The following is a 234,099-nucleotide window of genomic DNA, read 5'->3' as shown; positions in this document are numbered from 1 at the left end:
TCTGTCTAAACGGTTAGTCCATCACTCCCATCGCTATGACACTATGGCGCCCACTCTCCTAATGGGACCGCGGGCTGCATTAGCTAGCTCACATTTCACTGTGCTCTGATAAAAAGTAAATTTGTCATATTCACCGCTAGCAAGCGTGTCAATATGCTACTAGTTCCCCTGTCACCAAAACAGGAAAAGGAAACTAAGGAAATGGCACTCTTCCTGAGATTGGTTCCAATGGTGTTCAAATCCGAAACAAACCGCTCCAGACTTCAATTGACAGCGGAGCAGAGACTGTATCTTCTAGGCGGATCAGAGAGCGGTTGTTTGGTCCTCAGCAGTGTTCCAATCCGGTGTTCCCACCAACACAAACAACCTTAAAACCTTAAAGATTCAACTCAAGGTCGACTTTCTAGCCTTCAGACGCTACTCATAATTTTCCTCAGTGCATGTAGTTTGCTCAAACTCAGTTGGTTTTCTGCACTGTATGGATGGGTTTTTCATTAACTCACTCAAGAAAACTTTTTTAAAAATACCCAAATATTGTGTGAACAAGCTTGTGAGTTAAATTGGAAGGAATTCTAAATAGCTGATCCAAAGGAACTCACAAGCTTAAATATTTTAATGGTCTGGACAACCAAAACCTTCTTGTGTTTATTTAGTTCTTCATTATATGGCTTCCTGAATGATGACTTAGAATGACTACTCGATTGATGTTTTCAATTTTATCAGGAAAATGTAACTTTTCATCACATGCTTTATACTTTTGCTCTTCCCATATCATTTAATTTACATTAGTTTGGGCAAAAGAAAACCTTTATATAAGGCAAACTAGGAAATATAATTTTCTATGAACACGGTTTAGAAATATATCAAAACACCTACTCCTAGAATAACACTTAGCTATAGTCATTTTTATTAGTTTCATGATCTTGAACTGAATTTGAAATTAGGGTTAGACCAATATACAAGTGTACTGATATTTTGGACTCACAGATCTCAGCTTGTTTACAGCTCTGGGCCTACAATAATTTCAATACTCTGGTCTAAATGGTGTAAATATACATTCTGGATTAGCTGTCAGCAACAGTGGCAGCTTTCAAAACCAAATTGGTCTCGGCCTGGATTTCATCACCATCACTGTCTTTCACTCAGAAATGCTGAGCCTCACACACCTGCTAATTCTCTGCGCTAGACCAGAAGGTGTAGTTGCTTTCAGAACCGTTCAATGATGTCCAGTTTTTTGTGTTTTAGTCTGTACAAAGTGTTTTCTCAATGCCTTTAGTATTCATTCAAGAGCCATAACGTGGTTTCACCGTGTCTTTGTGCCCAGTCGCTGAATGTTCTGACGGACTGACTGGTCCCATCACTCACTTGAGGTGGTTACAGCGAGTCAGTGTTTGATACGACTTGGCTGAATGCACTGGATAATGTAGCCTTTGGGCCTTTTGAAAGTTGGGATTGAATGGAAATGTAGGGGGGGGGGGGGGGTGCTACCTGTAAATATGATTTCAAATAAACACTTTGGGATTGTATTTGAGTAACATGCGTATTCATTACATTCACAGTCGTGTCAATGTATTAACTTCCCACATACAGTGGAGCAGATGGTCATGTTGACCTATTGCTCTGAGGGCATCCATAGACTGTATGTTAAGAAGTAAACGTAGTCATAGTGACATTGGTTTGTGCACTGCGGTTTTGAAGGCCTCGAGTTCGACCAAAAGTGACTCGAGAGGGTTGAGCAACCACGTAAAAGAGATGATGAGACAGATGCAAATTGTTTACAAATCCCTACAGGATCTGTGATGTAGAAATTGAACTGATCATTTCCCAGCATGTCTAATTCCCACATGGCTTCGCCAGTCTTATTTGGAAGTGGGGTTATTGTGTAAGTCCCACCACCACCATCTCTTATCAGCTGCACTTTGCTACCACCTATTAGTCATGAATGAGTAAAATATAAATCAGACTCGACTCCACCGAGCTCTGGACTCTGCTTCGCTTCCTCTTGAAGAAAGGTAATGAGAACATCGCCATGTTTGTGTTGTATACAACTAGCATTTAGCTGCAAGTTGCTTCATGTGCAAACATTAACATGTTGTTTTTTTTAATGGGAAAGAGTGGTTACATTGTACAGCAATTATTAGCAGCATACAGGCCTACAACTAAATATATTTTTTATTATTGACTAACTTATAGAATATTTTTGTTTAATAATCATTAAATTGTTTTACTTGTTTAAGAAATGTTTAAGAAAGTGTCAAATGTCCATCAAAATATATCTGACTAAAGTGATGTCTTTGCTTATTCTGTCCAAGAAAAGAAACCTAAAGCCGTTTAATTAACTATCATATTGAATGTATAAAGAAACGAGCTACGTCGCTGTGAGTTAATGTGCTTGTTTCAGCAGTAGCCAAAGGATGTCTGCTTTAGTTTTTCATGTGTGTTATCATCATCTCATGTGAATGTTTGATGATCATTCACAGGTTCACTGCTACATCAGAAAATTGTTTTTGATCTTCAGAGAGTACAATGGGGAGACTCCTCACAGGTGAATACCAGTCACTCATTTTATGTGTTTAATTCCATTAACCAGTTTTACACACAAAGACACTCACATACATATATGCAAGGATTGCCAATAACTTTATACAGATATAGAACACTTTTTTCCTAAACGCCAGGAGAGACACATAGGAAGACCTCCTCTCATTTATTCATTATTCGCATTGATTCAGTGATTTGTTTATTCATTCCGTCATAACTGTCATAACTGAATTAAGCCGTTTAAACTGGGCATGGTATTCAAAGTAATTCTGAATTCACTATTCTAACCATTTTCAGGACTTAGAACAACTGTGCTCATTTTGTCTTAATATTTTATTGTCCAACCACTATTAATCTTATTTATCTTATTTATGTTTTACACATTTTGAATTTGTTTAACTGTGTTATTATTTCACATTACTAGTCTCTAATTAATTCCTTTTATACATTGAAATATTGCAGACATTTGATATTTAGTAATTAAATTGTTAAATGAGTAAAATGACACAATTACCTTTTTCAAATCATATGCAGTTTTTCTGTATGCAGTATAAATGTGTTATTTAGCCCATTCTTTAATGGTGTAGTTAAGTATTTCTGCATACTGGGGTCCCTCAACATTCTTGGAATTGCATTAATTGGGTTTGATTGTAAAGCTGATCCTCCTGTGGATCCAATAAGCCCAGTTGTATCCATGTGTGATGTCAGTCCTCATAGTAGACATTTTTTTGTAGTGAGACTATTATTTTGGAACTGACATCACTGTATAAAATGACCTGTTGTGACCTTTGGATTATTCACAGCCTCATGACCAAATACAAACTACAGACCTAGTTCATTCAGAGGATTTATGGCTGTCCTAGCTCTGTTGACAATAAGGGGGTTTCTGAGCCGTTTTGGGAAGAGAAGTGCTTGCCATGCACAATTACGAATAATGCAATTTTTGCAGAATCATGGCATAGATTTTATATGGTGTTATTGAGACTGAGACATAATAGAGCATGGGAATGTCATCATCTTCTTCCACCATAATGTTCTCACACTTGAATAGGCGCCTAACCAAAGCTGCATCAATCAAATGAACCTTCACGCCACTTGTGTTTCTCCCTTATATATCCACGGTCCCCCTAAAAATGACAAAAAAAAAAATGGTCTATGTTGTACTCTTAGGGTTTAAAATTACTAGGTAAATGTTAAAAGGTAAAAAAAAAATTTTTGCAGCAACTTTAATTATAGTTGGCTGTTGCTTTGCCCACCAGGTCCCTGTTCATTCTATTTTTTCCATCCTTGGACATTTTTAAAATGCCAAAGTCTCACATGTTCTCTCCTCCTGCTTTCTCCGTTGTTTTTCAGCACTGAGCGTTCTGCTCGTTTTACACATGGGTAAGCATTCATTTTGTACAGGCACTGACTCTTCCTCACACCACTATGATTCAAGTGTCAGAACAAACACAGGTGAGTCTCATTGCTGTTATCCCACTGTCCTCCCTCAGCCTCATCCTACAGACTGGTGTGCCACATGACCAACTGGGCCCAGTACAGGCCCAGCAGTGCCAAATTCACCGCAGACGACATTGACCCCTTCCTGTGCACACATGTCATCTACGCTCTGGCCACCATCAACAGCTTCAACCAGATCAGCCCCAATGAGTGGAACGATGAGCAGCAGTACATCCAGCTCAACCACCTCAAGAACGTGTGAGTGAACGCATCTTCAATAAACCAGACGTTCAGTGTTCCCTCCACTGATGGTCTCCTGTCTGGGTTTTAGACCAATAACCGTTTTCCGTTGAACATTAGAAAACGTGTTGAGTTGTCAAGTAAAACCATGTTCTATTTTAAAAAGCATGGAGGGGTAATGTATAGAAATCATGACACATTTCTTACCTCATTAACACATTTTTACAACAAAAGTATATCAAAGAAAAACCTCACGAGAATCCTTCTGCTTAATCATTTTCTCAACACCAGGGCTTATTTAGTCATGGTCATTTAGATCTTCTAACATTAGCATTACATCATTTTGATTGTAAATTTGTTTTAAGAGTCAACTGCATATTTTCAGTTTACAGACATGCATTGGCAAAAACAAAGTATTTTTTTCTATGATTGTATGGCTGTCAGTGAGGATAAATGACCATATCAGTGATGTCTTATAATGAATAAAGGGCAGAGAACAACTCAGTAAAAGTCAATATATTGATAACATGACACAACACAGTAGATAACTAAATTGACCTGAATTAAAATAAGTCAATGATGACTTTGGTTTCACACAACCCACTAAAGTGGACTTCCTTGAACTATGGACGATCTTTTTTATTCGTCAAATACAAACGTAATCCTGGAGAAAAATATAATTCCCTCGGAAGGTACTTGACAAGGGAAGATCATTTTTAGGAGAACAGGCTGCATTCTTCTAATGATTGTTTGGCAAGTCCAGTAACTATGTTATCAGTTATAATAAAGTTGAGAACTTATGATTTACAACTAATTAGTGAACTGGATAAATTATAACCCCCTGGGGTTGTGTGTAGAGAAGAAGGGATGTACAGTACCTTGCTTAAGTATTCAGCCCCCTTGTATTTTTCCTATTTTGTTTTAATACAACCTGGAATTAATATTGATTTAATTTTGATTTTATGTAATCTAATGCAATGCACAAAGAAATTAAAAAACAAAAAAATGTATGAAACAAAAAAGTTAAAAGTTTTGTTGGAATTATAGATTCACCTCCTTTGCTATGAAGCCCCTAAATAAGATCTGGTGCTACCAATTACCTTCCGATGTCACATAATTAGTCAAAATAAAGTTAAACCTGTGTGCAATCCAAGAATCACAGTATCTAACGGAGCACCAGTAAATCCATTATTACAAAATGAAAAGACTGCAGCTCCACAACAAAGCTGCCGAGAGAGGACCAAAACTGACGAACCAGACAAGGAGGACATTAATCAGAGAGACACAAAGAGACCAAAGATGACCCTGAAGGAGATGCAGAGACCTCTACCTGTCCATAAGAGTGCTTTAGGCCGTGCAAAACACAGAGCTGGGCTTTATGGAAGACTGGCTAAAAAAACATTACCCAAAGAACAAAATAAGAAAACATTTAAGTTAATTAATTTGAGTTAATCAAAAGGCATGTAGGAAACTCCAAACCAATAAATAATAAGTACATGCGAATGAGTCAAGATATGTTATGAGCAGAATAAACTATAAGCATGACTGTAATATGCAGAAGGTCAGATAAGCCATTATTTACAGTTGAATATGGCCAGAGTAAAATTACAATCAGAGTAAGATTACATGTGTAGGTACGGTTTGTCACAATTCAAAGTTCCTACAAAGCTCCAGAAAGAGTCTAAACTAAGTCCTATAACTAATAAACTGTAATAAATATTACAGGCCAACGGGTTAAGTGGAGTATGAAGTATAACATCATCAGTATAAGATTGAAACTTTGTGTTGTTTTTTGATGTGTTGATTACATTTAAGATGTTGATTGTCTCTCTCTTTGTCAGTAATCCTGCTCTGAAGACTCTGCTGTCAGTCGGAGGATCAGACAATGGATTGAGCCCGTGAGTTCCTCCTTGTTCTTTACACACATTCAACTCAGAGGTCAGATACCTCCCTGGCTGTATCACAACAATGTAGGTCAATGGTATGGAGACCTTTTTTTCTACATCCCACCAGATTCATCGCCATGGTCGCCAATCCTGAGGGCCGCCAAGCCTTCATCAGGTCGGCAATCAGTTACCTCCGCACCCATAACTTTGACGGGCTGAACTTGGCCTGGGAGTATCCTGGACACAACGGAAGCCCACAGACAGACAAGGAGAGGTTCACTCTGCTGGTCACGGTAAGCAGGGATCCCAGTGTTTAACGGCACTCTGACTTTCACTAGTTGCATTTTAATCTGCCAAAAAAAAAATCTGAAAGCCATAAATGTTGGACCTTTATGTGATTACAGCATTTATTAAATTGTTCTGATGGCATTAGAGGCAAACCCGATTTAAAATATTGCATTCCACGCCACTTTCAGTCTTTTATTTCAGTGTCTTCGGGCAGATCCATGTATGCATTTCTGTCTGGCAGTGGGTATAATGTGCAATATAATAATAAGCATCAGAGTTTAGCATGTTAGCATTCAAACATTTGCTAATTAGCACTAGACAGCTGAACCTGATGGCAATGTCATTAGTATTTAGTCATAAACTACTTGAAGAAATATTTATGTTTATTTTCAGGTTCATACTACAGATATTTTGGTTTTTCTACTAGAACATGTTTTCATGTTTTAATGTTCAAACCTGCTCTGATTGGTCAGTGTTCTCCGGTCTTCTGCATCCGCACTGTCTCCGTCTTCACATCGTCACTGCAGTCGGGGGCTTGTTTAAAGGAACAGTTATTGAATACGGGTCGTGTGCATTTCTCCGTGGATTGAGCACTTTGATACTTTCACAGTATCTATATAGCACCTAGATCTACTTTCTAATTTCACAAAAAAATACAGAAATATCACTTGCTACAATATGGGAATGTTAAGTACTGGACTAATGAAAAGTTTGAGCTGATGGTGAAGCTAAATGAAAAGTCAGGAGCTCACCAAAGTGCAATAGCAAGCAATCCATCTATATGTCAGCCAGTAGGTTTAATGTTACATTTGAGCCAGACAGCATTCATTTAAAATATAAATCCACTTAGTTTTGATACAAGGTGACAAACAATTAAAAAAAGAGAAATTACACACTGAGTGAGTTAACAAACAAAGCGTTGTGGGATGCATAATTCTTCCAAGTCTTCTTTAAAACCTGTGATGTTGTAGTAGGAGATGGACAGAAACAATCAGATGTGGAGGATCTGAGCTGTTCTGTGTTCACGCTGTCTACAGGAGCTGTCAAAGGCCTTTGAGGACGACGCCAAGGAAAACAGGAAGACCCAGCTGCTGCTGTCAGCCAACGTGGCGTCTTTGCGTCCCACCATCGACAGAGCCTACGAGGTCAATAAGATCGCAGAGTGAGTTTGATTTCAATGGACTGGTGTATGTTTATGCTCAGAAGAGTAAGGTATCTTCAGTTAGGTGGAAAGGAAGGTAACTTTAAAGCCGTTTATCACAGTACAATGCAAATATGCGATGCAGGAATTCGAAAAATAAGATGTTCTATTTCACTATGCACACAGGGTCTGGTGCCAATAATCCGCTAGCCTTGTTCCATTTTGTCAAATGTAAAAACTGTTTGATATATCTTTGCACAGATCCAGGCTCTTGCCAGTCTTTGGGCTAAGCTAACTAACCAGCTGTTGGCTGTAAACTTAGTGCAACTTTTGCAAGTTGCTTTTTACTGCGTCCTTCACCAACATTTAAACGTCTCCTACTGCTGATCTAAAAGGAAAATCTTTTAAAATCAACAGTCCCCTTGACTTCCTCAATGTCATGACTTATGACTACCATGGACACTGGGAGGCAGCTACTGGACACAACAGCCCACTCTACCGCAGCTCTGTGGACTCCGGCTCACACATTCATCACAACATCGTAAGACTCACACGAAGACACACAAAAGACACACTTCTGCAAACCACACACACTTTTACACTTTATGTTGTATTAGTTTGAGTGTTTATTTATGATTTAATTGTCCAAAATGCAATTTATAAGGCTTTATCTCACTGATGAGAACGATGTAACGCTATATGTGGTTTTCAGAAAGCCTTTTCCACTTAAAGCTGCATTAACAGATTTTTTTAGCACTTTGAATATAGAGGACAAGTATCCAGATATAGAGTAACATAAGCATTCATCTAGAGGCATGTTTCTATCCAGCATGTGAATATAAGCCCCTCCACTTTTGTCTCCTGTTTGCTCTCCACAAATTCCTTAGTAAAATCTGCATATGCTTGACATTACATTACATTACATTACAGTCATTTAGCAGACGCTTTTATCCAAAGCGACTTACAGGAAGTGTATTCAACATAGGTATTCAAGAGAACTACTAGTCACCAGAAGTCATAAGTGCATCTCCTTTCTTAAACAAGCATCTTAAAGCATAAGCCAGAGCAAAAGTATAGTGCAGAGGCAAATTACTACAAAAAACCTTTTAGTTTATTCACAGTTGAATCAATAATACTAACAAACTTTTCACATAACAGGGAGGCATCTGATCCAATGTCACTAATACAGAGTTTTACGCTGTAGTATTTATCTCCTTTGTCCTTTTTGTTAGAACTCTTCCATCTCCCACTGGCTGGCTCTGGGAGCACCAGCCGAGAAGCTGCTGCTGGGTTTCGCCACCTATGGACGAACTTACCGCCTAACCAGCGGTGCTACTGGCCTGGGAGCACCAGCTAAAGGCCCCGCCGATGCCGGACCCTACACTCGCACTGCCGGCTTCTGGGCCTACTATGAGGTACGGCACAGTCAATGTTTAGTTGAATTTGGAAAGCCTAAAATCAGAATACAATTAGTATTTTGATTATTACTGCTACATGACTCAACATCAACATGACTTGCGGCCATCTACATCTGATGAAGAAGAAAATGGAGCTAAACAACTGAGCACCTAAACACATCCAAAATTAGAAATAAAAAATGAATGTGGACTTTTCCTTTAAAGGGCAAGTGTTTAGCATTTCCGGGGGGACCTATTCGCAGAAATGGAATATAATGTTCATGACTATGTTTCCATTAGCGTATAATCACCTATCATCATCTATTTTGCCATAAGAATCGTTGTGTTTTCGTTAGCTTAGAACAAGGCCTTCATATCTTAATAGGGAGCAGGTCCTCTTAAGTCCTCCATGTTGAACCTCCACGTTTCTACAGTAGCCCAGAGCGGATAAACTGCACACTGGCTCTTGAGAGTGACATTCACGTTTTTCAATTTACCTGAAGGTTACCTTTTTGTGAAGCCGTGGTATCGGCAGCCGCCATTGGAATTTTGTTGCTCGTAAAGTAGTGTTTAGGATGTCCTGAAAAACACCACGTCATCACCACGGTTCTGCAAGCTATCGCAGTTCTGGTAAGGGAGGAGTGAGCAGAGTGATATTCAGTTGGTTGCAATCTTCAAGCCGACCACTAGATATCACTAAATCATAAACACTGCCCCTTTAAGTGTTTTTATCAGAAAGACTGTAAAATTAACTAAGAGTATCTCCATCCCAAAGCCCTGTGTTCATGTCTGATCTAACTCTGTTTCTGTTTCTGTGTTACCAGATCTGTGACTACACTTCCAGTGCTACTGCTGGATGGATCCCTGAACAGGAGGTTCCTTACGCCACCTATGGAAGTTCCTGGGTGGGCTATGATGACATGCGCAGCTATTCTTCCAAGGTAACCAAGTGCTCAACTATAACATGCAGTTATAATGCCACTGGACTCATGTGATCTGTGATCAAAACTTTGATGAAGGAGAGTAGTTCTCCTATTTTTCCATTCTAGGTCTACTAGATGTCCCTCTAGCTGCTGTTTGATCCTCTTTGTCAATGATGTGCTCGTCCTGTAGGTCGAGTGGATGACTGGCAACAACCTGGGAGGTGCTCATGTGTGGACTCTGGACATGGATGACTTTGGTGGATACTTCTGCGCAGCTGGAACTTATCCTCTTGTCAACCACCTCAGGATGTCAATGGGTAAATACTGTAGCTCAGCTAACTTACAAAGCAGTCTCCGCTCACTCTGATGTCTTTTACACTTGAAAGGATTTTGTTGTTTGCAATAGTCATTCTTAGTAGTCCATACCGAGCCAAGAGTACATTTGAAGGGAAGTCTCAAGTACTCTATATAGGATTTTTAGCAGTTACACTTTACTTAAGCAAAACAAGCACCTTTTTTTAGTTTTTAAAACAATTGGTTTGCATGCGTTTTTTAAGTAAGGTTAACTTTTAAGAATTTAGTGTACTTTTTAATCTAATCTATTGATTGATCAATAACAATCCCAGAAACCTGAAAACAATGAAAATAGTAAAAATGCGTTTAGTGTTTAAGTTTCGGTGCAGTTTGTAGTCAGTTGTCAGAAAAGGTTGGTTTAGCCTCTGTTTATTAACTTAATGTCATCTTTTTCTTCTCCATGTCTGATTCTGAAGGCTTTGGCCCAAAGCCCACCACCACCCCAGCCCCCACCACCACCAGGGACCCTGTTGCAGACTTCTGCCGTGGCCGCCCCAATGGCCTGTATGAGAACGTAGCTGATAAGACCACCTACTTTCAGTGCTTCCAGGGAAACACCTACCTGCACAGCTGCCAGCCCGGCCTCATCTACATCGACTCCTGCAAGTGCTGCGACTGGCCCTGAGCCACAGACTGAACTACAAGCACACACCGAGTCCATGAATGTACACCGCAGTGAATTATCTCAGTGTCAGTGTGCAATGATTAACCTTGCAGCTAGCTCACTGCATTCTTCAACAAATTAAACAATTTTTACTGACCCGATGAATGATATGACAGATTTTCTACTCCAAAATGACACATGTAACTGCATTATGTTCTTCTATATGTCTCTCCACTTACTTTCTAACAATGGTTGAATTGTGAATAAAGTGGCTGTGCTCGGATGAAAACCCTGAATGAAATCCATTATTGTGAAGGATTGTGTTTAGAAACAGACTGTCAATCATATGTGGAACACTTTCGCACATAAAACTAACAATATAGTGTTCAACAAAAATGTCATCAAAATGTAATAATATAGTATGCCACAAAAAATGATAAAATAGGAAATATCTATATTTGAGGGTCAGAAAACTGCAATTAATGGATTTTTTGCATGAAAAATGACTTTAAAGTTACTGCGAGGAACTGTTAACTGTTTCTGAAACAGTCTCAGTTTAAGACTGATGCCGCTTTGGGACGTACATATGTAAATGAGACCATCAGCGAGAAGATTGTCTCTTTCTATTTAGTTATTCTTAATAATTGTCATTCATCATGTCGGATTCCTTGCGCCCGGCCCGCCCAAGACAGACCAAGATCAGCCTTGGCTTCCACCTTCAACCTGCAGTCAGAGATCCGGTTTTAAATGAGAGAACTTTTCTAAAATAAATCCAAAATAAATTTCCTTTAAGTAGCTTTAATAATGAATAGATTATCGAATGTCATAGTATGTTATAGGAATGTCATAGTGTAGTATGCCATACAAATGTCATAAAGAGACATGGTACAGTATGTCATAAAAACAATCATAAAACATTTAATAATATAGTTTGCCATAAACAAGTAAATAAAAAAATCATAGTATATCATAAAAAAATAAAAATATTGTATGCTAAGAAAAGAATACAGTAAGAAAAAATGGATTATGTAATATGTCATAGAAAAGAGACAGATGAAAATGAAAAATGTCATATCATTAAATAAAAATCTGAAAACAACAGAGTAAAGTATGTCTTAATAGCAGTTTGTCAAAAAAAGGTTACAGTATTGTATGCATAAAAAATTATAATATAGTATTTCATTTAAACATAATTTTATAGCATACTATGATAAAATAATAAAATAGTATGGTGTTATAAAAAGGTCACAGTATGTAATGTACTGTAATGTAGTATATGCCATAAAGAATAAAACGTAGTATGCCTTAAACAAATGATATTAAAGTATCTCATTAAAGTAATAAAATGTCACAATAGTATCATAGCATAGTTATGAAAAGATTCTCCAAGTATTGTCCTGAGAAGTGTGGACAACAATATGTCTTTTGATTTTTATGATATTTCATAAACCCTAACCCTTGACTTTTTTATGGGCTTTTTCATGACATTTTTTTGACATAAATACAATTTTCATAGCATACCAAACTATGATATCTTTATGACTTTTTCCATTATATTGTACATTTTATGTAATATTGGCATTTTTTATGGTATACTACATTTTTACTTTTTGATTGCACAATATACAAAGACTTTTTATTGCTTTTTGTGACAAAGTATTTTCATGATATTTTATATGACAGTTTTTATGCAAATGGGATAGTACTTAGTATATATTTCTATGTGAAGACTTTATGACATATTTCAAGGCATACATGACTTTTTATGACATTTTCATGACATATTATACTTTTGCATTTTTCTTTTGGCTATCAATTTTAATTATATTTTTTATAATACTACACTGCAACAGTTTTCATATGCATGTATCATCAGGTTTAGTCATCAAAACTCCTTAGTTAGGTTTATAAGGAAAAGATTGTTGTTTGGGATTAAATAACAATGGAAGTGTCATTAATTAAGTACACAAGTTACAACACAAAAACATCAACGTTGATTCTCATTTCACAAGAGGAACAAACAGATCGCTGTTTGTTGGACGCGGAAAACATTCGAACACATTTTGTGGGATCTCTACAAATTACGGCAGATTTTTCGTAGCTATAGCTATAAATGCTGGAGGAGTCCGGCCCGATCCAAGCTGTTCCCTTATGTTTTCTTTATTGTTGTTTTGTTTTTTAAATAAAAAACCCTCTCTGTATTATTTTTGGCCTTGTCACAAGAAAACAATGAATGTTGGGCCTGACCATGTGCATTTAACAATAATAATAATGATAATAATTGTATTTATTTATATAGCACTCTTCACAATCTGTGTTGCACAATGCTTAGTAGTCAGTAGTTTCTGACTTTCAAACATCAATAAGGAAAATATGAACAGGGAACAGTTGTTCCATTTTACAAGGCTGCAGTATATAAAAGTGTTTATAGGGCAGGAACTGCTTCTGCATCAGTAAGTGATAGGATATCTGATAAAATATATTTTTCTTCTCTCTTGACTTGCCGCTATTCATTATGAAACAGTTCTTGAAAATACGAACCCATGTCAAATAGACTGGTGTCACACCCAACATACGCAAATATGAGTTGTATAACTATGTTATCAATAGAAACATTAATCATTTATTTGTGCTCCAACGTGTTATCTGACATGGAGCAATATTCACTAATAACTAGGCATCTTAATGGCTGTGTTCAATGTTCTTCAGCTTGACTACAAGAAAGAGATAGAGTAATCTAGATGTTAGCTCCAAGCCTTACACAGCAATGTTGTGTGCAATGGAATCATATGCATGGGGTGTTTAAGGACAGCCCGTGTCATTATTTAAATGATCTTCATGTCCTTGGAGTTTACCAGTTTCCATTTATGTCCTGGGGAGAAGGAGAGGAATTGCTAGTGGAAAGCTGCATAGAAGGAAAAGCTCGCGTTCTGGAAGATGTGCCTATTCACTTTCCATTATAAGAGAGAGATGAGAAGATCAAACTCAATCTCATGTCTGACAGTAAAGCCCAAAGCTAGAGACATGAGGTGGTTAGCCTAGCTAAGCTTAAAGACAGAAAGCAGGGGTTACAGCTAGCCGGCCTCTGTCCTGTGAAAAAAAAAGCCTTAACTCACCAATTACTATGCTGTATCTCATTTGGTAATCAGTACAGGAAGAGGAACAAAAATGTCTGGGACTGTAAGCAGTTGTTAGCCAACATAGCTCCTACATGTTACTCCATCTATTATCCCAGATGTTCATATTTTTGCCTAGCTGCTGCCTCATAGCCAAAGCTAGGCTAAACACTACCTGACTCCAAAACTATATTTTTGTTAATGCACATACAGAAGCGGAAAAGCCAATAAAAATATTTTCTTCAAAGGAAATATTCACCCCCAACATGATCATTTTGTTCACTCCTCACACTGTGTTACATTTAATTCTTGAAGAAAACTTTGTTTGACTCCACGGTGAACAAAGTGTCAAAAACTGAGAGAAGTCTTGATGAATTGAAGTAAATCGGGTCCAGGTTTAACAACTTCAAAGCTATGTCGAAACATCTGTTTACAAACCCCTGCAGTAAAATCCAAGTCTATTTATCCAGTTGTATGCTCAATTCTTCCCAAACACATGTATTTTCTCCAAAACCTTACTTTTTAAAAGACTTTCACATAAACAGTACATGCCTGGAGGAGTAGCGCTTGCTCAAGCATGAGACTGTTAATGCAGATTTTTGAAATCACTGTTAAAGTTGGAGGCATGAGTGAAAAAAAATCCAAGTTAATATGGGGTGAGAAATAGATATGGTCATTTTGGGGTTAAATTATTTTTTTAAAGCTGCACTAAGAACAATGGATCCACTGACTATTCAAAAAGAGTCACTCATAGTGATCACACAACTGCTGTTCTCTTGGCTAGAAGTTTTCTTCAGCTTGTTTTTTTGCTATTACTGCCCTCCAACATATTTATTTATTATTATTTGGGCCTTACATGTTTGTATGCCTCTTCAACAGTCTGGACTGTAAAGCCTCTGTCATTTTTTTCTGTGAGGGCAGTCACACTTACATGAGCTGAAACAGAATTGTGATGAGGAAATGTTTGGATCGACACAAACGGATATTCTCAAAGCTCCTCAGGGTTTCCCTTGTTCTCCAACCACCCGCAGCCGCCTAGTTAGAAAATATTGGATGTGCATCTGCAGGCAAAATCTGCCGTACGGAACCCCCCGAAGAGCCGTGTCTGATGGTGCGACTTCACTTTGGCTGTACAGACACTCATCACCCTCGCTGTTGTGGCGAGCATAAATCACGCTTAACATGCCATGATGTGGTCTGCATAATATATATTTTCTGATGACACTACGCTGATGCCATGCACCAGCCCAGACTCACATGATTCTGTATCAATCTATGACATATTAATCAATCACCTAATTTTTGTCATATCAGCACAGAAATACTTTTTTTTCACACTGTCTCTGCCATATGCTAAAGCTTATCACCATACGTCAGTACAGGCCTGATTTACTTATCTTATCTCCTTCTGTTGGAACATACGCAACATGTCATTATTGCCCACCACCCTTTCATGGTATGTAAGGTGGACTGGTAACCTGCTCCTCATGTATATAAGAAGATTGAAACCTCAGACACATTAGTTCCCTCTGAGATCCAAAGGTAAGTTTCCACATGAAATTAAGCATTGTCAGTTCCTGTAGAGATTTAGCTCTAGTTTAGTATGACTCAGTTTTCAGACAAATGTATACTCAGTATTTCCTACGAGTTGGGGAAAAGTTGCAGTTGTTTTTAGGGCTGGAATTAAACTACCGATTCATCCAGACATGGTAATACCTGCAACATGGGGCTTACAGGAAAAGAGCACTGAAAGTCTGTGGAATTCAATATAATATATATATCTCTAGACATTCCTTTGGTAAAGTTATTACAGTACAGGTGTTATTGATCTCATTGCTGCTATTAATTGTATATATAGTTATTATTATATAATAATAATTGCTGAAACGATGGGAAATTAGTTACATTTATATATGAAATCTCGGGGGTCTCTTATATAACTTTGACAGATATTGTTTGACTCAGACAAGTACAAACATTTTAAAAGCCCCTATAGATGGTTCACATTAGTGCTGTTATTGTGCCCCAAATTAAAATTGTGTTATAGGCCATAGCTCAATAGTTTTAGTCAAGTTGAACATTAGAATCATCTTAATAATTCCAAAGAATATGCAATTATATTATATTAATTTTATTTGTCTTTGTGTTTTCCTTCTGTTTATTTATTCTAGAAAAAAGAAGTTGTGAGCTTTGAAAATCAAGATGACTAAGCTCACTATTCTAGCAGGTAAACAGTCATCATACCTCAGTGCTCTACGTCACCTGTCTTGATCACATGATACATGAAATTGAATGTATGCAATTTATTCTCAAATATGTATCTCTCTTTAGGCCTGTGCCTGGTGATGTGCCAGCTGGGTAAGTTATGCTTATAAGTAAAACTTATGACATGGTCATACAACTACACTTTGAAGTCTGTATTGATGCTGACTTAAAGTGTCTGAAAATAATTGTTTGCGTGTAATTCTGACCACTGATTTGCTTTTACTGATCTCCAGCAACTGCCTCCAAGATGGTGTGCTATTTCACCAACTGGTCCCAGTACAGACCAGGTACTGGGAAATACATGCCCCAAAATGTGGATCCCTTCCTGTGCACCCATCTGATATATGCTTTCTCCATCATCAACATCAAAAACGAGTTGGTTACCTATGAATGGAACGATGAGACCTTGTACAAAACCTTCAACGGCCTGAAAAGCACGTAAGAACTTGTCTTTCCATCTTGTAAATATGCTCCCCAGCTATCACAGGTTGATCTTCAATCTGTGTCTCAATGACCAGTAGAGATGTATATATACAAACACTGAGTATGATAATCAGGCCTTTGTCAACTCAGTTATTCTGCATTAACCAAATCATGCAACCACATGTATGTTTTAAAGGAACCCCAGTCTGAAGACGTTACTGGCTGTTGGTGGATGGAACTTTGGCTCAACTCAGTGAGTGTTTCTGCTTTGTTTATCAAATGTGTGCTCCTTTAAAAACATCCAAACAAGGAATAGATTTAGACGAAAAATAGAATAATGAGATATGTCAAACTCATGATCAAGAGCTTAAATGCATTTCAGTATAAGTCTTTATTTATAGAGAAACAAATTTCCTCAGGTTCTCCAAGATGGTGTCCACACCAGCCAACCGTCAGACGTTCATCCAGTCCTCCATCAAATTCCTGAGAACTCATGGATTTGATGGTCTCGATCTGGACTGGGAGTACCCTGGATCTCGTGGAAGTCCCCAAGTGGACAAGATGAGGTTCAGTCTGCTCTGTAAGGTGGGTCATGAACTCTTGAGCTAAAGGGAACATATTTATATATTGCATGGATAACAGTATATTTTCAAAAGTCCATAATTGTCTTTACTTGCAGGAACTTGCTGAAGCCTACGCAGCTGAGGCCAAGGCCACAGGCAAACCTCAGCTCATGGTAACTGCTGCAGTGTCTGCTGGAAAGGGTACCATCGATGCTGGATATGAGATTGCTGAGATTGCAAAGTACTGCAGATTTTTTGGAAAATGCTGTTTTATTAAATATTTCAATGTTTTTGAAGATTGGCTCAGTAGCTCGTCTTAATCAGTATTTTATATTCTATCCAGGCATCTTGACTTCATCAACGTAATGACCTATGACTTCCATGGTGCTTGGGAGCGATTCACTGGACATAACAGCCCACTGTACCAAGGCTCACATGACAGTGGTGACCTCATCTACTTCAACACTGTAAGGGGCCATTCACATGTAGCGTATTTGCACCCTCAAATCCACTGTTGTCAATTGCCTATTTTCAGGGTGAATCCCGAGACAAATAGTTCAACTTTTGGAACACTGCAGTGGGCACCTCAAGTCATGTGACGAGGAACAAGCAATCACTGTGAGGGATTAACAGTGCAGTAAATCCATTTATGTTTGTTTTGACTTTGTTTAGTTTTTTTATTGAGGCCTGCTGTTAAATTACAGCAACCTAATTTTGGGTATTTCTACTTGGCTACAATTACAACTGAGGAGCATTGTTGGGTCTGTGACAAATATAGGATCCAGAATTTTTGAGGCTTGACACCTAAGGGGCACTAGAAGTATGGAAGTGCAAGAACAAATCCCTAGAATAACTTTTTGATCCCTGACATGCATTGTCAGTTGCTACTGCATGCATAAACAAATCCAGGTCATACATCTTTCCATTTTCATTTTAGGACTTTGCCATGAAATACTGGAGAGACAAGGGCACCCCAGTGGAGAAGCTGATGTTAGGATTTGCTACTTATGGTCGTACCTTCCGTCTGACAACATCAAACACTGGTGTTGGAGCCCCAGCTAGTGGTGCTGCTTCAGCCGGACCATTCACACGAGAAGCTGGATTCTGGTCTTACTATGAGGTAAAGTATGAACAAAAGTAAATGCATACTGACACGAGTAGCATGGATAGACCGATGGAACAATCCAATGGCATTTCTTTAATTTGGTCTTTCAGGTCTGCACCTTCCTGAAGGGTACCACCATTCAATGGATTGAGGACCAGAAAGTTCCCTATGCCAGCAAGAACAACGAGTGGGTTGGATTTGACACCAGGGAGAGCTATGAGATCAAGGTAGGTATCACATCAATACACATGGATTACAGATTTAGGGTTGGGCTGCAGGGTGGAATTCAAGAGATAAATTAATTGTTCTTGTTCAATCTTCAGGTCCAGTACATGAAGGATATGAAGTATGGCGGGGCCTTTGTGTGGGCCTTGGATTTGGATGACTTTAAAGGAGAGTTCTGTGGACAGGGAAGCCATCCTCTGCTGTCCCATCTGCGCAAACTCGTTGATGTTGGTAAGACAAGAATGGGAACCAGAGTGGTCCCATTTATACAAGCCATATGCAAACAAAAATGAACTTTTGGTTTAATATTGTCTTTCTGTGTCTTCCACTTGTCACAGAGATGCCTCCAGGTCCATCAACCACAACAAAGAAACCTAGTGTGACTACCACAGCATCATTCACTACCACAAACTCCAAACCTACTATCACCACCATGGCACCCACCTGGACACCCACCTTTACAGAAACCCCCAAACCCAGTGGTACCACCAATGCTCCATCCACCAAGACCACTCTCCCTATCCCAGGACGTGGATTCTGCAAAGACAAGCCGGACGGCATGTACCCTAACCCAGCTGACAACGCCAGCTTCTACATTTGTGCAGGAGGCCGAACCTATCTGAATAAGTGTGGACTTGGCACCGTCTTTAATGACAGCTGCAAGTGCTGTGTGTGGCCCTAAGTGTCAACTAGTGTAAGATTGTCACTGACTTATATCTGAGTACTGAGACTACAAGCTGAATGCCTCTGGGATAAGATCTATTTTGTGCTTTTTGACTATAAAAAGCTGCAACATTGTAATGATTAGAATATGTTCCATAAGAATTAAAGGTATTACAACATATTAAATATTTGTTTGACAAATTGTTAAACCCCCTAATAATATGTTCTTTCCTTACCCCAAACATTTCTATAAGTTTTACATGGAGAATTATATCAATAGCATAAATGTTAAAGGTTATACTAATAAAAACTCAATGCCATTTTGGGGGTTCAAATGGGCTTCAAATTCAGACACTCTCTTCTGGTTTAGAAATGTAAAAACTGCAGCAAAGTGATGACCTGATGAAGCCTGTGCAGTTGTATACTCTCTCTTGCATCGGGTGATGAATGATGCACAAACTGGCCCGTTTGGCTCCAACTAGTGGTTTATTCTGGTAAAAGCAGAATGCTCCGGCAGTCAACTTTGATATATCTTATGAAGCTTTATTCAAGTTGATGTCACAGATAATGTGGTGAGCTCAACAAATCACATTACAAAAAATTATCAAGGTCAATATCGTCAAAAAACAAACAGTTATTAAAGTTCTTGAAGTAGTTTAAGGACCTTAGTGATTTTCGCGAAAGATTCGCGTGACGCTGTGTTGCGAAAGCCAATCAGCGTTGAGATTCTCCTCCTGTCACTCTGTCATCGATCCGAGCTCCGTTCACAAAACAAGCTTTTATGAAGGGATGTCCTTGTCGTCCTGCAGAGAGAACTAACAAAACATGAATTATGACTTTTTACAAACCACCATCATTATGTTGTTATTTCGGCGTCCCTTTTTATACATTTATTGCAGTTAAATCACAGTAAAATGGTTTATTTTCGGTCCATACATCTGTAGTAAACGAGCTGACGGGTGGCTCGCTGGATTCAGTGAATATGGCGCCACCGGATGACGTTATGAACCAGACAAGACGGCGTTTAGTTTCCCGGGATATCTGGGACTGCCACAACGAGTATAAAGCATATATAGTAGTTATTTCTACTTATTTATGAATGGTTGATGGCAGAAATAAATGGATGAGTTGACAACGGTTTCCATGGAGATAAGCCCCTCACCCTCTGCGGCGCGTTGAGCGAATGAAGCGAATAAACACAAACGGACTTGAGAGTAAACTGACGCGAAGTCGCGTTGCGAATATTCGCAACGCTTTTGGTGTGAACACGGCATAAGGCATTTTTTATTTCCAAATCAAAAATGACCACCGAGCTTCGGCTGTAACTTAGGTACGTCTGTCTCTATATAACATATACTTTCTCCCAAAACCTTCCACACCAACTTAACTGTTACAATAGATTACATGAAAGAAAAAGAAAATATTATCTGTGCAAACACAGTCACAAGCTTCAGGGTTTTAATGTCAGCAAACTGAAACTATTAACTGATGGGTTTTGTTGTGTATCAGAGAAGGTGCAATGATCATGAACACGTGTTTTTTAAAACAGTAATTTGATCAACGTTTCACCCAAACATAAATTTGAATTCATGATTTTGTAGGGATGGCAATTTTGGTCACTGTAATGCTGATCTGTATCCTGTAGGCTTGATTAAAAATTAGGTTATAAAATTAATTTTGAGGATTTTTCCTTTGCCTTCCCCAAACCATCAGCTCATGTATAGAGGTTCAAATTAAGCATTTATTATTAATGGATACTTTGATGATGAACTAATAAGTCTAAACAAAAAATGACATCACAGCAGAACCCTACCATTACAGAGAAGAGATAGGCATAGACTATGGAGCCAAATCCAGCCAAACCTGAGCGCTGGCGCCAACAGGTTGTCCGTATGAAGCAGACGCGATCGCAAGCAGTTACTACGCTGCATTCACAGTGGTATGTTGAAGTGCGAAACGTTAGATATGAAAGTGTGGTTGTTGAGCGGAACAGTCTGGCATAGTTTATAGCTCTTATATGCGATTTCTGCCAACTACAGTCTAAAAGAGCTTGCTAAACAGACCTTGGCACACTGCGGTCAAGTCAGCCGCTTCTCAGGTTTGCCTGGTCAAACTAGCCGCCACTGTATTCGGAGTGTGTGATTGCTCCAATACTTACGGTAATGCAATGGAATATATACCAGCCTTTTTCTCAAACTTTGATGTGGGATAAAAACTATTTCTTCTATAAGTAGTTTATGAGTCTAATATTTTTGGACAGAGTACTTCTTGGACTAATGGCACAAATATTATGAAGTATTTGTACTGTGTACTTTTTGAGTAATTAAGGTCAAATCTCCCCCATAGAACAAGAATATGCCATTTTGGCAAACTTTGACATTGAATAAAAACACTTTCTTCCATAAGTAGTTTATGACTCTTATATATTCTGAATAAGTACTTCCTAAACTATATGCACAAATACTATGAAGTACTTTTACTGTGTACTTTTTGAGTAATCTAAGGTCAAAGTATCCTACAGTGACCAATATTCAGCATTTTCCTCAATCTTTGATGTGGTATTAAAACACTTTCTTCCATAAGTAGTTTATGAGTCCTATATATATTGAATAAGTACTTCCCAAACTATATGCACAAATACTATGAAGTACTCTTACTGTGTACTTTTTGAGTAATTCAAGGTCAAAGTATTTTCAGGAGACCAATATTCAGCATTTTCCTCAATCTTTCATGTTGAATAAAAACACTTTCCTAGATAAGTAGTTCATGAGTCCTATATATATTGAATAAGTACTTCCTAAACCATATGCACAAATACTATGAAGTACGTTTACTGTGTACTTTTTGAGTAATCCAAGGTCAAAGTATCCTACAGTGACCAATATTCAGCATTTTCCTCAATCTTTCATGTTGAATAAAAACACTTTCTTAGATAAGTAGTTTATGAGTCCTATATATATTGAATAAGTACTTCCCAAACTATATGCACAAATACTATGAAGTACTTTTACTGTGTACTTTTTGAGTAATCCAAGGTCAAAGTATTTTCAGGAGACCAATATTCAGCATTTTCCTCAATCTTTCATGTTGAATAAAAACACTCAAACGGTAATAGTACTTCATAGTATTTGTGCATATAGTTTAGGAAGTACTTATTCAATATATATAGGACTCATGAACTACTTATCTAAGAAAGTGTTTTTATTCAACATGAAAGATTGAGGAAAATGCTGAATATTGGTCACTGTAGGATACTTTGACCTTAGATTACTCAAAAAGTACACAGTAAAAGTACTTCATAGTATTTCTGCAATCATTCCAAGAAGTATTCTGTCCAAAAATATTAGATTCATAAACTACTTATGGAAGAAAGTGTTTTTATCCCACATCAAAGTTGAAGAAAAAGGCTGATATATATTCTATTGCATTACCGTAAGTATTGGAGCAATCGCACACTCCGAATACAGCGGCGGCTAGTTTGACCAGGCAAACCTGAGGTGCGGCTGGCTTGACCGCAGTCTTGGCACTGGTGTCATTTTTTACTGCCAATCACATGAATATGATGTATAGAAAGTGTTGGTGCCAGCGCGCAGGAAAGAAACTGCAACTATTTTTTAATAAATAATCTGGGAAATTACGTTGACAAGCTATTTTTTTTACTGCCAATCACATGAATATGGTGCTTAGAACGTGTTGGGTCATAATTCTCGCTATACCTACATTTCCTGAAGGCAACGGGGTTGAGGAATGTCATCAGCCTTCTTTGTTGATTACAGCACCTCTCAGTTGAAGCCACGCCCCCCACGCCAGATCAACGCCAAAAGTCGGAATCTGAAAAAAATCCGATCTGAAACTGAAAAGATCCATAACAAACTTTACCGAACTGGAAAAATCATTCACCATAAATGAGTCTGTGTAGAATTGTGCCGATGAGCTTTTAGGTGTATGCACAGCATATTTGTTTAACAGTACAATATCGGTCACAGTGGGAAATTTTGTACATGTTTTCAGCATTGCTTATATTTCTGCCAGAGGACCAGTACCAACACCTCACTTTCTATCTGATGTTTGTGCCAAATGAGATGGAGACAGCATATCTCTGATGAACGCCTGCCAGAATGTGTTACCTCATAATTGGCTTAATTTATCACTGTATCACACATGGACACACTTGGAACTAAAAGTAGGGAGCAATAAAATAAAGTTCAGGTCATTAGTGTTTTTGCTGAGTGGAGTAGGTTACTTCTATTTTGCCACTATTTTATTGCTTTCAGGCAATAATCAACCAAGGTTTAAGACCATTCTTTGAAGGAGAATGCAAAGGCGGTCAGTATGTAAGACAATCTGAGAGAAAAATGTAAAAAATGCCAAGATCTTTGGCTATAGAAAGAAGTACATTATGGACTCACTCGAATAGAATACCCATTTTGTTTCTTGGCATTGCAGTTAATCAAAATCCTCCATATCAAGGCTTTAGTGTAGTAAACTTGCAACATTTACCATTAGGGTAAGGTTGGGAGAAGTTGGAAGCTGATTGCAATTGCATGGAATGAAAAGATACAAAAAGTGCTTACAATAATTGCATACAACAGTTGCATACCCACTCAGAGGGTAGAAGAGGCCTACCCTCAAAATGAGCATGCAGTTTTATGCAGCACCTGTTGTTGTTTGTCAGTTTGTATTCAACTGCATTAAGTGTTTCTCAATAAAACACTGTGTGCATCGTGAGGATCTGAATGCATTTTCTTCCTCGGAAAAGATTTGCAAAGCTAATTATTTAAGTATCTTTCATACATACTGGCTTACAGTCTTTATCTTCTTCATTTGTGCATTGCACCCAATCTTGGCGTGATAACGCTACCTGTAGTAGAATACTGTGACAGTTCTGGTGGTACTGTGTGTGGTGTAAGCAACAACTTCAGGGTCTGAAAAAATGATGCCAATGTGGAAGTTCCAAAAAACTGCAGCTCATCGGTTTTCGTCCCCCCATTAAAGGAATACTGTGTCTAGCATTAAGTGAAATTTATTTGCAGAAATGGAACATAATATTATTAAGTATTCTGAAAATCAGTATTGTTGTGTTTTCGTTAGCTTTGAATGAGTCATGTTTATCTACATACAGAGCAGACAAACCAAACATTGGCTCTAGATAGGCCCATTCACGTCTTCACGTTTTTACGTCAGCCACTGTAGTTCTTTACTTGTTGGGCAAACAGAAGAAGTTTCAGTTGCTTGCAATCTACAACCTCAGACCATACAGGGAGCTATGGGCACTGGCAACTTGATGACAATTTATCAAAACCTTATCAACTATTTTATTAAATGGGGTAAAGTTAAAGTTTTTTTTTTAATCAGTAATAAAGTGTATCATAGAAAACAAAGAAAATCTACTTTGTTTTATTGTTTAATTTGTCAAAACACAATACATTTCAACATTGTGGTACATATTGTTCTTTCTCTTTTTTGTGACTACCACACCACTCTGTGTCCCAGAATGCCCCAGCCAGCTTCATACTTATCTCCAGGGGTATGTGTAAAAACAGCTACTGGCTGTGGAACATCTTGATGGTCAACAGTCATTGCCAGTGGCCAACAAAGTGAAAAGAGATAAAGTAATAAAAGCTGTTAATCTGGGAACTAGAGTCTCAACAGCAGTCAATAAAATCATATTATGTGTCACATATTGATGTTTTTTTTATTTTGTCTTCAGACAATAAATATATACACTTTATGCTCTCAAAAAAATGTTGAATTTCAGAGAGAAGGTGTGATTTAAAAACATAATAAATAAAGTACATTTCATTGAAAAAAACTATACATGTATGTATGGATTCTATTTTAGTATACTTCCTAATTCATTATTTTAGATCAATCAATTTAATCTTTTAAATTATTTATCATTTCATAAAGTAAAACTTCAATAAAATAATAAACGTTCTTGGTGACCTAAAATGTACATAAGGAAACACAACATCCCTGGTTTGATTCCTGTCAGTACTCAGTGTTGAATGCATTGTCCGTTTCTCCCCATGTATCCTGAGTGCATCTCTGTAAACTATCAAATTACTATAAAAATCCTTTAAAAACATTCTCAGAGTTGTAACAGTAAAATGCTAATTTTCCCGCTTTATTTGATTCACTTTTTAGAAAGTAGAACAATTAGGGATTTCTGTCAGATTAACCAGTTATTCACTAGTCCACATATGTCAAATTATGACCACCATGTAGCCCAATGTCATCATATTACTGGTTGTGTCATAGTCACAGTGAAAATCAAATGTAGGTATTTTATTTTAATTATATAAGATAAGATAAGATAATCCTTTATTAGTCCCGCAGCGGGGAAATTTGCAAACTGGAATATGAAACTGGAACCAGCTAATGTTTGGGTTTTGCAGGCTAAATACACTATTAACTGATTTTGAATGATCAAATATGAATGATCAGTTAACTGAATGTAATAATTAATTGTTTTGAAAGTAATGTTTTAACTTCCAGTCAGGTTACAGTGAAAACAGTATCAATAAGATGTTTATCCAAACAAAGATAAAATAGCAGGACTCTGATCAGATGACATGGTTAATTACTACTGCTTCATGAGTGGAATGCATGCTGTGAACAGAGTGCTGCACTGAGTAAATTATTGTCTACATATCCTATGGTTAAGACTCTGCAGGGTCTTATCAAAACATGTTTTAATAATCAGAACATTTATTACCCCAATGTTTCAAAGGCTACTACCCCTCCTTTCTCTTTTCACAATCGACTGTATAAAAGGTCAAACTTTGCTGCTGTTGTTTAGGTCTCTCATTTAGTCCCAAGGTGAGTTTACAGGAGAAAACAAGGCCTTTTGAGTTCTCATTTATAATTGTGATCATCTTTAGAATGCTAGCTTTCTGCTGTTGTTTTGATCTCTCGTTCTCTTTGTGTCTACTAGTATTCCAGTGTTCAATTCAAGATGACCAGGCTCACAATCTTGGCAGGTATTTATCTACATTTAGTGCTGTATTACGCTTCACTAACAGACTATAATATATATTAATTGTGTCATCCTGATTTTCTTAACTCTACAAAGTTGGTGTATTTTCTACACACAACATTTATTTCCTGTCTGTCGGTCCTGGTAGAAGGATCCTTCCAGTGTTTTAATTTCTTGAAGTTCCTTCCACTCTTTCCTTTAAAGTTTTTTTAAATTAAGGGTCAAAGGACAAAGGGTGTTGTATGCTGTACAGATTGTAAAGCATTTTGAGGCATATTTCTGATTTGTGGTATTGGGCTATATAAATTAAATTGTCTTGACTTGACTTAAATGAACAGTGTGTAGCATTGAGGGGGACCTTTAAACTGAAATGAAATAAAATGTTATAAAATGTTTCCTTTAGCGCAGAATCACCTAAAAATAAGAAATGTGTTTTTATTACCTTGTATTGAGCCGTCGGGTACTCTTCACAGAGCCGGCTGCCATGTTCCTACAGTAGCCCAGAATGGACAAACCAAACATTTGGCTCTACAGAGGGTCATTCATGTTTTCACGTTTCACGTGGCCGCTGTAGTTCTCCTACACACTTGGTTGTAATCTGCGACCTCACAGCTACATGAAACCAGATCCTACACACTAGACCTTAAATCAATTTTTTGGTTGGTTGCTTTTCTGTCTAACTGTTTCTTTTCTATATTATTAAGGATTATGTCTGGTGATATGCCAGCTGGGTAAGTCCTACTACTTTTTGATCAACTGGCAACATTTGATATGAATTTTCACTTATATGAAATTACTGGACTCAATGCTTCTTTAATGTTCCTTTACTCCAACACAGGATCTGCCACCCAGATGGTGTGTTACTTCACCAACTGGTCCCAGTATAGACCTGGTGATGGGAAGTACATGCCACAAGATGTGGACCCCTTCCTGTGCACCACCCTGATCTATGCCTTCTCCATCATCAACAATAACAATGAGCTGGTTACCTATGAATGGAATGATGACATCCTCTACAAGTCTTTCAATGGCCTCAAGACCAAGTAGGTGGCCAGAGTTGAGATAGGTCAGAGGTCAGGCTAGGCTAGCAGAGGTTCAGTGCCTTGCATAAGAGGCCCTCAGCAGGGTGATGCTTGCTGAAATTTGGACATTGCTTAAACAACGACTAAAGCCATAGAGATGTTCCCTACTATAAAATGTAAATGCACTACTTGAGTCTGAACAACAAGCTTGGAGAAAATGTGGTGGAAATGACCTACCCTCTGTGCTGTTTCCAGAAATCCTCATCTGAAGACTCTGCTGGCTGTTGGTGGATGGAACTTTGGTTCAAGACAGTGAGTAACATTTCAAATCACACAATGTATCACATGCTTATACACAAATAGAAAGTGCTTGGAGTTATGTTAACATTGCTGTAACCACCACATTCTCGAAAATCCTTGAAGTCCAATGAATTCTTAACTGTCACAAAATAAAGGCAAGAAAAGCCTACATAATTATATGATTTATGTTTTGTCTCTTTCCTGCTGGCATTACTAGCATTACTGTATGTTTAAAACAAACTAACAATAGACAGCTAACTAGATAGTGTGGTGTGCTAGCTATGATGCTCATATGTGTACAGACTGTAAAGCCCTCAAATTTGTAATTTGTGATTTTGGGCTTTACAAAATAAATTTAATTTAATTGAATTTAAATTATAACGCCTTATTAATTATTATATAAATTTAATGCCTTTTTGATCAGCAGGGTTTTTTTTTCAAAAGCTAAGGGCTTCTAAAGGCCAAAGGCCTCTTAAACTTAAAGTTTTTTGGATCGTACCAAGTATGATAGCAGTGCATAATCTCCCCTGCAGGTTCTCCATCATGGTGTCCTCTCCAGAAAACCGTCAGAAATTCATCCAGTCCTCGATTAAATTTCTGAGGACTCATGGATTTGATGGACTGGATCTGGACTGGGAGTACCCTGGTGCCCGTGGAAGTCCCCCAGAGGACAAACAGCAGTTCACTGCGCTCTGTAGGGTGGGTACTCCTGCTTGTTTTTCTAGCTGCAAATCACAGACACTTTTCTATGGTTTACATCATGTTGACTTCTTTCTTACTTTCTCTTTGGTCTGTATTTGTAGGAGCTGGTTGCTGCCTACGCAGCTGAGGCCAAGTCCACCGGCAATCGTCAGCTGATGCTGACTGCTGCAGTGGCTGCTGGAAAGGGAACCATCGATGCTGGATTTGAGATTGCTGAGATAGCGAAGTGAGTGTGCTTTCTTTTATGCGTTTTAAGAGAAGAAAATTGAGAGTTCTATTAAGCTGTTTTAAATGAATATTTCCTTTATTCCCCTATCTCCAGGGAACTGGATTTCATCAATGTGATGACCTACGACTTTCATGGAACTTGGGAGCAGTTCACTGGACACAACAGCCCACTGTACCGTGGATCCGAGGACTTTAATGATCTAATCTACTTTAACACTGTAAGTTGACATTGGAAAATGGAGAAGAATGAACTTAGGGGTACCTGCCCCTTGGTTTAACTTCAGCTCTTCCATCAACTTTTGTAGGACTTTGCCATGAAATACTGGAGAGACAACGGCACCCCGGTGGAGAAGCTCAGGATGGGCTTCGCTACTTATGGTCGTACCTTCCGTCTGACATCATCAGCTACTGGCGTTGGAGCCCCAGCTAACGGTCCTGCCTCAGCTGGCCCATTCACACGAGAAGCTGGATTCTGGGCTTACTATGAGGTAGAGTTTAGATAAGGCTTAATATGGTGTACAGTATATCAGTTACAGTGGCATTTAATGGCCTGCTTGAAAGACAAAGTACACATTAAATGTAAATCTACACAATCCTCATGATGTCTATGGTCTAGATCTGTGGCTTCCTGAAGGGCACCACCATTCAGTGGATTGAGGACCAGAAAGTTCCCTATGCCACCAAGAACAATGAGTGGGTGGGATTTGACACCAGGGAGAGCTATGAGATCAAGGTAGGTGGCGCATCAGCTCTATATTTTAACATATTCACAGCAAATCCAAAGTGTTTACACCAGTTTCTATTTATTTTTGCCCCAATAGGTGCGTTACCTGCAGGAGCAAAAGTTTGGTGGTGCCTTTGTGTGGGCCCTCGATTTGGATGACTTTGCTGGACGATTCTGCGGAGAGGGCAGCCATCCTCTGCTCTCTCATCTCCGCAGACTTCTTAATATTGGTAAGTCCAAAGCATTTTTAGGTAGATGTTTTCCTTAAAAGTTATTATACTGTGGTTAAGACGGATAGCAATGTCTGCCATCTTAAGTGGTCTAGTGATTTATAATTATTTCCCCTACTATTATCCCTACAGGATCAATTCTCTTTAGCTACCATGTCAAACATCCCCACTGACTTTGATCTGATATTGGCATATTTAAAGTCTTATTTTAATTAGCATCATGTATTTTTGTTACAAGATAACATACCAGTTGTCTCTGTAATAAGCGCATATAAAGCATAGAAGACATGATGAAATTCTACAGTTATTTGCCATAAAAAAAATGACAAACATGCATGTTCAAACTGGAATTTTGCTTGTAATACCATTTCTTACTGTAAGGCTTTAGAATGAGCCAGCCTCTCACTATTTATTGGATTAATAAAGTAATGTACAGTGCTGTCTGGATTATTCATTTAAATCATAGTTGAGTTATAGACAAACATTAATGGATAATGTATTACTTTGCTTCAAACCCCTTCCTCTCCTTCTTCCACTCAGAACTGCCCCCATTGCCCCCTACCACCACCCCCAAACCTGGTGCTAGCACCACCTCCCCTCCAACCACCACCACCACTGTCACCACCCACGCCCCAGGATCTGGCTTCTGCAACGGCAAACCTGACGGCCTGTACCCCCACGCAGATGACAGGAGCAAATTCTACATGTGCGCTGGTGGCATCACCCACGTGAGCCAATGCGGAACTGGATCTGTCTTTGATGATAGCTGCAAGTGCTGCATCTGGCCCTGAGCCATGAGTTGAGACAATGTGTATTACAGCTGATGCAAAAGTCAACTATTAAATCCACTGTTAGAGTTCTCTTGTATCCACTGTGTATATGTTAATTTACCTAAATGACTCTATCGTTACCCTATCGTTAGTGTTATATGTGTATGTGATATAATGTATTTTCTTGTTAAATATGACCCATACATTGCAAATTGCAAACAAAATCATTGAAGTATTTAGGTACACATTGTTTAGTACTGGCTCGTCATTTCAATCTACTAAGTCATTTTAATCTACTACTTTCTACATACTTTTTTCCTCAAATCGACATGTTATCACATAATAAAACTGGAGAGCTGTTTATCGTGTTTTCAGCACTCGGGACAGAATGAGTATTCAAGTTTTTGTACCAATATCGAAACAATACTTCTCTTAAATCCTAGATGGAAAACACATATTTCTACATATAAATATATCTAACTGTGAACATAAGCTTCTCAGATGCATTGTTTATTGTCATATTAATACAAATGGCTGTGCAGGAATAAACACATTATGAAATTAACCAATAACAAGTATAAAGGACTAACAATGTCATATTATTGAGTCAGCTTTGAGTACCTGTACTGTTGAGTATATGTACAATGTGCATATCATGACAGGCCTTTTATCACGGACAAAACCTTTTTGGAAGTAATCCAGCTAGGGGCCGGCTGCAAAAATAACCTTAAGTTTTCTCCTTACGTAAGACACTTCAGGAACGAGGCTTGAATTCTCTTTCGCTGAGGGCCTTACTTAAGGGTGTTACACATAATGCCTTAAACAGTTTCCTTTGTTCAAAGAGATGTGAAGGTATTCACTCTATTGTGATTTTACAACTCTAAAACTCAACAGTTTCCAAGAAAAGTTTGTTTGCTTACTTTTGTTTGATACCTGTTATTGTCTCAGATAGTTGGCCCTCAGATAGTAAGAAGTTGGTAGAAGAGAAATCATTAATTGCAAAGGGGCTGTAAGAGCACACCTGCGAAAAATAGAATGATCCAACTCTAGATGAAATGACAAATCATGAATTGCCTGGCAGTTTAATCTATAGTGTAAGATAAATTTGCCCATCTATGGACATATAAATAGAATAGGAGCAGAACACACATTTAACAGTTGTCAATGGTCGTTTGACTAGTACAAAAGAAAATGTTGATGTTGTTAGTTGTTATGGTAATGTCAGTGTGGCATACAATGTGGTCGCAGCTTATTGGGAAGAGAGTGGATGGATTCTCCTGGGAGTCTGATAGCAGGTTAATACTAGGTAGCTTATCCTTTTCCTGAGCAATAACAATGGTACACATAAATATGACCACCGCTCTGACCACTCTGCTACAGTGGTTTTAATGGGATTGTCTATTGCCATGGTCACACAACACACAATTCTCGGGAAGCGTTCATTATCTACATTTATTGCTACAAACTGTGACTTCTTGCGGTTAAGACAGAGTAAATATCCTTTATTTGGTTAGCTGCTTTTTTTTGAACAATCTGACTTTAAGGAATTCCTCAAGTACAAGACCAAGATATTGAGAAAACCTTAAATACTAAGTTAAACTATTTAAAGGAACCAGAAGACTTAAGGGTGTTTTGTGCAACCAATTATTTGAAGGAAACAGGCTCCTGGCTCTTTGATGCTCATCACTTACCTTTTGAGCACTAAGTTTTTGATTTTGTAGTCATTTAGTCAGACTATGGTGAGACTTGATTGTTGAGATTAACAGACAACATTATTAGCCCGATACTGATACTGCACTCAAAAGGTGATTCATGATTCTTGACAGGCACTACTCCAACTCTGGAGTTCTGCTTCTTCCTGAAATGCTAACCTTCAAAGACATAATTCAAACATATGCATCACTAGACACAACCCTGTGGGGAAGAATTCACCTCAAACAAAGAGGACATAACTTGATATATAACATAACAAATTTAACAAAAAGTATAATATGCCATCAGAAAAAGTGGGTTTACTCCAGTCATTTCAACTTTAATTCACTTCGTTCAGGCCAGAATAAATGGGTAAGAAGGGTAGTGCAGGGAGGAAACGTTGCACACCAATTCACAGTATGAAAGCAATCCTATAGACTTTGTTCAGTGAACTTTTCAGAGCCTACAGATAAGACCTCATTGATAGGTGTGGGATTTTATTATCAAAAGTAATTGGTGTAACAAAGGTCACTGTGAGAAAGAGACAAACCACGTAAAGGAAGGCTCAACACGTTACTCTGGGAACGTACGTATGTGTGCACAAGCAGTTTGGCAAAAAAAAAACGAATGGTGCTACCCAAGTGGAATCACATTCAGGTAACTTATGTTGTGTCTCATCATTGTAAGCTGTGGTTGCAGTAAGACAACACTGTTCTTGTTTTGTCTACGTGATTTTTTAGGAGGTACATATCACCTATATTTACCGTAAATGCCTTTGCCTTTTAGTTGGCTGTCCAATCAGTATTGATGGTAAATGGACTCAATTGAAGCAATAAATTACACTCTTTCGTTTGGTGCCTAGCCAAAAGTGATTACATGTACCAGGATGCATTGAGCTTGAGCTATTGACGCCCTCACATAAATACTGTTGCATCTATAATTATTCAGGTAATAAAATGATTACATAAAATCATTCAATTCAATTCAATTCAATTCAATTCAATTCAATTCAATTCAATTCAATTCAATTCAATTCAATTCAATTCAATTCAATTCAGTTTATTTTGTATAGCCCAGAATCACAAATTACAAATTTGTCTCAGAGGGCTTTACAATCTGTGCACATGCGACATCCTCTGTCCTTCCCTCACATTGGCACAGGAAAAACTCCCCTAAAAAAAAAATAGATGTCATGTGTACAGAATGAGCAGCATAACAGAGATACAACACATTCAATGTATATGACATAAATGATTCATATATTAAGACTACTTATAATAACAGCAGCAATTATTACAGTAGAATTATAGCCATGAAAATAGGGATAGTAATGTGACTAATAATAATAATCGAAGTAGCAGTGGGTGTCAGTCGGCTCACAGCAGGAGGCACGACTACGGTCCAGGTACCACAACGATTCATGGAAACCTGCAGAACGAGAAAGCAAAAGGGCTTCAGGGTGGAAGTAAAGCTAAAATGCTTAATGGTACAGGTAATAGTAATAGTAATGTGACTAGTAATAATAATGGTGGTAGCAGTCGGTGTCAGCAGGGCCGTAGCAGGATGCACGTCCACGGTCCAGGTACAGCCACGATTTATAGAAGCCTGCGAAGCGAGAAAGCACAAAGACTCCAGGGTACAAGCAAGTCAATAAGCGTAATAGTACAGGCAATAATAATAGTAATGTGACTAATAATGATAGTGGTAGTAGTAGTGGGTGTCAGCAGGGCCTCAGTAGGTGGCACGATGACAGTCCAAATATAACCCTGATTCCTGGGAACCTGCGAGGCGAGAAAGCACAAGAACTCCGGGGAAGAAGCAAAATCAGTAATGTGCATAAATAGGAGATTAATACATAAAGATGGAGGGAGAGAAGAGGAGAGAGGAGCTCAGCGTATCCTAGGTAGTCCCCCGGCTGTCTAGGCATATAGCAGCATATCTAGGGGCTGGACCAAGGCGAACCTGAACCAGCCCTAACTATAAGCGCTATCAAAAAGGAAGGTCTTAAGCCTGCTCTTGAAAGTGGTGAGTGTGTCTGCCCCCGGACTGAAACTGGAACCTGGTTCCACAGAAGAGGAGCCTGATAACTGAAGGCTCTGGCTCCCATCCTACTTTTATATACTCTAGGAACCACAAGTAACCCTGCATTGATTGAGCACAGCTCTCTAGTTGGGTAATATGGAACTATAAGTTAGAGCTTTGTAGGTAAGTAAAAGAATTTTAAATTCTATTCTTGATTTAACAGGGAGCCAGTGCAGAGAAGCTAATACTGGAGTAATATGATCTCTTTTCTTAGTTTTTGTTAGAACACGTGCTGCAGCATTCTGGATCAACTGTAAAGATCTAAGAGACCTATTAGAGCAGCCTGATAATAAGGAGTTACAGTAATCTAGTCTAGAGGTAACAAATGCATGAACTAGTTTTTCTGCATCGCTTTGAGACAGGATTTGCCTGATTTTCGCAATGTTACGTAAATGAAAAAAGGCTGTCCTTGAGATCTGTTTTATATAAGAGTTAAAAGACAGATCCTGGTTAAAGATAACTCCAAGGTTCTTAACGGTAGTGCTGGATGCTAGAGCAATGCCATCTAGAGAAACTATATCGTTAGATAATTGAATTCGAAGGTGATCTGGGCCTAGTAGGATAACTTCTGTTTTTTCAGAATTTAACATTAAAAAGTTACAGGTCATCCAGGTTTTTATGTCCGTAAGACATGCTTGAAGTTTAGAGAACTGGTTAGTTTCGTCTGGCTTAATTGATAGATATAACTGGGTATCATCTGCATAACAATGAAAGTTTACTGAGTGTTTTCTGATAATATTCCCCAAGGGAAGCATATATAAGGTAAATAAAATAGGTCCAAGAACAGACCCCTGTGGAACTCCGTGACTAACCCTGGTTTTCATCGAGCTTTCATTGTTTACATATACAAACTGAGATCGGTCTGATAAATACGACTTAAACCAGCTAAGTGCGGTTCCTTTAATGCCTATAAGATGCTCCAATCTCTGTAATAGGATTTGGTGATCAATGGTATCAAATGCAGCACTAAGGTCTAGCAATACAAGTACAGAGACAAGTCCTTTGTCTGAAGCTATTAGAAGGTCATTGGTAATTTTCACCAGTGCCGTCTCTGTGCTATGATTCACTCTAAATCCTGACTGAAAATCCTCAAATAAACTATTGTTATGCATAAAGTCACAGAGCTGATTTGCTACTGCTTTCTCAAGGATCTTAGAGAGGAACGGAAGGTTAGATATAGGTCTATAGTTAGCCAACACCTCTGGATCAAGAGTAGGTTTCTTAAGAAGAGGTTTAATTACAGCTAGTTTGAAGGCCTGTGGTACATGGCCCGTCAGTAAAGACAGATTGATAATTTCTAATAAGGAGTTGCTAATTAAAGGTAAAACTTCCTTAAGCAGCCTAGTCGGAATCGGGTCTAAGAGACAGGTGGAAGGTTTAGACTTAGAAATAGTTAAAGTCAATTGTTGAAGGTCGATGGGAGAAAAGCCATCTAAATATATTTCAGGTTCTACAGCTATGGATCGATCGGTACTGGTTGAGGGCAGTAGATTATAATTTTTTTCTCTAATAGTTAGAATCTTATCATTAAAGAAGTTCATGAAGTCACTACTACTGAGGTTTATAGGAATACACGGCTCAACAGAGCTGTGACTCTCTGTCAGCCTGGCTACAGTGCTGAAGAGAACCCTAGGGTTTTCTTATTTTTCTCTATTAATGCTGAGTAATAGGCTGCTCTAGCATTATGGAGTGCCTTCTTATATATTGTCTCGCCAGACTAACCGCGCTTCATCCACACTGGTGGAACGCCATATCCTTTCAAGTTTTCGCGATATTTGCTTTAAATCGCGGGTTTGAGGATTATACCATGGAGCAAACCTCCTTTCTTTTATTAGCTTCTTTTTTAGAGGAGCTATAGAGTCTAGTGGCATTCGCAGTGAGCATGCAGCACTATCAACAAGATGGTCAATCTGAGACGGACTAAAGCTAGCGTAGGAGTCCTCTGTTATATTGAGCAATGGTACTGAATAAAAGCCTGAAGAAATCGCTTCTTTAAATTTAGCTACAGCATTATCAGATAGACATCTAGTGTAGAAACTTTTGCCTAATGGCGTACACTCTGGTAGAACAAATTCAAAGGTTATTAGAAAATGGTCCGATAAAAGAGAGTTCTGTTGAGAGACAATTACATTTTCTATTTCAATACCATATACCAGAACAAGGTCGAGGGTATGGTTAAAACAGTGAGTCGGTTTATGTACACACTGACAGAAGCCAATAGAATCTAATAATGAACCAAACGCAGTACTAAGGCTATCATTATACACATCCACATGAATATTAAAATCCCCTACAATAATAACTTTATCTGTCTTAAGGACTAAACTAGATAAAAACTCTGAGAATTCAGATAGGAATTCAGAATACGCACCTGGTGCACGATACACTATAACAAATAAAATTGACTTTAATGCTTTCCCGCTCGGGTTTGAAAGACTAAGAACAAGGCTTTCAAATGAGTTGTAATTTAATTTAGGTTTAGGGTTTATTAATAGGCTTGAGTCAAAGATAGCTGCTACTCCACCTCATCGGCCTGTGCCTCGAGGAATATGAGTATTAATATAACTTGGAGGAGTTGATTCTTTAAGGCTAACGTACTCTTCATGACACAGCCAGGTTTCAGTAAGACAAAATAAATCAATATGATTATCTGATATTAAATCATTTACAAGTACACCCTTAGATGACAGAGATCTAATATTACTTACCTTTGCCTTGAGGTGAAAGCTCGACACTTCAGCGTGACATGTCCTTTGTCCCGACTGTCTGTGTCTGTCAAGCACCGTAAGCAACAACATATCATCGTTACACTGGTGAATATTAGAAGATGCAGGGTTGATGGGGCGTTGAGTTTCAAATGGGAGTTTCATGTTAAAAATGCTTTAGGAAGTGGGTCGCTCTAAATTACAGAAAGAATATCAGTGTCCTGGTCCAGACCTTCACGTTAAAGGATACTTCACCCACAAAATTACCATTTGTATATCAATTACTCACCTTGTGTTACCTAGAATTCTTGAAGAAACAGACTATATCATACACTCAAATTTATATCAAAACATCGTTTTATAAACTGTATACTGCATGTCCCATGTATCCAGTCGTATGCTAACTACCTCCCATACACATGCATAGGCTTTTGTTGACAAGTGTTTTAGAGCGTAAACCAAACTAGATAAAAGTCCAACAGTGATTTCCTTTTTTTCATACAACTTTTACCTGCAGTACACCAAAGTCACATGAGTAACATAAATACATCAGACATCATACCCATCATTATGTAAGTCGTAGGTCACATTGTGTTAGGTAGAGGTATTGAGCGCTTGAATACCATACCATGTGACTCAAAGTAATATGAGATGTGAAAATGGAGTGATGTTACACTGTAAACATTTCCCACTTCTCTGTCTCTGTCCCACAGTGTGAGGTGCCACAGGATGGGAGACTCCCACTAGGAAGAGAGCGCCAACAGCTGAGATGAACGCAGGAATAGCGAGTATAATTGGTGAGAGACTCCAAATGTGTTCCCTGTATTTATATACTTGTACTGTAATGTTTTTTTGCTAAATATAGCAGGTCATTCAACCTAATTAACGTGTGAGTTGTTCATCTTGCAGTGGGTCTCCAGCTCTTCATTCATATTGGTAAGCACAAACACATTTTAAGAATAGGACTCTTTTATTTTTATTTTACTTTGATACTGTTTTTAAACTTAATGGTTTTCTATTCCCTGATCCAGCAACCACAGCCAAACTGGTATGTTATTTTACCAACTGGTCGCGATACAGAACTGGTGTGGGGAAATTCCTGCCAGAGAACATAGACCCCTTCCTCTGCACCCATCTGGTTTATGCCTTCGCCATCATCAACCATGCTAATGAGATCACTGAGTATGAGTGGAATGAAGAAAGCCTCTATAAATCATTCACCGAGCTCAAGAACAGGTACTGATTAGTAACGAAAATATGTTGACCTGTGATGTGCATTGGGATTGATGAATTTCATTGCATTTTCTTTGTGTACTTAAACAGAAACCCCAGGCTGAAGACTTTACTGTCAGTCAGAGAGGAGACTGATAGATTTCAGTGAGTTGATCCCCTGTGATGCTCCTTCATCTGCCTGCAGAAAGCAAGAATGGATGCAGTGGAACAGCTTTGTTTGGCTGTGAAAAATACCTTTTGCCCTTACAGTATTTTGTGTAACGTTGCTGCTGGTAGCAGATTTAATAATTAATAATGAATTAATATCAGGAAATGTAACGATTATGAATAATTCAATTATGATTTATTAACTCATGTATTAGGAATTAGTATAAAATCATGATGGTAATCAGTTTACACCCTAAGCCAAGAGTGACCCCAAGTCCTATCTTGACTTTCTCCAGGCACATGGAAATGGAGAGTAAACACTTAGTGACCTTTGCGTCGTAAGGGTGGTTTATTAGTTCATTTAGTGTCACAGACATTTCAGTTTTATAAAGAGAAGTCTGTGGCTGTCCGCTACATCTGACTATTGCCTTCTTTAGAAATGTAAATTGAATCTAATAGGGCATTTATAGAGTTTTTACAAGTACTTATCACTTGTAAGTGTCACCTTCATAAGTAGTAGAATAACAGGAATAGGATCCATGAGGATCTGGAGGATCGCTGGCAATAGCCAATATTTTTATTATAACAATGTTTAAAATCATAATGTCAAAACAATTATTTGATCAAAATCGAATATGATTTGGGTGATGTAAACAGCATATTCTGTTTGGATATTAGAATTAAGACATGCGGGATATTCTGATATTATTCAGGTTTTGGGAGCATTCTTTGGGCATTTATACACCACATTAGGCTTATACATCACAATGTTCTTTTTTTACTGTAGTTTGTGACACACAGCCCCACGGCCACTGTCATCTGTGCACTGTACATTAGTTGTATACAAAAAAACTACCAACAGTTGAAAAGCCCACATGTTTGTCGTTATGAGTAACACAACATCTTTTAAACATTATGAACAAAGCGGATACAACAGGTTTTTGGATGGGGGACTATGAGACGATAGCTCCCCCAGGCACAGACATATAATAGGCCCACCCCCTCTGCTACATGGAGCCAGACACACAGACTGTAGAGCTGTCTCTTTGCAGCCATTAACAATCTCTCTGTGTTTTTCCTTCTCTTTGTACTTATTTTGTGCCTCTTTGTGGTAAATTTCAGCTCGTTATAGTTGTTTTGCATCTCTTTGTGGGAATTTTTTCTCTTTGTAATTGTTGTGCATTTCTCTGGTGTTTTGAGTTCTTTACCTGGTCATTTTGCATCTATCTTTGTAATCGATTTGCCTTTCTTTGGGGTCATTTTGTGTCTCTCCGTAGTTGTTTTGGTCTGTTTGTAGTCTTTTTGTATCTCTTTGTAGGTTTAATTAAGTTTTATATCAATGTATATTTAAGTCACATATCCAGTAAAAAAGCTCAAAAACTACTGAAAATTGCATTTTTCCTCTTAAGTGTGAGGCTTTGTTAAACTCTGTTTCTCATCACTCTAAATGTAATATCTTTGGGTTGACTGACTGTGATCAAGCAAAGTAAGCAATTTTCTTTTGGCTCTTTAAACTTTTGATGTGCATTTGTTATTGTTTTGACACTGCACAAATCACACAAATCAATTATTTGAAATCCACAGAATAATTGATCATTGTCTGCAGCCCTACGGTGGTCTAAGCAAAATGTAATTATATTATTACAATATTAAATATCAGTAGTTGTCAGCATCAATCCAAATGTCTCAGTGGGCTTTCAGAACACTTCAGTTCATTATACTGTCAAACTGCCATTTCAGAGAGAAAAACCTGTATCATCATCTAATACAGGTTCTCCATCGTGGTGTCTTCTGCAGCCAACCGTCACACTTTCATCCAGTCTTCTATCAGATTCCTGAGGACTCATGGATTTGATGGTCTGGATCTGGACTGGGAGTACCTTGGAGCTGGTGGAAGTCCTCCAGAGGACAAGCAAAGGTTCACTCGGCTCTGTAAGGTACACTGACTGGAGACTGGATGCATTTTTCCAACAATCTACTTGTTCAATTCCTCTTTAGCTATAAGTTTTCAGTGTTTTTTCCTCTTGGTCTTATTTTAATGAACCATGGATTTGTTCCTTTTATGTTCTCTTCATAGTCTCATGCGTATTCTATCTTGACACAACATGAAACAGTTCCTCAGTGTATGGTGAAATATAAGTTTATTTGGGTTTGTTACTCAGGGTTTCATCATTTCCAATCATTATTGAAAACAAAGATGGCAGCTGGACAAGCAGATGTCAGTTTTTGGGTCAAGGAACCAAGGCACAAGTTTAGAAAATGATTAAGGATTTTCTCACTCCCTGAGAGTCTCTGATTGATGAATGCTGTGCCATAACAGTTTCACTCACAGGAGGGCTCTATTGCCCAAGGAAACCACATTAACTGAAACTGAAATAGAACCTGGGCAAGCTTGTATTTAGTTTGGTCAGCGGTGCCAGGCCCCCTCATATACAGAGGCTCTCTCTTCACTAACCAACCAGTTACTCATTCACTCTGGTATGCACAGGTCAAGATGATCTTCCTGCGTATCCTTACTCTCTCATGCTCTCGTGTCATATTTTCTTCAATTAAAAGAAACACACATAGGTCATATAACTAATATATGTATTGTGATTTAAAAAAAGACATCTAGGTTATGCATTGCTTATGTAAATAACCCAATTTCCTGCAACATTAAACTGTAACTGCTAGAGCAGCGTTACCTGTGTGACACCATCATTCATAACAAAATATTATATTATCCATCTTTCTTTCATTCGTTTGTTATTCAGTCTCCTAATTACTAAAATGAGTAATGGATGGCAAAAAGGGCAGTAATCCAATACTGTTTATTTTTTGAACTTTAAAATAAAATTGGGCCGAAGTAGTAGATTTTAACAAATGATTTATAGTGACATTTTTCCTTATAGCATAACATGCTGCTTTTCCTCATCCATTTTGAGGCACATTCTGGACCACTGACTAAAGTGTAAATTAATTTCTATTGATTTCTAGGAGATTTGGGAGGCCTATGAAGCTGAGCGTAAAGGAGTCAGCAACACACAACTGATGCTCTCTGCAGCCGTGGCAGCACAGGAAGATGTTAATGATACAAGATATGATCTCTCTGAGATGTCGAAGTAAGATTTAGATCCATTCCAGCTTTAGGTGGAGTACCTTTGACGATCACATGTTTGATGATTGATTACATGATCTGTCTGTGGTCAATGGGCGTGACCATGTGTTTGTGTGTGCGTGTGTTTGTGTGTGTTTAGGTACCTGGACTTCATCAGTGTTAAGACCTTCAACCTCCAGGGTCAAGATGGAGTGACAGCCCACCACAGTCCACTCTACTCTGAGAACAATGCTAACATAGTAATTACCCAGTTTGATTCCTTTCATGTGTGCCATTCAAAGGTTTGAGTAAACTAGATATTTGAAATGTTTTATCTTGTTTATAGTGTATTAATGAATCAATATTAATTTACGTTAAAAATGACATTCTTATGGTTAAAAAAGATTAGTAAACATGCACTTCTTGTGCCTCGCATTTAGCCGCTAAAGAGCAATACATTTCAAACTAAATAGAGTGAATATTAGGCTTATATTCATCAGGTGGACACAAACACCGCTCCAAATGAATGACCATGTTGCTCTGTAAATGCTGGATGCAATAAAACGTTTGCTAACAAGTTCAACTTATCAACTTAAAAGGTCTTGTTTCCGTTGCCTCTAGGTGGCCAAAATAAATAGTTATTGGAGGTTAATGTTGAATTAAAGGTAAACTGCTGGTAAATCTTGCAAAGACAGTATGTCAGCCCCATGTCTTAGATAATAAAGCGAATCATCAGGAAAAGTAAAAAGACTTCCTTTCTTAAGATTTGTGTGCCACAGTTCATTGGATGCCCTTGCTGGGATATAGTCTTATTTTTTTAGATATAGGCATTTAACAACTACATCTTAAAGAAGCTAAACAGTTTGATGGAAATCCCACACTTGGTTAACGGTCCCTTTTTTTCCTGTCAGGACTCTGTCATGCAGTCCTTGATGAGGCGAGGAGCCCCAGCAGGGAAGTTGTTGCTGGGTTTTCCCACTCACGCTCGTTCCTTCACACTCTCCACCACAGCAACCGGCCTGGGAGCCCCAGCCAGCGGCCCCGCCACTTCGGGGCCCTACACCCAGCAGATCGGTCTGTGGTCTTACTATGAGGTAACAACTACATTTACATAGCTACATTTAGCAGAGAAGTCTACATGATCACATTAGTTTCAATGTCAACACTGACCACAAAACAGATGCCCTGCTATTACTGCTATCGCTAACCCTACAATGACCCCTGATACTACGGCCACTATACTGAGCTGTGTGATTGCAGTATCTGGTAACCGGGTTTGCCGTAGTATTGAATGTTCTCATCACTTTTCAGTAAGTTTGAAAGGTTAGGAACCTGTCTGAGTCATACAAACTGATTCAGTCATTTTTTAAAGAGCAAAACTGATTGGACGAGTTGGTATAAAAACATTTGACTTACGGCCAGAAGACCGCTGTTTGTGTCTCATGTGAAATCAAAAGTCAACATTGAATTATTTGTCATGTGACTTCTGTACTTTTACTAAACCTAACCAAGTTGCGACAAAAAAACATAAGATTACTTTTTGAAAGATGTCATTAGCCCTCAGTACACCTTTGAAAGGCCCTGGCATTACGTAAGTATAGAGGTTACCTGACAAGTAAGTCAACTTTGGTTTAAATAATTACGGATGTGACGCTACTGAAGTATGGAAGTTATGTGACAAGTAAGTCAATGTTGACCTCTGGTTCCGCATGGGACACGACCAGTGGTCGCCTGTATGATAGTCCCATGTTTTTCTCTACCCTTCTTGACCTTTGTTGCACTTTTTACCACGTCACCTGTCCTGGCTCATGATAACATGGCTTATAAAATAATGTGCATTAGTAGTACATACAGTGTGGGAAAATAGCCTGAAATGATAACATGATTCAACCTTTGGAGACTTGTGAACACACAGTATATCAGACCCAATGCTTCAAATTGTTGTTATTACAGGAAAAAAACCTTTATCAGATTTTTAGTCATGTATTATGCCTATGTCTTTATGGGCCTACAGGTGTCATGACTCCAGGTTTTAACTGAGCCCACACAGCCAAATCATGTATCTGGTGCCTTCTAACTAGTACCTACTAATGCTGCTGTACTGCAGCTATTCTAGTATTCTAGTGATACCATTGCTTCCTCTGCTACCACACCAACTACGGCCATACTATCACTACTGCTACCACTTAGTGCTACCACGACTACTCTTCATCAGCATGAACACAACACTTCTTATAGCTGTTACAAACATCATTAACATCAACATATACAATGTTTCTGTACCAGACCTGCTCCTTCTTGAAAGGCACCTCAGTCCAGTGGAACGATGGTCAGAAAGTTCCCTACGCTGTTAAAGGCAACCTGTGGGTCGGCTTTGACAACCAGAGGAGCTATAAGGCAAAGGTACAGTTGGCTATATGACTTTGTGGAGGAAAAGAGCTGAGATTTTAACAAGTCTCTCTACATGAGAGCTTTCTTAAGTAACCTCTGATTGTCCTACAGGTGGACTATCTGCAGAGAAAGCAGCTGGGAGGAGCTGCTGTGTGGACTTTGGATATGGATGACTTTAATGGACAGTTCTGTGAACAGGGCAAATATCCACTGACAGCAGTTCTAAAACGTAAACTCAGTGAAGGTGAGGCGGCAGCATCTTACACTTTGTTTACTCCAGGGACGTTAATTCAGGTCCAGGACACACATGCATTTCATGAGCCTGTGGCTCCAAGGTCCTTGTTTTACATTCTAAGTTTCTTTTGCATTCTTCATCTGTAAAATATAGATAAATGTTTACATTTTCTAATGGATTTACAAAAACAGCTTTAAAGTTTAATTTAATTGTATGATTCCATTTATTAATATGTCTTCCTATCATATTTTATCTTGCATTTAATTTTCCTCCTGTTATAAGCTACCTGCTTTTGCCAGTTGAAAAAAGAGGCTCCTCCTCAAAACACTAAACATAATTACTGGTCAATCAGATTCCATTACTGTTCCATTAGTTTGGCCTTTTTTATTGTTTTGAATGACAAAGTGGCAGTAACTCCTTTATTTACTTTGACATGTACAGTGAGTGGTCAAATAATCCTTGATGCTGCTTTAAAAAATATTTTTTATTTAATGTCCTTAAAGGATGGGTGCTCAATATGATTACCAGAGCATATCTATTCCATATGGCTCACAACACAGCAACGGCTGAGCTGGTGGCTAGAAGCTAAAATTGTTAACAGCGCAAACAGTGCAAACAATAGCAACAGCGCTAACAGAGCTAACAGTGGTAGTCTGAGGGATAACCAGAGGGTTGGGTGCTACGCTTCATTGACAATGACATGGGTCAGGGCGGCGTTATCACCTGTAAATGCCGTATGAGAGTGTTGCAGAGTGAAGGCCTTGAGCTAACCAGTGTTAGCGTAAGCCTACACTAACATGTGTTAAAGACAAGCGCGGCCGGTCCAGCTATGTTAACAAAGCAAAGAGAAACTCTGATTAAAACACACACAGGGAAAGAATATTCTTTCTCAGCTCAGGTAGATATTACTCCACTTTGTCTTTACATTACAAATAGTTGTGAGCTGCTACATTATTGCTCTAAATGTCGTACAGAGAACCTTTATAGAATGGACAGAAAGTAAAATCTGAAAATTGGAAAAGTTTTAAAGCAAAACATTCCTTGCCTCTAATTTATGTTCTTATACCTTGACACCTTATCTGTTATTATTGCTTTCTTAAAGGGGCAGTTTAGCAGTTTAGTATTGCATGTCCATAAGGTAGGGGGTCGAAAAGGGACAGGTGACGAAAATTATACAAATCAAAGCAGCAGAGATGGAGAAATCCAGACTTGTAGTTCATACAATTGGTGAAGCTCCAAAAAACACTGGATCCTACATTTCCCATAATGCAACAAATAACATATTTTCATTGGATCTTCCCTTCTTGTGAAATAGAGTGCTTTCAAATTCCAAAACCAAGTTGTTGTTTTTTCAAGTCTTTAGTACCACAGACAGAGATGGTAAACAGTTTTCACAGGCTGACAGCACATGTTGACCAAACTGATTTTCATAGTTAACATTGGTTGTACGTCCTTTGGTGTGGAACATAATTGTGAAATTTCTTAAAATGCTGTTCAATATATTTTGCTAGACTGGACAACACAGAAAACAACACCTGCTGTACCTCTCTCCACAACCTCCTCCTCTCCCTCTGTTGACAAACAACCCACACAGGAGCCCCTCACCACAGCCAGCAGCACCACAGCCAGACCAGGCAACAGCTGCTTCCAGAACATCAGTATGGTGTATCCCATCAGCAGCTTCTGCACACACAGAGCCGATGGACTGTATGGAAGGACGGACAATCCAAAGACATTCTACAGATGTGTGCAGAGGAAGACATTCGTCACAAAGTGCCACACTCTGGGAACAGAACACAGCAGTGGAGTGATAATCAGACCATCAAAGGATTCAGTTGTAGTCGGCTTTGTAACAGCCACTTTATTTATTTTGTTAAGTGTGTGGAGTTCAGGTGATTTGGCTTTGTACGGACAGTAACTAAAGCTCCCTGTTAACGATGAAAGAAAAAGATGGTAGGAGAATATGAAGCTTTTAAAGCTGCCAGTCAGGCCTAATGATTCAAATAACATACAGCTAAGATATGTCAAACATGTATTTTCATATATATTTCAGACCTGAGGCCATGTTTACAGTAACAGTCATGAATTGTCATTGAACACTACTGTTTAACCCTTCTAAACAGAAAAACACAAGCTATATATGATAACTAAACACAGTGGTTGATGTTTGTGTCCATGTTAACTATTAAAGTTTAAACCTGAGGTTGAGATTTTTCATAGTTATATAGCTTCTTTAGAGATGTTCTATGGAGTTATGCACATCACTTATGGGATGTATAAGCCACAGTGTGTGCCAGCAAGTCAGGGAGGTAAAAACAGGTATTACAGTTAATTTTGATCATTCCATCATTATGGATCAATATTCTTGATATTAAGATTTGTATCAAAGTCATTCATCTTTTAGCCTGTTTTAGCTTATTGTTTTGATCTCACAGTACTCTGTCTGTATGGTTCACTGCTCTCATTAACCTCAACAGACAGTAAAACAGACAGTAAAACACTCCCACACAGTGCAAAGAACTGCACAAAGCACCAAACGGCTCACACACTGGCCGCATAGAGGTCAATGAATGAAAGAATAATTTAATTTGGCCGTACCAAATACCTCTCCATCGACCAACTTTACCAGCCCCATCATTAAGAAATCCAACGCAGAGCAGCTACCAGCTGGTTTTAACGACGATGAAAAAGAAGGAGAATTTAATTTTAGGGTGGATTTTTTCCTTTAACGTGATTACGCCAATGGCTTACGCTCTTACGCTCCATGGAGCGGACAGACACACCGAAATGCTTCTTGGGAAATGAAGTTATATTTAAACGAACAGCATGTTAACAGTAATGGCTAACGTGACACCGTGTACTTTATTTCCCACAATTCCTGTAGCCATACTTCCTGTTTAGGTAACACGTAGCGTCTTTGCTCAAAGAGAGCTTCAGAGTAGCGAACTAGTGACAAACGACGACTTTTAGGGACTTATTTTATTCATCGACGATTGTTGGTTTCTCGCCTTTATTTACTCTGATGATAATGACGCCACAGCGGCACGTGTCGCTGTATTTGGCTTCATATGTAGGCTAAGCTATGTTGTCAAGCTAATATTGGCATGACTAGTTAGCAAGTTATTGTGTTGTTTACATATTTTTTTCAAGATGTATACTTTATTATCTGGATTATATAAGTACATGTTCCAAAAGGACGAATACTGTGTTCTCATCCTAGGACTGGACAACGCTGGGAAAACGGTAAATCCCATTATAATTTGAATTTATTACAACTGGGCTAACGTTAACTCGTTCGTCAGTGATTGTGGTATTCTCTGTGTTGTGCTGCTTTCATCTCTATGTGGCTTCGTGAGCTGTCAGTCCTGTTTTTATTTTAAGTTAGAGCGCTGCGGCCAAGTGAGTCGTCGTTTGTCAAAAACCCAATTGTAATGAATTAGTTTGGGTTTTCGGTACGGTACCGGTGCTTGGAGAGGCCAAATTAAAGTGCCGAAGGGGTGACGTATTGTTTGTAGTCCAATAGGAAGTTATCATCTCACTAGTTCCCACGAGAAAAGGGATTTTTTTCCATTGTATTTAGGATTATTGCAGACAATAAGCTTTGTGGCCAACAGAAGTTTGTTACGTTCATCCATCCATCCATCCATCCATCTTCCGTAACCGCTTATCCAGTTAAGGGTCGCGGGGGTGCTGGAGCCTATCTCAGCTAATCTAATAAATGAATTGAAGTAAAGCTTTAATGTTGCTAGAAACAAACCAATGTTACACAACGGCCGCTTGACATCATCACTAAGGTAAAGGTGAACTAGTGTGATGACATTTAGTTTCATTTTGCCCCTTTTCTTCAACCCATAAAAGCCTCAACATTTCCAAGTTTGAAATTGACTTATTTTATGTAGTAGAACATAACGATACAATCTATTAAGTTTGTATTAACCACAGACCTTATTAAGGATGCTAACCAATAACTTATCCAGAAAACCCATTTCTTCAAAACAATTGATCAGGAAGTGCAAAGACACTAATGATTAGTTTATACTGAAGCGGGAAACCTTGCGCTCAGCTTCTGCAGAGCTGCGGAGATGGTTTGGTACCTCACATCCTGTTCTAGCAACAACCACCACCTTATACATTCTTGGCACCAGACATCCTCCTCATCATCTGGCTCTTCCATATTTTTTCCCAGCTATTTCATTGTGTTTGGACAACCTTTTAAAGAACTATTGAATCACGTCTATCGAATAAATCAAAAACCATTTGCCAAAGTGTTTAAAAACCGCAGCTCCAAATCTGAAAGAAATGACCTGCTTCACAAAATACATCGCAGAATTATGAATGCCTGGCATTCAAGTTCCAGTGTGACACCAACTTTGTTGGCGCAGATGGCTACAAGAGACCTCTGGTGCTTCATTCCACCAAGTGTTCCTCATTTTGGAGGGATATGGGGACGAGAAGTACTGTAAATTACCTCCTACATGGTCATAGTCAGTGTTTTGGCAAATCAAGATGGAAGACATTTAGAGAGGTCAAATACGCAGGGATACGCAATGTGTTTTGACTTTGTGGTTACTTTTCCTTTTTATTTTCTTAAATTGTATTGTGCAATAACTTCAAATGTTATATCTTTATAGACAATTTTGTTCTGAACACAAATTTATTGGAGTTTTCTGCAAACATTCCAAGTTAAAGTTTCAATGAGACTTTCACCAAAATTGCACATTGGAAAGACTCAAAATTTAAATATTCATATGCCATGGGTGAAATCTTAGCAAACATATAATGGAAACTGTTTTGTCTGGTTAAAAATTGAGGGGATTTTCGTTACATATTTACAGTGGAGGGGAATTTATTTAGCTTTCTTAAAAAAAGAGCACTCTTAAGTACAACGGCTTCACGTTTTATTAAACATATTGAAAAGTAATACTTATCTAACTACAAACCCATTGTACATTTCAGGAAGCCTATGTTAAAGCTTACCATTTTATCTCAACCAATAATTTCATTTGACAAGGTATGTGGAATGTCAGAATGCATTGCTGTCTCAGTGAGTCTCTTTTTGGCCATTCCCTGCAGCGGTACCGTAAATGCCTGAATAGACGCGCAACAAATCTATTGCAATTCATTTTGAGTTATCAATTAAATGCATGAGATATGAATTAATCAATGAATGTAATGTACATTTTTTAAATATTGTTATTTTTTTTTTTACTTTCGGTTATAATCATAGTGTTTTATTTATATCATGCGTCACATTTAGCTATAGAAATTCAATTCATCTTTCAATTGGGACGAATAGCATTTATTTTGGGATGGTTTACATTTTATTTCAGGATGGTTTGTGGTGGTGGTAAACGGTTTGAGCCCTGATCACCTACTGTGTACCTGTTAGCCTTTGCCGAATCATTGAATCTAAATATGTCTAGTCTGTTAATTTCCCTGCTGTCTCTCGTTGCAGACCTTTCTGGAACAAACCAAAACCAAGTTCAGTAAGAACTATAAGGGAATGAATTTATCAAAGATCACAACCACAGTTGGCCTGAACAGTAAGTGAATGTTCCAGTACTGTTTGTCTTCACTTGTGCTTGTCATGAAAAGTAATAGGCTTGTTGCTCCAAACACTGACTACCCTGGATGGATCACTTTTCTGGTGCACAATAGTAGTCGAAAAGCTGAAAATGAAGAATAAAAGAAAATGTGTATCTCATTGAAATGTATTTATTGTATCAATAAAAGCCAAATGCAACTAAGTGAAATGCAAACAGATTTAAGGTTTAAATGATGTACATGAAGCATGTGACTTCATCATCCACTGAAGAGATTAAAAACTACTCATCGCTCCACACAGATCCCACGGAACCTTCCTCATATTGATAAATGGAAGTAACACAAATGTCATGTCTATTTAGTTTTCTACATAGTTTTTCACCGTTTGATGTTTTACTGGCGCTCTTTTTATTAGCTCATCTTAATGATGGACAATATGGCCAAAATCTTTCATCCCGATATAGTTCATTTCATATGTCGATAACAAAATATATAATGATATAGCATGTTTTCTGGAAATTCAATTAATAAATAGTCTATATGAAATAACCAAAGGGCAAAGCCTATTTTTTTTCTAATATATTCCTGAAAAATATTAGTATGTTGTCATTGAATTATGAACTTAAGTGCAAAATGATCAGTATTTCCTAGAAGTTAGTCAGTATGTGCTTGTTATTACCAATTTAGACAATGGAATTGTTGGTCACGATATCTTGAAATGGGATTCCAGCCCTATATGATTCATATGAAAGACAATAAACTAACATTGAATTATCGCCCAGCCATACGCATCTTGCCGCGTCCTCCTTTTCTTCAGTGGCATTTTTTCCGACTAAAAACTTGGCTCCACCTACTGCTTATCTTGATGAACCAGCTCCTAATAATCACACAGCGGTAGTGGGTGGAAATAAGCATTAATGGGGATATTCCTTTGCTGATTTGTCTTGAAATTCGTTTCAAATTTGCGATGGATTTGGAAGGGAACCTGGCTAATGACTACTTGTTGCCGAAGTCAATCGTATTGTGATGTTAAAGGAGTTTTTTTCACTGGCTAACTGCGGGGATTCATTATAATTTGCTAACCTAATTGATACCAGGTTGTTGCATAGCTGCTTTCTGAACAAAATCAATCCAGCTCTTTTTCATTACAATTCACTTCTTCATTCTGTGATCATCTGATTCACGTCTTATAATTTACAATATGTGTTTGATTCGTCCCCGTGCTGCCCTACAGTACCACATTTCTTATTCATTTCTCACCTTTCCCTAACAGTTGGCACAATCGATGTGGGCAAGGCTCGTCTGATGTTCTGGGATCTGGGAGGTCAGGAGGAGCTCCAGTCTCTGTGGGACAAAGTGAGTCAAGAATGAAACACAGACAGTTTGGTGCTGACACACAGGCTCTCTGTGTCTTCACCAGAGTGGAGGAATATACACTAAGATAAAAATACTCTCATATGTAAATGTATGAATGTATGTATTTTCAAAACTGGGTTCTACCTTTTGTTACCATGTTACTGCCCAAACCCCAGATCAAACTGAAGGATTTATGTCAAGTGATCAGTTTTTTAAAAAAAAAGAGAAAACTAGAAATAACTTGAAACTACAATGCATAAGTTTATTGAAGCTTATATAAGGCCACAGTTAAGAAAAAAGGTAATCAGAGATATCGATAATAAAGCAGAAGAATATAAATAAAAAATTTACGGAAATAAAACCTCAAAAGAATTTGAGAATGAATTCCCTAGAGCAGGCTTTCATCTTTCATGTGTCAAATGAGGAGTGGCGATGATATGCAACTAAAACATCAGGCTTACGGATCCAGTAGTATGCAAGATTAGACGTGGACAGACGGACATAAAACACAAACATGATCTCCCCACAGGCTGGCGGACATCATTCAATCTTGGAGCAGGAGGCTGCTCTGATATCTCTTTGTTTTGGTCATGTGTATGTTTAGTACTATGCTGAGTCCCATGGAGTCATCTACGTGATCGATTCAACTGATGAAGCGCGCCTGTCAGAATCAAAGGAGGCCTTCGGTGAGTGACGTTCTTCTCAAATTTTGTCTGATTTTATTCTACCAACATAATGACATTGTGGCTGACAGGCTCCAGTGTTGAAGAGCAGATCACTTGAATTCAAAAGCATAAGATGTTTTATCGTGTGTGGATATTTGCTAATCTTTGAATCCATCATGTGACTGTGGTCTCCTCCAGAGAAAATGATCAGCAGCGAGATGTTAGAAGGTGTCCCGCTCCTCGTGCTGGCCAACAAGCAGGACGTACCGGTACTGTGTGATCTTTTTAACTCACTGAGACCCTGATCAGGTTAATGTAGACCTATTTTAAAACACAGGCTAACCAGTGTTTTATGATGACTAGTTTAAGTCGTATAAAAAAATGCTTATTTTTCTTTGCCTCCAGCTTCTCAAGTGTAAACATTTGCTGCTTGTTGCTCTCTCATTACATTGTAAATATTAAAATCTAAAGGCATTGAACTGTTTTTTGGGCTGTACAAGCAATAAGAAGGCGTCAGGGCTCAGCCTGAGTCACCTGTTATAAGATATACAACTGTATTAGAGATAATGATTGTGTGTTTTCACAGTTTTGTCGTCGCTGTTGCAGCCTTCAGTCCGGTCTTATTTCTGCTCTGTCCTCAGGACTGTTTGTCAGTGCCCGACATTAAAACAGCCTTCAGTGACTCCGCCCCGAAGATCGGCAAGAGAGATTGTTTAGTCCAGCCTTGTACTGCGTTGACAGGGTAAGACCGCTACTATGTTGAATGGTATACTGAGTGTGTGCAATAACAGCCACCTGTCAAATGTAAAGTTAGTATTTTTTGTGCTGCTACTGAAAACATGTAGGCATGATTAAAAAAGTCAAAATGGACCCTTCCTTAGTCCCGCCCCCTTTCGCTCCGTGATCCAGTAACAGTTGAGCTAGTTTGGAAACTGGCAGAACCTCAGTCTACTTTTCCCTTTCCTGTTATCCTTAAAAATGCCTACGCCTGTTCAAAGCTAACATTGCTGTGATATTCACATCACATTGGTGTCCCAATCTTTACGGACACATTACATTGTGTATAGCCGCATCTTAAGCTAGCTAATGTTAGCAAAAGCCAGCTAACGTTTAAGGGATTTGGAAAAGGACATACGGGTTCTCTGACTTCATACAGACACAAAATCAAACATTGCTGCTGTATCAATATAGGGATATTCCAAAGTTAAAGTCCCATATCTGTACTTTGAAATAGCTGACTGATACATTCGAGTTCAGGACAACTCTGACTACAAACATGCGGAAAATCTGCCAGCTTGATCTAAGCTCTTTTCCCATTTTATGTACTTGGTCTCAAGAAATAAGTACTGGGTGACTTCTTTTTTTTGACATAGGGACGGAGTGAACGAAGGCATCGAGTGGATGGTGAAGTGCGTGGTCCGTAACATTCACCGGCCGCCCCGACAGAAGGACATCACGTAAGAAGCCCCCACCTCTCCTCCTGCTGACTCTGGACTGCCAGTTCTTCCTTGAGGACATTCCATGTAAACCCTGGAGTTGATAATCTCTCCTCTCCCCTCGTGTTTTTCCGTGACTTTGAACAGTTTGGATTTCTGCTTTTAGGAGTTCATAACAGACAGTTTCACATTTTTGTTTTGTTTTTCATCACAAAGCATCATTTCAGATGTGCTTTGAATGGACTCAGTTTGACTTTTTACCTTTTTGAGGCGGTGTCTTGACTCCTCCTGCTTCATGTGTGGGCAGCGGTCCCAGTCCCCGGAGCTGGCTGGGGGTGTGTGACTGTGCACTCTGCACTGAAGAAAAAAAAAATGGTTCTCATGTGAAATCTACAAAACTGCAACAGGGGGTCCTCTGTTTGTTCACGGTATCAGATCAACTGAACAATGTTTAGCTCACATTTTTTAAGTAGCATCTTATGTGCAATGAAATATCAACCAACAAGGATAGTACAGCTATTGTGCACATTTTTCAAAAGAGGACAGAACCCTTTTTTTTTTTTTTTTTTTTTTTTTTTTTTTTTTTTTTAACATGTTTGTGTCAAATGGCATCAACACTTAAGGCCTCTGGTTGGGCGGACTCTTTGACAACCACAGAAATAGAATAGGGGCTGAACTGACGTTGAAATGTTTTCCGTGGTCATTTGACTTGGTCAAAAAGAAAAATGGAGGTTGTTGTTATGGTAACACAGGTCAGGGAGCAGCTTTTGTGTTGCTCAGCTTGAGTTCGGCTGACAAGTGCCGCAAGTTAATTTATATGGAAGTTGGCACGCTTCAACGGCCGCAATGGCAACGGTGCACAAAAAAATGGCAGCCGCTCTGACCATCCTGCTACGGTGAGTCGAATGTCCGTTCCACTCCTATTTTATTTCCATGGTGACAACAGAAAGGGAGCATGGCTGGGAGACGTGCTGTCAACCTCCAAAGTGACCTACTGACTGCAGAGCGTCATACTCCATAAACTTCATTCCCCCCCCTTTTTCAACAAGTTGGCTATCAGCCATTAGCGATAGAGAGCTGCAGGAATAAGTTCTAAATCCCAGAAATGAGTCAGCGTTTTTGCACTTCCTGTTCCCTTGTCGTGAAGTCAATGGGTTCTTTTAATGTGATTTTGGTTAGATGACTGAGATAAGGTCTGTGGTTCACACAAACTGAAGAGATTTTAACGTTTTGTTCTACAATATAAAATAGGTCAGTTAATACTCCTCTTGTGAGTTTTGAAGCTTTTACTTGTCTTTAAAAAAGGCGGTAGCTAAAAAGGAGCTAAAACCAGTTTACTAAAACTGAGTCTACTTAAAGTCCCTAGAACAGCCTCGTTGTGTGGAGCCTTACTTTAGCGTTTTACTTCTGCCAATTGAATTCACGCTTCAAAAATCTAAAAAAGTGTGCATTATCTTGCTGAACAAAACGTGTTAAGTACCATAGAGTTTATTTTTTGCAATAATCCGAAATCCAATTCCAAATTCCCATTGGCTTTTTGTAGAGGGAACCAGTGTGAACTTCCTGTTGGACTAAGAACACACCTGCAGCACTGTATGGTCTGTCTGTCCCTGTACAACATTCAGCGTTTGGGAGGATCCATGGTAATGTTGAGTTTGTGAACTATGAAATCATAGATAGAACTGAGCGAATGTGAAAAATGTGGTAAACTGTTGACATTGAAGTGATACAACACAGATCAAATTACTGTCAGAGACAGAAACAATTCATGCCCCCTGGTCAATGACAATGTAGGGGGCGCCGTTACCTGAATAAGATAAATAGGAAAAAAAATTTTTGTTTAAAAAAAATAATAATAATTTTACTTCGACTTTAAGGTTTGTACTCTCCAATCTGCACACTGCCGGCCCACACCGAGGAAGCATTCACTACTTTTCTTACTTAACCTGTTGTTACGTTGTTATAATCCCAAAAAATCCTAACTTGTTTTGTTATTTGTTCATCAGGTTTTAAACTTCACATAACTATCATACAATAATGCCATGATGTATAAACGATAAATAACTTAAGTGGTAAGGGTTTGGGACATTTCTCATTACTTTTACTTTGACAGGGTTTCCTGTGGCAGCTGTGGAGTGTTCAAATCCAAATAATTTGAGATAAAATAGTTTGAGTCCAACTCTCCATGAAAAGGAGAAAAGGGTTGGGGTTTTTTTTTTATTAGCCTTTTTTTGGTTGCATAATTTTACTCATTGCACAATGCAACTCCATACTTGAAGTCATCCGATAATGGGTCCTCCCAGATCCTAAATGCTGATACATTATCGATATTTTGGAACAGGAAAACGCCGACACCTATGGAGCTGATGGTGTATGTAAAACATGTGTGGGGAGAGTTACAGGGGGAACAGGTCAGATATTCATAGTTTGATCATAACGGAAACTTTTTGGGGAAGATTGGCTTTGGAAATATAAATTTTCATAATTGGACACTACAGCTGGGTAACAGGACAGGTTATCTGTCACAGAGAAATCCTCTGCTGCATCACTTTATACCAGGATTGTAAGTTGTATGAAGTTGTTATCAAAACATCAGTGTCCTCTGTCACATATATTGTAGATCAAAATAATAAACTTCTTATTTCAAAGAAACTAATTCTCATGGTTCAATTTGACATGTCTGCAAACACACTCAACACATCTTGAAATGAGCACAATGAGTTTAAATGTAAAATGTCATTATATTGGACTGTTGATCATACATAAAGACACATAATATTTTCTATCATTTAAGTCAAAGCTACAAAAGTCAAAGAGCGGAACTGCCAATGAATTCCGTACCGTTCACCTGTGTTTGCTCCATAATGGGTTTTTTAAAGATTTTCGGGCAGATCAAACTTTGTCTCCGTGATATCATGAGAAAAGAATCACAAGGAAACGTTTAGGTGTTGGTGATAAACATCACAGCTGGGATCTGCTGCAGCACACTGCTCAACCTTTTGTTTGAGGACTACTTCTGATTATTTATTATTTTATCTGAGGATTACCTACACAAATGAATGAGAAAAAAAAAAACACGGGCTGTAAATATGTGTTATGCCACTGTCACCTATAATGACGATATTATATATTATGCTTACCCTCACCATTATAAGTCCATATTTAATACATTCAGGGTCATATTTTATCACTGCACGCTTTGGAGCTTTTACTGCTGCATGATCACTTTTTCATAAATAAAACCAACCCATTTTGTGTCACTGCGTCGGAGGGAATGCTAACTAGCTAACAGTGGAAAAATACATCCTTTTTTTTTTTTTTTCTTCTAACCATTTAGCAGTACCTCTGGGGCCCACTAGATGGCTCTCTGAGGACCAGCAGTGGGCCCAGTGGTTGATAATAGATGCTCCTTCAGGATTAGCTGTCCTAGCTAATTGATGAATAAAACCTCAAGAATGCTAAAAGACTGTATGAGTCCTCTGAAACATTTCTGTGGTAGAGATGATCGTTCTCTGACATTATAAATAATTAAACAAATTTTATTGGTTGATAATAATCATAAATATTCAACAACGTGATTGGTTGATGCCTTTGTTCGCAGTGGGAAAGCTCGGAAAAACCAACCTTGCTCAGAAAAAAAATCAATATTTTTGTAATATTCACATTCTGTGTGAAAGTACTCATGACTAAAACCACAGTTTTATATTCATGTTCAAATTTATCGTGCAAAAGAAAGGCCCCCGTTGTGTGAAGGCCCCAAGTCACAGTTACACTCTGGCTGGCCACGGGGCTACACGTTTATGCAGAACTTAGACTTACATGCAGTTATATATGTGAGCTTTTAACCAAAGTAGAAATATGTTAAATGACCACGAGCTCTTAACAGCACATTGTTGTGGTGGCAGGTAATCAGTTCCACCACAGAAATATTCAACATGCTATCACCACAGTAAGCCATCAAGGTTTGGCAACAAAACTACTTAGTTAGGTTTAGGGAAGAAAAGATCACAGTGTGGGTTCAAATAACTTACATAGCCTACCTAATTTAAAATAAGTCAACGTTGACTTTTTGTTTCATACAGAACAAGAACACCGGCCATCTGGGTGAAAGTCTACTCTGCACCAACCTCCTCACTTTGTAGACTTTGATTAAAACCTATTGTTGTTGAACTTGGGAATTCCATGACAAAAGATCCTAATTGACATTCCGTTGGCATTGTTTCCATTCTACCAGTACGTCATTTTAACACAGTATGTGCCAACACCACCACGTAATACACTGTAATGGTCCTTTCACGTATTTCTTTTAGATCCAGCTGGCCTACAATGCGATCATTGGATGATCCCCTCTACCTCCACGCTGACTTTACTTTTTTTTGGGTCATCTCACAGTTTAATGTAAATGCTGTTTGTATTCTCAAAAGTATTTAGGAGAGCCTCACATACATAAATGAAGACATATAACACTTGCAACTCTTGTTTCATGCTCCTAAAATTGCTTTTAGTCCAAGTGACAAGATAAGGTAGTCCTTTGTTAGGACCACAGCAGGGACATTTACACAGGCTTCAATACCAATGTTTTAGAACTTCTGGGATCTTCAATCCAATTGTTTTAAAAGAGACATATTATGCTGATGTCCCCTTTAATATATAAAAAGAAACGTAATAACATCTAGATTCTGGTTAAACAAGGTGGCAGAAATGTTAGTTACATAGTCCAGCACAAAACCACCACACACACAATAAGGAGTAAAGATAATACAATTTAATTTCATAATAATGAGCTGCATTAAGGTAAGATTTATTTTTTTAAATAACAGTATCCCAGTTCTTTGTTTTATTGGTATTTATCCCTATTTATTGCTTAACCTTATTTATTGTCTTTTGTATCCATAGCAACAATGCTTTTTCAGTTCTGTCCTTCTAGTCATTCCATTTGGAAAAGTCATCAATGTAGCTCGTTAATAATTGGAAAGACTTATTATGGAAGAAAAATTATGACATGAAAAATAATGTAACCAACAATCATATAAAAAAAATAAACCCAGAATGTTTTTATGCTCAGTCACATAACAGCCACTTACTGAAATATACAATACAATATATATTTATTACTTCCATCATCACAATGATGCGTTAAACCCCATATATAAATATATAAAAATCTTATCTGTTACACTCTTCCTCAGTGCTTTGCTTTAAACACCCATCATGTGTTGTTAGTCAGCAGGAATTGATGCTCCATTTTAACTGCTTAGGCTTCTCTGTCACACACACACAGAGAGACACACACAGACAAACAGACACACAAACACGCACACGCACACCTGTCCTAATCTCCTCTGAGTAATTTTTAACAGGTGTAATAAAATGTCATCTAATACTTTGGGAGGCTAATCCTGCTAGCGTCACTTAAGTACACTGAATATTTAAACAACCAAAGATAATCTCAGCATGTCTTCAGGGTGACTGTACATCATCCAGTCTATAACATTGATCCACTTACAAGAAGTGACCTATCCCAGGGTCATACTCCTCGTGACCTTTAACCCTAAAGCCCCTCCCTGCAAACTGTCTTTACTGTCACAAGAGGTTTCCCACACGCTCCTCCTCCACCAGCTCCGTCTCAAACCAAGAGAAGCATCACCATCCATTGGTTTTTCTCCTCTGGTTTTACACTATGATCTCAGCTCTGTAGGCAAAAAGATCTGATTCTATTAATAATTATTGTTAAATGATAAGTCTGCTGATATTTTTCTTATTTTTAGCAAATAACCTGTCCTGCTGTACCAGCGGACTGTGAACAAAATAAATCACATTCGATTTAACCTTTAGCTGCGTATCCTTACACACTTCGTATGATATCCTACAAAACTGTACTCCTCATTTTTTGTGCGTTTTTTCCTCCGAAAGTCTAACAAACCCTGTCAATTTCTGCTCGTTACATGAATACAGACTTTCCAAAATAAACCTCCTTCACAGTAAACTCAGTTAGGTTTAGGCAACAAAACCACTTAGTTAGGTTTGGGAAAAGATCGTCGTTTGGGTAAAAATTACTACGGAAGTGCCGTTACTGAAGTAGGCAAGTTACGTGACAAAAACATCAACATTGACTTCTCATTTAACACGGCTAACGAGTAGTGGTCTCCTGGCTGAAAGATCACTTTTTGTTGGACCCGTCTGCCTTCCCTCTCATTTGTGTGTGATGTTGTGGCCTTTATATGTCCTCATTCAAGATTAAATGATAAAATTCTACGAACATATGGTAACATATAGTCCTTGAGACACCTACTGTAGCAAAAGGTACCACAGAAGAGGTTTGGAGTAGTTTGTTAGGAGTGTATCTGTCTATCTGTCTGTGGACAGATATTGAACAGAGACAGCACTGCAAATAGAGTGTTCTCGACTCAAGCAATCCTTAGCAACTACCCCTCATCAACTAATTGACTAGATAGCTGATTTAATCAAAGGATGTGTAAAACTGTTAGTCAAACAAAAGCACAACTTTAAATCTTGTTTCCCACGAATGTGCTCATATTTTTCTTGGAAATAAGTCAATGGGCATGAAAAAAGGTTACAACTAATCATCTGAAGGCATCTTTGTTGGCTGAGACTAAAACCACTGATTAGTCCACTAATGGACTAAGAGGGGGGTACCTAGACGCAACTGTGTATGATGCAGTCGGGAAACTTTACAGGTGTGTAGTTGAGTGATCTGATTGCAAGATGGCCTCTAGTTTTACTACTGCTACTGTTTCTTCTGACCCATCAGTCTATTGACCCACTCAGCTGAAACAAAGAGGAGGGACTGGAGGGTGAACCAAACAAGTAAAGTTTTCCGACTTAAAATATAAAAAACAGGTTTATAAAGGTATCGAAAATTCTCTGTGAGTTCATCACTACCAGTGACACCTTTCACATTACACATTTCTTATACGACCCATTGTTAATACAACAATATAAATTAATGCAGCTTTAAATCACTGTTACTGTTAGATACTGTTTAGAAGATGCTTTAAATAAAAAGTGAATTTGCTTAACTTCAGCTGTGGTTTTTGTTTTACGTTTTAATCCTTGAAATGAGTGGCATTGACTTTAATTGGCATTTAAGTCTGTAGTTCATTTATTCCTTCAGAAATCACACTTACAAACTGCACAGCACATAAACATTCAAATTATTTTAAGACTGTAATTCAGATGCCTTTCATATCTGTTTGTCTGTACGTATCTGCATCATGTCAGATTAATGATGTGTGGTTACATACAGTGGGGGAAATAATTATTTGATCCCTTGCCGATTTTGTAAGTTTGCCCACTGACAAAGAAATGAACGATCTATAATTGTTATGGTAGGTTTATTTTAACAGTGAGAGACAGAATATAAAAAAAATAATCCAGAAAATCACATTATATAAAAGTTATAAATTGATTTGCATTTGATCGAGTGAAATAAGTATTTGAGCCCCTACCAACCAGCAAGAATTCTGGCTCCCACATATCGGTTAGATTAGTCCTTTCACTTTAAGAAAGTACTCTGAATCTCAACTCGTTACCTGTATGAAAGACATCTGTCTCAATTCATTACCTGTATAAAAGACATCTGTCCACAGAATCAATCAATCAGATTCCAACTTCTCCACCATGGGCAAGACCAAAGAGCTGTCTAAGGACGTCGGGGCAAAGATTGTAGACCTGCACAAGGCTGGAATGGGCTACAAGACCATCGGAAAGCAGCTTGGTGAGAAGGAGACAACTGTTGGTGCAATTATTCGTAAATGGAAGAAACACAAAATGACCATCAATCGCCCTCGGTCTGGGGCTCCACGCAAGATCTCGCCTCGTGGGGTATCGATGATCATGAGAAAGGTTAGGGATCAGCCCAGAACTACACGGGAGGAACTTGTTAATGATCTCAAGACAGCTGGGACCACAGTCACCAAGAAAACCATTGGTAACACACTACGCCGTAATGGATTAAAATCCTGCAGCGCCTGCAAGCGCCTGCAACTGCCCCTGCTCAAGAAGGCACATGTACAGGCCCGTCTGAAGTTTGCCAATGAACACCTGAATGATTCAGAGAAGGCTTGGGAGAAGGTAATGTGGTCAGATGAGACCAAAATCGAGCTATTTGGCATCAACTCAACTCGCCGTGTTTGGAGGAAGAGAAATGCTGATTATAACCCCAAGAACACCATCCCCACCGTCAAGCATGGAGGTGGAAAAATTATGCTTTGGGGGTGTTTCTCTGCTAAGGGGACAGGACGACTTCACCGCATTGAGGGGAGGATGGACGGGGCCATGTACCGTGAAATCTTGGGCGACAACCTCCTTACCTCAGCCAGGACACTGAAAAAGGGTCGTTGATGGGTCTTCCAGCACGACATTGACCCAAAACATACGGCCAAGGCAACAAAGGAGTGGCTCAAGAAGAAGCACATTAAGGTCATGGAGTGGCCTAGCCAGTCTCCGGACCTTAATCCCATAGAAAATCTGTGGAGGGAGCTGAAGCTTAGAGTTGCCAAGCGACAGCCTCAAAACCTTCAGGATTTGGAGAAGATCTGCAAAGAGGAGTGGACCAAAATCCCTCCTGAGATGTGCACAAACCTGGTGACCAACTACAAGAAGCGTCTGACCTCTGTGCTTGCCAACAACGGTTTCTCCACCAAGTACTGAGTCATGTTTTGTTAGGGGATCAAATACTTATTTCACTCGATCAAATGCAAATCAATTTATAACTTTTATATAATGTGATTTTCTGGATTTATTTTTTGATATTCTGTCTCTCAATGTTAAAATAAACCTACCATTACAATTATAGATCATTAATTTCTTTGTCAGTGGGCAAACTTACAAAATCGGCAAGGGATCAAATAATTATTTCCCCCACTGTACATGGTGGGACTGTTCTCCCTACACTGCTTCACCCCGCCCACCCAGCACACACACACACACACACACACACACACACACACACACACACACACACACACACACACACACACACACACACAAGTGACTGCCAATTGTTCACATAGATTTGTGCACTGCACCATACAGGATACACACACACACACACACACACACACACACACACACACACACACACACACACACACACACACACACACACACACACACACACACACACACACACACACACACAAGTGACTGCCCATTGTTCACATAGACTTGTGCACTGCACCATAAAGGAAACACACACACACAAATGCCCAGCCCTTCTTCTCTCTTTCTCTCTCTCTCTCTCTCTCCATCCCTCCTCCTCCTCCTCCTTCATCCTCTCTCTCTCTCCTCCTCCTTCACATTCTCTCCTCGCCTCCACCCAGCTGCATCCTCCGTCTCTCTCCTCTTCCTCCACTGTCAGCAACAATGACCAGCACATTATCAGGTAAGACATCGTGCTAACAGTTGAAATTGTGTGTGGGGGGGAGGGGCGGGCAGCATTGTTTTAAGTCTATTTGATGATGCAGAGGGCGAAGAGGGTCTGTGTGTATCTGTGTAATTGTCATGGCAACCGGGGTTTTCTTCTCTTATTGTTCAGGGGTTCTGATGTAGATGAGAGACCGTCCCCTAGTCCCATACCGACATGTAGACGCAGCCAGATCCTTCCAGAAACAGCAGCTTATTGATCATAAATTTGCAGTAATATGTCACCACAGCTGACCAGCTCACTGCTGCAGATCAAAAACACAAAATAAACTAAACACAGATTTACACTGAGACTGGCAATGAACCACACATTTTTACTATTCTGGGGACTTTTTACTGCAAGTAAAGGAGGACAAATCAAACATAAAAAAAAGAATACTGGGATAATCATCACAGTATCAATATCGATGTGCTGCTATTTTTAGTTCATCTTATGTTTAAGCCATTAAGTCAGATGTCACTTTAAAGTAAGGCACATAATCTTTAAAAGTAATCACGCCTTCTGTCACGTAGCACTCATATTTATTTATAGCTTTAAGATTGTAAAAGTGAATATACATTTTGTCTCTGGTGCACTGTATTATAAACTGATAACCACATTTTATACATTTGCATTCAAATGCGTACCTTTTAAAAACATGATATAGTATATTTTCATATATATCCGAGGCAATAACATTAGACAAGAGAGTAGCATCAACCAACTCAAAAGCCTTCTATAATCACCATAAGCACGGCAAATAATGAGGATGAGAATGAATTCACAACAAATGTGTAATAATCGCTTTCTTTTAGACATACTATAAGTGCTAACAATAAAACAAGACTCCTGATGCTGCACATACGTGCTAACGTGCCAAGTGCTAACAGGTTCACAATGACAATGCAAACATGCTGATGTTGAGCAGGTATAATGTTTACGATGTTCATCATCTTAGTTCAGCATGTTAGGATGCTAACATTAGTTTATCAGCACTAAATACAAAGATGAAGCTTACGGGAGTGTCACTGGTTTTGCAGGCATTTGGTATGACAAGTTGAACGTTTTTGGCGGTAGAATTAGAAAAGTCAGAGCATCACTGAAGATTTTAGGATACATTGAATAGACACTGAATGTTTGTAACATATTTTGGGGTCAATCCATTCAGTAAATGTTGAGAATCTTCACTGGACAATACATTTTTTATTTGTATGCAGCCAAAAAGAAATACGATGTGAGATACTTCAGTCTGGACCGAAGTGGTGGGTCGACCGACTAACATGCATTTAAACAGGACAGTATACATCCATATGTTATATTATCTATATTTACTGTATCCATAGAAACGGAATAGAGTAGAACGGACATTGGACTCTTTTTCTCTGGTCATTTAATTATTACAAAAGAAAATGGCGTTAGTTAGTTAGTTAGTTAGTTAGTTAGTTAGTTAGTTAGTTAGTTAGTTAGTTAGTTAGTACACACATCAATGCGGCCTTAAAGTGTTCAGCATTCAAGCACGGCGGAATTAGCAAGCTAGCTAATTAGCACTGTACGCTAGTTAGCCAGCTAGTTTGCAAATTTCACCATGCTTCAAAGCGACACTGGTTACAGAAAATGAGCTGAAAAAAGCTGTCACTCATTTTACGATAATAGTGTGTGGATGAAGCATGAAGTAGTTACATTTTTTATCATTAACTCTCGTCTCTGTGCTCTTTGACGTTACTACTACACTGCTGACTATTGGCTATTTGCTGACCATTATCTTTTTAAAATGTTCACAGCAGTTTTTTGTAACTTCTCATTGGCGTGCAGGTGTCATGCTTATGATCTCTGGAAAACATTTTTAACCTTGAGGGGTCATTGTCACAGGCCAACATCTTTATTAATTTGTTATTTTGCTAAATTTGACATAGTTCCACATATACAAGGATCAATCATGAAGCTAAGTGATATTCCCAATGTAAGCCTATAAAATCACTTTCAAATGGTGAGGTTATTCAGTTCTGGGTGTCCCACTTCCTATCATAACATTGATCATTGTGCTCCATGTGCTTCCTCATATTTGATATGAGAGGAGGGGGTCGTGCCAGTTGATTACAAATTTCCATCAATATCTCCATGCACCATCCTTCATCATTAGTTTATCCCTATAATTGCTCATCTTCTTGATTCCAAAAACAGACTCTATCGCCTCTTTTTAGGCCCTGAGTGGGCAGAGATCCTCGACGATGCAAATGCAAATATTCGACATATTGAGTGCCATTTTGAAAGTAGTTTCAAAGACGTCTATGACGCACCAGGCACAACTTTGTTTTCTTTGAATTTGGAGTCTTTTCCTTCGACCCCAAATCCTGAATAATAAATGAAACACTGCATGCTCTCCAACTCGTGAGCTTGTCAACGCCCTGCTCCCTGTCTCAACCGATGTCTCCCTTTGTGTACACACCTCGTGACCCTCTCTGATGCACACACACACACACACACACACACGCACGCACACGCACGCACACGCACACACACACACACACACACACACACACACACACACACACAGCTCATTACATGCTGCTGTTTAGCCTCCACAGAAAAGGAAGGAAAGAAAAGAAAAAAGGAAGAGGCAGGAATTTAGAGTTGATGTCGTGTTATGCCAGCCGCTTTCAGCAATAAACACATTAAATTATTACCATATCATAATACTACGCTGTGGTGTACAAGCCAGCCATTTTAAAGGATTCAGTGGAAGACTGATGAAATGATGTATGGTGCTCAATAGATCCAACTACTCTGACTCACTGTGCACAACACATCGGGGGAGTGTGAACACTTACCTACAGCAATATGCTCTGTAGCTGTCTTTTATTCATTCCCTCACCCCGCCCTAAAGCATACCCTGCTTTATGGTCTATTTGACTCTAAATGGACCATCATTTACTAAATGAACATCATGCTGTATTGAAGAAGACTTGAAACTAGAGATTGAGACCATAAACTCATGTTTACAATGTTTACTGAGATAATAAAGTAAAGTAGAGTCATTTTCTCATAAACTTCTATACCACCAGAGGAGTCGCCCCCTAATGGACAGTAGAGAGAATGCAAGCTTGGTTAGCGCTCATAACGTGTCATGACCCACATTGTTTTTGCGTAAGCATAGCGCCCCCCAGTTCCCTCTAAGGTTAACACCATTAGCTCCTCAGCACTGTGGAAGTTGTAGGCACTTTTAGCTGCTAGCCTATCTGCGTGTTGAGAGCTGTTCGGAGGCAATACCTCAATCATAGATATGCTCTGGATTCCGTACAGAGCTATAGGAAGAAGTTCTCACCTTCACACAACTTGCTAATCACTGCATTTAGTGGGTGTAGTATTTTTCTCAAAAGCAATTATATAACTGCTGTAAAATTATCCTTGCGATTTGCAGAACAATAATTAGGTGCAAAAAAACCAGTAATAGCCCCTATATGCTCTTAGAGCCCTGTGTGTATAATAAAGTACAGTATGTTGATATTATGGACTTATCTTATTTCTCAGCTAGACTGATATATATCCACTCACTCCTCCTCTGTTTGCCCATCTTCTTTTAATTGGTTATAAAAACTAAATGGCTTTGTCTTCAGTTGGATTTTAAAGGAGCAGATGGGCAATTACTGTGTATGACTTGTATGAAATGATAATATAATAAAGAATATAATGGAGTGCTGTGGCCACTTCCCCCAGACTCCGTGCAATAACTCTGTGGGCAGAAACGAATGCTAGCTGCATCAGATTTGGAGACATTATTTGATATGTATTGTGATGCTCTGTGTCTGTGGACAGAGGGAAAGCATAGGGAACCACGTGGTTGGGAAGCTGAGAGGGACTAATGGGTCCATCATGATGAACATCTCAATAATAGATGACCTCGTGGTAAATGCACGGATCCCACTCTTCCTCCTCCTGTCATGTCAGTGAAACCTGACACGTCAAACTAATGTTCCTGTTTCTAGGAGGGAGGACCCTCACAACATCACATCATGACTCAACTGTTTAGAGAAGGCTCTCTAAACGTGGCCTGCAACTGGACAACTCAAGGTTCCCTCAACATAAACACCTCTCAGTGGGAAAACATCAATCGTATGTAGCCCTCTGGAATAGCAGTAACTGAGGATTACTCAGCACTTTGAACACTGTGGATGCTTTTTCTATCACGCAGACAGAGTGCAGTACAATACACAGGAAGTAAATGAACTGTTCTAACCTATGGGGACCTGCCTCTCTGAACAGCAGAGGGCGTGTTTCAACATCTAATGTGGCCATCTGGCCTGGGTCAATATTTATATGTGTAATGTCAGTTTACTGTGAGGAGTTTGGGTTATCTAGCCTACCCACATTGATGTACGTGAAGTGGACAAAATTACAGAACATTTAAAACTGAATGAGTTGTGTGTTAATTAAGTTGGTTTTAAATTAAACACAAATTTGATCTAATAATCAAATTATATATTGGGGACCCCTCTGGAGTCCCCTTCATGACCAGTGGGATTGGACCCTTACAATTATATTGAGAAACACTGACCTGTTATATGTAAATACAGGTGTTTCTGCTTGTATTCACTTTACACTGCGTTACTGTCACCTTGGCAACGCCCACTGGCTGGCTTTTTTAAGGCTTATCAGCACATAATTGCAACACATGCTGCATCTTAACCACACACACACACACACACACACACACACACACACACACACACACACACACACACACACACACACACACACACACACACACACACACACACACACACACATACAAACACACACACACACACACAGACACACAGGAAGTATTCATGTGGGACTGGTTTGTTTTGCAGACATGGTGCAGGTGCAAAGAGGGACAAGGACAAATCTCTTACTGGGTCACTTGAGGACAAGCATCTGTAAAAAAGGATTAGAAATACTTAAGCAATATCTAAATTTAAACTTTAATGCTTTAACTAATTAATATGACTGTACTGTGCTGGAACATATCAATGCTGATGTAAATATTGACTTACCAAATTTACTTGAAACTTGAAACTAAGCTATCAGCACATTGTAAAAAACACTGATGCAAAGAAATTTGTTCTTATGTGGAACATAGAGAATCTGTGCCATGTGTCTTTCCCCATAAGGAAAAGCACTGAAAAGGGACAGTGTGTGTGGCTTTTGGTGGCAGGACTGTAGTAATGCTGTCGCTTCAGGCAGCGTATAAATGTGCAAGGCTCCCTCTAGAGCCAGTGCTTGGTTTGTCCATTTTGGGCTACCGTAGAAACATAGCGGTGCAACATGGTGGAGTCCTTGAAGAGAACCTGCTTCCTATGTACTGTAATTAGGAAGGGCTCATTTTGAGCTAATGAAAACAGTGATTCTTACTTTCAGGTTAATATATACCAATGAAAACATAGTTATGAATATTATAATCCATTTATGGCTTCGGTCCAGCATCATTCTCTGTTGCACCCAAAGGTATGACATCACATAGGCTATTATATTTTTTCATCTATTATATTTGTGACTGTCGCGTCCTCTTAACCACCTTCAATATAAAATGTTCATGGTCCTAATCATTCCCTCTACTGCACTGTGGATCAGTGCTATGTAAGTTCTGACCCCCATGTTGGCAGCTGTAATATTAATATTTGGTTTCTGGCCCTCTAATACCATTTGAAGATGAAACAATTGACCGCTCCTCTAATGGAGACTAGCCAATCATAGCTTAGCATGGTCAGCTGTGTCAAGGGTCTCTCCTCCATTGACTCTCATCAATGGTTTCAGAGGCTGGTTTAGTGGATTTGGATCTCGTCATGGTTAAACGTTGTGTAATAGTGAGACTGGTTACCCTTAGAGTTTGGAAGGAGATAAACGTTTCTAAAACATTATTTTTCTTCCTAAAAACCTGTGGCCACATCATTAACTAGCTTTAGCACTTCTATGCTATGCTAGCTACTGAAGGTATACACATGCTGCTTTAGCTTTTTAATGTTTGTAACAGTGAATAAAGACCTACTCAGCTTAACAGGAACACTGTTGCTCCTTCAATTCATTATCTTCAGTCTCAATCACCAGGTGACGTGGTGGATCACTGTTACACTGTGATCTCTAGCTTTAGCTTCTATCTTTATCTTTTAAACCTTTTTTCACTGCTGAACCAGTTAGACATCCTAGATGTAGAGCATATTGACCCTTCTTTCTGCTTCTCTCTGAAATCGCTTTTTTAAAATAATATTTCATCAGTGAGTGCAGTTAGTGACAGTGTGGGCTTAGCCATGGATCAATTAATATTTAAAGACATAACCTCTTTCAAAATACACTGTCAATCACCAGATGGAATATCACTATATAATCTAATTTATAACAACGTATGCTTTCCTGCTTGTTTCGTAGGTGACATTCATTCGTTTGAGCTTGTTGACCTGTCTCTGAGCATATGAATGTGATGGTTGGTGCTCCATGCAGAAACCATTGGAAGCCTTTTTTCCTTTTTGACAGTTTACAGTAAACAAGTTGGACCTGATGCCATCATCGTGGCTGCTGATAATGTCAAGGAAATTCATTTTAACGTTCCACAGCCCTGGAAACTACAGGAACATGTCATACTTTTGATTAGTTCATGCAATGAATTCCTTGCAGAATAAGATACTAAGCATGCTTTACATTGTTGCGTTAGCCTACTGTCTACACCTGTAAAACATATTCTCAGATGTGTTGCCATTGAACTCTGAAATTACCTCATATTGAGTCCAGGTGCTCAGTGACTTGGGGGCCATCTGGAAAAAAAGATTATCCAAGAGGATTGTTGTGCCAGAAAGTGATTTTGAAGTACGCGTTAATAATTTAGAATCTTTTCTAAAAATAACAACTTTTTAAGAAATGCATTCCAGTCACGCAATGAAAAACCCCCAGACATCAAAACTGATGGTTCCACTTTGCACTTGGCTTCTGTTACTTTGTGAGTGGCCTCAAACGGCAGGGGGAAGTAGCTGCTATCATTTTGACTATTTCAATACCAGAAGAGGTCATGTGTGATGATGTCAGATGTATGACTAAGTACCATTCTGACTTTCTACTTTGAATGGAGCAAAACATAGACCACTGAACACACACATGAGTATAATGAATTCAAGGAGAATCGAGTAAAAGCCATACAAGTGTTATGCAGAAATGCAGTCACAAATGCGTTGCCAACCTCAATTCTGAAGGTCAAGGATAATTTAACCTGTCTGGATGTACAGAGATAGGAAGGTAATTTAGGTAATTTCTCCACCAAGCCACAATTGTAAAACTAAGTCATAAACAATAAGCCTAATACCTAATCAGAGGTCAGGATTCACATGCTCCAGGTCATAGGCTGAACAATCAGTAAGTCAGGTGCCTCTGGACATGTCTGAGGCCCCAGGCTCTGCTCTATCTACTCTGTGAATGTGATGATTTAGATGCTGAAATCTTGTTCGCCTTGTGCACTGTGTCCTTGATACAGAAACACAATCCATAGCCTTGGAGTCGCTCAGCTCCTAGAGGGGAGTTGTGCACTCTTGCTTCTCTGTGCTCCATGGAAGGTTAAGACCTGATGCACTAAATTTGTTTATGACTGGGGCGCCAACTTGTCTCGTAGCTATCTGACCCACAACCGACCCCAAGTTACAGTTTTCTATTTACAGTTTGGCAGCAACTATACGATTGGCTTAGGGAGACTCTGATTGTTTTCACTAGGAGTGAACGCCCATAGTCAGCTGAGTGCGATTGGGCGCACTGACTGAACTTCCGCTAAGCTAAAATTATGAATCAAACTCTTAAGCAGCAGTATCATAGGATGTGTCTGTGTTTAATATTTTAAATACATTGTCTCCTTCACTTTACTGAAAGATGTAGGGACACTTTGTCGACCGTGAACAAGAAAACTGAAATATGATGTAACACTTGCCAACACAGAACATAAAGTTAACAAGACAGACTTGTCACTCTGGTTGCACTACACTGCCTGAAGCCATGCTGGCATGTGGCATGTGTGCAACCCTAAATTATAATTGATATATAAATGAACCAACAATTTTGGAAGAATTGAAACTCAACACATGGTTATAAAATCTTACTTCGTCATTTCATAACAGAATTTTATCAGGTATGATTTTTATTTTAATTTTAATTTTAAAAAAGCAAAAAAAAATCAAAAGCCTATTTTGTTTTTCATAAACCTATCATTGGTTTTGTTGCCTAAACCTAGCGTTGGTTTTGTTGCCTAAACCTAGCGTTGGTTTTGTTACTTAAACCTAGCATTCGTTTTGTTGCCTAAACCTATCCTTTTGTTGCTTAAACCTAGCATTGGTTATGTTGCCTAAACCTAGCATTAGCTATGTTGCCTAAACCTAGCGTTGGTTATGTTGCCTAAACCTAGCGTTTGTTTTGTTACCTAAACCTAGCGTTGGTTATGTTGCCTAAACCTAGCTTTGGTTATGTTGCCTAAATCTAGCGTTGGTTTTGTTACCTAAGCCTAGCGTTGGTTATGTTGCCAGAACCTAGTGTCGGTTTTGTTGCCTAAACCTAGCATTTGTTATGTTGCCTAAACCTAGCATTTGTTATGTTGCCTAAACCTAGCGTCGGTTTTGTTACCTAAACTGTATGTAGTTTTTTTAAGCCCAACCATGATGATTTTACAAAACCTAACAAAGTGGTTCTGTAGTCTTGACCTACCTTTCATTTTTAACGTAATGCTTACCCCAAAAAAGTATTTCCAAATGCAATGAAAAATACACAGTTTGTGTCGCAATACAATAATCCAATGGATTGCATTTAGTGACTATTTCATGAAATTCCGTGAGACTGTGTTGGCTCTTCAATCACCTCTTCACTGCTTTAGCTCTTTGCTCTCCAATATGCACCAATACGTTTAGTTGTATAGGAATGTAATTCTGATGGAGACAGAGTTGGTCAATGTCTTAAAAACAAGGCTGTTGACCCTGGAACAAGAAAAAAAATACCTTCCTAGAGATATGACATTCTCCAGACATTTTTTTTAGGATTGTCTGGTGCAAACAGCTTGTACCATGCAAGACCATATTGGATAAGTGAAGTGTAAAGGTTTGATCTGACTCCAGCACAGAATTAGCCAATAATATCTGACCACAAACACACAGCTGTCACGAGTTTCCAAGGTTTCTACTTCAACAGAGTTCCCATTGTTAAGGCAGTTTAAAGGACACAATACAGCATGCTATCTGGAAAGAGAGACAGCTCATAAAAAGGCTATGTGGAATAACCTGTAGGGCAATCTAACATGCAAATCATTCAGTGACATGTACATTTGTACAGAATACACAGTGTACTGACACGTTGCGTTTTCTTATTTAAAGTGTACGTCTGTATGCTCAGACATTGTCAGTAGACATCTTTCTGTCGACCTGATGGTATGAGTGAGGTGCATGCAGTATTTGTGTCTAAGACTGGGGCTGGCTGAACACAGCGGTCACAACATGTCCTTCCTTTAAAAAAAAATCTATCCTCTTGTTTAAGCCTTCCATGTGAGCTCACCATACCTCATGAACTGAGAAGGATGAATACTGAATTTGTCCCACTCTAGCAGGTGCAACGAAGTTAACAGAGATTAAATAAAATGTCAATCAAATCTATCTCCCCCACACAGTCCTGAGGTGTAATATATAAAATCACCAGTGTGGGTTTATGTATGTTTTTTATGTTTGGTAGGACACTTCGTTGTGTAATCTAGCTTGAATTAGGGGGGAGCCAGGATAAAAGAGGTGCCAGTTAGTACCCAAGAGGTTTCAGGACATTGATATTAGATAGAGCAATGTGGAGAAACCTACAATTTAAACCTGTCCAAACCAGAACAGGGACTAGCTTTCTCTATACACAACAAGGGTTTTGTGTTGTTTAAAGGCACCGATTTCAATCGTTTCTTGTTGTTTTTATGTGTTATATTATATTACTAGCGCAGCAAACCAAATTCCTCAACGAAGTAACTCAAGTTTTATTTTGCCCCACTAAGTTGATAGATTTTTTCATGTGTTTCATTTGGTCTTTTATCTCTCTGTTACAGCCTACACAGAGAAGATCAAGGAGATGTCCATGCTGTCTCTGATTTGCTCCTGCTTCTACACACAGCCACATCCCAACAGCCTCTATCAGTATGGAGGTCAGTCTGTCTATCTGTCTGTCTGTCTCTCTATCTGTCTGCCTTTATATTTGTCTGTCTGTCTGTCTGTCTGTCTGTCTGTCTGTCTGTCTGTCTGTCTATTTGTCTGTCTATCTGTTTGTTTGTCTGTCTGTCTGTCTGTTTATCTGTATGCCTGTCTGTCTTTCTGTCTGCATCTATTTGGTTTACCAGCAAACTACTCTTAGGTCAACAATGCCTTTAATCTTAAACTGCTCTCAAAAACTAAACTTCAAATACTGAATCAAGTTCAGCAGAGGGTTAAAAAGGCAAAATTGTTGCCAACGCAACAGAAGATATGCCACCCACCCCGAATAGTTTCTCTGCCAAGGTCAGTGACAAATAGAACGGCCTTCTGATGAGCTTGTGGTTGTTGGAACTAGCTCATGCTAACAGTAAAGCCAATCTGTAAATTAGGCCATACCTATAAAGTGCAGTGAAAGAGCAAAACACAAGATTATGATATGTATAGACTTGTCTATGTAGCAGTTAGTTCAGGAAAAGAGAAAAAGATATTGGACAAATACACAGCAGGTTTCTGTGAGAGAACACAGAACAAAATGTATTTTTTAGTGATTGAAGGTCAACATGTATTTGCTCTTCTGCACTTTTTACAGCATGTGTTGACTTTAGGCCATGTTGCTGCCACTCTTATCAACTGTATCTCGCAAATTGTCTCTTTAAGTGACAAGAAGAGGGACACTCTTCACCCCATGTGTTTACATGTGTACTACCAACCATGTTCACAGCTCCTTTCAGTTAACAGCTCTCTCCTTTGCCACATAAACAGCTTACTCTCTCTGTGTTTTACTGTTGCTTTGTCAGACCTGGAGGTCAAGGGCCTGAACAAGCGAGCATCAGGCCAGTCATTTGAGGTTATCCTGAAGGATCAAGACCAGTCCGGGGACAAAAGCCAGCATCAGCCGCTGCCCTCCCCCCCGAGGAGGGAGGCTTCCCTGGAGGAGCTCCAGAGGAGGCTGGAGGCTGCTGAGGAGAGGAGGAAGGTAGGCAGACATGTGACTGCAGCATGGCCCCTTCATTAAGTGTCCCTGCTGATCCTGTTGGTGATTCATCTGCATTGAGCCAGAGTAGGCTAATTTACCCCCTTTCATTTAATTGTTTTCCCACCCAACAGATTCTATAATAGCCCTGATAGATTTAACTGAAGTCTTGTCATTCTTAAGATTTAAAAAAGTAATTAAAAAATAAAATAATAAATATATAAATAATATATAAATAAATATAGTTAAATGAATAGAAAAAAAGTTATTTTATCTTCTAAACTGTTTTCAATCTGTTGAAATTAAATCTGGTTCAGCCAAAATTTGAGTGAAACCCACATAGGTGTTTCCTCCTCCGGCAAGGAGCAGAGCTTCACCTCGGATTCCCCGCTGTAGGGAAGAGAGGCACGGGAGAACCAGAACCAGAACCAGGACTGACCCTGCTGCAGTAAAATGAGAGGTTCTCTAAAGGGACAAAATGGCATTTATACACATTAAAATAGTCTTTAATAGTCTTATTAACAACAGCTTATTATTAAACTGGTTATTATTATTATGTCTATGATACTATCAGCACAGCACTCCATAATCATAGTATAAAAATAGTAATGCTATGAAAACTTGAAATCTTTTTTTAGTTTTCTTTATAGATACGTGTTTATTTGCATCTTTACTACAAAGACCACTGGCTTTACTGTCTTACTTTTGACTGACGATACATTTTGAGGAGAATATGACATATTTATTGTTATTTAACACAATTTAACATCTAATTTCTTCACTTATCTGAAAAAACAGAGAGATAAATTGCTCAGAGAGACTTCAGTAAGAACATCAACCTGAATATAGCCTGAATATAGCATGTAACTCCCAAAGTCACTAACGCTGGCAGTTACATCCACATAAAATCCAATATTAACACTGGCATGACTGATTCAACTAATTTAAAAGGAGATTGTTTATATCTGGTTTCATTTGTTAACAAAACATTTGTATGATACTAGTACCGTTCCTGTGCGGGCCAATTGCTTGGCAACAACTATCAGCTTTGTAAAGATTTAGTGTAGTAATGTCTACCTGAGCAGATGAAGTCACGCTTCCTCTGTGTGGGTTGTTATCAGAGCTTTCTCTGTGCTTTGTTTCAAAGAAGGGCCGGCGGCGCGTACTTTTAGTGCATGTTACGCCGATAACGCCGTCCCAATCGACGGCGTGGTCGCGGAAGCATAGCTCCCAACCTCCGGTTCGCCCTCAGGTAAACAATGTTAGCTCTGTCAGCACTGCTGCCATTGTTTAATCTGTTAGCACCCTTAGCACGGTTAACTGCAACCGCAGCTCAGCCATGAGGCGATAAATATGCTCAAAATTCCGTATTATCCACCCTTAACTTTTCATTCTCAGTCCCTGTGACCATTATGTGGAGAAAATAAGGGTTAAGGGTCCAAATGGAACGGTAAAGTTAATCAGGGATCTATTTGTGTTGCTCAAAACATCTTTAACAGAGTTCACACTCTTAGGAATGTCGTATAAATGCATGCAGTGGCCTTCAGAGCCTATTGTGCAGTCGTGTTACCATCATTGTGAATACCAAAGCACCACACCTTGTGTCCAAGCAATTAAAGGATTAAATTCCTTTGGTTGTTGTAAGGTTGTATCAACCTTTGACTTCAAGCCCGGATAAGAGAGGATGAATGTTGGGTCCTCCCAAATAATGTGTTAAGAAAGAGCTTCAGTCATCCCTGGTCTTTCTCAATTCATGAGTAAGCCAAATTTTAAAACAACACTGTGCTGGTATGCAGCTCCTTTAAAAGTCAGTTCTGGTAGAAAATGATGCTAAACAGGTATGCTGAAAGTGCAGTAGTTGGCAAGGTTACTGTACAATAAAGTAGTTCCATGCGCTGTAAATACTTTTATATAAGTGCCAGACAGGCCACCGCCTCTCCACCTCAAAGCAAAGGTCAACAACAATATGTGTTTATGAAACAACTCTAACCCTGTTCTAAAGGGACAAACACTGGCACTGGCACTTATATAAAAGTATTTCCAGCTTGTCTGTCTTTAAGCTCCGAGCTTTCCCAGTGTTGTACTGGGAGATCCCCTTAGTCTGATTATTGGAGGTCAACATAAATCAAGTTTGGAGTAAATACGATTTTTCAGCAGCAGGTACAAATACAAGAAACAATGGAAAGCAGGTTCAACGACCTGGATCAAGGGAGTCGAAAAAACAGGTTAACACAATTAATAGGGTGTGCAAGACAACAGTTATGCAACAAATGGTACCTACCTATTTAAAGCGTCCCTAAGTGACACTGAACAGTTTGTGCTGGAACAAGTAGTACAAATAAAACCTGTTTGCAGCACGTAACGCAATTTAAATTGACTTTGTGGAATTTTGTTTTCTTGGGGCCTCTTAACCTAACTAAGTAGTTTCCTGCGAAGACGGAACTTTATTTTGAAAAGACTGCATGTAATAAGCAGAAAATGACACATGTTGCTGGACTTTTGTAGGAAGTCGCACGAAAAATGAAAAACGTTTTCATAAGGTATCATACAAACCATTGTATGAGTATACGTTGCTGTGGTAGTGACCTGTCCATCAAAAGGTAGCCCCGCCCTAAATCATACCCTGCTTTATGGTCTATTTGACTCTAAATGGACCATAATTTACTAAATGAACATCATGCTGTATTGAAGAAGACTAGAGATTGAGACCATAAACTCATGTTTACAATGTTTACTGAGGGAATAAATCAAGTGAAATTAATGTAATTTCCATTAAATATCCCAGTATTAAACGTCTGTTTCCGAATTAAAAGAAAAAACTGTGGTTGCGTCTCCAGTCTGATTTTGAGTGCAGAGCAGACAGGTATCCTACGTGGTTTGTTAATATGATGTAACAGAAGTGCAAAGTAACAGATTCAGTGTGGTTAATGTGGGGAATATTGGATGTTCTCACTGGGAAATAAATTGAGCATAGTTTTATACTATACTCGTGGCGTTAAAGGATATAAATAAAATATGTCCTTTGGGGAATATATTTTAGTCAAACAGTTAACCCGTTTACGTCACACCTTGACTTCTGATGGACGCCGGGCCATTGCGACCTGTCCAGAGCATTGTTTCTCCCATGATTTACCTTACAGGCTCCTCTAGTTCCATGCATCCTGTTTTTCATGCGAGCTCTGCTCTACTCCCACACCTGCTCATCGACAGAGTTGCTTGTGCAGGGATGTCTAACATTACTAATGATTGGCTTGCAGTGTTAGCTTCCCATAGCATATCTTATTTCAATCAGGAGAGACAAGTCAGATGAAGGAAAGATAATTGGTTAATAATAACAGATGTGATGATAAAGAGTCTTTGGCACTTGGACTCTACAGGGAGATTTATAATTGAGGGGTGTCTGCCCTTAGAAGCAGCAAGATAAATCCCTTCATGGAGTCCAGACACTGGTGGTGGTGGTGGATGATGAGGCTGATAGAATGATGAGTTGATGAAGCAGATGAATCTGCAAAGATTGGGTGGAGATGGGGAGGTGGAGGTGCGCGTAGCAGCAGCATGAACGTACTGAAGGTAGAGAGACAGTCATATTTAAAACAGACAGCAGCAAGATGATAGGCTAACGACGTAACTGTGTCGCTGTGCTATTGGATAGAAGAGATCAGCTGATCAGAACAGCTAATGTCATGATTGACAGCCCCGAACAATAACAGGATGTCAGGATGACAGGCATACATATCTGTATGCCTGTCTGTCTTTCCATCTGCATCTATTTGGTTTACCAGCAAACTACTCTGCCTTTAATCTTAAGCTGCTCTCAAAAACTAAACTTCAAATACTGAATCAAGTTCAGCAGATGGTTAAAAAGGCAAAATTGTTGCCAACGCAACAGAAGATATGCCACCCACCCCGAATAGTTTCTCTGCCAAGGTCAGTGACAAATAGAACGGCCTTCTGATGAGCTTGTGGTTGTTGGAACTAGCTCATGCTAACAGTAAAGCTAAAGTGCTAAAGATTCATAAGGCCATGTAAATGAATGTTAGCTGACAACATGTAGAACATTGGCCCAGAACATGCATAAGTGTTTTACATACGAGAACTAAATAAAGAACAAAATGTAGAACAACGTAGTTGTGATTAAAGTAATACAAGAATAAAAGTGAATTACAGTGACTTGACCCAACAACGCGCATTTTCTTCTCCAACAACAGCGTCTGATGTTATAACCGGACGCTCGCTTGCTGTGAGGACACAGTAAAGGACGTTGAACTTTGGGCCCCCGACAGCTTCTTGGCCCCTGTGCAGCTGCACCGGTGCCCCTGTCGATATTTATGTCATTGCCCATTTGTTTTTCTCCAAACCAAACGGGAAGCTAAAAACAGATCCCTGCCAGGACGTGTCTGCAACAACCACTGCTGTAATATTTGATTTAATGATTACACGTTTAACCCTGCTTCTAGACCACAAGCTTATCAGGCTTGTTTTTCACTCGTACGTAGATACGCTGTCATTTTAATCTATGCAGCTGTCTGCAGTAAACTGTGTAACACTTCAGGTTGACTGTTTAACGTCTCCTCTGAAGAGAAACTGACAGTTCTGCTGTGGGTTTAGTCCCATTAGCTGCTAGCTCTGTTGGCTGTATTAGCCCATTTAGCTGTTAGCTAGGTTTAGTTTGTCATTTGCTAAGCCCTTCATTCAAACTCAACAGAAACACAAAATACAACTCACCAAAACATTTTTGGGTTAGTCTTTCAACTGTTCCATCAATTGGCGACTCTAATTCGGTCAAAATAAACCCTTAATTCACTGATTTAGCTCTACATGCTGTTTTCACCACTGTCTCGCTCTCTGCCCACTGAGCAGCAGCTGAGCAACTCTGGTTCTCGAGGCAGACCAAATAAATTGATTAAATAAATAACAAATATTGCCTAAAAAATCTGGCAAAACACCCAATGACCGGCTAACAGCTAACTAGCTGCCCTCCTACTGACCCGGAGCAGAAATGTCTTAGTCAGCGCTCAGCCCTGTTTCAAACAATCACTGCTGAATTGTTTGATTGAAGGGTCCAAAAGACAGTCCAAACGATCAATTTTTGATCATATGCAACCTGTTAAGAGCAGTGAGAAGTCAGCAATAAAATCGCCAATAAAATATGGTGTCAATAAACTGATTACATAATCTCCTGGTAGAGATGACAATAAAGTGATTTATAGAGAAGATTAGAGGGAGTCACTGAGAGGCTGTGTTGAAACTTCAGTGGGTGGCAAGTTTTTATGAGCCTTTAATTGATTTTAGAAATGTAAGAGTCATCAAGTCAATTGTTTCATGGATATTTTGTGCTAGAGAGCAGTAAACGTCTTATTGTCTTATCGCATTACATTGTCTGCCCCACCCCCCCATGATCTGTATCTCCCATGCTGCTGTAGTCCCAGGAGGCCCTGTTGCTGAAGCAGCTGGCGGAGAAAAGGGAACACGAGCAGGAGGTTCTCCACAAGGCACGCGAGGAGAACAACATCTTTAGCAAGAAGACGGAGGAGAAGCTCACCCAAAAGATGGAGGTCAACAAGGAGAACCGGGAGGCCCACCTCAATGCCCTCAAACAACGGCTCCGTGAAAAAGCAAGTCTTCCCATTCTGTGATAATTTGTTACTGTGGGCAGGAAAAATATGCAACCCTCAAAATTTGGAGCAGCACAAATCGGACACAATCCCCGTTTTAACTGTACAAATTGGTGTTCATAATATAAAGCAATTCATTTTACTGGTACTGTTAACCCTTCAATTAATACAAATCGTTTGAAATCACACACAAATGGACCACTGGGGCACCGAAAGGCCTTCAACAGCTACTCTGTTTAGAAATACACCAGAGGAGCAATTATAGCTACACCTCCAATACCCCTGAAGTCAGTGGCTGTTTTCTTCCATATTATGGGAAATGTGCACATACAGGAACTTTTCTCTTTTAATCAGTGTGAATCTCTTGTGTGTGGCTACTCAGTTTGACTCTAGCGCAGGAAAGGCCGACTCTCATGAATTAAATGAAAACAGAAAGAGAAAACAGAAACAATAACAGAAAGAAAAACAAAAACTTGGTTTGATATAATGAAAGGCTCACAGATTGAATGTCATGTTAATGTCTCATTTTTATGAGTACATAATAAATCTTTCATCCAACCCTGCACCTTTTACTGTACATCGCACTATAGGATGTCAAAATAGTGTCTCCTACACTGACTCTGTCCTCAATGGCAGATTATATCTCACTTCTTATGAAATGGCATTTTATTAACACATTTTTTTCCCCCTGGGTTCCTGAAATTTTGTGACTTCAGCACCTTGTCTTAAAATACAAGATCTGCTGAAGTCACAACATTTCAGGAACCCAGGGGGGGGGAAAAACGTGTTAGTAAAAAGCCATGAACACCCTGAATGATCACAATAGATTAGTAAAAACTGTTTTAATACATTTTTAAATCAGCACCGTTGATCTAACTTAGTGACTTTAAAACCCCTTTTCCACCAAAATTAGCACGTATATGCAGGTTATGATACACGGGAAAACCTCTTCTCCATTGCTGGTCACGGATGTATACGTATGAATATGCCTTGCTGTTGTTCTTTTTCTGGTTAGTCACATTGGACGTCATGAACTTGCCGGAAACAGGGTTAGTAAACAGAGAAAATGTTACGGTGGTGATTTCTTTTTTTTATATCTGTTACTTATTCAGTCTCTCTTTTAGACCAGCGTTGGTGATTGTTGTAACAGTGGAAAGAGTAACGAACACGGCTTTCATTAGTTTTATCTTGTTTCTGTCTGAGTTTGACTGAAGTCAATCAGCGAGGTAAAATTAAGGTTTCGGTCAATGGAGTCTTGTGGCTCTGAGGATCTAACATGGTAAAAGAAGGGTTTATTTTGACTAAACCAGAGTTGTTTTTGTTAGAACAGTGGAAGGACTATCCAAGACAGTTTTGAGGAGTTTTATTCTGTTTCTGTTTAAAAGAAGCGTGTTTTATGACACTGAGGTCAAATTACAGTTTCTGGCAATGTAGTCTGGTGGCTTTGAGCAGAGAATAATTGTATGTTTTGTACTTTAATTAAATCACACATAGCACCGCATCAGAAAAGGGGCGGAAATTAGCATGTCAACCTGGGTGTCATATTTCCAACGCCACTGATTAGAGCTGAAGTGGATAAAAACAACACAGTTCAGTTTCAGTTCAGTTTATTTTGTATAGCCCAGAATCACAAATTACAAATTTGCCTCAGAGGGCTTTACAATCTGTGCACATGCGACATCCTCTGTCCAACACAGATGTTAGTCCATTTTTTTGTCCTGGACAAAATCATTTTTAAAGTTTCCACTTGTGTAGCTTCAAAGTAGCCATAGAATACAGCATATGATGTAAGTATTACTGGTTATGGACAAGAGTGATTGACTACTGAATGACAACAGACACAGGGGTGGTGGATGAGAGCAGGTGCTGTATATTGTTGGGGGGATATATAGTGCATACCTTAATCGTGACATTTTACTCAACCACAGTCACCTCAGAGATGCTTAACATTACAAATTACACACTACATACACTTCTGGTCAGGCTTTAACAGAAAACAAATCTCTGAATGCAAAAGGGATCTGCTATATGGACTGCAATGACTGAAAAGCAGGTTGAACAGGCTGCCTGAGACACAACCTTATTTTTGGAGTGCGTTTCTGGAAAATTTCAACATCTCGACCGTGTTTCCGCTTCTAACTTAAAAAAAATGCTGTTGCTCAATCTTAAGTTTCATTTTCCACAGAAGTCCCACCTCAGTCATTAAGTTTCATTTTACTTCTTGTGAATGTGAAAGTTTATCACTTTATTTTACAGGAAGTCCACGCCGCGGATGTGCGCAGGAACAAGGAACTCCAGGCAGACCTCTCGGGCTGAAGACGCTCTCTACGCTCTGGCTGTGGATGTTACTTTTGAAACTCTTCCGTGTGTCAAAGTGTTCCTAGTCGTGCAGTATTCACCAATATCATCCCACAGTGCACCTTTCAGGACTCAAACTAGTTATTCAGCACCAAATAATGTCTGTTTCATTTTTAGGTAAACCACACACATTTGGAAGTCAGGTACATATTCTTATATTGCCAAGTACAGCTAAAATAAAGTCCAATCCTGAGCCGAATAAAATCTGTGTCATGTTTATATATCTATTAAAATATGGCTGACTAACGATGACTAGTCTGATAAATTTGATAAGTTTACAATGAGTATGTGATGATTCCTGAGCCTCTTTAGGGCCCTGGTGTGATTTGTTTCAGGATCCCCCTCTACTCCTGAATTAACTTTGACATTTCTCCCCATGCGTGTGCGTTGAAAGATCGTTCAGCCCAAAAAAGACCTGCAGCCATGGAGCAGCATAAACTCTAAATCAACATTATAAGTGGTGACAAAAAACAGCTCTGGGTATTAACAGTAGCAATGTTTGCTGTTTACGTTTTTTATGATCATTTTGATGGGGTGGCTTCAGAGGGAGGCCTGTAGAGATGGGCTGTCAGTGTTGTCGACTTGGCCCCTTTCTCACTAGATTTAGCGTGTTTTGGAGCTAGCCCTTTTAGCTACTTTCGTTTGAAAGAGTTTGCTAAACTGGGTTTTTTTATTGGATAATTTAAAAAATCTAGCATACAAGTTTCTCACCAACCTGTAAACTTTTTAACAGGACGTTCTCAGTAATAACAGCAAACAGAGATATAGAGCCAAAAGCCTAAAAGATTCTGTCACATCAATCAACGAACACAACAGTAGAATTTACTGAGAAGAAAAAATTATTAGGCCTTTTCAAAGCTGACATTTTCACTTGTCAATAGTAGAAAAACCACAGGATAAACCGAATTAAACAAAGGCTTAACGAGTAATTAAATGAATTTATTTGACATAGTGCACAAAAGGAAAGTTGAAGAAAAATCGTTATTTTAAGGAGGTAGTGATGCCATGAGCTGTACAGAATTATTCGTCTGATGCAGTCTAGACACTGGTGGTGATGATGAAGGGGTGAAGAACAAAGCTAAAGATCTGGATGGATGTGATGTGGAGCGAGACTTCTGATGAGCTCAGTGGAAGGACCAACTGGGAAGACTGGTTCAGATGGACACAGAAGTGAACGAGGTAGAGGAGAGTTGCATCATTCAGACATGGAGCTGACAGCAGCAGAGATAGGAACAGTTTTGTGGTAAAATCTGATTGGTTTAACTGAAAGAGTGAACACCCAGTCAGATGACTGAGTTGGAAGCAGGAAGAGGAAAAGAGAGACAATAAATAAGTAGAGTAGGCATGAAAACAATGCTTACAGAGTTAACTATTCAAACCAAAGAGTTGCAGTCATTTTTTATTGAATTATGAATCAAGCCAGTGTAAAGCATATTCATTACTGTGCTAAAATTAAGAAAATAAAACAATATGAAACGAGTGGATTTGTATTGAGAACAGGTGCAATATTGACCCTGTGTAAAACTCTTGTATTTTCTCTGATGAAACATCATTCATGTAATAAGGACACAATAACAAAAAAAAATGAGTCCATAGACTCATAGATGAATCCTGTACAGAAACATCATGGAGGTTCACAAAAAAATGAGGAAGAAAAATCCGTGTGCAGAGAGCGCATGCGTATCTCTTTTTTTACCTCATACAGACACAAAGTATGGGAAACGAAACTTAAATTTTGTTGTTGAGAAAGACAGAGAGGAGGCTCTCTTGCTCCGGATAAGGGAGGGGCCGACTCCTCTCCAAAGCCTCATAGCAGTGAAGCCACACGATACTGCCGGTAATGTTTATCAGGTCTCACAGGTTCCATTAACATGGAGGACGTCGGCCAGATTACAATCTTCATGAAGATCGGCCTAATTGACGGTAATTTTTAATACTACTAATATTTTGGTTGCTGTTATCAAGTCATAATCATCACACTGGTATTATTATTATTGTTATCATTATTATCATTATTATTAGTAGTAGTAGTAGTAATTATTGTAGTAGGAGTAGTCCGACTAGTAGTAGCAATATGGTCAAACTACTGAACTTGACTGACTATTGAGAACATGGGTTTATAATTTTATATTGCATCAGCCAGCGATAAATGGTTGAATTTGGAACGTCTTGATTTTTGAGTTGTCTTACATATATTTTACTATACATCCATATAAAAAAAGGTCTGCGTTCAAACCCCACCTTGAACTCACTCAGTCCCTGGTAATTCGAGCCGTGTGAGCCGCTGACTTCTTCATCCTGCGAGCCGGTGTTGCTGCCTTTTCCTGTTGTTACTCCTGTAATTGTAATGAGAAAACGGGCAACTGCGCCATCTAGTGGACATGAGATGCAAGCTGCGCTTAATTGCCATAGAGGACGGGGGGGGGATTCAAAACAAAATACTCTTTCAGAGGCAGTTGTACTAAGCGTAGTGACCTAGGTTACCACAAAATAAAAAAGTGACAACTGAGGCAAAAGAGGGCAGAAAGCGGACTGAAAGGGCGCCGCGTCGAGGTGAGCATCATACCATACCGTACTGCTCAGACAACACGCGCATGACCATGTTGTCAGCAGCTTGTCGCGGGTTGCATTGGAGTTAATCTCCATATCTCATATAACTCATAACTATAACTCAGCTGTTGTCCTGAGGTCTCTGTCTCCCTTTAGGTCAGCTAATTGCTTCACTAAACTAGCATTGGTGAAACTACTATATGTTGCACACTGTATGAAATCCAATTCTAATAAAATTTAGTGTCACTACTGCACTGTTTTTAATAAAAACAAGGGGGCTCGAAAGTTACAATATTATGAAATAATAATCTTTGATCTTTAATAAAAAAACACATTTCCACTGGATTTCTGTTCAGGTTGTCATCGGATATGTCCATAGAAAAGTTTCATGTCATTTTACTGTACTGTTTTTGAGAAAATTAAAGTCAAAGTCAACTCAAATGGAGTTCATATTCATATTTCCTCATAATTGGACTTTAATAACATGAATTCCATAAGAGGTTATAGTAAACATTCACGTATTCTTGTTCATGATGACCTTGACTATGTGCATGTCAAATGTCATGTGATTTTACTTTACAGGTTTTGAAAAAAATGTATGGGAAATCAGCTCAAACGACATTATGCTATTCATATTTGAACCTTAATTTCAGGTATTTCTTTAGAGATTAAAGTAAATGTTCCCTAGTTTTTTGGTCATGATGACCTTTACTACTAAGATTTTGTGAAAATTAAAGGCAAAGTCAGCTAAAACTACATTTTGATATTCATATTTTCCCCATATTTGAACTTTTATAAAACAAAATCCTTAAGAGGTTATAAGAAACTGATTCCTGGTAAGGGTGACCCCGATTGTGTGCATGTCAAATTTCATGGGATTTTACTGTACAGTTTTTGAGAAGATTTGAGGGAAAATAAACTCAAATTATCAAAATAAAATTCATAATTTCCTCATATTTTAACTGCATGATACAATACAAAGTCATGTATATTTTGATTTTAGGGATCAAGATTTTCCCATTGTTCATGAGAAGAATAAAATGGAAGGGATGAATTAATGTAACACTTTAAATGCATTATTAAGTCCCTACATTTTGCCATTAAAAGATTATCTTGTGACTGCTCAGTGGCTATTTAGACTAATATTTAATAAAATTTCACGCCATGGCATGCACCAAAGTTCATAGTGTTCTCATTCAATATTTTGGGAGAAGAATTATGCTTAATTAATGCAAATATAACGTGTTTACTTATGACATATTGCGTTGGTCTTTTTTATAACATAATGTGACATAATCATCACGTATTGGTTTTTTTTTTATTAATGGGGAAAAGGTGGCGTGTTTGTTTGTTATGAAGTTCAATTGCAGTATTTTTGGTCAAATACTGTACAGTAAAATCACATTTAATTTGACATGGACATAGTCGGGGTGATAAAGAAAAATAATCTAGTGAAAGTTTACTATAACCTCTTATGGAATTCCTTTAATTGAGGATCACATATGAGGAAATTAGGAATATGAATGCCATTTGAGCTGACTTTGCCTTTAATTTTTTCAAATGCTGTTCAGTAAAATTACATGAAATAGGACCTGAACAGAAATCCAGTGAAAATTTTAGGAAATGTTTTAATTATAGATCAAAGATCATTATTTTCATATATTATACAACTTAATTAAATTATTGCTTAATATAGGTCTATCTCTGTGCTTTAGGGGCAATCCAAGCACCCGTACTATAACACCACGAACAGACTCTTGATTCTTGTAGATCAAGTAACCATAGCAACAATCTCACTTTGTGCCCTACCTGGACCTTGAATTTTAATGCCAGACACCTCAAACGATTCATCCGCTAAACAAACACAAAGTGGTGCCAAAATATTTGCCAATAACATGAATTACTTCCCAGTAAGCACTTTTGAACCACTTTTGAACCACTTTTGAACCACTTTTGAACCACTTTTGAACGTCTTTTAACCATAAACGTCTTTTAAATGTCTTTTGAAAAAATGAAAAATGCTCACAGTAAAATATGTATCGATTTAAATACGTAGTCATAGTGACACATCAACAGTTTCAAATTAAAGGACAGAAGAGACCAGGTGACACAGGCAACAATTAATTTGTATTTATTAAGCAACAACTGAAATATAATGTTCTTTAAATACAACTACAATGAAAAATGATAATACATGATTGTCCACAGTGCAAACAATAACAACACCTCCCTTTCCTTCTTAAATTTTCGTTGTCAAATCCACCCAGGGGCCGGTTTCAGATGGTCTGCCATATTTAAGGTTCACATTTGTAAATAAGACCAGTATTAAAAAGAAATATTTACTTTTGAACCAGTTTTGAACGTCTTTCCACTGTGACCATATTCATTTTATAAACGTCTTTTCAACTGAAAAATGCTCACTGCTCACTGGGATATGACACACTATTATACTGTACACTGTTTATATGTTGTTGTATGCCAAACAACAATGTTTTGACCCTCTACTTGTTTGTACATCACTTTGTTTTACTCACTTCCTCCCCATTTAACCAGTAGTTCGAGAACCTATAAAGTATGTGGTTAGCGTTAAGACTCACGTTTATTCCGTCAGCTCGTTCAATTCACTCTGCAAGGCTGGTGTGGAGTCTACAGACCGGGTCTACCTTCAAAGTAGTAGAAGCAGTCCGAGCCAAAGTTCCTGTGCATGTATGTTCTGGCAGTAAGCACACACTTCGTCTACAGATAGTATATAGTTCCATATTTATGACATTTTTATATGAAACATTAAATGCGTTCAAAAAACGTCTTCGTGTAGATCACTTTTTGCCTACCAGTATAAGATGACTTTGGAGCAATAAATTCACAGTTATATCGTCTCTCTTGCAGCCTTCAACTGAACTAATCATCCCCATTTTCAAACAAATTGGTGTTTTGTGACACGTTGATGTTGTAACCGCATTTGAGCCGGTTGAAAAGGTCACCCAGTTTCTCATCTAGAAATCAACGTTGAAATCCCGGTTGGTGCTCACTGGGTTACTCAATTGAATATATTGACCCCATTTCTCATCATGCTGTCTTCTCTACTGTTTTCTTTTTCAGACTCATTGAAGCAAAGTCGGACATTTATCAGACTCTGGCCTTCAGTTTAGTCAAAGACAAGTTGATCCAGCTTTGTTCTGTCCCTTAGTAAGTGCCTTAGTTAATCAGACTTGTAACTGAATCTGGGTCTATTGAGACTAGCTGCAACCAAAATACTACAATCTGCAGTTTTGAATCCAGGTGCTGACTTCAGCATTATGAAAGTACCACAATGTCAGCTAGTGAAACCAAACTTGCTCCTCTGTCATCAACACATGACCTCAAAATTGCATGCACTTGGTGCTCTATCAAGGAGAAAGAAGTTACGTATACGTTAAAATCTGTTCTCCACCAGTGTGCACGCAATCTCCTGTTCTGCAGAGCCAAAGGAGGCAGCAAATGGAGGCCAGTCTCTAGGCGGCCCAAGTTTCCGAATCCAAGTCAATATCAGAAATGCTGCTTCTTTACGGAGGGCCTCGGATGCACGTTCCACAAGAACCGGTGCACCTTCGCCAGAACTGACGAGGAAGCCGCCGTTTGGACGTTTGAAAAGCGCCAAAGGTTAGACCATGTGCTCCTCTGCAATCTCATAGCTCAGTCTGAGAGAGGATCTGATCTGCTTGATAACTCTGAACCACTGGGCGACCTCTTGCCAATTCTGGGTTTAAAGACTGTGTGTGATCAGTGTTCTGTGAAGGAGAAGGAAATAACATACACAGTTCAGTCAGTCAGTCACAAGTGCAGTAGAAATCTGCTTTTAGCCAAAGACGGAGACTCTAATCAGTGGAGGCCTGTCTCTGAGCGGCCTACATGTGGACAGTTTGGTCGGAATGTTCTCTACCAAGTGTGTCAATTCTACGTCGAGGGCTCTGGATGTACACGACACGGACAGGGATGCACTTATGCCAGGAGTTATGAAGAAGCTGCGGTATGGAACTACGTTAGAGAAAGGGACATTGACCAAGACGAGTTAATCAGACGAGTTACTGAGTCTGAGCTTATTAAGTTGACACCAGAAACTGCAGCTGAAAGCATTCGCCAGCAGTGTTTAGGCGAATTCTTGGAGTTCTGCAAGGAATGCTTTCAGGATCGCCCACAAAAACTGACAGCCAAAAGGTGGAATTCCACCTGCTCAGCAGATGCAGCGCACACCTGGGACCCAGTCTTAGTTCATCACCTATCAGAGAATAGCCAAAAGCACGTCTACAGCCAGGTGCGCCCTCTTCTCCAGAACTGTCAGTTCACATACTGCAGCCACGTCAGGCAAGGCAAGCCCTGCTGGCATGGGGCCAGCCACTGCCAGTCCGCCCAGAGCGAGGTGGAGATGGCCGTGTGGGAAGCGGAGCACAGCGGTTTCTCCGTGCGGCCACACCTCCTTCAGATGAACCGGCAGGAGCAGACAGAGCACAGGAAGGTCACCATGTACTGCAAGATTTGCTTCCTGATCCTCCCTTCTCCGGAGAGCTTCTACAAGCACTGCTGCTCTTTGGAGCATGCCCAGTTACTCTCTGAGGACACCATCACCAGGTGGAGGGGACGACAACCCCCACACAACCACCGATCTGAGTTTTGGCTGTGTGAGAGGTAAACAACTCACTTTTACATGTTTGACAACCACTCAGTCGATTCTTGTACCACTATGGGGGGAAATGTTACCTCACTCAGAACTTAACCCAGCTGTTTTTACCAAAAATGCCTCACCTATTTCTGTTCTATTGAAGAATAAGGCTCGTAATGCTCTGAAGGAAAAGTCCGTAATGCTCTGTGTTTTTGTCATCAAATCGCATGAAAAGGCTACCCCCAACATTGCGTTAGTCTCTCATTACTCACCAGTCTGTTTGTGCTCTAAGTCCATTCATTCTGAACAAAGACATACTTTCATATCTGAGAAATTTCCTACAACAGGCTGAGCACTGGAGTTTTTTTTTCACATACAGATCTCAAACAGGAGGGAGTAGTGCATTTGTTGGGGACTATTTTCAGCAACGGATTAATCTACATTTGTAGTGAAAACAGAAGTAGTATAATCTTAATGAGTATATATCTTCTGAGGAACGTTAAGATGTATTTTTATTTATTTATTTTTATTTACCATTCCAAAGTGGTAGTTTTGTATTGTTTTGTTATAATTGCCCTTTCATCCTAGACCACAAACGTGCGAGTACGGCAACAACTGCCCTAAAGCTCACTCTGTGGAAGAGCTGCAGGAGTGGTTGATGCGTGCTGCAGAGGAGAAGGAGATCAGAGACAACATGGGAGCCCAGGGTCTCATGTGCTACAATGAAAGGCTCCTGGAGGAATACAAAACCAGCAGTAACGAAGTACACATTGTGAGTACGAGGCTCTAATCTGTTTTTCTGGCATACACAGTTTTTCCCGAGGTCAAAGCTAACTTTATCACTCCCCTTGAGAGAAGAAAAAAACTGTAGGGCTGTCAGGCCTGAAAAGACATGTACAAAGAAGACAATACTAAAAAACATTTGCACATCAGAAATAAAAGAGAAAAAAAATGGGGATATAACAAGAGCAGGTGAAAAAAGTACACAGGTCATATAGTACCCAGCTTGTCGCTGATGCTTTTGTGATTTTTCTTCATTTCATAAACTACAGTAGAGATAAGGATGCCTGACTGAATTAGGACCTTAAGCATTGTGAGTACATATTAGCCTACCAGAGACACTAATCTCTGGGTGTAGGATAGAGGGATAGGATATTCTATATACGCGCTGTGTGATAATGTTAAATAGTCTCTAGCACTTATAAATGTGTCCCAGTTTATTTACTGTTGGAGTTTATGTGAATGACATTAGCTGATAGGTAAACATGGACTCGAGTTGTTGTTGCATAGCAATGCAATTCTGTAGAAACGGTCTATGGTATTTATATATATATACAGTATATATATATAAAGATATAGATAGAGAACAATATAGATATAGTACAATATATATTTTCTGCTTCCCAGAGACTTGCAACACTGTAGAATTTTACCTTTAAATCTCTTATCATCACATTTAGCAATAGGACAACATTTCTACCCCAAATTGTCTCAGGTCCAAAGATATCAAAAGCTAGATATCATTTAGGCGTAAACAATTATTCATAGAAGTTTGTGACTTCTAACAAAGAGTTGGTTAGTTGACAAGTTTTTTTTACATTACTAACTGACAGTTTACTCATTTCGTCAAAGCAGTTAATCACAGTATTTTAATTCACTATTCAACAGATATCTGAACAAGTTGACGATGTCAGCATCTCTTGTGATGAAAAATTAACTGTGGAGTGTGAACAAATCAATGCAACACTGCAGTGGAACTTCCAAGTTGAAACAGAGGTAAGATTCTTACGACAAGGCTTGGTTACATTTCTTGTGACAAATGCCAAAGGGCATGCCAGAAATCATAAATGAAGACAGAATCTTCTTTTTATTATATACAGTATGAGCAAAAAGAAAAATAATCTGTCTAAACCTTAAGTAAAAGTCTCCTAGAGAATGATGTAAGCTTTTGCGAGTCTTTTTTCACAAAGCTATGACAGATTTATAATTGAAATAGGAAAAATCAAGGTAATAAACTAAAATGACATTTGGTTTTGTTGGTCCTCAGTTATCTTTGTGTTTTGAGTTGAGGTGGGAATGAGCCCAATCTGGAAACACTGATTGAACTGCATGTTTTTTCCTTCTAATGTTCTGACGTACTGCTCTGATTATTCACCATGAAACTTACAATACCTAACCTTCATTGATCAATCACTGTGGTTGTGATTAAGGAAAAAAGAGGATAGGGAGGCGAAGGTCCTCCTGCATTCAAGGGCAGAATCTGTAGGCAATCACGTTTGCGCTGTACAAAGTACAACCACATTGAATTTTAGGACTCGCTGAGGGGTGTGATTTAAACAGACGTCTATGCAGATTACACATTACTAAACACCACAAAAATAGAGTTTAAGCGTAAAAGAAATCACGTCTCACTGTATCAGTGTGGATTGATACATTTTATAAAGTATCTGTTGACGATACGTCAAGTGACAGATGTCAAAAATGCTTCTGAAAAGGCTTTTATTGGGGTTTCGCCCTAACGGGTGTCAGCTAGGTCAACAGAGAATACAGTCAGGCAGAAATGGTTGATTTGTCAAATGTCTATTTCTTTCATGGCCTGGTAATGTTATGGTATGCTCATTTTACTCTTTTCCATGTGTACAGAGACAACTGGTGCACGTGGCACTGCTGAAGCAGGAACCGGGAGCTTCATTCACCCTTGGTGACCTCAGTTCTGTGCCCTGCATCTACTCCTCAGGTAAAGTCTTTGTCAGTGAAGACATGACCTACGACATTACCGTGTCCTTCACATCCATCAACCCTGGCCTGTATGAACAGTGGCTGGTGCTAGATTTTGACATGAGGCCAGTGCTGTTGAAGAAACTCAGAGTAAGAGTAGGCCAGCTGTCACTTGATGACGTTGAGCAACCACCTGTGGATCGCAGAGCCACCTTTCAAAGTGCCGAGCGTTGGCATCGAGAGAACAGGTTCATCATCCCGTGTACGTCCAGGACAGAAGAACAGGAGGAGCTGTTAAAGGAGTACAAGCCTCCTCAGATTAGCTTCCAGTATAAATCCTCCAACACCAGCCAAACACCTCTGAATAATGAGAACTACAAAGAAAGAATGCACCACTTCCTGTACAATGAGGAGCGGGCAGAGGACCAGATTGTTTCAAGGTAATATTCGTTTTCCTTTTATGATGTTTAGACTTTGCATATAGGTACAAAATCTAAGGCTTTCTTTTCTTATTTATTTAAGACTAAATGTGTGTGGAGAAATGACAACATTGGACACGCTGAGCAGAACAAAGTTTGGCATGGTGAAGGCTCCTCTGGGAGAACTGTTCTGTGCTGTCACGATTCCCTGTAATCTCACACCGGACACCCCTGAGGGACTGGCACTAAATCGAAGCATCCAGTCTGCCCTGATAGCCCCCATATCTTCAAGTGGATCAAACTCCAAGGTCTATGAAGCAGTCATTCTGCGAGACAAAACAAGCGAGAACAAAATGTATTTGCAGCTGTCTAAAAAATGTTGCTCGGATCTTGCTCTCAAAAGCAATGAATCGTATCAAATGGAGGTGCAGTTTCAGCTGAATCGCCACAGCTTCTGCGCTATGCACAAGACCGTAGACCTCCTTCCCGATACAAAAAGAGTGCTACCAGACCTTGAAAGCTGTGCAGTTCCTGTGAATAACATCCACTATGAGAAGCTGAATGCAAGACAGCGTTCAGCGATTGCCTTCATCACAGGCCATTCCAACGGCCAAAAATGTGTGGCACCGCTCCTCATCTATGGACCGTTTGGAACTGGGAAAACATTCACCCTTGCTACAGCAGCCAGAGAGCTTTGTAAGCAGCCTCACAACAAAGTGCTCATTTGCACCCACACCAACAGGTAATATATATTTTTGAAAATGGGATTACTGAAATATTGATTGATTAATTCAAATGGAAATGTTTTTTGTTACTTTCAAATGCTCTTTGCTCTAAGCGTGGGGTGGACAAACTAAGGACTGTGCGCAAACTGCTGCCTTTTCTGCCTGTTCTGTTTTTTTACATTATTAGGCTTACAGACTTACAGATTTATATCTTACATTGCATCGTATACTTTTTAGTTGTCTAAGAACAGAAAACAATCTTTGTCAATTTCTGCCTGTTCTAACTTTTCATTTACAGATGTAACACATAACATAATATTTCAACTGGGCAGCTAGGCCATGCACTGCATTTGAGTTTAAAAGTATTGAATTTATTTCAATTAAATTTAAAAGTAGCAGATACAGAAATACGTAGGCCCAGCAATAAACTGCTGTAATTGGAACAGTTTACACGTAAAACTGTTAAGAACTGTTGTGTAGTTATTTTGATAGAAAATGGAAACATTGCTTTTCTTGCAGTGTATCTGGTTGGAAACTTCACATAGCAACACCAAGTCTGTCCTTGACATTTTTGTTTCCTTTCAGTTCTGCAGATCTGTACGTCAGAGATCACTTACACCCATTCATTGACCAGAAAAATAATGGGATGAGGCCAATTCGAATAAAAGCAAACAGTAAGAATGCTATGTTTGCCACGGATGAGATCACTTGGAAATACTGTTTGCTTTCTGAAGATGGACGGTTTTTTCTACCACCTACAAAAGCTGCCTTAGATTGCCACAAAATAGTCATAACCACCACGACAATGGCGAGACATTTTCATGACCTAAAGCTCCCAGATGGATATTTCACCCACATACTTATTGATGAAGCCTCTCAGATGCTGGAATGTGAAGCCTTGATGGCCCTTGGCCTTGCTGGGCCAAACACCAGAGTTGTTTTGGCTGGGGATCACATGCAAATGGGACCCAAGCTTTTCTCAGTTGATGATCATCACCGTTCAAATCACACACTCCTTAATCGCTTGTTCCACTACTATCAAGGCCAAAAGTGCGAGGCAGCCCAGAACAGTAGAATCATTTTCAGTGAAAACTACCGCTCAACCAAAGAAATTGTGGAGTTTGTGTCCACCCATTTCTACGTTGGTAAGAATGATGTTATCAAAGCCACTGGAGATGTTCCAGCTCCTGAAGATGGCCATGCCCTAAAGTTTCACCATGTCCGGGGAGAGTGTCTCTTGGACACTGGGTCCATGTCTTGGTATAACAAAGACGAAGTTGGCAAAGTGGTGGAAGCAGTAAAGGAGATTCTCAAACAATGGCCAATGAGCTGGGGGACCATGGACAAAAGCTCAATCTGCATCCTATCAGAGGGATTTCAGGTAAACCAAAACAAAAATATGAGTTACATCAATGATACAGTGAAGATTTTAATGTCATGTTTTAATGGTCAGAGTTTTAATGGTTTAAACATCCCAATTGTTTCTTCCGATTATTAGGTTCGGCAAATTAGGACAACACTTTCAAGAAGAGGCCTTGCTGAAGTTCATGTTGAGAATCTTGCAAATGTGCAAGGTAGTTTCAATTTAATTTAGAGACCTTCTGGATGATAATCCTATTATGCTATTCATGAAAAATGGCTAAACAGCACACCTGTCTGACTATTTCAAGAGGCTTTTTTGTATTTTAAATAAGAATTAGCTCTTAATGACTTGCCTGGTTAAATAATAATTATATTATAAGGTGTATGAAAATAAATACATAAATTTAAAAAATAATTTACTAGACTTTTTTACTTGTTTAATCACCTAATGATGGGGCGGCTGTGGCACATGAGGTAGAGCGCTTGTCCCGTAACCACAAGGTTGGTGGTTCAAACCCCTCTACCGGCAACATGCCGAGGTGTCCTTGAGCGAGACACCTAACCCCAAGTTGCTCCCCGGGCGCTTCATTGCAGCCCACTGCTCCTCCGGGATGGGTTAAATGCAGAGAAATAATTTCCCCATTGTGGGACTAATAAAGGATTGATTATTATTATTATTATTATTATTATTACTAATGCGAGTTGTCTTCATGTGTTGACAGGCAAACAGTTCAGGGCAGTCATAATGACAGCTGTGCAAACACGTGACAGCCTTAAAACATCTCACCTGCCTGGTCTGGAGCTGTTCAATGATGCCCGTGTGTTAAACACTGCAATGACCAGGGCTCAGTCCCACTTGGTTGTGGTGGGAGATGCTGCCGCCCTCTGTTGTTTTGGGAAATGCTCAGGGGTCTGGAAGAGCTACATAGACCACTGCATCAGCAACAACAGTGTTGCACCACAGCATTTCACCAGACATTTCTTTGAAAAAGATGTCATGGAAACTGCAAGGTTTCAAAAGTCTGAAAAGGTGGAAGAGAGCGACACTCTCAACGATGCAATTCTTCAAGAGTTGAAAGATGAATACGATCAACTGAAAACAGATTATAGTTCAGAAGAAGACCGACTGAATTTGAAAGACTTTGACAACCACATGGCAAGATCATCACACAAAATCCATGATGTTGATACAGACCTTTTGGAGTTGTGTCAAAAACAACCAGAGGGGTACATACTAGGAAGGTTTGTCAAGGAGACATTAACCAGAGGTTACGTCGTACCATTTCATAATCCCGCCAGACGTATCAGCATCAAGGGAAGGCAAAACCTGGGTAAGGTCTTCACTGGGGATGAAGTGGTCGTACAAACAGAAAGAGTGGTCAGCATCACCAAGGAAGCTGAATCGTCCCGTGTACTTGTGTGCCTGCTTGAGGATGAGGATCACAGCAAATCGAGACAGAATTTGGACGACAAATTTATCAAAAGGTTGATGATACCCATTACAAAATCTGCACCCAAAGTATGCATTCTGATCAGCAAGAAAAGACGTCACTTCCTTCCAATATGGGAGCAGATAAGTGGAGTGTGGACACCCGCGTCATATGAACGTCTTGATGAAGACTTCAAACAAAAAAATGTATTTGTGGTGCAAGTGATTGGCTGGAAAGAAAATTGCACTTATCCATTGGGGAATGTCATAGATATTCTTCCGATTGGAAGTTCTTTTTCTGCTGGACTACAGATCCTGAATGAAGAATACAAAGTTGCACCCAATACATGTAAATCAGACGAGGTACTCTCCTCCAAAGATGAAGACGGGACACACAGACAGGTCATGAGTGACGCAATCACTTTCACTGTTGATCCAGAAGATGCAAAAGACTTGGATGACGCCATCAGTGTCAGGGAAACTGGAGACCATGAGTATGAGTTGGGAGTCCATATTGCAGACGTGGCAAGCTTTGTGAGTCCAAGTGGTGAATTGGATGAGGTTGCAAAACAACGTGGAGCTACGTATTACGGCTGTAGAGAAGATCCCGTGCATTTGTTTCCCAAAGACTGCACTAAACACTTCAGTCTTCTCCCAGATAAAGGTCGCAGGGTGGTTTCACTAATGTTCAAAGTAAACAAGACAACAAATGAGATTATCGGAAAGCCCAAATTCCAGCTGTCATGGATCATGTCTAACCGGAAGTTGTCTTATGAAAAGGCAGGGGACATGATCACCGAGAGATATAGAGATGGACCTAAATTTGACTCTGTAGAAGACTGTGTGACAGTGGCTTATTGTTTCGCAATGGCCCAGAGGAAGATTAGACTTGTGGATTGGGCTTACTCTCAACCAGATGATGATCGATTGCCCGGAAAGCGCAAAGCCAATCTGATGATTAACGAACTGAGTGTGTTATTCAATACACTTGCATCTGAGGCTTTGATTGGTTCAGAGAAAACCATGTCTTGCACACCCCTTCGCTGTCAAGCAGAACCAGATCCTGAAAAAATTGAAGAATTCAAGATGAAATGCGGAGGATTAATATCACTATCTTTTCATGTGCAGCACAGAGTTGCCCACGACGAACAAGCACCAAACTGTGAAAACTTTCGCATACTAACAGGAGTGTGGGAAGATATCCAGGCAGCTGCCAGATCAGATGATATAGACAGTATGGTGGACCTGATTGCTGCAGATGACATCCACCCTCTGCTCCAGCCAGTCATTGATCAGTTCAGGAGGTGCCTTGGTAAAGCTGAAGTCCTCTGTTCCAACTCCTCTTGCAAAGCAAAGGTTGGTCATTATTCTTTGAACGTAAAATCCTACACCCAAGCATCCTCACCAATACGACGGTACATGGACATCATCTTGCAGAGACTTTTGCACTCCATCATATGCAACAGGGCTGTCCAATACACTACCTCCGAGATTATGACTATGTGCGGTCAATTTGAGGAGAAGATCAAGGCTGCTAAGGCATATGAACAAAAGGCTGAGCAGTTCCGCTATGCAGTGAGTATGAAAAAACAAAGTGCTTCAAAGTTAGCCTTCGTTGTTAGTCTCAACAGAGACTGTTTGGCAGTGGCATTTCCTTTTAACAAGAATGTATTTGCGGACAGTGTATCGGTTATGTACAAAGGCTTACAATTGTGCGATCAACCAGTTTTTGATGAGGCAAACGACTCCGTCACTCTCACATGGAAAAGACGGATCTACGCAGTTCACAACATGCAAATCCACCAAGAGATGAAAACGCCAGGCTGTAATCCCTGTGTTGAGCTTCCACTGACAGTATGGAAGGCCACTATTGAAGCAGTTGACACAAAAAACTGGGATCATGCAAAGTCTCTCATAATGGCGGCTAATACAAAGCGACTGGAAAAACTAAATGTCCTGCCACAATCAGCTGTGGTGCCTTATTCTATGACTAACTCATGTACCAACGAGAAGCAAGAGGAACAGAAGAAGCATGAGGTTTCCATCAACCTCCAGGTACAGAGAGGCGACACCCTTCAGATCCAAATGACAACAGAGATAAAAAGAGGTTATCACATGCCTGCTGTTCAGTTGGTGCACATTAAACCAAAGTTTGAGATTTGTGTGCACCATGTCCACAGCCCCATCACATGCTTCTCCAGATCTGCAGACGATCCTTCGAAGATTTCTTATAGTGACCCCAGGGAGTACGTACGGATCTGGAAACCTATGTGTGAGATGGAATCTGCTTCCAGTGCAGTGGATGAAAGTGACAGCATAGTCATCGAGGACCTGGTGGTAAACTTCTCTCCAGAGCAGGAAGGCACACTAAGCGGTAGCTTCTTCTTACCTGCGGAATGGATCAAGGAATGGGCCATTGAATGCAACCTGTCAAAGTGCTTACTGTGCATACGGAAAAGAGGTTTGAAGTTGACTTCAACCCTGGATCATTCCGCATTGGTGGACCCCAGAGGGTTCACATGGGTGGCCCACGGCTTCACAATAAAAGTAGAAGCACAGAAAAAGCCTCCAAATAAAGGAAGTACAGTGGAGTTCCATGTCAATCACCTGCCGATGGAGAACATTCCTGATTGTGTCTATCAGACAAACACTTGTTTCACAGTGGAAATAATCCCAAAGCTCCTGCCTGACATGTAAGTACAACTGTAATTCACTTTAACCTTACTAGTGTCACATTGCTAAATTTGTTATTTGTTTCATTCTTTCTGACTCTGATTTTTCTTGCATTGACATTGAGATTATACGTTGTTAGATGTTTCTTTTTCTGCTTCAGATCAAGCTGTTGACATGCACTTCCTTTTTTTTGTAGCCGCAAAGAATATGCTGTGAAGAACGTTCCAATTGCATGTGAACTTGTCCAGAGCATAGCACTTGGGAAACACATTCCAAGAGAGGGTATGTCTATTAGTCAGCAGTAGACAGTTGCACAGACTTTAACTACTTGTATCAATGTGAGTCACACATAAGATCGAATACACATAACCCACATTGTTCATTCCTACTGTGTAGTGTGTTTTAAGTTTGATTCGATTGCTTTTTGTTTTGCGTGCAAAAAACTGTTTGTCATTTTGTCTTTGCAGTTGAACCAAGGTGGCACAGCTCGAAGAGAAAGTTACCAGATGGACTGCCAGAGTTTAATGCCAGTCAGCGTCATGCTGTGGAGAAAGCTCTAAATACCAACTTTACACTCATTCAGGGACCACCTGGTAAGAGCTGGGACTTATATTCACCCTGATGCTTCATATTTTCTGCAAAGGCTAACACCATTTTCCCCATTTGTCTCTTAGGGACTGGAAAGACAGTGGTAGGTGTTTACATAGTCTTCTGTTTCTTTGAGCTGAACTCTATGAACCCGAGGAAATTGGTTGACCCAGAAGATGAGAACAAGAAGCAAGTCATTCTCTACTGCGGCCCATCCAACAAGTCTGTTGATGTTGTTGCAGGCAAGTTACTTTGTTTCTCTGCTTACATTTCTGCATAATTTCTTTCCTTTGCTATAACCCATGTTTTACTGTTATAACACAGAGTACTTGTTGAAGTTTGGTGACAGAATACGGCCACTCAGGGTCTACGGCCAACAAGTGGAGATGCTTGATTACCCTCATCCAGACAGCGCTCTTCAGTTTTCCCGGAGGTCACACCGCCAAGAACGTGGCAAACCGAAGCTCAGGTATTATATTCACACTGGTTGATGAGACTCATTTTTTAAATAATGTCATTAATTATTAACCAACACTGGCATATTTTGTATGGTTTTAGGAGCATCACAATGCATCACCGCATGCGACAGGACCAAAACCCTTCTTCAAGTGAAATAAAAGATTTTGATAAACGCATTAAACTTGCCCTTGACAAACAAGGAGCAGAGCTGACTGACGAAGAAGTGAAAGAGTAAGTTTAGATGCACTGCTGGTTTAACACAATATAAAGCTGCATTAAAATGTCACCTATTAGTCAGTAAAGTAGGGTATTCCTAAATACTCACTTTTACTAGTTTTAAAAATTCTCACCTTTGTGTTGGTTTTTGTAGTGTGGAATAAACCGTGTTTTCAGAAGAATTTAAGGATAACTTCTAATTAGTTGGTTTGGCAAATACACCTCTACTTAACGTCCCCTCTTCCATTGATCAGATTTGACATTTTGTTTGGGTAGTTACATTGCACATTATTTCGGCCAATTTTCTGGTCACGTCATGTGCAAACCAAGGAAAACAAAGACGTTACTGGCAGCAGGCTGTCGACCAAAAGTAAACATGTAGGCCACTGATGTCAGTTGTATTTTTCATAACAGCTTTTTGTGGAAGTATGGCAGCTTTTTATGTACAGAGGTGTGGGGGAATGCAGAGTCGCAGCCAGGAGTGAAGTAGATTTCATCCAAAATTGTACAGAATAGTCACCCAATATACTTACAATACAATACAAATACTGTCCTCCCACTCACTACTCCATCGCGTGTTTATATTCACCGATTCATCCCCAGCCAGTACCGAACCATGAAGGATGTTGACATAGAAGGACTTAAAAATCGCATGAATTCAAATAGGACAAAATCTGAGGTCGGGTTTCATAAAGGACAACCACATGTGAAAGGGACCCAAATAAGAATGGAAAAGATCAGATTCCATCTGATTCACATATGCCACTTTCGCCTGCCGTCTTCACAAAGACAATACTTCATTTCTCTTTGTTAGCGCCATTTTAATTATATTTTTTGCATAGCAAAATTCTGTGAAAAAATAGAGAAGACACCAGTAGTTGAGCAATTTTAAGACGTAATGTTCAGCACTAACTATGGGTTGTTTTTTCTCCCTAGATACAAAGATCTTCTCAGTAAAGCTCGGAAGCATGAGCTTGAACAGCATGACATCATACTGTGCACATGTACACAGTCTTCCACCCCGATTTTGACCAAGACAGTCAGTGCACGCCAGATCCTCATTGATGAATGTGGAATGGCCACTGAACCCCAGGCCCTGATTCCATTAGTCTGCAACAAACCAGAAAAGGTGAGCTTTCCATTTCACAATCAGTATCCTGCTCCTGCTTTCCATTAAGACTGTCCTGAAGGCGTCTGTATGCAAACGATGAAGGTTGCTCTCTTTGTGCATTGAGTCATGAATATTGCTCTGAAACGACATTTTTAAAGCATGAGTTTTAATTTCAGAACACCTTTTTATTTTTATTAGCCTAGTCCTTGACAAACATGTAAGGATATTAAAAAGCTGAAGATACCTAGTGTACAGCAGTGCTTCGATCCTGGTCCTCCTCTGATGCAGGGTAAACTAGGGCTTCTCAACCTTATGTAACTTAAGCCCCACCTCTGATTGTTAAAAAAAAGTTCTGGCAGAAAACCTTAAGGCCAGTTTACTATCGCTAAATTAAGTAGCATTTTGTAGTTGGCCGGGTTTAATATTCTGCTTACCCTCACCTTCACTGCCTGCCATTATGAATCTAAATTGAATGTATTCAGGGTCACTTTTTGACTGGTAAAGGGTTGTCTCCCACTCCCATCAGTTTTCATTTCCAAAACCAATCCATTTTATGTCACTGCATCCAATGGAACGTTCACTAGCTAACAGCAGCAAAACACTTTTGTCTCTACCTGATGATGTGTCCTGATTGGCGTGGTGATATTCAAACGTAACTGGTCGTTGAATTTAATATTTGTTTGAATTACTTTTGCTGTATTTAATGTAATCTGTTGATATAATCATTACTGTCCTAGTATCCTGTGTGTACTGGAACTTTGATTTATTTTGGTTTACTGTAGTGATACTATTTCACATTTATGTATTGTAACATCATACAATAGCATTAATTCCAGGTGATAATGGTAACACCTCCAATCATTTCTATAGTCCCACTCTCAGGTCAAAATCTTACCATGATGAATCTCAAAGACTACTGTCCGAATGTCCTTTAAATTTGTGGCAAATATTTTCAACATGGCATGAATCCTTTTGTCTATGATGACCTCCTAATTTGCTCTCTCTAGAGCCACCACCAGATGTGTCCCTTATGGAAGCAAAGTCATGCCCCCCTAAAGCATCAGCCCTTAACAGCCATCTACTCTTCTCTGTCTGACTGGCTACTTTTACATGGGACTGTCTTTGAACTACATGGGTGTGGGGCCCTTGTTGCATCATTACACTAGTTATTTACTCAAATGTCTTACAACATTTCTTTCAGATTGTTTTGATCGGTGACCACAAACAGTTACGACCCATTGTGAAGAACGAGCGTGTGAGGAAGCTTGGGATGGCCAAGTCTCTGTTTGAACGCTTCTATACAATGCACAAGAGCAGGGCACTGATGCTGGACACCCAGTACAGAATGGTGAGAACATTAAATATACACTATTTATACATACAGTATACACTGTGCATTATAACAGTATATTGTATAAACATGAATATATGTACTCACAGTTAATCATTTTAAAATGTAATCAATACCTATAAATTATGTGCCTTTTTTAGCATGAGAGCATATGCAAGTTCCCGTCAAAAGAATATTATGAGGGAAAACTGAAAACTGGGGTGGAGCAGCCGAGCAGCGTCCTGCGTGTTGGTGACAAGACAATGCCAATCGTTTTTGGGGACATCATTGGAGAAACAGTCAGTCTGGTCGTCAACACAGCCAAAGGCAACGAGAACTCTAAGGCAAACAAGGAGGAGAGAGACAAAGTGGTACTATATTGGGCACCCTGTTTTCCTTATTAAACAGTGATATTAAAATATAAGGGTAAGAGTAACTATAGAGTCATTAAAGGTAGGTCAGGTCATGTTGAATACCATCAAGAGTATGCTAGTTTTTAAAAATGATCCAACCCAGTGTTTCCAACCCTTTTACAATAAATGTAGCTAGCAGCATTATCTCCAAACGTTGATAAATCTATCTGGCAACACAGAGCCCGTCCCCTTAGGCCTCCTTCAAAAGCCACTCCCACAAAATTAGCAATATGACATTTTGGAAAAGAAACAGCGATCATGGCTATCATTAGTGCTCACAGCTGTTAAGCAAGCAGCTAGTGGGAGACTCCGGGGACAGGCGATGTGTACGAGCAGAGTGCACAAAGCTAGACAGGCCGGTAGCTGTCCAATCATTACTTTCAGGCTAAATGAAATGATTGGACGGACCTATTTCTATCTGGCAACCACAGATAATCAGATTTTTTCTATAGAGCATTTGATTTATTAATTGCTGTGGTAATGTAAAAAACATATAAAAACAAATATAACAAAAAGTATTTTGAAGAAGATGACCAATTCTTTTTTTAACCTGTTAACCCTTTAACCATAAGCTGTGTTTCCATTCACCTAAGTATACCTTTAGAGAAGCTGTATTAAAACGACAAGGTTCAATAAAACTTTCTCAACTGAGCAGACAGGTTTGTATGCTCTCTTGAGGTGTTTTTTGCCAACATCAAAATAGAGTTCATGAACCAAATAAAAAAATGTCTTTGCTGAATAAATACTGACATAGTGAACACTTAACTCAGCTGACTGATCAGCTGTTTCTGCTGTCAGCTTCTTCTTGGATATTTCCATAACACTTATGTTCATATCCGGACAACATGAAGAATGGTCAATACTAGCTGACATGAGAGAGTAAATGTGGTTTGATGGAGAAGTCAATTTGTTTTGTTTCCAGTTGGTAACCTCTACTTGTTCGACTCGTTTACCGGTGGATTACAGTCATTTGTATCCTACAGCATCAACTTCTGACCAAGCTACACTGTAGCCCAGTTTATTCTCTCCAAACCAGTTAATGGAAATGTTCCTAATTCGCATTACTTTTTTTACAACATATCAAAACTTTGCTTACAATTCGCTAGACAATTGAATGGAAACCCGGCTAATGACATGATTTATTGTTTCTTCATTATTACGATCAGTGGTTTTTGCTTTTGTTCTTTTACAGATTGAAATTGCTGGAAAGCTGGTGACGGCTGCCAAAATTGAGCAGCAAAGCATTGTGATTCTGTCGCCCTATAATGCCCAAGTGTCAGAAATCAAAGATGAGCTGAAGAAGAGGAAAATGGATCAAATCACTGTTACCACAATCACTAAAAGCCAAGGTGATGGGCAGTTTAAAGCAGTGTGTCATACGTTATGACCATAACTCACATTTTAAATTTAAGATCATAATCCATAAAGTAGCAAATAAAGACAATTTAAAAGTAATATTTTAGTTGAGAGAGTCTCACAAAATGGGTACACTTGACAAACATTTCAAGGGGACTGATTTTTTCATGATATAGACAATTTATCTTGAAATGTAAATGACAATCTCTGGACTCAATCTGATATTTTAGTGCTGGTCAGAAGAAACTGAGATCAACTCCATCCTCATGTTTAACGGCTCATCTTGTGACATGCAACATTTTGTCCTCTAGGAAGCGAATGGCGTTACGTCATCTTATCCACAGTGTGCTCTCTGCCAATTAAAGACATAGAGAAAGAACCAGACGGAGCTTGGCTGTCCAAACATCTGGGCTTTGTGGGCGATCCCAACCAGATCAACGTGGGCATCACCAGGGCCAAGGAGGGGCTGTGCATCATCGGTAAGAGACTTATTTCTACGCTTTAAGCTCAAAGCTCCTACGCAGCCCCATAACTCAGATGTTTCTGTCCTCTCAAAGGGAACGAAGAGTTGCTGAGATGCAGCAGAGCTTGGAGGAAGCTCCTGGATCACTACAGTTGTCACAAAGCAGTGACAGCTGCACACAAGATTTCAGTGTATAGTGCCACATAGCTGAACTCATCCATACGTTTTAAGGGACTGGATTTCTACGAGTAGCAGACCAGAAGAACAGAACGCCACAACTTCATTTATTAAACATGTTTATATTATAAGTCTATTATGTCGTAACTTTTTATGTTCTCTTTTTACAATTTTACTGCATATTTGAGGTTTGTGATATTGTATTTGATGTGCTCTGATTTTCCTTGTTATTTAATATAAATAGGAAATACTTTGACTTCTAGATGAACTGTTTTATTGTAAGATGTGCTCATTTAAATTCTAAACGTCGAGGTTCAAAGACTGAATGGTCTTTTTATGCTTGCATTTAAGAAAGTTGTTTAAGAAACGTTTGACATATTGTTTTTTGATACCTTAAAATCTTGTATGTTCAGGGATTAGCTTCAGCTACAGAAATATTAATTAAACATTGTAATTGAATATAACATGTATGATGTGTGATTGACTGAATGAAGGCTGATTTTTGACCAGGACGTTGGTGAGTGCAAGCCAACAGGGATGGGTGGAGCCTAGAGCACACAGATAAAGTTCAGGGATTTATTGACCAGATTAAGGTACAAATCTTTATGGAAACGGGACCAACGAGGGAGGGACAGAGAGGCATAATGTGACATTAACAGAATGAGATGCATGTAAACATTTTATTTGTGAGGCTCCCAAAATGTTTGACTGAGTGGCCTGTGCAAGACCCACAATCTAATGGGACAGTAGGTTTGGACCCAAATGCAGACACAGACAAGTGAAGGGTTTATTTCAGGAATGATAGGTGATGAGAATTATCAGGGTTGAGATGGGTCAGTGGAGACGAGGGTGAGAGGGTGATGGTGAATGACTGATCAGAGCAAGGAAGGTTTGGGAATGAGCTGGTAGACAGGCTGGGGAACTGGAGAGGATGATCCTGGAGGCACAGGGAGAGAGGATGACAAGCAAAAATAATACGAGGAATACAGGGAAGGAGGATCCCTCCTCTGTCGTTCTCCCATAGGTTTCTTCCTTTTTTCTCCCTGTTAAAGGGTTTTTTTAGGGGAGTTTTTCCTGTGCCGATGTGAGGGAAGGACAGAGGATGTCGCATGTGCACAGATTGTAAAGCCCTCTGAGGCAAATTTGTAATTTGTGATTCTGGGCTATACAAAATAAGAGAAGAAGAGGGGTCGATATACTGCTGAGCTGATGAGAAGATGGAAGGCAGCTGAGCAGACTGGAACAGTTGAGGTGGATGAGTCATAATCAAGAGGGAGAAGGGAGGAGACCAGGCGGAAGCCACGCCCACTCCACACAGACATAGACAGAGTAAACAGGAGGCAGGGCCTGGCCGTGACACACAACTGCATATTTGCATACAAGGTAACGCTCTATGACGGCTATGTCTATAAGGCATTATAAATACCTTGACCTTATAAGTCATTATGAAATGCTTTTTGATGTTTTTGTTATAAATCATTATGGATCTTAATGCTTATAACTATAATTATGTAGTGCTATAAGCAGATTATAACTCATTATAAATTTGTTTATTATGCATCATAGACATGGGCCTCAGAAAAAGCGTAACCACATGGACAAATGCAGAAATATGTGTGCATCTGCTTCCTTACCCTGCTATCAACATCTTGTCCGCACTATATCAATGCTTTAAGAGGGACACTGTCGAGGTGCATTATGGGAGGTGTAGGATCCAGTGTTTCAGAGCTCGACCGTGAAACAGGGATTAAAGGTGCGTATATCTCCGCCTGTGAAGCACTGACATAGATCACTTTTTTAAATCTGCCTGTCACAGTTTCCCTAACGACATGGAAGTGCAATAATATATCGCTTGATTACCTCTTTAATGGGAATTTGATTATAGAATTATTTGGTGTTATGTTTCTTTCTTTTAAATATGTCAAATGGATATTAGTGTTTCTCCAGTAACTTCTTTCTGTGCTGAGAAGTGTGCTTTGATTCCTGCATATGTAGTCCCGCTAATGAGCATGAGGGGGCCCTGTGACAGAATGAACAGCAAAGTCATGAATTTATTAAAAGTATCGGTTATTTCAGGAGTATGGAGGTCATGTGTATATAATGGGAAGGATGTGGTTTTCATCTAGATGATCTTCGATGTAAATCTATCTCCACACAGTAAACACGTCACAGCTTGCAGTTTGGAGGGAATCTTCAACCTCAACTGAAGAAAACACATCCGAAAAGATGGAATGTTGGGAAATAACACGATAAGGTCGTAACTTCAAAACAAGAGGCACTGTCTGCACATGGCACCAAAAGGCTGTTTGGAAAGGACAAAGAAACATTACATCCCAGACATTCTCTCAGCAGGGATGATGAAGTCATCCGTGGCCAATCATAACTCTTGTTTCACAGGGGATGATGTCAGCAAAAGTCCACTCTGTCATTCAAAAAGACAAACAAATTCTGGGCACAGCTGACTCTTCTCGCTACAGCTCTGAGAGAGAAAGGGCAGGACTCGACTTGGATTTGTGTAATTGACTACAAATATATACGATTTTTTTCAAATCTCACAGAAAACTCAATGGTGAGCCTACTTCCACATCCACATGCTGGGACTACTGGCTTTTGTGGCTTTGCTCCACTGGGAGCTGTGCCAAGGACCCGTCCCTGTTGATGCACTGGACAGTCCAGTTTGGAGCACTACAACATGTGCATGTTTATTAATAAAACAGGGGCTTTAAGACAAGCTTATGAGGTTTAGCTCCTTTAAGATTAAACAAAACACTGAACACAATATACATGAAACTTTCAGGTTTGATTCGTACTAATAAAGCTACGTGAGCAATACTTATTCACTCCGTTACATTCAGTTTGTCAATACATATTTTGTTCCACCAGTGACGTAATTAATTACAGTTACTGTGAAGACAGTATGTACTTATATAACATATTTTTGGTGATTAAAGGGGTTACATCTGAATATTGTCTTTTCAGTTAAAAAGCATCCATTCTCTTGCTCTGTTCCAATCTAGTTTTATTGAAGCACTTTGATAAAAGACAATAATCAGTGTTGAGAACTGTAGTGAGGTTTAAAGTTTTTAGGACTTTTCAGCTTTATTGTCAGTTGGAACATTACTTGATGAAGTAATTCAAATAGTAACATAATTTATTACATTTTTAATAATACAAGTAATCTGTAACCTACATTGTGACCTTCCCAATGCTGCTTATTAACTTACTTATTTGCAGTCATGTGCTCATTGAAACAACACAACCTGAGTCAGGACAGAGCTTTGATGTAAAGGTAGACATTACTTGTGCGGTGGTTTAATTGTGGTTTAAAAGTGTTTGTATAGGAAAGACAAAAAAAAATGACAATTTAAATTAGGATTGTAGAACACAAAAGCACCATCAGGAGACAGGATCTTTCCTCTCCATGAGCAAAACGTTTTCCAGAACACAGCCACTCTATTTATAGTCTGACGCTTCCAAATAAATGAGAAAGTGCATAGCAATCGGAGGTGGATCTATTGCTCTTAAAACGTCAAGCATTATGGATACATAAACTAAACATACTACCATCACATAGACTGAACATAGAGCTATACTTGATATGATTCCATATAGTACATGTTAAGTTCAACTGATATCAGCCTATTTAGCTTTTACACAATTTGTTGGAAATTGTAATTGTAAGTTTGGTTTGTTCTTTTGGCTAAATTGATGTGTTATAATTTAACCACAAGATGGTACTATAATACCATGTAAAGCAGAAACAGGCGGCGCTGATGATTACTAATGATGTGACTATCCTACAGGATGCCTTGAAAATGTCTGGAAGGGGATAAATGGTTTACAACCCTGCGTTCTTGTTGGCCCTGCATTGGAAACGGTGGGCTTTAGTTTCAGCAGCATGTTGTTGAAATTAATATAGATTGATAACGAACCAGTCAGCGTGCAAATTCAGCTACTTATATGTACTGGCCCCGCACAATCTCACTGAGGACATGAAAAGAGCGGGACGGAGTGGTGAATGGTCGAAACTAAACCTGACTTCTAAACTTCGTCTCTAAAAATGACTAAAGAAATAAAATAAAAATGTCTCTGATTCAGAGTAATGTAACACACTTACAAACAAATGAATGTTTTGAAAAACTGATTTTTATGAATATTTTTATAATGTATTGTATTATTATATAATACATATTATATTAAATAACCATGTTTATTTTAAATATCGACCATAAAGAACTGAAATAAACTTAAGTAATAAATCCTTACAATTTTTCCTAACTATAGGCTTTTATAAATGAACACTTAATTCAGGTGTGTAATTGCCTTATAACTGCAAGCACAACAATAAGAATGAACGACCATTCACAGATATGTTTTATCAATAAGATGATATTTTAAATTAGATATATGTTTTGTTTAGTTTTTTGCTATCAATTTGGCGCGTTTGTGACGTGCTTTAAAACGTCTGACGTTGTCGACTCTGCAGAAAACGTGCTCCAAAGCCTCTCGGGGTAAGGACTCGCGCACGTGATATACCATGCTGGACAAGAGTTGGAGGGAAGCAACCATTCGTGGAAAACTGGCGGGGGTGGTCGTTGTAAATAAAGTACCGTAAATGAATCCCTCACAACGAATACATCTCCGCTGTCACTGAATTTAGTACTTACCGCGTTATATAACCCATATTCAAACGGCAGCTTAATCATTCATTCACGTCTTAGATAGACAGGCAAAAGTTACACAACTGTAGAAAATTCCATTGACTTGGTGAAGATAAGTTTCGTATGTACACGGAAACAGCAACGGCGACGAGGAAGTGCTCGAGTGTAAGAGGCTTCAAGATGATATATAAAAAAGAAAATACTAATATTGTGCGCAAAAAAAGTAAACGAATGGGACTTTATGGGCTCCGTAGATCAACTCATGAGCTCAATCAAATGGCACAGTGTATGCCCATCTTAACATCCCTTTGAAAGAAACGAACTCTGCATAACAGGTTTTACTTTGAAGGTCTTGACCGGAAACCGTTGTATTGTGGCGGTGCTGACTCGTCGTTCCCTTCGTTTACACTCCTCCCTCCCACTGCTGAACTCATTTTCATTCCTGTTGGCTCCGTTCAAAGTAAGGCGTGCATTTTCACTGGCGTCGTTGACACCATGTGGACATTTTTCTATATGTCTGAGTCGTGAGGGATTTTGAGGGCGGCGTATGGAGACAGTTGGAGGCGACAACTGGCGGAGACGCACGAGGAGCGCGCGAGCCTCCCGCAAACAACAAACCGGACCAAAGGCTGACGAGTCCAATGTGCTCCGGAGTCTGAGCGTTGGCAATACGGAAGACGGCCATGACATGGAGGAGGACGCTGGCCTCTCCAAGCAGGACAATTTGGAGCGCAGGGTCATGGCACCCCGCTACAACCTGCTGCGGGAGGTGGGACGGGGTACGTACGGCGTGGTGTACGAAGCGGTGGCCCGGAGGTCCGGGGCGAAAGTCGCCGTGAAGAAACTGCGATGCGACGCGCCCGAAAACGTGGAGCTCGCCCTGCAGGAGTTCTGGGCGCTGGCGAGCCTGGAGAAACGGCATCAGAACGTGGTGCAGCTGGAGGAGTGCGTGCTGCAGAGGAACGGTATGGCTCAGAAAATGAGTCACGGGAACAAGCGGTCCAAACAGTACCTGCGTCTGGTGGAGACTTCACTGAAAGGTGAGGCTCTTTAGCTTCCCGACGTTAGCTGCGGTAGCTGAGTTTGTTTTGATCTGTGGCGAATTAAAGAGCAGCCCGTAATACTTCAGACACTAATGTTATGTTGTAATAGTGGGTTTAATAGTTACCCGATATATCCAGAGACATGTTAAAATACAAGATATGTGTATGCAGTTTGGACGACATATCCCAGTCAGGGAACAGGATTGTTTTTGTCGCCATGACACAGACTCGCTGGGGGATGGGTAGGTTTCGTGAAGGAGCTCCCGAGGTTCAGACTCACTAAAATGGAGTCTGCTGTGTTGGCTGTATTCACAGAGGTGTTTTACCCATCTCCTTTGACGGTCATTGCATTTTCGCCAAATCCACCACCCAAACAAAGTTGTTGCCCTCTTTATTTAAGCCTGTTTTCATGTGCTGGTTCCCTTGTGCTTATCTATCACATAGGGTTACCTTGTTAAAGACTGAATGATTTATTTAAGTTATGACCTTAAGCCCCTGAGGGTCCAGCTGTGTGCAGTTGTAGCCCCTTCAGATCAGTGGCCCTTGATCTGTTCAGTCATTTGAAATATGCATCTCATTTAGGGGCCTGTAGGAGTGGTTTCAGCAACATAAGTAGAAAATCTGCCAGACTGGTGAATTGTTCTTGCTGTGAATCTAAAACCAGTGTTCGAGATGCTGTCAGTGTGTTGAGATTACGATAAATACTACCCACACATAACCTTCTTAGACAAACCCCCTGATAAAGAAAGGCAGGACGCATCCAAAGAGGTGTTTGGAGTGGGAACACCTGAGGTCAGATAGTTGGAGTGGACATATACTGTCTGTAGGGAAATTGCAGTCCAGGGCTCAACACTTTTTTAAAAGTGGTTGCAATGGCTGGCAGCAGCTATGGGTTGCGAAAACAAAAAATATGGTCGCCATTTTTTTTACCACCTCATTATGTTGTTGAGCGTAGCAAATTTGCTGCCACTATTTTTTTTTAATCAAAAAGTGGTTGCCATTGATGGCAACCAAAGGGCAAGAATTGGTTGATAATTTCTCGAAATGTTGGCCACTGGCAACGTCGCAGCTTTACTGTCGGACCAAGTAACTTATTTCAGTCTGGCATCAAATGGTAACAACTACTCACATACATAGCATGAAATACATCTTGATAAACCACATCTGTAGCTGATCGCCAGGTTTATTATCTCAGCTAAAGATAATTGATCATTATTGTTTTTCTTCGCATACGTAGCTATTTGGAGTAGTGTGTATCCTTGCATCACCTTGTGAGGGACTGACGTGCTTTCGTTGCAGGTGAGCGAGTGCTTGGTCCCCCAGAGGAGCCCTGTTACCTCTGGTTCATCATGGAGTTCTGCGAGGGCGGCGACCTCAACCAGTTCATCCTATCTCGGCGGCCCGACCAGGGGACCAACCACAGCTTCATGCTCCAGCTGACCAGCGCCGTTGCTTTCCTGCACGAAAACAACATAGTCCACAGAGACCTGAAACCCGACAACATCCTCATCTCGGAGAAGTCGGGCACGCCGGTTCTCAAGGTGGCCGACTTTGGCCTGAGTAAAGTCTGCGCTGGTTTAGGAAACCCCAACGGGGGCAAAGAGGGCGAAGACAAGAGCAAAAACATTAACGTGAACAAGTTTTGGTTGTCGTCGGCGTGCGGCTCAGACTTCTTCATGGCTCCCGAGGTGTGGGAGGGCCACTACACGGCCAAGGCCGACATATTTGCCCTGGGCATCATCATCTGGGCCATGTTGGAGAGAATCACTTTCATTGACGCCGAGTCTAAGAGGGAGCTGCTGGGTACTTACGTGAGACAAGGAGTGGACATTGTGCCAGTGGGTGAGGCGCTGCTAGAGAATCCGAAGATGGTGCTCAACATCCCACAGAAGCGCAGGTCGTGCATGTCGGACGAAGTGAGGAAGCTGCTGCAGGACATGCTCGCCGTCAACCCTCAGGACCGGCCCGACGCCATCGAGCTGCAGGCCAGAATGGACCAGGTCAAGAGCGCTGTATGACCCTCTGCCAGAATGTTTCACGGGTACATATGCTTTATCTTCTTATAGTTCCCCTCATGTTTGAAGTTCTGTAAGCCTGAAATCATTCTTGTGAGATAGTTGCCACCACAGCTTGATTTTAGCCAGCATTGTGAGAAGGCCAAAACTAAATTTAGTGTTTCCACAATGAAAAGATGGTAGAGTTTCCCTCCTGATTGCATTAATCACACCAGCAGAAGATTCACCTGCATAGTTTGGTCGTCATCTCCCTCTGTGGATAACTCAGACTGATAGTGGTCTAATCCGCTGACTCAACCCTTCCATTTTTTCATTTCCTGCCCTATTTCATTTTATGTAATACCGAAATTTAAGCCCATTCATGGTTTAAGCGTCCGTGGGTTTGTGTGATGCAAATGTCATCATCTCAATCCAGGCAACCCAGTCGGTGTCAGACTTCTGTGGCGGACTGTAGTTGATCCGTTTCCGTATCAGTCCTTTCTAACATTCCCACTGTTTTGCTGTGCCATAGACGACTACATTCAGGAATCGTCTTCTACATTCTTACATGTATGTGTGTGTGTTTGGTATTGGTTGAACTTCAGTGTTGTGAAGCCGCCTGCCGTGTATTTAAGCTGTCATGAGTTAATGTGGGGTAATAATGGCTAATCTAACTGTGAGGCTGTGTCAGTCACAGACATTTTGCTGTGTGAGGTGTTCAGGCGTGTTCTATGGAGTTTATTTTGTTGTTTGAGGGCCAAACTAGCCGGAGAGTTTTATGTGACTTCCGTAACATTATGACCTCATAAAGTTACGGAAATGAAGGAGCAAAAAGGAGGGTAACTCCTTTTAGGCGTGGACTTCAGGTTTTACACTCTACGTACCTTTTTACATGTACAAAAAAAAATATACAACACACTAAAGAAGAGGGAAAAAGTGGAAAAGCATAATAGGGCCACTTTAAGGTAAAGATGGAGGGCGGGGTAGCTTCAAAGTGTGTGTGTGTGTGTGTGTGTGTGTGTGTGTGTGTGTGTGTGTGTGTGTGTGTGTGTGTGTGTGTGTGTGTGTGTGTGTGTGTGTGTGTGTGTGTGTGTGTGTGTGTGTGTGTGTGTGTGTGTGTGTGTGTGTGTGTGTGGAATCATACCCTTTCTTTGTTTGTTCTTCTTGCATCATGTGCCTTGCTGCTGTGGGGGGATGGGTAAGAGTGTATATTATGTGAGCAGGGTGGGGGGGCTGCAAACACACAATTCAAATTATGAGGAAATAGAAGATCTTATTTTTATTGCTAAAAAGTAGTTTAAAAGGTGTATTAAAAGATGTTTAGAGCTAGTGTTAGGAAGTTAAACAGGTCATAATTAGCTCTCTTATATCTATTTTATTTTGCTATGAAAACATCTCCTTAAAGTTCACAAAATCTCTCTTTTTAAGAGATTACATTCGCCAAATACTTATTTTTACCAAATAGAGCTTGAACACATCATAATGTAACTCATTGATTAATATGGATCAACAGACTATTTCCCCGCTGCTCTGTAGTAGGGAATCACAGCTCCATCTTTTATCAGATGCGGTGTCAGATGCGGTGTCAGAAGATACAAGTACTGATCAGATACCAGTGTTAAATAAGCTGCATGCCTAACTGTGTGGAAGTGAACGCGATCTATAATGTGTTGGGCAACATCAGGCCTGACTTTAACATTGCTTTCCTAAATATAATAAATAAATACATAGATCTAAATGAACTACATTTAGATCTGATTGGGGATTTGAAAGGGTCTCTAATCTAAACTTGTATCTGGATGTCTTATCTGGGTGAGGACAAGCACGTGTTGGTGCAGATGTGAATGCACACAGAGCACATTGTAATGGTCATAACATCCAGTTGGTCAGAACATGTCTGGAGGTGGACTGGCTGACTCACATGGCCTCATTCACTAATATGTGTATAGAAATGTTCTTACTTGGACTACAGAATAAGTGCACCTGCAAAATTACAGTCTAATGCACAAGACATGTGGATAACGGCCAGTTTAGTATTTAACTGTATACAATGTGATTTAGATGAACTAACTTCTCAAATATTAGGTGTTGTCTTTTACATACAAAATACTTTGATAGAGGCAGTCCAGAGCTTATCGTCATGTTAAGTACCCAACAGCCCCGTTACTAGCAACATACTGTGTTCCGTTACATTAAAAGTTGATTAAATTCAATATCAATATCAATGCTGGTGATATATGGAGCGTGCCATTTGATGCTCCCAGCTGTATTTTAGGAAAAGGTCACTGTTTAGGCCAGGATTTAGATATTTAGGTTTTTTTTTTATATTACAAATAGTCCATAACACATCATCTTTAAACAATATGGGATATGAATGAAAGTTTAACTAGATGATGTGAAGTTGGCATCATGCTTGAAGGAAGATGTATCACTGTTGGAGTTGTTGGGACTACTGAAGACACTCAGTGTTGTTACAGAGCAAAGCCTCTCGTACCTCATAAACAATCTTTGACAGCGTCCTGCAGTGAGCACACAAACCAGCCTTCAATTTACAAACAGAAATACCCTTAAGAAGTCACACAACTGATGTGACATACCCAGATGACATTTAACATTTTAACAGTGAAAGCGACAGTATTAAAATATTTAATAATAATACTTCATAATTTCTTTCAACGCCTTTATTATGTTTGGTTCATTAAAAACCAAAGCCAATCCCCATGCTGCATAAAACTGATGAGTCAGCGCTAGCCATTAAAACGCGTTGTCCCTACGGGGCCGCTGGATAAAGCCGTCAATCCCGGTCTGAACCTCTCTAGGTCCGTTATGTAACCGGGTGAGCGTGACCGCCGAGCCGAGGGCTGCACATCTCAACACGCAAACCCGTCCCCTGGCACGGCGCTGCAGGTCACAATTAACAATGCTCAATGATGGTCATCCTGGACACAGTGGTTCACAGACTCACCATTACTAGCTGTCCTGATGTGAGGTGGAGTGCAGGACCTCCCAGGTGGCCCTGGAGTCAGATGTCCTGTCAAGCTTAGTCGATACCATAAAGTAGTCCATAAATATGAAATATGAGTTTACAGATAAAAACAATTCCTCCTTGTCATACTGGAGGTTGGTTTATGGCTTTTTGATGGTAACACCTACAGTCTATTGGTATATCTCTGAGTTACACTTTGTCTTTTTGATTCTTCACAGTTGGTGCATATTTTTGTCCCTCGATCACAGTTTTTAGGGGCATTTTGAGATTGCATGAGGCCTTTGGCCGACTCATTTCAGATACTGCTTTGTGTGGACCAATTTGAGTTTTAGACTCCCAGAATGACTACATTTTTTCGTTCTGCACTCTCCATGGCTAGTTTGAGGGTCCTGACTCGGTTTTAAGGCCCAGGTTAGATTTAGGTAAGGGTTGGGCTTAGCACTCTGCAGTGGGCATTGCTGCAGTGACTCAGCACAGCTCTGTGTTTTATAGGCCGCTGCACAGTCAGGCTGGCAGCATTAGTTACTAGGTCTCTCCAGCTGTCTCTATGCCACACACCATGCGTTTCAGGCCGTTGGTCGTTGGCTTAAATCCTCTATAGGGCTTCAGTGTCTCAAAGCTGTTGACAGATATTCCTCAAGCACATGGAGATCTATCAGTTGAGCAGCAGATCATTTGAGTTGAAGATGTCAGATAAATGAGTGACAAAGAGAAAAGCACTATGTGGCTGAGCATTGATGTTCCAAGTTCTCTCTTTATCATGAATATTCCTGAAAAAAGAAAAGGTACTGATGCCACCAACATCTGGCCGTTCCTTTGTGTCGCAGAAGAATAAGGAAATGTGTTTTTTGTCCATCACACTCTTAAAAACTGCAAGTTACATGAGAAAGCCTGTTACACAGGTAATCCTGCAACACATTACATGCCCTGTTGTAACCTGATATACATGCAGCTGGTCTGTTATCAGATCTTTCCCTCCCTAACTCTATTAGTGATACAAGATGCTGCTTCCTGATTCTTTTTTTTTTTTTTCTCGACCATTACAGACTTAATTCTGCAGTATTCCACCTACAGGCTTGTTTCTCTCTGCTCTACCACGTCCCACACAGACGATCATGAACTGTTCTTCTCTTTCTGTTTCCCTGCAGACCGGTGTTTCTACACGAGCTGCTACACGAGTGAGGGTCTCACTGATTTGATCCGAAGACTGTGAAGAAAAAGAAGAGGCAAAGGAATCTCATCGCTCCTGAAGTTTGGAATCTGAAATGGGATTTTTTGTTTTCTTTTGAACACGTTTACAATGAGTTCATCTGCCAATTCTGACAGAACGTTTGTCTTTCCCTGAATATTATTATTATAATAAAGCGATAAACATTTCGTCTGCTGCTCAGCAGGAAGCTTGATTTAACTGAGGTAGCTATGCCTCCGTCAAAGAATAGAGGTCTGAAGAAATTCCCATTAGAAAACATGATGGCGACTCAGATGAACAAACCTACAGTCAAGCTTATGTGCAGCAGTGGTTTATTGTGTGTTCAAAGGGGTGATCATCTCCATGTGGAAGGCAATCATATAATATTTCATAAAAACACTGTGACATCGGATACACACTGCTACTGGAAACCTCATGCTTCATGTGGTGGAGTTTCTCTTATTTGGTCTAGAACCTCAGTGAAGTCTGGGCCTTTATGTGGATGTTTTACTTTACTGACTAATAGGATTGTATTCCCCATGTTTACCTGTCTTGTGATGGCTTATTTCCCGTCAAATGCCTGTCACAACATATGAACACAGTGCCATACATTGAAGTACACTACATAGGAGTCATGGTTAGTTTTAAGGACTAAGTGGGTGATCTGTTTAAAATCTTCTGTCATGGTATATGTGTCTCTTAAATTGCCATACCAAGATAAATCATATATATATGTGTATATATATATATATATGGTCTTTTTCCATACATTTTATTTAGAGAATTAAAGAGGAACTAAACCCCAGAGTTTTTGCGTATGCTTCTAGCATGGAAATTAAAAAAAGTCTTGTTTCCATAACCAGTGTAGCATTAAATTCACAGCAAAAAGGCCTTTTCTCTCTTTTCACGTGTTGAGCTAATTCTATATTATGTTAACATTTTGAGTTTACATGCAGGGCTGGGATGTGTGTATGCTAGCAATTAGCATTGGCGTTAACTATGTGTTTGCTAGCGCTTCACAGGCTAACTTGCCGCTCTTCTCTTCTGCTTCTTTCTCCACTGTCTGTCTCCATACACATCACCTGCCTCCAGATCAGCTAAAAGCGAAATTATATTGCAATAGTTGGATTTCAATCAATAGATGGCAGTCTATGCATATGTATGATACAATTTGTAGAATTAAAAATACTTGGTTGTAAAATTTCAAAGATTTGGACCTGAACCAACCAACACCACCAATAAATACCCATATACATTGGTTTAGTTCCTCTTTAAATACTAAAAACCCTGTGAATTCATCATGAAGTAGTCCTGCTCATTCATAGCATTGCCTGCAAAGTCCGGAAGCATCCAAAGCTTTGACATGACACTTGCAAACAATAATGAAGAACTTTATGTCCATTTTATAATATCACAGTAAAATTGTCATGTCGCCCAGACCTTGTAGGATGATTCTTTAGCCTGCGTTATGTTTTCCTACTTATATTCATATTACATCACCTCATAACTCTGCCACCTTTCCAAACAGTCCCTCCATTTAGTGCTCAAATACGCATCTTCAGTGAAAGGCTGTTGGCAGACTGGGTTTCACTCTAGTATTTTTGAGTTTTAGTGGTCATGATGGATTAATTATTTGTTGACATGAACGCAGAAGCTATGAATGTAAATCCCAGGTCAAATTAATATTCAGAGACATTGGCGATGTTCACATGCCCAAACATCACTTTAGCCCACTTTTTTGCCTTTGACCAGAAACCCAGTGTGGAGAGCATGTTCTCTGACAGCCTGTCTTTTGAATCAGACTTAATGGACATTTTGCTCCTTTAGGTTTTCCACTGTAGTCTCACTGTTTAGACCTATGGTGCCTTGAATTTGCTGGTCAGGTAAAATTTGGCTCAAGATCTGCTGCTGTATTTTCCTTTGATTTGGCACTCCAGGTTCATTATTCACAGTCTCGATGATTTAGTTCCTTCATTGTTTTTGGTGAAATAAGGGATGAGGAATGATAAATATAAATTTCCAATATTCCAATGCAATCATTTGGAATGAGATTATTTAAATACAGTATTTTAGAATTGTATGTTTTTTCTGTGGGCCATTTATTTGTTGAGTGAAATCTCATTTTAAAGGGACTTAATGTTTGAACAGGTGCCTTCCATGTTAAAGGATCAAAGCTCCTCACGGGTTCCTAATTGCGACAAAGAGGGATTGTTTCTTGTTGAGAAACATTCGCAACCTAATATAAATGAGTCACAGGCCTTTGTGAGGTGCAATAGTGCCTGTGGTTGAAAGAGTAATGTGTGGTTGAAAGATTAACAGCGTTTCGAATCGTGTCGGTTTGTACGATGAACCACAGTTGAATATTGTAACTTGGTTGATAGTTTTGCCCTGAAACCAAAGGTCTGAAGTCTGTCACATGTTGAACTCAACTGGGACCCTGAATCATGTTCTTTTTTGATTGTACTACCTCATGTTTCTGCACATTTTCTTTACTGAGCCATAGTTTTCTCAGCAAAGACATTCCTCAGTTAGAGACGCTCTGGCAGGTTTAAAGGGACAGCTTCGTTTTTAATGTCATCACCTTGTGTGTGCGGTTGTCTTTGGATTGTGATAGCATGGGTTTGGTATACGTGCCACGGCTTTTGACTGCCGCCGGTTGCTTGACTTCTTTTTGTCTTTGCTGATGCATTGTGGGAAATCGCTTTACATTCATACGGATGTTTACACAACTTAAGCTATTACACAGGCCGTGATGTACTTACATTTTTAAAGCCTCTATGATAAACGTACCTCAGTTGCCGGCTTTTGTTTCATCGATGTATGAGTGTTTGATTGTACGGGATGGAAATGATAATCTTTTGAGTGTAGATGAGCTAATGGTAGAGTGTTTTTATTCTCATTTCTGAGGAATTGCTTTTGTTTTACTTTGATTTAGAGGAATGTACTTAAAATATCAAGAGATTTGAGAAAACGCTCAAAATCTTCCTTTCGATGTCCCTGTAGCTGCTTCTGGAGGGTTTCCTGTGGTGTTGGATCGATGTACCTAGGTCACTTGTGTTACATGCAACACTCTTCTATGCAAGTCTGCCTCCCCGGATACACAGAGGAACAATTCAGGCCTGGCTGATATGGTTTTTAGTCCTCTGCTTCTCATCCTGACTCTGACTGGAACTGTACCATACAACTGGACCTGTTCAGATGACTTGACCCTTTATTTCAACAGAATACCCAGTCCTTGGTTGTACATGATACTGAAGTCATTTGCTTGAATGAAAACCCTTTTGTTTTTTTATTGCTTACTTTGTACAAATCAGGGCTCTGTTTCAATAAAGGTTGGAAATACCTCCTATCTGTGTTTGTTCTTGACATTTCTACTTCAATTTTGACGTTGTGAGACGTTCAATAAAGAGTGTTGAGGAAATCATAAGCCTGTTTCCATGCCAGGTAGCTGGGTGTGCCTGTTTCACCTCTTACCTGGGCCCACAGGATCTGGGCCAATAGGAGTAACTGGCATGTTAACTGACAACTTGATTTACCGCTGGCTTGGTGCTTAAAGAGGCAAGTAGATGGGAAATCTAACATCAAAGTGTCTGTAGGCCCTCACATGTAGTTTAAATAAATAAAACCACAAATCAAAGAATTTAAGCATAACGCTGTCATTGTTTTGTACTTTTGTCATTCACAACATATCCCATGAAAAGACCATCAAAGTCCTTCTCAATCCTTTCAATTCCGACTTTTAATAGGCATTCGTGTCAACAAGCAAGTCCTATTTTAACCCTTCGCTAAGTCCCTCAACCACAGTTTGGCTTTAATTGTGTGTAAAAATCAAAAGCCATCCTGCTCCTTTTCCTCTGTGCTGAAACCCGTCACTTAACATGCTGTTTGTCCTAAAATAATCTAGTTATACTATTAAATCATTTTTGATGGAGCAGGTTTACAGCCAAATTGGCTAATGGGGAGGCTTTTTTTCAGGTGGAGTGAGTGAAACCATTCTCTCTGAGGGTGGGAGCATTTATCAGAACAATATCCTCCTATTTAACTAAACTCTGTTGTGTATAATTGTTGATGTCGATGGCCACCTTTGTCTTTCGGTAGAGACGAGTCATCCATTCGTGTACGATAAGCAGCACAGGCATCAAACATGATCTAAAACATCCCATTAGCAGAGAGGAGCTGGAGACAGAAGAGCACAGATGATATGAATCTACACTGACAGAAGATCCATTTCTTTACTACATATCATCACACCTGACTCAAAGACGAGAACAACACGGCCCGTTAACCCTACCCGGAGTGTTATCATGTATTAAATTCATCACCTATAAAGTGAATAATGAAATAATTCTAATTAGCAAATGTTTATTATTCTATATTTTTTTGGTTTTCAATGCATGAATTAAACAAATGTTTTTTGAAGTTGATCACAGTTCAACATTGAAAGTCTGTAATTCTTCTGTTGGTTCAAACCAGACTCCATACAGGTCTACATGGGTCATGATGATAAAAGCACATTAAAGTTCTTATCATGGACAAATATGGGTCTTATACAGTATGTTACATTTATTACATAATATTTACCACATTCTTGTAATTATGGAGGACATTATTTGTGTGTCAGTGTTTGATTTGCATTAATTCAAGCTTCATATTCTCTGCAGCGTGAGCTCTGACTGGTCTTTTTAGAATCTGGAGTTGACAAGCCGTGATCTGCGTCATTAATCACCAACAATAGCCCTCTCATTCCCCTCAGACTCTCCCAGCCCTGAAAGGATGCACAGTAGGAATGCAACAGGCCAACATTGTCTGCCATTCAGCATGGATCTGCTTCCTGATTCCAGCTTTTTTCCCAGTTGTCCCTTCACTGCTTCTCTAGGACTGAGGCGCTCTGCAGCCACTCTAACCAGCTCAGCCCAAGTGTCACTGAACTGCTTAACAACTGACCACAGGGGAGTGTGTTCTGCTGTGAGTGAGAAAAATAAGCGTTTACTCTGGCAATATGCTACAAACCAAAGTGCTGTGAACACCTTAGTATCCATAACATAGTGTAGCTAACTGGGCTAAACAGTCCCTCTACCCAGTCAAACACCAAGTCTTTAAGGCATAGTTCAGGTTTTTGGGGTTGTATGGTTCTCCTCCATAGTCAGTGAATTACAGTAGAAGATGTTTGTAGAAACAGACAGGAGTACCAGTACATGAGTAAAGCAATGTACTGCTGTGGACGGGGACAGCAGCAAAACTTATTTTTGACACAAAAAATCTGCTTAATTGTACTCTATATTCAGAATCTTTTCCCTAGTTTACTTTGCCGGGTGAGACAGGGAACTGAAACCGTTGAATATGCTCTCGCCAAATCCACCCAGGCTCCTTTGAATAAGATAGTAATTTTACCTCCCAGGTTATTGTGATATTGGTGAATCCTAACCAACTGATCTAGGCAGGGGTAGACCAGCAACTCCTGTGTTCTGCAAGGTCAAATTATTGTTTATGTCAAAGGAGTCTAGTGGCTTTAAAGAGAGTATAGATGGATACAATAGCTTCAGCTCCCTGATGGAAACATTAACGGTTTAGCTGGCAAGATTAAGCTGTGAAAATATTCAAAATCTAGCTAAAACGTAAAGTGATATTGATTTTTTTTAGCTGTCTAAAATACTAAACAGTACATTGTTTTGCTCCCATGCTGGTACCCTTGTCTGTTTTTACTACTGTAGGTGAAACACTGAATATGGAGAAGAACCTCATACAACCCCTATTCCAAACACCTGAACTATCCCTTTAAGTTAATCATCAAGTTGATTATCATTTTAAACTCTGAAGAAGCCATTAGAGATCAATCGGCCACTCATTGCTAAGTAGCCAACCAATCATCACTAATGAGAAAAGCTGAGTCATTGTCAGTGTATGGATGTGACGTCAGCATTACTGAATGTCATACATAACAATAACCTGAGCGGAAAATGCATTTTGTAAACAAGATAAATACAGAATATCATCCGACTTGTGTTGGAGCTGTAAGGCACAGATGAATACGATATATCCGGGTTTGGATACACACACAATACTTGTTAGTGGATACATTTATCATCCGACTTGTGTTTTAATCATTTGATTTCCTTATTCAAAGGTCATGTATCAACCAGTTGATCTTCAGTGTCCTACATTAGATAGAAACATCACATGCCACTTGACGTTTAGATAATTTGTAGGTCAGGAATGAGTTTTAAGATTCACATCAGTTATCACAAAAACCTGTGATAACTGAAATGACTGATGAACTGATGTGCAGTTCCACAGACAATGAGTTGAAGTGTCCAACAGTCCATTCAAACAGATCCATCTATCTATAATTTAGGCCTGAAATACTCACGGGGCAACAACATGGACATTTATAGCACTACCACCCCACACACACACACACACACACACACACACACACAGAGAGAGAGAGAGAGAGACAAACACAACTAAACTTATTCTTCAGTTGAACTTTGTTGGCAGCTTCATTTTATCACATTTTATGCACGAAACAGCTTGAGGATCTCAGTTTGCTCCGCCAGAGGAGGAACAGCCTGGTCCCTTCATTTATGAAGTGTAATTCACACGGTGAGAAAAGGTTCAGAGAGGACAGATCACCATCCAGATTCCTGTCAACCAACCTTTACCCTTTAAAGGTGACAGGTGTTCATCTCTTCCTGATCACTTTTTATTTAGTTGTGTGTTCATATGTATATATATATATATATATATATATATATATATATATATATATATATATATATATATACATACATATTATATAACAGCTAAAAAATCGACCCTCCATAACTGTAACTTCTTCGAGAGTAGAGAGGACAGCTGCTGTTTGTGCTCACCACAGAAACATTGCAGGCCAAACCGTGCCACCAAGGGGTGAATTATCTGTACTACTATCTGTTCATTTACTGTGGTCGGGCTTTAAACAAGCAAATTAGATGACCATAGATTCATTAAAAAATAACATGAGATGAAGACATTGTCACTGTCAACTGTATTTGCTATTGTTTCTGGGGATTTAGGGTGGTTCAATGACCTGAGGAGGAGTTTGTATTACGTAGTTACAAACAAGTTACACTTGTTGGGCTTTAAAGGATGGTTTTGATATTTTTTAGACTGATTTAGATTTGAAATTTTCGGGCCAAAGCTTTTAAATCAAAGCGATTACGTATTTATTTACTGAAACTCTATCCACGGGAAAAGGCTTTAAAAAAGTATTTGGACAATTGGGTTGTATCTACACACACACACACGCACACACACTCAGGGGGAGGTTTCCAGAGAGACATTGTATGGATGAGCACACATTAGCCTACATTTTGACCAAAATAAATGGGTATGATGAGTGCAAATTTGTAGGAATTGGAGTAAGTTAAATATATATATTCTTCAGTCAACTTTAAAGCCTCTCTCCACTCTAGCTCTGAACATTACCTCTGATAATGTAAAAAATCTAAGAAGGGCCTTTTTATAATGTATGAAAGATGGTAAAAAAACATTTAAAACTTAGACTGGAGTTTCTAGCTCAACATTTGAATGTGTATATAAGAGTTTGAATTGTATTTGTAATAAAGGATTATCTTATCTTATCTTATCTTATTAATTTGAATGATTAGAAATGTCTCAAAAATTGCCCACATCTTTTTGGGTATGGAAGGTATGAATGAAAAAAAGTAATACCTTCTTTCTACGTGTTATTAGTTAAATGCCCAAAAATATTTTTATAAATGTTTTGACGTAGAAGATCATAGGACAGAAAATAAATTATTATGATAAGTAAGGGAAGCTGTATTGATTGATGTAATTCAACCACTAGGTGGAGACAAATACTCAGCATTGTTTCTGCCAGTTCTACAGGAGGATTCTTTGGGCAGACATTCACATCAGTCATCAGCATGTAGTCGGCCTACAGACACATACAAACACATAAATAGTGTTGATTAACAGTGATAATGAAATCATGTGAAATGTATTAGATGTATTGAGGGTTTTTTTTGTCTCAAAGGGGAATGTTTTGACATTTTCAGTCACCTGGGGCCAGCAGAAAAGACATTAGCTGGCACTCATTAATCATCACCTCAGAACAGTTCCCTGCATAGTGAGCAGATAACTGTGATTTCAGAGAGCCATGCATGCATGTTATCTTGAGTCATCTCTGACAGGGAAGTACCGCAGCGAGGGTTTTCATATCTATGAAAGGTGACGCATTGCACTGTGGGATTGTTTGCAAACTCTACCCTCTGCTACTTCCTCATTTTTGAGGGCGGTATATAGATCATGAAATTCTGTCAACATTTGTGGGTATATACTGTGTTTATAATCACCTCATCAAGTTGATATGGCTAAATTGTTAGACAGCTGCCTATTTCCCATCCAGGAGACAGTTAGTCATTCATTCAACTTTATTTGTACGAGAGAGATCTCTAAGGTTATACCCTCATTAACAACGACATTGAGTCAATTACAAAAACAATCACAATCAGGTGTTCAGAAATCAATCGTTGCAGCTTTAATTCAAGTATTAAGTAAAGACCAAGGCAAAGAGAAGGGTTGCTGCAGAGATAGGTCTGGGGGTTTGGATTCGTCTCCACTCACTATTTACTTTGCAGTCCACCGCCTGTGACATCAGAACCTAGACTGTATAAATGAACGAAGCAGGCACCTTTAATAAACACATCTACGCTCTTGTCTGGAGGAGGAGGAGGAGGAGGAGGAGGAGAAGAAGGGAGGGTGACTGGACAAAGAAGGAGCACAGAAGGCAGAGGTGAAGAAGATGGACAGAAGAGACACCCGGCTGATCTGCTCTTTGCTGTTGTTTATCATCACTCAGGTGAGATACATATACATATCTTCTCTGTAAAATGAGAAGACCTTCTGTCTGTTGTAATGAAATTATTTGAAATATGAAATATTATTAGAGAATTTCCGTCCTGTGGACGGTCATGTGGTGGGCTGTGGTGGGCTGTGGTGTGCGTGATATGTGAATGATGCTTTCACCTTATCATTTAAGGTATTTAGGGGAGTTTTTCCTGTGCCGATGTGAGGGTTCCGGGACAGAGGATGTCGCAGGCAAATTTGTAATTTGTGATTCTGGGCTATACAAAATAAACTGAATTGAACTGAATTTAATCATGATGACTTCTGGGTAGGGGATGTCCCAACTGTTTCCACAATGAATTAGATTATGATTATTGGAGGCAGAGAATCGAAACAAACGACTGCCATCAATCATCATATCATGAGGGGAAACACAGCAGTAGTTAGATTATGAAAGTAGTTTTATTCCAGTTTCCTCTAAACAGCTGGCCGGTATACTGATGAGCATGTAAATAATCTATTATTTTTATTTAATTATTTGTTTATTTATTGCACATAATGTTTAATAGATGTTTTGTTTTGTAGATGTGTTACCGTTTTGTTACATAATCATGTTTGATATAATAATGTCAAAGGCAATAATCATAATAGGAATAATAATGCTTTTATATTACTTTAACAGTTAAAAAGTGCAACACATATATGATTAAATACTCACATACAAGTATACAAACAAACCTAGCTACCTACATACATGCATAAATACATACAAGCGTACATACACAAATACACATTTAAACATGCATGAACTGCAGACGCTTAAAACAAACCACAGATTCAGCAGATCTTTTCGAAAAAAGTTTAGGAGCTACATTTGCAGAAGCACGGTGTATATCTTGTACTCCCATGAGGCATGAGCCAAATGTTTACTCAACTCATACTCATTTGCCTTCACTCGCTGATTGTTAAATGAGTCAATGTGTTTCGCAAGTACAGTAAATCCAGGAGTGATGTGAATAACTTGATCATAAAAAGTAAAAGGTAAAAAGAAGCTCATCTAATGAGATAAGATAAGATAAGATAATCCTTTATTAGTCCCGCAGCGGGGAAATTTACAGGATTACTGCAGCGTAGGGTATAGTGCAAACAAGAGACATAGTAAAAAAACAAGATCAAAAAACGTACAAAAGTATTATAAATAAGCAATAAAAACAGTAAAGAATTGACAATAACTGAAATATTATATATACAGACAGAATAACTATTATAACTATTATTGCACAGTGTATTTGTATTGCACAGGTTTTTAGTGTCATGTGGTCTACTTGGAGCAGAGCTGGTTGTGCAACCTGACAGCAGCAGGAAGGAAGGACCTGCGGTACCTCTCCTTCACACACCGGGGGTGAAGCAGCCGGTGGCTGAAGGAGCTGTACAGAGCCGCCAGGGTGTCCTGCATGGGGTGGGAGGTGTTGTTCATCAGGGATGACAGCTTAGCCATCCTCCTGTCTCTCACAACTTCTAGATAATAATCAATAATCATCTAGAAGAAGGCATCGTGCAGTCAGTTTGTTTGACGGTGCCTGTCAGTGGTTTCACATCATTTAGTTCTGAACCTTACGTTTTAGCAAAGGAAACTGACATACTGGAATTATCTGATATGCTGATAGAAAAATACCAGCAGAAAGTCCCCTGGCCCAGTATGAGTAATTTTGAATTTCTTTTGGAATCGCATGAACCTTTAACAGGGGCCTAAAGTGTCATGGGGCCCCCCTGTCCTTGACATACAGAGACATGTACCATCCAGGAATGACAAATAAGAGACAAAACACAACTACAAAGAGATGCAAAACGACTACAAAAAGGGGGAAAACAACCATAACCCATAACAACAACAAAAAGAGACTAACTTACTATAGAATCTGTGTGTCTTGCTTCTATATAAGAGAGGTAGTGGGGCCTTATGTGTGTCTGTGCCAAGGGCCCCAATGTCTCATGATCTGCTCATGCCCTTTACGCTACTGTCACTTGTATGAACCTGTGTAGAGCTGCATAGGAATACAGATGACTCACACTGAGTCCTACAGTTGATCATCAGTGTAGCGTGTAGAGACCAGATTTATGATATTTAATTTTAAGGGTCACTTCACCCAAATCCCCCAAATATGAAAAAGAAAGTCAATCTAGTGAGAATAGTTCAGTGACGTGTGTGCGCCAATACCTGTCTTGGTGCCAAATCATTATTATTATTTTAAATTATTTTAATACCAGTTATGCCAGAGCACAACAAGCTACAGAGCGAATATGTTAACAGCAGATGTGTTTTGCTACTCTGGCTTCAGGTTTTGTGCCAGCTGTGCACTGGGCCATGTCAGTGCCCAGCCACCATGCCACGCTGCCTTGTTGGTATTCCTCTAATGTTAGACAGCTGCGGGTGCTGCCAGGTTTGTCCTAGGCAGGAGGGCGAGGCCTGCACCGACCGGCTGCCCTGTGACACCCGCCGAGGGCTCCAGTGTGACTACAGCGCCAGCTTCCCTGGAGGGCCAGGACAGTGTGTTGGTGAGAACAAAATACGCTCATACCCAAACAGATTAGTTTGGATCAGAGCTGCAAGTTCTGCGCTAATACTGACAAAACTGCAACTGTGTTCCACTTCTCTGCTAATGACCACTAAAGCACCTGTTTCTACCTCGTATGTGTTATTCTTAATAACATAAAGGCAGGGTTGGTAATCTTCTTCAAAAGTATTTCTGATATTTTTGTTTAAATCCACTTTACATCCTGACAGCATTCAATTAGACAAATGCTCTGACAAAAAAAGGTATCTGTGGCTGTCACAGGACTGTAATTCTGTCTGCGCCATCAGTCTCTTCCACAAGCTGCTAGATTGACAGTAGCCATCTTTGTTACTTCACGTTCTTTATGATCATTTTGGGGAAGTGGCTTTGGAAGGAGGCCTGAAGGGACGAGCTGTAAGTGTTGCCGACTTGGCAACTTTCTTGCAAAATTTAGCAACTCTTGGAGCTAATGCTGCTAGCTACTTACATTGGAAAAGAGTTGGCAACACTGGGCGTTTTTAGGTTGGATAATTTTTTTGAATCTAGTTCACTCTTGCTTGTTTCTCAAGATTACCAACCCTGGCTTTTAAGCTAAAATTCCAAACAGTCGATAGTTCAAGGTTCTCAAATTTGAGATTTTGCTACTTTTCTGAGTCTTACATGAGAGCAAATTAAATCTCTCTAAATAACGTAATGATAATATGGGCAGCACAACCTGAGCCAGCTGTTAACGGCACCACTACTGCTATGAAAGAAAAACCCAGTCGCCAGAAAAAAATGTGAGCTTTGTACCTTTTCTGGATATTAAAAAAGGACGTTTCATATCAGCCTAGTTTCACGCTTGGTTAACATTGAGAAACCATTGGTTGGGTTTAGGAAATAAAACTTCTTGGTGATGGTGGTAATAAAAATCATGGTTTGTGTTGAAATTATAAGATAATAATATAATAACGTAATAACGTAACAACATAATGTAACATTGTAACGTAACAACCACAGCAACGTCACTACAGTGAATAAATAACAATCACCCTTACGGGACAAGAACAGGGATCTCCTGGGTGAAAGTCCTGTGTATGTTTGACCCATCCATCGCTTCCCCCAAATACATTTAGTGGACTTTATCCATTCCCCTACATCCTTTTCAGTGGACAGCATTGTAGTGCAGGAGTCACTGGTCTGTTTTATCAATTAACTGAAAACAGGAATATACAGTATATTCCTGTTTTCAGTTAATTGATAAAACAGACCAGTGACTTCATTCCTGACCAAACTGCTGCATAAACCTAAGAGTGTTTTTGCTAATGTTCTTACAGTGATAACTTGATAGCATTTGTCTGAACATGTTTCCCACAACTCACCTCACACTTGGCACGGACGTAATTTAATGAATGTGACCCTTTCGCCCATAACATAACATTCCATTCCCTTTGCTGTTATCAGATAGGAACGAGCTGGGATGTGAGCTGAATGGCAGGAAGCTGGAGGAGGGACAGGTATTTCAACCTTCCTGTGCCCAGCTCTGCCACTGCCTGGGAGGAGGGGTGACCTGCGTGCCCCTGTGCAGCGATGATCTGCAGAGGCCCGTTGATAAGTGTCACAACCCTCAGCTGGTGCGACTACCGGGGCGCTGCTGCAAAGAGTGGGTGTGTGAGGGCCAGGACAACAGCATCTCGTCAAATCCATCAGGAGGTAATGGGGCCCAACACCAAACAAATATGTCTGGAAACATATCAACAGAGGTTAGATGATCAGAATAGCAACTGCTGTTATACAGTCTGGCTATTAAGAGTCATATGAAAGAGTAAAAGGATCAAATACAGCTACTTAGAAGACTGCAGAGGGGCTTGCATCTCATCCCTGCCAGTAAAACTGCGAAGCAATCAACCAAACGCTAAGTCCCAACCCTCTAACGAAGACTGGCCAATCACAGCACAGCATCGGCCAGCTCAAACCAGCATCTGACAACTATTCCACTCTGCAACACAGACTCTCATCAATGGTTTCAGATGTTCTTCATGTTCAGGCTGGTTAAGTGGGTTTGGAGCTCGTCATGGTAAACGTTGTGTAGTATTGATAATTGTTACCCAAAGAGGTTAGGAGGAGATATATGTTTCTAAAAAGTTACCTCTCTACATAAAAACCTGTAGAGTTGACATTAGCAGAGTATGTTAGCACATCTTTACCTAATGTTACCACTTCTATGCTAGCTACTGAAGGTATGCTATATGTATAGCCATGCTGCTTCTGCTTTTTAGGATTGTAACTTGTCCCCTTTAGACTGTGATCTGAAGCTTTAGCTTCTGTCTTTATCTTTTCAACCAGTTTTCACTGATGAATCAGTTTGACATCTTGACATATCCTTCAGACGCGTATTGTAGACCCTTCTGTCTGCTTCTCTCTGAAATCGCTAAATATTTATTCAAAGAGTGCAGTTAGTGACAGTGGGGGCTCCTTGGTAGCTCTCACAGCTTAACAAAGGAGCAGCGCAGGGCGGGGCTTAGCCAAGGGTCAATGGATGATTTTCAGCTATTTCCTGTGGGACATCTTTTAAATTGAAGTCAGCAGGTGTTCGGACACATGGACAAAAAGTAAATACCAAAATTGTTGGTTGTGGCTAAATAAACAGATTTCAATACCAAAGAGGTGTCAGGAAGATCAAACATCTGTGTGTCATCTGTGAGCGCTATTCTTAGCAAACTGAGCTTGCCCTTGCAGAAGTTTACAACATTCCAGACATGCATGTGTGCTGCATTTACTGACTTATGGGCTCTCATCAAAGCTGTCCAATTTAAACAACTTTCAGCTTGGTGCAGAGAGCGAATATTTTCCTCTACTGGGTTTCTTTCCAGGTGAGCAGACGCATCAGGACTACGGGCGTGGGCTGTCCGGCCTGTCGTTCGGCTCCATCTCCAACTGTATCGAGTGGACATCAGACTGGAGCCCCTGCTCCCACAGCTGTGGCCCAGGTGTCTCCATCCGCAACACAAACAGGAACTGGGCTTGCCGCCTGCAGACTGAGACCAGACTGTGCCAGGTCAGGCCATGCCAGATTCTGATGCCGGGGCTCCGAACACTACTGCCGGTCAGTGCATAATTGGATCTCAATATCATATAAATAAAGATTTTACATACAAAATCATTTGAAAATACTGTTAAAAAAAACCACGATATAAAAGAATCAATAACTATAGAGGCTACTAGAATGATTCAATAACTTAAGTCACGATTATAAAACTTTATTTCCTTATTATTATTGTTATTTATGTCCTTTCTGTTTAAAATATTGTTTTCCCTTTTCTTTTAATTCCATAGTGGCATTTTCCCCAAAGACACTATCATTTTATCAATGTCTGTTGTAATGACAGTGTTGTTCTCAAAGAAGATATTTTCCAATGTGGACAATTTGACTTAAACAGATGTGTTTTTAGATCGATTTTTACATATTGTGCTAGCTCACATTTCCCACACAGTTTAAAACAGGTGATAGCACTTTTAGTTTGGGTAGCTATGTTTGCTCTGCACGCAAAGCCAAATTCTACCGCTTTGTCTTCCTGTTTAGATGTTTGGTAATCTCAGAAAGATGTTTGAGATCCTGAAATCCACTCCTAATAATACACACAGGAAGCAAAAAGGCATCTTCTCTGACAAGCTAGCAGTAAGCCAAATAATGACCAAATAATGGCTTACTGCTAGAACAGCTCCATGTTAAAACGTATTATTTTTTACCAGAGGTTTGGTTTATAACTATATCCCAAAGCTAGTGGCATCTGAGGTGTTTAAACTCAAGTTCCTCTTCTAAAGGCATACATTTAAATGTGTGCTGTAGAAGATGATTCACATTGCTAATGGTGAACACAGTTATTTTGGGCATGAGTACTGTTTTTTCCCACACAAGGGGGTCTTTATATTAAAAGTAAGTGTGGGACTATCCCTACATAGTGGCTTCTTATGCAAGCCCCTCTTGGCTGAGCCTGCTCAGAGAGGCTGGTGGAATGTTATTGACTAATGCTATATTCACACCAGAATGATAAAAGCAACAAAACAGCCAAGCATGGCCAGCTACATTGTCGGCGAATCACCGTTGAAGTCTAGCTCTTGTTGTTGGAGATTAGTAACATTGGCTACTGGCTAATTTCATTTTTCATCCATTAAAATGGATTCGTAGTTTATTGCTGTGTCGCTTGTAGTGATGTTTAGGTTACAACAATATGGTAATGAAAAGTAACATTATGTAGTACTCCTCACCAATACAAATTACATTTCATGTTTCAAATGATGTGCTATAATGCAAGAGAAGAAAGGTCTAAATTCAGATATAAAAAGATGTAGCAATCTAGCATTATACACATAATTAGTTATGTAACAAGAGTAACCACATAATTACTACAATGTTTCCTGTCACTGTGTATTTCAGGGTTCGGGGGTGTGCGAGAGCAGCTACAGTTCACCTCTGTCCATTCATCTGGAACAGCAGGGCTGCTGGAGCACCAGAGCCTACCGTCCCAGGTTCTGTGCCTTGACCTGTCCGGAGGGACGCTGCTGCAGCCCCTCCCACACCAGGACAGTGCGGATGGTTTTTCGTTGCCCCCAAGACAGGCTCACTCAGCAGCAGGTGATGATGATCGAGTCCTGCTCCTGCAGCATCTCCAACTGCCGGCGGTCCACAGCTGCCCGGAGTGTCCTGCCTTGGCCGTGAGCTGCATTTGTATCTGGCTCCTAGAAAGATGGGCGGGTCCCGTCTGCAAGGAAAGTGACCAAACCTACACATGACACATGAGGCAGCGTTTCAAAATTATGGAAATATTACAAATAGGATTGCAAACTTGACATTCGACAACAGCTGTTGTAGTAATAGTGCAGTATGAGGCTAAATCCAGCAAATACAGAGTTTTGTAAATTTGAAAATATGTACTGTAATGTATGTAAGTAAGATTTAGGCAGTTATCTGTACCTAGATTTAAAACAAGCACAAGGTAGCCCCACTATGTTACATTTCTATACGACTTCAAATGAATGCTTGTGTTTGCTGGATGTGTAATTAGACAACTTTTTGCTCATATTATCCAAAACAACTTTATATGAGGATAATATGTCATGTTGTGTTTACATCTTGCCCTCAAAAGGCCAGAAAAATATAATACTGCTTTAAAGTCGCAATGTGTTAGATATAGCCGAATTTGAGTTTACAACATTCTAAAACAACGTTCGACCTTATCGACAGAATTTTAAGAGGTTACAGTGTTGATGGTGTTGATGCAAAAGACGTCTGTGTGTTGTGTTGCAGGGAAATCTACTGAAATGAGCACGCTTACAAGGTAGCCCCTGCCCGGTATACGTTCCATCACTTTGTGATCATGAAAAAGAAAAACACCTTTTATTTAAATTACATTTCTGTATTTTAAAATATTAATCAAATAACCACTGTTTTTTAATACCTCTTTGTTAAAGAAATAAATTGACGAATGAGAGATACCGTGTGGATGACCTCACACGTGAAGATTATAAAATAACAGTGTTATTCTGATACGCTCTCAGAGTTTCACCAGTTTGGACGAGTTTTGAGTTTTCTCGCCCTGCTGTTGTATTTGGCTTTTCTTTTTTTCTTTTTATAACTGATGACTAAAATTAGATTAGTAAATTAGATTGTATGGACCAAGTAATAGAGATGAAATGCTGCGCCTTGTTTGTTGGGAACATGTGGCTACATCTTACACAGTGTACCTTTTATGTTCATCTGTAATTAAATTGCATGTTTAATGGCACACAGATTTGCTTCGTAAATCACAAATAATTACACAGGAGGAATGTATGGGTTTTCAGTTTTGATTTCATGACAGCAAACCTTTAGATTGTACATTAAATAGACGATACTGTTGTCAGATTGACATTGAATTTGCATAAAGCAGTCACCATCAAAATGTTCTCATTGGTTGTCTACAAGCATGTACACATTAGTCACTGCCAACCAATCAAGGTTATCTCTGGTAAAAAATCAGCAATTTTAAGCGAGCCAAACGTTGGACAAAATTTACAGATAACAAACTGATTTTAGACGAGGGATGGTAATAATAGAGTTATATGAAAGTTGACTTGACTTTAAATTTTAAAGGGTCATTGTGTAGGATTTTGGGATGATAACTAGGTTTTCAATATAATCACCTGAAACTAAGAATCGTTGTTGTATGTTAGCTTGAAATGAGCCCTTCATATCTACATAGGTAGCTGGTCTTCTTCACAGAGTACCCCAGAACGGCCCTTTAAATTATACAGATTTACGTATCTGAGAGCACTCTTTCAAACCTGAGTTTGTACTGTGCATTGTTCATCTGCAAACGTTAGAATGGATTCCCAATTCCTTTCTAAAAGATCTGATTTTGATTAAAATAAAAAAGCTGCAGTCATTAAGATAAATGTTGTTTGTTTAAATGAAAAAAAAACGTGTAGTAAACTGACTTGGTGGCTTTATGACTAGTGTCAAAAAAAGAATGGCATCTGGTTATCTGCATTTGATTTCAATGTTGGCACACGAGCCGCTTTTTTGTACAAAGTTATTATATAATCAGTGTTTGGCAAGAGGGAGGGAAGGAGCATTCAACACGCAGGGCCAAATCCAAAGCAGCTGGTTTGATATCTACAAGTCCATGAGACATTTTAATATCTTGGTTGTAACTTTAAATAAAAAAAAAAAAGTCATGAGTACAACAGTTAGTTGTAGTAATCTTTCATGACAGGCACATATGACGTAAGTGTTTTCACAGGAAGCGTGGTGTTTTCCTGAGTAAAGCTCTGCGGTGTCGATTTGTTTTTTTTCTGTTTTCAATTTCTGAGCGTGCCGCGTGGCTCTCGGCGTGCATCACAGCTACACCTCCTGAGACTGGAAGTGGGCGGGTTTCGTGTTGCTTTCGTATTCCCCTCTCTTACAGCTCGGAGCGACGCACACGTATAGTACCCAGAGGAGATGTGTGGTTCGAAAGAACGAGGGTTTTAAAAAAAAAAAAAAAAAGTGGGTCTACCAGAGACATGTCTCGAAACTTCACGCTCGGAGCCTGCGAGAGCGTCAACCTGGACTTCACGCACTCCTTCCTGCCGCCAGTCTTCGTCACCGTGTTCATCGTCGGGACGCTGTCCAACATCTGGGGGCTGCGCAGCGTGTGTAACGGCTGGAGCAAGATCGGGAGCATCAACGTGTTCATGTTGAACCTGGGGGTGGCTGACCTGCTGTACCTGTCCACCCTGCCGTTCCTCGTGCACTACTACGCGAGCAGCAGCCGCTGGCAGTTCGGCCAACCTTTCTGCAAGGTGACGCGCTTCTGCTTCAACCTCAACCTGTACGGCAGCATCGGCTTCCTCACCTGCATCAGCGTCTACAGGTACCTGGGTATCGTGCACCCCATGTGGGTGATGGGCAAAATCACCAGCCGCCACTCGCTGGCCGTCAGCGCCCTGGTCTGGACGCTCGTCATCACCCAGATCCTGCCCGACGTGTTCTTCGACAAGAACGACCCGGGCTCGCCCAACTCCTGCTACGACACCACGTCCAACGCGCTGATCCAAGGCTACCTGCCGTACAGCATCGGGTGGACCGTGACGGGCTTCGCGGTGCCGCTGGTCATCATCCTAGTCTGTTACGGGCACGTGGTCGCAGTTCTCGCCAGGAAAGCCAACGTCAACCCGCTGCTGAAGCAGAGGTGCTTGAAGCTGGTGGTGATTCTGGTGATCCTCTTCTCCGTGTGCTTCATCCCCTACCACGTGTTACGAAACGTCAACCTGACCACCAGGATTTTGAAACAGAGCGGTGTCTGCCACGCGAGCTTCCGCGACGTCTACATCGCGCATCAGGTGAGCAGATGCCTGGCGTGTCTGAACAGCGCCATAAACCCGCTCATTTACATCGTCGGCAACGACGAGTTCCTCCTAAAGCTCCATCACCTCAGCAGGCGGGCCCGGCAGTCTCTGGCCGGCTTCACTGGAGCCGTCCTGTACCGCAAACCGACGGAGGTGGACCCGGACTCGCCATCAGAGACTCGCGTCAATAACTCCGAGCTGATGAAAGGATGAGACGTGCACCGCCAGCACTCCCACATTGCAGGGAACAAAGGACGATGATGACCGATGATTAGCTGGATATTAATCTGTCATAAATCATCCGGGTAGCAAGGTGTCAGCTGCGGCGCGGATGGGCAAACTAGTGCAGGATGTACTCTGCAGCTGCTGCACATTATTAAAGACTGAAGTTGTTATTTGCGGCTGGAGCTCATGTTTGCATCTCATGTAGATTTTTTTCAAGTATTCCACCGTGTTGCTGTTCATATTTTTGCACTATTTGACGTATTGCTGTACGCTATGATTGCTTTGTGCAGGTGAAGTCCCGCTCACGGATTGTGCTTAAGCACTTGTTTGTAACTCGAGACATATGGTACTATACGTTACCTTTGCGCTGCTACTGGTGAAGCTTTCGATATCTCCCGTGTTTTATGTGACGTGAAGTAACTTTGGAGCAGAGCCACGTGAACATGTTCCCACAGCTCATGTCATTATAAGACAACAAACACGGATTCGATAAGGAACTAAAACAATGATGTAATTGTTAAGAGAAATATTCTCAGCCTCAGTGAAAGTACAAATACTACACTGTAAAAAAGTCCTGTATTAAGATGTTTACTTCAATGAAATTACAGAAGGATTATCAACAAAATGTACTCAAACACCAGACATTAAAGTACTCATTATGCAGAATGCCACCTGTCAGAATTATTTATTATCAGTGGTGTATAGTAACGAAGTAGAAATACTTCGTTACTGTACTTAAGTCGTTTTTTTGGATATCTGTACTTTACTTTACTATTTATAGTTCTGTTGACTTTCACTTTTTACTTCACTACATTTTGCAAAGAGAACTGATACATTTCCCCTGAAACCTTCGTTACTCGCTACAAAATCAAATCTATCTTTAGAAAGAAAATGAATCATGAGACCAACGTCGGTGACTGTGGTGGAACACAGACTGCAAGCAGGTTAGCGAATCAGTGATGCCCAGGATGCCAGCTAGCGAGCGACTACATGAGTAGAATTTGATAGTAGAATTGAATACGATGACTGGTTTCATGATGGAAGCAGAAACGGAAGCACCTGCTACTCCCGCAACAAACCACGGTGGAGACGAAGACCAACACCCGTGGCCATATCTGCGAGAAATGTTTTCTTCTGTTGGAGTGAAAGATTCTTCGTACCGGATGAAGAGCCTCTTATGCCCAAAGCTACTGAAATATTGGCATTCAAACACTCCCCATCCAACCGCAGGAAACACATTGAGGTAAATGAAGATTAATCCCATGAGCCGCAACGTTAATGTTTAGTTATCATAATTAGCATAAACCTGTTAAGATATCTAGCAGTGTTTCCCACAGGGTGGAGTATATCTGTGGGGGGGAGACAGGTGTCTGATCTTCTAGTTTAACCACACATGGTGTATGTTAGGCTGCTGTCTCTGTTTGTACCTCCTTGTCCTTGGTCATGGTGGCCACAGCACTTAAAATAATAAACTTTATAATTCTCAAAAATCTGACCCTTTGCTTTTTTATTAACAGCATTTACTTGTACTTTTACTTTCAATACTTAAGTACCATTAATATCAGAAAATTACTTTTGATACTTAAGTACAGTAAATATTAGATACTTTAAGACTTTTACTCAAGTAGTATTCTAATAGGTGACTTTCACTTTTACTGGAGTCATTTTCCAGTAAGGTATCTTTACTTTTACTCAAGTATGGCTTTTGGGTACTTTATACACCACTGTTTATTATACAGTGTCACTGGTTCACTCTTATGGGATGTGAAACTGAAACTCATGCAGTCGTCCTGCTACATAGACTCATATATTCAGTTATGGTTGAACTGTTTTAGAGAGCTGCGGATTCAACTGTATTTACCCTCATTGACTGTTGTATTAGACTACGTTAGTTTAAGATATGTATACATAATGTAACCAAACATATTAACTGTTCAAAATACAGCTGTTTCAAACAAATGACTGTACAAAGGTTATAACCAAACTGTGTATTTATTCATATTTCCCCTTCAAGGGAATGAGCCGCCACTAAACAGTGACGCTTGTGCCGCTTGGATCACCATTGAAACACAATGGGGAAGCAACACACAAGTGTGATAGCTCATCCTGCTCACAGGGACTATTGTTTTGTGCGGTGACAGTGAGACAAAGCCTCGTACAACAGTGGGCTCATTGATAAAGTCTTAATAACATGATCATGATCAGTTTTTTTTAGGTGAGGGCTTGATGTGCAAAACTGTGTCAAATAAAAAAAGCATAATAATTCCCTCCAGAGTTTAGTGGGCAAGTACCTCAAAAGTCTACTGAAGTACAGTGCTAGAGTTAGTGTTTTTAAAGTACTTTCCCCCACTGGTTTGGAGATTCTTGATATGGATACAAACACACAAATCCAGTCATCTGTCATAGCAACAAAACACTGCATGTATCCAATATCGTATGGCTTCCCCTGTGGTCTTAAACAGGTAGATGACTTATAATATCTGGCCCACGGCAAAAAAAAGCCTACCTTTTTCTAAATGCTGATAATAATAATAATAATAATAATAATAATAATAATAATAATAATAATAATAATAATAATATGTATGATGACTTATTATGTGAAAAGTGAAAATATGCAACGGCATGACTTACCTGATTGTTTTGCAGGCGTGCTATCAAAAGTGATCAGATGTTTTTTTATCTTCCGGTATGCAGAGGAGAATTCTGTGCCTGCTCAGCAATGCAGGAGATATTTATCTGCCCTGTGCTAACTTCACAAACTGAAGAGAGAATCTCAGGAAGCTGAAGCCGCTGTCTGCGCCCATCTTCTTGAACAACCTCTGTAGCTCTCTGCATGTCCACGTTCAAAAACTATTTGTTCTTTGGAGTTTTTTTTTATCTCTCTGCTGCTATTTAAAAAAAAATCTAGCTTGGTAACACAGCCTGTGATTTACAGAATCAATTCATTTTATGAATCAGGCACAATTAAAATAACTGGTTACCAGTTCCTACTGGTACAGTTGAAGAAACAAGACTATGAAGAACAAGGGAGTAAGAGTTTGGCCTTTCAGAAGAATGGAAATAAATTACACTCTTAAGTATTGCATAATGTGCAATACTTAAGAGTACTGTGTGATTGAATGACAAAAAGCGGAGAACAGTCAGTAATACAACAGGACCAGTAGGAACCGGTAAGTATTTTTATTGGTATTGGATGCATACAGCAAAAGGACACTGTACATTTTTTTAAATTGTAAATATATATCTCCCAGAGGATATGGAGAAATGTTGCAACATGTTCAGCTATTTGTCATACGCAGCATTACAGGAAAGGGTGCAGCCGCTGGGTTCAGACACCTTACTTCTCTGTGACTGTCTAGCACCAAAGGGAAGGTATACTATACTTTTGCTCTGGCTTATGCTTTAAGATGCTTGTTTAAGAAAGGAGATGCACTTATGACTTCTAGTGACTAGTAGTTCTCTTGAATACCTATGTTGAATACACTTCCTGTAAGTCGCTTTGGATAAAAGCGTCTGCTAAATGACTGTAATGTAATGTAATGAAGGTTTAGATGAATACCTGAGAACTGTTTGTCATTACTGGATCCATTGATGAAGGTTCTTTGGAACGGCATCATTAGTGAAGCAGAGCATCCTGTCCTCCGCAGTTCTAATGAAGCAGTAAGTCCAGGTGGGGTGTGGAGCTGGGAGGATTTCACTAAATGACTTATTAGATCTCTGACCTGCTCTGGCCTCACAGCCGATACACAAGTTCCTGGCTTGGTGGGGATTAATGACTCTGTCTTGCTAATCAGACCAGGCTCGTACTATAACATACAGGATCATATAACACAATGAGGTTATACTCTCCATGTCCAACATCCCCCTGACCTATTGAGGTAAACACAAAAGCCACAAGTGGTTTCTGGTTGGACCGAAGGCAGAGCGATAATAATTCACAAGCTACTTCTCGATTCTGCACAAATTAGATTTGCACAAGCCTTTTTCCCACCAAAGCAGTATTGTGTAAACAGTATGTGATGTAATGATGGTGAAATAACAGGAACGTTTGCAAAATCAACTGCATATAGAGCGTCATTCTCCTTCATGCTGGCAAAATCATTCTTCCACGGTGTCACACCTTAGAGGTCAGGGATTCATTTAAAGGTCACCTCAAACTTCTTCATTCCGAACCAGAAGCACTGAAACTATTCCAGTCTTGTTCAGCAGTCTCAAAGGCTGAACTCCATCTGTGGGCTTTGTGATGTCTGAGCAGAATTCCCGACACAAATTTCTCCACAGATAAATATTACCATTTCGCTCATTCTCTCATTCTCTGATTCTGTAAACGCAGCCGGGTAAGAAAAACACAGAGCCTCATGATAAATGTGCACAAGCACTTAGAGGAAACAACGGTATTGGCTGCACTCAGAGACCCTGCAGTATTACACAGGGTTGGAATATCAGAGGCATTGCACTGTTAACCGCATACGTCATACTGTTGCGACACCTTCTTTGTTCCGTCTTTTGGAGGTTCAGGCTGAAATGCTGTTTTGTTTCACTGTTTTCATTCAGCCTGACATTGAGTTCCAATAGCAGGTGAAGTATTCGTCCCAGAAAGTATTTTCCAATGTACTGTAAGCTAAAGAGAGCAAAGATGTAAGAGTTGTGATTTCTGTCCATGGACGTGCAACAACTTGTACAGCTGCATCAATCTCTACACAGTTGTTTCTGAACCTTAACCAAGTGTATATTATTATGACATAAAAACGAAAGTCCCCTAAGAAGTGGTAATTTCAACCAAAAAAATGATCTTTTCCTAAACCTAACCAAGATGTTATGTGCCAAAACATAATCAAGTGTTAATTGTTGAAGTCAGAATGAAACATAGACTTGGAAAAACATATTTTGTCATTAATTTGGAGGACTTGTTGAGAATTACAATATGGATGTGATTCTAGTGATAGTGGTCTGACTACTGGCAACTCTAAAATCCTTTGCCACCAAAATGATACCGTTTTTTTAAACACAGGAAAACCTGCTAAAAACAGGTAATAGACTCCTCTCCCATTGCCAGTAGATGAGTATGGCTTTCTGTTTTTTTTTCTGGTGTGTCACGTTAGACATCATGAACCTCTTGGAAAACAGGGTTAGTAAACAGAGAAAATTTTACAGTGGGTACTTCTTCATTATATCTGTTACTTATCATGACTCTCTTTCAAACTCTCAGACCAGAGCTTGAGTTTGAATGAACTGTGTTTTACAACGATCAGAGAGGTAAAATTATTTGTTCTGTCAATGGAGTCTGGTATGTTTGAGGAGTGCATAATATTTATATGTATTTTACGTTAATAGAATAAAATCATTGTCCAGATCCCTGTTCATTTTATTTCTTATATATTCAGTTCAGCATGCGTCACATAGCATTGTGCCGGAAAAGGGGCGAAAATTAGCGTTTACATCCGGGGTGTAACTTTAATGAGCTGAATCATTTGGGATTTCATTGTTGTACCATGAAAACAACAAAGTTGAGAAAATAAAACATTAAATATAAAGTAGGTCTAAATCATCAATGATGAGAGGAAAACATTATGTAAATCAATCATAGTTAACTGAGCAAATGTGCTCCATCAGGACTATGTGGCGCATGGTTGTTCCAGGATTGAATTAACAGCGCTGTCTCCCTGGCAACATAAGCATTAAACTCCCATCTACACCCACTGAAAAGATATGAAACCTTAATTCTGAAATATGTCAAACCACCATCATATTAGACTTTTGTTATAATTATAATTAAATATTAGAATAAGACTGACAAAACAATCACACCTAAACATCCATTTAGTAGCTTTTGTGGAGCCTTTGATTGTAAAAACAACATTCTAAGGATTTCTCATCCATGTTGGAGTCATTCTTGACCATGGAAATAGCAGTATAGAGCTTTAGGGATTAATAATGTATCATTCTAACCCCGACACTGTCTGATCATTCATAGGAGTCACTATTCAACCGATATAGAAAGTGGTCCCAAGATTATCAGCTGAGCTAATAAAGATAAGAGAACGGAAGTAAAAATGTTACACAACTCCAAACACAAGAATTGAGACGTTGATCAGGAACATAATCATCAAAGCCCAAATGCAAAACAGTTTTCATGTAATAACCTAGATTCTGATCACAGAAGCCCCCATCTAATTCTTTCATGTGGGTCAGTATTTTAAGGGGCAGCTGTGCCATATGTATTACAAGGTTATGCAAGGTATTTTGAACATGCACTTTGAATAATGCACTTAACACATTTTTTTAATTCAATAAAAGTTAATTTAATTGCAATAAAGACGGTCAAATATATTCCTCTTATTTACAGGTTGTGAATTCTCTTCATTCTCTCCATGTTCAAACGGGGACATCTTGCTCCTTGCTGGAAACATCCAAGGTCTTCAAGACAATGGTGTCGGTCCAGAGTCCATACACCAAGTTCACTGCATCTACTCTCTTGATAGAGAACTCATAGTACCTGCCAGGTATCAGGTTAGTGACCTGTACGCTGTACGACTGGCATGTAGATTTAGTAACGTCCCCATGCTCAGCAGTAGTTGGGTGAAGGCTTTGGATCTGGATCTCAAACTCTTGGTCCAGGTCCGGAGACTGCTCGCCAGCGACTTCCCAATGCAGATCCACGGTGTTCGATGTCGCGAACAACTCCAGTCTGTTGATCTTCACCGGCAACTTGATTGCCAGTGATGCACTGAGCCGTATTCTGGGGGAGTTGCTTGTGTTGGGTATGAGCTGGTTCCGCAGGTTCAGCGGGCCCAGATTCCGAGCCATTCTGCTCTCAAAGTCGTTCAAGTACTCGCAGGTCTGCAAAAGCCTCTGCTGTATGTGAGCTGCCATGTCGCTGTCCGCCAAACCCTGGTTGTACGCAACGATGAAGGCCTTCAGCTCTTGACAGCCACTCAGGATCTCTTCATAGAGCAGTCCCATCATGGTGAGGAGGAGCTCCACCTGGCTGCTGGCCAGGGCCATGGCACGCTGCAGCCTCCACGTGTCAATGAGATTCCAAAGCATGCTGTCAGAGATGTGCATAGGGTGGTGCTGCTCATCCGCAGTCGGCGGCAAATCGTGGCGTTTGATTTCCAAGTAGTACGAGCTCCTCTGCATGAGCCGCAGCTCTTCTTGTTTTACCTTGGAAATACATCAAAATAACTTGTGAATCCACAGGAGCTCTGCTCTGCGCTCAACCTTTCACACTATCACATCACTCAGACAGCACATTCACACCAGTGAATGCTCTTCAGTTTAAAGACCCTGCAAACCCACACAGGGGTTTTCAATAACTCTGGCTAATTAGACCTCTATTCAGGTTGAGGTTGGCTGGAGCTACTAAGTCTTTGAACTTGGGCAGAAGCTTCAAGGCTTTGTTCAGACCAACATCAGCACCGCATGAAAAAAATGCAGACCCCTCATCTATTTGAATGAGGCCACTGAGGTGTACGAAAATATTGATAGGCTTGAGTATATTATATATTATATACAACGTTATGTTTTGTGATGCTGTACAAATTCTCAAAGAGACCATTGATTTTTAATTGATAGTGTACATGCAAAGATTTGTGGCAGGCGGCGGATCAGATGCATGGAAAGTTAGGGCAGTGATTTTGGATGTTGCAAAGACTGTGATCCCTGCACTGAACAGTTTGGATTTTTTTAATAAGTAAATTACTATGTGCATATGGCGGTGTGATCTCTATGCAATTTCTGTCAAATTTAATTAAAAAAAGTCTCAATATATGGCCTTGCTTACAGTATCCCAATATACTCATTACTGAACCCTGTATCATGATATGTATTGTATTGCTAGATTCCTGCCAATACACAGCTCTTATGTATTGACATAGTGGGGTTGATGACGCTGAGGGCCCCACCTAAAAAAGTTGACGGTTGCTACGTTGACAACTAAGTGAATAATCAAGAAAATAATCGGCAGATTAATTTAGCGATTGCAGCTTCCATGGCCTGTCCAATATGTTATACGAGGCAGACAACATAGGATAACAAATCAATAATAATATAGAGGTATATAGCTTGTAACCAGCTCTACATTATGGCATACTGACCATGATGGAGTGGTCACTAAGTCTGGTGCAAAGCAGCTGTAGGATTTGCTTGCAGAGGTCTGGCAGGCCATCCATCTGAGTCCTGACCTCCTGGGCCCCACGCTCATCTGAGCTTGAACAGGCCAGCTTGACTTCATCCATGGTAACTGTAACATACATTCACATTCACTCATGGACAGTGTGTGGGTTAAAGGCAATGTATTGTTCTTAGGTTACTCTCTAAGATAACTGTGAAAGGTTAACAACAGATTGTTTAGGGACACCTGCTGTATGTTTTACTTCAGTGTAAAACTACATATATCAATGCTATCATGAAGTTCCTAGTACGGAACTGGAGAAAAATGTAAATGCGGCATTACAGTTTAGTGACCAGGCTTATTTGCTCATAATTGTTCCTTCTTTATAAATAAAATGAGAAACTAAATACTGTGGGATGTTTATGAGGACAGCATTCAACCAAAATATAAGTTGTTTGTCAGATCCCAGTCATAAAAAGTATTACAGAAGTGTCTGAGGCCATGTTTAATACATCATGAATCACACAAAGTGAAACTAAAATTTGCACTATTGCCATAGTAAGGATTTAAAGATTAACTTTTACAACTCTGATATATTTATATTTAATATTTCATATTATTCATAAGACGTCATCAATGATGAGGGAAAGTATAATTCATCTTCTTTTATTGCATATCTTGAATGCCGACCAGCGAAGGGATTTAATTCCAACCAACTAAATCATCACAGATTATCAGCGTGTCTACGGCCCAGCTGTTTAACTAGCACTGTACTTCAGTAGACTTTTGAGGTACTTGCCCACTAAAGTCCACAATAAATATCCTTGACTCAGCAGCCAATTATAGGTATCTGTCAACACACCTGTCAACTATAGCACTATAAACTCAACCCTCATTGAACCATGTCCTCCCACGACAAGGAAATACCTCACACTGAAAATCAAATAGCAATTACTATCCATCTAAAAAGATTTACTGGAAAGATCAGTATTCTGTAAGCAAGATTCAACGTGCTATGAAATTCCATTCTGCTTTTTCACTGCACATCAATATTTAGCCTACTAACGTCATATTTTATTTATTTATGTATTTAATTTAATTAAGAACAATATAAAATTATTATTATTATTATTATATTCCTTTATTGATCCCCATGGGGGAAATTCGGGTGTTGCAGCAGCTCAACTACACAGAAACAGATAATAAATACACATATTATACAATAAAATAAAAATAGAATAAAATAAAAAATAAGAATGCAAATAAAAAATGTACAGTATATCCACATGGGGGAGGCTGGTCAGCATGATGACAGACTGTGGTCTCCGCTGTTGTTGTACAGTCTGATGGCAGTGGGCACAAATGAGCGTCTGAAGCGCTCCGTCCTGCTCTTTGGCAGAATCAGCCGATGGCTGAAAGAGCTGCCCAGCTGCCACAGTTCCTCATGGAGAGGGTGAGAGGGATTGTCCAGGATGGCTCCGAGTTTGGCCTTCATCCTCCTCTCACCCACTGACTCCAGACTGTCCAGCTCCAGACCCACCACAGAGCTGGCTTGTATGTTTCTCTTCTGTGAGTGTGCTAATGGGAAACTATTCAAAACCCTTTGTGGTGATGGATTTCATAGGATTACTGGTTGTGAGTTTAAATTATTTATTTAAAGGTCCCATATTATATTTTTAACAACGTGTGCAAGCTAACTCAACCATGCTAGCTTACTTTAACCAACAAGCTAGCAAGTGTTACCTCACAAACGTATGAATCATTGGCGGTCACTCACTCAGGGCAGTGTTAATGACATCAGTAGAATTAACAATCATAAAATATTCAATTATCCTTATAACTACACATCAACCTATGTTATAAGTCCACAATGTCAAAGCTAATAGTGAATATAGCCTACATGATTTTCTTTAGTTAACAGGGTTAGCCTGATGCAGCTAGCTAACAAGCTAATGCCAGATAATAGCTATAAAATCAACAACAACAATAAACTACAATACCAAGCAGGTTACTTACTTTTTTTTGACTCCTCGTGCATGCTGTCTTGCTATATAGTTTAATGGCAAATCGCGTTTATAGTTAAATTGTTAATCGGCATGGTTACAGTTTATCTTCCAAGATTATGGAATGTCAGCAGCAGCCTGGAGTCAACTTTTAGCAGTTAACATCCATACTTCCAAACAAATATACTGACATATACTGTATAACCTTTTTTAAACATTTAAAACATAAAAAAAATAAAATAAATGTAAACATACATGTGAGTCATATTAAAAAATGAATTTCTTTAAGACCACATCTTGGTATCTGGACGTGAAATGTGTTGTGTCTGAGCTGCAGTTCACTATCTGGTTTAGCAGAAGCCTCATAGCTTAATTGCGTTTCTTTCCATAGCCTATTGGCCCGGCAGTCATCATGCCACCAGTGAATGGACTGCATTTGTACAGGGCTTTTTTATTCTTGTGCTTTTTGGGTGTTGCGCTTTAAAACACACGCCAGCATTCACCCATTCATACACACACATTCATACACTGGCTACCATACAAGGGGCCACCTGCTCATCAGGGGAGATAAACATTCGGTGTTAGGTGTGTTAAGCCACTGACACTTCATCATATGTTAACATGACAGGGATCAACCCTCTGACTTCTGATTGGTGGACACCGCTCTTCCTCCTATGCCACAGCAGCACCCAATATTTCTGAACAAAATAAACTTGTAGACAAACACAACTTTAAGGTCTTTATCACAGTCACGCCAAATAAGTATTCATCTGATAACAATGCTATCAAGAGCAGCCAAAAGGTGAGTTTGGATAGAAATGGTGATAGATAATTCATTGGCTCTGATCTTGTAAGCCTTTTTTGGAAACCTGATGGAAATTCCACTAATCACAACTCAATGCGTACTGTCCAAAAGTCCTTTAGGAAAACACAGGATGAGTACAATCTTTTCTCCACAAAAGAACACAGAGCATGTCTGCTAATGGACATCTATAACAGATGCATGTCATGGAGGAAATGACAGGCCTATCAGACCATCTTCATAAGTCCAATTAGAGATCTGCAAATTATATGAGCCCAGTGGGGCCCAACAGTGCTCTGGTCTGTGGGATTGAATCTGTGTTTGGGTTCTAGGACATCAGGTTGGATCGGGTTTAGGCCATGAAATTGTGAGACGTGTGTATGAGTGAGTTTGTGGGCTGAGGATGATGATGTTGACCGACTTCCAAAACTGGCAAGACCTGTTTCACCTTTTAAGAGACATTCGTAACTGTCATTGATTGATGAGTGATTTACTTGGGAATGTCTCTGTACATATTGCGTGATGGTGCCGTGTGGATGCTCACGTTGAATTATTACAGATCATTGATTTGAAGCATGGCAACGGCACAAAACATATACAATCATAACCCAATAATTTCTAAGTTTCGATAACATGCACGTTCTGAGCAGACACGTTTTTCAACACTGAGACAAACAGTAGACAACTATTTAATCTAGATGTATACATATGATGCTGTAAAATGTTGGTTTCCAGTACAACACAGCTACAAAGACAAACTTTAATCGTGGTTTGTCTCCAGCTAATGGGTAAATTCAATCAGATTTAATAGAGACAGACTGGTTAGATACCACAAAACAGGGCCTTCACTCTTGATTAGAATTTAAACAGCAATAATTCAGCCTGAGTCAAACATTTACAACCATGTGTCCCAATCCAGTGGCTGCATCCTTCGGAGGGTGTTTTTGTAGATCGATTGCGTCACAGCGGCCGCGACAAGGCTGTCCCATTTCAATGACTCCTTCTAATGCGGGCGACAAATGCAGCCTACTTTTCCCAGATTTGGAGGATACAACTGATGGATCCTTCACGGCCCAACATATCCCAAGATTCATTGCGTGCCGGTGAAGTTGATTTTCTTTTTTTTTTAATGCATGGCGACTAGTGGATCAGCAACGGGAGAATTCAAATTTAAATGTAATTATTGGGTTTTAACTCACGTGAATATGTACAGATGCAAGTGTTAAAACTAACAACAAGATCACACTTGTGTTAAAATGATCGGTTAATTTACGTGACGCTATTAATTAACCAGCTAACGCTACCGAGAGCGGCTGCACTATTTATAGCAGCTCGTCCATTTTAATCTTTTAACTTAGCTTTTCTGCTTTTATGACAACCACAGCTGGTTGCTAGGAGACAGGAGCGGCAAAAGGGTGGGGGCGCGAAAAGCTGGTGACGCTCAGTCGAGCCTTCGCTGGTTCCTCCGAAGGCTGCAGCCACTGGATTGGGACACAGCTTATGTCTGCATTTAACAGCAAACAATAATAAAGGGCCCGCAAAAGCATAGGATACATGAGTCACCTTCCTATTGTGAATTAGTTAGAAATGACTTGACTATAGTCTTGAAAGCAAAAACTCTTGGTCCATTTTGTCCCAAAAAATCATAGAGCGATAATTAAATAAATTAGATGGCTTACATACATATGACATATTTGGATCAAGTGATGATGACGTCAGTCCACCACTTTGATCCAGGCTAAAATATCTCAACAACTATTGTATGCTGAAGACATTCACATTCCCAGAGGATGAAGCTAATTTTTCCAATACTTATTACCTGCAAAATGAATGGAATCCCCTCAGCTTCAGCTGTACTTTGTGTTCAGTGCTAATGTTAAAAAGCTAAACTAAATTGTGAACATGGTTAACATTTCACCTCCCCGTGAACATGTTAACATTCCAACATTAGCATTTAGCTCAAAGCAATCCATTTGGGTTCAACACTGTGTGCTCTGTCAGTGAACTTAAATAACGAATATTTTTGCTTTAAGTTTCAAAGCATCGGCGGTGAGCTGGGAGGAAATGGGAATGTGTGTCTTATAAGCATGGCCTTGAAGTTAAAAGCTGAATTTCATACTTAAACTCCTGTGGATAAAGGAAAGACACAGAACTTTGCCTACCAATTCAATCCAATCTCTGACCTTCTTTCCATGTCATTCCTCATCTCTCTCTGCCTCATTTTCCGTCACCTTTCTACTACTGCTATCTGATAAAGGTTTAAATTGTCCAAGAAATAACGCTTGATCATGTATTGAGTGATTTAATCTTTAGTCTGGAACTCAGCTTATATTGTACATGACATAACTGCGCCAAACATCACTGATAATGAGTGTCGTAGGAAATGTACTCTGTTGCACCTATAACCAACCAACAGTGATGTCACGGATCACTGACACACACCCCAGTACAAGTCTACATCACTGCAGTAGGGTGAGACATTTAACCACTAGAGGTCCCCAAAAACAAGAAGAATTAGGGCTAAAGGCCAAGTCAAGCACACTACAAATCTACAAATATTTTGACCAACCTGGAGGTTTGTTCTGACCGTCGGACTCCTCTTGGTTGTCTGACCTGTGGAAAAATACCATAGTTGCCATATTATCCTGTCTTGAATCAGCCCAGTAAGTTGCTGGAGCTCTCATTATATGTCAAGTGTAAATTCCTGTAAACTGGAATTTGGACTAACCTGAACGTTGAAAACTGAGTGAGATTATTTTGCAAAAAACAGCCATTATTTGTGCACATGTTTTTCTATCACACACTTAGATGCAGCTCTGAATGTCATTCTAGTGAGTTCGTGAGGACTTTGACACAAAAGTGTTGAAAGAGATGACTTAAGCCTGACAGGTTTATACATGACTAGATTATTACATTCAGATCAAACTGCACTTCGGGACCTGTGTTACATTTTACTGTGTGTGCTGTATGCTTTGCTTTGGAATTATTTGTAGAGTGGGTTTCACAATCCCGAGTCCAACAGAAAAATTGTTCTGTCATATTTCAGTTCAACATCAAAAGTGAATTTCCATTGGCCCTAAAAAGTCGACCTCACTCGTTTTCCACATCTGTCCAACGAAGAAAGACCACCAGTGTTTTCACCTGGACCTGGAACTAGTTGATGCAGTGAGTTTGCAAGAAGTATGTAAACAGAGATTACTCATTCAGCCTAAAATACACTCAAGCATCTGCTGGTAAAATAACAACAGCTCACTGGGCGAGACGGTATCCAGACAGGTCATTACAGATGAGATATTTCTCATGCTGAGTTTATCACACACTCCGCAAACCTGCACATCCAGACAGAATGTTTTTTATGCTGGCCATGAGCCACTATTTGAAACTCTGCAGAAACGCAAACTCTAAGCAGGCTCTCATATTGGATTCCTTGAGCAGAAACCGTCCAAAATGTTTTGCACCAAAGGGCTCTGCAATAATTCTATATATTGATTAATTGTCATTCAATAGAATTGTACTCTCATGAAATCTTATACCAAGATATCGTGATACACAAATACATTTTCTAAATTGATAATAACAAGCACATACCATCTCAAATTTCGTTAAATCAAACTTTTGTTTTGATCTCATGACTGAGACATATTCAATGCCTGGCGCAAAATATATATATATATTCTTTTAATATACTTATACCTGCAGCTATTATGTTAATTATGCACTGCAGTTCTTAATAAAATCTGAAAATACTAAGTACTTTTCATTTGTGCCCTCCTGCACTGATGGCTAGGGAGAATTACCACAAGGAACTGGTCCCCAGATCTCTCATGCTGCCTAAAAGTAATTTTGAGTAAAGTCTAGCACAAGGATCAACATCAGATCTAGGCTGATAAGGTAGGTGTAGGGTTAATCATGGGGATCATGGGGGTTAGGAAAAGAGTCTGTATTTGAAACCCTCAAACCTCAATAATGTTGCCTACAATACTGACCCACTCCAACATCTCTATATTCAACACAGTATGAGAAGCTGATGGGTCCAGAGCACAAGGGGGCTTCTCCTGAATGGAAAGTGGTCTCTGGCTGAATCCAAATGGGGCTACTGTCATGGAACTAGGATTACATTACATTACATTACAGTCATTTAGCAGACGCTTTTATCCAAAGCGATTTCTAATGGGATGCTACTGTCATGGAACTAGGATGAGCGAACTGAAGGTAATATTACTGTTCATTATAAACGCTCTAAAGGACATGAATACAGTGAACTAGATTCCATCTTGTGGAGGGCTCATTGCATGGATGGAACATGTTACTGCATGTTACTCTAGATGAACTAAATGGCTACAATGCACTGTGAACTCTACCTAGTAGCTTCAATGAATTATAAATAAACATAAAAAGCTATTTGCAGCATATTCCATTTAATTGATTTATACTTTAATGATAACATCAAACTCAAAGCCGACCAGTGTGCACCAGCCCGTATTCACATGATTTCTGAATATATAGCGCTCTCTTTCTCCCCCCGCCCACAGTAGCGGGACGAAGGGCTGACTCTTCTGGTCGCTTGGTCGATGGGTTTGTCCTCCAACTTCTATAAATATTTCCACACATAAATATCAGCAATATTAAAATATGTCAAATCTATAACCTGGTGATGTTTTACTGCCTGTTTGATGACGCCACCATCATGGACCATGTCAGTGAGATCACTAAATAATATGAGCTAAACTTCCATCAAAACTGTTCTGTTCCATTCATTAAGTGATGCATGCCTCTACACTTGTGTTCAGTCAACTAGTCATTTTCTCTGTGTGGACCTGAACAGAAACCCCTGGCTAAAGACTTTACTGTGAGACAGAGACGAGAACGATGGATCTAAGTGACTTGATGCTGACTCCTTATGAAACGCCTCCATCTACTGACTGAAAACAAGAATGGCTGCAGAGGAACAGTGGGATCCCGAGTCTCAAGCTGACTGTTGTGCTGTTAGTGTGTTTGCTAATATACTGGCTGAAGACTGTCTTTTTGTTCAAACATCATGATCTGGCTCAGTGTGTTTGTGGTTTAACTCAGACACTACTAACTGATCCCATCATTTTGACTGTGAGCTCAATAACTACACTCGCTGTCCAAGGGAAGATCCTTAATGTTTGAACTGACTGCAAAGACACATTTTGAGTCTGCCATTTGAGACTTTATATGATACATGAGAGAAGAAACCTTTTAACGGCTAATACATGTATGTCTCAGCTGACATCATGCTCTCATTTGATGGGACGACACGTTTACTGTGTAAGTGGAATATAATCATTTAATAAATGGATTATAACATCTTTGGGCTGATTTACGTATGTATTAGTGTATTTATTGGTCAACAACTAAAACACCTGTGGGCCCCCATGTGGAGGCTGCGGTTGGTGAGATTATAATAATAAATGTTTGGTCTGGTCCTTGTGGGAAGGACATTCAATTCAATTCAATTCAATTTAATTTGTGTAGCCCAAAATCACAAATTTGCCTCAGAGGGCTTTACAATCTGTACACATGCGACATCCTCTGTCCCGGAACCCTCATGAAGTTGGAAAGCAACCCGTTTCCTGACTGATGAAGCCAAATTAAAAGCATGACAAGTTTTGGTGCAGTCAGAGAACTGAGATATTAGCTGTTCTATCACCATAATTTAATAATTAAAGAAAAACAACACAGTAAAATTGTTTGTAAATGATGAAGTACATTTAAAGTAGGGAAACATAAAAAGCAAAATGAAGGGAAAAAACAATCTAATTAGTGTTTTTGTCTACTTGTGTCTGTGTAGTGAGATGGTTTTAAATTAAACGTAGGCCTAAAGATTACATTGCAAATGTTACAAGGTGTTATAACCTCACGGGAAATTACCAAAAGTACAAGGAAATTAAAATCTGATGACTACAAAACATTTATGGTAATTTTGAAGATTGACAGAAGATTATTCAACAATTTATTTACCATTCATTTATCAAGTAAATGTGCCATCCATTCTCTGGTTCAGGCTTGTCAAATGTGAGGATCTTTGCTTTTCTCCGTTTTATATAGTGATAAAATATGTACATTTGGATTTGAGACTTTTGGTTTGACAAAGTAAATAAGTTCCTGATATTATACAGACCAAAGGATTAGTCAAAAATATAATCTATAATACATCAAATAATTAAAATAACTGTCATAAACGAGGCCTATTACTGTATGTACTGAGTGTGTTTTAATGTCAAATATTACAAATGAATACCTGTTATAAAAGGTCATAAATCCAAATGAAGCTTTAAATCACAAAGTTTTTCTATTGATTATTTAAATAGGTCAAACCACATTAGGTTCACGTTCACAGGTCAACGTCGCAATGACGTCACTAGCATGACGCCCTCACAGACGCACTGACCGGGGGGGGAATCATAACTGTACCTTACAAGCCAAGCACGTTGAGCTATTTGAACTGTCCGTGTTGCGTCCTGCCCGGCCGCCTCAGTTAGTTACCCTGCTGTGTGTGTTTGGGATCCACCCTGGAGGAACAGAGCAGACGTGACTGGAGGAAGAACACGGATTTACCACACGGACTGTCCGCTCCTGTAACGGTGCTGGAACTGGAAAAGACATGGGAGCCGTCCTGGGAGCCTTTTCCCTCGCAAGCTGGGTGAGTGAGTGAGTGACAGTGCCACCATTATTCACAACCACGGTTTAAGGTTTAAGGTCGATGGGAAATGAATGGGGCTGTGACGTCACGAAGAGCGATCAGCAACAGGTTAGCGTCGCTCCACCACAACTCCACTCAAAATATCTGGTGTTTAAATGCTGAATAATTAAGCAGGAATGTATTACTGCTTAATTATTCAGTTATTGAATTGTTTCATTCTGTTCCCGACAGCTTGCATTGGCGGGGAGACGGAAAGCCGAACTCCGTCAAATTATCTATTTTTCTTTTCCTTACATTTTGAATATAACTTGAACTTGTGTATGAAATATTTAATTTTTAGTAGTTAATTCTGCACTTAACCTGATTCGCTTTGGAATGCTTTTTTCCCCCCGAAGATGTTTAAACATATTCGATACCATCATTAAAACGCGTGTCTATTTCCCGGAACCGAAAAGTGTTCTTGTTAACTTGGTGGCCAATTCAGAAGCCCGTTAGAATAACTTTTAATGGTCGTTCAAAAACCTTTCTTATAAGGTATTCTAACATGAGGGACGGTAGACAAAACGGGAAGCCCACAGCAAAGCAAGGGGTTGATCATAACACACTTGGCCATCTGCTTGCACGTGATTAATTGGATTAACTCTGCTTCGTTGCCTTGTTGCACGACCACAACGAGCGCCACATTCAGAAACATTGTCCATCATGTGGAGGCAGACGGTGATGACAGCCTGGAAGTAGGGAGATGATCCATACAACGTCTTACGTAAGGAGAAACACTGCACAACTGCTTCCCTCAATTCTTTTATCCATTCAGGCTATATATCAATGTAACAATCTAAGATAATATAATATAATCATTTATGAGTCCCACAGCGGGGCAATTTGCAGGGTTACAGCAGCAGAGTGAATAGTGCAAACGAACAAGAGACATAAGTACAAAAAAAAAGTATATTAAATAGGTAATCACACAGTTAAGGGAGTGCACTGAAGAGTAAAAAAAGAAGTAAATAAACGAAGGAAGGTACTAAAGAGCACAAATATATGTAAGAAAACTGAAGGGAAAAAAAGATCAACGGTGAGCAGGGGCTGCTGTAACAAGCTGCCACTGGTCATCATTTATTCAAAAATATAGAAATAAATGAATGGCAACAATCAGATATTCCTAGTATCGGGTTTAAGGTGATTTTAAAACGGAAAGCTATTCTCACAGGAACTGTGAGCAGGAAATGTTTGGGATTTTACTTGATGAATAAATTAAAAAATGAATATAAATCCTGTGTTTTTCAGTAGAGGACTGTCAATCTGCTGCGAAGGTCAAGTAAAAAAAAAAAAGCATCACTTGTTGGTGGATTGTACTCTAATAAACCAATTTCTCTGGCCCGGTTGGTCATGTGCTGCCTGCATGTTATCTGGCACACATCACCTCGGCCTAGTCTGTGGTTGTACTTAGCTGGCATTGTCTGGCTGGCAGGGGTATTAACTTGTTGACAATCTTCCCGGCCGCCTTTATCTCTGGACTCACTCACTTGTTGATGTGGGAGCGAGAAACTGAAGACACGCTGTTCGTATTTGTTGCAATATAAGGGTTCTCTACAATATTCAGAGCATTAATATAGCAGCAAACAACTATTAGCTCCCTCTATCACTGAAAGTATTCCACGGTCGAGCAGTGCAAACTAACCATGTATTGTTGGAAGATTTGTTCAAGAGTTAAAAGGCAGTGAGACTAAATAGCAGATTGATGCAATCTTTTAGTTCAGACACGGACTAAAAGTCGGTGATCATCAGATGGTAGTGCCTCGGCAGATGACTCTCAGATGATGGTCTTTTCTCTCGTGTTGAATCTGATTCACCATACTGATAAGCAGAGAGAAGCCATTAGTCTCAGCCTCCGGCCAATTAACAGAACGACATGGGGAAGTTTTTCATGCGGGTTGCTCCTCACATGATTTCACAGGGCATGGGTTTACTGTAAAATACTGAGCATTACCGAGAAAGGACAGCCCTAAAACTGAGTTTATAACTTAAAAGGGCTTCTTTTTCTGAAGAATATATTCACCTGCTCACTGTTGAAACATTTCTTTAATTCAAAAAGGAGTTGAATTAGAAATTCAAGTAGCAGGAGCTGCTCCTGGCCCAGAGGAGGAGCAGGGTTTTGGGTGTCTGTGGTGTGCTGGTCACTGCCTGAAGCCCAGCTGGAGTCCGATCTGGAGGAGTTTTCAGTGAGCCTGCGTGCAAGAAAGGACACAATGACTGGCATTAGGAATAACTATACTATACTATACTATAACAGGAAATCTGTTTCTATATAGATGCTGACGGTCTTGTTTGTTTAAAAAGGTCATATTTAGGTGTCAGTATTAAACTGAGTCTGTTAAATAACCACTCGTACTTTAATCATATCACTCAGTAAACCTGTGTGGAAGCATCTGCATTTGATGTTTCTGCATATTTTTTATTTTCGTCATTGGATGTCCCTGCCTTTTACAGGTAGATGCTGAAATGTATGCTGTTGTCTGTCCCCAGGTGCCGTGCCTGTGCAGCGGTGCAACCTGTCTGATGTGCAGCTGCTGCCCGAGCACCAGGAACTCCACGGTGACCAGGGTCATCTACGCCTCCATCTTGCTGCTATGGACCATCGTTGCCTGCATCATGCTGTCGCCGGGTGTGGATGAGCAGCTTAAAAGGGTAAAAGTGGACCATAGAAATAAAGTAGATAGAGTGGATGTTTTTGCAGTAACTCCCTGCTTATTGTTCTCACTTAACAGCGTATGCACTAAATGGCCCAGAGAGATGGCTGGTCGTAGCTCTGAATGATACCCACCACATCAGGATTTATAAGGCTGATACAGATATTCAAAATCAGAGCATGATATATAGACCAATGTTGCTTTTTTACATAATAGAATACATCCAAACAAATGTGAATACATACAAAAAAAAATGTATGCATCAGTGACAGCCGTGGCTTGAGGCATTATGTTTTCAGGTTTCGGGCTCTCGGGAAACGTCTTGAGCCATTTCTCATAAGTTGGCACAAACATCCACCGGGACGTTAAGGATCAGCTGCTTAGCATTTGGTGGTCAAACGTCAATGTGACCTAAACATAAGAATTTCTGTGCTTAATATGACAATTTCCAGCAATTGTATAGTAAGATGAAATTTGGAATGGACATCGATGTAAACTGCAACTTGTTGAGGGAGGTGTATACCGCAAAGTGGTAATTCTAGTTGATACAGTTTCTTTAATTTCTCCTTTTTTCTATTTAAGTGAGCTGAGAGATTTATGTCCTGAGTTGGATATTTTCCAAAATATCCTTTTTAAATGCTGTCTGGTGGATAAACTATGTAACAGTGACACTGTCTGCTTTTAAATGATCTCTTACAAACTGGAATTTCCGTACAGGGATTTCTTGTCACTTATCTATCAGCATAGTCTACTGAGTCTTAGCTAGAGTTAGACTTGGCACACTTAGGTCCTGGTTACACTTATTTTTCAACTGGACATTTGTCATCAGATCCTGCCAGGACGCATTAACTGAGTCTGTACTCTCCGGTATCTGATCAGTCAGATGTTTTATTGTGAATAATTTATAGGACCATCACCAAATTAGCTTTGCAAGCGGCTATTGTTCAATAAAACAGGTTTACTTATACTGAAGGGAGGAAGCGTTAGAATTAAGATTAATGGAGGCTTTTATTGTGAAGAATTAAAGGAAATGAAATGTGGTTATCCTTTATTTCACAGCCGCTCCTTTGGCCACGAAATATATCCGACTATCTGATCAGGAAGGTTGCATCTCTGTTTTGAATTAATTCACACAAAGGTCAGAGACACACACTGACTAACGGTGCTTTTTTGGCTAGATGTGTAATTTCAGGTTCATTACAGATGTTGTTGTTTTTAATGTGTTTAATTGCCCAGCACTACTCAACATCATATGGAGTTCAGCTCCTGCTCATTCTAGCCCATCGTTTCTAAATGCCTTAAGTTGAAATGTGACCTCCTGTGATTTGCTGTAGATCCCAGGCTTCTGTGAAGACGGGGCTGGCTCTTCTATCCCCGGCCTGCAGGCTGACGTCAACTGTCAAATGTTCGTGGGCTACAAGGCAGTGTACCGCATCTGCTTTGGCATGAGTGTGTGGTTCCTGGGGTTTGCCGTTCTTATGATTAACACCAAGAACAGCAGAGATCCCCGAGCCGCCATCCACAACGGGTAAGCACCGATATCACACACGATGCACTTCATTACAAACACGTTACATTGATGTGACTCTCTTCCTGCTTCTGTTTTTAAAGACTATCAACCTCAAGATTGACACTGGAGGTTTCTCCTGCATGGAAAATGCAGAAACAGAGCAGGCCTAGATCAAACACATTAACAAACAGGAGAAAAGACATTTGGCTTTCTCTGTCCTCTGAGCATGTGCACTGTTACACTAGGTCAGAGGTGTTCTAAGTTATACAACATGTGGTTCAGCAGATGGCCTTTGTCCTGAACACACCCTTAAAGTCCTTCTCCTTTTATTTTCGTTACCGATCTACACCTCGTTACTCATCTATCGCTATCCATATTCATTTAGGTCCTCAATCAGGTTTGATTTGCCTAGTCTTGGTCTGCGCTGCAACGAGGGCCCCTTGCACGCTCCATTGATTTGTCATTTTAAGGGTCTTATGTGCATCTGATTGCATGACAGGACACTAGGCAGTATGGGACATGAAGTGTAACGAAAAGGTTGCTTGGGGTGCCAGTTAGGTCACCGCCGAATAATATTTTTGTCAGGTTTGTGAGTCAATATTTTTAAGTTAGTCAACTGCACACATGGCTCAAGCATCATAAACACATAAACACAATATTCATATCTTGAACCATCCAAAGCCCATCCCCTAAAGCAAAACATTAAGTATAGGCCACCCAACAATAAAACACCACAACAGATATCTCTCAATTAAAATTAAAATGTACTAGTAACTCACGTGCAGGCAAAAACAATACACAAAGAGAACTTTCCAGAAAATCCCCAAAACCCAGTCTGCATTTTCCTCTTCACTCAGTCAGTTAAACAAAATAAGATTCTTTCCAGTTCAGTTCAGTTCAGTTGAAACCAGCAATTAAGTTCAGCATTAGCAGCATTCTGGTTTCTGTTTTTTAGTCTGAGAAGTATTGAATAATCAAGTTGAAGCGGACTTGAATGCAGGTAAACATACCGTGTGGAGAGCAGAAAAGGCAGATCACAATGGTCGAAATGCAATCTAGTAACCCACCAGCTATCGTCTGACCATGATTTATTCTTAAAGTTTTAGATACATAGTGGTTAATAAACAGTCCAGTACACAGTCACCACATGGTTCCTCTGCTAATCACTCAGCAGCTCCACTTGTTTGTCACACATTTAAACCTTGCAGCGTGTTAATCTATTGTTGAAAGTTTTTCTACTTAGATGACATGCTTTGGGCATTGTTTAACTCTGATGGTCACTGGATAGATGTGCGCTTGATACAACTCTAAAATGTATGTTCATGTATATTCTACTGTGATATGTATTTTCAGATTTTGGTTCTTTAAGTTTGCTGCCTTGATGGCCATTACAGTCGGTGCATTTTACATTCCAGATGGGCCTTTTACCTATAGTAAGAACTTTATATTTTACTTGTTTGGCATCTCAGTTCTTGACATCTAACGCACACAAAGTTGTGACACTCCATTAAAGATTAGTTATGAATGAACTGTGTGTCTGTTGTCGCAGCGTGGTTTGTCGTGGGCTCCGGTGGAGCTTTCTGTTTCATTCTGATCCAGCTGGTGCTGCTGGTGGACTTCGCCCACTCCTGGAACGAGTCCTGGGTGGACAAGATGGAGACAGGCTACTCCAGGTGCTGGTATGCAGGTCAGGGACGCAAGCTGTGGCATAAACACATGCTGCTTACAACTTGAAATTAGAAATATATTGTTTACATATAAACTTCTTTATGAATGTTTTTAGTCTATTTTTGTATCAGATATTTACCTTTTCTACCTTTTGGTTTTCAGCTTTGCTGGGGGTCACGATCCTCAACTACATCCTGTCATTTACTGCTGTCGTGCTGTTCTTCGTCTTCTACACCAAGCCTGATGGATGCTTCATCAACAAGTTCTTCATCAGCTTCAACATGTTGTTCTGCGTCCTGGTCTCTGTTGTCTCTGTGCTGCATAAAGTTCAGGTACAGTACTTCAGTGGCAATCATTCAGGCAGGCGTGAGCAGTCGTTTGAGGCAACAGTACAAAAATGTGCGGTGCTCTTGAGATACTACTACTTTGCAGAGCTACTTTGTGATTGAAAGGTCGATACTACGGTATTGTCCGCTCTGGGAGTAAACCCTTCTACACACGCTACATTCACATTAATACATTTCCATTTTAAACCGGTGTTTTAAAACAAAAATGGTCTACGACCACACGGGTGTTCCAGCACTGTTTGCTAGCTGATATCTACAGTAACAGCTTGCTTCCTCCTCATTTCGGCAGTTGTAGAATTATAAAATGCAAACCACGTGTGGCTACGTCATTATTTGCAAAGGTTCTATGTTTCCGCCTGTCCACACTATGATGTAACCCTGAAGTTTTCAAACTAACACAGCGTCGCCAGCAATTTCAAACGCTCTGTTTTGGGGGGTTAAACTTCAGGGTAGCTTGGACGCAAGGAGTTAAAATGGAAACTTGGTAGTGTGGATGTAGCCTTTGTCTTACAACCTTGACTCTTTCACAGTGTGCTTTCACTTCACGAGAATTAACTGGAACTTTTTGGTTGCCAAAAAATGTCTTGTTCAGCGTTCAGTTGTTCTTAGCTCCACCCTCTCGTCTCGCTTCTGGTTCCAAAAAACCAAGATGGTGAAGACTAAACACCAAGATGGCCACAACCAAAATGCCAAACTCGAGGTTTCAAAACCGTAGTCCACAAACCAATGGGTGACATCAAATCCCATTAGGAGCACTAAAAGGATTTTGAGGAACCAGATTTTTTTCCCAGATTATCCGACTCATGGCAAGGCACTGCAGATGCCAAACACATAAATTGCTGCCATCACTTTGCAACAAACGATTTACAAAGCTAATCTCCCAGAGTTGAACATTTTTGTCTGTGAGTGTTTTGCTATCTGATATGCATTTGAACTGGTGAATCTGTTACTCCAGGTGGATTTACTGTTCATGATCTCAGATATCTAAATCAACAGCGCCACACCAAAGCAGCTCCCTGTTTCCTTTTTCCTGCTAAGATTAAAGGCTGTGGTTTGTTGTACAGATTGTAAAGCCCTGATTTTTGGCAATATAAATATAAGTTTGCGGAGACACTACCATCATCGGCAAGATTACAAACAACCCTGAGAATTAATATCGTGAGGAAATCTCCCGATGGAGGAGCGATCTTGCAGAGTGGTGCCTAGGTCAATAAAACCAAAGAGGTGATTGTGGATTTTAGAAAGAAAAGGGGGGAGGGGGGGGACAACCCCGTCTACATCAATGGCGCTGAGGTGTATTAAGTGAACAGTTAAAGGTTCCTGGAAATTAATATAAAAAACCACCCGATATGGTCATCACACATTTCCACAAGAAAGCTCAGAAACAGCTGTGTTTCTTAAGGAAGCTTATGAAAACAAATTTTCCCTACCAAGTTGTTGTTGTTAAACTTTTGGAGAGGAGCGGTAGAAAGCATCCTGACTGGAAATATTACAAACTGGCATGGGATGTGCACGGCACAGGACCTGAGGGCCTTTCAGCTTGAATCCGTGAGGTGAGGTGAGGTGCCCACGCAGAACCCAAAGTATACTGAAAGGCAATACCCACCCCAGTATTTATGTTCTATGTGCACTGAACATTGGATCACAGCTTATTCCCGATCGACAAAATAATCTCAATTCAATATCCACTCACTGGCCTCTTCCATACTTTTAGCCACATTTTACATTCTTCATCAGTGAATAGAGTTTGCTCAGTTATCATGGAGAATGTTTATGTTATATTTTATGAAGTCCTGACTATTTCATCTGTGTTTGTCCCCAGGAGTCTCAGACACGTTCAGGTCTTCTACAGTCCTCCATTATAACCCTGTACACCATGTATCTGACCTGGTCTGCCATGACCAATGAGCCTGGTGAGGATTTGTTGGTTGCCTTAAAGATAAGATAAAATAAGATAATCCTTTATTAGTCCCACAGCGGGGAATAAAGAATTATCTTATCTAATTTGATTTTATCTTTTCTTATTTAAAATGTTGCTGTAAACAATCATGCAGTTATGAATCAGCAGAAATAACGGCCATACGTTGGCCCCAAACAAGAAACAGGACAATGTTTCCGTCCTTGGCACTTTTGTCATTTTAAAGAAATAACATCCTTTTATGCCATATGACTTTGAATTATTGCTTTTGTTAGTTGTGCTTTTTGTTGTTCTTTTCAAAATGCACGATGTATGTTGTATTTGCAGCAGTGCAACATGCTGTAGATCATTGATCCCTCCATAAAATGTGCAAAAGTATCCACACACAAAGCATAACATTTGATTTGGAATGGTTTAAATATAGTTTTCCAGCTACTTTCATGGTTCCCATGTCTTGTGCTCACACAAGACCACAGAATTATTTTTGATATAATATTTTTCATGAAGTAAAGCCTGATTTGTATCAATTTTTTTTCTCCAAAGTTATATATCCAAAGTGGCAAACAATATTAGTCACTGTCACTAAGTCCCACTGACTGCTACAATGGTACTGAAAGTTGAGTTGAGGAGCTTGACAGTCACAGAACATGTCACTTAGTTTGGTTTCTTTGACAGAGAGAGATCTCTAAGCCACAAACAGCTCTTACTACACAGCGGCTTTGGTTCTGAAAAGTGAAGCCAATATGGAGTGTCTTAAGCTTGCATTCTCTCTACTGTGCATCAGGGGGCGACTCCTCTGATTGTATAAAAGTCTATGAGAAGTCTATGACTCTACTTCTCTCTTGATTTATTCCTCAGTAAACATTGTAAACATGAGTTTATGGTCTCAATCTCTAGTTTCAAGTCTTCTTCAATACAGCATGATGTTCATTTAGTAAATGATGCTCCATTTAGAGTCAACTAGACCATAAAGCAGGGTATGCTTGTGGGTGGGGAATCTGTGATTGACAGGTCGCTACCAGAATGTTTTCATCTTAGAACTTTAACCCTTTCCCAGAGGGTTTTCAGTTTCTAAAAGTTAATCGTAAAATTTTGGTCGCCTAAAGTGTTGGGTTATACTTAACTTCGCCCCTGTCAAGTCACTTCTGGTAAAAAAAACAAGATGAAAACACTACTCAATCAAAATCATTAATACAAATTTTCTATCAGAATCAGTTTCTGTCATCATTTCTAGCTATAGATTCAAACATTCTTCTTGTTCTTTCTCTCCTGCCCTCAGACCGAGCATGTAACCCCAGCCTACTGAGCATCTTTCAGCAGATTGCAGCCCCCACACCTGCCCCCCTGGAGATGGAGAACCAGACAGCCGTGGTGATCATCGGCATAGACGAACCGGTTCTGACATCCCCCTACCTGCAGTGGTGGGATGCCCAGAGCATCGTGGGGTTAGCAATATTCGTCCTGTGCATCCTCTACTCAAGGTGAGACGAGAAACAATTCGACCGCTACTTGCCAACCATCCCAGGGTCAATCTACGGTCACAAACTCCAGACGAGTTCTAGAAATGTTCTCGTGCCATGATGTGCCTGTTCTGGTTATGTCAGACACATTTTCAAAGAGCAAAGAAAGCTTTGCCTTGATACACCCCTCAAAAAGTTGTTTCCACTGAGACAATTTAATTAGTATGGGCTGTCTATGGGAACATAAAAAGCCCTCTTCACTGTCATAAACAAATGCATGAAATACAAAACATATAAAATTATGTGACAAACACTCATTCATCATTTATTAATGTAGAACAATTTCTCATCTTCTCTATTTCAAAACTAAAGAAGTTAACTGAGTTTCAGAGTTTAGTCTCACCTCCAGTTCTATTTAGTTTCTGTTCTGGAGCTTTCAATCATATTTTACGATCTTCATCTTTTTCCAAGGTCAGGAATGATTCTTGAAACTAAACCTGTTGGCCAGCAATGTGGACGGGAAGTATTTCAAGCGCAGGGGGAAAAAAATATTTAAAGCTACCCTGAGGAACTTTCATTTTGTGGTGATCCCTGTGGACAAAAGAGGTAGTGTGTAACAAGCAACAGAGTCCATTTAGAAAACCTTATGTTTTACTGCAGCAGGTTCTGACAGTCTGCCCTGCTTAGTCCTGGTTCTCCCGTGCCGCCCTTCCCTCCAGCGGGCCCAGCAATACGGCCTGGGTCTCCTCCCGCCAGAGCTTCGACTGCAGGTTGAAGACTGCAGAGAGGCCAGATCTGTGTCTGTCCATAGTGGACTGGTCTCTACTGGAGGACCCGCTGGAGCTTTGGCAGGAATCTGACGAGCATTAAGAAATACTATATAGAAATAGACAATCTTCTCTCTGATGGTCTCATTTACTTAAGTAGGTCATATAGAGGCATAAATATTAAACTGGGACGGTTAAATAACTACTAAAAAGTTCCTCATAGTAACTTTAAGTATCTAATATTCTATGTCAACTGCACAAAGTCCGTCTGCTGAAAAAGATGAGATCAAAAGCCCCAGAACAGCTGCTAGATGGACCTTGAGGTGAAATTGTTTTGTCAACCTAAACTTTGCTTGTACAGTTTGGACATACATAGTATTGATTTATCTCTTTATTCTGCACTCAGCATCCGTTCGTCCAGCACCAGCCAGGTGAACAAGCTGACCATGGCCTCCAAAGACTCGACCATCCTGGCTGAGGGCGGCAGCAGCCCCGACCTCTCAGAGGAGTCAACAGGACCCAGGCGGGTGGAGGACAATGAGCGTGACTTGGTCCAGTACAGCTACTCCTTCTTCCACTTCATGCTCTTCCTGGCCTCACTTTACATTATGATGACCCTCACCAACTGGTACAGGTCAGTCCTCCGCCTCCCAACACAGCCTATAGATGTCGGATCACTAACAAAAAATGTACCAATAAGACGTTGTTGCTGCAGGACAATGCAGACTGAATTTTTGTAAATGTTGAAGACTGAGAGACCTTTTGTTGTGTTCTGTTCTCGACAGCCCCGATGCAGACTACACCATAACCAGCAAGTGGCCAGCAGTGTGGGTGAAGATCACATCCAGCTGGGTGTGCTTGGCCCTGTACACGTGGACCCTGGTGGCCCCGCTGATCCTCACCAACCGAGACTTCAGCTGATCAGCGACTCCACCCTGGCCTCCACAAAGCAGAAACTCTGACCATACTGCCTACATCTTATTCTCAAAATGAACTCGCATTTTATACATTTGACTGGAGTTTAGTTTAATTATTTCAGTTGAACAATTGGGTCAGGTTTAGAGGTGCCCTAACAGCTGCTTCAGGTACAGGTAATTACTGTAGTGAAAACATCCCATTCGTTTGTTTACATTTGTAATGTGAACTGAATAATATTGTGAATTTTCAATCAAATACAATGTCAAAAAAATGTATGTGCTCTCAACAATCTAAATTTAACAAAAAATATTCGTCAGATTTAATAAAATCCAAATATTTTCATTCTGCTTAGAAATATGAATGTATTAAAGTAATAACAATGGTTTGTAAACCGCACACAGTAGTAAGCCCATATAGTTTACTGCTATGCCTTCCAATGCCTTATAGCCTGTAACATTTTTCAGATATGTGAATATATTAGGAGTAATATGAAGTACATGATTGTAGTAGTAAACTGTTGTTGGTAAACATGGCACATTCCTACAATATGACTCAAAGTCAAGATTCTGAAAAATATCTATGGACCAAGATATTTAATGTAAAGGTGTCTATCAGATGTGATAGTTTCAGGTTTTAATATAAATCTGCACAGTGACAGACATGCACTGGACAGACAGATACAATCAGAAAAAAATCTTTAAAGCTGATATGAGTGATGATGTAATTATTCTCTGTGCATCATTGTATGACTCTAAATAGTACGCAATAGCTTTTATGTTTATTATGATTTTACTTGCAAAGAGTGTCATATTTTTTTTAATCTAAGAATTACATTTTGTAAGAAATGTCAGGGAATGCTATTTGAATGGTTAAATATGTTTGAGAATATGAATCAAACCAGACTTGTATGATACAAACGCTGACCAAATGCCTTGTAAGCCAAAGTGATTTACTGTAGTCAGTATGTAATTCATGGTCATTTCTGTTTGCTTTGACTCCGTTTTCACAACCGAGATTCTCTGTGCAAAGCTCAACAATATTAAATGATCTAGTCCAACGTGCATGTTGTTTTTTAGAGTATCATTGTATAGGTCCAACATTAAATGTCATCATTGTTTCATGTTAACAAATCATTATCATATGGATCCTTCAAACAATAATTATCATCAACACAGAGAATGCAGTGTTTCCACATATTCACACTGTGATAAAGAGGTTTAAACTTACACGTTATTAAGAAATAAATTCACTTAACGCATATGCAAATGCTTTAATTGTATCATTAGGACAAAAATGTTACAACAATTTACAAAACACACTAAAAAAAGAATTGCATTGTCTAGTCATAGAGTGCTGCAGGGATGATGAAACTTTGTATGCAAACCAGGAAGTTAGCGTCGCGCAGGTTCCCTCCACAAAAAGCCAATGGGATTTTTTATTGCAGAAAAGGAACTCTGTTGCTAACAAACATTTATGATACTTGCAAGTTTTGTTCAGCAAGATAATCTTCACAGATGAACACTGCTTTTATTATTATTGAAGCTTAAATGCAATCGGCAGAAGAATAAAGCTAACGTTAGGATATAAAACAAACTACGCCACGCTCATGTGACTATAGCAACTGCCTTTATATGCCGCGTAACGTTAAAATCTCTTCAGCTTGTTAACAGCAGGTATTATTTCAGGCATAGAAACCAAAAACACATTCAGAAGTCCATTGACTTCCAGACTCATTTTGCGTTCTGGGGAATCATTCTCGCAGCATTCGTATAAAAGCCTCTCAACTAACAAAATGTGACGATAGTCTGTGTTCTGAAAATGATCTAATGATATTTGGTTTTACTACGTCCCTATTTTATACAGTCTATGCTAGGTACGAAAGCTATCAAATCCTTACAATAAAAAGCTACGTGTTTGGTCAGAGGGAAACAACAGTGCATATATAAGTTTGTTATCAGACAAGCAAAGCAGTTTATTTTGTACAGTTTTTTTAAATAAAAAATGTTCACACTGAATCTGGGAGCTTCATGTTAATGTGGAGTAACCTTGAGGACATCCATTGGTCCTCCATTGTGTGCTAGAAAAAGTCACAATGTGTTCAATAAATTGTGGGCATAAGAACGTCAATGCATAGAGCAGAGATAATATACTAATATAGACATTTTCCTACAACAATTGTATTTAAGAAAATTGGACACAAACACCTAGCATTTGCACAAATGTCCTTATTATTTCCAGGATTTGGGTAATCAATGGACCACAATGTGTTCAATTAGTACAATTCCCAGTGAGCTGCTATTGTGACCTAGAGTATTTTAGTCAGCTCAACAAATCCCAATTTTTTTTTTTTTAGTGTGATGGAAATCTTAGAGCTAGTTCCCTCGAGACAGAAAAATGTCAGCAGACCCAGATGTCTTAAGCAGTAACATTTATTGTTTCTCGATCGAGGAGAACAGGGAAACACCACGTGTGAAACACAGCAGACTGCTACCCAATTCTGAAGATGGTGTCCTTGAGCACAGTATTTAACCTTCCCCAGACCAGTTAAGTTCTGCTATATCCAAATAGGGTTAGTTCTACATCAGCCTGGCATGTGTGAGGATTCTATTGGATATAGGATCTAAACAAGGAAATACATCTACCATTGCTGTGCTAGCAACAACATAGCCTCTGCCTCTCTGGCGTACACTCTGGTAGAACAAATTCAAAGGTTATTAGAAAATGGTCCGATAAAAGAGAGTTCTGTTGAGAGACAATTACATTTTCTACTTCAATACCATAAACCAGAACAAGGTCGAGGGTATGGTTAAAACAGTGAGTCGGTTTATGTACACACTGACAGAAGCCAATAGAATCTAATAATGAACCAAACGCAGTACTAAGGCTATCATTATACACATCCACATGAATATTAAAATCCCCTACAATAATAACTTTATCTGTCTTAAGGACTAAACTAGATAAAAACTCTGAGAATTCAGATAGGAATTCAGAATACGCACCTGGTGCACGATACACTATAACAAATAAAATTGACTTTAATGCTTTCCCGCTCGGGTTTGAAAGACTAAGAACAAGGCTTTCAAATGAGTTGTAATTTAATTTAGGTTTAGGGTTTATTAATAGGCTTGAGTCAAAGATAGCTGCTACTCCACCTCCTCGGCCTGTGCCTCGAGGAATATGAGTATTAATATAACTTGGAGGAGTTGATTCATTAAGGCTAACGTTCTCTTCATGACACAGACAGGTTTCAGTAAGACAAAATAAATCAATATGATTATCTGATATTAAATCATTTACAAGTACACCCTTAGATGACAGAGATCTAATATTTAAGAGTCCACATTTAACTGTCCTGTTTTGATGCACTGTTGCATCGGTTGCCTTAACTTTTATTAAGTTATTTTGTATAACTCCTCTTCTGTTGACTTTAAATAATTGAAGTGGCCGTGGGGCAGACACAGTCTCTATAGGGTTTTGGGTGGGTAACTGGGTGGGTAACTGCTCCAAAGGAAGCGCAGAGAAGTGTGAAAGACTGCGACTCTGCTTCTGCTTCCTGGTCTGAACTCTGGGTCATGGATTAGGTCCACTAATGAACTGGGTCAGATTTCTAGAGATGAGATCCGCTCCATCCAAAGTAGGATGGATGCCGTCTCTCCTAATCAGACCAGGTTTTCCCCAGAAAGTATGCCAATTGTCTACGAAGCCCACATTGTTTGCAGGACACCACCTCGACAGCCAGCGGCGGAATGATGACATGCGGCTATACATCTCATCATTGACCAGATTAGGGAGAGGGCCAGAGAATACTACGGAGTCCGACATCGTCTTTGCGTACGAACACACCGATTCCACGTTCAATTTAGTGACCTCCGAGCGACAAAGATAGGAAAACTGGCTCAGACCTCAGAGGGTGTTAAAAACTGTGTTTTAGGATTGAGTCAATCTGAGATATAAATAAAGGTATGGAAATTTGAATGGTGTCTGTATCTTATTACATTGTAATTTTTAGGTATTTGTTTTGTATACTACTTATATCATAAGTTGTAGAGAATTACATAGTATGGAAGTATGAAAAAGAGAATAACCCCCAAAACCAAAATGAATTTCAAAACTCTGTATTCAATCTTTAAAAGTGGAGCTCTGAGTGTCTGGTTTGAACATCGTAAGAGGAGATATATTTTGAAATCTTAAGCTCTACATGGATCATGGAGTTAAATTATTTTTTGATATATCTCCAAACTCTATTGATTTATCATATATAACGTTGTTATTAACATAAAAATATTTATATTTTTACTCCTCACTTAACACATTTAGCTTTAAATGTTCTTTAAAAATGGTGTCTGTTTGGAATTTCCCTCTATGACGACATTATATTCAAAAGCCTCTAGGCTGTAGTTATATAATAGATACATATTTTGATATTAATATTGTTTGAGCTGTACGGCAGATGTCAGAGCATTGCTTAATTCAGTTTAGAGACCGGATGGCCTCTGCTGTTTTCTACATTAAATAAACTAAACCCCAAAACAACTCTTAACAAACATGAAATCAGTGTTCATAAACATTTTAAGAACAACATTCAAACTACAACTTAAGGTCAAAGCAGACACTTTGTTCGGAGTGACTGCATACCACTAGTTTTTTTAAGATGACTGTGCTGTTAACTGTGATTTAGAAAGATCTCAATATATTAAACCTGTGTCTGACAGCTACATGAGAACCCCAGAGTCTTCTGATTTATGATAATTCAGCTAACAAGTCAAAAGCATATGAGCTGCATACCAATCAAACTTAATGTGGTGGTTAAAAACGCAACATATCCCAGGAAGCACTGATTTAGTGATGTTCAGGTTGCAGACATCAACCATTGATTAACAGAAAACAAGGCTTTTAACTTATGACATTCCACCAAACTCATCATGTTTTTATCCAAAACATCTTTCGACCTGAAAGCATGCACACTTAATTTAAGGTCTGTAGTAAAGTGGGGCAACAGGAACTTACAGTTCATGCTACCACAATATCAGTAACAAAGGATATGAAGAAGCTGATGTGTCTGACTTTGTGTATCAAATATTTATAGACATAAACTGTTAGAAAATGTACAAACATCATTACAAAGTCCATCTTTTTATTATATCGGCCTTCCATAAGAAGAAAAAACATTTTATAAACTTGTTTTTCATAATAACAACTTTGTTAATATAACATCATTTCCAGAGAGGCTTGTCCCTGAACGCAGCACAGATCATCATCCCACCATCGACCTCTTCCTCCCTCTCAATCGGACCTCGTCCAGCTTTTTAATGACCGCTGAGGATTTCTTGGACGCGGCCGCGTGGCTCTTCAGCAGCCTCTCAAACAGAGCCTCTGTGTTCGGGTGGGTGCTGAGGAAGGCCTTCTCCAGCACGTACAAGTCCACCCCCTTGTCCTCCGGCAGGGCGGAGATGTAGCTCAGGCCGAAGTCGATGAGGAACAGCTCCGACTCCCCGTCCTCCGGGCCGCGTCTCAGCAGCATGTTGGAGGTGGTCAGGTCCCCGTGGACGACGTCCTCATCATGCATTTTGGCCAGGACCTGGCCCGCCCTCTCAGCCAGCCACTCCAGCTCCATACTGCATTCAGACTGCCGAGTGGAGGCGATGTGGTCGCGCACTGTCAATGAATTCTCGATTTCCTCCAGGAAAATACAGTGGGATGTGTAGTCCACAAAGTAGACTACAGGGGCAGAGATGCCTGAGGAGGACAGAGGTTGAAGGAGAGTTTTTATTATTCATTATTCAATATCAACAAATTTCACAAAAAGACTCAAACCACATGCTCACTGGTACACAGAAACAGACAAATAAACAAAAAAAAAAAAAAAAAAGGATAAACGTTAACTATTTTTTACACAGAAATATATATAATATATATGAACATAAAAAAACACAAAAAACAACGACAATGAAGTTAGTAACTTGGTAGTAACTTGATTTGATTGGACCGTTTAACGGTGGGCCGGCTTATAATGTAGCCCGATAGGAAGCTTCAGAGGACTGTGGCTCGATCCCAACGACTTAAGCCACTTCACCTGGTATATGATTGAACATGAGAGGCTGCTTTGTTTAGTTTTTTTTTACATTGTTTACTGCATGGTTTGAACGTCTTCCAGGCTCTTGCGTCACGAGGGGAGAGGTAGTTGTCAAATAATCTATTTACATGTTTATGTCAAAACAGCTCCAGTAACAAAATGAAAGAAATGGTTGATGAATAAACCAGCTGTGTAATAGTGTCTCTACTTCCACTCCTCTACCTTCATGTGCTAATACATCCTTGATGTTTCTGTGTAAATGTTGCTTAAACTGTGTGATCCAGAAACATGAAATCTGAAGGTGTACGGTTGAATAAAGAATATTTATTTAATTTACGTTTTGAGTATATTCTATTCTGTTCGTGTATTTTGTTTATTTATCAGACAGCAAACCCACCGCTTGCACGCAATGCAACCTGGTACATGTAGGCACAGCCGGCATGGTTTCTAAAATGTGATTTATTTTTAAATAAAGAAATAAGATAAAGAGAAAAAGGAGACATCATCACAAATTCTGATTGTGTAATTACATACATATATCACAGGCAGTTCATGGCATTTTTTTTTTTGCAGTTGACCCCTGGCATGTTAGTTTGAATGTATGTAGTTTCTTATTGACAATTTGTGAAATTGTGCATGTGCATTTCTATATATATTTCTCTCTCTCTCTCTCTATATATATATAATATATATATATATATATATATATATATATATATATATATTATTGGAGCTCTTCTCGGGCTCCGTAACTGGACAATTATTCGGTTAACCCAGCACTGTCTCATGTAACAGAAGATTTTGTTGTAGCACCGGTTGGCTGGGATGAAGTTAATTTATCTTCTTTTTCTAACTGTTTTCATCTGATAACGATGCTGCTGTTAGTCAAAGCCAATCGGACCCCGAATCTGATAGAATTAGGGTCCAGACCGATGGCTGCTGTTGGACTTGCCTGCTCTCCGGCAGCGCAGTATGGAGCGGACCTCCTGCACCGTCCTTCGGTGGGTCAGCTTCTCGTCCAGCACCGGGTGTCTGTAGCGCTTTGTGAACCTTTCTTTTACAATAGTCGGCTTTCCCAGGAACTCCGCCCGGTACACCCGAGCTTCTGCTCCTTGTTTTAATAGCTCTGCTTTCCTGAGGAACTCTTGGACCGCCATGCTCTTTTCCTGGGCCATGTTTACTTCCGCCTCTTCTTCTTCTTCTTCTACTGTCTGCCACCTAGCGGCCACCAAAGAATCAGACACTAACCACAGAGGGAGAAGTCCGGCTGATATGACCAAGCGAAGAAGAAACGTTTTACTTTCACTACTTACCGTAACCATCTCTAAATCTACTTACACTAATATTTATGTATCGCTTACTTAAATTGCTTGATTTCCATTTTTTTTAATTTAATATTTGGATTACAATCATTTAAGGAGAGTTGACTTTCATCATAGTAGCACATGAAGAGAGGTGGGGTCTTTTGAAGTTGGCTAAAATTAGTTTTCTAACATTTATCATCCCAAAATAACACCAAAAAACATTATTTTAATCAATAAGTAATGCTGTGGATTTACTACTTAACCATTCCATTAATTGTTTCAATTAATGGCTGTAACCCAACAGCTGTAACCCAACAACAGAAAAGAAAAAGAATGCAAAACTCGTTTGCTTCACTCATCATGTAATGACCTTCAATTGCTCAAATATCATGGCAACGTCACTTTAACAATAACTTTCAATACAAATTTAAGATAAATTCGAGGTTTCAACATATAACAAATTACACTATCAGATGTCTTAGTATCAGAGGTGTTTTTAGTGTATATATAATCTGGTATCATATTCCTTGAAATATGATAAACTTTATCTTACCGTTTATATTGTGGCTTTATTTTCAAGTAAAATACATATTGACGCACACAATTCAAATGGTCGTATATTTCACGATAAGTGCGCTTCAGCCGACGGATAACCGGAACTTTGTGCAACACCTTTCAAACCCACGGAACTCTTAAGAGCGACGGACTTCCTGCTAGCGCTTAGTTGAAATAAAGTAACGCCAGACTTCACACTAAGGTAAGTCTGTGTTCATTTATGTTGTTATGACGACTGATTGGTGTCTAAATGTGTAATTTATGAAATGTGGCTCGTGTTGGAAATAAAAACACCACTTTACCATGAAACAGGAAGTGAACGCCACTAACCAATCAGCTCCAGGGAAAATGTGTCATGCGCGATAGAGCTTGTGATGGCAGTATGGTGCTCGTGAAGGTGAATGGGAGCTGACACGTTAGAACACTGCATTGAGCTGTAGCAGTCCTCATTTAGAGATTACTGCGTTTTACCGGCGTTTCTAGCGTTTTCCACTAACGAACGACGTGGACTTCCTCTCAGGCTACAGGTAAGAACCATGTTAGGACTGTTAAGAAGGGAAGTGTAGTTTTTCATCGTGTTGAGGTTATCAGTAAGGATTTTAAAGGAAGATTGGCATCAATACGACGAATAAAACATCACTAACATGAGCCAACGGTGTTAAGTCAGTGTTGTCATGAACAGATGTGGACGGACAAACATTCATAACACCGTCAACATGGTCGCTTTTATCCTGTAGATTCGAGCACGAGACAAGACACTGGCTGCTGGTTTTCCTATTTTCACTTTGTTTTTTAACATATGGCCTCCAAATATATGTTCTACCACGTTTTGGTTCGTCTTTGATAATCAACTACTGTTTATTATTTAAATTTGACTGCTAAAATGATTATGCTGAATATTTAACACAACAAATAAACATGCTGGTTCTCTGATCATCGGAAAGCTAATAAATAAGGTTAAACACAAGTTCAGTACTTTTGGTCCAAAATAAATAAAAATACAAATGAGGCGATTTTTTTTTTTGGGGTGTCCTTAATCATTATATGTACAAACAAATTGAGCCAGATCATTTTTTCTACCATTTTTAATACGTAATAGGGCAGACACACAACAGCAGGCTTCTGAGTGTATGGTCGGTCAGTCTAACACATGTTGCCTATGAGTTCTGTTTCATCTCAAATACTCCTTCCATTTGTTTATCATGACACGACTTAAAAAAATGAAATTTAAATTTAGTAACATAAGAAGGAAGGCCAAGTCAGCAAATATGTTAAGATTGGAACTTGTTTGTTTGAAGCCGTTGGCGAGACCTGATGAGGCTTTACTCATCTTTGATTTGGTCAATGGTCAGGACATTTTCTTAAGCTGTGATTGGTTCTTCTATTTGAGTTGTTGCATGCATGAACTGCCGTGCCACGACCTTTGTGGGTCAAGCATTCCGAAATTGCAGCATGTGAGACGTGCTGAGACTTGCTGAGCTAATGAACAACATATTCCACAACAATTGTATCTTGTTGCTAAGGAAAATATCCCGCTTTTGAAGTTGAATACTTCACAAAATCCCAAAGGCTTGGTGAGAACGAATTTCTGAAGCTGCATGAGAGGCGGTGGGGTTGTCGGCCAATATGGGGGAACTCTGAGGGCCCCTGTCTCCTGAGTGGTTGGCCATTCTTAATCAAACCACGTTCCAACTCTCTCATAAAGGAAAACATATTTTCAAATGGAAAGGGATGGGTCAGAAAGAGAGAACCATCTTAACATCTGTAGCTTACTATTATGTCTGTTAGAAAACAACTTTTCACAGTTGAGAGAACCAGAGAATATTTTTTTTGCAGACCTTTATGTTCTACCTGCCTCAAGTTTGAAGTCCTCTCTGCTCTGCTCAGCGGTCATGGCCGGCCTGTCCAGCTACGCTCTGCGCATGGCCAGACTGAGTGCTCAGATCTTTGGGGGAGGTGGTGCGTCCGACGGACTCCAGATCTATGAAGGTTGTCCAGCTGTTCCAGGAGCCTCCCATGGCCAAGAGGAAGGAGGTGTACGACTGGTACCCACAGCACAAGATCTACTACTCCATGACCCAGAAGCTCCGGTTCATGGGACTGTTCAGGTACTCAAAATGACATGCTTGATCATTTATGTCCTTGGGTCTGCTGGAAGGATTTTCAATGAGAAACATCTATACAGGAAGTGTTGGGTGTCATTAGCAGTGGCCTTTGTATTGATCGTAAAAACAGTAAAATACCTTAGTTGAAAAAGAAAACTCTGCGCCCCGGTGACAATGTTTAAAGTTTGATCAAATGTTTGTTCTCCCTTCTCAGAGACGAGCATGAGGACTTCAAAGAGGAGATGCGTCGCCTGAGGAAACTGCGAGGAAAAGGGAAACCAAAGAAAGGAGAGGGGAAGAGAGCCAGCAAGAAGAAATGAGCTGCTTCTTTTTTCTTTCTTTTTTTATGCAGACAGACAACATTGGACTGTGTACACACTCTTTACTCTGCCATCCTCAAGGAGGAACAGGAAGGACGGGTGTGTTAAACATTTTATTAAATATATCAATAAAGATGCATCTGTTACTTCTTAAGTGTCTGTTATTACTATCACTGCTGATGGTACTGCTACTACTTTATATTGTTGCTAAAAAATATTATTACTGTTACTAGTACGACTACCATTAGTGGGCGATTACTACTACTACTACTACTGCTGCTGCTATTGTACTCTTAGTGCTGAAGGACTAATACTACTACTACTGCTATTGTACTCTTTGTGCTTAAGGACGAGTGCTACTGCTGCTGGAAGAATCTAAACCAAAACGGTGTAAAAGATTAACAGGCTTTTAACCCTAAAAAGAACTAAATCCAATCAAATGTCTACTATAAACGATGTTTAAATTAGTTATTCAGTCCGTTATGAACTTCATCATTTGCAATGTGTAATATGATCTATGGCTTCACCACACAGTGGGGATTACACCAAAAGAAGACAAATAATTGAGTACTGATAAGATATCAACAAACCTGACTTTAAAAGTTATATTGATGATGTTTTTTTAAATCAGCAATATTTCAAAAATTCTGAGAGGACAGGGTGAGACATTGATTTAGTGCCAGAGGCATAAGGAGACCATGTAAGCAGTAGTGAAATTGCCAAAACAGGCCTATATTTTCTATTATATTGTGACATTATTAGATCTTTTACTTCAGTGCGGGTAGAAATATAACACTGTAAATGATTGTTTAAAAATACTGTAGTACAAATAAGTCCTGCAGATCATAAAAGTATCTCACCACATAGGTAAGTATTTATAGCATACTGGCCTCTCAATGTTATATTATTGTTGGATTATTTTTACTGATGTATTACTGTTGGCACCATGTTTATGTAGTTGCTGGTGGAGGTGAAGCTACCATTAAAGCTAGGTGGGCGAAGCCGTTGAGACGCATTAACTCGAACGTCAGTTATGCGCGTTCATGTGAATTCAGTTACATTGATAGGAAGACGAAACACGCAGGGACGCACCAACGTCGTTGCCAAGGTGACCGGACAGTCCCACAGCCAATAAGAACGGAGAATCGGAGCCTCGCTCTGATTGGTCAAAGTGTACATGAGCGGTGGCAATTTTTGGGTGCGGCCCACAGAGGCAGGGGAGAGCAAAGTTATGAGCAGATATTCTCAGAGCACTTCACCTACATATAGCTGACTGGCTATTAGGACAGTTTTGCCAAATATTACAGTAAAGAAATTAATTAATTAATACCCACCCTAGCTTTAACTCATTTACTATATAATGTCAGGTGGTTTGATCTGATCAGCTGTGGGGCTGGCCAAATGGAGAAAATCAAATACCACAATATTTTTGACCAAATACCACAATATTGATAATGTGACGATGTTGTTGACCCCTGGAGCTTTTTTGCTAAATATTTACACAATAAGATTTTTGATAAATAATCATCAGTTATGTGGACAAAGTAATTAATTGTAAAAGGCAAATAACAAAACAATTTAACACAACTTAACTGTAGTTGTTACGGTAAAATGTTTATATTAGGATACAGTCTTAATCTGAAATGTAACTACAGATGTTAGATAAGTGTAATGAAGTAACAGGCACAATATTCCCCCTCAAATGCAGTTAAGTGGAAAAAGTACACAGTCAAATAAAGTAAAACTGTGAATGGCATATCATTCAGTACTAACTAACTAAATACATATGCATATGAATTAAATAAATAAGGTAAAGAATATATAAGTCAATTTAAATCGTACAAATATCCATTAGTCTGGATAGTTCAATAAATAAATAAACAGTTTTTTATTTCCTATTTGTCAAAGGACTACTTTTATATATTTCAGGGTCATTTTATTTTATAATTCCAGATTTGTTTAGCTCAGGAGACTTTTGTTAAATAATTCCACATTTATTCCAGAGATCTTTTTATATCCATCTGTTATATTGCAATGAACCAAAGCACAAGAATTAGGCTAACTAGCTAGTGCAACCTTATTTATATTGTCTCATTTATATATATTTACATTTATTTATTGCCTCATTTGTTGACAGAATGTATTTCATATTTATGCATTTATCTTTTGTTATTTAATAATTAATTAAATGGCATTCCATAGCCTACCTCACACTTGTGGAGTACTTGATAATAACTTTATTTATAAAGCATCTTTAAAAACGGAGTTTACAAAGTTCTTTGATGGACAAAGCAGAAAAGCCTAGGCAATAAAACATCAGAAAACTCAACAATGAGGCCCAACAAAGAAAGACAAACTGAGCATAAAACAGTAAAATATTTAACACGGTAAAACCAATCGATGCAATAGAAATGAACTAACAAATAAAATATATAATAATATAGTAAAATGATTTAGTAAAACCAATAATAAAATAAAGCATTGACACGACGACATCACATAAATACCAGTCCGTAAAATGAGTTTTAAGAAGTGATTTAAAAGAGATTACTGATTCTTCAAGCCTTATCTCCTCAGGCAGGTCATTCCAAAGCCGAGGGGCCCTGATGGCTTGACTTTGAAACAGCCAGAAGGGCCCCACCTGAGGATCTAAGGCTGCAAGCTGGCTCATAAGGGGTCAACATTTTTACTATATATTTTGGGACCTGCCCCATACGTGCTTTCAAAGTGATCAGTAAAATCTTAAAATCAATTCTAAAACGAACAGGGAGCCAATGAAGAGAAGCCAGCGATTGTTGTTATGTGATGTCGTCTGTTACAACCAGCAAGAAGTCGAGCTGCTGCGTTCTGAACTAGTTGGAGGTGAGAGAGTGACTTGTGGTTGATGCCAGAGAGGAGGGGTTTACAGTAGTCTAGTCTTGAAAAGATGAATGCATGAATAATTTTTCCAGGTCAGGGTGTGAGAGTATCAGTTTGATTTTGGAGATGGTTCTGATTTGAAGGAAACGTTTATGATGTGTGGTTTGAAGCTCAAATCTGAGTCAAATACAACTCCTAAGTGTCTGGCAGTGGACTGTATCTTAACAGACAGGGGACCAAGGGCACTTTTGATGGGACTGATAGGGTTCAGGGGACTGAATACTATGATTTCTGATTGGAGTTATTGAGTTGAAGAAAATGTTGTGCCTCCAACAGTTGATATCATTAAGGTAATGTGAGATGTAGAGGAGGAGTAATTACCTATGGTGACAGAGTGTGTTCTATCTGAAAGGTAAGAATAAAACCAACCAAGTGCAGAGTACTTGATGCCAACCCAGTTTTTAAGACGGTTGATTAAAATGGCATGGTCTACTTTGTCAAACTGCACTTAGGTCTAAAATAACTCAAATTGAGCTCTCCCTCGTCAGCTGCTAAAAGGAGGTCATTGGATACTTTGAGGAAGAGGGTTTTTGTACTATGTAAAGCTCTAAAACCAGACTGAAACTTGTCGTAGACATTATTTAGACACATAAAAGATAAAGTTGGGTTGAGACCACTTTCTCTAAAACTTTTGATAAAAATGGAAGTTTAAAAAATTGGCCTCAAATTGCTAAGAACAGAGGGATCAAGATCATCTTTCTTTAAAGGGGGTTAGATCACAGCACGTTTAAGAGTTCTTTGTTGCTAATGAGCTATTAATACTTGAGTAAATGTATTCAGTTACATTTGGATTGTGATGGGTTTTATAAGACACTAGCTGCTTAGTTTTTCAGTCCTATCCTTTATGACTAGCTATAAATGACATGATCTTAAAGAGAAGCGGGCTGGGACAGCTGGACAGAAGTCGACCTCTGGCGTCACAACTTCGGCAACAAGTTTCTCCTCCTGAAACCTGAAACCTGACACCGCTGCCACGTCTCCGACTTCCTGAAGGGACAGAGGCTTTTCTTCCAGCAGCATCTCTTTAACAACCCCGCTCTGCTGCTCACGGTGAGTCCACTTCTCCTCCCGGAATGTCTCCTAGCCCAAAATACAGCAGTCCACAGCGGCCGGTTCCGTCCGTCGGTCCCGTTAAACAACAGCAACAACATTCCTGGACGGACCGACAGGGCGAGTCGATGGATAACGGGTCTACTGTCCTCATCAGGAGCTCTCAGACCCTCCACAGAGAGGACCGGTGGTGACTGAGACTCAAGAAGAGTCTATTCATCCTCTCAAAAGTGGTGGAATGTAACTAAGTATATTTACTCAGTATAGTTACATTACAATTTGTTTTATTTCCATTGAATGCCTCTTTATGCTTCTACTCGACCACAGGGACTACTTCATACTGCACTGCCTTTATATCTGACGACAGTTAGTGAATACCTTGCATATAAAGAGTTTCTATACAGAAGCTCATCATATATGATGCTTTACATTATGAAACTACCCAGCATGTAAAGTAAAGTTAAACAGTTCACCCCTGACCTGCCACAACATTAAAAATCTGCATTAATAAAACATGTGATGTCTGTATAGGGTCCATTCTGCTGCATGATTACTTTTACTTTTAATACCTTAAGTATATTTTTGCTGATAATACTTCAGCTTAAAAACAATTAATATTTATAAGTGTTGTTGGTGGATTCAGGTCCTAATCTTGACATTTTAGAGCAAAGTATTTGTATTCCACATATTGTGTTATAGATATGCGTAGACTGTCCTCCACTGGCTGAAAGCGGGGTATTGCAGTTGTTTTTATTCTATAAGCTGAACTGGAGGCAGCTTTTGTCTGCTATAAGCCTGACAGGAACCTTTACGGTGACAGTGGGAGATTTTTCTAAGTTCCCCGTGTGTGCTTTGACTCGTCCCTTTCTCCCAGTCCATTTGTGTGGAGAAACACCTCCTCAGATATCTGAGCTGTGGAGGCGTTGCAGATTCCCACACCACGTCCCCCACTGCTGCAGCATTATCAGATGATTATGAGACTAAACCAGAAAACTGATTGCGACACAGCCGTTTATTTTTGTTAAGCCCATCTCGAGTGGACTGGCTAATGAAATCATGACAATCAACAAGAGGGTTGTCATGGCGACGATGCTGCAACAGGCTCTCACGGTCTTTCCTATGAGCAGTAGGACACAAGTCTCCCAGCTGATGCCAGATCAGGAGGGCACTGCAGGACTCCAGGAGATTGTCCCTATTATTATTATCATATTAAGTTTTGCTTTTATTTCACAGAGGACGCCCTCCTAGAGATGGACGCAGACCTGCACGGCCTGACTGAAATGTGAATGTAACGGGACAGAAGCAATGGGTAAGTGCTTTTCCTTTGTAAAAGCAGTTTGTTCTGGACTGCTACCCTGCGGTGTGTGAAGTTCTGATCTGGTGTGAAGAAAAGCAAAGTGTAACAAATGCATGGAATGCATTTTAGGGCTTACTAGTGGGACCTGTGATACACTACTTGAGTGTCACATCTGCTGATAGTTGACATGTTAAACCTTTCAATCTACATTTAGACCACAATGGGTCATTTAAAATCACCAAAGTATTCAAATCAACCGATTAAATGTGAACCTTAACTGTCAGGTTTTACACATGGACAGTTTGTGCAGTCGATATGAGCTGTTCTAAGCTTCATCTCTCGTCACATGCATGGAACACAGGGTACTCTTTAATCAGTATTGAGATTCAGCAGCTCTCATTTGCATTTCTGTCAATAGAAACTGCACATGAAAGACTCTCAGGTTAATGTGAGAGAAAGCTGCAGAACAGCTGGAGGGATAAACGTGTATCATCAATTAGAATACTGTATACGTACTGTAAACAAATGTAAAAACCATCCTCAGATTGGATGTGCTTGCACAAAAGTTGAACTTTAAAAAATGTATATAACACCGGAAATCTACAGTCTACGGTAATTTAACTTTGTTTATTTGTAAATAACTGGAAACAATATTAAACATTAATGTTGCTGTTTTTCTTTTGCATTTAGCTGTTTTATCTGTACCAGAGCAACTTGTGAACACAAGGTCCCTGCTTCAGAGATTTTCATGCTGCCTGAATCTGTTCTAATTTAACCAGCCAGATTCATTCTTAAAGTTTAAACCCAGATCAGTCTGATGCTACAAAGTCACAGTTACACTTGAGATTAAAGTGGAAAATCTACAAGAAGAAACTCACAAATTTTCAAGATTAAAAAAGTCATAAATGGCCATAATACGCCGTCGCAAAAACATGTCTCTATCACAGTGGTACCCAAACTTATAAAAACCACAGCATTCCTTCATAGTTTTTTCTTCTCTGCACTCCCAGAATGGAAAACACTGTTTAGCCATCCATAGCTTCCTGAAGGCACCTTTGAAGTTATGACTGACTGACTGATAAACAAGAAGATTTACTTTGTATTTCTATTTTTGTAATGGATACTTACGAACCTGCTGTTTTTTGAGTCAGGCTCTAGTGGCCATTTGTTGTACTGCATCTTATGGTAATTCGGTTCTGGCTGTGGCCTTAATGGTGGATTTGACAGTCTCACAGCAAATCAAGCTACAGGATCTGATGGAAACCTCATAAAGTTGAAAGATAAGCAAAAAATTATTTTTTTCTGTGAATGTAAATGCACATCTTTTGTTAAAAGACTACCCCCTCAATGGTCTCCTTCCCCCTTAGGTAGCTCCATCCTCCTGTTGGCCAGCGTGGTGTCCACTCTGGGCGGCCTGGTCTTTGGTTACGAGTTGGGCATCATCTCAGGCGCTCTGCTGCAGCTCAAAGCTGAGTTCGGACTCGTGTGTCCAGCAGGAGGCTCTGGTCAGCTCTCTGCTGATAGGAGCTCTGCTCGCCTCCATTGTAGGCGGCAGCTTGATCGACCATCGGGGCCGCAGGAACTCCATCCTCCTCGGCAACATCTTGATCCTGGCCGGCAGCCTGGTCCTGCTCATCGGCTCCTACTGGGCACTGGTGGTGGGCAGGGTGATGGTGGGCTTCGCCATGTGTATATCCTCCATGTCATGCTGCATCTTTGTGTCCGAGATGGTTACCTCGGATCGCAGGGGCTTCCTGGTAACACTGTATGAAGCGGGGATCACCGTGGGCATCCTGGCAGCCTACGCCATGAACTACATCCTGTCCGACTCTAATAGAGGGTGGAAGTGGATGTTCGGATTAGCCATAGTACCGACTATGATTCAGTTGGTCTCCATCTGGTTCCTCCCATCCAACACGAAGGAATCTTCAAGCCCAAGATATTGTTTTCAAACTGAAACAGACCTGATGAATACTGTCGAAGCAGTTGAATCAAAAGTCAGGTCTGGCATTGGAAGTAAGAATGTTCAGTACAACAGTATGTATCTTTTCCAGCGCAAAGACAACATGAGGACTCGGACCGTCATCGGCCTAGGACTGGTGCTCTTTCAGCAGTTCACGGGCCAGCCGAATGTCCTCCTGTACGCCTCCACCATCTTCCATTCAGTGGGCTTTCAGAGCAATGCCTCAGCGGTGCTGGCGTCCGTGGGCTTGGGCTTTGTCAAAGTGGTCGTTACTCTGACCTCCATGGTGTTTTCGGATCGGGTGGGGCGGAGGCCCCTGCTCATCGGTGGCTGCTCCGTTATGGCGCTGTCTCTGATAACTATTGGACTCCTCAGTGGACGTTCATCGATGAATGCCAAGAGGCCTTGTGATTCTGAGGACTTCAACGTTACAAGAACCGATCATCTAACTGTTGGGAATCAGTCCGTTTATGGCGCACCTTTACATGAGGGCCAAAGACTCCTCAATAACAACACACAAGATGGAGTTGTAGTACTCGGTGAAGTTGGACAGAAACAACCGGACGATCCCCTGGCACCTCTTCCGGGCGCCCATGGCACAGTTGTGAACTGGATCATTTCGTGTGTATGATGGCTGTTGTCAGTGCATACTCCGTTGGATTTGGACCAAGTTTGTATATTCACTCAAAATGGGTATTTTTTTGTGCATCTAAAGCTACATAAGGCAAGATTGATTAAATATAAGTCTAAATGCATACGCATTTTCAATCTGCTAGCATGCAAAGATCCCTTATGTAGCTTAACTGTCTTTAAATTATTATTTTTTTGTCTTTGACCAGTGACCTGGCTTCTCCTGAGTGAAATATTTCCAGCTGCTATTAGAGGAAGGGCATTCGCATTCACCAACTGCTTCAACTGGGCTGCCAACCTTTTGGTCACATTCACTTTCTTAGATTTTATCGGTAAGTTCCCAAACACCGTTTCCCAGTGGACATTTTGACTAGTCACAGTGGGGAAAGTGCAGGTGTAAATTATACAAGCTATGGTGGATCAGTTTCAAAAACATTCCATGTAAGCAAATTAAAGAAAAATGCCACACGGAACACAGCCAAAGTGATTGATTACACCTGTGCCTTTGTGAATCTGATTGCCAACTTTAAATCCAGTCTTGTATGTTAAGATCAAAAGAATCGGTCAAACACCAAATACTTGTTGGTAGCTATGGCCAACTTGCCAGCTAACACACAGCAGACACAGAGCAAGTTGTGTTTGTCCAATAATGCTTATGACAAATGATTGGACAGGCTTTTTACAGTCCTGTGTTAGTGACAGATGTCCGATTTTCTTACTGTTTTTTTGTCTGAGCATTTGGTTTATTGAGTGCTGTTGAATTGTAATAAGAATTTTAACAATTGTAACTTTTTGAGATGATAACCAACTCAAGCTTTATCTTTTTACAAACTGAAAGATAATAAAAATAACTGCCAGAAAAACTTTGTAGAGACGGATTCTTTGATGAATTGATTTCCGTTCTTACCTCAAACCCTCAAACCCTGACTTAGTTACAAGTGAAATGGTGGCCAGCAGAGAGTGAGCTGTGCTTTTGATCAACAGATGCGATTGGTCTGTCGGGGATGTTCCTCTTGTATGGGATGACCGCTGTGGCTGCTGGAGTTTTCTTCTACTTCATGCTACCAGAGACCAAAGGGAAGACTCTGGAGGAGATAGACAAGGAGCTATGTTTAAACAAGTAGGGTCTATATTTGTCAGATGAATTACTCATAATCAAGTTCAGTGGCATGAGACACTCACGTGTTTTTGGCCTTGTTTTGCAGGTTTTACCAAGGCGAGGAGTGCTGCAGCATGAACAGCTGGAGAAACCCTTCCCCACAGTACCAGAGGGTGCACTGTCAAGTCAGCGCCTGAGGGTGATTCGTTATATATTACCATACTGACACCATGTAAGTTTAGACCGATGCTAGGCTTTCCTCTGTTGCATCTAATATTGGAATATATATGTGTGGCATCTTAGTGAAACCTGCTAAGAAAGTGCATTTTTGTGTGACATGACTTTTATAAATGGCCTTTTTGGTGTGTTCATTTGCATTTTAAAAGTTATTTTTATTTTATTTTTTTATTTCATAGCCAAAAATTATAAAGCTGCTGTGCATCTTTTTTATTTTTTTTACTTTTTATTTATTTATTTTTCAGTTTCTATTCCACTGAACAAAATCCACAGTAAAACACTATGGCTGACAGAAATAAAAATAGAAAAGTGCTCTCTCTTTACAATCTTTGAGCCTAACTGTTCAGATCTGCTGAGAACACGACCCATCTTTTATTTGTATGCAGTACATTCTCTCCAGTGTTGTTCATGAGTCCTGCTGTGGTCCTTAGAGTCATATTTCCCACTGGCCTGATCCTGGAGGGTCACATTCCACCCAGCTCCTTGTGATGGCCTTTTTACTTGCGAGTGTCAGAGTTTTGAAGAGACAGATTTTTTTTAAATAAACAGCCGGGAGAATGTTTGTATTTTAATATATGAGCAGAAAATATGTGAGTGATGCCATTCATTTGCCCACACTGTCTCCAGTGTTGCTGCAGTGGGGTGTAATAAATAAGCAGATTCAATTCTTCGCTCCATCTTTAAGAGCTACTGGTCGTTTGTTGTCCTTCACATGGAAGGCCAATCAGTCTTCGACAGTTCAATGTTTAATTCTAGTTTCAGTTTTACATTTTGGGACATCTGTAAACTGCTGTACAGTTTGGAAACTATCTTTGAAGGGGTTTGTTTGTATGCAAATGTCAACACTTTAATCAGTTCATTACCTTCTGCTGAAATTCCTTTTTTATTCCTGCATTGTAGAAATGTCTAAACTGTAAGGATCTGAACAGATCCCCATTTTCTATATTAAATTCTCCTTTGAACCCATCAAAAGTTATAAAAGATTTCCCTCTATGAGTGTACATTTAGCTTTTAATCCTTTTACTGTCCACCATACAAATGTTTAATCTAGCTCTCCAGGTCTAAACCTGGGAGATTGGGAAGGCCAAATAAGACGTTTACTATCTCCTTCATGTTTGTATTTTTGACAATTTCATTCCATACTTTCAGTGATTCTTGGAATGGAATTCATGGAATGTTCATGTTCAGTATATACTTTACCACCTAGCCTGACCTGAGTGTGAGATTGACTCAGATTTAGTTCAAAATGTTTCCATTTCGAGCACCAGTTGACAATGTATGTCATTTGAGCAGTGTAAAAGTATTCTCTGAGATTTGGTAGTGCTAGGCCTCCATTTTCTTTGTCAATTTGGAGTGCCCAGATAAACCAGGATATCTGTTTATCCCATGCTGTAAACTGAGATTCTTGGCTTCTAACCGGTAGAGGTAAAGCAATCGTGGCAGTAAATTCATTTTCACCACCTCAATACTTGAACTAAAGTCCAATCAATACTAGTGTTGACCATTTTTCAATATCTTCCTGTAACCTATTGTTTATTATATTGTAGTTAGTTTGCATATTTGCATTCCAAGTGGTTTGTCAGTTTTGGTCAGCAGCATACTTCATTGTGTTCCTAACTTAATTGTAACCTATAAGGGATAGGTTCAGATTTTTTCAAAGTAAATGTATTGATGATATGTCCATATGTCCATTTAAAGTCAGAGAACCCAGAGAGAACCCACACAAACACAGTGAGAACATACAAAACGCCACACAAAAAAAGGGCCGGCCGGCCCAGGAAACAACCCTGGCCTCTCTTCCTGTGAGGCGACAGTGCAAACCACTACCTCGTTAGATAACAAGTGCAGTTGATTAGATGTAACCTACATTCAAGATAAAAACTTAGGTCACATCGAGGGGAAATGTCATCAAGGCATGGGGTAAACGCGTTGATCTTAAATAATGACAACTAATGATTACACATTACATTTCTGCCATGGTTTTAGATTATTCCCGTCGTGTTTCAAGCCTCTTTTTTTGCAGGGTGCTGAAAAGACTTCCGGAGAGGAAGCACCAGTGTTTCCTCACTCTGGGCTCCTCCAGAAGCCTCCTCTCTCCTCATGGTGGAGAGAAGTGATTGAAACAGCCTCCATGGTGATTTTGGGTCAAGCAAGGAAGAACAAGTTAACATATTGGAAAGCGCCCTTAGTGTCACATTTGGAAGGAGTAATTAAAGCAACCGTAATAACCATGTACATTAGTCACAAGAAATAACTAATTTAAAGACTTGGAAGAAAAAAAAAGTGTCTTCTTTAAAATGTAGCATTATTAATTTTAAAAAATCCAGTTTGCACTTTGCGACGTTGATTCAAAGCGACATAAAGTTAGTCTGTGTGAGAGGACAGACATGAACTCAGTCAGATGTTCCTCATAAATAAAACACGTGTTTATTTACACAAATATTCTCAAATACTAGTCTTCTACATAAGGACATAAAAATATATACAGTGATGTAGGGACTCAAACTGCTCCATTCTCAGGTCAATGTATACACGTTTGGATTTATTTGCATTTTTCAGGTTTTGAAAAGAAATAAAAGAAAAAAAAGATGCGCATGTACAGAGCAGGGTCTAAAACGTACAGTTTCAAACTCTGGCACTAAAACACGGTGGAGAACTCTAACCTTCAAGTGCTATTCAACAACTGACCTCCACTAACACCCTCAGTGAGTCGGGGGAAGCCAGTCTTACTCATCACAAAGCTCACCCATGACACTGCACATTACAGAACTGAACTTCCCTCCAACACCGACAGCACTTCAGTCACCTGCAGGTGATAATTGGATCACGTCTCATCTTATGACCTAGAACCCACGTTGTCAACCTGCCTTACAGTATGAGTAACTCCCACAAAACAAATCTAGGTTTGGTCAGTCTCATCTTCCAACCGACTGAGTAAACTTTGGTTATGTCTTGAAGTCATTCAATAAAAGCCACTTGAAGTAATTCAAGGAACTGGAGAGCAGCACGTTTGAGAAACCATTTCTTTGAGAACCTGAATGAACCTTACCTGGCTCCTTAAAGAGATAGGAGTACGACACTAGAGTTGATCCAAACCGCTCGGTGGTGGCGAACCTTTTATCTAGCACTCTGGGACATTTCGACACAAAACAAAAACTCATGACGGCTGACGGAGAGTCGCATATAAAAAAAGAAGACCGGTTATCTGGTTTGGTAAGAAAAAGGCAAGACAGAACTATTCGGGCAGAGAAAGTGTTGAAGTGTCATCGTGTTCACATACACCTGGAACACAGAACAGCACCAAACACTTCCAAAACGCTGTGATCTGGAGGGTTTAGACTCGTGTGAGGAGGCTGAGTAAGTGTCATCGGGTCTGGTTTTTGACCATGCTGCCGTAGTAAACTAAACAGGAGGAGCTCCTTTTGGTCCTCACAGCCAACGGCATTCTTTCACCTTCAGCTGATGTACTTTTTGACCACTGCCTTCACAGTCCAAACTGAAAAAACACACACCCTGATGGCACTCGCTCTCAGACTCAACACACACGCACACGCACACACACCCTTCTTTGTAGTCACTACGGCTTGTGGGAAATAATGAAAGGAATACCTGTATATTTCAAATTACACAGAACATTCATTTGAGATGTCAGGTTAACGAGTTCATTCGAGGAGGAAAAGGAACGGAGGATAAATCGTTCTTTTCTTAAGACGACGGCATCCTTCAGACGGGAGGTTGGTCGTCGCACCGAAGTTAGGTTGGATGTGGTGATGGCCGGCAGAGTGGCACCCCGTTTAGCACCTGCCCAGAGGTGGGAGAGCCTGGGGGCGAGTGAGGATTTTGGTGGGGCGTCACTGTGGGGCGGCGGCGGGCACCGGGGTGCTCAGGACGTTGGTGGCAACAGATAGGACCGGCGAGCCAGTGAGAGCGCCCAGGGGAGTGGAGGCTGGCAAGGCAGAGATACCTGAGGAGAGGGGAGCCAGAGGGACGGTTAGAAACACACGAGTGCAAAGAGGGGGTGCTGAACTTCAGACAGGAAGTCAACTACCCTTACACTGAATGTACAACAACAATCACATCTCCCCAACTTAACAACAAAGCACCACTGTCACTGTCACGTTTGGCTTCCCTCTGCATTGATGCACCTGCTGTTTTGGGACTGTTTTGGGACTGATTTAGGGCTGCCACGATGTGTTGCCGTTATTGATGACACTGGAAATGCGTCTAGATCAATATTTTAAAAACAGGCACAGTTTAAAAAAAAACCTTTTGTCTGTGTAGCAGCTGATGAGGTCGTCTACCTGCTACCTTAGAAAGTCCATTGAATAAGTGTTTGAAGTAAAACATTTTGAGCTTACTGTCACTGCAGTGCCGGCAGTAGTCTAGATGTAGACAAATGGCACCGGGTCTCCATCCATACTGTATCGCCTGCAGTTCCACCGGCTCAGAACCGACTAGGGCGGTCAAAATTGTTGTTTGAATATTTGTTCCTATCAAGCGCATAGGTGCAAACTATTCCAATATCTATTTTTGCTCAATATGTCATTGACACGGTGTCACAGCTAGCTGTGAGCGACGCAGCACTGTGCAGAGCAACAGTCAGTCTGGAGCACAACTTTTAATGGTCACCCTGTTTCTATTTCTAATTGTCGCTCGCTATGAAAGTACTGATTGGTGGAGTTAACCCTCTGAACCCCAAGCAGTTTCAAGGGATTCACCGCTCGTCACATTTACCCTTGGTGGTTTTGTTATTCACTGCAATATAAAAGTCCTGCACCTCTAGAGTAGAGAACTCAAACCTGTCTATTGTGCAGTACAACCATAAATCATAAAAGGGGAAAGGAAAAATGGAAGTAGAAATTCTTTAATGATTTATTTTACAAAGGATGAGAAACAGTGGAATCTATATATCCAACATGTTACCAATATTTAATGTAAAAAAAATTGAGGCTCTATCAATATATAAATAGGGAACTATTCGCTTTTTTACAACTTCTACCTGCAGCCTCTCTTCTCCTCTCCTCTCAACAGCCTGTAGTTCAGTTGAAGATTCACAGAATTCTGGTCACATGACTGTCGGTCTAAAATAAATCAATCATGGCTTCCTAGTTGCGCTCAGAATTTTAGGTTTTGAGTAAACGGTTTATTTGTGGCAAAATTTTAAATAAGACATGTAGAATAAAATATTTTTCGGGAAATGTTTCAATTTTAGGCTTAGTCTTGGTTGCATTGAAGTGTTTGTCACACATGATGTGTTCGAGGACCGTTAAAAAGATGAAAGTCGGGCGTTCGTGACAGATTTTACAGCTTCTGTGATAAACGGTGTGGTTTTGGCGATTGTTTAAAAGAAAACATGCTTTTCCATCCACCCAGCAGGTTTTGGGGTTCAGAGAGTTAAGTTATCTGTGTATCTCCTCATTTAACTACAAAACCTAAAGAAGGTGGCTGCTGGCTGGAGGGAGATTGGTTTTCTACTTGTTGGCTAAATTGCAATTCCCAGTAAATAGCCCAATATAAAATGTTTTTTCTGTTTAAAAATAACAAACGTTGCAAGATAATAATGATAACACACCCATATTCCACTGGTTAGGTCTCCAGACTGATCTAGAACTCACAGCTGATAGTTAAGTGGTCTGTTTACATGAAGTTACGCTTGACCTAACGTTACATATCGTGTTCAATTCATGAAAGTGACGCATGACTCCCGTCATGCGGTACAGTCAGTTCGCAAAATGCAGACACCCACGGCGGTGAAACTGTTTTTTATATAACCCCATTGATAACTTCACGCCACTTTGTAAAAATAATTTTTACATGTGCAGAACCGTGAGTGGCACATCCCGTTAACAAGTGTACATCAACCAACAGTTTTGCACGTTAAAATGTAAACCTTTGTTTACATTTCGTCTTGCGCTGCAATATACAGCAACACTCAGATTGTCAAAAAATAAATAAAAATAAAACTTAAATGCAATGGTCATTTAGATTTTTTGGAGTGAACATTTTTAAGATGAATCAAAGCAGTTTGTGGCAGCGCTAATGTGATTGACCATGAGTGTGTTTTCTAAAAGCAGCACTACGACCAGAGTGTGGCTTTAACTTGTATAGAAAGACAACTCGTGTGTCAGAGAAACTGCAGCTGGAGGTGCTGGCAGAGATCTATAAACACCCGTAGCAAAAAAAAACAGATGACTCATATAAAGAGTATAAAAGGATGTCCGCTCAGATGCTCTTTGTGTACACTCGGCCTGACAGAACCTTTTTGGAACGATCAAATTGATGGCGGCAAGTTTCAAATAGAAAGAATTTGCTTATGGTATTTCATTTAATTTATCACTCATGTAGGTTACTATGACACCCTTCCTGCGGGCGCCTCACATCACCCCCCCTCCCACGATCGTCTGAAACTGAATGGAAATGATTCACTCTAAAACTAGCTGTGATGGAAATGCAGAGCAGTGCAGTGTGTTTTCGCTGGCTGCTCCAATGCTCTCAGCTCCAGTTCTGAATGGTCTTTTCATGCGTTTTCAGCAAACATGTTTTAACTTGTATAATGTAAATTGACTTTGATCTATCTTTAGAGGAATATTGTTTTTTTCCCACCCAACAGCCTGCACTTTGTTTGTGTAGTCGTTCCAACTTGCTGAGACCTGAGAATGCAGCACAGCTGGTGCCCACAGCTTTTCAATCTACAACCACATTGGTTTTAAACCTTTGTAACTCTAATTAACTCCAAATATGTGAACCACTTATATTGCATTAAGATTAACGTAGATGTAATCGAAACTGACAAAATAGTTTATCCGTTGTATTGTGCGTGATCAAAGACGAAACAGTAACTTTAATAACTTTAACGTTGGCTTTTGCTTCTCACTTGGATGATCTGATAAAACTGTGGAAATATAGAAAACCTGTCTGATCACTTTCCCTGCAATTGATCTGCAGTTGGAAGTATTAACATAAGGAATTATGAGGGTATGGGATCAAACCAAAAGTATGACAGCAGAGACATAATAGAGATGCTGCCATAAATGTTTTTCTCTCCATTTCTGGGCAGTGTGATCACTTCCTGATGTGTGCGTGTGTTCTCACCAGTGATCATGCTGGCTGAGCTGACAGCTGTGTTCCCACCAGGCAGTGTGGCTCCGGCCACACGAGACTGATCTTTCACAATTGGGACTGCAGGAAACAACAAAAAATAAAGAAAGCACTTATTGTCTTGTTGATATTACAGATTGTGAATTAATTCCTATAAAACATCAACACTTACAGAAGTAAGGGTGATCCATGGCCTCGGGGCGGTCAGCCGCGCCTGGTGGTCGTAGCGCAGCAGCTTGTCCAGGAAATCCAACGCCTCGGGGCTGACCAGGTGCTGGTTCTCGCTGTGGACAAACCGCTCCCACCGCTTACGAGAATGCCTGGAGGACAAAAGAACACATTACATTCTGACACCGATTCCCAGACGGACTGTTGTGTTGACGAGATAAATGATGTATGCATGGAGCACGGATTAAATCTGGATGGATTTTGTTATAGCAAGGGTGGGACATGAACATGCTGCCGCCTGTAGCTCCCTAAATTTCATTTTGTTTTTTAGCGTTAATCACTAATTGAATATGACAGAATACATTCCTCAACATCTTAGAAGGAAGCGTTCAGATTAAGTCCAGCGGACTTTGAGACGATAACCAGCCAGCCCTGCCGGATTAAACACCACCAAACTGGCCCAGGGAGGAGGCGAGATAGAAGCTAAACTAACCCAGTTTAGGGCCCAAGGCTACTCGACTACAAAACAAGCGCTAGGTATAGTCACTATACAAAAGCCTGCATATCCGAGACACTATCATCATCATCATCATCATCATCTCACCTTCCCAGAATGTCGTTGAAGCGAGGTTCCAGCTCAATATTGTACTTGTCGATGTAGTCGTAGAGGTCTTCAGTCCCCAGGACCTTGGCTATTCTCACCAACTACAGGAACACACAAGGAACAAACTGTTTGTACGAGGTACTTTCACCCTTTCAGACACAAATATAAATCGAAACGAGTCAGTTACAGAAAAGACATGGCAGTCACCACTCTCATGAGTTCTGTGGGCGGAAATGCTATCCACAATAATAATGGAGAAAACTCCACAAGGCATAGCTTGCCTTAACATAGCTTGTAACTGACTTCTGGTGTTGCCTTCACAGTAAGGTAGCTACAGAGAGGCAGTACCCTACCAGCGTTTACCTGGTCATAGTTGTCATGGCCATGGAAGAAGGGCTCCTTCCTGAAGATCATACTCGCCAACATACAGCCCAAGCTCCACATGTCCAGACTGTAGTCGTACATCTGCAACACACGGCACAAGTCTCAGAGCACAGGCAGGATTAAAAGGAGAGACAACTAAATTTCAATGAGTTGTAACACTGTTTAAATGAGCACTGGTGCATCATTAAGAATAGAACAATGCATTAACAATGCTGTTCCCATTTGGCTATCAGGAACAAGCATGTACCCTTGTTTAAGCCCTCAAGTGCATCTTATAACCAAGATGAATTCAATCCAGTGTTTCCCCAACACAGAGCTGTCTGTGTTATGCTGCCACAGGTTTCCCAAGGCTGCCCGATTATCATAAAGAATTCCTGATTATGTAATCTTAAAACAATTATTTAACAGAAAAGTTGCACCATTAAAAGAACCAGGTCCGTCACAACAATGCCGTGTTCAAATGGTTTCTACCACAACATTACCACCCATAGGTAACATCCAACCCATTCAGACTACAATAATTAACTGTATAACATCATCACCATCATTATTGTTACCAGCCACGACAGCAACGCAGTGACCCTGTGTGTGTGTGCGTGTGCGTGTCATCATGGCATAATGTGTTCCGGTAGCAGGACGACCACAGAGGAGTTTAGGACTACTCTGCCAGGTGTTTACATGTCTGTGGGCTGACAGATTTTGTCGTAGCAACCGTGTAACATACAGTCACGAAACTTTACAGATGTGGAATTGAGATTAAAATGAAGGCCGAGTCCGAAGATTGGTGTGGTAAGAGCAAGGTTGCCATAAGTATGGGGGTAGAAAGTGCGTAAGGGGCCATTGGCTGTCTTATTTTACGCCCCTGGCCTGATTTGGATTTACGGCTGGTGTGATCTAATCAAAATATGGTCTCTAAATAGACTTATAGTTCTATGTGATGTGTTACGGATACCTTTTTAGATGCAAACAAAAACACAAATAAATGAAAGTCAACAGTAGGTTTGAGATGAACCATCTACAAACCCCTACTCCCCTCTGACATCTGACCAGCAGTGTCTCAGATTACACAGGAAAGAAGATCAATGCAAAGTGAGGGCCTACTCGAAAGATCTCCACTATCACCCCTCAGATACTTAGAACAAGTCATCTCCACCTAAAGCAGCATGCTTTACCCACGTACCTGATAGTCCACCAGGAGCTCAGGTCCTTTGAAGTAGCGGGAGGCGACTCTGACGTTGTACTCCTGTCCCGGGTGGTAAAACTCGGCCAGACCCCAGTCAATAAGACGCAACTGCAGACGTAGAAATGAAGCAGTTAGCAACTACAAACAGGCAACGCATGTACTAGTGTTTAACAAATTAAAATGACTTACTTATTTGGTTCACATAACTACACAGAAGCAATAATCATTGGCTTTTGATTGAGGCTGGATTGACCGATTTAGATTATTTTTAGTGTAACAAAACATTTTAGTTTTGTTTTCACATTCCAATTTTACAAGCGCACTAAAGAACTCTACATGAAGAAAATAAAAGAACTGTACATGACATCTCGCTCTCTCTAACTCTATCCCATTATACATTTAATGTGTTGTAACTCTGTTAAGGATCCCTCCTCTGTTGCTCTCCCAGAGGTTTCTTCCTTTTTTCTCCCTGTTAAAAGGTTTTTTTTTAGGAGAGTTTTTCCTGTGCTGATGTGAGGGTTCCGGGACAGAGGATGTTGTACGTGTACAGATTGTAAAGCCCTCTGAGGCAAATTTGGAACTTGTGATTTTTGGCTATACAAAATAAACTGAATTGAATCCCTCCCTCTCTCTTTCTCCCTACTCTTATGACATGGCGCTAGGATTCTAGAACTTCCTGTTATTTGTCAGAAAGCACAACCCATCCAAGTAAAAAAGCTTTCACACTACTTGCACAAAGAGTTCGGCGTACGCTTCAGCATGTCCATTAGATTCATAACGATCAATGCAAACCACCAAAGTTCCCACTGCTGGTCAAAATAATACGCTGTTACCTCGAGGTAATTTTTTATCTCCGAGTGACTGTCAAACTCCCCCGCTAGCTTAGCTTTTTGGTCTTCATATAAGTGGTGTACATTTGATATGATGGTAGCTCTTAAAAAGGCAATTCATATAGTCGCAAATTATGAGTGGCGTTCAAAGCTAATTTGGATTAGGAATTGCGTACCTTTGACGGACGTAGTCATTTTGGTTTGGATCAAACGGAAAAGAAGGCGTGAAAGTGCCCTGAAATCACTCACCTTACGATGCTCATGATCAATCATCACGTTATGTGGTTTCACATCTCTGTGCATGATCCCCATGCTGTGGCAGTAGTCCAGGGCCTACAAACAAGGGCAAAGGAACTTTGTTATCAATTGGTCACACTGTTGTTTTCTTCCAAGTAATTCCAAAACAGCAACAGATAACAAGAAGATGTTGTCTACCAGTCAACACACACAATGTTGATGGCCTAAACAGAGGATTGGTACTGTACGAGTACCTGAGCATGTACAAGATGGCAGAGAAAAATAAAGTCAGGACAGACAGTCTTGTTCAAGGACTCAATGCTTCACCTCCCTCGGGACGTTTAGAGGTTAAACATTATGAGCGGACAGGCACCGAGGAGGACTCACCTTGAGGATCTCGTACATGTAGAACCGGATGTCGTAGTCTGTCAGGGTCTGGTACAGTTGCTGGAGACAAAAGCAATGTCATTGGGCTTTCTATGGTATTGTCTAACAGTAAAAGAGGCCACACACGTCAATGGAACAGTCATACATCGTCAATCACATTGAGCTGTGGAAATGTGCCAGCGATTGAGGATAGAACCAGAAGACGGTTGACTTTCTGGCACCGAAGACATAGCACTGGACCTTCGTGTTCCTCCATCACATACACACACGTGTACAGGAAAACATCGCGTATGCCAAGAAAGGAGGTTTCCGTGATCCTGCACGGCAACGTTTTATAAAAAGGTGAAGAAAAAGTGACCTACCTTGAAGTCTGTGTTGTTAACATGCTCAAAGACCAAGGCAGGCGTTCGGGACTGAAAAAAAAAATAGTTTGTGCACTTAATGTGCTGCAGTCTCAACCAACAATATCTACCACTAGGCCTACGTATATGCATCTATTTGACTGAAGCACTGTAACAAGCTATGGCACTGACTCAAACACTGTACAAACTAACCACACCATAAGCAACACCAAAGTCAAGTCTCCAAATGCCCACTCATTTTCTGTACACATGTAAGCATGGAAACTCCACCACCATGTGGGCAGTCAGCTGTCGCTGGCCTATAACATTTCAGAAATTCCAGTTTCTCTTATTGGATCTCATGAGGACAAGCTCACCAGCTTACCATTGATGCCGAGCAATACGGCCATTCAGAGAATCCATATTTCTGGATTCATTCTAGTTAACAGATATCCCCAGTTGATGATATTGGGTGGCTATAAGCTTAAGTGTTTTTTTAGTTTAACCTTCTGAACTTTTTTTTTTTTTTTTTTTTACTTAAAAAAATAAAATAAAAAATCGGCAGAACTACAATGTTTATCCTAGCCAGAAGCTGTAAAAACGTCTGTATTGTCAGATTTTTCAACTAAATGTAAATGAAATATACACATGTAGTCTGCTGACCATACCCACAAATGGTCACTTGTTGCTTACAGTGTGAACTAGAGCTGCAGCTAACCAACCAACTTTCACAATTTATCTACCCATTGTTTTATATTCTATAAACCATAATCTAAAGTCACAAGATGCCAGAGCCCATAAGATGTCTTCAAACTGCTTTGTTTGTATGAGCATTAAATTAACTGTATTTAGTTTACAATGATGCCAGTAGGGAGAAGCAGAAAAGTGATTTTACTTTATGAATGCCTAGTGATGTATCATCACAGTCAGCGATTTATCTTCCATCAACTAGTTAGTCAACTCATTGTTTTAGCACTGTTTAAATAAATAACAAAGGGTGCATCTTAGAGCAGGGCCCTCCAAGGGATCTTTAATTACAATGGGGGGAAAAGGTAAAGCTAGGGCAACAACTAACTATTACTTTCTATTATTTGCAAGTCTGTCTCTACAATAAATGTTTATATTGTGCCAGAGCCCTGGCTCAACATAGGAGCAAGCTGTATGCCATCACATACATGTATCTAACTTACTGCTACAGCTGGCAAAGTACTTACACAAACATACTTCCCAAATGAAAACGATAAGCTTGCACAGGTGGTGGGCTCCACACGCTATTGGTACAGTAAGGATACTTCAGAAACCCAACATACACAACATAGGTTTGTTCTTACAAAATATTGATTGTGTCAACAGGAACACACAAACTAAATATGGCCTCTGAACTGTCAAGCGTTCAATAAACTATATTTACCACAGGGTCTTTCACTATATCGATGAGGGAGATTATGTTGGGGCCTCCGCGTAGGTTCTCCAAAATCTTGATCTCACGCTTAATTTTCTTTTTCTTCACAGGCTAGAAGGAAGAAGACAAGAAGACGGGATTTAAGCATTCAGAACCTCTGACTTGATCCAAGCCTCAGTCTCTGCATAGATTTACCTTGAGTATCTTCACCACCACCTTCTCATTATTGGTGATGTTGATTGCCTCGAAGACTTCGCTGTACTTGCCACGCCCCAGTTTACGCACCAATTGAAAATCATCCTGATTTCTGAGAAGGAAAACGAAAAAGGAAGGAAAAAAACCGGCGAACCGAACATCAGCTAGGTTGAAGAGGTGTCAAGCAGCATCCTGCAAACGTCGTGTAAGGATTACTGAGGTATTTACCCCCACTCAACCACGTGGGACTCGTAGTCCCAGTACTCCCTGGGCCGGTGAGTGTTGACCTCGGTGTACACTCGGGCCCGGCTCGGCACGGGTCCTGACATGTCCGACAGCTTGGCAGAGGTGGTTGGAAAACCTTACTGCAGCGGAGGACTGATGGAGTACAGGGAGGACGGGTGGGTGGGAGGGAGGGAGGAAGAGGAGGGAAGGTAGGGGATGAGGGGGGTTTATCCCAACAGGGCAGGGGGTAGGGAGGGCTCTACCTGAGGACGGGGGGAGGGGCCGCCAGGGGCTCGGTGGGATAGCTGAAAAGGAAGGTGGGTGAGGAAATAAAAGGATTAGAGAAATTCAATTCCTGATTCATTTTGATACGTCACAGGTGTCAGCAGTATCTCCATCCATCCATTTACAACGAATGAGAAAACCGTAAATTCACACACCAGTGCATGTTTGGCACTGTGCCTTAAGATTCATCAGTCATAAGATTGACTCTACTCTACTGTTCAGGAGATCGCCATTAATGCCTTCTATTCACCAATCCCTGTTAATACTGCATTGTGAACAACAAGTCCATATTGAAATTAGCAAGAGAAGAGCAAGTAAGATATAACAGCTAATATACGGAGGTTCCATTGAGATGCATTAACTCAAAGCAGCTTAAAATTCATAATTAAAATGACTAATGCCAAAAAATAAGATCGATAAAAATACAATCTAAGAATTTTTACTGTTTATACTGACTTTCGGGGCAAACCCTTTCGGGACTGTGGTGGGAAAAAAACTGTCTGGAGCCTTGTATACCAGCTGCTTACAAAGCAAGCAACAACAGAAAGGATGTTGTAGTGAGGAGAGAGCTGAGCCTCAAGCTCACAGATTGACATGAGAGTTGGGTAGTGCGCAGATAGAAGTGGATAAAAAGAATTCCAGCTCTAGTTGAGTGTTCATTTTTACATTGTGTTTAAAACATCACCACTGACTCCTAAAGTATTGACACAGCCTGTTTAATTAGCAGGGCAGAAAGCTGTGTAATTATTGATCTTATTCAAACAGCCAAATCCATTATTTGAATGACACCACTGGACCATCAGAGCAACTGGACACTTTAATCTCATTCCAACCTAGGTCAAGTAAGTAACACTTAATGGAAAACCTTCCATACATGTTTGAAATAATAAAGAATGCATGTGCAGGTCCTGGTCTGCTTTAATGTGCTTCATACCAACTCTTAGGCCATACACACTGGCTGGTGTTAGGCCATACATGTTAGGCCATACATACTTCTAAATATGGTTAAAGGGGCTTTAAGGTAAATATGTTAAATTGGGCAGTTTAAATTAAAGGGATTTAACTTATTGACCACCTTTTTTCTAGTTAAATTGAACGCTACATGCGCATTTTTTCTCTTCCTATACGTCCCCTCGCTAACCTAACGTCAGTGGCCTCAGCTAACGTTACTCTAACATATGCTACTCCCTAGTTGACAGGTGAAGTACTCCACCAACGCTAACTAAACAGCTCAGGGTAACGCCCACGTCAACAGATTACCACTAATGGTGGCTCAAGTAACGTGAACAACGTTACCCCAACTATATCAGCGACTCATTCGGCCATAGGCCGGTGTGAATAGCAAAAAACACACTTGACCCTTTAAGTGTACTATTCCGTTTCGTTAACACCTGAATACGGTGTTTCAGTCAATACTGTAATAATAGCCTATTGACTCTAAAGACACCACCACGTAACGCGAGACCTCCTCCTTACATTCACCTGCGTTAAACTGGCCAGCGTTAGACCAATCACAGCTACGTTCAACACTCACATTACTGTCTTACATCTGAAGCGACTATGATGGTTGCAAAACTTACGTGGAGCAGACAAGCTGATCACATTCAGTGACCATTATAATGTATGCGACCTCCGCAATGTTAACGTTGTGTCGACATAGCTGTAGATTTACAGAGGCTTATTGACTCGTGCAGCTGTACCACTGTCTGCATCTACAGACGACTTACGTTAAAACGAAAGCTTATTAGTCAGCTAGCCCACCCGACCCGGATAGCTGTCGCTGTCAGCAGAAGGTGTCGGTAACTTATCGGCTCTAGGCGGGCCCAAGTTGGTAGCCCGCTAACCTTAGCATGGCTAACGTGAATGCTCGCTAGTTTCCACAGAGAAAGGGAGTCTGCCTTTATCAACAGAAGAGCAACACTGGAGCGGATATTTACCCCCTAGATCAATTCCACAACCGCAATGCTTCCCCGTTAGCTGAGTTTCGTCAAGCCAACGGTCCTCGCCTGCCTCCGTCGCCGGTGTGTGCCTGTGCCAGTGTGTGATTTCTGCTGTATCAGAGACAATATGGCAGACTACCGCCACCTACGTCCTCGAGTACTGCGACGGAGGCCGCGAAGGGACAACCCACTGCACAGTTGCCAACCAACTAAAAAGCGTAGTAACTGTCACTGTCATTTTTGTGTCGGCTGTAATCCATCACACTGGGCGCGTTTTAGGGGTCAAACTGAGTAACATATTTACTAGATGGCTGCAGTCTGATTGTGACTTCACAACCAGATACTAAAACCACGACTTAATTCAAGTTTATGTTAACATGCCCTGTTACTTGATAGTGCTGCATGCTCACTGCGAATGACACTGGACTCTATAGCTCCTCTAAAAAAGAAGCTAATAAAAGAAAGGAGGTTTGCTCCATGATATAATCCTCAAACCCGCGATTTAAAGCAAATATCGCGAAAACTTGAAAGGATATGGCGTTCCACCAATGTGGATGAAGCGCGGTTAGTCTGGCGAGACAGTCTTAAAATATATAAGAAGGCACTCCGTAATGCTAGAGCAGCCTATTACTCAGCATTAATAGAGAAAAATAAGAACAACCCTAGGGTTCTCTTCAGCACTGTAGCCAGGCTGACAGAGAGTCACAGCTCTGTTGAGCCGTGTATTCCTATAAACCTCAGTAGTAGTGACTTCATGAACTTCTTTAATGATAAGATTCTAACTATTAGAGAAAAAAATTATAATCTACTGCCCTCAACCAGTACCGATCGATCCATAGCTGTAGAACCTGAAATATATTTAGATGGCTTTTCTCCCATCGACCTTCAACAATTGACTTTAACTATTTCTAAGTCTAAACCTTCCACCTGTCTCTTAGACCCGATTCCGACTAGGCTGCTTAAGGAAGTTTTACCTTTAATTAGCAACTCCTTATTAGAAATTATCAATCTGTCTTTACTGACGGGCCATGTACCACAGGCCTTCAAACTAGCTGTAATTAAACCTCTTCTTAAGAAACCTACTCTAGATCCAGAGGTGTTGGCTAACTATAGACCTATATCTAACCTTCCGTTCCTCTCTAAGATCCTTGAGGAAGCAGTAGCAAATCAGCTCTGTGACTTTATGCATAAAAATAGTTTATTTGAGGATTTTCAGTCAGGATTTAGAGTGAATCATAGCACAGAGACGGCACTGGTGAAAATTACCAATGACCTTCTAATAGCTTCAGACAAAGGACTTGTCTCTGTACTTGTATTGCTAGACCTTAGTGCTGCATTTGATACCATTGATCACCAAATCCTATTACAGAGATTGGAGCATTTTATAGGCATTAAAGGAACCGCACTTAGCTGGTTTAAGTCGTATTTATCAGACCGATCTCAGTTTGTATTATGTAAACAATGAAAGCTCGATGAAAACCAGGGTTAGTCACGGAGTTCCACAGGGGTCTGTTCTTGGACCTATTTTATTTACCTTATACATGCTTCCCTTGGGGAATATTATCAGAAAACACTCAGTAAACTTTCATTGTTATGCAGATGATACCCAGTTATATCTATCAATTAAGCCAGACGAAACTAACCAGTTCTCTAAACTTCAAGCATGTCTTACGGACATAAAAACCTGGATGACCTGTAACTTTTTAATGTTAAACTCTGAAAAAACAGAAGTTATCCTACTAGGTCCAGATCACCTTCGAATTCAATTATCTAACGATATAGTTTCTCTAGATGGCATTGCTCTAGCATCCAGCACTACCGTTAAGAACCTTGGAGTTATCTTTGACCAGGATCTGTCTTTTAACTCTTATATAAAACAGATCTCAAGGACAGCCTTTTTTTCATTTACGTAACATTGCGAAAATCTGGCAAATCCTGTCTCAAAGTGATGCAGAAAAACTAGTTCATGCATTTGTTACCTCTAGACTAGATTACTGTAACTCCTTATTATCAGGCTGCTCTAATAGGTCTCTTAGATCTTTACAGTTGATCCAGAATGCTGCAGCACGTGTTCTAACAAAAACTAAGAAAAGAGATCATATTACTCCAGTATTAGCTTCTCTGCACTGGCTCCCTGTTAAATCAAGAATAGAATTTAAAATTCTTTTACTTACCTACAAAGCTCTAACTGGTCAGGCACCGTCTTATCTTAAGGAACTTATAGTTCCATATTACCCAACTAGAGAGCTGCGCTCAATCAATGCAGGGTTACTTGTGGTTCCTAGAGTATATAAAAGTAGGATGGGAGCCAGAGCCTTCAGTTATCAGGCTCCTCTTCTGTGGAACCAGGTTCCAGTTTCAGTCCGGGGGGGCAGACACACTCACCACTTTCAAGAGCAGGCTTAAGACCTTCCTTTTTGATAGCGCTTATAGTTAGGGCTGGTTCAGGTTCGCCTTGGTCCAGCCCCTAGATATGCTGCTATATGCCTAGACAGCCTAGGATACGCTGAGCTCCTCTCTCCTCTTCTCTCCCTCCTTCTTTATGTATTAATCTCCTATTTATGCACATTACTGATTTTGCTTCTTCCCCGGAGTTCTTGTGCTTTCTCGCCTCGCAGGTTCCCAGGAATCGGGGTTATATTTGGACTGTCATCGTGCCACCTACTGAGGCCCTGCTGACACCCACTTTTGTAATTTGTGATTCTGGGCTATACAAAATAAACTGAATTGAATTGAATTACTTAAAGGAACATTGTCTGGCCATTATGGGGAATATAGTGGCAGAAATGGAATATATTAATAATACATGTGTTTTCGTCACCTTAGAATGAGCTGTTTATATTTACATACAGAGCGAGTCCGAAGCCCAAAGAAAAAAGCACCAAATTTTAGATAGAGGCCAAACCATGTCATTATGGTTCCGGGACAGAGGATGTCGCATGTGTACAGATTGTAAAGCCCTCTGAGGCAAATTTGTAATTTGTGATTTTGGGCTATACAAAATAAACTGAATTGTCACTTGTCACTTGATGCTTTGGAGCCCAAAAGTACTTTTTCCTGTAGAATTACATTGGGAAAGAGACATTTTTAGCGAGGTAAATCATTTGCTCAATATGGACATGTGAATAGTCCTTATTTAAATCATTATGTCCTGAAAGTTCTAAAATCGCACACAAGAGAGTTTCAGTTGATTGCATCTGCAAAGGTACCACCCACTGCACCTTTAACTTTCATGTGCCCTACAATGGAGATGCTATGTATAAAAAGGCTACCACTCCTACCTAATTATGGGATGTGGACAATGGCATAAGCCAGTTACAACAGGCGCTGGTGCTCGCTTGTTTCTAGCTATGCACTCATTGCAGTTTGACAGATAACTTGTACAACCGGGTTGTTTCCCAAGTAGCCAGTTTACAAGCTAATTTGAATCCATCAAAAAATAAGCAAGTACCTGGGTCCTTGGTTGGAGGGACATGGCGCAGATAAGCATTCAGAGAGACCTATAGGCTTCTGTATGTAACTCATAGTTAGGCAATTTGTGGCCCGTACTTCAGTAAACACAGAGTATCCATTTGTATTTCATTGCATTTTTATTAGATTGATTCTTTATAAAATCGCAAAAAATCTTGAAAAGGCCTTCACAAGTTGGACCAAGTGACGTACACCCTGTTAGTGCCTGGCATAAAGGGATGGCTGCATCATTCACAGGTAAGAACATGGGTACCTATTCATCGTTCTATGTCTTTATAATTCAAAATCATTCTTTTTTTAGAAGAAAGGCAGCTTGAAAATAAAAATTCATAGCAATGTCCAAAAGGGGGCGCCCACACATTCAAAAACCATACACACTGTACTTTAGCCTGCTCATCTTTCAGCAACCCCATAACAAGACTTTTTTTTTTTGAATGGCGAACCATTCTGGGTCTCAGTATAAAACTTTAATTATATAGAAAAACTGTGACAATGTGGGCGTAATGCTGGAGCCCTGTTTTAAAACCTAGTTGTAAGACTGGAATTATTATAGAATGAGGAGTAACTTTTTGTAGGATATCATAAGTATGAGGATATGTTGCATGATCACACTTAAATAGAGTTGATTTAAATAAAAAGTAGTCCCATTCAAATCTATGCCCTTGAGCCACCTATAGGATAACAGACTAATCTGGCCAAATAACAGGTTAATCTTACCATGTGCATGAAAGCAGTATTAGCCAGAACCATGACATTTTTTCATCTCACTTTAATACCAGCAACCACTTAACCATTATCAGATGAGAGACACATTTAATGGTGGGATAATCCTTTTGGCTTCGCTCAATGAGAAACAAAGTTCACATGTGTCTGTGGTGTTGTGCCGCCACACTCCTTCTTCTCCACACACACAGCAGGCAGGTCCAGGAGGTTGTTGGGGGCAGCAGGTTTCTGTCAGCGAGACTATTCATTGTGCTCTTTGGGGGCCTTGATTGAGGATATCCTCTCAACAATTGCTGTGGGTGTCGAAACTGGTTCAAAGTTTTCAAACGTATATTCTTCCTGCCATCCATCTTCCAGTTACAGGAGGCTCCAAGCACTGAACAATTGCATTTACTGCTATAAAGATCATTCTTTATGCCTTGTTGCCTTTATGCAGATCCACATTCTTCCGCTATACATGGGAGAGTTTTTCCAGTGCGGTGTCACAACTTAATACATGTTGCTTTATGTTTGTGTGTTTTTTGGATCGAGGGGACAGTTGTGTCCCATGAATCCCACTGACAAACAAAGGCTCCCTGCGTTTATTCTGCAGCAAACTTGAGGGTCGAAGGTAAGTGCACAGTAATACTTAGTTATATGTCCAAACCAGGATAGTAGCGTATTTGCCCCTCTGAATAATCAGATTTATTGTTGGTAAAGGGGGGGGATAATTTGGTAGTTGCTCTTGAATGACAACAACAACAAAAAATCAGGAATATGTCTTTTTCAGAACTAAAGTATTTCACCAAGCAAAGATAACTCAAAGAAAACACCATTTGTCTGCTAAGAAAGCTTTTGGGGCTGCGATGGACGTCAGGCCGCTGCGGAAGTCTGCCTCTTTCCTCCTTCAGAGGAGAGTGTACAGACATATTGTAGTTTTATTTTGACAAGGGGAGAAATCAGGACTCAGATTAGTCACCTTTCACCTCTGCATTATGGACCGCCGCCCCAAGACTGAGGTACAGAGCAGGAGCAGGAGCCAAGCGGAGAGCAATCACAGCCCTGCCCCGGTGGGCTGATATTGTCTCTACTAATGTTTCAGGTCATTCCACCGCTTCCTCCCGCCGCATGTTGGGAGGGAAACAATAGTCCCGAGAGTGTCCGCTGCTGAGAGGAGAGTGTGTCAGCGCATACGGAACAATCGCCCACACACTCATCTGCTCTGCTAGACCGATATTTCAGTGATATTCTACTGGACATCAACAGGCAGGGTCACCCAAATCTGATTTACAGTAATGGAGGCTCGTTTCTTGTAGTGAAATGTTTCCTATTTTCCATATTTTAAGGTTTGCTCTTGTTTCATTTCTATTATATGACCAAGTTTAAACCAAAGGTTTACTTACTAGGTTTTTTTTAGCTTTCAACTGTGTCTCCCGGCCTTTATCAGGAAATGGAGCTGGCTCAGGTGCAACCACATCAGCTAAATGTAGTGAATTGACCTTTGAGTTGAGATTATTACGTTACACATACTGTTCCCAAGGTCAAGAATGATATTTCCATGCTCAAGTTTAATTATGTTTTTGGTAATTAAAGCTAGGGTTGGTAATCTTGAGAAACGAGAGATCCAGTATGCTACATTTCTTCAAATGATCCAACCAAAAAACCCAGCCCAGTGTTTACATCTCTTTCCCAGTGAAAGTAGCAAGCAGCAATAGTCAGTCACAGTGACAGCTACTCCCCAAAATGTATCAGTACCAACCTAAACAAGGAACATGTATTGTTTGAACTCACAGCTGTCAAGCTAGAAGCTTGTGGAAGACTGTACATACAGGCCCAATGAAATGATGGGAGCTAAAGGTTCCATTTACCTTAATTCAGCATTTTTTCAATGAACCACTGATGTAGAAGAGGAAGTTTTCATTTCAGTGAGGTGTGTGAGGCCTTTCTGCTCTCTGTGACCATAATTCCTGATGGGACTGCACAACCTCATTCAGGCTGAGTGGACTGGTTTATAGTGGGACAGTGAGGCTGAGTGGACTGGTTTACATTTGGACAATGAGGCTGAGTGGACTGGTTTATATTAGGACAATGAGGCTGAGTGGACTGGTTTATAATGGGACAGTACGGTTGAGTGGACTGGTTTATAGTGGGACAGAGAGGCTGAGTGGACTGGTTTATAGTGGGACAGAGAGGCTGAGTGGACTGGTTTATAGTGGGACAATGAGGCTGAGTGGACTGGTTTCTACTGGGACAGCGAGGCTGAGTGGACTGGTTTATAGTGGGACAGTGAGGCTGAGTGGACTGGTTTATAGTGGGACAGTGAGGCTGAGTGGACTGGTTTCATTACGTGGGATATTATTATTATTATTATAGTAGCAAGTGTACCATAACCTAAATAATAAGAGTTAATATCAGCCTACAAATAGTCTTATCAGTCGAACTCTATGTTCAAGTGCGCACACACACACACACACACACACACACACACACACACACACACACACACACACACACACACACACACACACACACACACACACACACACTGCTGTGCTGTGTCTGCCTGTTTGGCTGCTGCAGAGGACTGAGGTTGCTCATTGCTCCCTCCACCCATCAATGGAAAACAATCGTAAAAAATCGGAAGCGGCCTATCAAAGGCCGCTTTCCCGTGAAAAGGGCCCGCAGTGTGTTTCCGATGGCGATTACTCCGAAACTGCAGGGTTGACCAAGAGGCAGTGAGGGGGCGGAAGGTGTCTGCCCTGTCAAAACAGTTGAGCTACAGCACCATAAGGCTCTGTTTAGGGTTTTTTAAGTGCGGTGGAGGGGAACTGTATAGCAATCTTCCTATTTGCCCCATTGGCGTCCTCTGCTAATGTTCACCAGATGGGGCTGATGGGAAAAGTGCTGCTGACGGCTTTGACGTATTAATTTACGTTCAGATGGAACTTTATACCGGCCTGTACGGGGATATCACTACTTTTAATAAGAAACCACACCAGTCAGAGGTGGTTGCTCCATACTTTCCTATATATCACTTGTGAATATAAGGGATTTCAAAAATATAAAAAAGGTATGATATTCTTTTCCCTTTTTATTTGCCTTTACCATCATAGTAAGCTTTGTTGGACAGCAATGCATCTTTGGTCAAAGACACTCTGCTACCTCTCCTACTGATCTATAGTCACTTATGAAGGCTAATTATGCTTATTTATGTAGCGGTTTAGCTTTTTCCCTCCATGTAAGCATGGATTTCTTTTCACTCCATGGTCGTCCCATCATCAGAAGCCATGGCAATACAATCTTCATCTACATTTTCAATATGTCCTATATCCACAGATTTAATTATGTTATTATGTTATGTTTAATGTAACTCTGAGCACCACCCAGGAGTTAGAATAAGCATCAGCTGAGCATGGTGGCTCATCCGGGCCCTGATCGATGTCAAAGCTGGCACTGACCCAGACCCCAGGGCCCCACGGGGAGGGTCTTGGCCGGGTCAAGCACTCGGGCCTTTTTCCTTCCTGGTCCTCTACGACATCTTCCTGCCTGCGGGGGCCTCTGGGAGCCATTGAGCAGGGCTCCGCTGGGCCCTCGGAGCTGCAGGATAAGCTCACACAGCAGCTTCTAATTAGGCTTCAGCACTGACAGGTGGGGAGAGACTGGAGGGGTTGGGAAGCTTTATGCAAGTGTGCAGTTATTTGTGCTGCCCCAGAGGACAGCGAGTGCAATAACTTTCTTCCAGAAGGGTGTACCCCCGAACATCAGCTCAGGGGTGATTTAAAGGATTCAGTTTAGTCATAACTGTGTTGTCAAATCCGCGATAAATCTCCTGGCTGGCTGTGACTCGGCTGTTGCACTGCACACTGTGATAATAAGTAACTTCTGAGTGCTTTTGTAAGGAGCGGTTATGGCAGAAATACAGAGGACCTATAGGTATTGTAAAGTATTGTAGTGTACATGGATGTGCTATTCTTAAAATAAAAACAAACAGGGACTTGTCCCATGCATAAATGACGCTTTTCTATGGAAGAACAGCTTTGTATGTATGTTTTGGTATGGCTATGTCAGCTGCACATGTTGGCGCCTCACGTTACCAGTGTTTTTGGGTTGTCCATTCTGGGCTACCGTAGAAACATGGAGGTGCAACGTGTTCCATATGTAGATATGAAGGGCTCATTTGAAGCTAACGATAACCTAGCATTTCTTAGTATCAGGTAATTATACACCAATGAAAACATGGATATCAATATTAATTTCCAATTCTGCTAATAGATCCCCCTAAATGCTACACACTAGCCCTTTAACATTGCCTTTTTTTCAAGAAAACTATAGTGTTTTACATTTTTCAATTCATTTCTCAGCTTTTAGAGATTTCAAACTTGCTTGAATAAATTAATCCACCACAGTGGACATTATCTACTTTTATTTTCCCCACATTGTGTGATCGTTGCAAAGTAATGCGGTGCAGATTTCTCAAATCAATCTGCTGGCGTTCATCCTTTAAGCATATCTTTAAGCCCATTTCGCCCTTTTTCCGTTGCTTTTAGTACATCCTATTTAAAAAAAAGCGGGGTTCCTCTCTGTTTCTGCGCGTACACTGATTGTATAACATTAATGCTACAGCAGCTGTGTTTGTCTGGACACAGGGTGCTAGGTGATATTAGCTGTGACTGATCAACACCACATGTGGATCCCAACGTGAGATTTACTACCAGAGCAGAGTCATGCCAAAGATCAGCCCTCAGATTTTAGTATTTTCCTGGATACCGGTTCCAAATGTTCACAACTTTGAATAAAGTGTTATTCATTGAAACAGAAAACGTGCTGCTTCCAGTTAAAGTTGCATTCAAGAAAACCAGATTGCATGTTTGAAAGGGGAGAATGCACTCATTTGTGAACTTATACAAGCAATATTTTTTTCTCAGCTCCAACACCAAAGTCTAAACTCTGCTTCTTCCTGTCCGTGGTTGATCTTGTTGGCACGGCTCCAGTAATGTGCTGCACCCCCTGATGGTCCCCATGAGTAATCATCAGTCACCACAATAGATCCAGCACCACTAATTTGTGTCCTTCCTGTTTTGCCATTACCTTTCCCCAGAGTTGACTGTGATTCATGCCTTCCTAACTGGCACTGTGCACCTACCACCCTGACAGGGCTCTCTGTGGTCACACACTGCTGGGATACAAGCCTCTCAAAGAGAGACCCGCTGAGGAAGAGATTGATGACTTCCTCTGCTGAGATTCCTTGGCATTGCTCAGACGGAGAGGGCAAACCTGCATTGGAATTCCCCGTATAGGTTTCCTCCTCTGAGAGGTTCAGATGCCATTAATGGTTAAGTGGTCTATTCTTTGCAGTCCTACATTTACATGAACTCTGCATGCGGTTTATAACCTGTAAGAACATAAGGGACATTCATATGATAAGGGGGTTAACGTTGCACAGCCTACTTTTTCCAACTTCACTGATCTAAAAAACTAAGATTGCCATGTTCAAGGGTCTGCTCACACAAAATTGCAATGACATTAACACTTACCCACCATGCAGATTTTTTTTATTAACTCTGCTTTTTGATATATCTGGCTTTGAGATTTCTGCTCCCACCCAAATACCGACACTATGATGGTTGGAAAAAGTAATTTTGCAACACATTTTTCCATGGTAATGTGGACACTGCCTCTGAAGAGAGATGCTGCTGCTGTATTGTATTGGACCGCAGGCTAATCTCAAGTGATCTCAAAAGCTGGATAAATGAATGCAGAACTATCTAAATGACTATTAATCTATTATACAAATTGAATAATTAGATATTTTTAGCAATATCACAAACTGGGTATCTGTGGTGACATTCCTGGAAGGAAAAATGCTTTTTCTACTTTGTACCTAAAAAAAAAAAATGGAACCATGCACTAACAATTCTTAAAACTTGAAGCTCACGTTTCAACAAAAAGGCAACAATTCCATAGTTTTCACTCAGATGGCAATTCTAAATCAACCAGGGCGGAAATCTTAAGGATGCTACTTTAAAATCATTGTTAAGGTTGTGAAGCTGTTGTGAGGGCAAACAAAAGAGCCATGTCTATGTAAAAATAAATTTAATTTCACAGTAGATTACAACATGTAATGAAAAAAGCAAACACAGTAGTGCCCCACAAATGTTGCAGGCAACTTAACAACACCCGCTTAGGTGGACGGAGTGGTCTGTCCTCTGCAAGTCTGTTTGTGAGCCGAGCTTCCCGAAATCCTTAGTTTCATCTCGAAGAACAAGCAAACGTTCATGGGAGTTTGTCTCATCAGTATCTTTCACCCAATACAGTAGTCCGTGTAAGAGGATAGGCACCAAGAGCATTTTCATGTCTCTGACAGATCAGTCTGTCCAGTAAACATGCTGATGCTTTAGTTATTTCACATGAGTCTAAAGAGTTTGACCTATTGATAAAAGAAGACATTATGTTATGAGACAACGGGTGCTAGGCACAGGCATGCCTTAGGCCAAACCACCACATAGGAGCAAGACACAGAATTAAGAGTTGTTCAGCCTCTTTTTGTTGTAGTTTTGTTTCGGCCTTTTATAGTAATTTCCTTCTGTGGTAGTTTTGTAGTGGCTTTGCATCTTTTTGTAGTTATATAACATTATGCTTAAACACTCAGTAGAAATTCTTCTCTTGAAAGATAATTAATTGTGCAGAATTCAACGGTATGTCTGATTTGCCAATCCCCTGACGTGTTTGTTATAAACATGAACAGAACATCAATTGCCCTCCGATGTTTGTGCTAGGAAGTGTGAGTGTATCTGCTGGTGCCAATCCTCTAATCTCACAGGGCAAAGTGACCAGTGAGCCCAAACACAAAGTCAGAGTTCTCCTCAAAGACGCTTCCAGCGCTTCCAGACTCTAGGAACGGTCAGTGGAGGTTTCCCCGAAGTCTGCTCCGAAGAGTCGATCCAGTCCGGCTGAAAGACAGTTTCACCGCCGACTGATCTGTCTCGCACTGCTCCCGTGCATTTTCACACAGTCCCGTCTGTCTCTCACCTGTGAACAAAGATGGAGGTTACTGTCACTGTGTGCCAACTTCTGAGTTCACATGTTTTGATGTACTTTCCTAAGAACACATTAATAGGTTTATTGCAATGACATAGCTGTCTCAAATGGATAAATCACAGTAGTTATCTCTATGCACTGTATGATGTGGCACCAATAAATACCCTGAATCACCAAGATTGACCACGTCCATGTTTTACTGAGATGCATGCAGTTATAGACGCATTCCACTGAAAAAGTCCAACCAAGGGGGAGATGGATATTTTCTGAATCTCAGTATAAAACAGATTTTTTTATTTTATTTTATCCAATGACATTCATAGCCTTCATCCTTACATTCTGATCTCTAAATAAAACAGCACATTAATTCATTCATTCTGGAGTGACAACAAAATATGTCCCACCAGAATTAATGGATCACATTTTTTTTCACAATATTCATTTATATTAAGATTTTTTAAATGTTTTTTTATTTAACTGGCGTGCTGCTCGCACTGAGCTTCCCTCTCTCTCTCTCTCTCTCTCTCTCTCTTCATGCTGACCTCACTTATACAACTTTTGCGGTCCCTTGTTTATCCACAAAGATACACACCCACTATATGATCCAACGATGGATACGTTTTCGGACATATTATGGGGTTATTGGATATTCGGCACACAAATGATTCTACCCTAAACTTTGCAATTGGCATTGACATCCGTTTTACTCTTCATCTTACCCCTTTCCGCTGGTTGCTGAGGCAGAACGTGCAGATGTTCCGGGGCTTTTTGCCTCCTCCGCCCCTCTTCGCCTCCTTGTAGACCGCGCTCAGGCACGGCTGGCCGTCCTCCCTCCCGTCCCCGACCACCAGCACGTTGGCCAGGTGCGCGATGTAGCTGGACGCCAGGCGCAGCGTCTCGATCTTGGAGAGCTTCCTGTCCACCGGCTCCGTCGGGATGAGCGTCCGCAGAGTCGTGAAGGCCGTGTTGACGTTCTGGGTCCGGTGTCTCTCCCTGGCGTTCGCGGCGTTCCGATGCGGCACCGCGCCGTGCGACTCCCGCCCGTAACCCTCCCCGGGAGTCCCGCAGCAGCCGTAGCCCTGGTCGGTGCTGCCGTCGCTGCTCTCGCTGCGGTTCCCCTCCTCATCGTCCGACATCAAGGTCAGGTCAGCAGGGTAAGAGAAGGAGTGCGTCGAGACCGGCCTCAGCATAGCGAAAGCCATCATGTGGAGGCAAGTGTTTCCCTGGGTGGGGGGAGCCAATCCCTTATGTTCCCGTGAGAAAACAGCTGCATGCAGACGAGAGCAGGCGCGTGAAAAGTCGCCGTAACTCCCAGTTTTACAGAGCAGAAGTCCCCCCCGAGGCTGTTGTGTGCTGGTCCAGTGTGGTGGTGATCATCGTGTCAGGGCGGGCTCTTATAGAGGCTGAGTAGCCCCTCAGCTGGAGGAGAGGGTGGGTGGGTGGTGGGTGGGGCACATGCAGAGGGGGGCGCTTCCAGATATCCTCCCAAATGTTTTGGTCCTAAAAGTCTCAAGCATCAGGTTGAGTTTGGGCACAGCTTCTCTCAAACGAGCCTTTAGTTTATAGGAGTAGAGACATTTCTACCGTGGTGAAAACTGACACCTTCAGGGACATGAAGACTTTGGACTGATGGTTTGGACACCTTTATATGCAGATGCGTCCACACAGAGCAGCACAGGGGACTGATGACAGTAAGGATGCTGTGAAAAGCAGCGTAACATAACTGAGAACATTTACTAAACTTGTCCACTGCACTTAAATAGAATACAGGCAGATTTTGTTTTTTCACTCCACTGCTGTTTACCTCAACCTGCCGTCCCAAAAAGGTCTTGCCATTACCGTGAAGCTGCCACAGTTAGGTTAGTGAGGTTTAGGGCTCGAAATAAGTACAAAAAAACTATGTTAAACGCAAACAGACGTCACCAACTTCATTTTACCTCAATAACACTGTGGGGCATCCTTTGAACACCGGACCCCCAAACAGGAAACCTGCCTCGTGGCAAAAGCCAATTCAAATAATTCCCTAAAAGTCCGACTACTCTCCCTTCAGCAAATAGAACATATACATTAAACTCTCCCTTTCCTGACACCGTCCCTCTCTGCTGATAACGTTCGTACAGCCCCTCAGACTGCGTAGACCCCTAGGTGATCCTAATAAACTGGCATATGGCATGAGATGTCTTGAGGCCTTTGTGACTTCTTGCACCTTGCAGACCTTTCATGCGGGTCAGAATGTCCTCTCAAATTCCAAACTGAAATTCCATTCAAAGTCTGCAGCTATACCAGAGTCTCTCCACCTTTTCTGCTCCGTTTTTCAGACAACAGTTGTTGCAGATGTCAACCGGTTTTAACTTTGCAGTCTGTTTCAAGGGCGCGGAAGGAGCTTCTAATGACAAAACATTTCACATAATGTAATCTATAAAGTGATCAGGTTACTATAAAATAGTTATTTTAGACTACAAGCATGTCAACATCTTAAAAGCACGTAAAGCACATGTTTAAATGCTAAGCATCTTTTCACCAGCAGTATAAGTGCTCCTTCTCATTTTCCAGACACACAGTCGGTCCCCGACTGGCTCCTTGTCCACAGGGCCAGGGTGATCGGTGGCTCTACAGTTGTCCTGTTTCAGTTTGTCTAATGAATTGATTGCTGTGGGTGAATAAACACTCAGCAGATGCTGGAGGTGATCAAGGCTGAACTTTCTCTGTGGAAGAGCGAGCAAATGGCTTCCAGATTGGCCGGTGCTGGTGCAGGGGTCGGGAGGAGGGGTGACCGCTGGTAAAGGGGAGAGAGTGTCATCGACGGGTCTGTTTTTACAAACACGACCCCTCGACACATCAAACTGCCCCCCCCACCACCCCACGGCTCAGCTGCACCAACAATGGCGACCTGAGTGGAACCTGGTTCCACTCATAAAGCGGGGACACCATGGTGTTTTACCACGCGTGGGCCAACCAGCAACACGACCCCGCTGCACTCTCTCTCCCCTCAACACCACCACGCTTCACAGTTTGGAACCGTAAATACTTTAACCCCCCCCCAGCATCAACTCAAAGGAATGCCATTTAATGCCTGGTGAGGTGATTAAAGTCCTAATGAAGTGTGTGTCGGGGAATATGTGAGAACGGTGCTCAATGAGAACTTCTCGCCATAGTATGAGTTCTCACTAAATGCTTTTTGGAAGCTGATGACAACATCATGGGATGGAGCTGCCAACAAATAATATAGATCGCCGTTAGTCATAATCTTTCTAATATAAGCGATATTCTGAATAAAAAGTCTACTGAAATAGCAAATGGACTATTGTGTGATGCTCAGTGCAGACCAAAAAAGGGTCTTAAAGCTGAAAGGACATTACCTTAGGTTGGTTTCCAGGGGCCTCATCACAGGAAAATATGCTAACTGTTTAACCTTTCTCAACTCAAGTTTCAAAGATAAGAAAAAAAACAATCTTCTTCAATCGGTGCTCGTCATGCCTGTGTTTTTGATTAGATGTACCTGGCTAAATGGGATGGCCAAGCCAGACTAGCTAGCCTGGTATCATCAATGCTAAATTGATAGGTTATCATTAGGTCCTTGATATTTATTAAGAAGTAATTTCCACTCATGTTCCTAGAGCCTTTTTAATGAAATTGTTTTTTGCTCTTATTCATACGGTACTAGATCTTAGTTGTGCTCCACTGTAGGAGTAATGTGAGGAGTAGGTCCATTTTTGTGAATATACTCTTCAATTCGTTATAAATAAAGACAGGTGTTCAATTTTAGCTTCGATAAAAAAATGTATCAAGATGAATCGTCTTGGCGGTTGATAAATACCCAATAATTCATGATATGGTAAATTTAAAGCGTCATCACACAGTTTGAGTAGCCTTTCAACCATTATATTTCTGTGTTCATGTTGTTCCTTGTCTTCATTGTCATTGTTACAGACCCCACAACAGTCATTTTGAATTTAAGAAAAAGTCTATGGCGTCCTAGGAATCCTAATTATTACATTACATTACATTACAGTCATTTAGCAGACGCTTTTATCCAAAGCGACTTACAGGAAGTGTATTCAACATAGGTATTCAAGAGAACTACTAGTCACCAGAAGTCATAAGTGCATCTCCTTTCTTAAACAAGCATCTCAAAGCATAAGCCAGAGCAAAAGTATAGTGCAGAGGCAATTACATTACATTACTACGAAAACAATAATTGCAACAGACTAATCCGAATATAGTAAGTGCTACAAACTACTACGAATAGGATAAGTGCAGTAAACAAATACAAATTCAATAAGTGCAGCGAACTGATACGAATACAGTAAGTGCAGCAACTAATACGAGTGCACACATTATGATGGTTCTGTAATAGCTTGATTCCTATTCTAAAATAAAATGGGATTATCTTTTCTTAATGCAGTTAGGAAACATGTTTCTGTAATTCCTAAATGTCAAGATAAGGATTGACATAATGATTTGATGATGATGATGCAATGAGGCCCAAGGACATCCGTTGTAGAAATTATTGTTCAGACAGTTTTGGATGACTTTGAAGTAATCATTATTTTTGCATATTAACAAAGGCATACATTATTACGTTTAATGTGAAAAGTGGCTCATGCATGGACTGTCTGAAGTCCGTTGCTCCTACAGTAGTTTTCTTATGTTAAGAATGGCCTCTGATAGATACCCATTAATACATCCGAGGTGAACGACGTTACCACTGTTTTACACTGGGCGACTCATGTTACCACAGTCTTAGAACGGTGAGCTGACAGGTATTCAGTAGGTTCCAATTTGCAACCTCACCACTACATGGTACCAAATCCTACACACTGGTCCTTTAGAAAAAGAAAACATAATGGCATTGTTTAGTGATTTTTTTTTTGCAGGTTATACACCATATTAACCATCATGCCACAGTCTAGCTGATATATTTTAATAAAAGACCAATCCAAGTGTCAAAGTGGTATTTCATGTTGGCTATACAACATCTAAAATAAAAAACAGATCCCTAAAACGATGCAGATGCCAGACAGTTGACTCCCCTCTGCAATATCCCCACTGCACAGTACGGAGTGACGAGACGATGAGCTTATGGCCCGTCAGTGCACCGTCTGCTGGGAAACACTGCAGTCAGATAACTTGACTCATCGGAAACAGCTGCAATGAGGAGAAACGAGCCTTCTCCTAAAGGCCAGCTGCAGCTTGCTGCAAGGGCCGTTTATGAGTTTTCTGTGTGTGTGTGTGTTTGTGTGTTTGTGTGTGTGTAGGGGATGCTTTCAATAATTTAGACCAGAGTTTAATGTACATGAAAACAGAATCTCCAGCATCTTTATTGAAAGCTATTGTATATTTGAAATCTATCCAAAACAATAACAGTTTTTCCTCCTTCATTGTTGTAACGTTTCACTGTATTTCCCTGCATTTAGCTTGAAATCACCTGCCGCCACACAGGACTGTGATGTCCTCATCTCTGGCTTTTTCTGTGTCTCTTCAACCAAGTAAGGCGCGGCAGGCCCAGTTACCAACAGCAGCTAACACTAGCTTGGTTAGCTAGCTTGGATGCTAATTTTGTCCTGTGAAAAACAGGCTTGTTTGTAATGAAAAAATTCAGTTTTTTTTAGTACATTCGAATATTAAACCACGCCGTGGTAGCAACTTGTCATTCACTAGTTAACTCGTCCTTAAGCATAGCCTGCTTTATGGTCTATCTAACATCATGCTGTGCTGAAGAAGACTTGAAACTAGAGATTGAGACCATAAGCCTATCTTTTTAAAGCCGGGACCCCTGACCAGGATAAGTTGTTAAAAATAAGGGTTGGATGGATAGTTGTTTGATGCTATATTAATGTCTGAATATCATATAGCCAACCTTTAAGGTTTATTCCAACGTCAGCACAAAACAAGAAATCAGGCAGGTTGTAAACAAACTTGTCTGATTGTAGATACATGCTGTTAATATTTTCTGACAAGCCATTGTTTATCTATCCACAACAGACATGTGTGCAGTGCAGCGTCTCTGGCTGTAGAACAGTGAGTACAGGTTATAGAATAGGTCTCAGTATAGGCACGATTGTACAAACCTGGCAACCTCATGGTGACCACAAGCCCCAGAAAAAATGATGAGAGTCTCTGCCTCAGCCAACCACCTGTAAAATACGGTTCCATCCTCTATTTGGAAAATAAAATTAGACATAAACAGGAGTATGCTTTAGGGTCATGTCTCTACCAGAGACGTATACAGCATCTATATGTCACTCCTCAGCATTTCCAAATATGGTAACTTCCTTTCATTGGTGGCGAAAAAAACAACATAGTGACCGCCGTAATCCAAGATGGCGACGGTGCAAATAGCCAAACTCGAGGCTTCATAACGTCAGTCCACAAACCAATGGGTGACGTTACGATGATTACGTCCACTTCTTAGATACAGTCTATGGTCGGGACTCACCAAAAAGAAGAAGAAGAAGAAGTAGTTCCAGCATGTAATGAAACATTTCTGTTTGTGTCCTGATTAAATATGCAAGATGTAGCATGCCCTTTCGCAGGGGCAGGGGGAACATAAGATTTTTTTAATTTAAGTTTTTGCTGTCTTTTTCAGTTGCCGTGGCTGCAGCTATTCGGACCATCAGTTAACCCAGATGATTAATGACATATTCATCAGGCCAGTCGTCTCCTGGGGTAAATTAGTTGCTGCTTCTCATGCAGAGCAATGCTACTGAAACCCCCTGAACGGTAGCACCAGTATCGTCTTTCATATGACCCTCACTGTGACCTCAAGATAAGACTCAGCCCTCATCTGCCCATCCCCCCTCCCTCCCACCGCCCCTTCACCCCCTTGAAGATGACGCTGATCCTCATTCACAGCTCCCGACAGTCTGAGCAACCGAGACAGGTGGGGCGCCGTTTTGTTAAAAATTCAACAAATGGCATTGAGCCACATCCGCCGCTCGTCTCACCTCTTTCATTTAAAGACTTGACAAATCCTTCATTTGAAGATGCCAAGTAGTCTTTTTTGTATTAGATGACCTCACTGTTAGGGATTGGTCCCCGGCTCCGAAAGGGAAAATGTTTAATGGGTGAATGTCTCTTGTGTTACACTTTGAACCAACAAAGGTATCACCGGTACTAAAATAAACACCCTGAGGCTACTTTATGGGACCATTATCTAAAAGAAGCAGGTGTTTCTTGATCCCAGGGGTTGATGAACCAGTGTGTCATCATCTCCTATGGGATCCCTGAAGGCCCTCAAACAAGCAGAACATCAAGTCAAACCCTGCGATACAGGACGTGGACTCACACGCGATGATTCTTTTGGAGGAGCCCACTGCTGCCTTTAATGTCCAGCAGGCTGGGCTTGACGTTCCTCCGGTCCACGTATGTGGCCTTCCTCCAGAGTCGCCTGGGACCTCTGAGCCAAGGCCTTCACGGGTCAACAAAGTTTATCGCACCAGAGAAATCTACAAGTTGGCTATAAAAGCTTTTCTGACATGATGTAACAGACATGGCTTGAGGTCTGATAAAGGGGGCTATAAAAAGTCTCTTCCGTTTTGGCCTTGAGGTCATTCTCCAGGCTCTGTACACGGCGCTCATATCCTCCGAGTTGATTGGCAAGCAGTGTTGACCTGCAGTGGTGGTCTGCTCCTTTGTCTGTGTTGGAGGTTTTATGTTTGCCGACATGTACAGTAGAGCATGATTGCTTGTTTTTATGGCTATATCCTTTTCAGTGTCTGGCCACAGGGTGTGAAGGGGTCAAGTGAGCCACATTATTCTTCTTGTCATTTTTTCCAACTATGTAAAGTGTTTATTTAAGGGATGCAAACAACTGTTATTTTCACTGTCAATTCACAACAACATTAAACAGCGAGAAGCAGTGAATATTCACATTTGAGAAGCTGAGATAGTGAAGGCTCAGCATTTATGTTTGGTGACTGACTCAAAGGACACATATGATGCTTTTTCCATGTTCATACTTGTGTTTTGGATTTCTACGAGAACATGTTAACACTTGCTTTGATTTTCAAAAAACACTTTATTTTCCGTTTTAGTCCGCCTCTCGAAAAAGTCTGCTCTGATTGTTCATAATTTCCCGGTCTTCTGCGTCTGCGCTGACGCTGTCTTCACAGCATCAATGCACTCACAGGTTGTTTCAACTTCACAGAGTTTGGCGCTTGTACTTGTGATTGTACAGTTGTGACATCACAACCTTACGGAGGTCCTGACGGCCGGTTTAATGGTACGGTATTTATATAGCACCTATACCTGCTTTATAATCACAAAAGACGTGGACAACTTTTTACAATATGGGAATTTTAACAGATTAGCTGATCCATACCTGTGAATTGAATTTTTGGGGAATAGACTAAACCATTAATTGACTAATTGGTTCAGACACATATCAAACAGTAATTTATTTTTACAGTAAAGCTGCATTAATAGATTTTATTTAAATTTTTGGCGTCTTGTGTGCAGCAGAAACAGCTATAAACATGACACTGACAACTTGTCAAGCTGTGTAGCAAACAGCCAGTCTGATATTCACTCTTCTTTTAGCTGTTATTAATCCCTACCAACTCCTGAGGGAAATGTCTCTCTTTAGCTGCTCAGTGCTCCACTTTGTTCACTAGCTAGACTCTAAAGCACCTTTCCAAACGGACATAAGCCCCACTAACACCCGCTTACATCTGGCTTTTGTCAAGTCGCAATCAGCCTTCATTCCCAGGACAAATGACTCACAGGTATTTATCGACTACAGCTCCAATCGACAGTGATGGAAACATGACACCCGGGTGTATGCGCTAATTCTCGCACCCTTTCTGGCACAATTCTATGTGACGCACACTGAAGTGAATGTATGAAAAAGAAAATCAACAGGGATGTGGACAACTATTGTAATTTATTGACTTATAACACATCCAATTAATATGCGCTCATCAAAGCCACCACACTCCAGTCAGACAACAGTAATTTGATCTCAATGATCATCAAAACACACTTTTTTCAAATGTCACATCATCAAAATAAAACTCATCAAAACCAACTTGGATAGTTTTTCCACTGTTTCAACAATCACTAACTCTGATCTGATTGAATTAAAGCCTTAATTCATCATCAGATGTGAACAGTAACAGCCATTATACAGTTTGTGTTCCTCAAAGCCACCGGACTCAATTAAGAGAAACCTTAATTTGACTAGTTGATTGACTTCATTCAAACTCGGACAGAAACAAGATAAAACTCATTATAGTTGTGTTCGTTAGTCTTTCCACTGATAACCAACTCTGTTCTGAGTTTGAAAGAGAGACTGAATAATATCAGATATAAAACAAGGGTAATATTTCTCTGTTTACTAACCCTGTTTTCTGGCAAGTTCATGACGTCCAACCAGACACACCAGAAGAAAAAAAAACAGAAAGCCATACTAATCTACTGACAAGTGGAAATTAGTATTTTGGCTACTTTTAAGCAGATTTTGCTGTGTTTAGAAAACCTGCATATACGTACTGATTTTGGTGGAAAAAGGGCATAATTGTTTTGGCCTGCTGTGTGCTGTTGAGAGGGTAGTGTACAGTGGAGCTTTTTCACTGAAAGTTGCTGCGTGCTGCAACTAGAAACCAGTGTTGGGCAGTTATTAAGTGACATGTTACAGTAATGTGATTTGGTAAAGAGTCATGTAAGGGATTATAAATGGAAATTTGGTAATTGCAGTACAGTTACTCATCTCAGTAAAAATATGTGGTCTGTTATACCTTGAGTAAGGTGAGACGGTTCCTAACAGTTTTGTATCTGTGCATGGACATGGACATATGGACAGGCAGCTAGCCTCTGGGAATATTTCTTAGAACCCATTGGCTAACGCTCTGACACCCATTTAGCCTCAGGGGGCAACGGCTAATATTTTTGGGATTCCGATGTAGCCAGTGGATATCTGCCAAGACATCCTCTTCCTCGTTGGTTACAGCCGATTAGGAACATGAGACGTGGGAATGTACTTGGAGTTGAGAGACGACCTCTTTGACCGGATTGTTTCACAAGTAGCCAATTAGCCAAGCTAACCGAAAGCTAACTCATCATCAGACCATAGCCGGTGGGTTCCGATTCCGCAATTCAGCCAATGCGTTCGGCCACCTTCACCTTCCACTACCTGCATACAAGCAAAGACCGTCTCAAACGTGATTGGTCAAAACTACTCGGACTGCAGATATTAGTCTTCCAGTATGTCCTAATGTATGTTTTAGTATCTGGCGCCTTGCTTGGCGCCTTGCTAATATTAGCCACCGGCCAGCCAACATTTAGGGATCACCTAATTTTTGTTCAGTTTCGCTTGGAGGTTTTGGGAATCCACGGCTTCCCTGAGATTGAAGGGCTGGGTTTTTGTCGATGGTCAATCAACACCTCCAAACTGTTGGTTGTTATGGTAAACCACGATGTCTCCTTTCCTACTTCCACCAGTATTAAATACAGATGTAACATGCAGGTAAAAGCATAAAGCTGGGCTGAGTAATGCAGAGAAATATAATCAGTAATGTAACTAATTAATTTTGCTTAATAAGTGATTAGTATTTGAGACCTAAATTCAAGGAACTTCACTGGTGGAAACGAGGTTAATGAGAGTGAGACTGAACCAAACAGTTAAGTCACAGCCGTAAAACCTATCCAATCAGCTTAAAGACACTGACTGGCTTCTTTATGCGTTTGACACTATGAGCGACCCCCTTCACATTACGCAGGGTCATTTTATCCATTGTTCATTTCACAACATTTTGTTGGATATAAAGAAACTATCTCTGTAGCACCACTACAGCTTTATTTGCAACACATGCGAGAGAGTAAATCACAAGGTATATTTTAATTTACTGTGTGTGTGTGTGTGTGTGTGAGAGAGAGAGTGCACATGTATGCAAATGTACTGACATGAATAAGTGTTTTGAATGGTGGCCATCTTGTCTGAAAATAGCAATCTCCAGTCCGTGGTCTATTGAGACACATACTTGCATTTCCCATGAGGGGTTGGTGGCCGGGGGCCACCGAGGGCTTAGCCCTGTCTGGTCTGGACTAGCGCCCCGTTTCTCATGACACCTGACCCAGAGCACATCCTGTGGTGAGGCTGCAGCACTGTGCTGTGGAGGGTCAGGATCTGCTTGTGAAGAATCTCCTAACATGGCAGGGTTAGAGAGGGACATGCAGGCACCCTGCTGAAAAGCTCCAGCTTTTCAATGTGGCTGCTTTTGACTAACACATTAATGTGTAGTCCTGACTGATCCAGCAAGGTCAGATTTTGGTTCTAGTGTTTGTAGGGTTTCCCCCTCTGCTGGTCAGGGGAGGCGCTGCATACATCGCCAGACAGTCAACAAAGGTCCACAAAATGCTGAATTTACAGCATGAGTTGAGATGCATAAGTAGCTGTGTAGCAGGTTACTAGTAAATGTATAATATCCTGCAGTGTTTTTCATTGGTCTACTTCATGTGGTTTCTTTGCTAGTGACTGATGATCAGCCAAATGAAAAATAGCTGGTAAACAGATTGTGGTCCCATTATCTAGCTGATGAGATTAGCCTGAACACACCATTAAATAATCGATCACAATTGGAGAAGGTTGGCTGCATTTATTGGCTCTTTGAAATATGATATATATATATATATATAATGACATATTAGGTCTAGAAATGCAGACTGGAGGATCCAGCCTCTGAGCTGGGACCATGGATACAGCGTTGGAAGAGTGAAGTTTTCCCTCAGAGTATGAAATTATATAAAACATGGGTAGAAAATGTAATATTGGATCAGTAATGATTTGTTTGAATTCAAAATTCACAGTATACAAGCCCAACAGGCTGTCCGTCTGATTCATATCAGCTGTGTTGCAGTGTACTAGGCTATTACTATTTTCTTTGCTAACGCAAACGGAGAACCACTAGCAAGCTGTGCCACAGTTAATACAAATTCATCTGCAAAGTAATGTGTGGATACTAGGGCTGTCCCTTTTTCAAGAGAAAACAAATGAATTCTACCTCACATAATTCAACCCATACCTATAAAAAGCAAACTGCAGTATAGTCTTTATATTTTCCCTCTCTGGGCAGTGAAAAATGAACCCAAAATGGAAATGTCCACTTGAGGTTGGCTCCAAAGCGTCGTCAATGTTAAAATATCCAACTGTACAGAAGAAATTATCATGTTTACAGCCTGGTACAAAAAAAATGGATTTGCTCTTTATAGCTAATATACCAGTTCATGACAACTGTACATGGAGTGATTTTTTTCCCCCTCCCATATTAAACATGTTAAGGCTTAAGGCATGCATGATTAAGGGCGCGGCCGCTTTAAATGACAAGTGGGTGCTGGCTAGGGAGCCACTATAGCTATGTGGCTAGTCGTCACCTCAGCTAATTTGAGTCACTGAACTCTACCTGTAGGCAGTGTTTGTGGCGAAAGTATCAAATGAAGAACCTTGCATGCAAATATCGGACAAAAAATATTGCTTGCGGTGCGGTTACTTGTAACGGCCCTTTCAAGAAGTCTGTGCTCCAGTTTGTTCGGTGACTGAAATTCTGATATTATCTTTTTTATATGTCAGCACTAATTAGCCAGCATCTGTGGTTGCGCTCACCATACCTGGCTTGTTAGCTTAGTACGTTGCACTAAAAGACAATCTAAGGGTTGGCTGTTCTTTATTTTCATACATTACAAACAAGCCTGTTTTATGCTCACCAAAAATGTGTATCCCCGTTACATCACAGTTTATGTAAACTACTGATGCATCCTTCTAACCAAGCTAGTGCTAACGTTAGCTTGTCACTTATGGTCACCTCTGGGTCCAAAAAACAAGATGGGGACGGCCAAAATACCAAATTAGAGGCCTCAAAACAGCAATCCACAAACCAGTGGGTGACGTCGTCCACTTCTTGACGTCCTTGATGTTGATCCACTCGTTTCTTGTTCCCCAGCTGCCTCACATGGGTTGCACCTCGCAGGTGAGTCCTCAAACAATCTTATCTTTATTGGTCATTTTGAAATCTACACTGTAGAACCCCAAATACTTCCACACGATGCTGTGCATAAGATGCTGTGCTGTCGCGTTTAACGCATCATCATGGCTTCAAGGTGGCTGTAGGCTTTGGCTAGATAGAGCTGGGTCATCCACTAATCACAAGATGGTTGTTCGATCCCTGGCCCCTCCTGTCCTCATGTCAAAGTGTCCCAACACATCCCACCTTGCATGGTGACTCCGTTACCATCAGTGTGTGTAAATGGGTGAATAAGAGGCAAATTGTAAAACGCTTTGTCCAATAAGATAGAAAAAGCTCTATTAGTGCAGTCCATTTACCTTTTGCTTGCTAATGTCCGCCTCCATTTTTAATAGCTTAGTTAGAGAATTTAAGAGCACCCTCTACTGGACCGCAAGGTAAACTACTTCACGGAATGTATATTTTGAATTTAAACTGGTCATTACTGAATATTACATTTTTCCCCATGATCAAACTAAAGTTTGGATTTTTAATAAGAAGTTACTGCCCTTGTGAAGATAATTTATAATATTTCATATTTACAGCTATAAATGTGTGTTTTGTCTTTTCATGTATTCAGGCATGAGGGAGGTAGTTTTAGTAATAATTTATTTTCATCAGTTTTATTGTCATCACCAAATTGATCAGACAGAGAAATATAGTGTCAGAATATATTTTGGCCTTTGTTTTCAACAAATCCAATACATGGCTTTTCATAAATCCATGGCAAATTCACAAATACATCAACCAATAATAAATAAATAATCTTCAAAATTGGCAAATAAATAGTTAAATAAATTAATAAATACACAAATTATTATTTTCTTACGCATAATACATGTTTGAGGTAAATAAAGAGCTCGCTGGCATATAAAATAAAACTGGCATGTAAATTATTGCAATTTCAATTTATAAAAAACAATATAAAATCTTTTATACTTGTGAACAACACTGAGATTTTTAAGAATTTCATACATAATTCCTGAATCATTTTAAGTGAGGTTATTGCTTATATCAAAAGGCAGGATTATGATGCATGCATGTGAAAGCCTGAGAAGAAGCTTTTCTCCGTCTTCGTTTTGAATGAACTATTAAAAAGCGTATAAATAGAAATGAAAATATGTCCCGATCAGTCCTCAGAGCTGCAGTCGTCCTCCGGGGACCCCTTGAAGCAGGCCGACTCGTAGTGCTTGTTCAGGTAGGACTTGAGCGCAAAGCTCTTGAGACAGCGTTTGCAGGAGTAGTGCTTGAAGGCCGAGTGCGTCTGCATGTGGGCGCGCAGGTTGGAGCGGTCGGCGAAGGCCTTGCCACAGTGGGCGCAGGCGAACGGTTTCTCCCCAGTGTGGGACCTCATGTGGCCCTGCAGGAGCCATGGCCGACTGAAGGCTTTTCCACACACCGTGCACTCGTGCTTCAGGTCGTGGGTCAGCATGTGCATGGCCAGCGCCGGCATGGACACGTACACCTTGTGGCAGGTGGGACACTTCCTGGCCTGCTGGCTGTCCAGGCTGCGGTGAGTCTGCTTGTGTCTGCTCAGATTGGAGGACGTGGCGTAGGACTTGCCACACTCGCCGCACGCGTGGCGCCCTTTGGACTTCCTTTTGGCGGGGCTGCAGTCCACTGAGCTGACGCCCTCGCTGCTGTCTGATTGGCTGCCTCCTGTGCGGGGACGTCTTTGGCTGGGCCTCCGGCGGGAGCGTCCATCGGAGACGAGGAAGGCGCTGATACTGCAATCCTCCAGCTCAGGGCCGCTGACGTCCGACTCGACCGTACCACTGGAGACAGGGCTGTCCGGATGCTCCATGTCGTGGTCGGAGAACTCCTCCCCGCTGCTGCCACCTGGGGAGTACAGGGGCACCGAGGAGAGTCCGGTCTCCTCATGACCTGGCTCCTTGGTGCTCTGCAACACTGAGGGGATGACGTAATCGTGGATGTAGCCTTTGAAAGGAAAACACAATTTATAAAGAGTTGGAAACCGATGTTTTTATCATTGGAACAGCCTCATTATTTCAATAACCTGTGATGAAAAGTGCCCTCTTACCCAAACCTCTAATCAATACCAATCCTATACAGGAAGCTATTTGTAAGAGCAAGGTTCAGCAAGCTTTGGGAATGAAATATTAATGAGTCTTTGGGCGCACAGTTCTGCCCCAATCAATACTTCCACTGGCTTCAACAAGTGCTATGATAGGGAAGAGAAAAAAAATAAGGTGAAAGGAGCATTGTGGCTGAATATGAGTCCAACACAATGTGCTGACATTGACAAAACAGTCAGTGGAGCAGTGCTTTGGCTGCCCATCGATCCACCTGTCGCCGCCTCGCAGCAGCAGCAGCAGCACGTCTAAATCTGGGGGGGGGGATCAAAACAGAGCGTCTCAGCAGCGAAATCCCCTCAATCACTAAATCATTTTAATCAGATCATTCCCCATCTGTGGCGTTTTTGAGAGCGTTCATGAGTATGGCGAGGGGGGGACTGAGTGACAGGTGGGGGGACTGCGAATTGGCAAAGTGGGAAAGGAGGGAGAGTGTGTGTGTTTGGTGGGGGGCGGTTGATCTTGACAGCAGTCAATGGTATATTGAGCCCATTCCCCCCCAACCTCCCACACACACACACACACACATTGGAACACAAAGGGAAGCAGACAGCTGGCATCCTAAATCTGGGGGACAAATGATTCAACTCGAACACAAGATCTGTGATGCTGGTGGTGGAGGGGTGTCTGTGTGTGTGTGTGTGTGTGTGTGTGTGTGTGTGTGTGTGTGTGTGTGTGTGTGTGTGTGTGTGTGTGTGTGTGTGTAAGGGTGGGGGACCTGCTCAAAGCGCACATTTCTTTGGATGTTTCTAAAAGCCGAACACACACACACGAACACACACACATTATTGCTTGTATTGCAGGCTTGCTCTGCACATCCCGCCTCCGTGTAGAAGTCCCGCGGAGGAGGAAAATCTACTGTCTGCCAATGCACTGCTCATGTTGCACTTTATTGAATTACCTGCAGCACTCTCAATTTCCCAGTCAATACCCATCTTCTCAAAACCCTGTTCCATCACCTCTCGCTGCTCCACATATGGATTGTGTTGCTGCAATCCTACTCCCTGTGGCTATCTAACATCCTGCAGGATCAGATGGAGAGATGAACGGAGGGGGTGGTTGGGGGGGATGATGAGAGGAGAGACTCAAGGGCAACTGCACCATCTAAGGACAACACAGTCCCATGTGGCTATCTGCTTTCTCCCGAGTGTTTTTTTTTTCTCCCCTTCTTCTTTGTAGTTGGACCTGACAAAGGCTTGCATCAAATGTAGAGCCTAATGCGCGTGTACACGTATATCTCATCATTCATGTGCACAATAGTATTAAAGCCAGAGGCTGCTGTGTGATCTGGTTGGAGTATTAAGCAGATTGAGCCGGCGTGACCTGAATACTATTTAGCATCCGCCGAGTTAGAAAACAAAAGTCCTGAGGCGTACGGAAAGGGGGGCAAGTGACGCCTGTGGGTTTTTCTTGAGGGGGGGTTTCCAAGAGCGATTAGGTAGTAAAGACAACAACATGAGCAGCGTTGCATGAATCCCCTGTCTGTTTATTTTTGCCGTTTCTGTGCTAAAGACCGTATGGATCATCTTCAAAGCAAGAAATCAATAGCTACCACCAGCAGAAACAACAAGTTGAAAACACAACTGGAGAGAGAAACTCACCATTTTCACTCAAACGCACCGCCAAGTTGGTGGCCGACTCTGTGATGGCATGTGTGACGGTGTGCGGGTTGTCCCAGTGCTGCTGGTGCTGATGGTAGTAGTTGGAAGACGAGAAATCGTGAACCTTCGGCTGCTTCACCAAAAAGGAACGTGGCATTTTCTTTCCCTGATTTTTAAAAAAAAGGAAAAAGAAAAAAAAAAGCTGTTTCTAGAGCCTCATAGAAAACCAGGCTGATGATTAAAAAAGAAGGAGAAAAAAAGAGGAGAAATGTGCTGAGCTTCCAAGCGGCCTTCTCGAAAAAGGCCAAGCAGCGGATGAATGGAAAAAAAAAAGGTTTACAAAAAATCTGTCCTGGACTCAAAGGTTTGAAGCCAGAGGGAAGGAAGAGAGAGAGAGAAAATGTAGTGAAAGCAGCAGACAGAGAGAGAGAAAGCAGAGGACGGATGGAAAGGAAGACAGAAAGTGGCGAATGAGAAACAGAGGCAGAGAGAGAGAGAGAGAGAGAGAGAGAGAGAGAGAGAGAGAGAGAGAGAGATGGCTGGACTAGCTGAGCTCAGCACTACTGCAGCCTTTTATATGTGGGGCACAAGCCCCAAAGATCAGGTGGTGCTTTGGAAGAGGGAGCTGCTTAGCATTAATCCATCAAACATCCCCGGGGACACACATCAAATTACCACGAGCCGTCTGTGCTTCTCCCCGCACGAACACACACACACACACACACACACACACACACACACACACACATACACAGGCACGGAGCAGTCAACTAACCCACCACTTCCTCCCTCCTCCTCCTCCTCCTCCTCCTCCTCCTTTCACCCCTCCGTCTCCCCTCTCCCAGGGAGGGAGAGCAGACAATAGTGGTGCAGAAGCACGTGGGTGACACTACACACAACATCTTGTCCTCCATTGTCTTTCAATGAAGTAGCTAACACAATTTATGCTGCCCCAAACACACACACCCCCTTGCTGCTAACACCACCACCACCACCACCTCTGATATTTCATCATTCTCATCATCATACACACATCCAGCCCATTGTAGAAATGTTAACCCTGCGGGGACATGGTCTCGGTGTGTCCCTCACATTATGGATAGGGTTGTGTGCGTTTTCATCAGATTTAGGTCAGAGTCACTTACACACATTCAGATCCCTTCATGTGTATTCCTGTAAGTAATCTAAGTACTTTTAATAGTAATGGTGTCTGAAGTAACTAGAATGTACTGAACATGGGAACAAATCATTTTCACGGGATCATTTATTCGTCCTTATTTACTTCTATTTGTATTTGTTCAAATCCTTTCTACGAACCAGCTCCTTCATTTCAGGAACTTTATGTTTTTACAATTTACAATATCAATATAATATGTTTTATATCATTGTTATTATTTTTATTTTTTTATTATTATTATCATCATTATTTTTATTATTATTATCATAAATGTTATATTCAAGATACAGTTCAGAGAGGGATATCTGCTATATAATTCCATGTCCTTCATGTGTCCTTATTTTCTTCTAATTTGGTTGAAATTGAAGAATGTTTAAAGAATGTTTCATTTTTTTTTTAAAAACAATACATATTTTTTTAAATGATGTATTTACTTGATATTTTTTAATGTCATAATCTATATACACCTTTGAAATAACCACACGACTGTCGTGGCCAGACAGTAGAGCAGGTGTCTATATTTTGAGGAGGGATTTTGGGTAATGACACAAGGCAGTGTTTTAGATATGTAAGGCATACACATCAAAACATCCAAATAAAGATACATTGGGGGATATGTAATTCAAATAAAACTTTATAAAAAAATTGCAAACCACATATTTGAGAAATGACCAGGTTTAACCTTTATATTTTTCACTTCCAGCCTATGTATGTCCCCGTTTCTGACAGTTTTATGTCTCTCTGAAGACCCCTCAGCCCTCCATATAACCATATAACCCTCACTTTGATAGAAAAGGCCCCCACGGTGACTTCCGGTCCTTCCGGCTGTGACAGGCTGACCTCCGGGTGCCTGCAGGGTCATAAGGTCACATTCTGGTTAGCCGGAGAGACGGCAGCAGCTTAAACGCGGCCCGGACAGCTCGCCCACAGATGGCTCTGCAAGATACAGTTCAGTATGACTGGATCATAAAAAATGTAATATAATCTCACAGACAGATGTCGACGGGGGGGGGGGGGGGGGGTTCATCATCTCTGGCCTGGTCTACTGTTAAAGCAACTCAAAGGTGTTGAAAAAAAGAAGAAGTAAAACAATCTCCATCTTAAAGTATGAAACACACAGAATAATAACATTTTTCGTTGTCAACAAATCCAATGCGCAGATCCAAACCAGAAGTGAATGTATCTATATATTAAATATCTCAAAGAGTCACACTGTTGCACTGAGTGACGTGTTCCTTCATCACCATCAACACACATACTCTAGTTTATTTTAACTCAATCCCACATAAACCCTTCTGCTGCCAGAAATACTCACTAGAGCACCAAATGTGGTTTAATTGGCTGCTGAAAACAGACCCTGGCAATCAGTTCTATCAGTTATGATATACTAAGTTAATTACTGAGATTTAACACAATGGATTATTATTTGAAAATAGAGCAGGGAGTTTTTTGGTGTGATGATGGAGTTAGGGTTAGGGTTATTTTATTTCTCTCACCTCTGTTTTTCCTTCCAAATGAATTTGGCTAACCGGGGGTTTGATTAAAAACCTGCCCAGTCACCTGGAAATGTTTTTGGGGATTGTATGTTTATACTACATGTGGAAGTTTTTGCAATCTGTCAGAGCAAGTGGCATAGTATAAGTCCACTTAGGGGCAGTGGGCACAGGGGGTAGCCTGTGGCTCAGTGGTAGAGCAGGGTTGTCCTTCAATCAGAGGATCAGCGGTTTGATCCCTGACTCCGCTAGCCCTTGTCGATGTGTCCTTGGGCAAAACACTTTACCTCAAATTCCTCCTGCAGGCTGTTCCTGCAGTGTATGAATGGGTTTGAATGGGTGAATGACATGTAGTGTTAAAGCGCTTTGGGTGATCATAGGACTAAAAAAGCGCTATACAAGTCCAAATACTTTCATCCAGGAGATTGTTGATTGTTTAACGTGTGAAAACAAAGGTAAACATTGACTTTATGTTTTTTATGTTATGTAGCGTAAGAAAGTTTTTTAATTGACGTAATTATGTTTGATGTTACGGTAGTTAAGGGTATAACGTTACATTGTTAAGATAGTTACAGTGGTAATAAGTTACGTTTGTATGTTGTTAAGTTATTACGTAACGCTGTGACGTAACGCTTCTACGTAATGCTGTTATGTTGTGTTTTTTTCCACACGCTGTTACATTACGCTGTTATGTTATGCTGTTATGTTATGCTGTTACGTTACTCTGTAAACTTAAGCTGTTACGTTACGCTGTTACGTTACGCTGTTACGTTACGCTGTTACGTCACGCTATTATGTTACTCTGTAAACTTACGCTGTTACGTTACACTGTTACGTTACTCTGTAAACTTACGCTGTTACGTTACACTGTTACTTTACGTTTTTACGTTACACTGTTCTTTACCCTGTAACGTTACCTTTTTAACGTTACCGATAACGTTACGCTGTTATGTTCCATGTTATGTTCCGTTGTTATATTCCGTTGTTAGGTTCCGTTGTTACGTTCCATTGTTACTCTCTGTTGTTACGTTTCGATGTCCCGTTCCTTTGTTACAGTCTGTTGTTACGTGATGTTGTTACGCTCCATTGTTACGTTCTGTTGTTACATTGTTACGTTACCTTGAAACATTATTCATTTAATCAATTTATTTCCCCACAAACCATGATTCATTTTCTAACCCCAACCAAGTAGTTTTGTTCTCTAAACCTAACCAATCATTTCACAATGTTAACCACGTGTCATTGTGCATTTCTGCATGTGTGATACAAGGCTGATCTGATTGAGGCTGAAGGTATGCATGAAACATATTTTTGGTTGGTTTTTGGTCTCTCGTGGTTTGCAGAAACCTATAATGGCACATTTTCCCCAGAGGATCAGTGAGATATCATCAAACAAAGCTCAGGCTGAAATGGAAAAAATAAGGCCTGTTCTGGCACAAAACTGCTTCCATAATTCTATAATTTTTGTAATAATGTTTGCCTTAAAGTCACAAAGAGGAATTACACAGCAAGACATGGATTATTTCTGACAGAGAAATCTGTCCACTGCCGTCCTTGTGAATGTTATACTGACTGCTGAGTCTGATTAAATGCATGTTAAGTAGCATTGCACAGAATGCACCCAGAGACTGTCTGTCTGAGCCTGTTGAGCGGCGATAAGTGAGATAATTTGTGTTAATCACATCCAGTCATTAGAGAGCCATCTGAAAAACAAACGCAGGTCCTTTTCACTGAGGCATCTTTTCAGCATCTCACCAAAAAATCTCCCTCTCAGCCATGTAACAATGAGGCAGCTGCACGCCAGTGAATGAGAGTGATTGTCTCTTTTCTTTTAATCAGCACTCTGTGAGTGAGAAAAAGGAGAAATTCCCCTCTTCACTCTGCATGTTTTTTCAAGGGTTGATTGTGGGTAGCACGGAGAGTGATTTGTGATTTATGTTCCGACACATTTATCCTTTTTTTATTTATTTTTTAGCAACCAGCTTTGCGCAAATGGTGTTAGGAACGCTCCACTGAGATTTGTCTCGCACGTGTCTCTGCAGAAGCAAATAGCAAAACACCTTTAAGTCAATTTGGAAGTGACTGGTTTAAGTCTCGCACAATCGGCCACGTCGGCGCCGTGTCACCTCGAGTGGGGAGGTGGGACGAGAGGTCAGTGGAGGAGATGAGGAAAAAAAGTGCCAGCCGTCAGGTGGGGTGACATATAGATAGAGCGGGGATGCTGATGAGGCCAACGGGGATGCCAAAAAAGGGGGGAGGAGGCGTTGTACAACTGCATTTTAATCTAGTCAGACCTCAATCCTGATAAAAGGAATCTGTCCATCTCTCCCCTTTCCATTCTGGGGGTCATCAATCACTCGAGTCGCTGGCCTCTTATGCCCCGGTAGATGTCAGAGTCTCGGGGGAGTAGCCGGGAGAGAGCTGCAGATGCTGTCCGAAATGGAAAAAAAACACATCAGTGAAGGAGAAACAGTGTTGATGGAGAGGACGAGGACATGGCGGATGGCAGACCAAGCTATGAGATAGATAGCAAAACAGCAGGTGTATTATTATTTACTACAAATATAATAAGTCACAAATAATAGTTTTACCATTAAACAAAATACTCAGTTTGTTTCTGTTCCCAGAGTGAGTTGATCAGATCAATATCTCTCTCATATCTGTGTGTTAAAGAGCTACACTCAAGGTGTATTTAGCCTAGCTTAGCATAAAGACAGGCAGCAGGGGGAATAAGCTATCCTGATTGGTCCAAAGTAAAAAAAGAAAAAGCAGACTTCTACCAACATCTTTAAAGCTCAATTATTAACCCATACATGAACAGAAACGTATAAACAATCAATTGTTGTTTTAACGAGGGCAGGAACTATTTCTTGTCCTACAAAGATTGGGAGCAGGTCTAGCTTCCTTGCTGTTGTTTGTCAAGAAATAACTCTTAACACACAATTTACATATCTGTTTGTGTGCAACTAGAACTAACGAGATACAGTTTGACCGGTAGTGAGCTTTAGAGGGTTGTTTTAGGAATCAGCGCTTGCTGTGTGCCCCAGTTATGCTAAGCTAGGGTAACCACAACCTGGCTAAAGCCTTACTCATGGAAACAGCATAAAGGCACATTTCCCAAAAATAAATTCCTCCATATCATGCTTAACAGCTTGATGTCAGTCTGTGATTCTTTTTCAGTCATTCTTTTGTTCGTTCGTTTTTAGGAGCTCAGCCTGTGCAAGGACACTGTCCTCACATGTTGAGAGCATTTTTATAGGAAGTGTCTGTCCTCTGCTGCAGTCTGTGAAGAATGTCCATGCAGCACACCTTTCTAGAAATACGCCAGTTGAATGCCTCGCGGACCCGTCCTGGTGTCCTTGGCCCCTGGTATTGAACGTTATCCCTGGACACCCGCCTTGGACTTCACCCTGCCAATAATGCAGCGTGTTTCTGGCCTGGGGGGGTTGCCCACACTGCTCCTCCATTTCTGTTCAATACACAATCAACTGATGGTGTCAGTGGGGGTGACATTGTCTCTACAAGTGTCATTTGCCGGCCTTGAGAGCACTTACACTAAATGGCTCTTCGCCAAATAGCCCTCCAGCGCTGGCCGGTTCAATTGCACTGTCAAAAGGAGAATTACCTGCCGTGAGGGGCCCCAAATGGGGGCTCTCGCCTGATAAAGGACACCAGGAATCATTTAGGCTAATGTCTCCACATTAAAGCGGGCCCCGTTTCGCCCGCGAGTGAGGTATGGAGGCTAAGTCGTCACATCTGCATGACCAAGGGACGGAGTGAGCACTGACAATCTGTCTTAATTGAGAGGCACGTGGCAAGAAAGTGTGGGTGTGCGTTAGGGTTGTGGGAGGGAGGGGGGGAGCGCAGTCCCAGCATGCTCCAGCTGTAAGGCTACGGCAACAGACTGCCTGCTTCATGTTGGACAAGGTGGGGGGGGAAAATAGGAAAAGTGAGGTGGGGAGGCGGTGTTTGGGGAGGCGGGGGGACCTCTCACCCTCACACACCCTTTGTCTCCTGGCCATCTGCTGGGGTTTCATAATGGTGGTGAGGGTGTGTGTGGGGAGGAGGAGGAGGGGGAGGGCTCTACATTCCGTCACCTTACAACCATCCACGCTCCACACAGCCACACTGGGCCCGGTCCGAGGCAGGCCAGGCCACAGGAGGCTGCAGACGCTCTGTCACACAGGGAGAGAAATTTACAGCCCCGATGACCCCCACTCAGATCACTCTCCATTTCCCCAAACGCTCACTCTGGTTTATTGCTCATTTGGTTAAGGAGTGGAGAGGCCGCAGGAGGTTATTTATGGCAACAGCAATGGGCAGATTTCAAATCGACAGAGCGATTCTTAAGAATAAAACAAGAGCGCAAACGCCTGATCTGTTCTCACAATGTAAAATGTGAGAACAGCTTTCAGTATTTACTTGGGAATGTGACGAGCCGTATGCAAATAGGTAACTTTTAGTTAGTTTATATACTACTTCATTGTCTTGTCCAGTGCATTTTGGAGGAAATGTTTCCAATGTTTTTCCAGTCCAGTGGGGAGGTCAGGTGATGCTGGGAGTCTGATTCTGGAGAAT

The 234,099-nt window shown here is 40.3% G+C and overlaps 16 protein-coding genes, 1 non-coding gene and 2 pseudogenes across 20 annotated transcripts; 13 read left to right on the top strand and 6 right to left on the bottom strand.

Moving 5' to 3' along the window:
* The first annotated feature begins 1,946 nt into the window (after nucleotides 1–1,946).
* On the top strand, nucleotides 1,947–11,100 carry LOC129105436 (acidic mammalian chitinase-like). Its single transcript, XM_054616458.1, has 12 exons — nucleotides 1,947–2,012; nucleotides 2,481–2,545; nucleotides 3,895–3,924; nucleotides 4,035–4,239; nucleotides 6,063–6,119; nucleotides 6,235–6,400; nucleotides 7,433–7,557; nucleotides 7,954–8,077; nucleotides 8,769–8,951; nucleotides 9,758–9,874; nucleotides 10,047–10,173; nucleotides 10,627–11,100. Exons 2-12 carry the CDS (start codon nucleotides 2,527–2,529, stop codon nucleotides 10,833–10,835), a joined length of 1,362 nt encoding a protein of 453 aa, XP_054472433.1. The 5' UTR covers nucleotides 1,947–2,012; nucleotides 2,481–2,526; the 3' UTR covers nucleotides 10,836–11,100.
* A 5,032-nt stretch (nucleotides 11,101–16,132) lies between these two features.
* LOC129105517 (chitotriosidase-1-like) lies at nucleotides 16,133–19,193 on the top strand. Of its 3 annotated transcripts, none has more exons than XM_054616589.1 (12): nucleotides 16,133–16,157; nucleotides 16,262–16,288; nucleotides 16,429–16,633; nucleotides 16,815–16,871; nucleotides 17,038–17,203; nucleotides 17,298–17,422; nucleotides 17,525–17,648; nucleotides 18,119–18,301; nucleotides 18,397–18,513; nucleotides 18,610–18,742; nucleotides 18,850–18,904; nucleotides 19,001–19,193. In XM_054616589.1, exons 1-12 carry the CDS (start codon nucleotides 16,133–16,135, stop codon nucleotides 19,191–19,193), a joined length of 1,410 nt encoding a protein of 469 aa, XP_054472564.1. The 3 variants fall into 3 exon arrangements, with proteins under 3 accessions (XP_054472564.1, XP_054472563.1, XP_054472562.1); XM_054616588.1 differs by having other exon boundaries at nucleotides 18,850–18,947; nucleotides 19,020–19,193; XM_054616587.1 differs by having other exon boundaries at nucleotides 18,850–19,193.
* Nucleotides 19,194–26,132: 6,939 nt separating this feature from the next.
* Nucleotides 26,133–30,490, top strand: LOC129105485 (acidic mammalian chitinase-like). The gene is made up of 11 exons (XM_054616534.1): nucleotides 26,133–26,157; nucleotides 26,858–26,884; nucleotides 26,992–27,196; nucleotides 27,431–27,487; nucleotides 28,009–28,174; nucleotides 28,279–28,403; nucleotides 28,500–28,623; nucleotides 28,711–28,893; nucleotides 29,022–29,138; nucleotides 29,227–29,359; nucleotides 29,900–30,490. Exons 1-11 carry the CDS (start codon nucleotides 26,133–26,135, stop codon nucleotides 30,148–30,150), a joined length of 1,413 nt encoding a protein of 470 aa, XP_054472509.1. The 3' UTR covers nucleotides 30,151–30,490.
* A 1,699-nt stretch (nucleotides 30,491–32,189) lies between these two features.
* LOC129106129 (acidic mammalian chitinase-like) lies at nucleotides 32,190–44,279 on the top strand. Its single transcript, XM_054617463.1, has 13 exons — nucleotides 32,190–32,193; nucleotides 36,912–36,986; nucleotides 37,518–37,544; nucleotides 37,640–37,844; nucleotides 37,932–37,959; nucleotides 39,679–39,698; nucleotides 39,760–39,925; nucleotides 40,965–41,089; nucleotides 41,225–41,324; nucleotides 41,976–42,158; nucleotides 43,351–43,467; nucleotides 43,567–43,699; nucleotides 44,251–44,279. The coding sequence occupies exons 1-13, from the start codon at nucleotides 32,190–32,192 to the stop codon at nucleotides 44,277–44,279; spliced, it is 1,212 nt and encodes a 403-aa protein (XP_054473438.1).
* Nucleotides 44,280–46,548: 2,269 nt separating this feature from the next.
* Nucleotides 46,549–55,343, top strand: arfrp1 (ADP-ribosylation factor related protein 1). The gene is made up of 7 exons (XM_054616246.1): nucleotides 46,549–46,933; nucleotides 49,146–49,233; nucleotides 50,508–50,590; nucleotides 51,195–51,276; nucleotides 51,454–51,524; nucleotides 51,897–51,997; nucleotides 52,629–55,343. The coding sequence occupies exons 1-7, from the start codon at nucleotides 46,841–46,843 to the stop codon at nucleotides 52,714–52,716; spliced, it is 606 nt and encodes a 201-aa protein (XP_054472221.1). The 5' UTR covers nucleotides 46,549–46,840; the 3' UTR covers nucleotides 52,717–55,343.
* A 6,736-nt stretch (nucleotides 55,344–62,079) lies between these two features.
* On the top strand, nucleotides 62,080–81,469 carry stmn3 (stathmin-like 3). The gene is made up of 5 exons (XM_054616247.1): nucleotides 62,080–62,097; nucleotides 72,188–72,283; nucleotides 73,127–73,305; nucleotides 78,726–78,917; nucleotides 81,174–81,469. The coding sequence occupies exons 2-5, from the start codon at nucleotides 72,211–72,213 to the stop codon at nucleotides 81,231–81,233; spliced, it is 504 nt and encodes a 167-aa protein (XP_054472222.1). The 5' UTR covers nucleotides 62,080–62,097; nucleotides 72,188–72,210; the 3' UTR covers nucleotides 81,234–81,469.
* A 1,491-nt stretch (nucleotides 81,470–82,960) lies between these two features.
* LOC129105301 (helicase with zinc finger domain 2-like) lies at nucleotides 82,961–104,383 on the top strand. 2 transcript variants are annotated; one of them, XM_054616240.1, is made up of 20 exons: nucleotides 82,961–83,198; nucleotides 86,925–88,487; nucleotides 89,050–89,233; nucleotides 90,130–90,237; nucleotides 91,105–91,619; nucleotides 91,702–92,340; nucleotides 92,909–93,704; nucleotides 93,822–93,897; nucleotides 94,408–97,807; nucleotides 97,984–98,069; nucleotides 98,255–98,380; nucleotides 98,462–98,617; nucleotides 98,700–98,844; nucleotides 98,934–99,065; nucleotides 99,987–100,179; nucleotides 101,363–101,509; nucleotides 101,653–101,862; nucleotides 103,097–103,253; nucleotides 103,572–103,739; nucleotides 103,818–104,383. In XM_054616240.1, exons 2-20 carry the CDS (start codon nucleotides 87,136–87,138, stop codon nucleotides 103,928–103,930), a joined length of 8,703 nt encoding a protein of 2,900 aa, XP_054472215.1. In that variant the 5' UTR covers nucleotides 82,961–83,198; nucleotides 86,925–87,135; the 3' UTR covers nucleotides 103,931–104,383. The 2 variants fall into 2 exon arrangements, with proteins under 2 accessions (XP_054472215.1, XP_054472216.1); XM_054616241.1 differs by lacking the exon at nucleotides 82,961–83,198 and having other exon boundaries at nucleotides 86,986–87,011; nucleotides 87,259–88,487.
* A 4,568-nt stretch (nucleotides 104,384–108,951) lies between these two features.
* LOC129105303 (serine/threonine-protein kinase 35-like) lies at nucleotides 108,952–119,115 on the top strand. The gene is made up of 3 exons (XM_054616243.1): nucleotides 108,952–109,601; nucleotides 110,904–111,645; nucleotides 115,733–119,115. Exons 1-2 carry the CDS (start codon nucleotides 109,109–109,111, stop codon nucleotides 111,620–111,622), a joined length of 1,212 nt encoding a protein of 403 aa, XP_054472218.1. The 5' UTR covers nucleotides 108,952–109,108; the 3' UTR covers nucleotides 111,623–111,645; nucleotides 115,733–119,115.
* A 4,341-nt stretch (nucleotides 119,116–123,456) lies between these two features.
* LOC129106122 (CCN family member 5-like) lies at nucleotides 123,457–132,066 on the top strand. Its single transcript, XM_054617458.1, has 6 exons — nucleotides 123,457–123,463; nucleotides 124,554–124,636; nucleotides 126,963–127,179; nucleotides 128,622–128,870; nucleotides 130,031–130,263; nucleotides 131,596–132,066. Exons 1-6 carry the CDS (start codon nucleotides 123,457–123,459, stop codon nucleotides 131,875–131,877), a joined length of 1,071 nt encoding a protein of 356 aa, XP_054473433.1. The 3' UTR covers nucleotides 131,878–132,066.
* A 2,010-nt stretch (nucleotides 132,067–134,076) lies between these two features.
* On the top strand, nucleotides 134,077–136,619 carry LOC129105304 (P2Y purinoceptor 1-like). The gene has a single exon (XM_054616244.1). The coding sequence runs from the start codon at nucleotides 134,202–134,204 to the stop codon at nucleotides 135,237–135,239; it is 1,038 nt and encodes a 345-aa protein (XP_054472219.1). The 5' UTR covers nucleotides 134,077–134,201; the 3' UTR covers nucleotides 135,240–136,619.
* Nucleotides 136,620–141,629: 5,010 nt separating this feature from the next.
* Nucleotides 141,630–143,491, bottom strand: LOC129106121 (fibronectin type III domain-containing protein 11-like). The gene is made up of 2 exons (XM_054617457.1): nucleotides 143,351–143,491; nucleotides 141,630–142,418 (listed from the first exon to the last, which is right to left on the bottom strand). The coding sequence occupies exons 1-2, from the start codon at nucleotides 143,489–143,491 to the stop codon at nucleotides 141,630–141,632; spliced, it is 930 nt and encodes a 309-aa protein (XP_054473432.1).
* Nucleotides 143,492–152,612: 9,121 nt separating this feature from the next.
* si:ch73-267c23.10 (serine incorporator 1) lies at nucleotides 152,613–165,311 on the top strand. The gene is made up of 10 exons (XM_054616242.1): nucleotides 152,613–152,839; nucleotides 155,366–155,527; nucleotides 156,864–157,057; nucleotides 158,393–158,472; nucleotides 158,589–158,726; nucleotides 158,870–159,039; nucleotides 160,877–160,967; nucleotides 162,252–162,453; nucleotides 163,606–163,833; nucleotides 163,985–165,311. The coding sequence occupies exons 1-10, from the start codon at nucleotides 152,801–152,803 to the stop codon at nucleotides 164,118–164,120; spliced, it is 1,440 nt and encodes a 479-aa protein (XP_054472217.1). The 5' UTR covers nucleotides 152,613–152,800; the 3' UTR covers nucleotides 164,121–165,311.
* A 4,032-nt stretch (nucleotides 165,312–169,343) lies between these two features.
* Nucleotides 169,344–171,374, bottom strand: LOC129105305 (EKC/KEOPS complex subunit TP53RK-like). Its single transcript, XM_054616245.1, has 2 exons — nucleotides 171,146–171,374; nucleotides 169,344–169,856 (listed from the first exon to the last, which is right to left on the bottom strand). The coding sequence occupies exons 1-2, from the start codon at nucleotides 171,366–171,368 to the stop codon at nucleotides 169,375–169,377; spliced, it is 705 nt and encodes a 234-aa protein (XP_054472220.1). The 5' UTR covers nucleotides 171,369–171,374; the 3' UTR covers nucleotides 169,344–169,374.
* A 2,570-nt stretch (nucleotides 171,375–173,944) lies between these two features.
* LOC129106250 (28S ribosomal protein S33, mitochondrial-like) lies at nucleotides 173,945–174,626 on the top strand (annotated as a pseudogene).
* A 5,075-nt stretch (nucleotides 174,627–179,701) lies between these two features.
* Nucleotides 179,702–183,864, top strand: LOC129106222 (solute carrier family 2, facilitated glucose transporter member 10-like; annotated as a pseudogene).
* A 2,226-nt stretch (nucleotides 183,865–186,090) lies between these two features.
* LOC129105322 (casein kinase II subunit alpha-like) lies at nucleotides 186,091–199,122 on the bottom strand. The gene is given in 14 exon segments (XM_054616271.1): nucleotides 186,091–187,636; nucleotides 190,765–190,851; nucleotides 190,943–190,969; nucleotides 190,972–191,090; nucleotides 191,543–191,643; nucleotides 191,906–192,007; nucleotides 193,107–193,217; nucleotides 194,189–194,272; nucleotides 194,564–194,623; nucleotides 194,926–194,976; nucleotides 196,316–196,417; nucleotides 196,502–196,613; nucleotides 196,730–197,031; nucleotides 198,949–199,122. Coding segments are annotated over 13 exon segments (1,170 nt in total). The 5' UTR covers nucleotides 196,831–197,031; nucleotides 198,949–199,122; the 3' UTR covers nucleotides 186,091–187,523.
* On the bottom strand, nucleotides 194,733–194,869 carry LOC129106507 (small nucleolar RNA SNORA57). The gene has a single exon (XR_008531842.1). It is a non-coding gene; the product is annotated as a small nucleolar RNA SNORA57 (small nucleolar RNA).
* A 10,947-nt stretch (nucleotides 199,123–210,069) lies between the features above and the next one.
* LOC129106315 (transcription factor 15-like) lies at nucleotides 210,070–211,367 on the bottom strand. Its single transcript, XM_054617700.1, has 2 exons — nucleotides 210,882–211,367; nucleotides 210,070–210,153 (listed from the first exon to the last, which is right to left on the bottom strand). Exons 1-2 carry the CDS (start codon nucleotides 211,365–211,367, stop codon nucleotides 210,088–210,090), a joined length of 552 nt encoding a protein of 183 aa, XP_054473675.1. The 3' UTR covers nucleotides 210,070–210,087.
* A 12,919-nt stretch (nucleotides 211,368–224,286) lies between these two features.
* Nucleotides 224,287–227,008, bottom strand: LOC129106354 (transcriptional repressor scratch 1-like). The gene is made up of 2 exons (XM_054617742.1): nucleotides 226,852–227,008; nucleotides 224,287–225,095 (listed from the first exon to the last, which is right to left on the bottom strand). Exons 1-2 carry the CDS (start codon nucleotides 227,006–227,008, stop codon nucleotides 224,287–224,289), a joined length of 966 nt encoding a protein of 321 aa, XP_054473717.1.
* Between the last annotated feature and the right edge of the window lie 7,091 nt (nucleotides 227,009–234,099).

This window comes from Anoplopoma fimbria, chromosome 17, assembly GCF_027596085.1.
Source record: "Anoplopoma fimbria isolate UVic2021 breed Golden Eagle Sablefish chromosome 17, Afim_UVic_2022, whole genome shotgun sequence".
Classification (NCBI taxonomy): domain Eukaryota; kingdom Metazoa; phylum Chordata; class Actinopteri; order Perciformes; family Anoplopomatidae; genus Anoplopoma; species Anoplopoma fimbria.
This window is presented reverse-complemented; position numbering and strand designations above follow the sequence as displayed.

Coding starts and splice junctions, on each gene's coding strand:
- arfrp1 (XM_054616246.1), top strand. CDS start 46,841: ATGTATACTTTATTATCTGGATTATATAAGTACATGTTCCAAAAGGAC. Junction 50,591..51,194: donor TCCAGTCTCTGTGGGACAAA/GTGAGTCAAGAA, acceptor GTGTATGTTTAG/TACTATGCTGAGTCCCATGG. Junction 51,998..52,628: donor CCTTGTACTGCGTTGACAGG/GTAAGACCGCTA, acceptor TTTTTGACATAG/GGACGGAGTGAACGAAGGCA.
- LOC129105305 (XM_054616245.1), bottom strand. CDS start 171,368: ATGGCCCAGGAAAAGAGCATGGCGGTCCAAGAGTTCCTCAGGAAAGCA. Junction 169,857..171,145: donor ACTGCGCTGCCGGAGAGCAG/GCAAGTCCAACA, acceptor TGTCCTCCTCAG/GCATCTCTGCCCCTGTAGTC.
- LOC129106315 (XM_054617700.1), bottom strand. CDS start 211,367: ATGATGGCTTTCGCTATGCTGAGGCCGGTCTCGACGCACTCCTTCTCT. Junction 210,154..210,881: donor TCAGCAACCAGCGGAAAGGG/GTAAGATGAAGA, acceptor CTTTGTTCACAG/GTGAGAGACAGACGGGACTG.
- stmn3 (XM_054616247.1), top strand. CDS start 72,211: ATGTCCATGCTGTCTCTGATTTGCTCCTGCTTCTACACACAGCCACAT. Junction 72,284..73,126: donor CAGCCTCTATCAGTATGGAG/GTCAGTCTGTCT, acceptor TTGCTTTGTCAG/ACCTGGAGGTCAAGGGCCTG. Junction 73,306..78,725: donor CTGCTGAGGAGAGGAGGAAG/GTAGGCAGACAT, acceptor ATGCTGCTGTAG/TCCCAGGAGGCCCTGTTGCT.
- LOC129106354 (XM_054617742.1), bottom strand. CDS start 227,008: ATGCCACGTTCCTTTTTGGTGAAGCAGCCGAAGGTTCACGATTTCTCG. Junction 225,096..226,851: donor GGTGCGTTTGAGTGAAAATG/GTGAGTTTCTCT, acceptor TTCCTTTCAAAG/GCTACATCCACGATTACGTC.
- LOC129105303 (XM_054616243.1), top strand. CDS start 109,109: ATGGAGACAGTTGGAGGCGACAACTGGCGGAGACGCACGAGGAGCGCG. Junction 109,602..110,903: donor GGTGGAGACTTCACTGAAAG/GTGAGGCTCTTT, acceptor CTTTCGTTGCAG/GTGAGCGAGTGCTTGGTCCC.
- LOC129105485 (XM_054616534.1), top strand. CDS start 26,133: ATGACCAGGCTCACAATCTTGGCAG. Junction 27,197..27,430: donor TTCAATGGCCTCAAGACCAA/GTAGGTGGCCAG, acceptor TGCTGTTTCCAG/AAATCCTCATCTGAAGACTC. Junction 28,175..28,278: donor AGTTCACTGCGCTCTGTAGG/GTGGGTACTCCT, acceptor CTGTATTTGTAG/GAGCTGGTTGCTGCCTACGC.
- LOC129106122 (XM_054617458.1), top strand. Junction 127,180..128,621: donor AGGGCCAGGACAGTGTGTTG/GTGAGAACAAAA, acceptor TGCTGTTATCAG/ATAGGAACGAGCTGGGATGT. Junction 130,264..131,595: donor GGCTCCGAACACTACTGCCG/GTCAGTGCATAA, acceptor TGTGTATTTCAG/GGTTCGGGGGTGTGCGAGAG.
- LOC129105517 (XM_054616587.1), top strand. CDS start 16,133: ATGACTAAGCTCACTATTCTAGCAG. Junction 16,158..16,261: donor TAAGCTCACTATTCTAGCAG/GTAAACAGTCAT, acceptor ATCTCTCTTTAG/GCCTGTGCCTGGTGATGTGC. Junction 17,423..17,524: donor GAGATTGCTGAGATTGCAAA/GTACTGCAGATT, acceptor TATTCTATCCAG/GCATCTTGACTTCATCAACG.
- LOC129105301 (XM_054616240.1), top strand. CDS start 87,136: ATGTCAGCTAGTGAAACCAAACTTGCTCCTCTGTCATCAACACATGAC. Junction 93,705..93,821: donor TCCTATCAGAGGGATTTCAG/GTAAACCAAAAC, acceptor TCCGATTATTAG/GTTCGGCAAATTAGGACAAC. Junction 98,618..98,699: donor GTCTGTTGATGTTGTTGCAG/GCAAGTTACTTT, acceptor GTTATAACACAG/AGTACTTGTTGAAGTTTGGT.
- si:ch73-267c23.10 (XM_054616242.1), top strand. CDS start 152,801: ATGGGAGCCGTCCTGGGAGCCTTTTCCCTCGCAAGCTGG. Junction 159,040..160,876: donor CTGTGCTGCATAAAGTTCAG/GTACAGTACTTC, acceptor GTTTGTCCCCAG/GAGTCTCAGACACGTTCAGG. Junction 162,454..163,605: donor CTGTGCATCCTCTACTCAAG/GTGAGACGAGAA, acceptor TTCTGCACTCAG/CATCCGTTCGTCCAGCACCA.
- LOC129105436 (XM_054616458.1), top strand. Junction 6,120..6,234: donor TCAGACAATGGATTGAGCCC/GTGAGTTCCTCC, acceptor ACATCCCACCAG/ATTCATCGCCATGGTCGCCA. Junction 7,558..7,953: donor GAGGTCAATAAGATCGCAGA/GTGAGTTTGATT, acceptor TAAAATCAACAG/TCCCCTTGACTTCCTCAATG.
- LOC129106129 (XM_054617463.1), top strand. Junction 36,987..37,517: donor TTATAAACTGTATACTGCAT/GTCCCATGTATC, acceptor TTCATCTTGCAG/TGGGTCTCCAGCTCTTCATT. Junction 37,545..37,639: donor CCAGCTCTTCATTCATATTG/GTAAGCACAAAC, acceptor TCCCTGATCCAG/CAACCACAGCCAAACTGGTA.
- LOC129105304 (XM_054616244.1), top strand. CDS start 134,202: ATGTCTCGAAACTTCACGCTCGGAGCCTGCGAGAGCGTCAACCTGGAC.
- LOC129106121 (XM_054617457.1), bottom strand. CDS start 143,491: ATGGATGAAGTCAAGCTGGCCTGTTCAAGCTCAGATGAGCGTGGGGCC. Junction 142,419..143,350: donor TTAGTGACCACTCCATCATG/GTCAGTATGCCA, acceptor TGTATTTCCAAG/GTAAAACAAGAAGAGCTGCG.